The following is a 204237-nucleotide window of genomic DNA, read 5'->3' as shown; positions in this document are numbered from 1 at the left end:
GCAGTTGGGGAGGCATTGAAACTTATTTTCTTTGTAAAGATTTTATTTATTTATTTGACAGAGAGAGAGAGAGCACAAGCAGGGGGAGTGGCAGGCAGAGGGAGAGGGAAAGGGACAAGCAGACTCCCTACTGAGCAAGGAGCCCAATGCAGGGCTTGATCTCAGGACCCTGTGATCGTGATCTGATCTGAGCCGAAGGCCGATGTTTAACCAACTGAGCCACCCAGGCGCCCCAAAACTTATTTTTAAGACAGTGACATGGCTAGCAGCACTCAAATGGCTCAGTTGGTTAAGTGTCTGACTCTTGATTTCAGCTCAGGTCATGATCTCCACATCATGATCTCACTGTCGTGAGACAGAGACCTGCGAGGGCTCTGTGCTGGACATAGAGCTTGTTTAAGATACTCTCTCTCTCAAGGGGAACCCTCTTACACTGTTGGTGGGAATGCAAGCTGGTGTAGCCACCCTGGAAAACAGTATGGATGTTCCTCAAGAAGTTAAAAATAGAGCTACCTTACAATCCAACAATTGCACTAGTAGGTATTTACCCCAAAGATACAAATGTAATAATCCTAAGGGGCACCTGCACCCCAATGTTTATAGCAGCAATGTCCACAATAGCCAAACTATGGAAAGAGCCCAGATGTCCATCAACAGGTGAATGGATAAAGAAGATGTGGTATATATACACAATGGAATATTATTCAGCCATCAAAAGGATGAAATCGTACCATTTACATCGACATGGATGGAACTAGAGGATATTATGTTAAGTGAAATAAGTCAACCAGAGAAAGACAATTATCATATGGTGTCACTCATATGTGGAATTTAAGAAACAAAAGAGGATCATGGGGAAGGGAGAGAAAAATAAAATAACATGAAATCAGAGAGGAAGACAAACCATAAGAGATTTTTAACTAGGAAACAAACTGAGGGTTGCTGGAGGGGAGGCAGGTGGGGGATGATGTAACTGGGTGTGGGCATTAAGGAGGGCACGTGATGTGATGAGCACTGGGTGTAATATGCAACTGATGAATTACTGAACTCTACGTCTGAAGCTCATGATGTACTATATGTTGGCTAGTTGAAGTCAAATAAAAAAAAAAATTTCTTTCTCTCCCTCTGCCCTCTCCCCGCTTGTACATGTGCTCTCTCTCTCTCCCAAAAAAAAAAAAAAAAGACAGTGATATGGATAGATTTATTTATTTTTTTAAAGATTTTTTATTTATACATTTGACAGAGAGAGCCACAGCGAGAGAGGGAACACAAGCAGGGGGAGTGGGGGAGGGCGAAGCAGGCTTCCCGCGGAGCGGGGAGCCCGATGAGGGGCTCGATCCCAGGACCCCGGGATCATGACCTGAGCCGAAGGCAGATGCTTAACGACTGAGCCACCCAGGTGCCCCTATGTGGCTGGATTTATGTTTTAAATAGACCATGCTTAGCAGCAGTATGTAGAATGGGTTGACAATATTCTTAGGAAATATTACACTAGTCCAAGTGAGAAATGATTTAGTCCTGTACTCTGGTAGAGGCAAGAAGGATGGAGAGGATGGGACAGGTTTGAGAAATATATAGGAAGTATAATTGGCAACACTTGACTGCTTCTGGGGGTCAGGAAGAAAGGTGACCCAAAGATGACTCTCAAGCTTCCAGGTGGGGTGACCGCTGCCAATCCAGACAGAAAAACAGGAAGAGGAGCGTGTTTAGGGAGATGGTTTTTTTTTTTAAGATTCATTCTTTCTTTCTTCTTTCTTTCTTTCTTTCTTTCTTTCTTTCTTTCTTTCTTTCTTTCTTTCTTTCTTTCTTTCTTTCTTTCTTTGTCAGAGAGAGAGCACAAGAAGGGGGAGCGGCAGGCAGAGGGAGAAGCAGGCTCCCTGCGAAGCAAGGAGCCCGATGTGGGACTCGATCCCAGGACCCTGGGATCATGACCCAAGCTGAAGGCAGACACTTAACCATCTGAGCCACCCAGGCGCCCCTAGGGAGATTATTGAATCCAGCTTGGCCTTTTGATTTAAGATACGTGTCGTGTGGGACATCCTGGTTGGGCTTTTTGGCAGGGCAGTTGGACGTGCACCATTGAAGCTCAGGGGAGAGATAAGCGCTAAACCTAAATCTCTGGGAGCATGTGGAAACTGAGGTCATTTGCAGTACATTGGGTAAAATAAGGATCCAAGAATAAAACATTAGGGAACACCAATAGTCAAGGGGCGAGTAAAGAGGAACCTATGAATGAGACAGAGAAGCAATGTGAGGAAGGGAATGAGGTGAAGTCATGCCCATAAAACCAAGGAAATGTAGCATTTTAAGGAGGAGGACTCCATGCGGCAGATTCGGAATGCACCAACTCTCTGGAACCAATTAGTGGAGAGCTGATTCAGCAGTTTGACAGACAAAAACCAGGTTGCAGTGGGATGAAAGGGAATGAATGGGTAAAGACATTAACAGTGGGTGTACAATAAGGGGAAGAGAGAAAAGTGGACAATAATTGGGGCGGTGCTGAGTCAAGCCAGAGGTTCCAGTAAACTGATCTGCTGAGAAGAGAGCAGAGGACAATGTGCTCAAGGGCACAGACCAAGGGTGTGCCTAGCACAGGAGGAGTGATATTGGAATAAAGATGACAGTGTGTGTGGATGTAAATAAATGTGTAGGTTCAAGGTGGAAAGTTGAGAGAGATCGTCAAGTGATGCACTCATTTTCCTTGACAAAGTAGGAAGAGGAGATACTGTCTGAGGAGTTGGACCAATGAATCGATCCTGTGAGAAGAGGGGGATGGTTTGAAATAGACAGTCAGGGGAATGGGAAAAGCAGCTGAGAAAGGACAAATAAATGAATTGATGAGGAATTCTAAGCACCCAGATGACGTAGATTATAAATTTTAGTGGTGCCAGTTTATACAGTATGATTTTGTCGGCAGCACTTACTGACTTGAATGCCAGAGTGGCAAAGGTAGATTCAAGCATTGATGAAGAGCTGGGATTTTGGGTCATCAGGTGTTGCAGGATAGGAGCACATGCGTTAGTGAGAAAGTGGTTCTAATGTTCGATTCTGTGTCTAACTCGGGAGAGGAAAGAAGAGGTGATGGACAGAGAAAGGTGGCACGTAAGGATTTGACGTTCTGAGAATGACAAGAGTCGTGACAGCTCTAAAGCTAGTATATAATAGTGGGAACTAAGATAGGGCTGATACTAGTAATACTTACACACCTAGACCTGAGGTTACTGAAGGCTTAATGAGGAGAAAGTACAAAAAGTTCGGCACATCGGCACATTTTAAGCTACTACTATATTGTTATTTGAAGGATAGTAGATTCCGGATAGAGGGTTGGGTGCAGGAGTTTAAATTTTCAAAGGCAGTATAATTCCAGGTATCACCATAGGTGTGTTTAAGTAAAAGCCATTATAGTGAAGATAGATAAAAACTCTCAAATTGATGGCCTTCAGGATTTCAAAGCCTACTCTGATTGAGAATTGCTTTGGTGTATGTGGAGGCAAAGGTGTCTTCATCTGTAGATGAGCATCAGGAAAGGCTTAGTTGTATATGCTAAGACAGCTCACAGAATAGTGAAAAAAGCACCACTCATGTTCATGAAATTATTTGTTTGTGTTTTGATCATGCCTCTGATGGGGTTCATGACATGCCACCCCAAAATATGGCACTTGGCATATTGGATACTTTACACTGAGTCTGAGAACATGGCAGAAGCACGAAAGTCACCCTGACCTCCTCCCCTCTTGCCTGTCTCCCCTGACAAAAGCCATAAAACCATCCTGTTAGAGGTGCCCTCCTTCCATTCAAGGTAAGGAGCACCTTTATCTCTGAAAACAAAGGGACACCAAGAAGAGTTGGAACAAACAGGCTGTGCTAAGTTTTCCCCAGTTTATTACAATTATCCAATACTCAGCCTATCATATTCTTCCACAACTGTCCACTTGTCATCAAACCTACAATAAAAGTGCAGAGTACTGTTACTTTGAGTTTTCATTTCCTTGTGGAGGTTCCTGTGGCACACAAAACTTCATTTGTATGCTTTTCTCCTCTTAATCTGTCTTTACCAGTTTACTTTTGAGACCCAGCCCAGGGACCCTAAGAAGGTCAAGGAAAACTTTTTCCTCCCATATACCTCCAATTTATTAGCCATATCACTTAAATCCCTTGTGTATTTGTCTTGAAACTGGGATAGGAGTTCCTTGCTTCTCTTACTTTATGGAGACATTTTGAAGAGCAAATGAAATAATGTATGTAAAGTAAGAGAGTATGTGTTTTGCTATGGAACACTTTGTAAAGAAGCAGTTTTATTACCCTGAGGCAAAGAAAAAATAAGAAATATCATCCACCATATTCTGGAAAAAAACAAGTCCAGCATAAGGTCAGTTTGGATATGTACATTTCAGGGTTTTTGTTTTGTTTTACTTGCTTTTCCAACTTTTTTTTTTTTTTTTTTAAGGTTTCACATTTTGCCAACACTTGACAAAGTGTTTGCAGAAAAAAGGAAAGGACAGTAAGGACAGTTCAGTATCTTCACCAATTGGCTCTTCAGATTAATAGTAACCTCAGCATCTCTTTGAAACAAACAAACAAAAAAAGAAATTAAGGAATTTCAAAAATACCCTCCAGAAGCTTAACATTTCTGGGGCAACAAACTACAGTTTGTAAATACAAACAACTCTCTGGTGGTTGTGTCTCAAACTGCTATATTTAGACTTCAGAGACAGGGTAGCCTAAAGATTGTAAGTGTGATTATGCTTAAAATATGTTAAGGAAGGTGGACAAAAGGTACACACTTCTACCTGCATGAGTCACAGGGATATAATACACAGCATGGTGACTATAGTTAATAATACTGTATTGCATATTTGAGAGTTGCTGAGTATACCTCTAAAAAGTTAAGAAAGTTTTTAACTTTACAAAGGAATACAAATTAAGTTCATGTATGCTGATTCATTTAATTATTATGCCATTAAAATCACTCACTAAATGTGCTATTATTGGGGGATGGGTACAGTTAATTTTCTTAAAAAATTTTTTTCCCACAGAAAAGGATCATTTCATGCATTTGTTCTCTGAAGAAAACATGCACTTTTCCTCAGTATGTATTATTTTTAAGTTACTCTTTTAGGCTACTGTGAATCATCTAGATAGGGTAAGATTTTTTAAAGTAGAATGTTTTAAAAGTCACAAATTTAAAATTCTTTAATATTTAAAACCATGATTTTGCCTTCTCTCTCTTAATTCTTCATTATGAAAAGGTTTCAGAGGCTGAAATACAGTGTACTTCTTTAAATCATGTGCAATTTTTGTGTGTGTATGTGCTTATGGTGTTTTTCTAGGAAGTAATCCATAGCCTCACTAGATTCTCAAAGGGTATTATGATCTAAGCACATTAAGAACCACCGAATTAGAGAATCAACACTATCGATTCTGTCTTCAGAGAATATACTAAAGGCCTTTTTGATATATATGTTTTCCAAATTTTGCTTTTGCTTTGTGGATAAACCATTATTCTCAACGTTCAGATATTATGTTAAAATAAGGGTATTAGCTGGATGAATTCTAAGTTCCCGCCAATTTAAAATAAAACAAAAAACAAAGTAAAATAATTTCATGACACACAAGATATAACTACCCTAATCTGTGTGTGGTTCTTTTGAGTTGAGGAGGAAATTAATATACCTCCACTAGAAGACCTGAAAGGATGGTTCTAGAGAGATCAGGAAAACACTGGAAACATGGAACCAAATGCTCTTATTGGAGGGGGTACAGGGGAGAGTCTCCTTACTAGGAAAATCTCCATTTTAATGTTCTATGTGAATGTGGGAGGATTGCTCACCATCGCTGTGAAAGGCTAGTACTTTGAGAAATGCACGAAGGATATTACCATGTCCTTGAATCTGCTGCTCAGAGGATTATATACAACCTTAAGGAAACAGCTTCCCTCTGAGCCTGTTTTGTTTTGTTTTTAATTTCTAGAGTAAAAACGTACGTGCATAGATTTGTATTTCTAAGATTGGAACAGAAATATCAAAGATACAAAGGCAAGTGTGGTGTGTGGTATGGTACGTAACATGAGGATGTGGGCTCTGGTGTCAGAGACCTTGATTTACTACTTGACCTATTTGAGTTCAAAAGGGAAAATGTTAGCAAATGAGCTCCCTAGATTTGGTGAAATCCAATTTAGAATTAGAATTACTAAGAGTTGTTCAGCAATGCTTGAAATGTTTTACTCTTGTATAAAATGAATGAAAATTTCTTATAACACTCCCTAATAAAACTTATTTGATCAACATATATATACTACTATTCAATTAAACTTGTTTACAAAGAAAAATTGACTTGTACTGAATGGTCTTTGGAAGTTCTGAGGCGTGAATCCCTAACCCAACAATTCCGCTCCCCCTAGTGACAGCTCCACAAATTACAGTTACCCTGCTTAAGAATTCCCAAGGGTGGGATGCCTGGGAGGCTCAGGTTGGGTGTCTGCCTTTGGCAGGGGTCATGATCCCAGAGTCCTAGGATCAGGCCCTGTGTCGGGCTCCCTGCTCGGCGGAAGGCCTGCTTCTCCCTCTCCTCCTGCTTGTGTTCCCTCTCTCACTGTGTCTCTCTCTGTCAAATAAATAAAAATTTAAAAATCTTAAAAAAAAAATTCCCAAGGGTATTATCATTCATTTTTAGGTTAAACCTTTTTCCTTTTTGAGGGAGGACTTATAAACAAAGGGTTCCCCCCACCCTATAAAGTCCAGCTCCAGTCATCAAAAAGATTACCTCCTGTTAGAATATTCAGTAAATTTCTGTGAAAATTAACAGCCTGATTCATTAGTGCTTAAGACTCTGCTTAAACTTCTCAGGCACATTCTCAGGTACTACCCAGGTAAATAAATTTTTTTTTTTTTTTTTTTGAGGTGCCTGGGTGGCTCAGTCAGTTAAGCATCCAACTCTTGGTTTTGGCTCAGGTCATGATCTCAGGGTCGTGAGATGGATCCCACGTTGGGCTCCGTGTGCTGAGCGTGGAGCCTGCTTGGAATTCCCTCTCTTCCTCTCCCTCTGCCCCTCCCCCACTCTCTCTAAAGGAAAGAAAGATTTTCTAACTGGAAGAAATAAATGTTTTGACAAAACTTTTCTCTCATAATTTATATACCTAAAGAACGTTCAAGGCTGAAAGGCATTCTTGAGACCTTTTTCTCTGGCATTCTTTCTTCCCTGTACTCTACAAGTGTTTTTGGAAGTGTTTTTAGTATACAATTGCTTATGTGCTAGAAAGATTTTTGACCATAAAATCCAAAATGTTAGTATCGCAACCCCAGCTCTTGTCACTTGACTCTGACCAGTGACACTAGGCAACTCTTTTGTTGCCTGATTTATTCATGAGTATAATAATAATTGATCTGTGCCAGCACTCTGTTTCTGGCTGGGACCCACCATATCACATGGAACCACCTGTAAACCAGGTTTGAATTTTTTCTCTGGTTATTAGGTAACCTCCATAATGTCACAGATGTGGGCTGAGGGAAGGTAAACAGTGTGTGCAGTGTTAAGTGCTCTGAGCCTGAGCTCATGAAATTTACTTGTCTAGCCTGAGTCCAATCTTGTAGATACCACTTCCTCTTGACACTAACATGCTGCTGTGCGTGCTTAACCTGCAGTGGGACAGGGCAATAAGCCCAGACAGCAGAACTGAGAGCAGCCTCTCTTGTTCAATTTGCACGAACATATGTATGGAGATGACGTCTAATGGTTTGACCAGAGGATCAGACACTGGACAACTATAAGAATCCTGGCAACTAGAAACTTTAGGAAAGAAGTATATGGATGGATATCTCAGAGTAGTCCCCAAGTGTGAGGATATTTGTGTTTTATGTGAAAGCTCATCAAAAGGCCTCTCTACAGGGAAGGCTCTTGGTATCAGGGGGACAACATAGCCTATACTGTTAAATGCTGGCTAGCTTCTTGCCCCAGCCATCCTAGTGCTTGCTCAATTGTGCTACATTCTGGGAAAGTTCCCTCAGCTTTTTAATCTTTGGTAGTGTCCATTCTGCTCTTCAGCCCATCAACTAAGCGTAAGTAATCCTATTTTTAAATTTCTAGGATTTGTCTTTGTTATAGTAACCTGTTGTGATAGATGCAATTGCCTCATTAGTCTTTTAGAGACTACGACTTACAAAGTTTATTTTATTCCCTTAGGGGTTCATTCTTGTTTGTTAGATTTGGTGTACCTTTGTGGTGTTTTAAGTATCCCTCAAATGTTTAATGTTTGGTTGTCCTTTTTTTTTCTTTTATAAATTCCTGTTTACCTGTTGAATCTAAGATCAAATTATGGTGCCTTTCCTCGCTAGGAGCACCTATGGTGCTAAGTGCCCTAGGGTCCTGCCTTGTCAGAATTCTTTCTAATAAAGCCTGAGCTCTTATTTTTAGCCTGAGATCAGTGCCACAATCAGCTGTTCCCTTTAAGATTTTTTTTTTTTACTCTGATGTCTTTAATGGATATAAAACTATTTTAGATTGTTTCCCTGTCCAACCCTTGCATTTCAACTCTTTCTGCTGAGCCTCAATTCCAAGAAAATAAGGCTCAGCTGTTCCCAATTCATTCTTTTAATAGCTCGCCCATGATCTCCTATTCTCTGTATTTGTCCTAAGATTAAAATATCTCTGGAATTGTTATGTATTTAGTAGTTTTCTCCTGCTCTGATCTGGGACATGGGCTTTCTTGTTCTTGATCCTCTAACAATCTAACCTCATTTATTTTTCTTCTTTTAGAAATTCCTCCACTTTTGTTCATCAATAGCACCCTTTGTGTTTCCCAGAGTCACTTAAGGATTTACTCTTCTATCAAAATACAGTGCGAACTATTTCATGCACACAGTATAGATTCTACTACAATGAACACCCATGTGCCCATCATCCAGCTTGAGAAAGAATTTATCACAAATAGCACTGAAGTGTTCCCTCTATTCCTCCTGATCTCATTTACTTTCTTCCCTTCTCTACTTGAATTGTTTAAAGGGATTTGGGACATGAAGTAGTTGAATATGATCAGTTTGCTATTCCAAGCCACTGAATTAAAAATTTCAAAATCAAGATAGAAAAGTGTTTTGAGAGGACTGCTCTGTCTTAATTGATCATTGATGTAAATCCTAATTATTTATTGTCTTAAGGGGTATACAATGCATGGCCAACACTGGAACATGTTATTTCCATGCATGCAATTTACAATTTAAAATTATGAACTCTAATGTAGCTAAGTTCTCACCCCACTTTTAATGAATTTTAAATTAGAATTTTATCAGTATCTTTCCAAAATAATTGATATCTTTAATATATCACTTCAATGTTATTATTTAGAACTAATGGTAAATGTTCTCTTTAGTCAACTTACTGTATAATATTAAAATAAAATCCCTAGCAATAAAGCTTCTAAATTAGATAGGTGTTGAAATGGATGGGAGCTTTAATGCTCTAGAGATAGAGGATAAAGGACTATGTTCATTAATTTCAGAAATGAATTTTTTGTGTCTCAAAGATGACCATTATGAGACGTACACTGCATACAGAAATTGGTTTACTATAGTTAAGTATGTGAACACACACACACATCATTCTCAGCAAAATGTAACAAAAGACTTCAAGGCCGGGGCATGTTTTGTGAGTGCAGCTTTGAGGAATGCTTGCTCCTCACAGGAAAAACACCTGGTTGGCGATGATTAAGTATTCTGCCTGTCCAACATGAGATCCTGCCAAGTCAAGGAGAGACCTTTAAATAGGGACTTACCTTTTTACCTCCAACCACATCATCTTGAAATTCTAAGTTACACTGAATGGCTGCAAAACCTTATTTTATGCTATCAGCACCTTCTTGCTACACTGCCCACAGATTAAGTGCTAGTAACTGGGTAACACACAAACACTTAATTTGCAACTTTCAGCCTAAGTCTAGGAAGGACTGACCAAGTCCTAACCCAACAAAATCCAAGTGAAATTGTAGTTGACATCTCTTTCACTCTGATCAGCATCTGTCTCTTCACCTTAATTTTACTTTGGGAAACTACCTGCTTTTACTCTATGCTATCTTAGTAGTACTGTCAAAGTCCTTGAAGGCATGGAGTGAAGGCATGGGGTAAATGCATCATCCTAACTAGGATAAAGAAACCGGTAGGGATTTGATTCATGAACATAATGACATTAAGATAGAAAATAGAGAAGCTATTTTGATGGCAGGGCTCTAAAAGGACTGTTTCTCAATTTCTGTAACCTAGATTCCTAAGGTTATCCTGGTTTTTTATCCTTCCTAAGGCTGTTGGTCCAGTCTTTTCTTCTAATTTTAAAAAACTCTGTCCTACTGATAAATTTTGCTTTGCTTAGGATAGCACAAATGAGTTCCTACTGTTTGCAAGCACAGAAGCCTACCTGCTCCATTCATTAACGTCATTACCAGCTGTTTCCTTAAATGGGAAATCTGTAGCTTTTAACACCTTACTGTGTCTACTGTGAGTCATATGAGGGTTTTTTTTTTTTGCACCCCATATAAGCATTTTTAAAACAAACCACTAACATTTGTTTCAAGAGTTTTTGACCAACCCTGAGTTAACTTCAAATTTCTTTTCATCCTAAAAAATAGTACAGTATTTTTATGAATGAAATAATACATTTCTGCGAACACAGTACTGATCAAAAAGCACTTTAATAAACTGGCTTTGGTTTCCACCCTTTCCAACTTATTCTAAATAAAAAATAAATGTAAAACACAAATAAGATTAGTCTTCCCAACTTTAGTATGTATAAATAAAAATGACAATTTTTAGATAAAAGTTATAAAAGAGAAATCATATCAGCCAGAGAACACTTTAGCTAATCCCTCCCTACTCAAAGTCACACAAAACAGCCTTCCAAGGAAAACTGACCAGTGAGACAGGTACGTTCATGTTCTCAGCTATAAGGACTTAAATTTAAAATGCACTCACTCTTTCATCTTCTAATGAAAGCTAACCTACTCTCAGGAACAACGTGAGCACTGTTATGGTAGTCTAACTCCTAAATGAAAATATGAGCTGAGATACAGTTTACTGTAATAATGTAGCTAAGAAACCTTTGAAAATTAGCCAAGGATCAAAGTATTTACATAAGTTTAAGAGCTTATCTTAGGATGAAAGGTAACACAGGTCCTTAACCTACTTTTAAAAGATAATTGAAATTAAACCTTTCAATCACAACCAGTCAAAACTTTAATTCAGAATGTTTCTTAAATATCAAATTTCTCTTCACAGACGCTATGTCCATTTTCTTCATAATCTTCTCTTGTTACTACCATATCTTCAAAATCGTCATTCTCTGATATCAATTTTCCACCTTCCCAGGCGTAAGTAATAGGGCTAAAAATAAAGTTAAAATAAGTGAACCCAGATGATTTTACAGAACTGAAATGACAGAAAACATTCATTAGTAACTAAAATGTGGCAGTCTCTACCCAACTTGATTTAACAGAAAATCACTGAAAGTGTGAAAATAAGCATAAGCTTCACAGGAATAAGGTAAACTAAGAAAGAAAAGAACCTTGGTCACCAGTACAACTAAGTGTTCTTTTTTTCCCCTGTGCCCTGAATTTATAGACCCTCTACTTCTAATAAAAAACAAGAATACAATAGGTCAAAAATGCATAAAAGGAAAAACACTGTCATAACTGGACCTAAATTTTGTATGTGGCAAAGATATGTCATCTATTTTGCACAAGAACCCATGAAACAACTACAACTATTCTCTCATTTTACAGATTTGGAAAATGAAGTTCAGAGAGGTTAAGTGCGGGACTACGTTTTAACCCAGAACTTTTTTTAGTCTGTGCTTTTGCTGCCACACTGTTACCTCTAATAAATGAAACATTTACATGGTAGGACATGGTAAGTAAAACTAGAACACATAAAACATTTAGTTTGGTTTTATCTTCAACCAAGGTTATACTTGTGTTATGACTCAATTCTATTTCTACTGTTCCTCTCCTCCAAATCAGTTTAAAATCTGAAAAATAATGAAAAGTTAATAAATGTTTTTATTCATTGTATTTCCTAACCTTTAAATATATATTTACCTACATATATATAACATACATACATATATAAAACAGATGTACAATAAAGATTTGATGAATAAAAGAATAAAAATTATTTCTGTGGATCCCTTGGGCTGTAATGTATGCATGACTTGCATTTCAAATGCAGGATAAAAAGTGTGTAGGGGGAAAAAAGGCAAAAAAAAAAAAAATATTCGTGGGGAATAATGAAACATGGTGGAAAAATAATAATAAAATAAATACACAGGATAAAAATCCAGTATGCTTCATTTTCTACAAAGTATACGAACATTAATGCTGACAAATATTATTCCAATATCCAACAATTGTTTATTCTTTAATCTGATAGCTATAAATTAAGTGAGCAGATGAGGGCCTTCTATTTACAGCTAATGATTTAGAAAAATTCTACTTTACTTTAAAACAAAACTCTAAAATTAAGAGTCAGGTATATGGGGAGCACCTGGGTGGCTCAGTCGGTTAAGTGACTCTTGATTTTGGCTCAGGTCATGATCTCAGGGTCAAGGGATTGAGCCCTGTGTCAGGCTTTGTGCTGGGCATGGAGCCTGCTTAAGATTCTCTCTCTCCCTCTGCCCCTCCCCACAACCTCTCCTCGCTCACTCACTCTCTCTCAAAAAAAAAAAAAAAAAGTCAGGTATATGGAGTCTTATTTGCAACTCTGCCTGGCAACTTAAGACTGGGACAGCGGTTAGGGGGTGTTATTTAGACATATTTTTGGTAAGAGACATGTATTTGTTCCCAACTCAAGATAAAGAGAACTAGATTTTAGCCTGGTCACTGCTATTAACTTATTTTAAGGCCTATAACTTATTATAAGGCCTCTGCCAAGTCATGAGCCCTTGTTTCTTTATTTACAAGTTAAAAACGTTGAACAGGATGTGGCCCCACTAAGCTCCTTCCTCAGGAACTACACTCAGCATCTTAGCTTGAAGCTGCCATAGCCCACTGAAACGTCAGGTTCATTATTTTATTTTTTGAGAAAGGGAAAATGAGGATTCCAAAGGTGAAATAAACCTGCTAGAACCAGGCTTTAAACTCAAGTCTACCTATTGACCATTTTATCTACAAAATGACTTGCATGTTTTATTTCTGTATCAGCCAACACTTACTTTTCAGGCAGCACAACTGAAACATCGTAATCTGTTGGAGTGAGACATCGAACTTCTGAGTAAACCCGATCTCTAAATCCGGGGAAAAGGGAATTTCCTCCTGTCAAAACAATGTTCTTAAAAAAATGTGGCTGCATTTCTTGAAGAGGGAAAAAAAAAAAGAAGAAAAGGCATCAGAAGACCTGTTTACTTATCTTTCCAGAAAGATAGATATGAAGGCTTAGGCAAGAGCAAACAGTTACAGTTACCGGTTGGGAAACCATATAACTTTTTAATAACCATAAAAATTACTTATAATTTATAAGATTTTATAATGAAGTTAAAGTTTACAAAAATTGACCCATTAAACAGAGTGAAATATGACCTCACAGATCTTTAAAAGAAAGGCTAAGGTGAAGAGGTTGAACTACTGACTCCTTATATACACATGTAAGCTGATACATAAATGAGTAACATTCTAGCAGAAGTTTGGTAATTATACTTGTTCTTCCCTAAAATGGAGGAGGTCTTTCTGTAGGCTGAGACTGTGAGCTAAGGTAAGGTTAAAAAGGAGGGCCTTCAAGGCATTTTAACTTGGAAGCCCAAACTTCCATGTGATCTCACTGAGACAGACCTATTTATTGTGCAACATTACATTTGACAGTGAAAAATACTCATGATCCATAATAATAAAGGATCTTATGTTCTATACTCAAAGTTACAAGACAGCAAACCTTATTAGGTGCCATATGGTTAGCTGGTATTAAAAGCCACCACAGGGAAATCTATGAGGAATTAACAAGTAATGACCACCACACCTAAGGCTTCTGTTCACAAAAGCAGCACACAGTTCACTTATACTGACACTGAGTCTCATGGTATTAAAGCAGTGCAGTATAAAATGCTGTACAGCACTACCTGCAACTTTACATAAAACACGAAATTAATGAGACATTAATAGAAAAACAGTTGTGAAATAACTACATTAAGGTGATGGCATTATGTGATTTTTTTTTTTAATAGGACATTAAAAAATTGCAGGAGCTAGATTTTCTCCAATGCCTGCACTGTTCCTTATGAACTAGGAAGACACTTTCAAGATATAAAAGTTCTCTCTAGAACTCTAGAAAATGATTTAGGTGAATCCTGCTTCAGGAGAACCCACACATCACTGAGAAGCACCATGGTTCAGCTTCATTAAAATTAACTTCCTGTATATTAGTCCAAATAAAACTGAAAGGACAAACCAGTCCCATCAATAGCTAAAAACCATCACTTTGTTAAATCATAAATTTCTATTCCGTGTAATTTGAGTTAAATTAAAACTTTTCTAAAACAGATACAGGACTTTAACAGTCATGAAGAGATTAATTTCTTCAAGTTTAAGCAAACCATAACTTTCCCTGTGCCAAATTTCTAATCTAGGACCAATAAAGAATTATTCAAGTGCACTATGGGACCTGAAATCTCTGCAAATAAAACAGGCTCGCCACGTGCCTGAAATTACTTAGAAAACTCAGGTGATTTCTCTATAGTTCACAGAGCTTATGAGGTTTTTTTTAGAAATATCATTCCCATTCAATACTTTATGTACCTTCAGGTAAGTTCTGAATTGAATAGACAATAGCTTCTGGAATACCCATTTCTTGAATGCCTATATCAGAAGGATTAAAGAGTATTTCTGGAACAGCAAATCTCTCATTGGCCAGACGAAGAATTTGTTCCCCAGATTTATATTTTCCACTTAACACCATCTCTTCCCTTGGCTTAAAGAAAAATAAGATAAAGTTTAAGCTACATTATCTAGTCCATACAACTAATAACATTTAGTAACATGTTATTACTAACATATTAACCATGTTCTTGGAAGTTTCAGGATTCTCAAAAGTTAGAAAAATGTGGCCTTCTCTGTTGCCTAAACCACACGAATAAATAATTGCTCATTCTAATGCAGATGTTCCCCAAACGATGATCTGGCCTTATTCCTTACATTTTAAAACAGAAAGAAAGGAGAACAGAGGAGAGGGAACTTCTTAACCTGCCTATAATAACAGACCAACTTCAGTTCCTAGAGAACAAAGAACATACTCTAAAAAACATGTAGTATGTCTTACATTTCTATCACTACTACCTACTTTCACTCTATGTATGTATGTATGTATGTATTTTTAAGTAAGCTCTACGCCCAACATGAGGCTTGAACTCATGACCCCAAGTTCAAAAGTTGCATACTCTACAGACTGAGCTAGCCAGGCACCCCCACTTTCCTGTTCTAGATGTTTACTGGATCTTGTGGCTGTATTCTATCATTTCCCCTTTCCCAGGCAACCCCTTCAGGTCTCCTCCCTCCTTGGGAGCTTTGTACTATCACTTTGCTATTAATAAACCTTGCTTTCCTGCCCCCCCAAAAGATTTCCCTTTTCCCTTGTACAAAAAACCTAAATATTTAAATTCATTTATTTATTTATTTATTTATTTTTAAGATTTTATTTATTTATTTGAGAGAGAGAATGAGAGAGAGCACGAGAGGGAAGAGGGTCAGAGGGAGAAGCAGGCTCCCTGCTGAGCAGGGAGCCCGATGCGGGACTCGATCCCAGGACTCCAGGATCATGACCTGAGCCGAAGGCAGTAGCTTAACCAACTGAGCCACCCAGGCGCCGTTTAAATTCATTTATTCAATCTTCAGAAATCAATCTGAAATCCATGGACTTCATCAATGCAATTTTCTTGTTATTTATTTTCTGCTGAGCTGTGTTCCTGAAGGGACCAGAAACAATAATCTTCTACAACACTCTACATCATTAAAATAATGGTCCTTCCAATTTTACTAAGAATCATCAGCTCTTCTGGATTCAATTATAGACATTCACTTGCAATTATATATGCAATTTTCCTCCTGAAACAGCACATAACCCAATCTTTTATACAAGTAAAAAATACTTAAAATATATAAAAATATTAATAATTACTAACAAGTAATGTATTTAAAGAATATTACAGACCCCTTAATATAATCAGTCATCTATTCTCTGTCCAGATTTCTGCTTCCTCAGAGGCTTTTGCTGACTTCCAAATAAACGGTCCCTCCATTATTTTCCACTATCACTCTATATTATCCTTCATAGTTTATATTGTTCGCCATCACATGTCTACTACCTAGCACATGAGTACTCAATAAATTCTTGAATAACAGCATGTAAGTCAACAATGTGCCATTCATTGTATTAGGCATTTTATATACATTATCCCATTGAACTCTCACATAACCCCGTGAGGTAGGCATATTTTCCTTTTATTAATGATGTAATTGGGTTTGGCAAGGTTACATGACTTGCTTGAGATCATTCATCTAATAATCAAAAGCACATACAATATATTCCTTCCACTACATTTCCTCTCTTAACTTGGCTATAATTCTGAATTCTATTATTTGGAATTTGGAAATTCCAAGTTCGAAACATTATTCTTAAATAAGAATATCCAAAAATTACACAATTCTCATAATACTTTAGGAAGAGAAAGGAAAACTTTTAACCCAATAAACTGTTACAGTAGCAAAGAGGAAAGTATCCTCTCAGAGTATTCTTCCTTCTTGAGCAGAAAGGAAAATATCTCCTATAAAATTTATAAATTCCCTTAAAAGTGATACTGGCTTGAGTTTGAAGGATATAACTCACTTTGTCAACACTCAAAGTAAGTTGAAATAGATGCACACTTGGGAGAAATTCAGTTGACAAACATTAGTGATTATGTAGTCCATTACCCAGATTTTACAGAAGAGGATCATGTGATTGTCCCAGGCTCAAATATCTAAACTAGGGGAAAGAGCCAGAACTAGATATCCTTGTTGAATATTGGCTCTAAATCCATTAATCATCAATATATAATGTGGAACTACAAGTAGTTTCTGTTTTAAGAGTACAACTCCAAAAAAGATTTTTTAGACACAGACAAAAGAAGGAATATATAAGGGCTACTGGGAGTTGCTGTTAGTCAATGTAGGCCATGATTACTACACAGCCTCATAAATTTGGTCCAATACTATAAAAGAAATGATCAGTTTAAATTACAATGGCTCTGCAGAAACTGTTCCTATAATCATTAATCATGAGCCAGATTTTCTCAATTTAAGTCCATCAAGTACATTACATTTCACTAGGCATCCCCTTTCTGATAAGAGATAAAATTGCAATTTGTATCAGTTGTAATCAGTAACAATATTACAGAGCTTATTATTGCTTTTGTTACTATCATAAGTACTAGAAAATGAAGATTGTACATTTTCCCAATTATTTAAAAATATTCTTGAATAAACTATCAAAATCCAAGTTTTAACAATATCCTAAGGCTAAGGGCACTCAAATAATAATTTTTTTCATTTTATGTAGTTTTTCTAATTTTATAAACATATATCAACTTTCATCAGAGTTGTTGCATATCAGGCAAAAATAAAGTTAATGAAGTACTAAATTCAAAATAACTTTTTTTACTCTTCTGAAAATTACACATTTTAGGATTAATCCTAACATATACTAAATAAAATTGTTTCTAAATCTTAAAATTATTAAGATATATACGTGATTTTTTTTGTTTGTATTTTTTGGGTTTTTTTTCAATATACACATGATTTAACATGTATAGGTAGCTCTTGAACATGCGTTTGAACTACATGGGTCCACTTATACACAAATTTTTTTACAATACGGTACTGTAAAAGTATTTTCTTTTTCTTATGACTTTTTTAATAACATTTTTTCTCTAGCTTACTTTATTGCAAGAATATAGTATATAATGCATATAACATACAAAATATGTGTTAATCAACTTTATGTTATCAGTAAGGCTTCTGGTCACCAGTAGGCTATTAGTAGTTAAGTTTTTTGTGGGGGTGGGGGGTGTCAAGGTATATGCAGATTTTCAACTGCATGGGGGGAGGGATGTCGGTTGGCACCCCTCACTGCCACATTGTTCAAGGTCAAGGACACGGTGAAAAAATTATAAATTTTAACATTAATTGACAAAGTAAAGATTAAACTATTATTTTTGAAATAAAAATGCAATGTAACAATGATCAGTCAAGTTTGGAGAAACTGGCAATCACTGAGACTTTACTCAGGGCCCATCCCTGTGAAATACAGATTACCACCACTATCGCTACAAAATGCTGCAAATTATCCATAGGTGTTTTATATAACTGGAGTGTTTTGATGAGCAATAATATATGAAGATGGTATTATCTATTATTTGCAGTTTTCATTGTCCTGTAAAGAAAAAAAATATACTTTCGATATCTTACAGAGGACTTGGGCTTCCAGCTCATGAACAGGCAACCTGACCTCATAATCTGTCCCAACACCCACTTTTGAAACCCAACCTAGGTCCTTCCACAAGTATTTGTCTCTAAGAATATTACAGAGTGATTTCAATTTTATGAGGCCTCCTCAGAATTCTGATTTGTATTTCACCTCAATAATATGTCCAAAAAAATTTTTTTTAATTTTAGGCATATAAGGAAGAATAATTAAAAGAAGTATAAAATTAAAGAGGTATAAAACCCATGTATTCATCAACTAGTTTGATACAGCTTTATCAATTAATACTCCCCCTTTGAATTTGGTGTTATCACTCACAATACAGTTTTATACCTTTACTTCATACTTTATTTCTAAGCAACATAAATTATTCCATACAGCCTGAAAATATACATATCTTCCTAAAACTTGCTTAAAGACATCATTATGTCTTAGATATTTTAGACAGAAACATGTTTTTGAGATATATACATGATTATCATGTAGCTCCACTTCATTTTCACTACCATTTATTTTATAATATGAATATATAAAAATTTATTTATTTTCCTCCATTAGTGGATATTTGGGCTCTTCTCAATTTTTCACTCTTTTAAAATATACTGCAATGAATGATATCATAAACATTTCCTTGTGGAAACATGCTTACATTTCTGACCAAAGATTTTTAACTTCCCAACAGTCCTCCATCAAGTCAGCTAAAGGGCAAACTTCACATTTACCCAAACAGAACTGAGAGTTTACCTGAGCTGATCAAAGATAAGGAGAAATTATTTTGACATCCAAGAAAAACTGCTTCTCAACACTTTGAAAGTGCACCAGATTTTGCCCTTTTCAACTATAATTCGATCATATCAGACCAAACAAGTAAAATTCAGCCATATCAGCTATGTCAATAACTTTCACAACTGGCAAATAACCAACTTCTAACTGGATTTAAACTAATTCTTAAGAAAACAGAAAAGGATTAATCATAATATAAATAATGATACTATCTCCAGATTTTTCCCATGTGCTATCATTCAGCTGATGGTTTTTTCTCTAAATAACTTTAATGAGATATTGATTAATTATTTATACACTTGTGTCTGGAGAAATGGTCAGCAGAAAAGCGGTTATCAACAACTGTTAGACTCTACTAAATCCAGCTAGATGTTTTTCAGATCTGACTGGGGTGGTCACTTCAAGCAATGTCATTGAGGATTTTTAAAATTACCTTACAAAAGCCCTTTTTAATTGTACTAAAGTCAGGCAAAACATAGTCTATCATTACTGTATTTTCTTCTCCTTTCAACCTGGAAAATAAAATAGAGACTTGTGAAATAATTATGTATAGCATTACCTAAGAATCAACTTTCTAATTCTTAGATTACTATTATACATACTTTGCAATATCCATATCTCTATAAAAATCCTGAGACACATAGCACACATCTTCTTTCACTTGATTAATCACATGTGTTTCATCCATAACATGTAGCTGCCTAAACAGAAATAAAAACTGTAAAATTTGAAATGGAAAAATATAAGTATAATTTACAATTACTTAAAATATTTTTTCTGGAATTAAATCTTTGGGTAACTGATTTTTTTAAAATATTAAATTTTTGAATGTGTAAAATATTTTCAACTTTATAGAATGATCACACCTCCACTATATTTAATCTCCGCATTATCCCTCTGAGGGCAAATATTAATCCAGTTCGCAGAAAGAAACTGAAAACAAAGGCTTTAAATAAGGTAACATTTATTAGAGAGCAAACTTTTTCCTCCTCCAACCATTCTGAATAGAATCTTGCTAAAATGACTTAACTCTCTGCACTTTCTTTTCTGATCATAGTAGTGAGTTAACACGCAGTACCTGACACATACTAGATGTTTAATAAATATCTGATGAGTGAACCCAAGAAACACAGCGTTAATAAGGAAAATAAAGATGCTTTTAAAAACTGTAGACAACACAAACAAATGGAAAGATATTCCATGCTCATGGCTTAGAACAATTAATGTTATTAAAATGTCCATACTACCCAAAGCAATCTACAGATTCAATGTAATCCCTATCAAAATGCAATAGTATTTTTCAGAGAAGTTGGACAAATAATCCTAAAATTCATATGGAACAACAAACAACTCTGAATAGCCAAAGCAATCTTGAAAAAGAACAAAGCTGAACAATGTCCACAATAGCCAAACTATGGAAAGAGCCAAGATGTCCATCGACAGATGAATGGATAAAGAAGATGTAGTACATATATACAATGGAATATTATGCAGCCATCAAAAGAAATGAAATCTTGCCATTTGCAATGATGTGGATGGAACTGGAGGGTGTTATGCTGAGCGAAATAAGTCAATTAGAGAAAGACATGTATCATATGATCTCACTGATATGAGGAATTCTTAATCTCAGGAAACAAACTGAGGGTTGCTGGAGTGGTGGGGGGGTGGGAGGGATGGGGTGGCTGGGTGATAGACATTGGGGAGGGTATATGCTATGGTGAGTGCTGTGAACTGTGCAAGACTGTTGAATCACAGATCTGTACCTCTGAAACAAGTAATACATTATATATTAAAAAAATAAAGAAGATAGTAGGAAGGGAAAAATGAAGGGGGGGAAATCGGAGGGGGAGACAAACCATGAGAGACTATGGACTCTGAGAAACAAAGTGAGAGTTCTGGGAGGGGTTGGGGGGATGGGTTAGCCTGGTGATGGGTATTAAAGAGGAAACATACTGAATGGAGCACTGGGTGTTATACGCAAACAATGAATCATGGAACACTACATCAAAAACTAATGATGTAATGTATGGTGATTAACATAACATAATAAAATAAAATTTAAAAAAAATAACAAAGCTAGAGGTATCATAATCCCAGATTTCAAGATATACTACAAAGCTGTAGTAATCAAAACAGTATGGTACTGGCAGAAAAATAGACATGTAGATCAATGGAACAGCATAGAGCCCAGAAATAAACCCATGCTTATATTAATCTACAGTAAAGGAGGCAAGAATATATAACAGGGAAAAGCTAGTCTCTTCAATATACAGTGCTGGGAAAACTCACTCCATATACAAAAACGAACTCAAAATGGATTAAAGACCTAAATGTGAGATCTGAAACCATAAAACTCCTTAAAGAAAACATAGACAGTAATCTTTTGGACATCGGCTTTAGCAACATTTTTCTAAATATGTCTCCTCACACAAAGGAAATGAAAGCGAAAATAAACTATCGGGAGTAAACTGAAATAAGTCTTTCACACAGTGAAGGAAACCAAACAAAATGAAAAGACAACCTACTGAATGGGAGAAGATATTTACAAATGATTTATCTGAAATGATTTATCTGATAGGGGGTTAATCTCCAAAATACATAAATTTTAGAACCCAGTACCAAAAGAACAAATAATCTGATTAAAATGGGCAGAGGACCTGAATAGACATTTTACCAAAGACAACATACAGATGGCCAGCACAAACCTGAAAAGATGCTCAACATCACTATCATCAGAGAAATGCAAATCAAAACAATGAGATATCACCTCACACCTGTCAGAATGGCTGGTAGCAAAAAAAGAAGAAATTATAAGTGTTGGTAACAACACAGAAAAAGAGAAACTCATGTGTTGTTGGTGGCAATACAAACTGGTGTAACCACCGTGGAAAACAGTATGGAGGTTCCTCAAAAAATTAAAAATAGAACTACCATATGATCCAGTAATTCCACTACTGGGTATTTACCCAAAGAAAACAAAAACAATAATTTGAAAAAATATATGCACCCCTGTTTATTGCAGCATTATTTAAAATACCCAAAATATGGAAGCAACTCAAGTGTCCAATGATGGTAAATGAATAAAGAAAACGTGGTATGTACACACACACACACACACACACACACACACACACACAGGAATATTAAGCAGCCATAAAAAAGAATGAGATCTTGCCATTCGTGACAACATGGATGAACCTAGAAGGCTTTATACAAAATGAAGTAAGTCAGAGAAAGACAAATACCATAGGATTTCACTTATATATGGAATCTAAAGAACAAAACAAAGCAAAAACAGACCCATACATACAGAGAACTGGCGATTGCCAGAGGAGAGAGGGTAGGGGGATGGGCAAAATATGTGAAGGGGAGTGGGAGGTATGGGCTTCCAGTTACAGAATGAGTAAGTCACAGGGATGAAAGGTAGAGCATAGAGAATATAGTCAATGTACTGTAATAGCATTTTTTGGTGACAGATGGTAGTTACATTTATAGTAGGCACAGCATAAAGTATAGAGTTGTCAAATTACTATGTTGTACACCTGAAACTAATCTAACATTGTATCAGCTATACTTCAATAAAAAACATACAAAAAAAGATATAACAAAAATGTGAAGTTATTCCCTTTGAATATTTATTTCTACACATATATACTACATATACTTATTGTTTTAGACTCAATATCATCTCACATTTTCTTATGCTACCGTTCTTTAAAGATATGGTTATTTACTGCCCCATAATATTTATTAGAGGATCTATTAAAATGTATTTATTAATGTTCCTAGTGTTGGAAGTTTAGATCAGGGAGGAAAGATACTTGTGTGTTTATAAACGTGGACTTTGGTTTTGTTGTTGTTGTTGTTTTTAGGTGGGCTCTATGCCCAACATGGGGCTTGAACTCATGAGCTTGAGATCAAGAGTCACATGTTCTACCGACTGAGCCAGCCAGGTGCCCCAGAGACTTTGGCTGAATCACAACTTAGCAACCAAGTTACTTTACCTCTTTGGGACTCAATCTCTTCAACTCTAAAAGGGTAATAATAATATCACCGACTTACCACATCTGTAAGAAGTAAGCGATTCTAATTACACATGTAAAGTGTTTAGCATAGTCCTTATACTCAGTAATTAAAAAACATTATTATTACTTCCTTTTGCTTTTTGTTATCTTCATATACACCATATTCTACTGCAAGATTCACTGTTGCACCAAAGAGAAGAAAAGTTGATGATTTAACTATGACAATTCTAAGGTACCAACAATTGGAAGATCCATCCCAACTAGAGATGTGAGAAAACTCAAAATTGATGCAATACAGGTATTTTTATCTGTATCTCAGATTATCTCATTTATTCATACTCTAGGACACAGAATCTGAAATACTGTTAGTATCTTAGTGTATTGTCAAACTGTTTACCAGAAAAGTTATTTCAAGTTATGCTCTAATCAGCAGCCAGCATCACAATCTGCAACATTATCTTTTTTTGCAACATCATCTTTTGAAAAAAATTCTATTAATTTGGACTGTAAAAGTTGTGGTATTTTAATTTGCATTTTTCTACTAGGAAGTGCCATGAAAAAAGGGAAGTTCTTATTTGTTAACTCATATATCCCAACCTCCTAAATAAATGCTCAATATTTTAACTGAATTTGTAATTAGTACAGATGTTTGACATTTTTTATGTCTGAGAATTATCCATTTATATCCTCTGACTCTATGTAATTCTAATGATTATCTATCTGTGCCACTGGCCATTTGTTTTCTGAGAATCATCTAGTAGCCACTGTATACCAAGGTAGTGCTTTTCTTGAGGATTAGTAAGAGCCCTTAATGTATTAAAGATTAACAACCTGGTGTCATATTTGTTTCAAGTTTATTTCTCAGGTTTATATTACTTTTGTTTACAAATGCTTGAAATCAGTGGTTTTCCAGACTAGAAGAGGACAAAGAGGGATTAGAGTGCTGGTAATATTCTGCCTGAGCTGTGTTCTGGTTACTTGGGTATATTCAGTTTTTAAAAATTCACTGAGTTGTACATTCAAGGTTTGTAAATTTTTCTGTATGTTTTACCTCAATAAAAAGGTTTTTTTTCTTTTTTTAAATTTTATTATGTCATGTTAGTCATGATACGGTACATCATTAGTTTGTTTTTTTTTTTAAGATTTTTATTATTTGACAGAGAGAGACACAGTGAAAGAGGGAACACAAGCAGAGGGAGTGGCAGAGGGAGAAGCAGGCTTCCCGCAGAGCAGGGAGCCCAATGCGGGGCTCGATCCCAGGACCCTGGGACCATGACCTGAGTGGTTCAGTCATTGGACATCATTAGTTTTTGATGCAGTGTTCCATGATTCATTGTTTGCGTATAACACCCAGTGCTCCATCACCGGGCTAAAAGTGTATGTGGGGCGCACCGGGGTGCCTCAGTCGGTTGAGCGTGTGACTCTTGGTTTCTGCGTGGGTCATGATCTCAGGGTCATGAGATCGAGCCTTGCATTGGGCTCTGTGCTCAGCATCGAGTCTGCTCGATTCTCTGCCTCTCCTCCTCCTTCTGTCCCTCCCCACCACTCCCACTCTCTCTCTCTCTCTCTCAAATAATAAATAAAATTTTTTTTTAAGTTTTTTTTTTCTTTTTTATTTGAGAGAAAGAGAGAGAGAATGAGCAGGGGGAGAGGCAGAGGGAGAGGGAGAAGCTGGCTCCCTCTATCCTAGGGTCCCAGGATCACGACCTGAGCCAAAGGCAGATGCTTAAACTGAGCCACCCAGGCACCCCTAAATAAATAAAATCTTAAAAAAAAAAAAGATGTAGGAAAATTATATCCTTTATTATTGCTTCTACTATTTTTATTCTTAACAACTCAGTTAAATATTTCCTTGTTGTGGTTTTATTTTTATATTTAAGTCTTAAACCCATTTGGACTCTAGTGTATGAGGCAAAGGAAAATTTTTCTCCAAATAACCAACTTTCCCTGTACCCTTTCCTGAATAATCAATATTTATATATATATTTTTTACAATGTTTGATTCAGAATTAACTATTCAATCTGTCTGATCTATCATTTAATTTTCATCTAAGTATCACTTTATTACAATTTTAAAATGCTTTATCATCCACTAGAGAAAGTCTCCTTTCACTATTATCCTTTTCCATAACTATTTTTTTTAACTTTTTATTTTTATTCTTTTAGAGAGAGAGAGTGTGAGTGTGTGAGCGGTGGGGGCGGGGGGAGAGGGCAAAGGGAGAGGGAGACAGAGAATCTTAAGCAGTCTCCTTGCTCAGCGCAGAGCCCGCCACAGGGCTCTACACAGGGTTTGATCTCAAGACCCTGAGATCATGACCTAAGCCAAAATCAAGAGTCAGACACACTTAACCGATCTTGCCACCCAGGCGCCCCTCCCAAAACTATTTCTAAATATTCTTGCCAGGTTGTTCTTTTCAAGTTCAACTTCAACAGCCTACCCTTTTTAATATATATGAATTTTTTCAGTCAGCATGGAGGAATGAATGATTTAGTGCACAGGCTCTAGACTCAGACTGCCTGGGTTTTGGTTAACATCCTCATCTGTCTCAACTTTCTCTGCCTTTCAAATTTGCTGCTTCTAATCTGATGGGGATACAGGAACTAAATATCTAAACCTTTTAAAACCGAGCCCAAATCTGTTTGGTTCTACAATGAATAACATTCATATAACCTTAACACTGTATATGCTATTTATGAGCCTTCCATTTTTAGAATTAATGTATAAGCAAGGCAAGACTTAACTACAGTAAAAACTCATATGCAAATGTTATCTCAATAATTAAGAAAAAATGGTATAGCATTATGTTTAATGAAAAAAGTCACTGTCTAAAGCTTACATATGATAGGATTCTGTTTCTAAAAATAACAAAACTATAGAAGTGGAAAACAAATTAGAGATTGCCAGGGGAGAGGGACGTGGTGGGGAAGCAAATATAAAGGGGTAGCACAAAGGAGTTCCTTTGGAGTGACGGAATAGTTCTACATCTTAACTGTGGTGGTGTTTACATGAATCTATACATGGGATAAAGCTGCAAAGAAATACACACAAATGCATGTAAAAAATGGTGAAAACTGGAAACAACTGTACTAGTGTCTATTTTATCATTTTGATAGTGTATTAGTTATATAACATGTTACTCAGGTTACACAAGGCTCTATGTACTATTCCACAACTTCCTGAGTCTGTAATTATTTCAAAATAAAAAGTTTTTTAAAATGTGCTAAAGCTGGGTAGGAAGGATACGGGGAGTGGGTCTCTCTTGGGGGTAATGAAAATGTTCTAATACACTAGACCCCGTTGAAAATGTACACTTTAAATGCGTGAACTGTGTGGATATGTATTATATCTCAATAAAGCTGTTTAAAAAATTATGGTACATCTGACAGAAGAAAGAAGGAAAACGTGGAAGGAAAGGCAGAAGGAAATGCAGATTCACTTATTTTCTCATATGACACAGAGGCGAGCTAAGAGATACTGAGGGGGTCATACCAGCCAAAGTTAATGTAGTGAAAAATTGAGATTTAAGAATTCTACTTATAAAACAAAAAAATCTCACAAGTTTTTAAACAAAATTAAAATAATAGCATAAACAAAATTTAGGAAAGGGAGAAGAGTTGGGATGTGACTAAGTACACTAATTCCTCATCTTTTAATGATGGATAGTCAACTAATATTGGTTAATTCACAAACTGAAGTATCAATATTATTAAGGCTCATAGAGACTAAAAATATAAAAGATAAATACAGTGTAAAGACCATACTTTGTGTGGAATGGAGTTGACATGAGAGACAGAAAGGGGAGGTAGAGATTTATTTTCCTTTGAAACCCTTATTTCCTTAAATGCATTTTTAATTTGTTTTATAATGTATAATATTTATAACTTCTATAATTTTAAAATATTAAACATATTAAACTCCTTGGAATTCGGAAATATCTAAATTTTGGTGGACACTAGCAATTTTATACACTAGAAAGCTTTCGTTTTTCGTTTTTTTCTTTTTTTAATGGGCTCTACACCTACTGTGGCTTGGACTCACAACCCACAAATCAAGAGCTGCACACTCCACTGACTGAGCCAGCCAGGCGCCCAACTAGAAAGCTTTTCAATTTGAACTTTATTTGCATTTATATATGTGATATAGTTTTTAAAGCAATAATATAGAATTGTTGCCTGAAGTTACAACTAATGGTTAAAGAATAATTGTAATTACTTTTAAAAAGTTCATCACCAGCAGTCAACCCAAACCCTGCCCCGCCCACCCCAAATCAAAGCTATGTATTACCTGTAAGAGATGATCTCCTTTAGATGATTGGTTAGGAGTTTTCCTCCCACATTTATCCTAAAAAGGGAGAATTCAAATTTGGTTGTTTATCATACCTTTCATTCAGTTTTAACCTAAGAAAAACATGAAAATTGAATACAACTCACCGAATAATTGCTTCTTTTTTCTTTTTACTTCTACAGTAAGGAACTATATGTGTAAAGGAATATCCACTATCTACAATGATACAGCATAATTCGGAAGGATTATCTCGAAAATACCTATGTGCACTGAGAGCACCAGCTATTTAGAAAAAGATAAAAAAAAACCTGCATTAAATAAAAGTGTACTTAATTTAAAGCAATAAAGAAAGGCAACAAATTAAGGCAAGCACAAAGACAAAAACTTTCCTTTATTTCTATATGCTAATTTAAAATAATATTCATAATTGTCACAAACTCTCTGAAGCATTTAAACTAAAACATCACATTTTTGTGGTAAATGTGATTTTAAAAATTTTGTGATCAATTTTTAAAGGTAAATATTCATGACTTAATTATTTTAACACTATAACTTAATTATGAGCATTTATTACATGCTGGGCACTATTCTAAAAACTCCATGAGTATTTGTGTTTTAATCTTCACAACAATTCCATTTTATGGATGAAGAAACTGAAGCACAGAGAAGTTAAATAATATACCCAATGTCATACAATTAGAAAACAACGGAGCCAAGATTCAAACCTGGGCAGGGTGATTCTGGAGCAACGCTTCTCAACCTCAAAACTACTGACATTTTGGGCCAGGTAATTCCTTGTTGCTGGAGGTTTTCCTGTTCATTTAAAGATGTTTTGCAGCATCTGTGTCTTCTACCCACTAGATGCCAATGGCACCCTCCCAGTTGTGACAACAAAAAATGTCTCCAGACATTGCCCATGTCCCCGAGGAGCAAAATCACCCTTGAAGAACACTGTTCTAGAGACTGTGCTCTTAACCATTATAGTATAATATCACTCATATGGACTTAAATTACTCAAGCTAAATATTTGAATACTTTCATTGTACAGTCATGTAATGTAATTCTAGTCTTTCATAAACTTACTTCTGGATGATATTTTCAGATTGTTTTTCCACATAGTGGCAGGCTGAGCTATTAACATTATTTCAATCAGTAATACTAATAATGATAGCAAACACATCAGTGGCAGAAAAGGTAACTACCTCAGAAACAATAATCTTTTAGAAATTAAAAATATGTGGCTAAGGGGGCACCTAGCTGGTTCAGTAGGTACAGCATGCTCTTGATCTCAGGGTTGTAAGTTTGAGCCCCACATAGAGATCACTTAAAAAAAAACATGTGGCTAGTAACTGCATTAGGGAGAAAATACTGTACTAGTATTAAGATAAAGAAAAGTCTGAGTAGATAATCTCTAAAAGTCCATCTAATTTTTAAATTCCATGTTTTATTTTCTTCAAATATAAAAGAATGTCACCCAATATTCTTGAATTTTAAGTGTTTCTCTTTACCCTATTCGTATCCATATTTCCATTAATAAACCGCAATCAAAACTTTAACTCACCATTTACTCTTAAGACTGCTTGGAACTGATACTCTTCAAACAGGATTTCATTCATTGATTCTTGAATTGAAGTGAAGTTAAAGTATGGTTCTGTAATAATAATATTGGTATCTAAAAAATCAACCTATGAGAGAAAAAAATCCCCCAAGTTTTATAATTTTGTAGTTATAAAACACTTGTTTTACATATATAAACTAACATTAAATCCTCACAATAATCCTAGAAGACAAGTCTTGTTACTAACCCCATTTAATTGGCAAACTGAGGTACAAAAGAGTTGACAGGTTACCAAGGTTCATAGCTAGGATTTGAACCGAGAAGTTTGATTACAGAATTCATCACTTTATTATTTAATTTTAACTCTCTTAATGGTAGCATTAATAAAACGGTACTATCAAATTGTTTGAAGATCAGTATGCAAACGTAATGAATAATATAACTTCAAGCATTAGATGTTTTGTTTTCAAAGTTAAAAGGCCAGAAGCTTTAGCATATTTAATGTTTACATAATTCTCTCCCACACCCTTAAGAAGCATTAAAAACTGAATATTCATTCACTATACCTAAAGTTACACTACAGACATTAAAAGCACAAAATTCAGAGGCTGCTGGGAAGATGGCGGAGCAGGACATCCCTGTGCTGACCTCTTTCCGCGTGGCCGCCTAGAGAGCACCCACGTGGCATAAATAACCCAAAAAGCAGCCCGAAAACTGGCAGAACAGACTCTCCGCAGCCCGGCATAGACAAGAGGCCACAGCGAAGCAGATCCAACCCCTCTGATCGCTCTTGGCAAGATCCCGTCAAAGCGGTGCCACAAGCCTGGCAGTGTGTGAGCGGCCCAGACAAGGTCAGCACCACTCCAGAGTGAGTCCTGCCCCAGGGATTGGGGAAGATAACCACACACCCATCTGACTGTAACCCCAGCAGTGGGCTGAGGGCAGGCAGCTGGTCTGACTGCAAGCCCCACCCACCAACAAAAGCTTCTCCGGGGACGACACAGGGACAGTGCCTGCAGTTTGGTGCTACTGCATCTCTGGCAAACATCTGGTCTGACTCGACTCAAGCCCAAGGCAGCCCCAGAGCAGCCCACTAACACCACGGGCACCAGACTCTGCCCACAACAGGCAGGGAGCCATCGCAGACAACAGGACTGAAGGCAAACACATCCCAGCCACAACGGTAGGACACCCCCTGGAGCAACACACATAGGAGACACCCCCTGAAGCACCAGGTTCTGGGGAACAGACATTGCACTGCAGGACCTCTTCTTCATAGAGCCACTACTTTCAAGTGCAGGAGACGTAGCTGACTTTCCTAACACAGAAAAACAGACAACTCAAGAGACAGAATGAGGAGACAGAGGAATGTGTCCCAAATCAAAGAACAGGGCAAAATCAGAGCAGGAGACCTAAGCGAAACGGAGATAAGTAATATGTCTGATAGCGAATTTAAAGTAATGCTCATAAAGATTCTCGCTGGAATTGAGGAAGGACTTCAGGACTTCCTTGAGACCCTCCACCAAGAGCTAGGAGATGTAAAAAAGAACCAGTTAGAGCTATTGGATTTACTAAATGGAAATAAAAATAGACCATCTGGAATAAATAGCAAGCAAGAGGAAGTAGAATAAAGGACCAGCCACCTGGAGGACAGAGTCATGGAAAGCAATCAAGCCAAGCAGATGAGAGGGGGGAAAAATACACAGAAAGAAAATAGACCCAGGGAACTGAGCAACGCTGTCAGGCCTAACAGTCGCATGATAGGGATCCCAGAAGGAGAAGAGCGAGGAAAGGGGGCAGAAGATTTGTCTGAAGAAATAATAGCTGAAAACTTCCTGAATCTGGGGAAGGAAAGAGAAATCCAGATCCAGGAGGCACAGAGAGCCCCCAACAAAACCAACCCAAAGAGGTCTGCACCAAGACACAAAGTAAATAAGACGGCCAAAAGTAGTGAGAAAGAGAGAATTTTAAAAGCAGCAAGAGAAAGGAAAGCAGGTACATACAAAGAAACCCCATACGGCTATCAGTGGGTTTTTCAGCAGAAACTCTGCAGGTCAGAAGAAAGTGGCAAGATAGATTCCAACTGCTAAAAGGAAAAAATCTACAGCCAAGAATACTCTATCCAGCAAGGCTTTCATTTAGAATAGAGGGAGTGATCAAGTTTCCCAGAAAAACAAAAATTAAAAGCAAAACCAGCCATGTCCCTGTCACACACGATGCCATCGGCCTGTGGGTCCCAAATTCATGGTCCAGCCGCCCTCCTGCCCGAGTCAGCGTGCACGGCCTGCCACCTGCTAAATGCCAAGTCAACACGCCTTCACCTCAGATTGCCAAGGGCTCAAATTGACACCGTTCCCCTCAAATTTCAGCCCCTGTACCCAAGTTTGTGCACAAAAGTGGGAATAATTATAACAGCAGAATGAAGCAACCCAAACATCTATTTCTGTGGAATACAGAATGGATAAAAGGAGTGTGCTAGGCTGAGAACATCTCCAAAAAGCACATGAACAATACATACAGCATGATTCTGGTTAGTTAAAAAAAAAAAACAAAAACCTGGGAGGAATAAAACAAGATGAAACTAGAGAGGGAGACAAACCATAAGAGACTTCTTAAGCATAGGAAAGAAACGGGCTTGCTGGAGGGGAGGTGGGGGGGGATGGGGTGACTGGGTGGTGGGCATGAAGGAGGGCACGTGATGGAATGAGCACGGGTGGTTGTATGCAACCGATGAATCACTGAACTCTAAAACTAATAATACACTATATTGTTAATTAATTGAACTTAAAATTAAAAAAAAGAAAACCCCCCCCCAAAAAAAGCACAAAATTCTCACATAATATTCACAATTCAGCTATGTGGACAAAAATATTTTATTGTGAAAATAAAAATGAGATAGTGAATTGGTCTAATAATAGTAGACGTGAATAATCTTGTTTCACACAAACTCTCTTAACCTCAAATTCCACTTCTATTCATTTATACTTATTTAGTATTTAAAAAATCAAAACTAAGGACAGTATATTAGTGACGTAAATGTATACTGGAAACATATTCAAAAGTTAAAGCTAGACACCTCAATTACCTTCAACTCCAGTCCCAGACTTACTCTCTAGAATCTGCCCTTGGCCTTTCCTCTCTCCTGATACTGCCTTATATCTCACCTGAAATAATGCCACTGCCTTCTCAACGCCCTTTCTGCCTCCCTTCTCTTCTCATTGTCTTTTGTACTGCTAGCATAGTTATCAGCAAGTATTTTTCTAAATCAGAAATCTGATCATCCTCCCCAAACGTATCTCTCACCACAGAAGTCTTCCCTTCCATGACTTGACATTGCCTATGAAACAGTGTCCATACACCTGCAATCTCATCTTACAGTGTGTGCTGGTAAATGTTCAACAACCAGATCTCCAGGGCCGGGGGTGGGGAGGGCAGGGGAAAAGCTCTGATTTGCAGGGCTTACCACTTCCTGTGTTATAAATACTGTCACAGTGGCTGATTTCCAGCTATCCTGAAGTCACCAAACTCTGAACACAGAGTTGGGAAGAGATGCATGTAATTGGTTCTCCTGAGCCAGTGTGAGCCAACTTTCAGCACAAGACTATTCAGTAGAAATTCTGAGTCTATTCACTTTCATACCATGCACTCTTCCCTACCAGATTTTAGCACAAGTAATCTCAAGCATGTACTACTCTTCATATATATATATATTTTGGCAGTATATATAATTTTTAAAAGTTAAAAATATGATGGATATAAATACACAGTGAACATGTGCAACAGATTTATTTAAGTCATATTAAGGCGTAAACTAGCTTTATACCCTATCCTGTTGGTTCTTGCATTAACATGAGTTACTAATTCTTATTGCTGTAATTTTTCATTTGAATAAGACATGGAAATAGAAATTTGAATACATACTCCAATTTGTTACCTGATACATTTCTTTTCCAAAAAGGTAATCCCAAACTTGTCTTTGAACATCCCAATTCACCAAGTAGCCCTAAAAAAATTCTTGTATAAATTATCACAAATATTTGAATAGTTTTTAAAAATCATATTAATAGAGTCTAAACCACTAATTTCTTTTTATGGTTACGTTCACTACACAAACATTTTTTAAGAAGATGCCACTCCATACTTACTTTTTTTTTTAATGTGTTCATCTCATTTAGCTTTAACATAAACAAGTAAAATTCAGTACCCACAATCAGTAACTAAGTTATGGTCATTTATTGCTAAGAAGACAATTTAATTTCAATTTTTGGTTTTAATAAGATCTTATTTAAAATTTAAATAACTTTTTCTCAGAGATCTAAAAATATTTCCATACATACAAAATCTTAATTATACATTTAAAAACTGTCTTTACATTTAGGTCTACATTGCTAGAAATGACATATAACTGAATTACCTTCTGAAAAGGAAGGATGTAAAAGAGTCCAGAAGGGTCCTTTATTTCATCTATCTGGTTAGCAGTAAAAGTTTTAAGACGTGCTGTTTTTGACCTGAACTGACAGTTAGGAATTACCCTATAAACAAAGAAATAATATAATTATTCCCTAAATACTCACTTCCAAAAAATACAATTACTTAACCACCCCCCTCCGTGACAAAAAATATCCACAACCAGTGTTTCCCATTTTGTCTTCAAATAATTAAAAAATGTTTGTTTGTTTGTTTTTAAGTTCTAATATGCACTAGACTCTACACTGGACCCTTTATCTTTCTCAAGTAATCCTTAAGAAATCCTTCCAGGTGGGTATTGATCCTGCCATCACACAGATGACAGTCAGGGCTTAGGTAAAGTTCCTGGTCTTTCTGGCTTTAATGTGGAAAATTTTTTTTTAAAGATTTATTATTTATTTAAGAGAGAGAGCGCAAGCACACAGAGGGAGAGGGAGAAGCGGACTCTGCGCCCAGCAGGGAGCCCTGTGGGGCTTGATCCCAGGACCCCAGGATCATGACCTGAGCTGAAGGCAGATGCTTAACTGACTGAGCCACTCAGGCGACCCTCTAATGTGGAAATCTTAATACCACTCTGGGAAAAGATTTACAGATTCAAAATTCTTGCCATTAAAACTAAGTCTCTAGGATGCCAAAGAGTTTCAATTAGCAAGATACTACAGGGTACAGAAGTAAGTAGTTTTAAATATGGTTGCTGCCCACCATAGGCTTACAATCTGGTTAGAAAGACAAACTAGAGTCATCATCAACGATACATGTGTACACGTGTGTGGAGGGAAGGGGGAGGAGAGGGAGGAGGGAGGGAAGAGGGCAGGAGGGAGGGAGGGGGAGAGAGAGATGAGAGAGAGAGAGAGGGAAAGGATACTGGGATAATGTAAAAATGTTTTGTATCTGCTTCTTTCATTTACTTTGCTGTCATTTTCTCTATATGTTTAAATATTCTTTGAGGACATGATTTTTTTCTTTAAAGATTTATTTTAGAGAGAGAGAGTGAGAGAGTGCAGGGGCGAGGAGGGGTTGGGGCAGAGGGAAGAGAGACTCTCAAGCCAACTCCCCTCTGGGTGCAGAGCCCAACGGGGCTCAATCCCAGACTCTGACATCATAACCTGAACCGAAATCAAGAGTCTGATGCTCAACGCACTGAGCCATCCGGCGACAGGAGGACGTGATTTTTAAAAACTGCACTGTAATCAATCTTATGGTTATAATTTTAGTCAAATTTCTATTCTTGATTATTCAGGTTGCATTCCATTTTTGTTTTTTACCATACACAATGCCTATAATATAGAGCATCCTGTATTTACTCTTATCAAACACTTCTAACTTATTCCTTAGGTGACTGATAACAGAATTACTGTGTCAAAGGATAACAACGATACACCTTGCCAAAACATTTTCCAGAAGACTAACAATTTACATTCCTACGCGGTTTGATTGTCCTCTTTAAAAAAGAAAAAAAGGAAAGGAGGAATCCTCTGTAAACATTACAGAAGAAAAGCATCTTTTCTTCTCTCTATATACATATATAACATATATATTTAATGAATGCCATTGTAGTAGTTCTGTTAAATCAACTCTATCAACCGGGTCGGCCAATGATTACTACGAAGGGCTTAGACACGAAGCCTTCAACGTCTCCAATCAGTAAGAACTGTTTTTAAACTTTTTTGGGGTCACAGAACCCATTGAGGACCTGATGAAAGACACAACTGCGCCTTCAAGAATACGTAAATACACATAAATGTCCACGATTCCTGTGGGTTCATCAACTCTGTACGCACCCCTCCAACAGGAACCGCTTCTCTAGAAGCCTATTTTCCTGAGCTATTTCCTGTTACGAAAGGAAACGTATGTCCCACTTCCGGGGCCGCGTAGCTTAAATTAACACCAAAGTAACAGTTCAAAGCATCCCAGTCCGCCGGCTCCAACCAGAGCATCCCTCTGGCGCAGGTTAGGGCCAAGTAGAGACATCTGCAGTTTACTGTGATCCTGAGATGAAGGATAGTCTGTGAAACCACTAGGCGTCTGTCTTGTCCTAAGGACCGAGAGAACACTTACGACACATTTTCATGGCTGTAACCGATTTTGGCATTGTAGGCTCCGTTATCCAGCACTAGGGTCGTCATTTTAACGTGAACCAAACGGCCGGCCGCCGCCTTCTCCTCCTGACACTTCCGCTCCTGCTTTTTCCGGTACTCTATGGTTTGCCGGGCGGAGCGTAAGGGTGCTTCCGGTCTCCCTTAGCAACTGAGGACGCCGGAAGCCAGAGACGGCCCTCTCTGTCTGTGGGTTAGGGGTTGTGCAGTTCTCAGTCTAACCGGTTTACGTCGGGGAGAGATCCAACAAGAGTGGAAACAGCTCAGTGCTTTTTCGCCCATTGCATTGCGTATTTGTCCTCTACTTCGCATACTGAGTCGCTCCTACAAGTTTCTTCTAATCTCCGTGGTGAACCTACAGCTTTGTGCCTGTGTGTGTGTGTGTTTTCGAGTAGTACTGTTCAGTGACATTTCCCAAGGAATAAAGTGCAAAACCATAAACAGCATGGAATTGGACATGAAGTCTCTTCAGCCTCATTCCCGCCAATGCCCATTCGACTGTAGGGTCCAGCCACCCTTAAATTACAAACATGCTGTTCCGTCAACTGCCTTGCTTTTCTACTCATTCATATTCTTCCTCTGCCTACTTGTTCTTCATAACACTGCTCCATCATTCCTATCTAAAAAGGTTTCTTGCTATCTCCCACCACTTTGTTCTCACTCTTAAAATTAGGTGCTGCTATGTGTTTTTGTAATGCACCGGGGTAACTCCTATATATAATAATGGATAAGAAAATGAATTTTGTATTAGAATCCAGACTCCACCACAAATTGGCTGTGTAAACTTGAGAGATGAAGATGATAATGGTTAACACTTACAAAGTGCTTAATACCTGCGAGTAAACTTTCTAAGACGTTTATACATATATTAAATAACTTAATCTTTAAATTTATGGACTAGTATTGAAATCAAAGAGATAGTAACTAATAGTGCAGTCTCTGCATTCAAACTCCTGGGCCAAATGCTGGCTCTTCCTAGATGCTGTGGCCAGGCTAGTTAATCTCTCTATGCCTTAGTTTCCTCATCTGTAAAATAGAGTAATATTAATAATACTCCCTTGCAGAATTGTTTTGTGAAGAGCAAATGACAAAAGTCAAGTCCCTGGTAGTAGTAATCATCATCATCATTGTCATCTTTTTGTCATATAATCATTCTCTTTTTTAAAAGATTTTATTTAGGGTGCCTGGGTGGCTCAGTTGGTTAAGCGACTGCCTTCGGCTCAGGTCATGATCCTGGAGTCCCGGGATCGAGTCCCGCATAGGGCTCCCTGCTCAGCGGGGAGTCTGCTTCTCCCTCTGACCCTCCCCCCTCTCATGTGCACTCTCTCTCTCTCTCTTTCAAATAAATAAATAAATAAATCTTAAAAAAAAAAGATTTTATTTAAGTAATCCTTACACCCAAGGTGAGGCTGGAACTCACAACCCCTAGATCGAGAGTTGCATGTTCTACCGACTGAGCTAGCCAGGTGCCCACATATAATCAGTCTCTTAACATGCACAGATGGCAAACTCCTTGAAGTCAAGCACTCTATTCTATTGGTGTCTATATCCTTTTGTATTAAAAAGTCATTGAATATACAAAGTTAATTATGTCCAATTTTAGTCATTGTATTTTCTCTAATTTATTTTTAAATTGATAAGATCTCTTACTATGAATACGTAAGGAGTGTTTTATAAAACTTACATAATAGAGCTGCCATCATTTCTGTCCAGCTCTCGTCTTTTAAAATATGCTCTTTCCTTCTGATTATCAGCCCTTTCTCCTTTAAGCTTCTCTTTTTGCTTTCCTCAACATTTACATGCTCCTTGATCAAGATCATTTTTGTTCTTGGTTTCAGCTGCCATTAAGTAATGACAAATACTAAAGCAGAATTTCTACCCCAAACTGTAACCTGAATGTTTCTACGCAGGAATCCTAAGATAACTTTAATAGCAACAAATCCAAAACTGAATTTTTTCTCCAAAACAGTTTGTTCCAACTAATTACTTATCTATATTAATGGTGTGTTCCAAACCCCAAGCTAAATACCTCAATCACCTTCAACCCCAATCCCTGACATACTCTCTGGAATCTGCCCTTGGCCTTTCCTCTCTCCTGATACTGCCTTATCTCTCACATGAAATAATGCCACTGCCTTCTCAATGCCCTTTCTGCCTCCATTCTCTTCTCATTCTGATCTGTCTTCTGTACTGCTAGCATAATTATCAGCAAGTATTTTTCTAAATACTTATATCTTACAGTGTATGCTGGTAAATGTTCAACAACCAGATCTTGGCGAGGGGGGGCAAGCCCTGATTGGTAGAGCTTATCACTTTCTGTGTTATAAACACTGTCACAATGGCTGATTTCCAGCTATCCTGAAGTCACCAAATTCTGAACACAGAGTTGGGAAGAGATACATGTAATTGGTTCTTATGAGCCAGTATGAGCCAACTTTCAGCACAAGACTATTCAGTAAAAATTCTGAGTCTATTAAAAAAAAAATTCTGAGTCTGTTTGCCTTCACACCATGCACTCTTCCCTACCAGATTTTAGCACAAGTAATCTCAAGCATGTGTTACTTTTATTAAAATACAATTCAATTGAGTAAATTTGAAGATTTAATTGGCTTTCCTAAAAAAATATTTTGGCTTTCCTACTGTGGAAAGAGCCAAGATGTCCATCCACAGATGAATGGATAAAGAAGATGTGGTATATATACACAATGGAATATTATGCAGCCATCAAAAGGAATGAGATCTTGCCATTTGCAACGACGTGGATGGAACTGGAGGGTGTTATGCTGAGTGAAATAAGTCAATCAGAGAAAGACATGTATCATATGACCTCACTGATATGAGGAATTCTTAATCTCAGGAAACAAACTGAGTGTTGCTGGAGTGGTGGGGGGTGGGAGGGATGGGGTGGCTGGGTGATAGACATTGGGGAGGGTATGTGCTATGGTGAGCGCTGTGAATTGTGCAAGACTGTTGAATCACAGATCTGTACTTCTGAAACAAAAATGCAACATATATTAAGAAAAAAGAAAAAGAAGAAGATAGCAGGAGAGGAAGAATGAAGGGGAGTAAGTCAGAGGGGGAGATGAACCAGGAGAGATGATGGACTCTGAAAAACAAACTGAGGGTTCTAGAGGGGAGGAGGGTAGGGGGATGGGTTAGCCTGGTGATGGGTATTAAAGAGGGCACATTCTGCATGGAGCACTGGGTGTTATGAACAAACAATGAATCATGGAACACTACACCAAAACAAATGATGTAATATATGGTGATTAACATAACAATAAAACATTAAAAAAAAAGAAAAAAGAAAAAAGAAAAAGAAGATAGCAGGAGGGGAAGAATGAAGGGGAGTAAGTCAGAGGGGGAGACAAACCATGAGAGACGATGGACTCTGAAAAACAAACTGAGGGTTCTAGAGGGGAGGAGGGTGGGGGGATGGGTTAGCCTGGTGATGGGTATTAAAGAGGGCACGTTCTGCATGGAGCACTGGGTGTTATGCACAAACAATGAATCATGGAACCCTACATCAAAAACTAATGATGTAATGTATGGTGATTAACATAACAATAAAAAATTAAAAAAATATTTTGGCTTTCCTGAAAGATTCATGAACAAGGCAATATCTAATCTAGGAACTAGAAGGGAACTCCTAGGAGATGAGTTGTACAAAAATGGAAGGTTGCTTTTCTTTTTTTAAGATTATTTATTTATTTATTTAACAGAGAGAGAGAGAGAGAGAGAGAGAGAGAGCGAGAGAGAGAGAGAGCACACAAGCAGGGGGAGTGGCAGGCAGAGGGAGAAGCAGGCTCCCCGCTCAGCAGGGAGCCCAATGTGGGACTCAATCCCAGGACCCTGGGATCATGACCTGAGCCAAAGGCAGCCACTTAACCAACTGAGCCACCCAGGCATCCCCAAAATGGAAGGTTTTTATGGGAAGAACCGTGGCGCAAGAAGTTATTAGCAAAGGAAAAGAGAAGATTGTTCAGGAAAGATCAAGTTCCCTGAAGGGGAAGGGCATGGGGTCTTATTTGGTGAATTACCTCATGTTACTTTGGGGGGAATGGAGAGGGCCCTTATGACAGATTATCTCATTGGTGCTGATCAGAAAACTCCTGACCAACCAGTTAAGACTATATTTCTGAGGGAGGTTGAAACTTTAATTAGGTTGGTTATTAAGTATCGGTTTTGTGACATGGCCTAGCATAAATGACTTCATCTGGGGCTAATGGTTTTCTTTTTAACGCTTTTCATATACATGTATATTTTGGCAATGTATAATTGTTATGTGAAACTGGGTTTGCCTCTTGGTGGGTGTTCAGCCAAACGACACAATCAAGCCAAAAAATAGGAAAAGCAAATATTTTACTTAGAACAAGTGAAGGAGAACCCCAGAGCTCTTTCCCAAAGCAGTGTCTTCGAATAACAAAATTGGTGATTTGTAAGCCAAGGGTACATACATATCCATGATGGGGCTTGTGCAATGGGGAATATTGCATTGAATTGGAGCAAAAGTTATTTTAAGGTTACAAAAGTTTTTTAAGATTTCCAGGTCAAAGTGGGAAGGGCAGTAAGGGTCAGCATCATCAATTCTCTGGCTCTAGTTGGTCTGGTGTCCAGGTGCTCAAAGGAGCTTAGATTTTGTAAAGATAACTCAAGTGTATGAGTCAGGTCTTCACTTTTTCATTTTATTTTTTAGAAATTTTTTAAAGATTTTATTTATTTATTTATTTGAGAGAAAGTGAGAGAGCATGTGAAGGAAGGAGCAGAGGGAGAGGGAGAGAATCTCAAGCAGACTCCTGGTTGAGCATGGAGACTGATGCAGGGCTCTATCTCACGGCCCTGAGACCATAATCTGAGCCAAAATCAAGAATCAGACATTTAATCAACTGAACCATCCAGGCTCCCCTGTTTTTGTTTTGCTTAAGATTTTATTTATTTATTTGAGAGAAAGGGAAAGACAGAGTCAGTCTTCACTTTTGAATATGATTAGGCTATCTACTCACCTGAAGTGGCTATTTGTTCTCACACTCTTTCAGAAGATGGCTGGGAGCCTAAAATGACTTTTTCTTTTTCTTTCCATTTTCTTTCTTTCTTTCTCTTTTTCTTTCTTTCTTTTTCTTTCTTTCTTTCTTTCTTTCTTTCTTTCTTTCTTTCTTTCTTTCTTTTTCTTTCTTTCTTTCTTTCTTTCTTTCCTTTCTTTCTTTCTTTCTTTCTCTTTCTTTTTCTTTCTTTTTCTTTCTTTCTTTCTCTATTTCTCTATTTCTTTCTCTATTTCTTTCTCTCTCTCTTTCTTTCTCTTTCTTTTCTTTCTTTCTTTCTTTCTTTCCTTTCTTTCTTTCTTTCGAGTAGGTGGAGGTCAGTGCAGGGCTTGAACACAAGACCCTGAGATCAAGACCTGAGCTGAGATTACAAGTCATATGCTTAACCAACCGAGCTACCTAGGAGCCCCCTAAAATGACTTTTCTTATGCGAAGGAAGTGATGTCTTCTTCCATGGACCCTTAACTCATTCTGCTTATATAATTTTAAAAGAGTTAAAAATATGACTCTGCTATAAGTACATAATAAATGTGTAACAGATTTATTCAAGTCATATTAATGAGTGAACTAGCTCTATATCCTATTTATTGACTTTTGCATTAATATGAATTGATAAATCTTTGGTGCACATTCATTATATATCTGTATGACAGTCATGTTTTTAACTTTTTAAAATTATACTTTGGTAATTAAATAACAATTAGGAAAAATGTAAAGGGGTGCTTGGGTGGATCAGTTGGTTAAGCAACTGACTGGCCTGGGTCATGATCTCAGGGCCTTGGGATTGAGCCCTGTGACAGGCTCCCTGCTCAGTGGGGAGTCTGCTTGTCTCTTTCCCTTTGCCTCTCAGGCTCTCTCTCTCAAATAAGTAAATAAAATCTTAAAAAAAAGAAAATGTAAATTAATTTAAAACACCGATTTTACAGTGGTTTTGACATATGTTCCCTCAAATCAGGGAGAGAAAAATTGAAAATGTATTTTCTCAGTAAAAAGATATTGGTAAAACCAGTAAAAACCACAGGCTCAAGGTAGAGTCAGCATCACAGGAAACCAAGACTTAATTGCAGTTTCAACCTCTCTAGGTGTGGAATTCTAAGCCAATGAGCCTGGAATTTTCTGGCCTGCACCAATGAGGTAATCTATCACATGGTCCCTCCTCATCCCAGGCCCCCCCCCCAAGAAGATAAGGTAATAGGACCCTAGGCCTTTTCCCCTAAGGGAAGGTAACCTTGCCCCTTGCCTGAAATAATCTTTTCTTTCTCTTTCTTTTCTAGCTAATAACTTCCTGTAAATTCCTTCCTACAAATACTTTCCATTTTGTACAATTCTTTTGGGAGCTCCCCTCTACTTGCTATGTGGGATGATCCCCAATTCATGAATTGCTTAATAAAGCCAATTAAATTATCAGATTTGCTCAGTTGAGTTTTTTTTAAACTATACCACAACTATAATTATTAAGCTGTGAGATTCTTTAATACTTACTACTTTGAAAAGGAATCCATGTTTTGTTCTAGCCACATTAGGCCACTTGCCATTTATAAGCCATGAATTTTGACAATTCCACCTGCCTGGAACATTCTCTTGTGGCTAGTGAATTAATAATAATAGCTTCCATGCTATTGTGTCTGACACTCTCTTAAGTACTCTTAAATACTTACTCAACCTTCATTAGCTTGGTTAATCCTCACAACAACCATCGTGGAGGTTGAGAGGTTCCATACTTTTCTTATGATCACATAGCTAAAAACCTGCAGAGCTAGGTTTTATATCCAAATCTTGGACTTCAAGGTCAGTTCTACTAACACATTAAGCTGATTTAGTCTCCTCTTTGAAATAACATCTCCACTGTAAATCTTTGACTTAAGGTAGAACGAATCACCCCTTCCTTTGTGTTCTCATAACAATTTGCATGTTTTCAACAATGCTAATGATAATAATAGCATTTATTAAGAGGACTTTGTTGAAAACTTTATATGCATAATCTCATTTAGACCTCACAAAATTCTGAGTTAGAAACTATTAATATTATCTCCAATAGATGAGGTACTTGAAGCTCACAGATTAAATAACTTGCCCAAGTTTACATAGCTACAAAATGGCTGAGGTAGCATTTCACTGAGTCTAGTGACAAAGCTCAAGGTCTTAGCACTAAGAGTCTACTACTTTCCTTGCTAGGCTGCTAACTCTTGGATGACAGAACAAGGTTTTTTTGTTTGTTTTTGTTTAGGCAACCCTAGATATTTGAATAGTGCCCAGTTTATAGTGCATGAAGAATGTTAAGTGAGTAGCCAAAGCACTATCAACTTTCCTTTCTACAGAAAGAGCCTGGTTGTTGGATTGTATGTGAACTACCTCCTCTCCCCCACCCATAACCACATTTCTTCCTGATACATCCCTCAGAGGTAGTGTAATTTCTTTTCCTCCTTTAGACATCATTGGGTGGTCATTTTCCCTTCTGAAAATGTTGGTTTGGGGCTGGGTGAGGTGGAGGTTCAGAGCTGTAATAGTTCTATTTCAATAATTTCCTTCCTTTTTATAGAAACTTTCAAGTGAAATTTTACATTCTTATTATCTTAGATACAACAACCTAGAGAAGTGGGTAAAGAATACATTATTAACCTATTTTATAGATGATTAAGGCTAAAACTAAGGACATTATTTTCTCCAGGTTAAAACGGCTAGAATACAATACAGCCAGGACTTGAGTTTGGGACTTCTAATTCCCGGGTCCTGGGCTCTTTGAAGACACGTTGTCGGGCGTCTGGGTGGCTCAGTTGGTTAAGCGACTGCCTTCGGCTCAGGTCATGGTCCCGGAGTCCTGGGATCGAGTCCCACATTGGGCTCCCTGCTCAGTGGGGAGTCTGCTTCTCCCTCTGACCTTCTCCCCTCTCGTGCTCTCTCTCTCTCTCTCTCTCTCTCAAATAAATAAATAAAATCTTAAAAAAAAAAAACACACGTTGTCAACTTCTAGTTCCCTTAGAACTGGAATCACCAGAGAAAACATTAGATCATAGCATGGGGGGGCGGGGAGGGGGGGAATAGCTTAGAAAAGAAGAAACTGAGGCAAGAATATGAAGAAAGCTAGGTAGACCAGGTAGAGAGCAAAGCAAGCAGGGCAGTTTGTGCTCCAAATTCTGAAAAATTAAAAGTAGGATGTGGACGGAGCACTCAGTAATGGAGACCGGAACAAGACCAGAGTGGAGAGGGAGGACTATAAAGCACAAGAAGGTTCTGGGATTGGGAATCAAAGCACCCAGTAGCATCAGGGCGGCGAAGGACACGCGGCCAGTCCCGGACAAGGGTGGCGGGGCAGCACACTTCCCGCGCGGGTCGGAGCCTGCGTTGCCCCGCCCCACGCCGAGTCCGCGCCGCCCCGCCCTCCCCCAGGTCCCCTAGGTGATGCTGCAGCCAAGATGGCGCCGGCGGCGGCCACGGCAGCTTGAGAGCGATGCTCGCGGTCCTCGGTACCAGCGGCGGCGGCTGTGGCCTCGGCCGGGGCCTCCGGTCTCTCCCGGGCGTGAGCGCTCAGGCGACTCTCCTCCGGCCGGGTTAGTCCGGACAACAAGGAGGCAGCCACGAAGAGAGGAGGCAGTGAAAAACGCGGAGAGTGCGCGACGCCTCCTGCCGCGGCACCATGGCTGGGCTCATCAAGAAACAGATCCTGAAGCACCTCTCCAGGTCAGCCAGAGCCTCGGGCGTGGGAGGCCAGTCCGCCTCCGCCCTAGCCGTCTCGGGGGGCTGCTCACAGCCTCGGGGGCGGCGGGGACTGGTAGTTGTGCGGGAGGCGACTCTTGAGCTGCCAGGTCTAGCTGGGGCAGGGGGTCGCGGCCCCGATCTCCCGTCGCCTGCGGCGTACGGCTCTGGCGTCAAGAGTCGGCCCCTCGGACGGGTTCTCCCCCAGCCGGCTCGCGGAGCAGCGTGGAGGGCGGCGGAGGGAGGCAGCGCGCTGAGATCGCTCCCCGACGCGGCGTCTGGGGGCGTCCCGGGGACCCGGCTTGGGCGGTCCTGCGCGGAGCCTGGGGATTTATGTGGCAGGGTGAATCCGAGCTCCGTGCTCGCCTCCATTCGGAGCAGAGCGCTAACTGAGGGCGTCTGGAGCGGTTTGGACTCTTTGCGCTGACGCTTGTCTTCTCCGTGAAATGTTAACCTTGTTAGTTTCTGAACTCACCCCCACCTCGCCGTTCCCACTCTGATGCATTAGAGGGTGTGCCTGTTTGCACAGTTAGGATTTGTTTTAGGTAAATAGTCAGAGTTCCCAGCTTTGGCAAGTTCTTTCTGGAGTCGTTTTAGTTCCACATAATTCTGGCAAAACAGTTTTTTGTTTTTTTAAAATTTGAGATCCATAAATTAAGGTAGTCAACATCTGTGGTGATAAACACAATACTTGTCATTCTTTCCATTTCATAACGCGGTTTTAGTCAGAAACATGACTCAGTAAAGCTGGCAGTTTGTTACTTCTGACTTCTCCATTTTTGTCTCAAGACACAGGCTAAATGTGGTATCTTGTTTCCAACTTGTTAACAGCGAATTCAAAGCACTTGGTTATGACCCTTTTCTCTGTTATTTGTAAGTTAATGATATTAGGAAAAAACTTGGGTATACTGGTATGTTTATATGGTAAAGACAATTCTTGATTCTCCAGATCATTGAGTACCACAGGTTGTACATTGCGGAACAAAATCAACATTTCTGTGAATCAGCAAATGTTATCTAAACTTAAAACATTAAGATATAACTTTTTTTAAAAAGTAGCAAATTATAGCAACATTTATGAATATACATTTCTTAATATCACTAATTGGAAAGTTTTAATATTGCACATATAGTCTGATACTGAATTATCTTATTTTGGAAAAAGGTTTTATCTTTTTAATTATTATTTAGGTAATGTCTGACTTAATCAGATGTCCTCTAGCCTTTGTCATACTCCATTCCACAAGAAAATTGAGACCTACAGAAAATGATTTGACTGTTTTTCTTCCAAGGATGATGATACATGGCTAGTTCCATTCCAGATGCTTGGGAAGAAAGTTAATTCAATCAATGAGTGGCTTAGGGTGTTCGTTTAATTCTCTTGCAGAACTCCAGTTGAGAAAGGCTCTTAAAAATTAATAGCAAAGGTGATGGCTTATTTCACATATTCAGAATTGAGTCCTTAGGAGTACTTTTTAATCTGTATGATTTCTAATATCTTTGTGGTAAATAGTAATGAGGATTTTTTTTTTCAGAGATGAGGATTTTTGTTTTTGCACCTTTGGTCATGGGTATGCCCCTTTCTCTTTCTTTCTTTCTTTCTTTTTCTTTCTTTTTCTACCTTTCTACCTTTCCACTTTTCTACCTTTCATCCCTGTGACTTAACCATTACATACTGGAAACCTGTACCTTTCACTTCCCTTCACCCATTTTGCCCACCCCCCACCCTTCACTCTGCCAACCATGTTTGTTCTTTGTATTTATGGATCTGTTTCTGCTTTTTGTTTGTTTCCTTCTTTAGATTCCACATATAAGTGAAATCATATGGTATTTGTCTTTCTCTGTGTGACTTATTTCACTTAGCATAAAACCCTCTAGTCCCTCCGTGGTGTTGCACATGGCAAGATCTCATTCTTTTTTATGGCTGAGTACAAAAGTGAGTTTTTAAAACACTTGAATTCTTGGTTATTTCATATTTCAGAACAACTCAGGTGATTAAAGAGTGTCAAATTCATATTCATCTATTAATCTTACTGCTGTCATCGAAGAAAAATAGTTATTTATAAATGTAAAGGACAAGAGATGAAATAAGGCGGGTGTTGTGATAAATTACAGTTATTCAAGTAGGGGTGAACTTTTGAAATTACCTGGGGTCAAGCTTAATTTTACAAATTATCCAGTATTAAAGATGTCTCTATATTGAAGTAATCATCTGGAGGACAATTTAATAATTTTTAACAGGAAATACTTAGAACACATTATCTTGCAATAATAGACATTTCTTGTGGCCAGTTGATGCTCTCATGGCACCTCAAAGGAGGCCTTACCTGACCACCCTTTCATCCTTTTCTGCCTGTATCTATCTATCTATCTATCTATCTATCTATCTATCTATCTATGCTTTTTCTTTGTCTTCACTTGAATGTAAACTACATAATGGCAGGGATTTTGTTTTGAATCTAGCATAATGTAGGCACTCAACTATTTTTTTAATGAATGGCACCAAAGCATTGACTTTCCCTCACGTTTTCTTAACTGAGGTAAGACTATATGCCACGAGTATTATCACAGATATTGGGTATGACCAGTTGTTGTAACTGGATCATTGAATAAATGAACCTTTGTTGTCTTGGAAAGGAAGGACTAGGAAAATGACCCTTTCTATATGGGGTCTTCCAGTAAGGAATAAGACTTTATAGGAACCAACAGGAGAAAGAATGCTTACTCTGAGCCTTGAGATTGAAGTATGGTGAAATTCTAACATTAAAACCAGTGTTAGGCAGATATAGGGGTTTGAGAAACTGGCATAGTGGAAAAGTATAAAAGAGAAATTCTTAAGAGATTAATAAATGCTTTAAGTAAATGTTGAACTGTTTGAGAAGTGTAAATCTGTATACTTGTTCCCTGCCTAATTGTTGTTTAGTTTGTATCCTAAGCATCTGTTGCATTATTAATAAAAATAGTTTGTGTACTTGGAACTGATCTGAAACTGAACAGGAGGGAGGGAGAGAGAAGGAGCAGAGCTGGGGGGATTGGGCAAGGGGGCAGGGCAAGAGGGTGATGGGAGTGTGTGTATGTGTATGTGTGTTTGTGTAGTGGGGGTGGGGGTTGGACTACTTATATTTTAAGAGAAGTGAAACAGGAAAAGCCTTTGAAGAGAAATTACTCTGATCTTTCATACTATAACCAGCACAGAATACGTTTTAGAGGCTTCTCTAGGAGAGTATTTTTTCAAAAAGGAATGGAGAGTTCTAAAGAAAAGTTATAACAAATGTAAGAAAAGAAATAAGAACAGGAGCTACCTTTCAAGACCTCATGTTACTGTGCATTTGTACTTGTGTGCTAGAGCAAAGAAGAGGAGGAAAATAGAAGCTGGAAGATAGAATATATTTAAGCCAGGACGTGAAAAGGAGTAAAAGATTCCCATACAAATGCTCCCTCTTCCCTTCCTCCCATGCTTTTTTCCCTTTGGCTAGTACATACTATGCTGGACACAAGGTTAACTGGAAGTGGGAGTTGACAGGACAGATATTCACCACACCTGGGTGGAATCTTTGTATAGTTTAAAGTCCTGGTTTTCAGTCAGAGGTGATTTTGCCCCTTACGGGACATTTGGCAATGTCTGTATACATTTCTGATTGTCACAACTTGGGGGGGAGGGGAATAGAGGCTAGGAATGCTGCTAAACATGCTGTGTACACAGCACAGTCTGCCACAACAAATAGTTATATTGCCCAAATGTCAGTAGTTTTGAGATTGAGAAACTGGTTTGAAGTATACAAGCATGTCAGATGATTGAACTAGGTACTGTGCAATTTAAGGTTATTTTGTCTGCAAACAACAAAAATCTCTGTTTAACTTAGGTAATAGAGGAAATGTAACAGAAAGCTGTTGGGGTGGGTCACCAAGTCCGGGGAAGGGCAGACCTAACCAGCTCCTAAAACCTCATTGGACAAGATAATTCTTTGTTGTGAAGCTCTGCTCTGTGTTTGTGGGATGTTTAGCAGCATCTCTGGTCTCTACCCACTAGATGCCAGTAGCACTCCAGGCATTGACAAATGTCCCCTTAGAGTAAAATCTCTCTTGGTTGAGCACGACTGCTTCTACCTCTCACAACTCCCAATCTGTGGTCTTTCCTGTCAAGTTTGAGATTCCTGGGAGAGAGAACCTGTTTGGCTCAGTTCTGCTTACCAACATGGATCAGTTAAAAATGGCAAAGGGTCATAAAGCAAAGATATGGTCATAGGTAGAACTGTTTTGAGTGTGGCTTGCTGTTCCATTTGGTATCTTTAATAGGCACTGAACTAAATTAGATTTCAGAGTGCCTCATTTTCTATGTTAAAGAAATTGAACTTCATCCTGGGAGGTGACTGCTAATAAAGAATTCCAGACAAAAGAGGGACATGATCATTAAAGATGCTTGGTTATCAGTTTGGTTTTGGAATCCAGGGTTCAGGAGCAGTTGACTGTGGTGGAAATAGAGAGTCTATGGAGGGTCTCTGATTAACTTAAATAGAAAAGTCCTGTATTGTAGGGATATTATCCTACAGAATTTATGGAAGGTCAGGGAACCGTACTTGGAAAGGGATTGGATCCAGACCAGTTCTAATGATCTAGGTAGGAGAAACCACTTGACAGTCTCAACAAGATATGTTCCCTAAACTAAGGGAAGGAACAAATAGAAAGAGAGGGTGCCTTGGGAAGATTGTTGAATATTTGGAATATATGTTAGGGAGATTAGGAAAGGTTGAACTCTTGCCCGGTCTTGTGACTGAATGGCAAAGTGATAGAGACTTTAGGGTGCCTCACGGTGTATTCATGGAATAGCTTATACTGTGAAAGGAAGAAAAGGGGGGAACAGCAGCTGATAGTCTGGAAAGAACCATCAAAGGATTGGAAATTTTATCTGGGTGGGAGAGCAGTTGAGAAAAACAAATGAGAGAACTGGAAGGATTGGAGGTTTTGTCTAAAAGTATTAAAGTTTAAAATTTCAGAGGAGGATTAGGCCTAATTTAGAGCAAGGTATCCATTAAGGCCATTGAACTGAATTGCTGAAGAGACGTTAAGGTGCATATAATCTTCTGGAGTGGAGTGAGGAGTGAAGTAAGTAGAGGAAGATGAGATCAAAGAGAAAACCAGGCTAGACCTTGTGGGGCCTTGTAATGACTAGGTCTATAATCATTCCTGAATTAAACATTCTTGAAAGGAAACAGAACATGATTTAGACCGTCGGAAATTATTTTTTCAAATGATAATTTTGTGTAATTATTGATAGGCTAATTACATCTTTCACTTTTATGGTAAAGCTCAATAAATAATTTTGAGAGTTTATGTTTATCAGGTTCTTGAACACTGGGCATTGGAGATACAAAGATGGGTAAGACATGGTCTCAGCTCTTGGGAAACTTCAGTGATTCCTCTTGTGGCATAGGAAGCATGAGTAGGATCACTAAATGTAACCTGTTTTTAGAAATATATTGCCATATGAAGTTTGTGAGATTTGATTTACTTGGATTGGGCAACTGGGAAAAAATTGAGTTAATTATTACCTTTTAGGAATAGAAATAAATTTACTTTTGTAATTTTGGGAATTTTAAAAAGTAATTTTTAGTTACTTAAATTGACAGTATTCTTTTTAAAATAACCCCCAGTACTGTTGGTTTTGACACTAGATATATAACAGTTATTTAGCAAATATTTACTGAGTGCTACTTTGTACCATGCGCTAGTCCATAGTGCTGTGGCTAGAATCCCTGCCTTCAGTGGCATTTACATTTTTAATCAAAGGAGGCTGATAGTAAAAGAGTGAAGTACATTATATCAGTTTGTGGAAAGTGCTATTAAAAATATAACACAGGGAAAGGGGATAGAAAGTGCAGGGAGGTAAGGGTAGAGTTTGCAGTTTTAAATCTGGTGATCAGGAAGGCCTGATTGAAAAGGTGATATTTGAGAAGAGATATGAAAGAGGTAGTGGAAGTAAATGCAAGGATCCAGAAGTGGAAGCTTGCTTATCATTTTTGAAATGTATCAAGGCCACCAACATGAGTGGAGTGAGGAGTGAGGTAAGTAGAGGAAGATGCATCAAAGAGAAGACAGGGCCAGACCTTTTGGGGCCTTGTAATGACTTCAGCTTTTTACCTTGAGTGAGATTGGAAGCAAGGCTTTGAGCCAAGGATTACTCTGCAGCTATGTGGGAAATAAGTAATAGGAGGACAAGGGCAGAAGCAGGAGGCCAATTAAAAGTGTTAACTATCCAGGTGAGAAAGGTTTTGACTTGGACCTGTGTTGATGCAGTGGACTTGTTGAGATAGAGACAGGTTCTAGATGTATCTCAAAGGTAGAACCACAGGATTTGCTGACAGGTAACATGTGGATTGAGAGAGAAAGAACAGTCATGACATAAGGAACTGAGAAGATGGAGTTGCTGTTAACTACGTAGAAGAGTGCAGGAGAGGCAGGCTTAAGGTGGAGAGATAAGGAGTTTGGTTTTGATGTATTAATTTGGATGCCTGTTAGATATCTGAAAGGAGATTCCTTTTATTTGTGAACTAATTTAGACTACACATTTTAGTCTGCTGTTCTGTGAAATGGAAGTATGTGCAAAGCAACCTTCAAAGGCCAAAGGAACTGTGACTGAAGAAAAACACCAAGTTCAGCTTGATGAGAAATGGTTTTTAAGGGGACTAATGGACAGAAGCATATCTTGGGGGGCTGCAAGTGGGTAGATCTCCACAACACCACCTTTTGGGAAACCTGCTTTTATAGCTCTAGGGGCTGGGGAGTACATGCTAGGAGACCACCAGGGAGGAGCATGTTTGAGAATAGGTAAGTATCATAGTCATATCTCCAGAGCAGTTCCAAAATGTTATGCTCCAAGGGTGTACTTAAGGGTGCTGTTAAACAAAAGGAAAGAATGGGAATGGGGGCTGTATTCAAGAAGACTTCAGGTCACGGAGCAGCCATCATGGTGTTAGTCTGGTTCACATGTCTGCAGCACCAGTATCAAGTGTTTTGCGTGTGGTTATCCTTTGGTTTATGCAGTACATAATTACAGTGAAGTGAATTGTGAGATGAATTTTAAGGGGTGGACTTTATAGTGTTGTATTTTTTGCTATTAAGTATACTATGTAGAGGTATCAAGCAGGTGACCATTTTTTTCACACTAATTTCCAACTAAAACCAGATATTGATTCCTCAGAAGCTAGTTTCAGGAGATAGATTTGCAGACTTTAGTTGAAAGGGGACTTAGATGCTTGGTCCATTGGATGTTGTAATATTACCATTCTAGAATCAGAAGAGATTTGTTCCGGTCTCTGAGAAGGAAATTATTAAAACGTTAGGATTTGTGATTTGCCCAGGGTTTGACAGGTAGTATTAAGTGGTTAAGTTACTGATCCAGTACTCTTTTAATATGATTATTCTATGCTGCCTCCTCAGGCTTTTGCTCTATTTTCAGCATTTATTATAAAATTTCAGTCTTACTACTCTTTTGTGGTATTTCACCATCCTGTTGCAGTATCCCTTAGGAGATTCTTTTATTATTTGGAAGTCCTTTGACTCTGTAGTCCTTTGAAGCTTGGGAAACATAGCCTTTTGACTTAGTAGTTCTGTGAAATTGGGAAAGCACAATTTCTCCATTTCTTTATACTTGCATAATTTTTTTTGCAATATTACACTTTGCCTTAATGCTTCAATCTGAACATTTCCTTAGTAAGTTGATCTCTTATCAGTTATATGTGTTCTAAATGCTGCACATTATTTTGCATATATTAGGATGAATAATTTAATATTTCTGTTAAATACTGGTATTTAGTTGTTATTAGTGACTGGAGCTCAGATTGAATGTAAGTTACAGGTGTAACTTTATGACTGTTTCCATGAGTGAAATACAAGCAGTTACCACATCAAGACAAAGTTATTAAAACAAAGTTGAGAGCTGAAACAAATATGATTCAGAGTATAATAGTTATTTATTTTTTCAGATATTAGATTTACTGTTAGTCTGTCTGATAATTCATTTACTTATTTTGAGATTTCTCCCAGCCAAAATGAATGTAATATATAAATTTTGAATCTCTAGATTAGTCTCTTCTTTAAGACTTAATTTTAGCTATATGTTTATGTACCCTTCTACCCAAAAATAAAAGAGAGCTCTCTAGCTTCTTTTTGCCACTGCTAGTATAACATCAAGTGTTGTTTTCCTCTACTGTTGTTTGTAATTTTATTTTAGGAATTAATATTTAGAGAGAAACTTAGAAATACCAGAAAATTCATTTTAAAATTTGCCAAAACCATGTTGTTTACTAAATTCAGTTCCTATTCCAAAGTTTTCTTCTGCTGCGATGGAACTTTATATATAAATGAACTATACATAAAAAGGGGCATCATAAAATCTAAGGTTTATATTATCTTTAAGGAGTATTTTAAGTGTGATTATTCGCATTGATAAATCATGCATTTATTCTTTCCACCAATACTTACAGAAGATCTGTAAGATATATGTGAAGTTAAGAACTATAAATGCCTTCTTAAAACAGTATGGTAGATGATTAAGTAGATTCCAGGATAAAATGTAAGTCTTAAGAGATAGGCACAAAGTACTGTATGCAAATTTAATGGAAGTAGAGACATTGAGACAGAGGTGGTCTAAGTCCAGAGAAACTGTAAAGAAATAATGAAATAAAAATACATAAATGATAGTTTATGTGATATAAAATGGATAGTTAACTAAATCTGTTTGCTTGACAGTGTCATGCATACCAAGGGAATATTTAAAGCAGTTAGAGAAGTTAAGGATAGTTTATTTTTTAAAAAAGATTTCTATATTTACCTTAGAGAGAGCGAGAGTATGTACACATGAGTGCGGGGAGGGCAGAGGGAAAGGGAGAGAATCCTCAAGCAGATTCCCCAAGGTCGGCAGGGGAATTGGGCTCCATCCCAGGCCCTGAGATCATGACCTGAGCTAAACAAGGAGTCAGATGCTTAACTGACTGAGCCACCCAGCGCCTTTAGTTCCTAGAAACTTGGCTGCAGTTTTTTTCTACTGTTTTCTGATACTAAACTTTCTATCCCTTTTTTGTTTTTCACCCATCTTTTGTTGTCTTATTACTGTAGCCAGATTGTTTACATTCCTTCTTGCCAGGTCATCCTCTCGGGCCTCATTTTACTTGTACATCTTAACAGGCAGCTTTAACTAGGTCGGCTAGTCTTCATTGGTCTTCATTTTTTAATTCCTTTAGGTCTTAAAATATTTTATTACAACAAAAATTTCCATGTTTTAGTTCTGTAGATTGTCATCTCTATTTTTTAGTTTCTTTCTTTCTTTTTTTTAAGTAGGCTCCATGCCTAACATAAGGCTTGAACTCATGAATGTAAGTAAGACTTGAACTCCACCGACTGAGCCAGCCAGGTGCCCTCTAGATTGTCATCTCGTTAAGGGCAGAATCACCCTGACAGACTGCATTCTGAAGGCAGTGATTGTGTTTATCTTGTTTGCTGTTGTACCTTTAGCATCTGGCACAGTATTGTTATACATAGTTGTTCAGAAACATTTTCAGCTGACTAGAGAATAGATTAGCTTTGGCCTTCATAGAATTTATAGGATGTAAATTGGTTGTCCTGAATACATTTTTGGCAGATGACTCATATCCAAGAAATTTAGATTAAAAACTTTTTTTTTTTATAAATACTCTAGTTCTCTGACTTGCTTTTGTGTGTATAGATGTAATTTATTGCTGGATCTCTCTTTGGTTTGTGGGTTAATTTTCATAGCTAACTTTACTTTTTGGTATTCTCCATAAAATGAATTGAAGATTACAGTTTTAAATGGGCTTTTTAGCAGTTAAACTAATTTGATAATTTGTATTTGTAAATTGCTTATCTTTTAGAGTGCTTGTCCTATTTGGTTTGATTTAATGTTGAATTACACAGTTCAGTCTTCATATAGCTTTTGTACAACAGAGTTATTTCATTTTTGTTAATATTTTTAATATAAAATTAAAAAAATACCAGTAGTAATAATACCAGTGGTAGAGAGAATGAGGGAAATCACAAATGGTTAATTTATCTTAGAATTTAAGCAGTGTTGCCTTTAGTTATTCCAGTGTGAAATACAACTGTATTTTTTTAAGTGCATCACAGCTAAATATTTTTATCATATCATTCCTTTCCTCTTCCTTCCCTTAAATTTGCTCCCTCCTATGTCCCCTGTGTACCCATTCCCTGCAGCGATCCCTGCTGGCTGTGGTGGAGATTGGTGTGCTGTGAATTTCATAATCAAGGAGTCTAAGAAACCCTGGGAACTGACTACTTGCTTTCACCAGGAATAGGGACCTTTTGTCTGAATTTCCTGCCCTCAGGTAATACTTCTGTTCCCCATCATTTTTGGTTTCTTCTTCTTTCTTTTTATAAATGCAAGCACTTATTTTGCCCCACATAAAGATACTTTGAGAATATTTTCTGATTCTTACTGTACTAGTCAGATACTGATTTCTTTTTTCTTTTCTTTTTTTTTTTTTACAGTAGCTCTAGGCTCATGCAATTCCTCTCTTAGAGTGACTTTTCTAATATATAAGGTTTGGCAATGCATTTGAAGTTATAACCAACTCTTTCTGTTGTTAAAAGAGTTTTATAACTTACAGTCAGCTATTTGGAAATAGTAATTAGTATTTGATCTACTCTTTAATGGGTAAGATTTCATAGTCTAATGTAATTAATGAGGTATGAAGCCTCTTGATAAAGAGAATGTTTTCATCACTTCTCATTGAAGGACTTAAGAGTATTTTGTGTATTTAATGTTAATTATGATCTTTATCAAAGAGATTGAAGTAATTCTTATGAACAGCAGTGAAAATAGAGTTCTTGAGGAATGTAAGGACTTGCCACCCCATTTATTACTTCCCCTCTCCTCTTACCCCTTTTAAAAATTCATTATCAGGGAAAGTAATTATGTTATAAAACCAGATTCATGGAAATGGCACTCAATTTCAAGTTGGACTTAATGAAAAATCTAGAAACTTGTATCATTGAACACTTCTAGTGCTTAGGAAATTTATCCACATAACTACTTTGAACTATTCTAAAAGTTTAGTGAGAAATTGGTAATTAAACATTAACCATGATTGGGGCACCTGGCTAGCTCATTGATGGAGCATGTGACTTTTTTTTTTTTAAGATTTTATTTATTTGTTTGAGAGACAGAATGAGCAGTGGGGAGGAGTAGAGAGAGAGAGAAGCAGACTCCCTGCTGAGCAGGGAGCCCGATGTGGGGCTCGATTCCAGGACCCTGAGATCATGACCTGAGCCGAAGGCAGAAGCTTAACAGACTGAGCCACCCAGGTGCCCCTGGAGCATGTGACTCTTGATCTGGGGTTGTGAGTTCAAGCCCCATGTTAGGTGTAGAGATTACTTTTTTTTTTTTTAAGATTTTATTTGAGAGAGAGAATGAGATAGAGAGATCATGGGGGGGTAGGGTCAGAGGGAGAAGCAGACTCCCTGCTGAGCAGGGAGCCCGATGCGGGACTCAATCCCGGGACTCCAGGATCATGACCTGAGCCGAAGGCAATCGCTTAACCAACTGAGCCACCCAGGCGCCCAGGTGTAGAGATTACTTAAAAAAAAAAAAAAAAAAGATTAACCATGAGCAGAGTTGTGCAACTCATTACAGAGGAGTGATGTGACATTTGATAAATTTATTGGCCACGTGTTAGCAATTGTATAGATATGATCAATTAAATATTGTTTTCCAGTATTCTTGTCTGCCTTGATTCTTTGCTATCATTTGGGTGTCTGGATCTAAACCAAAATTGCCAAGGGAAAGATGCCAAGCTTTAACCTTAGGTAGACCATTAGGGAAACCTTTGAGATTATCTTTAGGATATTGATATTTAAGGATGTTGTTTATAAAGGCATTCAAAGATGGTTCTGGTCTTGTATATACCTCTAATAAGTCCTCTAGAACCTTTGCTTCTGAAGTACAATCATAGCTATAATCCCCTGCTTTTTTTAGGTTACACTTCCTTAACATCTCTTTATTTGACCTGGTTTGTGCTTAGCTTATTGAGGATGAGGTGTTACAATTTTTTTTTTAAAGATTTTATTTATTTATTCATGAGAGACAGAGAGAGAGAGAGAGAGAGAGAGGTAGAGGGAGAAGCAGGCTCCCAAGGAGCAGGGAGCCCGATGTGGGACTTGATCCCAGGACTCTGGGATCATGACCTGAGCCGAAGGCAGATGCTTAACCATCTGAGCCACCCAGGTGCCCCTGAGGTGTTACAATTTTATTCTTAGTTTCAACCATAGCTATCCATTTGTTTATTCAAGTCACCTACCAAACTTAATTCCTTTTCTCTCTTTATCTTCTCATTTTAATAAATTATGATGCCTTTTTATTTAAGTAACTCTTAAATAGATCTTCCTTTTCCTGAACCTAGCACATAGCTGACTTCTTGGCACCAAGTAGACATCAGTAAGACTTGAATATCCAGATTTAACTCATCATTTCTTGTGTTACTCTTGCAAATAAGCATTCTCATTTCCTTCTGGTCTCATACTTTTTTATTCCACCCTTGGCACTATTCCTAGAGAGATCTGTTCAAAATGCTAATCTTACCATTTAATTTCTTGGTAAAAATTTTCTTTTTTAATTGAAGTATAATTGACACACAGTAGCCCATTGATTCCAGGTTTACATCATAGTGATTTTTTTAAGATCTTTTATTTATTCATTTGAGAAAGAGAGTAAATGAGAGCATGAGTAGAAGGGAGGGTCAAAGAGAGAGGGAGAAGCAGTCTCCCCTGCTGAGCAGCTCAGACCTGAGCCAAAGGCAGATGCCCACTGAAGCACCCAGGAGCCCCTATAGTGATGTATTTTTTAAAAGATTTATTTATTTATTTTAGAAAAAGAGAGAGTGAGAGGGAGAGAGAAAGCCAAGCTCTGCTGAGTGCAGAGCTGGGACGCAGGGCTTAATCTCATGACCCTCGGATCAAGACCGGAGCTGAAATCAAGAGTTGAATGCTTAACTGACTGAGCCACCCAGGCCCCCCATCATAGTGATATTTTTATACATTATGAAATGAACCCCACAATAAGTCTAGTTACCATCTGTCACCACACAAAATTGTTACAATATTGTTGGCTGTAGTACCTATGCAGTACATTATATCCTCATGACTTACTTATGTTATAACTGGAAATTTGTGCCTCTTAATCCCCTTCATCTATTTTGTAGAGCCCCAATCCCTCCCCAGTCTGGTAGTCACTTGTTGCTTCTAATATCTGTGAGTCTCCTTTTGTTGTGCCTCTTCATTTGCTTCGTTTTTTAGATTACACATATAAGTGAAATCATATGGTATTTGTCATTGTCTGACTTACTTCATTTAGCATAAAACTCTCTAGGTCCATCCATGCTGCAAATGGCAAGAGTTCATTCTTTTTTATGGCTGAGTAATATTCCAATGTGTGTGTATACCACAGCTTCTATATCCATTCATCTATTGATGGATAATTTGATTGCTTCCATATCTTGGCTATTGTAAATAGTGCTACAGTGAACCTAGGTGTTGTGCATATATCTCTTTGAATTGGTGGGGTTTTTTTTTGTTTTGTTTTTTGCTTTTTGGATATATACCTAGAGGTGTAATTGATAGATAGTGTGGTAGTTCTAATTTTAATTTTTTGAGGTGTTTTCATATTGTTTTCCATAGTGGCTACACCACTTTACATTCCCACCAACAGTGTACAAAGGTTCCCTTTTTTCCACACCCTCACCAACACCTGTTATTTTTTGTCCTTTTGATAATAGCCAATCTGACTGGTGTGAGGTGGTATCTCCTTGTGGTTTTGATTTGTATTTCCCTGATGATTAGTGATGTTGAGCATCTTTTCATGTGTCCATTGGCCATCTGTATGTCTTCCTTGGGGACACTGTTTATTCAGATCCTCTCCTCATCTTATCAGATGTATGATTTGTAAATATCTTCTTTCATTCAGTTAGGTCACTTTTTCATTTTGTTGTTGGTTTCTTCTGTGCAAAAGCTTGTAGTTTGATGTAGTGCCATTTATTTATTTTACCTTTGTTGCCCTTGCCTAAGAAGAGTGGTTCAAAAAAAAATATGGCTAAGACTGGTATCAGAGAGCTTACTATCTGTTTTTTTTTGTTGTTTTTGTTTTTTTCTGGGAGTTTCATGGTTTCTGGCTTCACATTCAAGTCCTTAATTAATTTTGAATTTATTTTTGTATGTGGTATAAGATAGTGACCCGGTTTCATTTTTTTTACATGTGGCTGTCCAGTTTTCCCAACACCATTTATTGAAGAGACCTTTTTCCCCATTGTATATTCTTGCGTTCTTTGTCATAGATTAATTGAACATATAAATATGGGTTTATTTCTGGGCTCTCTTTTCTATTTCCTTGATATATGTGTCTAAGTTTTTATGCCAGTACCATAATGTTTTGATTACTAACAGTTTTGTAGTATTTGAAATCAGGAAGCATGATAACCTCCAGCTTTGTTTTTTCTCATGATTGCTTTTGCCGTTCAGGGTCTTTTTGTGGATCCAGGCAGGTTTTGGGATTCTTTGTTTTAGTTCTATCAAAAATGTCATTGGTATTTTGATGGGGATTGCATTGAATTTGTAGGTTGCTTTGGGTAGTGTGGACATTTTAACAATATTTTTTTCATTCCATGAGCACAGCGTATCTTTCCATTTATTCTTTCCATTTGTGGAATCTTTCCATTCCACAACAGTGCTGTCCTCTGTTTCTCAGTGTCTTACAGAGTATATAGGTCTTTCACTCCCTGGTCAAATTTATTCCTAGATATTTTATTCTTTTCAGTGCAGTTGTAAATGGGATTGTTTTCTTAACTTCTGATAACTCATTATTAGTGCAACCTATTTTTGTATGTTAATCTTGTATCCTGCAACTTTATTGAATTCATTTATTCATTCTTATTAGTAGTTTTTTGGTGCAGTCTTTAGAATTTTCTGTATATTGTATTATATCATCTACAAATTGACAATTTTATTTCTTCCTTTCCAATTTGGATTCCTTTTATTTCTTCTTCTTGCCTAATTGCTCTGGCTAGGACTTCCAATACTATGTTCAATTAAAGTGGTGAGAGTGAGCATCCTTGTCTTGCCCCTGATCTTGGAGGAAAATCCTTAAGCTTTTCACTGTTGAGTAGGATGTTAGCCATGGATTTGTCTTAGGGCCCTTATTATGTTGAGGGGTACATTTCTTCAATACACACTTTGTTGAGAATTTTTATCATAAATAGATGTTTTTATCATAAATAGTTGTTGAAATGTGTTAAATGCTTTTTCTGTGTCTACTGAGATGATCATATGGTTTTTATCCTTTGCTTTGTTAATGTGTATCACATAAAGATTGGTAAAAAATTTTTATTGGCTCATGTTCAAGCTTTTTAAAAAAATTTATTTATAACAGTAGAATTTTTTGTCCAAAGAAATATTAAAATAGAACTTAACTGAATAAGATAGGCAAAAAGTAGGGCTCCTTGTTAATGGAACAAAGACTGGCTATGCTCATAAATTTCCTTTTAGTAATTTAGTTGAATCAGTAATTAGGGCGATCAGCTATTACATCTTTTCCCTTTTTATTTCTTCTCCCAGCTATGTTGAATCATGAGTCTTCTTAGGAGCACTGTGGGAACAATGCAGATGTGTAGGATGAAATCTACATTCTTTGGCATGGGATGCAAGAGTCCTTCATGATCTGGCTTCAGGCCACCTTCAAAAGCATTCCATTTCATTACAAACTACCCAATGCCTTGTACTTCGTCCATGCCTACTGTATGTGATCCTGTAACCTTGAACATGCTGTTGCCATGCCTAAAATGTCCTCTCACGTGGAAGAAACTTAACTCTTAAAAAACATAGCTCAGGTTTGGCCTTCTCCATGAAGCCTTCCCTAAACAGTATTTTTAACAAATGATCACTACTTCTCATATACCTCCATCTTATCCTATTTTCATTTTTATTGTAATATCTGTCACACAATGCTTGGCACATAGTAAACTATAACGTACTGCCATGATTTGTTTATGTGCTTGTCTCATAGTAAACTGAGGTTTTTGAAAGCAGTGATTATGTCTTATTTGTCTAAGTTACCCAAGAGCCTAATCATTGCTCAGTTTTTGCCATGAAGGATGCATGTATAGTTGTGTCAGGTGTTCCAATATTTCAACAAAATTAGGAAACCCAGATTTTAATACAAGGTCTACTCATTTTAAATGTTAGCCACCCATTCAGGTTTTTTAAAACACTGTGCAGACAGACAAAACGTATTTGTGGGTAAAACAAAGCTCACAGGCTGCCAACTTATAACCTCTTCCATTCTTTAGAACTTTTCAATTCTTTAAATGTGAAAAAACTGGTTAGGCAAGATTGGTTGATATCCTTTACATGTGTATTATAAAAATAACCAAGCCAAACAAACTCTGTAAATTGAGAATACTAAAAAAAACATTATTATGAGCATAACTTGATTCTTCTTCCATTAACACTAAAGTTTTCTTTGAAGAAAATAACATTTATGTCTTTAAGTATTTAATAAGCTTCAAATTGACATTGAAAGCGCCTTGAAGGTAGGAATTGACATATACTCCTATAATGCCCAGGAAATGTTTATTAATTATTGTTGAATTGAAAATCGATCAGTATGATAATGATATGGTAATTGATATTGAAATCCCTTTTAAGTTAAAATTATACAAATTTGATTATAGTCTTGGCTCTGCCTTGATATGACCTTAGCAGTTGACTTAAACCCTTTTGGTCTTCACTTTTTTTTTTTTAAGATTTTATTTATTTATTTGACAGGGAGAGACAGCGAGAGAAGGAACACAAGTAGGGGGAGTGGGAGAGGGAGAAGCAAGCTCTCCACTGAGCAGGGAGCCCAATGTGGGGCTCGATCCCAGGACCCTGGGATCATGACCTGAGCCGAAGGCAGATGCTTAACAACTGAGCGACCCAGGAGCCCCATGGGCTTCACATTTTATATAATAAGATGAAGACTTTGGATTAGTGCAACTTTTCAGGTGCTAAAATTATTTCATATTTTTTGATAGTATGAAGGCTGTTTGTTGATCTACTCGGTTTTTAATTTTTTATTTTTTTTAAAGATTTTTTTAATCTGTTTTGAGAGAGAGAGAGAGAGGGAACACGAGTGGGAGGGTCAGAAGGAGAGGGAGAGAGAATCCCAAGCAGACTCTGTGCTGAGTGATCTACTCAGTCTTTTAACTTGGTTTAAAATTGCTTCTTATATCTTCAGATGACAAATTACGAATGGTTTTCAAAAAGCTGTGGTTCAAATATCTTAAAAATTCTGATTTCCTTGTATTTTATTAAGTTAACTAGTCCATTTTCTTTTTTATTAGGAAGTATACATAGGTGTGTGTGTGTGTGAGAGAGAGAGAGAAAAGGTGTGTTCATAATAAATTACATTCTTCATTGAGCATTCTCAATTTATAGTTTGTTTAGCTTATTTTTTTAATATGCAAGTAAAGAAAATCAATCTTGTATAAGCATTTTTTATATATGACTTAAACAGCTTTATTGAAATATCATTGATTTATATGCAGTAAACTGTATATATTTAAGGTATACAGTTTGATGAAATTTTGACATATGCCCTTAATTTTCCTCATGTCCTTTTGTAGTCCTCTTCTTCCTCCCCTCCTGCCTCATTCTTTATTATTATATAATCTACTTATTTCACTTAGTGTGTATTTTCCAGAATTTTATATAAATGAATCATATACCTTCTTTTGGCCTCTTTCCATCAGCATAATTATTTTGCAATTAATCTGTTCTGTTATATGCTTTCTCTCTTACTGCTGAATATAGTCCTTTGTGAATATGCCATAATGTGTTTATCCCTTCACCTGATGATGGTCATTTAGGTTGTTTCTGGTTTTGGACTATTACAAATAAAGCTGCTGTAAACATTCATGTATAAGTCTTTATGAGGACATATGCTTTTCATTTCTCCTAGGTGTACGCCTGGGAGTAGGATGGTTGAGTTATACGTGGGTACATAAATAAGTTTTTAAGAAACTGGTAAACAGCGTTCTGAAGTGTACATTTTATGTTCTCACCAGCAAGTGTGTGAGAGTTCCAGTTGCTCCATATCTTCAAGAATGCTCAGTATGGTCAGTCTTTGAATTTTTTCATTTTAGTGGTAAGTAGTGGTATGGTTTTAATTTGCAGTTCCCTGTTGACTGGCTATATCGTACATCTTTTCGCGTGCTTATCTGCCATCTGTATGTCTTCTTTGGTTTGAGTGTCTGTTTAAATCTTTTGCTTATTTTATTAATCTGTTGTCTTATTTTTGAGTTGTAAGAGTTCTTTTTTTTTTTAAAGATTTTATTTATTTATTTGACAGAGAGAGACACAACGAGAGAGGGAACATAAGCAGGGGGAGTGGGAGAGGGAGAAGCAGGCTTCCTGTGGAGCAGGGAGCCCGATGCGGGGCTCGATCCCAGGACCCTGGGACCATGACCTGAGCCGAAGGCAGACGCTTAACGACTGAGCCACCCAGGCGCCACTAAATAAATAAAATCTTAAAAAAAAAAAAAAAGAAAGACTGCATATTTTTCTCATTTAGTGCTCTGAAATCTTTGACAGGCTCAAGATCACCAAGATTTTCTCCTCTATTTTCTTACAGTGATTTTATGGATTCGGTTTTTAGATTTTGGTCTGTGATCTATTTAAATATTTGTTTATAGTGTGAGGCAAGTATCAAGGTTCTTTTTTTTTTCTTCTTCTTCTTTTGGCCGTGGCTATACAGTTGTTCCAACACCCAACACAATTTATTGAAAATAGTATCTTTTTTTTTAAGCTACACGCAGGCTTGAGCTCACAACCCTGAGATCAAGACCTGAGCTGAGATCAAGACTGAGCCACTCAGGCACCCCTATTTATTTATCATTGATTTGGTTTTGTGCCTTTGTTGAAAATCCCCTTACTATAAATTTGGTTCTATTTCAGGACTCTCTGTTCCATTGTTCATGGGTCTATCTTTACACCAATCTCAAACCATCTTGAATACTGTAGTTTTTTTTTGTTTGTTTTTTAAAGTAAGCACTATGCTTAATGTGGGGCTTGAACTCATGACCCTGAGATCAAGTTTCATGCTCTACCAACTGAGCCTGCCATGTGCCCCACTGTAACTTTTTTTTTTAAATACATTTTTTAAAGATTTTATTTAGTTATTTGAGAGAGAGAGAGAAGGAACGGGGAGGGGGAGGAGCAGAGGGGAAGGGAGGAGCAGACTCTCTGCTGAGAAGGGAGCCCGATGCCTGGTTTGATCCCAGGCCCCTGGGATCATGACCTGAGGTGAAGGCAGGTGCTTAACTGACTGAGCCACCCAGGCGCCCCCCCCACAGTAGCTTTTTAAGAAGTCTTGAAATTGGTAGTACAAGGCCTCCAACTCTGTTCATCTTTTTCAAAATTAATTTGATATTCCACGTCTTGTATATTTATATAAATTCCAGAATCAACCTGTTTCTGCCAAAAAGCCTGGTGGGTATTTGCTTGGGCTCTATAAATCTATTTGAGGAGAAATGACATCTTAAAAAATATTGAGTCTTCTGATCTACATATATGTTCCTCAATTTATTTATGTCTTTTAAAATTTCAGCAACATTTTATGGTTTTCAGTATATAGGTCCTGTATACCTTTTGTCAGATTTATCCATAAAAATTTCATACTTATGCTAGTGTAAATGGTACTTTAAAATTTTCAGTTTCCTATTGTTGCTAGGATATGGAAACAATTGATATTTTTATTGCAATAACTTTTTAAAAAAATGAAATTTACTTACAACAAAATGGATAAACCTTCCATATACAGCTCAAATGATTTTTATAAATAAGATATTTTTGGGGGGAATACTTTTAGGTTGATAGAAAGGCAGTAAGGATAGTATAAAGAGTGTTCATATACCTCACATCCCATCTTCCCTATTGTGTGTGTGTGTGTGTGTGTGTGTGTGTGTGTGTGTGTGTGTGTGTGATTTCCTTTATTGTAGATCTTTTTATTTTTGTAGAGGGATTACCATGTAATGCAGTAAAACACTCTTCATACATCTCATTTTACTAGGATATACTGGTCAACTTCTCTGCTGAAAGTCTCAAAATTATTTTTCTGTGGAAAAAGAAGATAGCCTTTGGATTTCTTGTTTGTATTCACTCTGTAACAATCAATGCCAGGTTGGCAGGTTTGTAAATACTTACTCTGGGTAGCAGTTTTCGAGGCAGCCATGTATTCCTCTGCATAATACTCTCTGCTAAGTTACTAATAACAAAAATGTGGATATAAGAAATTCTGAAAAATTTTATGAATCAAGAAATAATATTGGTTGAGAGACCTGTAGCAAAGATTTTTATTAGGCTTCTCATAGTCTTAATAAGAATTTACTCCTGTGTTATGCTTTGGGTTTATGCTCTCAAGCAGTTTTCATGAATCACTAGAGCTTTTCATGTACCTTTGAAATAAGGTATGCATGACAGGTTTTCTATGGTTGAGAAAAATAGATTTTAAGAATTAGCTATTCATGGACTATTTTAAAACATTGAAAAAGGACAGGATTCAATAGTATTGGAGTCCATCTCTTTTATTAATTTGTTAAATAGTATGGTACATTTGTCACAATTAATGACCCTATATTTATAAATTATTGTTAACTATAGCCTATACTTTGCTCGTGTTTCCTAAGGTTTTTACCTAATGTCCTTTTTTAGTTCCAGGATCTCATTGTGAATATCACATATTTAGTCATCATTTTTTTTTAGACTCCTGACTATGACAGTTTCTCAGGCTTTCCTTCTCTTTGATGATCTTGAGAGTTCAGTAGTACTGGTTAGGTTAGATATTTTGTTCAGTGTCTCTCAATCAGTATTTGTATAATGTTTTTCTCATGATTAGAATGGGTTATGGGCTTTTGGCAAGAAGACCACAGAGGTAAAATGCCATTTTTATTATGTCATATCAGAAGTACATGCTGTCAACATGTCTTATTGTTGATGTTGGCCTTTGTCAGATTCTCCACTCTAAAGTTACTCTTTTGCCCACTGTCATACTGTATACTTTGGAAAGAAAAGCAGCCACACACAAAAAAGAAATGAAGGGTTATGTTCTACTTCCCTGAGGTTGGAATAGAGAAAAGTTATTTGGAACTTTTCTGTATGAGAGATTTATCTCTTCTCTCCCAGTTATTTATTCAATCATGTCTTTATATCTGTGTATACTCAGGTATATTTATTTTATATTTTGAGTTATAATCTAATAATTTGTTTTGTAGCCCAGATTGTTCCAGTTTTAGCCATTGGGAGTGCTTTCATTTGGTTCCTGTGTCTCTTCAATTGATTTTATTTTTTATGTTGGTCTTATAGCCTGTAACCTTGCTACACTCATTTATTAGTTCTGATAGCTTTTTAAAGGATTCTATATGGTTTTCTATACAGATGATCATGTCGTTTGGGAAAAAAGGCAGTTTTACTTCTTTTCTGAACAGAATGTCTTTTATTTTTTTCTTGCCTTATTGTGTTGGCTAGAACCTCCAATACAATGCTGAGTAGAAGTGGTAAGGGCAGATATCCTTGTCTTGTCTCTGTCTTAGGGATAAAACATTTTAGTCTTCCATCTTTAAGTATGATTTTAGCTATAGGATTTTCATAGATGTCCTTTGTAGTTTGGAGGAAGTTATCTTCTGTTCCTAGTTTGTTGAGAGTTATTTTTCCATGTATGGTGACTTTTTTATGTCTCTATAGAGATCATCATGCAATTTTACTTTTTAATATGGTTTAGTACACTGGTTGATTTTTGAATGTTAAACCGATCTTCATACTTGGTCATGATGAACTTCTTATGTATTTTTTGTTAAGCTGTGAGTTATAGCTTACCTTGTGAAATCTGTGTGGCACCTTGTAATTGTATTTTATTTTTTGAAGATTTATTTGAGAGAGAGTGCATGTGTGTGCATTGTTGGGGGAGGGGTAGAGGGAGAGAGAGCATGACGCGGGGCTCCATCTCACAACCCTGAGATCATGACCAGAGTTGAAATCAAGAGTCAGTTATTTAACTGACTGAGCCACCCAGGCTCCCTGGGATCACTATTTTAAAAGAATGAAATAGAATAGAAAATATCAGACTGTATTAAACTATTGTTCTGTGAAATTTTCATCTTAATTGTGTGTGTGTGTCTGTATGTACTAGGCTGTAACATCAAGCGTGTTTCTTGACCTAACTTATATCATCATTTTTAAAAATAGCTAGTTCACTTTTTGACCCTGAAGATAATAAGGCATAGAGTAGGGCAAGAAAGCAAGTAGCCCCAAGAGGAGAGTGCCAGATTAAAAGAGGAACAACGGGGGTGAAAAAAATGGGGTTAGATAATGGAGAAAATGAGGAAATACGGGTTTCTTTAGAAAAGCCTCATCCATTTATTTTTTTTTAAGATTTATTTATTTACTTGAGAGAGAGAACGAGCGGGAGGGCAGATGGGGATGGAGAGATAATCTCAAGCAGACTCCATGCTGAGTGTGGAACCCGACGTGGGGCTCAATCCCAGGACCCTGAGGTCATGACCTGAGCCGAAATCAGAAGTTGCTCACTTAACAAATTGAGCCACCCAGGCACCCCTGTTTCTTAGTTTTGAGTGAAGTGATGTTTACGTCTCCATGATGAAACCCATGGACTATGAAAGGATGTGATTATTTGTAGATTAGTAACTTAATGTTCCTAGCCAGAGGACTTGGTAGTCTTTCAGATTTTGGGACGTTTCTCCAGAAACATCCTCTCTTGTATGACTTTAATGTGGTCTTAAGGTACTTTGTTCTCTTCTAGAAATACTGTTTTGAATAAAATCAAGCAAAAGTTACTAAATTTGCTTAAACAAAGATAATTCTTATATATATTCTTATAATAGCTCTTCATATACAGTGAGAATTTAATCCTTATAGGGATGCATGGTCTTGAGATACTAACTAGTGATGTCAATTACTAGTTCATTTCATAGGTTTGAATTGGGCCCAATTTAGGAGAATGGAGCAGTGATGGGAGAAGAATCCTTATGGTATCTTTAAGTGCTAACGTATTGGATCTGTGTTTCTCTGGCACTCATATTCCTTTATTATTTGTCATCTTGATACTAAGTGTTGTAGTTTCAGATTTCTGAAGGAAAGAATCTGATTAAACAGCCTAGATGCCGTTTCAACTTCTAATCAATCACCTGTACCCAAGGAAGTATGTCTTAGGTGTGCACTTTTCTCCTATATTTATAGCCTTTCTCTGGGAAGATGGAATCACTGGTAGCTGGGCAGCCACCCTAAGAGGGGTTTGTTTATTAATAACAAGTTAATTATATTAAATAATAATGGTATTGAAAACCAACTTATAATACTGAAGTAATTTTATTTTCTGGATGGTTAAAATTAATCCTTTTTCTTTAAGTCAGTGGTTCTTAATTAGCCTTTTTTTTAAATTTTTTATTGTTATGTTAATCACCATACATTACATCATTAGTTTTTGATGTAGTGTTCCATGATTCATTGTTTGTGCATAACATCCAGTGCTCCACGCAGAGCATGCCCTCTTTAATACCCATCACCAGGCTAACCCATCCCCCCACCCTTCTCCCCTCTAGAATCCTCAGTTTGTTTTTCAGAGTCCATTGTCTCTCATGGTTCATCTCCCCCTCTGACTTACTCCCCTTCATTCTTCCCCTCCTGCTATCTTCTTCTTTTTCTTTTTTCTTAATATATGTTGCATTATTTGTTTCAGAAGTACAGATCTGTGATTCAACAGTCTTGCACAATTCACAGCGCTCACCATAGCACATACCCTACCCACTGTCTATCACCCAGCCACCCCATCCCTCCCACCCCCCCTTTTTTTGTTTCTAAAAGCCCCATTTGAAAATATGATAAAATATGTAAAATATCTTGGACCCCTTGAAGTCCATCCAGGAACTTCAGATTGCAAGTGCCTACTGTAAGTTTCATAATCAAACAGTTTAAACATGCGTTGTTAAATTCCTTGTAAAATGTAGTTGTTCAGGCTATAGCATGAAATATCACAGAATAGAAATGATTATTTCTAGTTACAGCTGTTATTTAAGAAAATAATTATGAAGTAGCAGAGCCAGTTATTAAGTTTAGAAGAATAGTAGGCATTGATGTGAATCTTTAATAACATGTACAATAACAGGAACCATAAACAATTTCAGGACAAGGTGAATAACTCTAAGAAATGCATATTTACTGATGAGGTTTGAAAAGAATGTCCCGGGGTTTTAATATTTGAATGCAAAGAGGTAAGTGTAGAAGAAGGTAGGTAACTAGGTCAGAAAAGGGTTTATAACTGTGTTAAGGTTCTTTTGAGCTCTAACATTTTATGATTCTACCTCCAAATAAGTGTATTTAACCTAGAGATGGCATATTTGAGAAATCTGTTTCGGGTTGCTTTAGTAAATAAAACAACTGTATTATCTTTGTTTTTATGATATAGCTATAGAATGGATCTGATGAAAGTTCAAGTAAATCATGACTAAAATTTATAGTAACATTAGATATAAAATTTATGCTTTTTGATTTATGATCTGCATACTTAGTGTTTTATCAAGACCCCCAATTTTTTTTGGAAAAATTTTACCACTGGTTATATCAGGTCTCTGTGTTCATATTCCTATTTAACCTGTGTCTTTGTTTTAGTAATAAATAGCTAACACTGAGTTTTCCTGTGTATTAGGGACAGTTCCTAGCATTTTACATATTCTAACCCAGTTAATCATCAAAACAGCCCCGTGAAAGCAGGTATTATTTTGTTATTGCCATTTCACAGTTAATGAAACTGAGGTATAGAGAAGTTGAGTAGTAAGTGGCATTTTTATTATTGCAGAGCTGGAATTCTTAACTTTTTCTACATTTATGGCCTGTTACCTTTAGCAAATTATAAATCTTTGATTATGGACTTTCTTTGTTTTGCCATAAGTGTCTACTCAGCACAGTGCTTTGCATGTAATTTAGACTCTAGTAATTATGTATTGAGTATAAAATGCATAACCTAAGTCAAGTGCATTCTTTCCATTTGCCTGGAAATTTTATTCCTCTAGTTAGCTATTTCTGTTGTTAATACCGAAAAAACTAGTAAATGTATTTTCATGTATTATGTGTAATTAAAGAAGATTTTGGATAAAATGGAAGCCTGTTTTCATGTTTTAAGTATGTTTTCAAGTTGTTACATTGTTAAAAAGATGGTAAAAGTTAACCAATAAAATATATACATTCACACTAAAATTTATTTCATAGAATACTAATGTTAGAGTGAAGGATACGTTTATTTTAAAATAAACCTCTTTGTATGCCATAATGTACATAGTAATGAAAGAGTGTGTTTCTGAATTTTAAAAATAAAAAAATCAGTAAAATTTGTGCCTTTTTTTTTTACCTTTTTTTACCTTTTTTTACATATCGTATGACTTTCTTCTGTGCTGTTGTGACTTTCATATATTCAGGTCAATCAGCTTTCTCCTTTATCCTCGTTTTGAGTCTTTGTTAACAGCTACTTTGGTTTTGTATCTGTGTTATGCTTCATTTCTCCCACCCCTCCCTTTTATCTTAAGTAAAAAAAAAATTATTCAGAAGTTTAATTCATTGACTTAAATTCCTGCCCTATTTTTAAAAGTTTGGTTTTAAAATGTTTATATAACTCTTCAGAGCTTTAAATAGTTCTTTAATGAGTGAAAGTGGTTTATTTCAGATAACAATTTATTCTCTTTAGGATCAGGCCCTTCTCAATTATAATATTCAGTAGAGTAATAGAATTATCTGGGGATTTCATATGGCAATTTAGTTCGAAGAGCTGTAGCAACACTTGGAAAAAGTATAGGTAGAAAAATACCTCTTCCAAGCCTTAATGCTCTTTTGTGAGTTTCCCTCCCTTTGTTTGCCTCGTATACACTTAAAGTCTACTTTTCCTTTATCAGTTAAGTTATGAAAAGTGTGGCTGAAGAATCATTCTCCAGTTTCTGTTTTTGCAGGAAACATAATTATATTAATAAATGATTGGGGCATTTGTGCAGAATGAAAATACATGAAAATTAAAGCCTAACATGAATAATAGACGATAAATAATTTGATATATGCACTGTTCACCCAATGTAGGGAACAAGCTGTTTAATAGCTATGAATGTAAGTTACCATTATATCTTCTGCTTTCTATTTAAAATAGTTCAGTAGATGAGCAGTATTAATAATGTTTTCCAGATTAGCTCTATAACTTGACCATTTTGAAGTCCTATTTGGGTAAGCATGAACTTGCTTTAGTTTAAACTATAATCAATGTGTCCATAATTTAAATTAAAAAAAGGGAAGGAGAAAGAGAACTCTTATTTGGATATCTGTTTTATACCAGGTGCTTTATATATTATCTTTAATCCTCACTAAAATTGTTTGAGGTTGGTATTATTTCCCCCATGTTATAGATGAGCAAACAGGCACAGAGGTACCACAGTAAGTGGTTAACAGGAATTCAGACTTACTTGTCTGACTTTAAGGCCCATGCTCTTTGCAGATGTTCTCCCTTTAATATGAACTAAATTGAAGGTAGAATTTCTTGTTAATGACCTGAATTTTAATCTTTCCATCTTTCACTTTTACTCTTGCCAGGCCTGTCTTTTTGGGTTTTTGATGAACTTTTGTCTTCATAAAAGTGATATATGCTCCTTATTAGAACACTTAAACATATAGGAAAGTATAAAGACAAAGAAGTCTAAAATCTTACCAATCATAGGTACTCTTGATATTTGACATTTTATAATGTATTTTTTACATAATTGAAATCACAGTATGTAACTTTAAACCTCAAATTTTCACCATAATATAAGCATTTTCTTTATACGGTTGGCAAGACATATTATGTATTGATTATGTATGTTAGCATGATATAATTAGAGATTTCCCTTTGGACATTTAAGTGCTTTCACTTTTTTCCCTTTGTAAATGTCACTGAGATGAACATTCTTGTACATACCTGGTCAAGATGTTGGTTGATTTCTTCACTAACCCCTCCCATATGCACACACACACCCCCTTACATCCCTTCTTGCCCAGCACTAAGGATATATAGTCAAATGTTGGTTACTCAGATTAGTCTTTGCCCATCTGTCCCTCTGTCTGTCCTTCCTCTCTTCCTCTTCCCTTTAAATATGCTTATAGTATTTTTGAAGTATAATTAGGCTCATCTGTTTCAGGTTGATTTCAGCTTTAGGTGCTTCCCCTCTTCTCGTTCTTTCTCATTTTATTTTTACATATCTAGAGTATTAACATGCTTTCCAATGTCAGAGCTATTCAAGGCCACCCCCTCCTCGTATATACTGCATCTGCTGTCTTCTAATCATGGATTTTGCTCTAGCAGTTGTCTGTCCTTACTGTACCATCAGTGGTTTTCTTTTTTCTTCATTGTCACCAACATATAAGCTTGCTGAGTTCTCTTACCTTAATAAAGAAAACAAAACTCGAAAGCAACCTGGTTTCTCTCCTGCCTTACTGGTTCTTCTTTTGTAATCTCCTTTATTGGTTTCTTTCACATTTCTTGGCTTCTTAGTGGTCTCTGACCACAGTCCTTGAGCCATTTAATTTTCTGTCTCCATTTTGCAACTATAAATACCGTCTCTAACATTGGTGATCACCAAATTGGTATCTGCAGCTACTGAATGAGATTTGAATATTTACGTAATTGGCATCTCTTATTGGATATCTAATGGGCATCTCTTAGTTAAACTATTCAAAGCCTAAATTCTGATCCTTAATCCCAAACTTATTTCTCCTTCTGTTTCTTAACGCTGATAAGTGGTAACTCTATCCTTCCATATATATACTCAGACTAAAAACCTTCGAAGTCATTCTTGACGTCATTCTGTACAATCAAATCCTGTTGGCTTTACTTTCAAAATCTCTCTCGACTCCTCCCTTTCTATCACTTTTTACTCTCACATCTTGATCCAGGGCAGCTCTTCTCTTACCTGGATTATTGCAGTAACTTCCTGTCTGGGCTGCCTGCTGCTGTCCACGTCCTCCCTTTCATATATTCTCAATGGAGTGAACCTTTGAAAATTAAAGTTTCCAGGGGCACCTAGGTGGCTGAGTTCGTTGAGCGTCTGATTCTTGATTTCAGCTCAGGTCATGATATCAGGGTCTTGAGATCAAACACTGTGTTGGGCTCCACACTCAGCGTGGAGTCTGCAAAGAGAGTCTCTCTCCCTGTGCTCGTGTACACCTCACTTTCTTTCTCCCCCTCGAATAAAAAATGAATAAATCTTAAAAAAAAAAAAAGTTTCCTATTCTAGTCAAAACCATCTCCAGTCACTCTCATTTTTACTCAGAGTAAAAGCCAGAGTCCTCAGAGTGGTTTTAAAGGTTCCATGTGATCTGGCCCCTCTTATTTCTCTAACTTAACTCATTTCCTTTTACTCTTGCCTTTCTGCTCACTTTCTCCAGCCACATTCTTGCTATTCCTCAGACATGCCAAGCATTTTCCCACCTCAAGTTTTTACCCTTGCTTTTCCTTGGCCTAGAGCATTCTTCCTCTAGATATTTGTATAGCTACCTCCTTCACTTCCTTCAGATCTTTGCCTGAATGTCATCTTTTCACTGAGGGTTTTCCTTTCCATCCTTTTAAAAATTAAAAGGGTCTCTGCTTATTCCTGCTATCTTATTATTTTGCCTTTTTTCCCCTCCATAGTCAGAATCTGACTTACTATTTTTTTTAACTTAGTTAACTTATTTTTTAACTTATTTTTTCGTTCTCCACAGAACTCTGTCCCTTTAAGTCCCATGAAGGCAGATTTTTTTATGTTTTGTTCATTGTCATATCTCCAGTGTTTGTTAATTTATAGGTGTCAGTTAGGATTTACTAAATGAATGATTGAATGAAATGGTCAAGGCCTTGTAGAATCAGTCCCTTTGTCCTTTCTGATTTATCTTCTACTCTCTTGGTCCTCTTGTAGTTCTATTTTATACCATGCTCCCTCCATCCTGAGAACGTTTCTTTGTGTTTTATTCCCTCTGCTTGGAATACTCTTTCTTCTGTCTACCTTCTTTTCCTTGCCTAGTTAAGTTCTCCTACTCATTCTCAGATATCATCTCAAAAGTCCCTGTTTTCAGTGAAGCTCTAGATTAAAACCCTGTACTGTATTCTCTCTTAGTCATGGTTTTTGGTGTTCTGTCTACCAACTGAACTGAGAACTGCACAAAGGCAGGGACTCCTTGAGTGTACTGCTTGTCAGTATATGTGTCTGAATAGTGAATTCTCAGTAAGTACTTAGTGAATGCTCCCTTCTAGCTCTAATAATCTGCCTTGAGGTAGTGGTAGGCCATTCCTATATGATTAGGGGTGAAAACCTGTCAGGAAACATCATAGTATTAAACCAAACATGAGTGGTGGTCAGTATAATACAACCCAGCATCACTGGTCAAATATGGGTTAAATGTGAATTCTGTATTTCTCAGTTGACATTCTGTGAGACGATATGAATCACGATAAAATATGGCTCAAGAAATTCTGGTGCAGAGTCAGTGGGAAGCATGAAATGAAGCCTGTGTATATTTATTGATGTTCTTGTTGATGTGTAGGGCATATGAATAACCAGTATATTTTGTTACTTTAATAATTAGTTTCAAAAAAGGTAAAAGACTGGCTGATATTTCTTGTTAGCTGGTAGTTAATTTTGTCAGTAGTTTCATTTTTGAAAAAAGTACTTCCTGGGCAAAGTTAGCAGTTTTTCATTTTTTTTAGGGTTGTTTTATTTATTTATAGTTTTCGTTTGAACAGTTTTTATTTCAAGTCATATATAACATTATTTTATTCGTGCATCTTCTCAGTTGCTTCTTATATTTGCCCTTTCCTTTCCTACATGGCAAGTTTTGGCTTTATGTTCAGGGATCTTTTTGTAGTCTTCGTCCACTTTTGGTCCAGTGATAACCACCTCGCTAGGGTGAATGGCCACATGGACAGTTGTGCTAGTCACCTTCTCTCACTATACTCGTTTAGTGTAGATGGTGTATTTCTTTCTGTAAACCCGGACTACTTTGCCAATCTACTGACCTTTTAGTGTCCTTGCACAACCTGTACTTCATTCTCCTTTTGGATTAGCATGGATCGAATATTGTACTTCTGTCTCAGCTCTTTGGAAAGAGGGGAAAAAGACATAATCTTCCTGTGAATATGGGAAGGTGCACTGAAATGTCTTTTATGGTTCTTGCTCTGGTTAGAAGTCACAAAGGGATTGAACTTCATTTTGGCCGCTGTTCCTTCAGTAATGGCTGCAAAAGAGACAAACTAGGGTTGTTGTAAGGATCAAATAAAGTGATGTATATGGAAGTACTTTAATGTATATGTATAATTTATTGTTATTACTGTTATCATCTTTATTAGTTGTGATATTGGGCAAGTAAGTTAGTTTCTCATTATGTTTACTTATCAAATCAGTGGGAATAAAAATAGTATTGACCTTAAAGGTTTATCGTAGGAATTAGATGAAGTAGTAATGCTTGCATGCAAAGAACCTGGTACACAGTAAACCCTTGGAAAATGTCCAGTATTGTTTTAACTATTATTGTTATTTCCAGTCTTTTTTCTTAAGTTTAAGATTTTTCATTTTTAATTCATCATAGAGAATCTGTGTTCTTCATGAGAGACAATGGACTCTGAAAAACTGAGGGTTCTAGAGGGGAAGGGGGTGGGGGGATGGGTTAGCCTGGTGATGGGTATTAAAGAGGGCATGTTCTGCGTGGAGCACTGGGTGTTATGCACAAACAATGAATCATGGAACACTACATCAAAAACTAATGATGTATGGTGATTAACATAACAATATAAAAAATTTAAAGAGAATCTGTTCTTTAATTAGAATTTAGGATCTAGTCTACCATGTGACTTTGGGCACTTTTACTAAGCACTTTACTACTTCATTTATCTTAACTCCTACAGAAAGGATAAATGGTATTTGTACAGCCAATTTAGGATTATAAGTAATTGGTATTTTTAAGTCTCATGTAGAAAACACCAAAATTGGCTGCCAAGTAGAGTTGCATAATCCCTTTCCTCAGAGACCTTTTAGAAAAAGATTTGTGTACTCTAATTTATTCCTGAATGATCTAGGTCAGTTTCTGAGTCTGGGAATCTCTGGGTAATTCTAAAAAGGAGTACTAATATCCTTTGATATTGTTCTTGGGATGATGAATGGTAGCAGCTGCTATTGCTACTTGAAAGGGTCCCCTTATTCCCTTAACCTTCCTTGTAGGTTGGTTAGTAAAATAGGAATATTCCTTCTGTTTGTGATGTGGTCTGTAGCAAAGTGAACAACACGTGGTTATGGAATGGCCTTGAGCTATCCCCACTGCCTTGCATAGTACCTGGAGAAAAGTGGATGTTACTTAAATATTCATAAATTTGAAAGGCAGTAAGAACCAGAGTTTTATGTATGTGGAAATATGATATTCAAATATATGCTAAAAACACTGTAGGCTTTGTATAAGAGAGCTATGGATAAGAGAGATCAAAACAATAACAAAACCTCATTGAAAAACATGGATTAAAGTAGAGCCTGTCACTGAAGTTTTGTGTTTCTTTGTGGTGCTATTATTTTTAATGCTTTGTACATTTGCAAGAATGGGGTACAGTAACTGACACTAAAATGAATGTCAATATATATTCTCTTTCAGATTTACTAAAAATTTATCTCCTGACAAGATAAATCTAAGTACCCTCAAAGGAGAAGGTGAACTGAAGAATTTGGAGTTGGATGAAGAGGTGCTCCAGAATATGTTGGATTTGCCAACATGGCTTGCTATCAACAAAGTTTTTTGTAATAAAGCATCTATTAGGGTGAGACTTTGATATCTGTGGAAAGCATTTTCTGTTTTCATTTTTTATTTTATTCCTATCTCTTAAAATAAGTATTTTGTTTTAGTTTAGATAGTTCTATAAAAAAACATTTTCATTAATATAATTTAAAAAGACAAATACCTATGCCTAAGTAATTGCATGAATGTGTGCCAGATAAATTTAATTGAAGTCATATGCTAATATATTATTAATTTATAGTTTAATTTTTGTTTAAAGTTTAATTTTAACATTTAAATAAAGTATTGGTAGTTATTCATAAAATAATTGGTTAAATTTGGCATATATTCAAACATATTTTTTCATAAGATTTATTAATAGGGACAATTTAAATTTGTAGTAAGTAAACATGATTTCAAATAAAGACATGAAACCATCAGTCCTTACCTTATTCTGTACATTGTACTTTTATTTGAAATTTTATTTATTTTCCTCATTTGTTTCTTCCTCAAGGATTTTTAAGTTTTCTTTTATTATTATTATTCCTCCTTATTAAAATTTATTCCTGCATACCTTTGACTCTAATTGTATGTCATATCACTTCTTGCTCTTAAAGACCAGTCTTTTTGAGAGTCTGCTCAGTAGAAATACTGCATGAGTAATCTGTTTCATAAACTCAAAATTGAACTCCAAAGAAAAGATTGTAGAAAAGTTCCTATATTGTTCAATGGTGACCTTTAACCCAAATATCTATAAAGATGTGACTTTTTAGTGTGTGTTTGAACATTATTATTTGATACTGCCTACATTTACCTGAGTGGCCTCACCTTTGTGTTTTTCTTGAATATCTACAAAAAGATTGGTCAGAATTTTATTTTATTAAAAAATTTTTTTTCTAAAGATTTTATTTTTAAGTAATCTCCATACCCAACATGGGGCTTAAACTCATGACCCTGAGAGCAAGAGTCACATGTTCTTCCAAGACTGAGCCAGCCAGGCATCCCATGGTCAAAATTTTAGAATTTAAAAAACTGTTCAATGAATAAAAGACTGGTTATACTCTGCTGGGAAATCTTCGTTTAAATTACAAAGTTAAAGAGGTGCCTGGCTGGCTCCATCAGAAGAGCATGCGACTCTTAATCTTAGGGTCGTGACTTCAAGCCCCATGTTGGGCATGGAGCCTACTTAAAATTAAATCGGTCAGTGATGAAGTTAAAATGTGTTTTAAGGTCTGGGAAAAAAGAAACTTATGAGGACCTAAAATTCTTATTTTAAAAGATGACTAAGAAAATATGATTAGTAGTCTTTTCTTATATAAAATAGGTACATCTAATTTCAAGAGTCTAAATGAGTTGCTCAGTTACTTTGCAATTTGAGGAAAAGTCATCTGATAGAATTTGGTATGTCTATCACTATATTTAGAGAGCATCTGTGTTGATTGCTATTTTAAATTATTTTTTAATGATTGATTTTAAAGAAAAAAATTTTGGTTTTTTTTTTGGTAGATTCCATGGACAAAATTGAAAACACATCCCATCTGTTTGGTGAGTTCTGACTTGCCTCAGAAATAAACATTTATATATGCATATGATCTAATTATTCTAATATTAATCTTTTGTTTCAGAGAAACACAGTCTTCTGGCTTTTCTACAGATTGGCTTTCATTTTATTTGGATGGTACTTAGTTTTTTCAGCCCTTCAATGAGAAGTTTGAATTTTAAAATGGGAAGGTCCTTTAAAATTTTTCAGATGTATTATGTTCTAAGTTGTTATATTTTTATTGTGTCATTTAGCTCTTTATTGACATACTATGACAGTTTTAGTAACATTTAATTCAAACTTTCTGTATTTCTGATTTTATTGATCTACTAAATTGAATAATATGCATCTGAATATACTTTCCTTTTTTTTTTAAAGATTTTATTATTTATTTATTTGAGAGAGAGCACACACACCTACACAAGAGTGGGGTGGGGAGGGGCAGAGGAAGAGGGATAAGCCAACTCCCCGCTGAGCAGGGAGCCCAGAGGGGCTTGATCTCAGGACCTTGGGATCATGACCTGAGAGGCGAAGGCAGATGCTTAACCAGTTGAGCCTCCTACTTTGCTTTTTTATGGAAAATTGAAGAAAGATTGGTCATTTGGTCATTTATTGATTCATTCATTCCACAGATATTTATTGAGCACCTTCCCTGTGCCCTGAGGGAACTTAATATTTTTATAGAGGAGACCAACAACAAACAAGTAAATAAGACAATTTCAGATAATAAATGCTATAGTAAAATAGAGAATGAAGAATGACTGAGTTGTGTTAGTGATGACTACTAAGGACATTTGATCTTCAAGCAAAACTGTTACCTTGAAAGACATTCTTTCATTATGGCAATGTTTATTTTTTCACATTTCTTGCATATTTCATATTTTTCAGTGTTGCATGTCTTAAATCTCAAGTCTTAGACTGGGATAAGCTTTTACAGCTACTTAAATCCCATTCATTAATATATAATCTCATTTAGCAATCAATAATATCACACATTCTGGAATTAGAGGATTGCGCTTCTGTAAAATCTGACGATTTCAGCAGCATATGGCTACTTGTAGTATTTTTGTCTCATACTCCTATATGCCCACAGCTTTTTTATCAGATGCCTTGAGAAAGGACTGAGCACATTTTCTGTTTTGGTATTTGTCTTTTTAGACTTTTAGAGAGACATTTATTTTTTTATTTTTTTAAAGATTTTATTTATTTATTTGACAGAGAGAGACACAGCGAGAGAGGGAACACAAACAGGGGGAGCAGGAGAGGGAGAAGCAGGCTTCCCGCGGAGCAGGGAGCCCGACATGGGGCTCGATCCCAGGACCCCAGGATCATGACCTGAGCTGAAGGCAGACTGAAGGCAGATGCTTAATGACTGAGCCACCCAGGCGCCCCATAGAGAGACATTTAAAGTGACTTTGCTTACTTACTGTTTACGTTGTTCCTAAAGAAATGAAAGAGAAAAGTGTTACATGATATTTTCATAAAATACATAAAATACCTAATTTTTAATTTTTAATGTATTTTTATTAGTCCCTGGATAAAGTAATAATGGAAATGAGTACATGTGAAGAACCACGAAATCCTAATGGCCCATCACCAATTGCAACTGCTTCAGGACAAAGGTAAGCTATTTCCATTAACTGCATGACTTGCAAAGGGAGTTATTTTCTGTAGTCAGCTCTGTTATCTGTAGTAATGGAACATGAAATAAAATTTCCTAATCTCAGACAGTTTCTATTTCAGTCACCTTTTCCCATTAGACATTTTGCAGTTTTGGTATTACGTTGCCAGAGTTGTAGAATTGATTTTTAGCCTCCTTTATTCATCTTGCTTTCCTTGATATTAAATAGTAATGATCAACCAAAAACATCCTATAAATCAGATAATATCTAAGTCTCTGAATAGTTTCTTTGCCACTCATTTATTCTATGCATCAGTGTAACTTTTATGACTCTTAAGGGTTAAGTTGATACCTTAAAAAATTATAGGCCTTTTGGGTTACTCCAAAATTCATGAAATATAGAAAGTTCACACTTTATATAAATTGGATTTTCATAGACAAAAATCAGATGCTAATAAAGTAGAAGCTTGGGGGCCATTTTGCAAAGCCTTAAAAAGTTAGATCTTAAAAAAATAGATCTTTTTTTTTTAAAAAGATTTTATTTATTTATTTGAGAGAGTGAGCAGGAGGGCTCAAGCAGGGGGAGGGGCAGAGGGACAAGCAGACTCCCTGCTGAGTGGGAAGCCTGATGTAGTGCTGGATCCCAGGACTCTAAGATCATGACCTGAAGCGAAGTCAAACACAACTGAGCCACCCAGGCGCCCCTTAAAAAATGGATCTTTAAAAAATTGCCTGTTTATTATTGTGTACATTAAATTTGGCTTTCATACTATATATCATTTTCTTAAGGCAGGATTTCTGCACTAATTTTTGTGTACCTATTCATGTAAAATGTTCACATAGATTTTAATGTGATTAGTGCCTCCTCAAGTTGTAGAACACAGCAGCCCTGAATGTTTTATAGTATTCGGGTGCTGTGTCAAACCAATGATAAAACTCTTCTTTGGAATGAACGTACATGGGGTGCCTGGCTGGCTCAGTTGGTAGAGCATGTGGCTGTTGATCTTGGAGTTGTAAGTTTGAGCCCCATGTTGGATATAGAGATTACTTAAAAATAAAATCTTTAAAAAAATAAAAAAGAAAATAGAATGAACGTACTCATCGGATACACAGACACACACACTAGTGCATTTCCACCTTCCTCTTTCACCAAGGTTGAACTACCTTTACATTAGTGCTTTCTGTGAGAATACCTACAGCCTGATCAGTAACATAGGAATCTGATGGTGATCCATCAGTCCACTGCTAAGAGTTGACTGAAGGCTAGGTTTATCAGGTGTACAGTTTATATTTGGCCTACAGGTAATAGTGACTGGGAAAAGAGCTTCCACATTAACTTCTTTGTAGTTTATACATCATCCAGCAATTTGAGATTTTAAAGTTTAAAGTATGATTTCATGTGTGATAGAGTAGATTGGAGCAGTTGGTCATGTTGGGTAGAGTCCAAAAAATTAGAGAAAAAGTAGAGGTGTTTATAAGATTATTGAAAGTGGAAAAGAAGATCAGGAAAATTGCTGTTGTTGATAATGTTCTTCCTAACTCATGTTTTTATAGTATCAATAAGCTTTATAATTTTGGCTTTGTAATCATATGATGATAATCCTTATATTTTTATGTATGGTAGTATGGTTAATCTATTTCCACATTTTCCAGACTTGCCTGATTATAGCAATCACTTAGGGTGCTTACTAAATCTATATTCTTTTGGGTTCCTTTTTCTGAAATTATGATTCTTAAGTTCTAGAATGGTTATCAAGAATGTGATTATGTATTTTTAACAATTCTTTATACTTATACAACTTGGAGAAACACTGATCTATATGATTTTGTCTCTATGAGATTAAAATGGAGGGAAATTAATATTTAACAGGCTGGCCTTACCTTCTGTGCCGGACCTGTGAGTTGATTATGTTCCCATAGATTAATGATCTAGTAAATTTGTAAGTTCAGAAATTGTATCACTTCGTATAGAGGAGATCTACATCTTTGTGAAGATTAATCAAACTTAGAAGAGACTTGTTTGAATACTGGAATTTTACCTTTTTAATTTATAATGGATGACATAGCCAGAAACTTGAAGACTTTAGTCATTGATTCAGGCTTCACCCATCTGGTGGTAAATCCTCCAATTCAATTGTAACACTTTTTTTTTTAATGCACAAGTTAGAACAGATGGAGTTGGATATTCCAAAGGGCATTGCCTGATAATTATTATAGAATAATATATTCTTTCCAACTCCAGGAATATTTCTAGCCAAGTGACCAAGTATTTGTCCTTGGGATTAAAGCAGCTTCTCCCTAGGATGCTGATGAGTTCTTCCTCTTTAGTTTTCAGTAATATTGTAAATAATAGTTACATTTCATAAAGTATCATGAATCAAGAGATAGGCTGTTTGGTTCATATGCATTATTGCATGCAACCCACATGTAACCTGCAAAGTATTACCTGATTTAAAAGATAGGTCATCTGAGGATTAGGAAGCTTAGGTAATTTATTCAGTAAGATAGTAAATCAAGACGCTTAGCAGCAGGTATAGGAGAGGGATGTACATGATCAATAAAAATGATGGGTTCACCTTTATACATGTTGGCTTTGAAATGTATGGGAGTCAGCCTCGTGGAAATAGCTGGTGGACATTTGAATTTTAACACTTTCAAGTTCTAGGGAGAAATGTGGATAGAGATTTAGGAATAATGGTCATAGTGATAATAATTGAAGTAATGTGTTACTTGGCCAAACTTTTATTACCCTTCCTGCCAAAATATATTGGTAGTCTATATTCCAGTCATACTGTACTACTCATTATTCTCAAAATGTGACCTCTGCTTTCCTACTTTTCTGTGCCTTTGCTTGTACTTTTCCCTAATATAAGATTTCCCTTCTTCCTATCACTCCCTGTAGGAAATATATTTTTCTTTCCTAGATAGATTTCCTTAGTTATGAACAATTTCTTCCTCTACCAAGTGTAATGATGATTCCTTTTTTAAAGCACTTAATTACAGACTGCCTAATGTTTCAGTTCCTAGGTATATGTGTTTTTCCTCTCCAAGTAACTTGCGAGCCCTAGAATACCACAACTATATTCCAGTTTTCCTTACGTCCCAGCATTGTGCGCGTGGTAGATGCTCAATAAATATTTGCTGAATTGGATTGGAGAATGTGAACTTTTTCTGACTTTATTCCTAAATTTGAGATTATATTGTAGTTATAGTTTGTAGCCAGGAATTTAGCTTTCTTATTTACTTTATGGATTCCAGTTGTTTGAACATCTGGCAACGTGAGAGTAGGCAGTTTTGGATTGATTATAATAAGCTAATTTGAAGAGTAACCTTTCAGGGGGGCCTGGGTCGCTCAGTTGGTTAAGTGTCCAACTCTTGATCTCTGCTCAGGCCATGATCTCAAGGTCATGAGATGGAGCCCCACATCGGTCTCCTTGCTGGGCGTGACACTTGCTTAAGATTCTCTCTCCTTCTGCCCCTCCCCCTGCTCATGCACACGTGCCCTCTCTTTTTCTCTCTCTCTCAAAAAAAAATAAAGAGTAACCTTCACTCACACCTATCAAAATGGCTTCAATCAAAACCACAAGGAACAAGTGTTAGTGAGGATGTGGGGATAAAGGAATACTCGTGCACTGTTGGTGGGAATGCAAACTGGTGTAGCCACTGTGGAAAACAGTATGGAGGTTCCTCAAAAAATTAGAAATAGAACTACCCCTACAATCCAGTAATTGTACTGCTGAGTACAACAACTCTGATACTACTGAATTGCACCAAAGAATGCAACAACACCAATTAGAAAGGATACATGCACCCCATGCTTATTACGGCATTATTTATAATGGCCAAGATATGGGAGCAGCCCAAGTATCCATTGATTGATGAATGCATAAAGAAAAAGTGGTATATATCTACAATGCAGTATTACTCAGCCATTAAAAAAGAATGAAATCTTGCCATTTGGAACAACATGATGGATCTAGAGCGTATAATGCTAAGCAAAATAGGCAATCAGAGAAAGACAAATACCATATGATTTTGAAATTTAAGAAACAAAACGAACGAGCAAAGAGAAAAAAGGAGAAACAAACCAAGAAACAGACTCTTAAGTATAGAGAACAAACTAATGGGTACCAGACGGGAGGAGTGGGTGAAATAGATGTTGGAGATTAAAGTGTACACTTCCGATGAGCACTAAATAGTGTATAGAATTGTTAGGTCACTATTGCATACCTGAAAGTAATATATTACTGTATATTAACTATACTGGAGATAAAATTAAAAACTTACAAAATAAAGAGTAACCTTAAACTTTAAAAATCTTTTATCATTTTGAGAAGAACATTTTTTATAATTTACATGTAATCAGCCTAGATTATTGTTTTAACCAGAAAATTTTTTACATAAAAATGAATAATATAATGGTCAGTTTGTGCATTTATGTGAGAATATTAGCATAACCTTTTAATGATTTGTTTTGGCTTTAGTGCATTATATTTTGTTTTGCTTTGTTTTTCCAGTGAATATGGCTTTGCTGAAAAAGTAGTTGAGGGAATTACTGTTTCTGTAAATTCCATTATTATCCGCATTGGAGCAAAAGCTTTCAATGCATCCTTTGAACTTTCTCAGCTAAGGATCTATAGCGTAAATGCAAACTGGGAACATGGAGATTTAAGATTTACTCGTATTCAAGATCCACAGAGAGGAGAGGTAAACATTTTTTTTCATTCTTTGTTTAAAAAAATGTTTTAGTCATTGATAAATAAAAGAGGACATTTTAAAATAATTACTTCTTACAGTTATCTAGATTTATATACTACATTTACTCTTACCTTTTAACTATACTTTTCTCTGTATTTCTCTTAGTTATTTAATTAAAAACGTGCATATTTTAGTGTTTTTACTGTAATCTTTCAATTTATAGTTAATGAACCCCTTTTTTAATGAACCCCATTTTAACTTCTCAGCTACTCAGAATTGAATTTTAAATATACAAAACTAAAATGTTATTTACATTTTTTTGTTCACATGATTCAAATGTTCTTTGTACTTTATATCAAAATTAAAGTATAAACAGCTTTATAAATAATATAATTGAGGATATGTTACTGAATTTGTTGTAACTATACAATTTAAAAAATAAATCATAGTGAATATATCTAGAATGTCATAAGAAAATTGGTAAAGACATAAAATTTTATTTAGCTTATTTGTTTAGCTTTTTGTTGTTTTTACAAATCTACATGTCTCTCAGTTCTGTTTTGCTTGAGTAACTGAAGCTATTCTTTTTGTTCTCCTTAGGTTTTGACGTTTAAAGAAATAAATTGGCAGATGATTCGAATAGAGGCAGATGCTACTCAAAGTTCACATCTTGGAATTATGTGTGCTCCTGTTCGATTAATAACCAACCAATCAAAAATCAGAGTCACACTTAAAAGAAGAGTAAGTCAGCAGGGTGACGTTTTTGGTTCATGTGATAACTAGTGGAATTGAGAGGAAATTTTAAATAATTTTCAGGTGAAACATTGGAATATTAAAACAAAGCAAAATAAAAGGAAATACAGTGACTCAAGCAGTATTTGAAGAAATCTAGTGTAATAATATTTTTCAATTTTCTGGATTTAACACTTAGATTTTTACTTTTGATTAATTTAATAGATTCTCCATTGCCAAATATTTTTGAACCTTAACTGTCTTATAATTTCATTTCTTCTATTGAATCTTACTTAGGAGTATGTAAACAGCAAAACCTCTATTATCAGTAGCCAAAACTAGCTTTTAAAAGGTTATTAAGATATGACTGCTAATTTGGATAAATAAGATAGTTACTTAAAGATATCAGAAGTTGAGAGTTCACTGTAGATTGTAATGAAATTTAATGGAGTAATGACTTTTTAAAACATGGCTCAATTAAAGTCTCAACAATATGTTTTATATCACTAGAGACAAACAAATATTCTAAATTAAATTGAAAATTTTTTTTCAGTGTAATGTTTAATACAATATTGTGAAATGTGGTTAAAATAGCATTTCAGTTTTTAATTTTAATGCTTCTGTACTAGAATTAGCACAATTAATATAGGTAATTTTATGATTTATTAGCTATAAGTGCAAAATTAAATTATATAAGTACATGTACCTGTATACTGTGCATCTCTTAAGGTACAAGAATTTGTCAGTCTTTTTTACCACTCTATCTCCAATACAAGGAGCTATTCCTTCTATAGTATAGGAGCACAATAAATATTTGGTGAATGAAGGAAGGATCCGTGTTTAATTTCATGCAAACATTTTAAATATTTTTAAAACATTAGTGCATTGTAAGTGTTATGTCTTGGCTTAATTTTATGAATCATTTTTTCTGACAGTTAAAGGACTGCAATGTTATTGCAACAAAGTTAGTTCTAATATTGGATGACTTATTATGGGTTTTAACGGATTCCCAGTTGAAGGCTATGGTACAATATGCAAAATCTCTTAGCGAAGCAATAGAAAAATCAACAGAACAAAGGAAGAGTATGGCTCCAGAACCTACACAGGTATGCTTTTAAGAGGAAAAATACTTATACGTAAATGGTTTAAAAATCAGAATGGTTAGTTATTTTCTTTACGTGAAATAGATTGTAAGACTTTGAGTCCAAGAATCTTTTATCTAGATATCTTACTGCATAATTTTCTACACATGGAATCTATATGAAAACATATATTAAATGTATTTCTGACTATATGATGCTTATTTTGTTTGGAATTCTGTACTAGGCACTAGAGTTAACGATGACATAAAAGTATTTGATGTTATAAATACCTCTTTTCGTGCTCGCTTTGGTAGCACATATACTAAAATTGGAACGATACCGAGAAGATTAGCATGGCCCCTGTGCAAGGATGACACGCAAGGTCATGAAGCGTTCCATATTTTTGAGAGACTATGGACTCTGAGAAACAAACTGAGGGTTCTAGAGGGGAGGGAGGTGGGGGGATGGGTTAGCCTGGTGATGGGTGTTAAAGAGGGCACATACTGCATGGAGTACTGGGTGTTATACGCAAACAGTGAATCATGGAACACTACATCTAATGATGTACTGTATGGTGACTAACATAATAAAATAAATAAATAAATAAATACCTCTTTTCAGGAAGTAAAATACAACTTAAACTTACTAAAGTAAGGGCAAAAGGAAAAAAAACTTTGGTATAGTCAAGGGAGAAATATGAGAATTAATATTACAGAAGATGTAAAACCCTGGGGAATTGCTGAAGTTCAACACAAAACTGTTAGCATTGTATCTGTTCTTAATAAAAACAAGGGATATTGTAAAATCCTATTTCCTTGAAGCTGTTTGGAAACAGTAATATATCTTAGTTATATGGCTTGTTGGTGATCTGGCTTGGTGCATGGAAGTAGCATACATTTTAAGCTTTCCTATGACTATTGAATTGGCATTAGGTACTATCTAGCTGCTATGTGATAAGGAACAGGGCTAGACACTGTAGATGTAAAAATGAATTATTATCTGACCCTGTCCTCAAGGATCTCAGAGTATAATGGGAAGTCAAGTATAAAACAAGTCATTGTAGTTCATCTTAAATGTGCAAATAAAAAGGGGAGTGAAGGAACCATAGAAGCATAGAGAAGTTGTAGTCAACTGCTTGCATAGTTTGGAAAGGTTTCACAGGATAATGAAAGCAAGTCTTAAAAATGAGAAGTTCACAGGTGAGGGAAAGGATGTGTCAGATGAGGGAATGGAATCTGCACAAGTATATTGTTTTCTTTTTTTTTTTGCACAAGTACATTGTTAAAGAGCATGGTATTTCTGATAAAAATGAGTTTGGCGTTACTAGAGAAGTCTTTTTGAGAATAACATACACATGCCTCTCAGATACACACTTTTCCAGGTTTTAAGGAAATTGGGTTACACATACTCCATTTTGATGTGTTCTTTCTTAAACTTGGTCTGCCAGAGAATGTGCTTATGTTAAAATGTCAGATTCATTCTCCCTTTCCCAAACTGCTCTTACCCTACTTGACAAATGAAAGGCCTTCTTCTTAATTCTTATTATTCTTACTATGATGGATTTGTCCAAGAAGAGGGGGAAAAAAACTAAAAAAGCTTGGGGTGACAAGATGGAGGTAATTTGAAATACTGTTATTCGTGTTGGAAGTCAATGACTAAATGACAAAGTAACAAGTCATGTGGTTTCTACTTCCACTTCTTTGCTTTTGACACATTTAAAAAATTTTTTTTAAAGATTTTATTTATTTATTTGAGAGAGAGTGAGAGGGAGAGCATGCGTGGGGGAGTCAGAGGGAGAAGCAGACTCCCCGCTGAGCGGGGAGCCTGATGCAGGGTTCGATGCAGGGCTTGATCCCGGGACTCCAGGATCATGACCTGAGCCGAAGGCAGATGCTTAACTGATTGAGCCACCCAGGCGCCCCTGTTTTCAACACATTTGAAGGAGGGTCTGTCTATACATATCAGCTATTATATTATTAAAAATAATTTTTTAAAATCGTTTCATGAATCCTGGCATGTAACTTGAAGGAATTCAAAGAATTGTGTCATCTTGCTAAAATAAAACCATTTTCATTCCAATTTACCTATTTATATGAATAGTTTTCTAGAGCTTTTAGCCGTAAAAATGAAATAAGGAATTGATGGTAAACCTTATATCATTCTACCAATAAATAATATTTATCCAGTGAGATATCTTTATATTTCTCTGGGGGAACCTGATTTTAAAAGTTTGATGAACAGAACACTGAACTATAACACAGAATAGTCTTTCTGGGTGGGTAGCCCAAGTTTAGGTAGACGTATGTGGTGACTGGATGTAAGGGGCATTTGTTATATGTTGAAGAATTTGGACTTTTTCCTGTAGCCATGTGGAAGCCACTGGAAGTTTTTAGTAGGAAAGGAAATCTAATAATGCTTGGTGGTATTATACTGGATGGGCTGAAGAAGAAAAAGATTGCCAGTCTAAAAAAGGGGTAGATTTGAACCTCTGGAAATGGTTTGAAAGAAGAAATCAATAAGCCAAACTGGGGAGAAATACCGGAGTCTTTCTTCAGTTGAAAATAAAGAAGAGAAAATTGAGGATTTTCAAATGATAATTGGTAGCCATTAAGTAAAGGGAATGCAGAAGAAGGGAGATAAGGCTAAGAAAAGGTAATAAATGAGTACCATTTTGAAGTTGAAAGAACATAATGAAATAGAAGTAATATTTTAAGTATTACCATCATAGGCATGAACAGTAGTCTGTCAAGGTTTGCAGTGAGGATTTATGTAGCTTAGGATGTCAGTAACAGATGGTAATTGAAATTAAAGGCTAGTTGACAGAGTTTTGGTGTTACTGTAGGTCTAATTTATACACTATGTGGTTATATTTATATAGAATATAGATTAGAAAACCAGATAAAGATACAAATTAGGAAACTAGAAACAAGGATAAAGTTCTATAATCCTATCACCATAATAAAACCAGTGTCAGCATTTTGAGTTATTTCCTTACAGGCTTTTTGCCTAGGCACCTGCATTTTTCCTAGTTTTAGTATGTAGTAAGTGGATATATACAATTTTCTTCCATGTTGTTAGTCTTTGTAATTATTATTTTTTGTTGCTCCCTAATATTTCTTAGTAGACTTACTTAACCATTCACAGTACCACAGAGTTTCTTTCTTGAGTGGTAGTTGTCACATTACTACTTTAGGTGTCATATAGAATGTCCTAATGATTTGAGGACCAAGAGAGTGGATGAAAGTGAAGTAGTTGACAGTATTCCTTTGCTCAGCTGTACAAATTGAGAGACGTCTTCTGTCATAAATATTTGATTAGCTTCATCTTTTCCTTCTCTAAAAGGGAATACTACACTGTAAACCAAGAAATGTTAAGATTATTCAGAAGGCAAAAGAGTTCATAATGGCCCACTTCCCTCCCACCCCCTGCAAACAGCATATAAAAACTGAATCTACCACAACATTAAGATAAAAGGGTTTGTAGAGAGATTAATGTTTATGTTTTTGTTTCTATCAGTATTTTTGTTGATGAAGAAGATAGAAACCCTGGTTAAAGAAATACAGGAGAATTTTATCCTTCAAAATAGTACAATCATAGATATAAATAGTAGTCTGTTAAAGCTTTGAAAGTAGAAGAACATAAGTGATTTGTCTTGGGGTGCCTGGGTAGATCAGTTGGTTAAGTGTCTGACTCTTGTTCTCAGCTCAGGTCTTGATCTCAGGGTCCTGAGTTTAAGCCCTGTGTTGGGCTCCATGTGGGGCCTGGAACCTACTAAAAAAAAAGTAAAAATAAAAATAAGTGATTTGTCTTATGGAAGTTACTTCGACAATAAAAAAACAAAATTGTCTCAAGCCCCTAGAATTTAAGGCTTCACAATTATATTTCATCTTTCCTTTTCTTTAATTACTGTGGGTCTTGATCATTTTCTTTGAGAAATTCTCATTTACTGAGTACACTTTGAAATTTGTTTACAGATAATTCTTAATAGATAATGTGTAAATATGTATATATACAAAATACATATACTTTAATTTTCCGTATATCACTAACTATACTTTTATTAATGAATTGTTCTTAATTAGAATCTTTTTAATATTTTTTGATGAAAAATTTGGTCTTCATTTTGTTAATTATCAAAATTTCATGTACAGTTCTTTAGCTTATGTAACAGATGATCTTACAGTATGCTTACATATATAGAATCATTTTAGGCTGTTAAGTTCACATCAGTCTTTATACTTTAGCAGTATTCTATGCTTCTTCACTTTGGGGAGAAAAGAATTTGAATGCAGAGTCTGTTATAAATCTCTTCTGATTTCTGGCTTCTTCAGATATCTATGTTCAAAGGATGTGCCTCATCTCTTACGAGAGGCACCAGAGCACTTAACAGTACTAAATAGTATCACAAGCACTTTACAAAGAAGTGATTTATTTTTACAGGCTGTGTAATAGTGTATACAGCTGATGTATACAGGGCTCACATTTGTTTCTCTTTTCTTTTTTTAAAAAAAGATTAATTTTTTATTTATTTATTTGAGAGTAGGGTGTGTGTGGGAGGCCGTGCGGAGTGGGGGAGGGGTAGAGGGAGAGAATCTTCAAGCAGACTGCCCGCTGAGTCCATGCCTGATGCGGGGCTCCATCTCACAACAGGTGAGATCAAGACATGAGCTGAAACCAAGAAATGGAAATGTTTAACCAAAATAACAAAATGAGGGATCCAGGTTAAGTAATAAGCAAAAGAATAGAGAAAAGTGTCTTCTAAGCTTTTTTACGTTTCTCACTCTTTATATTCCCTCATAGAATAAACTGAATTATGTTATTTAAGGGGAAAACTCCTCCACTGACTGACCCACCCAGGCACCCTTGTTTCTCTTCTAATAGGTAGAACTAATACTATTTGAATAAGCTGCCTTTAATAGTTAATAAATATATTTTCTAGAATAAGGAATATAAATATATAAATATTCAAGTATTTATTAGAATACATTGGTCTCATATTCAAATTGTGTATAATTCTCCACTTTTTAGATTTAACTTTATTCTGATACAATTCAGAATATACTTGGGGGGGAATTGAGTTATTGATAGAAAACAAAATATATTAGCTTATTTTTCACTTCATTACTAAAAATATTTAAGTTTTCTTGTTTGTGGAATTTCAAATATTTAACATGAAGTGATAAGGCAGTTTTGAATCTTTTAGAGCTCTGCAGTAGCCCTGTCTACCCAACAAGTGAAGACACCACAGACCTCAAACGCTCCTGATCTAAATGATGCAATTGTGAAACTGTTCAATGACTTTGATGTTAAAGAAACCTCTCATCACTTGGTGATTTCTCATCTAGATCTACACATATGTGATGATATTCATGCTAAAGAAAAAGGTAATAAAAGCTGCTTATTTCAAACTATTTTGGTTTTTCTAGGATTTCTTACAAAACTGGATTGTTTATCATATGTAATACATAGTATGTCCGGTATGATAACTGGCCATAATTTTATCATTCATATGAGGTATGTAAATGAAAGTTGTAATTTTAAGCAATATATATTGGTATGAAATTTTATTTTGCTTTAGTACTTAGTATTTCAGCACAATTTTTTGTTACCTAGTATTTCACCAGATAACTACCAGTAAAATTAGGTTTTAAAAAAATCAAGGCCTGAATGTTAGACTTGCCTTTGAATTAACTTTTTCATAATTTTGAAACTGTATATAAATTAAATTTGAGTCCATACTCAATTCATAATTATTTGAACACATATTTTCCCATGGTGGTCTGTCTGCGTTTTTCTGACCCCATATACATGTAAACACAGCTCTGTGGCTGTTTACCATTTCTTGTGTCTCTTCACCAGTAATCCTCCCAAAATTTGTTTAGGAAGCTAAATTCTAGTTAGTAAGTTTTTTTTCTTTACTTTTAGCTTTTGTTTCTCTTATTTGTCCTTATTTAGTAGACACAGGTAATGGAGTAAATGGGAAGCTGCTCTTGGTCGCTTTGAAAATCTGTGGTTCCATAACGTAGGTACTAGACATTTCTGTTTCTCCATTGTAGAGTGTTCCTGGCCCATAAGTGTTGGGAGCGCTCATCAAGTGGGCCTTCTTCTAGGACAGTAGTTCTCAGACTGTGGTGAGCTTGAGGATCAAGCTGAGGATCTCTTTAAAACCGGGATATTTATATCTAACCATTCTACCTCAGACCTGATTCACAGTTTGTATCTGTGAAAATTGTTGCTCTGTATTTTTAAAGCTCAAAGAGTAAATATTGAGACCGATCCTGGATAGCAGAAGTTACCCTGCCTTCATCAGATAAGGCAGCCAGATGTCACTGACTAGATAAAAGGGTGGAACAAAAAGGTAAGGAAAGTTTGGAGTTTAGAGAAGGATTTGTTCTCTTTTCTTTTGTCCATCTTTGTGTCATTTGGTTTAAAGTTGGTATCTTCTGCTTTAGTTAGGTGAAATGAAAATGGAAAAGTTAAAATAATCCTAAATAACAAAATGAGGGGTCAAGGTTAAGTAATAGCAAAAGAATAGGAAAAAAAGGTCTTCTAAGCTTTTTTTTACATTCTCATTCTTTATATTCCTTCATAGAACAAGCTCTGAATTTTGTTATTTAAGGGGAAAACTCCACCAAAACATTTCCCTCATCATACAGATCTGTTCTAAAATCCAGAAAGGTCTGAAATGAATTACGTTCATTTGTATTTAGTTGTATCTTAATTTGTATTTTCCTTACTTCCAGTTGATTTATTCGTGCTATTTTAAAATTTGATTTTTATGTTGGAATCACACTGAGTTGTGATCTACTTCTAATCTTCATATAGCTGTGTTAATTTGGGCAACTTAACCCAATAGGCTAAATTTCCCCTTCAGTAAGAGATAGGATGATATAATATAACAGTTAATATTTCCTGGGTTCAAAACCAGCTCTATATTTCTTGGCTAGTATGACCTTGGTCTATTTAATTGCCATCTTTGTGTCTCAGTTTACTTATCTAGAAAATGGGGATGATAATAATAGTAGTAGTAGTAGTAGTGGTATCTATCTCAGGGTTGTAAGGAAGAGCAAATGAGCAAGTATACTTAAAGTATTTAAAACAATGCTTGGCATATGTTTAGGGCTGTAAATATAAAAATTCTGCTCTTTTTGTATCCTCACCATTTAGCTTGGTACCTTGCAAATGATAGGAGCTCAGTAAACACTGATTAGATTGAATTACCTTTCCTGAAATCCTTAATGTATTAATCTGTGATAACAGAGAGACAGTTAATCAGTGTTTCTGATACTTGCTTAATGTTTCTTTCTCTTTTTCCAGAGTCAAATAGACGTGTTACTGGTGGGGCAATGCAACTGTCTTTTACACAGCTAACTATAGATTATTATCCTTATCACAAAGCAGGTATGTATAAAAATTTCTTTAACAGACGTAAATCTTGCTTTAAAGTTATATAGACAGTTTATCTCATTTCCTTTTGTATTATTTGTTTTAATTTAATTCATTTCATTTTGTATTTATTTTGTTTTAATTTAATGTATGTTTATTTTTATTTTTTATTATTTTAATTCCAGTTAGGTAACATACAGTGTTATATTTGTTTCACGTGTACAGTATAGTGATTAAACAATTGCATACATCACTCAGTACTTACCACCACTGCTGCACTCTTCAATTCCCATCACCTATTTCACCCAACCACCATCCACCCCGCTCCCATCAGTTTGTTCTGTATAATTAAGAGTATGTTTCTTAATTTGTCCCTCTTTTTCTCCCCTTTTGCTCCTTTGTTTTGTTTCTTAAATACCACATGAGTAAAATCATATGGTATTTGTCTTTCTCTGATTGACTTATTTTGCTTAGCATTATACTCTCTCACTCCATCCATGTCCTTGCAAATGACTTTTTGTGGCTGATAATATTCCATTGTAGATATATACCACATCTTCTTTATCCATTCATCTATCCGTGGACACTTGGACTGCTCCCTTATCTTGGCTATTGTAAATAATGCTGTAATAAATTTAGGGGTGCGTATATCCCCCTTTGAATTAGTGTTTTTGTATTCTTTGGGTAAATATCCAGTACTGCAATTGCTGGATCATAGCGTAGTTCTATTTTTAACTTTTTGAGGAACCTCCATACTGTTTATCAGAGTGGCTGCACCAATTTGCATTCCCACCAATATTGCAAAGGATTCCCCTTTCTCCATATCCTTGCCAACACCTGTTGTTTTTTGTGTTAATGATTTTAACGATTCTGACAGGTGTGAAGTGCTATCTCATTGTAGTTTTGATTTACATTTCCCAAATGATGAGTGATATTGAGCATCTTTTCATGTGTCTGTTGACCATCTGGATGTCTTTGGAAAAATGTCTGTTCATGTCTTCTGCCCATTTTTAATTGGATTATTTGGTGTTTGGGTGTTGAATTGTATCAGTTCTTTATATATTTTAGATACTAATCCTTTATTGGGTATGTCATTTGCAAATATCTTCTCCCATCCTATAAGGTTGCCTTTTAGTTTTGTTGATTGTTTTCTTTGCTGTGCAGAATTTTTTATTTTGATGTAATCCCAATAGTTTATTTTGCTTTTGTTTCCCTTGCGTCAGGAGACATATCTAGAAAAAAATAGCTCTGGCTGATGTCAAAGAGGTTACTGCCTGTTCTCTTCTAGAATTTTTGTGATTTCAGGTTTCACATTTAGGTCTTTAATCCAGTTTGAATTATTTTTGTGTTTGGTATAAGAAAGTGGTCCAGTTTGTTTCCTTTGCATGTTGCTGTCCAGTTCTCTCAACACCATTTGTTTGAAGAGACTGTTCTTTTCCCATGGATAGTCATTCCTCCTTTGTCAAAAATTAATTGACCATATACTTAATGGGTTTATTTCTGGGGGTTTTCTGTTCTCTTCTCTTGATCTGTGTATCTGTTTTTGTACCAGTACTATACTGTCTTGATGATTACAGCTTTGTAATATAACTTGAAGTCCAGAGTTGTGCTGCCTCCAGCTTTGCTTTTCTTTTTCAAGATTACTTTGGCTATTCGAGGTCTTTTGTGGTTCCATACACATTTTAGGATTATTTGTTCTAGTTCTGGAAAAGAATACCTTTGGTATTTTGATAGGGATTGCATTAAATGTGTAGGCTTTGGATAGTACAGACATTTTAACAATATTCTTCTAATCCATGAGCATGAAATGTCTTTCTATTTCTTTGTGTCTTTTTCAATTTCTTTAATCAGTGTTTTATAGTTTTCAGAGTATAGTTCCTTTGCCTCTTTGGTTAGGTTTATTCCTAGGTATCTTATGGTTTTGGAGGCAATTGTAAATGGGATTGATTCTTTGATTTCTCTTTCTGCTGCTTCATTATTGGTGCATAGAACTATGCATTGATATTTTATCCTGTGACTTTACTGAATTCATTTATCAGTTGTAGCAGTGTTTTGCTGGAGTCTTTCAGGTTTTCTATAGATAACATTATGTCATCTGCTGATAGTGAAGGTTTCACATCCTCCTTGCTGATTTGGATGCTCTTTATTTCTTTTTGTTGTCTGATTGTTGTGGCTAGGACTTGCAGTACTATGTTGAATAAAAGTAGTGAGAGTGAACATCCTTGTTTTGTTCCTGACCTTAGGGAAAAAGGTCTCAGTTTTCCCCATTAAAGATGATGTTCACTGTGGGTTTTTCATATATGACCTTTGTTATGTTGAGGTATGTTCCCTCCAAACCTACTTTGATGAGGGCTATTATGATGAATGGATGTTGTACTTTGTCAGAGGCTTTTTTTGCACCTGTTGAAATGATCATATTCTTTCTCTTTTTGATGTGATATATCACATTGATTGATTTGCAAATATTGAACCACTGTTGCAACCCAGGAATGAATCCCCACTTATTCATGGTGAGTGATTTTTCTAATGTGTTGTTGAATTCCATTTGCTAGTATTTTGTTGAGGATTTTTGCATCTATGTTCATCAGGGATATTGGGTTGTCATTCTCTTTTTCAGTGGTATCTTTACCTAGTTTTGGTATCAAGGTAATGCTGGCCTCATAGAATGAATTTGGAAGTTTTCTTTCCTTTTCTATTTTTTTGGAATAGTTTGGAGAACAATAGGTATTAGCCCTTCTTTAAATGTTTGGTAGAATTTGCCTGTGAAACCATCTGGTCCTGGGCTTTTGTTTGTTGGGAGTTTTTTGATTACTGATTGAGTTTCTTTGCTGCTTATCAGTCTGTTCAAATTTTCTTTTCCTGTTTCAGTTTTAGTGGTTTATATGTTTCTAGGATTTATCCATTTCTTCTAGGTTGTCTAATTTGTTGGCATATAGTGTTTCATAATAACCTCTTATAATTGTATTTCTGTGGTCTTGGTTGTTATTTCTCCTCGCTCATTTTTTATTTTATTGGAGTCCTATTTCATTTTTTCTTTTTTTTTTTAAGATTTTACTTATTTGAGAGAGAGAGAATGAGAGAGAGAGAACACAAGAGGGGGGAGGGTCAGAGGGAGAAGCAGACTCCCCTGCTGAGCATCTTTTTTTCTTTAAGTCTGGTTAGAGGTTTATCAATTTTATTTTTTTCAAAGAAACAGCTCTTGGTTTCGTTGATTTGTTCTATTGTTTTTTTAGTTTCTATATAATTTATTTCTGCTCTAATCTTTATTATGTCCTACTGGTTTGGGATTTTGTTTGTTTTCTTTTTCTAGCTCCTTTAGGTGTAAGGTTAGGTGGTGTATTTGAGATTTTTCTTGCTTCTTGAGGTAGGCCTCTTTGGCTATGAATTTCCCTCTTAGAACTGCTTTTGCTGCATCCCAAAGGTTTTGGACCATTATATCTTCATTTGTTTCCATTTACTTTTTTATTTCTTCTTTTATTTTCTGGTTGACACATTCATTGTTTTGTAGCATGTTATTTAACCTACATGTATTTGTGATCTTTCCAGATTTTTTCTTGTGGTTAACTTCTAGTTTCATAGTGTTGTGGTCAGAAAAGGTGCATGGTGTGACTTCAACATTCTTGAATTTGTTGAGATTTATTTTGGAGAATATTCCGTGTGCACTTGAAAAGAATATGTATTCTGCTATTTTATGATGGAGTATTCTGAATGTATCTGTCAAATCCATCTGTTCCAGTTTGTCATTCAAAGCCCTTGTTTTCTTAATTGATTTTCTGTTTAGATGATCTGTCCATTGATGTTTAAGTGGGATGTTACAGTCCCCTACTATTATTACTATCAATTAGTTCCTTTATGTTTGTTATTAACCGTTTCATGTATTTGGGTCCTCCTGTGTTGGGTGCATAAATATTTACAGTTGTTACATCTTCTTGTTGGATTGTCTCTTTATGATTGTATAGTATCCTTCTTTGTCTCTTGTTACAGTCTTTGTTTTAAAGTCTGTTTTTGCCTGATACAAGTATTGCTACTCCAGCTTTTTTTGACATCCATTTGCATGATAAATGTTTCTCCATCCCCTCACTTTCAATCTGCCAGTGTCTTTGGGTATAAAATAAGACTTCTGAAGGCAGCATACAGATGGGCCTTGTTCTTTTTATCTATTCTGCTATCTGTCTTTTGATGGGAGCATTTAGTTCATATAAATTCAAAGTAATTATTGACAGATATGTATTCATTGTCATTTTATTATTTGTTTTGTTGTCATTTCTAAAGATTTTCTCTGATTTTTGTCTCTTTCATGGTTTGCTGATTTTCTTTAGTGATATATTTGGATTTCTTTCTCTTTATTCTTTGCATATTTATTAGTGGTTTTTGTTACGGTTACCATTAGGTTTGTATATAACCTTTTCTGCATATAGCAGTCTGTATTAACTTTGATCCCATTGTTTACTTTTCTCCTCCCCACATTTTAGATATATGTTTTTATATTTTACATTCTTGTGTTTTGTGAGTTCCTTGATTGATTTTTTACAGAAATATTCATTTTTACTGCTTTTGTGTTTCCTATTTTAATACTGTCATTTTTGGTCTTTCCTTTCCACTCACTGTTCCCTTTAATATTTCTTGCTGGACTGGTATAATGGTCATGAACTCCTTTCTTTTTTGTTTGTCTGGGAAACACTATCTCTCCTTCTATTCTGAATGATAGCCTTGCTGGATAGAGTCTTCTTTGGCGCAGATATTTCCCATTCAGCACTTTGAATATTTCATGCCGCTATCTTCTGGCTTGGAAAATATCTGCTGAAAAATACTCTCATAGCCTTATGGGTTTCCCCTTGTAAGTTACTGTCTTCTTTTGTCTTCCTGCTTTTAATATTTTTTCTTTATCACTATATTTTGCCAATTAAAATATGTCTTGGTGTGCATCTGCTTTTGTTGATTTTGATGTTCGTTCTTGTGTGCCTCCTGGATCTAGATCCTAAACAGGTATCTAGGGAAATTTTTAGCTTTTCTTTCTTTCTTCTTTTGTTTCTCTGTTACTTTGTTTCTTTCTTTGTTTGTTTCTTTATTTCAGGCAGCAAAGCAGAGTTTATTGAGCGATAGTAAAATTTATTAAATGATAGAGTAAAGCTCCCGAATAGGGAGGGGGACCCGAGAGGGTTCCCTTCTTTCATTTCTTCAAAGGAATTTTCTGCCCCCTTTTCTCTCTCTTCTTTTTCTGGGACTCCTATAATATTATGTTTGATGGAATCACTGAGTTCCTTAAGTCTATTCTCATTTCGCATAATTCTTTTCTCTCTCTTTTGTTCAGCTTGATTACTTTCCATTAATCTGTCTTCTAGGTTACTCATTTGTTCCTCTGTTTCTTCCATCCTGCTGCTCATTCCACCAGGTGTGTTTCTCATTTCATTCATTGAGCCTTTTATCTTTGCCATGTCATTCCTTATCTCTGTGTTAAGGGTCTCGCTCACGTCTTCCACTCTCTTCTCAAGTCCAGTGAATATCCTTATAATCATTACTTTAAATTCTCTATCAGTCATGTAACTTATATTTGTTTCACTTAGCTCTCAGGCTGTACCCTTGTCCTGTTCTTTCACTTGAGATAAATTTCTCTGTCTTCTCATTTTGTCTAAGGCTCTGTGCCTATTTCTCTGTGTTAGGAAAATCAGCTATATCGCCTGTTCTTGAGGGTAATGGCCTTATGAAAAAGAGGTCCTGGAGTGCCCTGCTTTCTGGTGTTCCCTGTTCACCAGATCCTGGTGCTTCTGGGATTGCTCTGTTGTTTCCTGGTCACTTTATCTCTCAAGCCAGTTGTCTGCAGAGGCTCTCTTTGCCTGTTGTTGGCAGTGTTTTGTCCCTGCCCTGAATATGGACCATTTTAGCTAGGTATGCTCTGGTCTGCTTGTGAAATGAGACCTATTGCCACAACTGCCAGAACAGAGGCTCTTCAAAACTCTCATTTAGGGAGATGCAGTGTGAGCAGGGATTTGGGCATGTCTTTTGGGGGATTGGGGTCCGCTGTACTGGGACTGAGGCAAGTATGAATGGGAGGGGCAGTACACTGGAGTGCATGGAGCAAGGTTTAATGTAAGCAAGTTGGGTAGTGAATGTCCACACTAAGCTGATTCCTGCAGGTTACACTGTGCTTAAGCTGAGGGGCGAGGGAAGGAAATGGTCCTGGCCTGTTCCTTTGTTCCCAGAGGGGTCTCTCCATGAATGCTTTCTCTCTGGGATGTGATCCAAGATGAGTGAATAACTTCCCTGGTGTATGCTTCAGGTGCTCTTCAGATTGCTCTTTCCATGCTACATGTTTGTGGGTTGATTGTCTGCCTTCTTTACAAGAGCTGCTTCAGTGTCCTCCAAACTTTCCCACAGCCAGGCATGCTGACCTTCAGAACGCCAGGCTTTTAAACCTTGCTGGTTGCTCGCAGTCATGAAATTCAGCTCCTTTTGCTTTCCAAGTCAACTGCTTATGGGGATTCATTTTCCCCATGTTTTCTCCTGTGTGTTAGTTTGTCTCTCACCCTTCTCTGTGACTCTGGTTCCCTCCCCAACACAGTAACCACGATCTGTTTCTCTCCCAAATCCTGTAACTGCACTTCCTACCTCCTTCATTGTGGCCTCTTCTCTACCTTTAGTGCGGCATTCTGCCAGTCTTGAGGTCAATTTCTGGGGTATTTAGAATGATTTGATAGTAATCTAATTGTATTCGTGGGTCAAGGTGAGACTCGACTTCTAATCTACTGCCATCTTTCCTCTCTATTTAATATTTTTTTAATAATTTTTTATTGTTATGTTACTCACCATTCATTACATCAGTAGTTTTTGATGTAGTGTTCCATGATTCAATGTTTGTGCATAACACCCGGTGCTCCAAGCAGAATGTGCCCTCTTTAATACCCATCACCAGGCTAACCCATTCCCCACCCCCCTCCCCTCTAGAACCCTCAGTTTGTTTTTCAGAGTCCATTGTCTCTCATGGTTCGTCTCCCCCTCCGACTTACTCCCCTTCATTCTTCCCCTCCTGCTATCTTCTTCTTCTTTTTCTTAACATGTATTGCATTATTTGTTTCAGAAGTACAGATCTGTGATTCATCAGTCTTGTGCAATTCACAGCGCTCACCATAGCACATACCCTCCCCAATGTCTATCACCCAGCCACCCAATCCGTCCCACCCCCCACCACTCCAGCAACCCTCAGTTTGTTTCCTGAGATTAAGAATTCCTCATATCAGTGAGGTCATATGATACATGTCTTTCTCTGATTGACTTATTTCACTCAGCATAACACCCTTCAGTTCCATCCATGTCGTTGCAAATGGCAAGATCTCATTCCTTTTGATGGCTGCATAATATTCCATTGTGTATATATACCACCTCTTCTTTATCCATTCATCTGTCGATGGACATCTTGGCTCTTCCCACAGTTTGGCTATTGTGGACATTGCCGCTATAAACATTGGGGTGCACGTACCCCTTCAGATCCCTACATTTGATTCTTTGGGGTAAATATCCAGTAGTGCAATTGCTTGGTCATATGGTAGCTCTATTTTCAGCTGTGTGAGGAACCTCCATACTGTTTTCCAGAGTGGCTGCACCAGCTTGCATTCCCACCAACAGTGTAGGAGGGTTCCCCTTTCTCCACATCCCCACCAACATCTGTCGTTTCCTGACTTGTTAATTTTAGCCATTCTGACTGGCGTGAGGTGGTATCTCATTGAGGTTTTGATTTGGATTTCTCTGATGCCGAGTGATGTTGAGCACTTTTTCATGTGCCTGTTGGCCATTTGGATGTCTTCTTTGGAAAAATGTCTGTTCATGTCTTCTGCCCATTTCTTGATTGGATTATTTGTTCTTTGGGTGTTGAGTTTGATAAGTTCTTTATAGATTTTGGATACTAGCCCTTTATCTGATATGTCATTTGCAAATATTTTCTCCCATTCTGTCGGTTGTCTTTTGGTTTTGTAGACTGTTTCTTTTGCTGTGCAAAAGCTTTTTATCTGGATGAAATCCCAATAGTTCATTTTTGCCCTGGCTTCCCTTGCCTTTGGCGATGTTTCTAGGAAGAAGTTGCTGTGGCTGAGGTCGAAGAGGTTGCCGCCTGTGTTCTCCTTTAGGATCTTGATGGACTCCTGTCTCATGTTTAGGTCTTTCAACCCTTTGGAGTCTATTTTTGTGTGTGGTGTAAGGAAATGGTCCAGTTGCATTCTTCTGCATGTGGCTGTCCAATTTTCCCAACACCATTTGTTGAAGAGACTGTCTTTTTTCCATTGGACATTCTTTCCGGCTTTGTCGAAGATGAGTTGACCATAGAGTTGAGGGTCCATTTCTGGGCTCTCGATTCTGTTCCATTGATCTATGTGTCTGTTTTTGTGCCAGTACCATACTGTCTTGATGATGACAGCTTTGTAATAGAGCTGGAAGTCCAGAATTGTGATGCCGCCAGCTTTGCTTTTCTTTCTCAATATTCCTCTGGCTATTCAGGGTCTCTTCTGGTTCCATACAAATTTTAGGATTATTTGTTCCATTTCTTTGAAAAAGGTGGATGGTATTTTGATGGGGATTGCATTGAATGTGTAGATTGCTCTAGGTAGCACTGACATCTTCACAATGTTTGTTCTTCCAGTCCATGAGCATGGAACGTTTTTCCATTTCTTTGTGTCTTCAATTTCTTTCCTGAGTATTTTATAGTTTTCTGAGTACAGATCCTTTGCCTCTTTGGTTAAATTTATTCCGAGGTATCTTACGGTGTTGGGTGCAATTGTAAATGGGATCGACTCCTTGATTTGTCTCTCTTCTGTCTTGTTGGTGTATAGGAATGCCGCTGATTTCTGTGCATTGATTTTATATCCTGCTACTTTACTGAATTCCTGTATGAGTTCTAGCAGTTTTGGGGTGGAGTCCTTTGGGTTTTCCACATACAGTATCATATCATCTGCAAAGAGTGAGAGTTTGACTTCCTCTTTGCCGATTTGGATGCCTTTGATTTCTTTTTGTTGTCTGATTGCTGTGGCTAGGACTTCTAATACTATGTTGAATAGCAGTGGTGATAGTGGACATCCCTGCCGCGTTCCTGACCTTAGGGGAAAAGCTCTCAGCTTTTCCCTATTGAGAATGATATTCGCTGTAGGTTTTTCATAGATGGCTTTTATGATATTAAGGTATGTACCCTCTATCCTTATACTCTGAAGAGTTTTGATCAAGAAAGGATGCTGTACTTTGTCAAATGCTTTTTCTGCATCTATTGAGAGGATCATATGATTCTTGTTCTTTCTTTTGTTAATGTATTGTATCACATTGATTGATTTGCGGATGTTGAACCAGCCTTGCAGCCCAGGGATAAATCCCACTTTGTCATAGTGAATAATCCTTTTAATGTACTGTTGGATCCTATTGGCTAGTATTTTGGTGAGAATTTTTGCATCCATGTTCATCAAGGATATTGGTCTGTAGTTCTCCTTTTTGATGGGGTCTTTGTCTGGTTTTGGGATCAAGGTAATGGTGGCCTCATAAAATGAGTTTGGAAGTTTTCCTTCCATTTCTATTTTTTGGAACAGTTTCAGGAGAATAGGTATTAATTCTTCTTTAAATGTCTGATAGAATTCCCTGGGAAGCCATCTGGCCCCGGGCTTTTGTTTGTTGGGAGATTTTTGATGACTGCTTCAATTTCATTAGTGGTTATAGGTCTGTCCAGGTTTTCTATTTCTTCCTGGTTCAATTTTGGTAGTTGATACATCTCTAGGAATGCACCCATTTCTTCCAGGTTATGTAATTTGCTGGCATAGAGTTGCTCATAATATGTTCTTAGAATTGTTTGTATTTCTTTGGTGTTGGTTGTGATCTCTCCTCTTTCATTCATGATTTTGTTGATTTGGGTCATTTCTCTTTCCTTTTTGATAAGTCTGGTCAGAGGTTTATCAATCTTGTTAATTCTTTCAAAGAACCAGCTCCTAGTTTCGTTGATCTGTTCTACTGTTCTTTTGGGTTTCTATTTCCTTGATTTCTGCTCTCATCTTTATTATTTCTCTTCTCCTGCTGGGTTTAGGCTTTATTTGCTGTTCTTTCTCCAGCTCCTTTAGGTGTAGGGTTAGGTTGTGTATTTGAGACCTTTCTTGTTTCTTGAGAAAGGCTTGTATTGCTATATACTTTCCTCTCAGGACTGCCTTTGCTGTATCCCAAAGATTTTGAACAGTTGTGTTTTCATTTTCATTGGTTTCCATGAATTTTTTTAATTCTTCTTTGATTTCTGGTTGACCCATTCATTCTTTAGTAGGATGCTCTTTAGCATTTGAGTTCTTTCCGACTTTCCTCTTGTGATTGAGTTGTAGTTTCAAAGCACTGTGGTCTGAAAACGTGCAGGGAATAATCCCAGTCTTTTGGTACCGGTTGAGACCTGACTTGTGACCTAGGATGTGATCAATTCTGGAGAATGTTCCATGGGCACTAGAGAAGAATGTGTATTCCGTTGCTTTGGTATGGAATGTTCTGAATATGTCTGTAAAGTCCATTTGGTCCAGTGTTTCATTTAAAGTCTTTATTTCCTTGTTTATCTTTTGTTTAGATGATCTGTCCATTTCAGTCGGGGGGTGTTAAAGTCCCCCACTATTATTGTATTGTTGTCAATGTGTTTCTTTGCTTTTTTTATTAATTGCCTTATATAATTGGCTGCTCCCACGTTAGGGGCATAGATTTTTACAATTGTTAGATCTTCTTGTTGGCTAGACCCTTTAAGTAGGATATAGTGTCCTTCTTCATCTCTTATTACAGTCTTTGTTTTAAAATCTAATTTGTCTGATATAAGGATTGCCACCCCAGCTTTCTTTTGGTGTCCATTAGCATGGTAAATGGTTTTCCACCCCCTCACTTTCAATCTGGGAGTGTCTTTGGGTCTAAAATGAGTCTCTTGCAGACAACATATTGATGGGTCTTGTTTTTTAATCCCATCTGATAGCCTGTGTCTTTTGATTGGAGCATTTAGCCCATTTACAGTCAGGGTAACTATTGAAAGGTATGAATTTCTTGCCATTTTATTGCCTGTAAGGTGAGTGTTACTGTATATTGTCTGTGTTCCTTTCTGATCTATGCTGCTTTTAGGCTCTCTTTTTGCTTAGAGGACCTCTTTCAATATTTCTTGTAGGGCTGGTTTCGTGTTTGCGAATTCCTTTAGTTTTTGTTTGTCCTGGAAGTTCTTTATCTCTCCTTCTATTTTCAATGATAGCCTAGCTGGATATAGTATTCTTGGCTGCATATTTTTCTCATTTAGTGCTCTGAAGATATCATGCCAGTCCTTTCTGGCCTGCGAGGTCTCTGTGGATAGGTCGGTTGCCAATCTAATGTTTCTACCATTGTAGGTTACATATCTCTTCACCCGAGCTGCTTTCAGGATTTTCTCTTTGTCTCTGAGACTCGTAAGTTTTACTATTAGATGTCGGGGTGTTGACCTAATTTTATTGATTTTGAGAGGGGTTCTCTGTGCCTCCTAGATTTTGATGCCTGTTTCCTTCCCCACATTAGGGAAGTTCTCTGCTATTATTTGCTCCAATATACCTTCTGCCCCTCTCTCTCTTCTTCTGGGATCCCAATTATTCTAATGTTGTTTCGTCTTATCGTATTGCTTATCTCTCAAATTCTGCCCTCGTGATCCTGTAGTTGTTTATCTCTCTTTTTCTCAGCCTCTTTATTTTCCATCATTTGGTCTTCTATATCGCTGATTCTTTCTTCTGCCTCATTTATCCTAGCAGTTAGTGCCCCCATTTTTAATTGCACCTCATTAATAGCCTTTTTGATTTCGATTTGGTTAGATTTTAGTTCTTTTATTTCTCCAGAAAGGGTTTCTCTAATAACTTCCACGCTTTTTTCAAGCCCAGCTAGTATCTTTCAAGTCATGATTCTGAACTCTAGGTCCGACATCGTACTAATGTCAGTATTGAGTAGGTCCCTGGCAGACGGTACTACCTCTTGTTCTTTTTGCTGAGGTGATTTTTTTTGTCTTGTCATTTTGTCCAGAGGAGAACAGATGAATGAGAGAACAGAATGCTAAGAGGTTAACAACATCTCCAGCAAATATACTCTATACAAATCAGGAAAGACCTGAAAGAAGGAGACAAGAAAGGGAAAGAAAGAATAGAAAAAACAAGGAAAAAGAAAAAGATAAAAACAAACAAAAACAGAAGAAAACAAAACAAAAAAAAACAGAATATGATCAAATATGATCGGGCTAGTGCATAGATCAGTGCCACACACTAGCATTTGGGCATATTTTGGTCTGTTAGAAGAAATTGCCTGCTAAAATTTTAAAGGAAGAAGACTTATATGTGTACAAAATAAGGGTTGATACAATGAAGGGATTGCAGATGATTGTAAAGATGAAAATTATAAAGGATTTTATAAAAGGAATTGATAAGAAGTTGTTTTTAAAAAGAAAGAAGATTTAAAAAGAAAAAGAAAAAAAGAAAAAAAAAGGGAGAGAATGTGATCAAGCAGGAGAATAGAAAAAAGCCATACCCTAGTGATTTAGGGTATATTTTGATCTGTTAGAAGAAATTGTATCTCAAAATTTTAAAGAGAACAACTTATATATATATGCCAAAAATAAGGGTAACTACTATGAAGGGATAAAAATATGACTCTAAAAATGAAAAATAAAAAATGTTTTTTTTAAAAAAGGGATCGATAAGATGTTGTTTGAAAAAGGGAAAAAGAAAAATTCAAAAAAAAAGTTAATAAAATTAACTTTGAAAAACTAATGAATTACGGTAAAAAAGCCATGAATTCTATGTGCAGTATTCCCCTAGCTCTGGAGTTCTCCCGTTCTCCTTGATAGGTAAACTTGGTCTTGGCTTGCTGGCTGTTTGTACTGATCTTCTGGGGGAGGGGCCTGTTGCCGTGGTTTCCAAATGTCTTTCCCAGAGGCGGAATTGCCCCGCCCTTGTCGGTCCGGGCTAAGCAATTTGCTCCGGTTTGCTCTCAGGAGCTTTTGTTTCCTGCAATCTCTCGGTACAGCTTTGGAGGACCAAGGTCAAAATGGTGGCCTCCCAATCTCCACCCGGAGGAGCTGAGAACTCGGGGCCCTGCTCCTCAGTGCGCCCCCAGAGAGAAGCAGTCACTCCCGTCTCCCCAGTCTCCAGCCGTGCTCTGTGCTCACCCAGCCTGTGACCGAGCGTTTTTATCTCTGGCACCCGACCCTGTGTGGATTCTCCAAACCCAGCAGATCCCTGCGGTGCGCTCCCACGCCACTCCTCCCAGGGGAGGAAGGGTGTCTCCCCCGCTCTGCCGCTTGTTGGGTCCCTGCTGGAGAAGCAGTGGCCCGACTTCCAGAAAGTGGTCGCTTTTTTGTTCAGAGTGTTGTTACTCTTCTTATCTTCGATTTCCTGTTGAGTTCGTAGGTGTTCAGAATGGTTTGATCCCTAGTCAGCTGAATTCCTGAGACCAGACGAAATCCAGGTCTCCTACTCTTCCGCCATCTTTTTAATTTAATTTTTTAAGGAAAAAAGAGACCAAGACATTTGCTATTTTTTCCCCAGTAGTATCTTACCAAGAAGATATAAATGCCATAGAAAATATTTATGTATTTTATAGAGTTTTATGTAGATTATTAGAAAGTATAATTGTTAGTATTTGTCAGTATTCTAAATAATTGATTTAAAACTTAAAATCAAAATGTGGAGGACATATTTTGTGCCATTTTATTTTGTTCATTGTAGCAAAAGGAAGTTATTAATATCGGTAGAATTTTAAAAGTTAGTATATTATTAGTATATTAAAAAATCAAGAAAGAATATAAAGTAAAAGGATAACAATGATTTTAAGATTCCTGAAACTTTTTTTTAACTTTTCTATATTTTCTAAGTTTCATTAATAGGCTTTTTACACTTGATTTTAGCCAAAAGCCTGAGAAGTAATACATAATATACTTTTGAATAGTTGAATATTGATAGGCCTTTTCTCCCAAGTAATAAAAACACAAGGTATATATATTTATGGCCAAATTAAGTAATTTGACCTTATGCCAATCTCTGCATTTTGATGTGTGACTTTTTTTTTAATTCACAAAAATAAGAAAAAACAAGTATAATGAATTTTTCAGGACTTTAAGAAGGTGATAAAACTTTTCTGTTCATAAATTTCCATCTCCTACTCTTTGTTATTTCTGTATCTGTACCTGACAGAATTTAAAGGTTTTACTATTTGTTTTGATTTTTGTTGGAAGGCTTTGCTGTATATTCTATTCTCCTAATTTGTGAGTTACTTACATATGCATAAAATACTTTTTAACTACAGAAATAATTCATATTTTGGGAGGTAAAATTCTTAGTCATAAAGATTTTATTTTCTTAACCCTTTTATGTACCTATTGCTTTTCTCAGTTTTTGCTACAGAGAAACTAATAATCCTGATTGCTTATTATAGAAGTATAGATATTTCTGTATCTTTATGACTGATGTCTATCTTGAGATATTTTATTGGTTTCTTTAGTGTTCTAATAATCTTATCATTTTAAGGATAGGTTTTATTAGTCACTTTATAACAAATCTTTGAGGAAAAGATTTTTTTCTGTGGTAGTATTTTCTGGGGTTCTTTGTAATGGAGGTATACTAGGTTGTTGAGCATTCAGTGAAGACTGACCAAGAGTACTGTTTGTCATTGAAACTTTGGAGTGATGTTCTACCAATGGTGGGTCTTGATAGAAACCTTTTAGATAATTTGCTTTTGACATTCTTTCCCTGTATTCTAAATGTTTTGCTCACATTTTCCAGGCAGATTAAAAGCTCTTGTAGGTGAAGGCTGCTCCCTTGAGAAAGAGTCCCTTGGAAAATGAATAAATCTCATTAATTAGAAACAGTGCTGTAATAAGATAAATGAAAATTGTGCATTTTTCAGTGAAATACCTGTCATTCATTTTACAGGGGATAGTTGTAATCATTGGATGTATTTTAGCGATGCAACTAAAACAAAAAATGGATGGGCCAACGAGTTGTTACATGAATTTGAGTGCAACGTTGAAATGCTTAAGCAGGCTGTAAAGGATCATAATGTAGGTTCACCTCCTAAATCCCCAACACATGCCTCTCCCCAGCACACACAAACAGGTATTTTACCTATAACAACATTATGGCATTCCCCTGGTATTAAGTGTCTGTGCCTGTGTGTTTGTGTGTGTGTGTGATCATAATATGATATTTTCTGTGGATAAGTATTATGTTTAATTAATATCTAAAAGTTCTGAACCTTATTCAGACCATAGGATTATGGACCAAAGCACTTTTTAAATTAATATGACCAATAAGTATAATATCCAGATAGAATATTTGAGACTGTTAAATAGCTAAAAGTCTTTTTTTTTAACAAGAATTTCTGATAAAAGTTATTGTACAAGAATATCTTAAATGTGATGTAAGTATGACTCATGTTTAAGGAATAATCACACACAAAAAATAGGAATCATTGTGATAACTTACATCAGTTTATATATATTTTCACAGTTTATTATCTTGTTTGACAAATTAAGAGTTCATGTATATTTCTAGTAGCTGTTTTAATAATAAGAAGGTAACTGTTATAAAAATAATTTTGCAATAAATTGAAAGGTTTTTTTCATTTCCCACAGAGAAAGACTCAGCTCTGAAAGGGACTTCCAGAACACCTTCAGTATTATCTCAACAATCTAAAGCTAAGTTAATGTCTAGTTCTGTTGTGGTTAGACTTGCAGATTTCAATATATACCAGGTATGCTTTATTTTTTAATTAGATCTTCTGATAAACACCTTCTGCAAGCATCTCTTAAAAACTCATGTCACCATTTTATTTAAAAATATCTTGACCAGGGCAACCTGGCTGGGTTAGTTGATAAGTGTCCGACTCTTGATTTCAGCTCAGGCCTTGATCTCATGGTTATGAGTTCAAGCCTTGCATTGGAAGAAAATAGAATGTTTATCCCAATTTGAATAACTTCTTATCTGTTGAAGGCAACAGGAAGTAAGTTATTATCTATTAAAGTAAGTTGATACTTTGAGTTGAAAAGGATTTGTTTCCATATATGCAGAGAAGAGCTTCTTAATTAGATAATGCAAGGAACTGACTTAAATTTATAGACTGTACTACTATTCAAAAGGTTTTTAAGCAATTTAGCCAAGATGAAACATAAACTATTGAAAAACTATTCTACTTCATATGAGAAATATACATCTTTGTTAAATGAATGAAAAAAATTAACCTTGAGATACATCGCAGGGTCTATACTAAATAAGCACAAATAAGTGAAATTGATAAAACTTGGTTGAACTTTGGGGAAATTAATATATACATTTTTTATGTAAATTTGCTCTTTTGTGGGGGAGAGTGAAAAAGTGTAATAAGAACCTTAAAACTAAGTCTTTTTAGAAAAAAGAGATGAAACTATTTGATAGAAGCATTTCTAGTTGTATTATTTTTAAGTTAATTTTATTATAGTAAAATATGCATAACATAAAATTTACCATTTTAACCATTTTTTAAATTGGGGTATAATTGAGAGGAGGGAGGCAAGATAGTGGAAGAGTAGGGGACATCATTTCATCTGATGCCTTGAATTTAGCTAGATAACTATCAAATCATTCTGAACACCTATAAATTCAACCTGTGATGTAAGAAAAGAATTGCTGGAATTCTACAAATAGAAAAGCCACCACTGAGGGGTTATATATCAGAAGATAAATGGCAGGGGTTTAGGGGGGAGTGGGAAGGAGGCTCCATCAGCCAGGTGCCAGAAAGTAATATAGCAGTGGAGCACAAAATCAGAACTTTGAGGTCTGCTCCAGTGAGAGATGTCCCTGCCTGAAAGGTGCTCAGGTGGCGAAGTGGGGCAGAATCCTAGATGGAACAGTATGGTCTCAGGATCCCCGGAGTCACAGAAAGACTGGGAGTGCCTGAGCTGGCAGAGTTCCCAAGCATTGGAGCAGGAAACCGGCTACAGTCAGCGAACCCGAGTGGGCTCTCAGCTTGGTTTGCTATAAACCTCGAACAGCTGCTCAGTAGGGCGAACACTCTCCATGCCAGGGCCCTGCAAAGGGCAGAAACATGGCAACTCTCTGCTTCCCCCCAGAGGGGTGGCACAGGTGCACGCCCGATCTGTCGACCACTTTCTGTGTAGGGGCCCTGCAAGCGACAAGCCCATTGCAACCCTCCTTTCCGGGAGGATCAGTGCAGGTGCACACCGCAGGAGTCTGCAGAGATTGGCGCACACAAAAGTGAAGACTACTTTTCCCTGAGGGTTTACTAAAGAGAGGAGGCAATGATCATTGAGCTCCGGGCCTGGAGATCTGGGAACTGCCATTTTTATTTTCATCCTCTAAAGCATCATGGAAAGCCTTCAGGGAGCAAAAGCCACATACAGCAACCCAAAGCAGCTTAACACTGAGCCTGGCCCCCTGGGAATGGGTGGTGCAACTCCACCCTGGCAAAGACACCTGAAAATCAGCGCAGCAGGCCTCTCTACCAGAAGACCAGCTGGAACATCAGGCGAATACCAAGTTTACAGGAGCACACAGAACTGCAAAACTCCAGCGCTAGGGGAAAATAGTATATAGAATTTGAGGTTTCTTCTCATGATTCTTTTATCTTTTGTATCTCATCTTGTAAAATTTTCCTTTTCAACTAGTTTCCTATCAACTCTTTGTTTTTAAGTCTTTTTAACTTTCATTTTTACATTTACATTTTATAGATACATTCTTTTTGTCTTCCTATCACTGTATTCAATTTTATTTTTGTAAAAATATATATATATATGTTTTGCTTTCTTTACAATTTGGGATTTAGTGTCTTCTAACCAACAAAATATACCCAGAACCAAGTGGATCACCCTGTTTTGTCCACCTGGGAAATTATATTCCCATTTTTTTCCCTCTTTTTTTTTTTTAAGATTTTATTTATTTGACAGAGAGTGAGATAGCGAGAGCAGGAACACAAGCAGGAGGAGAGGGAGAAGCAGGCTTCCTACAGAGCAGGGAGCCCACTGTAGGGCTTGATCCCAGGAACCTGGGATCGTGACCTGAGCAGAAGGCAGACGCTTAACGACTGAGCCACCCAGGCGCCCCTTTTTCACTTTTTCTTTTCAGTTTTGGTTTCTGACCTCTTGGATTTGTCTGGTGTGTATTTCACTTGGGCCATGGTTGATATTTTTTATTTTGTTATCTCATTCATCCATTCTTCTCTGGGCAAAATGACTAGGAGGAGGAATTCACAGGAAAGAAAAGAATGAGAGGTAATACTCTCTGCCACGGATCTAACTGATACGGAGATAAGTAAAATGTCAGACCTGGAATTCAGGATAATGATTATAAAGTTACTAGCTGGGCTTGAAAAAGTATAAAAGACACTAGAGAATCTTTAGTGCAGAAATAAAATCCAATATTATGAACAACTATATGCCACCAAATTAGACAATCTGGAAGAAATGGATGCATTCCTAGAGACATATAAACTACCAAACCTGCAACAGGAAGAAATAGAAAACCTAAACAGACCCATAGCCAGCAAGAAAATCTCCTGACAAACAACAGTCCAGGGCCAGATGGCTTCCCCGGGGAATTCTGCCAAACATTTAAAGAAGAAATAATACCTATTCTTCTGAAGCTGTTTCAAAAAATAGAAATGGAAGGAAAACTTCCCAACTCTTTCTGTGAGGCCAGCATCACCTTGATCCCAAAACCAAAGACCCCACTGAAAAGGAGAATTACAGACCAGTATCCCTGATGAACATGGATGCCAAAATTCTCACCAACATACTAGCCAATACGATCCAACAATACATTAAAAGGATTCTTCACCATGACCAAGTGGGATTTATTCCTGGGCTGCAAGGGTGCTTCAGCATCCGCAAATCAATCAGTGTGATACATCACATTAATAAAAGGACAAAAACCATATGATCCTCTCAATGGATGAGAAAAAGCATTTGACAAAGTACAACATTGTTTCTTGATTAAAAACTCTTCACAGTGTAAGGATAGAAGGAGCATACCTCAATATCATAAAAGCCATCTATGAAAAGCCCACAGTGAATATCATTCTCAATGGGAAAAAGCTGAGAGGCTTTTTCCCCTAAGTCAGGAACATGGCAGGGATGTCCGCTATCACCACTGTTGTTCAACGTAGTACTAGAAGTCCTAGCCTCACCAATCAGACAACAAAACAAAATAAAAGGCATTCATATTGGCAAAGAAGAAGTCAAACTCTCACTCTTCACAGATGACATGATACTCTGTGTGGAAAACCCAAAAGACTCCACCCCAAAATTGCTAGAACTCATAGAGGAATTCAGCAAAGTGGCAGGATATAAAATCAATGCACAAAATCAGTTGAATTTCTATACACTAACAATGAGAAGAAAGAGAAATTAAGGAGTCTATTCCATTTACAGTTGCACCCCAAACCATAAGATACCTAGGAATAAATCTAACCAAAGAGGTAAAGGATCCATAATCTAAAAACTACAGAACACTTACAAAAGAAATTGAGGAAGACACAAAGTAATGGAAAAGCATTCCATGCTCATGGATTGGAAGAAGAAATATTGTTAAAAGGTTTATGCTACCCAGAGCCATCTACACATTCAATGCAATCCCTATTAAAATACCACAGACATTTTTCACAGAGCTGGAACAAATAATCCTAAAATTTGTATGGAGCCAGAAAAGACCCCAAATCGCCAAGGGAATGTGGAAAAAGAAAACCAAAGTTGGTGGCATCACGATGCTGGACTTCAAACTGTATTACAAAACTGTGATCATCAAGTATGGTACTGGCACAAAAACAGACACATAGACTAATGGAACAGAATAGAGAACCCAGAAATGAACCCTCAATTCTATGGTCAACTGATTTTTGACAAAGCAGGAAAGAAGATCCAATGGAAAAGAACAATCTCTTCAATAAATGATGCTGGGAAAATTGGACAGCCACATATAGAAGAATGAAATTGGACCATTCTGTTACACCATACACAAAGACAAACTCAAAATGGTTGAAAGACCTCAATATGAGACAGGAGTCCATCAAAACCCTAGAGAACACAGGCATCAATCTCTTTGACCTTGGCTGCAGCAACTTCTTGGTAGACGCGTCTCCAAAAGCAAGGGAAACAAAAGCAAAAATGAACTATTGGGACTTCATCAAGATAACAAGCTTTTACACAGCAAAGGAAAGTTGACAAAACCAAAAGAAAACTGACAGGATGGGGGAAGATATTTGTAAATGACATATCAGATAAAGGGCTAGTATTCAAGATCTATAAAGAACTTATCAAACTCACCACCCAGAGAACAAATAATCCAGTCAAGAAATGGGTAGAAGACATAAACAGACATTGCTCCAAAGAAGACATCAAATGGCCAACAGACACATGAGAAAATGCTCCACATCACTGGGCATCAGGGAAATACAAATCAAAATCACAATTAGATACCACATGACACCGGTCAGAATGGCTAAAATTAACAAGACGGGGAACAACGAATGTTGGTGAGGATGTGGAGGAAGGGGAACCCTCTTAATACTGTGGGTAAGAATGCAAGCTGCTGTAGCCACCCAGGAAAACTATAGAGGTTCCTCAAGAAGTTAAAAAGAGAGCTAACCCCTATGACCCAGCAATTGCACTACTAGGTATTTACCCCAAAGATACAAATGTAGTGATCCGAAGGGACACATGCACCCCAATGTTCATAGCAGCAATATCCACAATTGCCAAACTGTCGAAAGAGCCCAGATGTCCATCGACAGATGAATGGATAAAGAAGAGGTGGTGTGTGTGTATATATATATATATATATAGCCATCAGAAAGGATGAATATTTACCATTTACATTGATGTAGATCGAACTGGAGGGTATTATGCTGAGGGAAATAAGTCAGTCAGAAAAAGAATTATCATATGGTTTCACTCACATGTGGAATATAAGAAATAGAGTAGAGGATCATAGGGGAAAGGAGGGAAAACTGAATGGGAAGTAATCAGAGAGGGAGACAAACCATGAGAAACTTCTAACTCTAGGAAACAAACTGATGGTTGCTGGAGGGATGGGATATTAAGTGATGGGTATTAAGGAGGGCACGTGATGTGATGAGCACTGGGTATTATATGCAACTGATGAATTATTGAACTCTACATATGAAACTAATGATACACTATATATTGGCTAATCAAATTTAAATTTAAAAAATGAGGTGTAATTGACATAGCATTATATTAGTTTCAAGTGTACAACGTAATGTTTTGATAGCATTTCACTATTTTTAAGTGTCGCATTCATTGGTATTGTTTATTTACAGAGTTGTACAGCCATTACCATATCATCACCATTATCTATCTCCATAATTTTATTATCCCAGCTTGAAACTCTGTATATTGCTGTATTATTTTTCATAATGATAAATTGTGATAAAGTATTACTGTAAATACACACCAGGGAAGCAGTCTGCTCTTGTGGTCCTGGATCTGTGTTCTGACTGTGCCATTTACTTATTTCTGTTATAGAAATATTCTGATATTTTATGGCTGAAAATAATAAGCTTGCAAGGACTATTGTAAAGAGTTGTTATGATAAGCCTTTGAAGAGGTTTTAGTTTTCTGAATAGTTGATTGGTATTATTAAAAATAATTTAATGTGAGGTTAAATATATAATAATGTTTTCATTGGAAATTAATAAATTATTTGAAGTAGTTTTAGGAGTTTGAAGTGATGTTCATGTGGCATAAATTGTTTGGAAAGGGCTTTATTTAGTGTTACTTCAATATGCTTAATTATTTTTTTCAGGTCTCTACAGCAGAACAATGTCGTTCTTCCCCCAAGAGTATGATTTCTTGCAATAAGAAATCCCTGTATCTTCCACAAGAAATGTCAGCTGTCTATATAGAATTCACAGAATATTACTATCCAGATGGAAAGGATTTTCCAAGTAAGAGAGTTTCTTGCTTTTTTATTACTTGTCCATTACTTCGGAAGTTGTTCTGTTTCTTCCTAAGTTTTTGAGTTTTATAAACAAAATTCATTGTTCACTTGTCATTGTACTTAGTATATAACTATAGTATAGTATTTTTTTTTAAGATTTTATTTATTTGAGAGAGAGAGTGAAAGAGAGAGAACACAAGCAGGAGGAGTAGCAGAGGGAGAAACAAACTCCCTGCTGAGCAGGGAGCCTAACAAGGGACTTGATCCAAGAACCGCAGGATCCTGATCTGGGCTGAAGGCAGAGGCTTAACAGACTGAGCCACCCAGGTGCCTGTATAGTATAGCATTTTTTACATATTCTGATTATTCATATTTTTTTCTCTTGCTAGCTTGTAGCATCCTTTTTTTTTTAAATCTTTTTAAGAAATATTTATTTGAGAGAGAGATCGCATGAGGAGGGGGAAGGAGCAGAGGGAGAGGAGAGGCATACTCCCCACTGAGCAAGGAGCCTGAGCTGAGGCAGGGCTCCCAGGACCCAGAGATCATGACCTGAGTTGAAGGCAGACGCTTAACCGACTGAGCCACCCAGGCATCCCAGGTTGTACCATCCTTAATGTTGGGAATTATGTAGTAGTCATGCTTCATTTTATCCCTGAGGTTTGAGTCATTTCTTTACTTAGTAGCTGTTTGTTGAATGAAAGAATTTATGAAAGTTAGGTTATTTATAGAATAAGGTCATTTTTTTTCCTTTAGTAAAAGCCTATTTGTATTTCAGTTATATCAAACTATATTTCATTGAAAAATTAATGAGTTATTCTTTTAGCTATAGTGAAATTTTTTTGCTGTTTTTTAATGCAAAATGTATACTTTGGACAACCTTTGGCCCTTGTCTTTAGTTAGAAACATTGAGTTACATGAATTTTTGTTTGTAAGGTATTTTGGGGTCTTAAAGTAATTATACATTTGTGTTCTTTGAATGGTAAATTTCTATACTATTGTCTCAGTTCATCCAGGAGTTCTGCAAACTAAAATTTGCCTTTGTTTATGTGGTACCTTTTTGTTTAACTGTCTAACCATTTAATTCTTGTTTGTGCCAAAGTTTTGGGATCTAATTCTCACCATCTTCATGGTTTTCAGCAGTCTTTTGTTATTTCTCATTTGTTTCTCTTTTCTACCTTCCTGACTAAAACAGTGAGGAAATTAAGTTAAGACATTTGCTCAGCACCTTAGTAAAATGGCACAGCTGAAACTCAAGGATGGGTCATCTATGTCAAAATTTATTGTGTGTCTTCTCTCCAGCCCCCAGCTATATTACACGCCTTCCTAGGATATTCACAACAATTTGTCTATAATTGGAGAATCCCATTGTTTCCAGCATTCCGCACCTCTCACAAATCATTATTTTCTTTAACTAATGCATCACTGAACTAGTAATTCTTCAGAGTTAAGACTAGTTTCCAAGATTTCTGATTTCTAATCTAGGTTTATTCATTTCTATCAGTTTTGTTAACATGTGCCAAAGGAATATAATCTCATTTTACAATATATATATATTTTTTCTGATAAAAATGTAAAATTCCTTCTCAGCAATTTAAACCCTAGCTCCGTAGATACCTAGGAGTGGAATTGCTAGGTTACTTTTAACTGTGTTTAATTTAACTGTTATCAAAAATTTCAAACATACATAAAAATAAAGAGGAGAGTGCATTGAATCCCCATGTACAAAGATCCATTTTCAATCCTTACATTTCATCTCTTTGTTAAGCAACCCAACTTTAAAATATATCACTTTTTAAGTATTGTAAATGTAATATATATTATGGGTTGTTTTTTTTAAATGCCAAAAATAATTGCTCACAAGCCTACAATTTAGAGATGACTTCTGCTAAAACATAAGTATATGAATTTGCTAGGGCTGTCATAACAAAGTACCATAGGCTGGGTGATTCAAACAAAAGAAATGTATTTCCTCATAATCCTTGAGACTGTAAGTTCTAGATCAAGTGTCAGCAGGGTGGTTTCTTCAAAGACCTCTCCTTGTCTTGTAGATTTCTATCTTTTCACAGGGTCTTTCCTCTGTGTGTGTTTCCTAATAATGCCGATCATACCTGAACTAGGGCCCACCCATATGAACTCATATTTACCATAATTGCCTCTTTAAAAGTTCTGTCTCCAAATACAGTCATATTCTGAGATACCCTGAGTTAGAACTTTATTAGCATATCAATTTTGAGGGGACACGGTTCAGACCATAACCATAAGCATAGTGTTACTAGTCCTGTTTTTAATATATGTGTTTCTATTATATGTTTCATTTACATCCCGTCCTTTCCCCTTGATGATATGAGCATATTCCAGGTTTCTACAGGTTTATTTTAAATATCTTTAATAACTGTATAATAATCTATTTCATTAGTAATCCCCTGTTAGATACTGTGTAGACTTTTCTACTGCTTAGTACACCAGGTTTCTTTCTCTGTCCCAGATCTGCAGAGCCCGGGTTCTTCTTTCCTTCTGTACTGTAGCCTAGGGGACTACATTTGCTCTCTAGTCCTCTCTGTAGCTGCCATCATCACAAAGTCTGTAATTGAAAGGCCTTTCTTCCTTCCTTCTAGAGTGTGATGTGATCTCCTCAGCATCTCACTGCCTTTCTATTTTCAAATATAAGCACCTCCACATCCCAACTGGCTGTCTCTGTTGGACTTGAATTGCAGTTTTTCTACCTCTGTGTCTGTCTTGAATAAAAACCTACAAACTTTTTATTACTTTTTATTACTTTACACCATACACAAAATGTAGTTGGTGTTCAGTGAATCTTTGCTGAAAGACAATGAATGGAGGAATGAATGAATGCCAAAAATGTCTTATTCAGGACATTATTATAATGCTGTCTCTTTATTGATATCCTATTCTTTGGGTTTATTTTCCTAAATTATTATTGTCGAAAAGTTCTAGATATGCATGCTATTTGCTTTACTAGAAGTAAATAGGTCTGAATGTTTAGAATAAAAGATTTTTTATAAATAAAAGATGCTCTGAAAATAATAATGGCTTTTATGGTATAAACAAAAGGATTTCAGGAAGTGATGTATACTATAATTGTGAATATTTGTTTAATATAAATTAGCTCTAAAACATTTATTCAACCCCTGAGCATTCTAATATTTTGGGGGAGCTATGAAAAAATATATATTCCTTTTATTATTTACTAGATACTTGAGTTTACTTTGCACCAAGCACTATTCTAGGGTTAGGATTAAGTGGAGAATAAAAGTGCATGGCCTCTCAAGGAGATCTGCCTTGTTTACCACTTTCATAATATATTAGTCACTGTTCTCTTATTTTAGAGGATTCGGATTGCATGCATGTAGTAAAAGTCCTTACAGAAATATCTGATTAAGGACCACAACTTTGATGTGATACTTCATCAAGAAGGTAAGGTTTTTTGAAGTTTGCTTCTTGGTGACTATAACATTAGGAAAAGAGAGCTAAATAGTACTTCCTATTCATACTGATAGTTTTAGATTAAGTAATATAGTTCCAGTTAGTGAAGCATAGAAAAATCTTGTCTATCTAAAAGTGTTTGCTATCATCCACATGTCACTTTAATTTTGTAAATAAAATTTCAAAACCTTATTATCTTAATTTAAGAAGAATAAAAGTTGTTAAAAATGTTTTCTCTCAGGGAAGATTTAGACTATCTGTTCATTAAAAATTTTTTTCTAATTTTTTTTTCTCCACAGTTCCATCTGCCAACCTTTATAGCCAACTGAATGCACTACAGTTTACTGTGGATGAAAGAAGTATTCTATGGTTAAATCAATTTCTGTTGGACTTAAAACAGAGTCTTAATCAATTTATGGCTGTTTACAAGTTGAATGACAATTCAAAATCTGATGAGCATGTTGATATTCGAGTTGATGGCTTAATGCTAAAGGTACCATATTAAACAAGTGGCTGTAACAACAAAACCATTTTTCTTTCCTTTTTTTATTAAAGATTTATTTATTTACTTGAGAGAGAGAGGTGGGGGCAGGGGCAGAGGGAGAGTCTCAAGCTGACTCTGCACTGGGTACAGAGCCCAGTGTGGGGCTCAATCTCACGACCCTGAGGTTAGGACCTGAGCTGAAACCAAGAGTTGGATGCTTAACCAACTGTGCCACCCAGGCACCCCACAAAACTGTTTTTAGAGAAGTTAATAGCATTAGAATTTCTAGGATTTAAGATAGGTATTCAAATATAAATCAACTTTATTGTAATCTTAATTTTGATTTTGAAATTTCACTTTTAGTATTGATTTTTAATTTAAAAAGCTTTAAGAGACTGTTTTCCCCCCTTCTTTCTAAATTAAATCAGTATTACTAAAAGTATTACTAAAAGCTTACTATACTCTAAGTATATAAGTGCTAAGTTTGGAAAAACTTTTATTTTATCACTGCTCATCCATTTGGAGGTAAGCAGAAATAAAATTTAAATCAGTCATTTTTTTTCCTATTTCTTACCAGACCAGATAAAATTTTTCTTTCAAAAGTGGTAATTAATACAAAACTAGTAAGATAGATCTGTGTTTAATTTTTCACAGTTACTCTGTTCCTGTTACTGATATCCAAAGATAATAGGAAGTTGATTTGTATTACAGCCAAGTAGTTGATAATCTGAATCCCATGGATATTTTAGCTCTAAAGGAGGGAAGGTTCTTTTTGTTTTTTGGGGTTTTTTTTTGAATAAAACAGCTACTATAGTGTAGTAAATAGAATAAAACTTGGACATGGATGAAAAATCTCAGTTTCTAGGTGTGTTGCTGGTAGTCTAAATTTCTATATCTTTAATTTCTTCTCTGTAAAATGAGGTTGTGAATAAAACTCATACATCACAAAAATGTTTTAAAGATTTTCTCAAAGATCTTACTATATTCAGTATAAAAAGACACATAACAATTATTTTATTTTACAATTTTATTTACTATTATACTCTAAGACAGTTACGTGATGATCTTTATACTTTCTCAATATGTACAGTTTTAAAACCAGTCCCTTTGAACTCTTTGATGTGAATATTTTGAGGACCAAGGTTATTTCTGAAAAATTATTTTAGTAAATAGTTTGACCTGTCCTCTTAAGTTTATTTTCTTAATAGTTTTAACCCAGAAAAGTCATTCTAATGACATCTATCCAGTCATTCCATTTACCCATCCGGTCATCCTCCAAATCTCCTGGATTTAAAATATCCTAAGAAAAAGTTCCTTTTTCCAAACTTAGCACTTAAATACTTAGGGTATAGTAAGCTTTTAGTAATACTGATTTAATTTAGTTACATTTTGTTGTTTGTTTTGTGATATGTTGTATGCAAATATGCATATATGTTATGTTCACTATTCATTATTTATGGTTTTTTTTAAAGTTGTTTTTTTCTTAGTGGTTAATCAGTTAAGTCCCTTTTCCTTGGTTTAATAAAAGTACTTGGGGGAGAGAGTTAGTATTTTATGTCTGGGTAGGAAAGTAGTGTTCTGGGGGGAAACACCAAAAAGAAGTCCTGAGCTAAATTATGTTTCTGATTAGTTTATCTTCAGATGTATATGGATTTGTAAGTTAGATTAATGTTTTTTCTCTTGTAGTTTGTTATTCCTTCTGAAGTGAAATCTGAATGTCATCAAGATCAGCCACATGCAGTTTCTATTCAGAGTTCTGAAATGATTGCCACAAATACAAGGCATTGTCCAAACTGTCGACATTCTGATCTAGAAGCTTTGTTTCAAGACTTTAAAGATTGTGATTTTTTCAGTAAAGCATATACCAGCTTCCCCAAATCTGGTGACAATTTTAATCTTTTGCATCCAATCTTCCAGAGACATGCTCATGAACAAGATACTAAAATGCATGAAGTTTATAAAGGAAATATTACTCCCAAGTTGAATAAACACACTCTTAAAACTTCTGCTGCCACAGATGTTTGGGCTTTGTACTTTTCTCAATTTTGGATAGATTATGAAGGGACAAAGAGTGGGAAAGGGCGACCAATAAATTTTGTAGACTCTTTCCCTCTTTCCATCTGGATTTGCCAACCAACAAGGTATGCAGTGTCACAAAAAGAGCTGCAGTCATGTAATCAAGTATCTCTAAATACATCACGAAGTGAATCTAGTGATCTGACTGGCCGTCTCAAGCGGAAGAAGCTCTTGAAAGAGTATTACAGTACAGAATCTGAGCCCTTGACAAATGGTAGTCAGAAACCTTCAGATACATTTTTAAGATTTTCCTCTTCACCATCAGATGCAGATGTTCATGTCCTAGTTCACATTCATAAACATGTCAGTATGCAGATCAATCACTACCAGTATCTGCTCTTGCTTTTCCTCCATGAATCACTTATTCTGCTTTTGGAGAACTTAAGGAAAGATGTAGAAGCTGTGACTGGCACTCCTGCTAGTCAGGCATCCATTTGTATTGGAATTTTACTTAAAAGTGCAGAAGTGGCTCTTTTGCTACATCCAGTGGATCAAGGAAATACTCTTAAGTCTCCTGTTGCTGAAAGTGTGAGCCCAATGGTTCCTGATTATTTGCCTACAGAAAATGGAGAATTTTTGTCTTCCAAAAGGAAACAAGTTAGCAGTGGTATAAATCAAATTAGAAGCGTAACTGTTAATCACATGTCAGACAACAGATCTATGAGTGTTGACCTGAGCCAGGTGCCTTCGAAGGATCCTTTGCTTTTTAAATCAGCTAGTGATACAAATCTGCAAAAAGGTATTTCTTTTCCGGATTGTTTATCAGATAAAAATTTAGGGAAAATAAGTGAAGATGAAAGTAGTGGGATTGTCTGCAAAAGTGGATCAGGAGAAATTGGATCAGAAACAAGTGACAAAAAGGATTCATCTTATATGGATTCAATTAGTGTCTTAAACCACAGAGAAGATTCAAATTTGCTATCCTTTGATACTGATGGTAATCAAAACATACTTTCAAATAGTCTAAGTAGTGGAGGACATGAAACCATAGAGCCAGTCTTTAAAGCTGAAGATTTGCTTCCAGAAACAGCTTCACTCTCTGAGAACCTAGAATTCAATCAAGAAGAAGCACCGACAGTTAGAACACTTACATCTCAGTCATCTTTAAGGTAACAACATACTGTTGGAATTTGGGGAGTTTTTGGTTTTCTGTGCGTATGTTTGTGGTGGGGACATATTTTGTTTTTGGACAGTAAACCTCATGACAAAATAAGGCATTGCTAGAGTTAACACATAGAAAAATAGGTTTTATGTGATGTTTTTCTAATAATTTTGTTAACAGTGGAAAGCCTAAGGAACGTCTCCTGCCCAGTCTTGCTCCACTCTGTGTTTCTTCTAAGAACATGAAGAGAAGCTCCTCACAGACCTCATTGGATACCATTTCACTTGACAGTATGATACTGGAAGAACAGTTGTTAGAAAGTGATGGAAGTGATACTCATATATTTTTGGAAAAAGGTAAATTCATATTAAATATTCAAATCTTAGAAGGGATGTTTAAGTATTTTTAGTTTTATTCAATAATTATTAGCCCCCAAAAGACTTATTTTATTTACGCACATACATAACTATATAATGCGAAGAGCATTGTACCTAACTTTCTAATGGTTCTTCTGTTGCTTCTTTTTTAGGGCCACATACAGCAATTATTTGTATATAGTCATTTAGAGCATAAAGCAGATCACATGAATGCTATTAGCTTCTTGTCATAGAGACTCCTTTATGTGAAATTTTGGTTAGGTTGGCTTAATTTGCTTGATGAATTCTCAATTATGTTGGTCCTATGACTGGAATTTTTCCTGACTGGATCTACTCATCTCCATAGCCAGGATTCTGTCAGGTACATGATTATGAATGCTGGAACTACATGATTCCCCCATTTTACTCAGAGGCAACTAACGCCCTCCAGGAGACTACTAGGAATGTATTAGAAAGTGTTAAATGCATTCCCATCACTAAGACATTGGGGACTTTGTGAACAGGAATGAAAGCATGGGCCATAGCTAGAGATGAGTTGCCAGACACTGAAGTAAGAGAGACCAGACGTGAATACAAATTACTTTGTGAATGAAGGATAATAAGCCTATTACTGATGATGTTGAAACCAGCTTAGGGTAAGGAAGTGCTCATAGCTTCAGAAACTGAAGCTTAGAGAAATTAGTATACAGTCAGGAAGTGGGAGGGGTAGTTTTGGAACTCAGCTAGATGGACCCAAGAGCCTAAGCTTTTAACCAACCAGTATTTTATACTAGATCCCCAGACCTGGGAAATGATTACCACATGTGTAGAAGAGGTACTGATAATGGGTCACAGAACTCTATTCTAGATTCACAGATATCTCTGTTGCCTAGTTCCCCAGCTCCCTTTATTGCTTAAAATCCTACCTTAGCAGATTTCTGCTTTATGATCAAAATATACATCAAAAACAGTGTTCCTGTAGAAAATATCCCTAATCGCTCTCAAAAAGCATTAGTGATTTCCTTATTATTTATAAAAACTAAATAATAAAAGTGACTTCCACTCAATATAGAAAACTTGGAAAATTTATACAGACAGCTATGATTTGGAAAATAAAATAACCCGAAGGTCTCACAATTAGAGATACCATAATTTATTCTATGACTTTGTGTATGTATTCATATATGTATGTATTTGGTGTCATATATAGGTTTTTTAACCTACTTTTTATCACTTGTAATCGTTTTCTAATACTATTTAAACTCCTTTGAAAATATTTTTAAAATCTATATTAAATTGACATGAAAATGTACCATGACTTTTTTTAAAGATTTTATTTATTTATTTATTGAGAGAGAGTGCGCATGAGCAGGGGGGAGGGGCAAAAGAAGAGGGGGAGAGAGAGAATCCCAAGCAGGCTCCACCCCTGGCGTGCAGACCAGCGTGGGGCTCCAGGCAGGCTCGATCCCACCACCCTGAGATCATGACCCCAGCCAAAATCGAGTTGGGCATCTAACCAACTGAGCCACCCAGGTGCCCCTGTACCATGACCTTTTAATCATTTCCCTGATAGTGAATGCTTAGATTGTTTATAGTTTTCTGTGGTTATAAAAATGCTATAATTCATATCAATGTTCATAAATTTTTGTCTGCATTTCTAATTACTGACTTTGAATAGATTCCAGCAGTAGACTGTTTTTTGGATCTTGAAAATATAAGGGGATTGATTCTGTGTGTAACATTTATTTATTTATTTATTTATGTATGTATGTAATGAATGAATGAGAGTGAAAGAGCGGGGAAGGTGAGGGCAGGAGAGAGAATCCCGAGCAGATTCTGCCCTGAGTGCAGAGCCTGATGCGGGGCTTGATTCTGACACCCTGACTGAGATTACGACCTGAGCTGAAACTAAGAGTCAGTCGCTTAACTGACTGAGCCACCCAGGCGCCCCTGTAACAGTTAAACAATATGTGACTATAAATTTCTAGTTCTCCTGAACCATAATGATTTTCTTTATGTCAGAAGAATTGATTTCCTTAGGACTCTTGTTTTTTTGTGTTCTTTTGTTTTAATTTTATAAGAAGTATATGAATACTTTCTCATTATAAGGAAATCAGATATTATGGAAATATGTGGAGTAAAAATTGAAAGTGTCATTTTAATACCACCCTACTCTGTCCTTGATACTTTCCCCACTCTAGAAATAACTGCCATCAACTTTTTGTATATATATTTCCAAACATTTTTCTATGTGTTTATATATACATGTGTATGTTTATGTATGTACACACAACACGTATATGTACAGATATACGGTACCTATGCATGTGTATACATATTTTTGAATATACATACTAATGAAAAAACATGTAGTTGGACTGCCATCCCACCACAGGCTCCTGACTGTCTTCCCATTTCTCTTCTTGTTAATTTCCAATTCATCCTTTGTTCCACAGGCAATATTCTCTTAACGACTAAACCACCCAGGCGCCCCAGGCATAAAACTCTTTTTTTTTTTATTATGTTATGTTAAACACCATACATTACATCATTAGTTTTTGATGTAGTGTTCCATGATCCATTGTGTGCGTATAACACCCAGTGCTCCATTCAATACGTGCCCTCTTTAGTACCCATCACCAGGCTAACCCATCCCCCACCTCCCTCCCCTCTAGAACCCTCAGTTTGTTTCTCAGAGTCCATAGTCTCTCATGGTTCGTCTCCCCTTCCGATTTTACCCCCTTCATTCTTCCCTTCCTACTATCTTCTTTTTTTTTTAACATATAATGTATTATTTGTTTCAGAGGTACAGGTCTGTGATTCAACATTCTTACACAATTCACAGCGCTCACCATAGCACGTACCCTCCCCAATGTCTATCACCCAGCCACCCCATCCCTCCCATCCCCCCAGCACTCCAGCAACCTTCAGTTTGTTTCCTGAGATTAAGAATTCCTTATATCAGCGAGATCATATGATACTTGTCTTTCTCTGATTGACTTATTTCTCTCAGCATAATACCCTCCAGTTCCAGCCAGGTGGTTGCAAATGGCAAGATTTCATTCCTTTTGATGGCTGCATAATATTCGATTCTGTGTGTGTATATATATATATGTATATATACACACACATATATATACACACACCACATCTTCTTGATCCATTCATCTGTCAATGGACATCTTAGCTCTTTCCATAGTTTGGCTATTGTGAACATTGCTGCTATAAACATCGGGGTACACGTACCTCTTCGGATTCCTACATTTGTATCCTTGGGGTAAATACCCAGTAGTGCAATTGCTTGGTCATATGGTAGCTCTAGTTTCAACTGTTTGAGGAACCTCCATACTGTTTTCCAGAGTGGCTGCACCAGCTTGCATTCCCACCAACAGTGTAGGAGGGTTCCCCTTTGTCCGCATCCCCGCCAACATCTGTTGTTTCCTGACTTGTTAATTTTAGCCATTCTGACTGGTGTGAGGTGGTATCTCGTTGAGGTTTTCATTTGGATTTCCCTGATGCCGAGCGATGCTGAGCACTTTTTCATGTGTCTGTTGGCCATTTGGATGTCTTCGTTGGAAAAATGTCTCTTCATGTCTTCTGCCCACTTCTTGATTGGATTATTTGTTCTTTGGGTGTTGAGTTTCATAAGTTCTTTATAGATTTTGGATACTAGCCCTTTATCTGATATGTCATCTGCAAATATTTTCTCCCATTCTGTTGGTTGTCTTTGGGTTTTGTTGACTGTTTAGTTTGTTGTGCAAAAGCTTTTTATCTTAATGAAGGCCCAATAGTTCATTTTTGCCCTGGCTTCCCTTGCCTTTGTGATGTTTCTAGGAAGAAGTTGCTGCGGCTGAGGTCAAAGAGGTTGCTGCCTGTGTTCTTGTTTAGGATTTTCATGGACTCCTGTCTCACATTTAGGTCCTTCAACCATTTTGAGTCTATTTTGTGTGTAGTGTAAGAGAATGGTCCACTTTGATTCTCCTGCATGTGGCTGTCCAATTTTTCCAACACCATTTGTTGAAGAGACTGTCTTTTTTGAAGAGAGAATGTCTTTTTTGGACAGAGAATGTCCAAAAGACTGTCTTTTGGACATTCTTTCCTGCTTTGTCAAAGATTAGTTGACCATAGAGTTAAGGGTCCATTTCTGGGCTCTCGATTCTGTTCCACTGATCTATGTGTCTGTTTTTATGCCAGTACCATCCTGTCTTGATGATGACAGCTTTGTAATAGAGCTTGAAGTCCGGAATTGTGATGCCACCAGCTTTGCTTTTCTTCTTCAACATTCCTCTGGCTATTCGGGGTCTCTTCTGGTTCCATACAAATTTTAGGATTATTTGTTCCATTTCTTTGAAAAAGGTGGATGGTATTTTGATGGGGATTGCATTGAATGTGTAGATTGCTCTAGGTAGCATTGACATTTTCACAATATTTGTTCTTCCAATCCATTAGCATGGAACGTTTTTCCATTTCTTTGTGTCTTCCTCAATTTATTTCATGAGTATTTTAGAGTAGTCTGAGTAGAGATTCTTTGCCTCTTTGGTTAGATTTATTCCGAGGTATCTTACGGTTTTGGGTGCAATTGTAAATGGGATCGACTCCTGAATTTCTCTTTCTTCTGTCTTGTTGTTGGTGTATAGGAATGCCACTGATTTCTGTGCCTTGATTTTATATCCTGCCACTTTACTGAATTCCTGTATGAGATCTAGCAGTTTTGGGATGGAGTCTGTTTTTGTTTTGTGTTTTGTTTTTAAAGATTTTATTTATTTATTTGACAGAGAGAAACACAGTGAGAGAGGGAACACAAGCAGGGGGAGTGGGAGAGGGAGAAGCAGGCTTCCCGCTGAGCAGGGAGCCCGATGTGGGGCTCGATCCCAGGACCCTGGGATCATGACCTGAGCCGAAGGCAGACGCTTAATGACTGAGCCATCCAGGTGCCCCTGGCGTGGTCTTTTGGGTTTTCCACATAAAGTATGATATCATCTGCAAAGAGTGAGAGTTTGACTTCTTCTTTGCCGATTTGGATGCCTTTTATTTCTTTTTGTTGTCTGATTGCTGTGGCTAGGACTTCTAATACTCTGTTGAATAGCAGTGGTGATAGTGGACATCCCTGCCGCGTTCCTGACCTCAGGGGGAAAGCTCTCAGTTTTTCCCCATTGGGAATGATATTCGCTGTGGAGTATTGCATAGATAGCTTTTATGATATTGAGGTATGTACCCTCTATCCCTATACTCTGAAGAGTTTTGATCAAGAAAGGATGCTGTACTTTGTCAAATGCTTTTTCTGCATCTATTGAGAGGATCATATGATTCTTGTTCTTTCTTTTATTAATGTATCGTATCACATTGATTTACAGATGTTGAACCAACTTGCAGTCCAGGGATAAATCCCACTTGGTCGCGGTGAATAATCTTTTTAATGTACTGTTGGATCCTATTGGCTAGTATTTTGGTGAGAATTTTTACATCCATGTTCATCAAGGATATTGGTCTGTAGTTCTCCTTTTTGATGGGGTCTTTGTCTGGTTTTGGGATCAAGGTAATGGTGGCCTCATAAAATGAGTTTGGAAGTTTTCCTTCCATTTCTATTTTTTGGAACAGTTTTGGGAGAATGGGTATTAATTCTTTAAATGTTTGGTAGAATTGCCCTGGGAAGCCATCTGGCCCTGGGGAGATTTTTGATTCCTGCTTCAATTTCCTTAGTGGTTATAGGTCTGTTCAGGTTTTCTATTTCTTCCTGGTTCAGTTTTGGTAGTTTGATACATCTCTAGGAATGCATCCATTTCTTCCAGATTATCTAATTTTGCTGGCATATAGTTGCTCATAATATGTTCTTATAATTGTTTGTATTTCTTTGGTGTTGGTTGTGATCTCTCCTCTTTCATTCGTGATTTTGTTGATTTGGGTCATTTCTCTTTTCTTTTTGATAAGTCTGGCCAGGGGTTTATCAATCTTGTTAATTCTTTCAAAGAACCAGCTCCTAGTTTCGTTGATCTGTTCTATTGTTCTTCTGGTTTCTATTTCATTGATTTCTGCTCTGATCTTTATTATTTCTCTTCTCCTGCTGGGTTTAGGCTTTATTTGCTATTTTTTCTCTAGCTCCTTTAGGTGTAGGGTTAGGTTGTGTATTTGAGACCTCTTGTTTCTTTAGAAAGGCTTGTATTGCTATATACTTTCCTCTTAGGACTGCCTTTCCTGTATCCCAAAGATTTTGAACAGTTGTGTTTTCATTTTCCTTGGTTTCCATGAATTTTTTTAATTCTTCTTTAATTTCCTGGTTGACCCATTCATTCTTTAGTAGGATGCTCTTTAGCCTCCATGTATTTGCGTTCTTTCTGACTTTCCTCTTGTGATTGAGTTGTAGTTTCAAAGCATTGTGGTCTGAAAATATGCAGGGAATAATCCTAATCTTTTGGTACCATTTGAGACCTGATTTGTGACCTAGGATGTGATCAATTCTGGAGAATGTTCCATGGGCACTAGAGAAGAATGTGTATTCCGTTGCTTTGGAATGTTCTGAATATGTCTGTGAAGTCCTTTTGATCCACTGTGTCATTTAAAGTCTTTATTTCCTTGTTGATCTTTTGCTTAGATGATCTGTCCATTTCCCTGAGGGGGGTGTTAAAGTCTCCCACTATTATTGTATTGTTGTCAATGTGTTTCTTTGCTTTTGTTATTGTCTTATATAATTGGCTGCTCCCATGTTGGGGCATAGATATTTACAATTGTTAGATCTTCCTGTTGGATAGACCCTTTAAGTAGGATATAATGTCCTTCCTCATCTCTTATTGTAGTCTTTGTTTTAAAATCTAATTTGTCTGTTATAAGGATTGCCACCTCAGCTTTCTTTTGGTGTCCATTAGCATGGTAAATGGTTTCCACCCCCTCACTTTCAATGTGGGGGTGTCTTTGAGTCTAAAATGAGTCTTTTGCAGACAGCATATCGATGGGTCTTGTTTTTTTATCCAATCTGATAGCCTGTGTCTTTTGATTGGGGCATTGAGCCCATTTACATTCAGTGTAACTATTGAAAGATATGAATTTAGTGCCATTGTATTGCCTGTGTGGTGACTGTTACTGTATATTGTCTGTGTTTCTTTCTGGTCTATGCTGCTTTTAGGCGCTCTCTTTGCTTAGAGGACCCCTTTCAATATTTCTTGGAGGGCTGGTTTCGTGTTTGCAAATTCCCTTAGTTTTTGTTTGTCCTGGAAGCTTTTTATCTCTCCTTCTATTTTCAATGACAGCCTAGCTGGATATAGTATTCTTGCCTGCATATTTTTCTCGTTTAGTGCTCTGAAGTTATCATGCCGCTCCTTTCTGGCCTGCCAGGTCTCTCTGGATAGGTCTGTTGCCAATCTAATGTTTCTACCATTATAGGTTACGTATCTCTTCTCCTGAGCTGCTTTCAGGATTTTCTCTTTGTCTCTGAGACTCGTAAGTTTTACTATTAGATGTCGGGGTGTTGACCTAATTTTATTGATTTTGAGAGGGGTTCTCTGTGCCTCCTGGATTTTGAGGCCTGTTTCCTTCCCCACATTAGGGAAGTTCTCTGTTACACTTTGCTCCAATATACCTTCTGCCCCTCTCTCTCTTTCTTCTTCTTCTGGGATCCCAATTATTCTAATGTTGTTTCGTCTTATGGTATCGCTTATCTTTCGAATTCTGCCCTAGTGATCCAGTAGTTGTTTATCTCTCTTTTTCTCAGCTTCTGTATTTTCCATCATTTGGTCTTCTGTATTGCTGATTCTTTCTTCTACCTCATTTATTCTAGCAGTTAGTGCCCCCATTTTTGATTGCACCTCATTAATAGCCTTTTTGCTTTCGACTTGGTTAGATTTTAGTTCTTTTATTTCTCCAGAAAGGGTTTCTCTAATAACTTCCATGCTTTTTCAAGCCCAGCTAGTATCTTTAAAATAATGATTCCAAACTCTTAAGTCCAACAATGTACTAATGTCTGTACTGAGTAGGTCCCTGGCAGACGGTACTACCTCTTGTTCTTTTTGCTGAGGTGATTTTTTCTGTCTTGTCATTTTGTCCAGAGGAGAATAGATGAATGAGAGAACAAAATGCTAACAGGGTAACAACGTCCCCAGAAAATATACTCTAAACAAATCAGGAAAGACCTGAACCCAGGGGAAAAGAAAGGGAAAGAAAGAGAAAAAAAAAAGAAAAAGCAAAAGATAAAAACAAACAACAACAGAACAAAACAAAAAAAAGAGAATATGATCAAATATGATCAGGCTGGTGCATAGATCAGTGCCACACACTAGATTTTGGGTGTATTTTCGTCTGTTAGAAGAAAGTGCCTCCCAAAATTTTAAAGACGGAAAGACTTCTATATGTACAAAATAAGGGTTGATACAATGAGGGGATGGAATATGACTGTAAAGATGAAAATTATAAAAAAATTTTATGAACGGAATGGGTAAGAAGTTGTTTGAAAAAAGAAAGAAGAGGATTTAAAAAAAAAAAAGAAAAAAAAAGGGGAGAGAATGTGATCAGGCAGGAGACTAGAACAAAGCCACACTAGAGATTTACAGATATTTTGATCTGTTAGAAGAAACTGTATCTCAAAATTTTAAAGAGAGAACAACCTATATATATATATATGCCAAAAATAAGGGCACTATGAAGGGATAGAATATCACTCTAAAAATGAAAAATAAAAATGTTTTTTAAAAAAAAGGGATTGATAGGATGTTGGTTGAAAAAGGGAAAAAGAAAAATTAAAAAAAAAAAGTTAAAAAAATTAACTTTGAAAGACTAAAGAATCATGGTAAAAAAGCCATGAATTCTATGTGCAGTATTCCCCTAGCGCTGGAGTTTTGCTTTTCTCTTTGATCTGTAAACTTAGTCTTGGTTGTCTGTTCTTGCTGATCTTCTGGGGGAGGGGCCTGTTGCCATGGTTCCCAAATGTCTTTGCTGAGGCGGAATTGCCCCGCCCTTATCGGTCCAGGCTAAGTAATCTAATCGGGTTTGCTCTCTGGAGCTTTTGTTCCCTGCAACCTTTTGCTACAGCTTTGGAGGACGAGAGTGAAAATGGCGGCCTCCGAATCTCTGCCCCGGAGGAGCCGAGAACTTGGGGCCCAGCTCCACAGTGCACCCCCAGAGAAAAGCAGTCACTCACTCCTGTCTTCCCGGCCTCCTGCCGCACTCCGTGCTCACCTGGCCTGTGACCGAGCATTTCTTTCTCTGGCACCCAACTCATTGTGGAGTCTCCAAACCCAGTAGATCCCTGCGGTGCGCTCCCACACTGCTCCTCCCGGGGAAGGAAGGGGAGTCTCCCCGGATCTGCTGCTTGTTGGGTCCCTGCTGGAAGAGCAGTGGCCCAACTGTGCTGCAGATCACGGTTTATGGCAACCCCGAGCTGAGAGCTCGCTCCTCGGCTCCATCTCTGCAGCTGGCTTTCCCACTCTGATACTCAGGAGCTCTGCTGCACTCAGGCACCCCCAGTCTTTCTGTGACCCCGAGGGTCCTGAGCCTACACTGTCCCAGTGAGGGTTCCACCCTCTGCTTAGCCACTGCAGCGACGTCCCTCAGCGGAGCTGACTTCTAAAAGTTTCGATTTTTTGCTCCGCTGCTCTATCACTTGCCAGAAGCGGCTGACAAAGGCCCCCTCCCTCACCGTCTATCCTCCCCAATATCGCCTCGGATTCAGTTCTCCGCATGTCCTACCTTCCAGAAAGTGGTCGCTTTTCTGTTTAGAGAGTTGTTGCTATTCTTTTTTACGATCTCCTGTTGAGTTCGTAGGTGTTCAGAATGGTTTGATCCCTATCCAGCTGAATTCCTGAGACCAGATGAAATCCAAGTCTCCTACTCCTCTGCCATCTTGCTCCGCCCCCTCTCTGCTATAATTTGCTCCAGTATACCTTCTGCCCCTCTCTTTTTTCTTCTAGGATCCCAATTATTCTAATATTGTTTCGTGTTATGGTATCACTTATCTCTTGAATTCTGCCCTCGTGATCCAGTAGTTGTTTATCTCTCTTTTTCTCAGCTTCTTTATTTTTCATCATTTGGTCTTCTATATCGCTGATTCTCTCTTCTGCCTCATTTATCCTAGCAGTTAGTGCCCCCATTTTTGATTGTACCTCATTAATAGCCTTTTTGATTTCGACTTGGTTAGATTTTAGTTCTTTTATTTCTCCAGAAAGGCTTTCTCTAATATCTTCCATCCTTTTTTCAAGCCCAGCTAGTATCTTTAAAATCGTCATTCTGAACTCTAGTTCTGACACCTTACTAATGTCCGTATTGATTAGGTCCCTGGCAGTCAGTACTGCCTCTTGTTCTTTTTTTTAAGGTGAGTTGTTCCATCTTGTCATTTTGTCCAGAGGAGAATAGATGAATGAGAGAACAAAATACTAACAGGGTAGGGGTGCCTGGGTGGTTCAGTCGGTTAAGCAGCTGCCTTTGGCTCGGGTCATGATCTCAGGGTCCTGGGATTGAGTCCCACATCGGGCTCCTTGCTTGGCGGAGAGACTAATTCTCTCTCTCCCTCAGCCTGCCTGCTGCTACCTGGCGTGTGCTCTCTCTCTATCTCCCTCTCTTTGTCAAATAAATAAAATCTTAAAAAAAAAAAAAAGTAACAGAGTAAATGACCCCAGAAAAATATACACTAAACATATCAGAAGAGACCTGAAACCAGGGGAAAAGAAAGGGAAAGAAAGAAAATAGAATAAAAAAGAAAAAGATAAAGAAAAAGGAATATGATCAGATATGATCAGGCTGGTGCATAGATCAGTGCCACGCACTAGATTTGGGGCATATTTTGGTCTGTTAGAAGAAAGTGCCTCCCAAAATTTTAAAGAAAGAAAAACATATATGTACAAAAATAAGGGTAAATACGATGAAGGGATGGAATATGACTGTAAAGATGAAAATTATAAAAGATTTTATAAAAGGAATTGATAAGAAGTTGGTTTAAGAAAGAAAGAAGAGGAATAAAAAAAAAGAGAGAATGTGATCAGGCAGGAGACTAGAACAATGCCATACACCAGAGATTCGGGGTATATTTTGGTGTGTTAGAAGAAACTGTCCCAAAATTTTAAAGAGAGAACAACTTATATATGTTACAAAAATAAGGTTAACTACTATGAAGGGATAGAATGACTCTAAAATTGAATAATAAAAAAGATTTTTTAAAAAGGGATTGATAAGATGTTGGTTGAAAAAGGGAAAAAGAAAAATTCAAAAAAATAGAAAAAAAATTAAAAAAATTAACTTTGAAAGACTAAAGAATCAGGGGGAAAAAAGCCATGAATTCTATGTGCCTTATCCCCTAGTGCTGGAGTTCTCCCGTTCTCATTGATCGGTAAACTTGGTCTTGGCTGACTGTTCTTGCTGATCTTCTGGGGGAGGGGCCTGTTGCCGTGGTTCTCAAATGTCTTTGCCGGAGGCGGAATTGCCCTGCCCTTATTGGTCCGGGCTAAATAATCTGCTTGGGTTTGCTCTTGGGAGCTTTTGTTCCCTGCCAGTTTCCCGTACAGCTTTGGAGTATGACAGCCAGGCACGATACTCTTAAGAATGTAATTATCATGGCACCTGGCTGACTCAGTCCATAGACCACGTAGACCACGTGACTGTGGATCTCAGGGTCGTGAGTTCAAGCCACACATGGGGTGCAGAGCTTACTTTAGACAAACAAAAATGTCAGTAGTATCAACTTGATCCCCATTTTAATCCTGGTAACTTCCTCCTGCTATAAGGTTATTAAGTTTAAAAACCTTAACATTACTGACAGTGCTCTGTGTGATATGGCCACAACTTAACTGTTTCTGCTGTTTACCCATGTGTTGGCTACACTTTCAGGTGTACTATAGAACATTTTACTCCTTCTCTAAATTCACTCTTCACAGTTTCTTCCCTGAGACAAATGTTTTTCTACCTCAGTCCTTTGTACCTGTGCCTAGAATGCTTTTTCACTTTGGTTTATATATTGTTTCATCAAGGAAGCCTTCTTAACCTCTGAGAGGCCCCTGTGAAATGGGAATTGTATTTATATATGTCTTCCCTGGCCCTAAACATTGTTTTCTTTCATTCAGTAAATGATTTATTGAGCACCAACTGTGTTTCCAGGCACTGGGTTAGAAGCTGAATATATAATAGTAAATGCAGTTGACCCTTGAACAACATGGGTTTGAACTGCACAGGTCCACTTATATGTGGATTTTTTTTTCCTGATAAATTCAGTACAATACTGTAATTGTATTTTTCTTGTGATTTTTTTCTTGTGATTTTTATATGATGTTTTCTTTTCTCTAGCTTTTTTTATTGTAAGAATACAACATATAATACATATCATATGCAAAATATGTTAATTGACTTCAGTCAATAGTAGACTATTAGTAATTAAGTTTTGGGGGAGTCAGAAGTTAATGTGGATTTTTGAGTGCATGGGAGGGGAGGTCAGCACCCCTAGCCTTCACACTGTTTCACGGGTTAACTGTGTAATAATTTAAAAACTGAGGCTGTGTCATGACTTGGGCTTTTGTAATCTATTTTTTCTAGTGATTCATTTTTACGGTATTTTTTTGAAGTATTGGTCTGTGATAGGCACAGAATTTTTTTAAGATTGACCACAGAGTTTGAGAAATAATGAAATACAGCACACTGAGAAATTAAGACAGGTAGGTTAAGAATGGAGGATGATCACATTGGCAGTAGTGGCATTAACTTCATGTAGATACGGTAATTAAAAGTTACCACAGGATGGGGCGCCTGGGTGGCTCAGTCGTTCAGCGTCTGCCTTCGGCTCAGGTCATGATCCCGGGGCCCTGGGATCGAGCCCTGCATCGGGCTCCCTGCGGAGCTTCTCCCTCTCCCACTCCCCCTGCTTGCGTTCCCTCTCTCACTGTCTGTCAAGTAAATAAATAAAATCTTAAAAAAAAAAAAAGTTACCGCAGGCTACTGACAGGGGAAATGAAGTGGTTAAACTGGAACTATTCGAAGTAGGGTAGCATAGGGGGAGGCAGAAGCTGGCTGACCAGGAACCTGCTGTTCAGCACCAGACCAGCAATGAGGAAGCTGTGGTCAGCATTTTAGATTTTTTTTCATACTAAGTTTAGGGCTTTAGTATCTCTTAACATTTTATTGTGGACGTTATTTCTTAATATTTGCTAACTAATTGCAATTTAATTTTTCTTTGCTTAGTGTCTTTTAAACAAGCCTTTGCTTGAGAAAGAGTGAAGGGATGCCTCGTATTGGTTAGATAAATGTAACATTGTTGGATCATGTGTAAAGCTGATTTTAATTTGTTAGTTTATTTCTTTATTACTTCAGGTATTAAAAAGAACGTGACTACAAATTACCAGAGCCTTGCAGAGAGTGCAAATGCCAGTGCAAAGCTACAGAATTTTGGTGAAACCTCTCCAGATGCCATCAGTACAAATTCAGAGGGTGCTCAAGAAAATCAAGACCTGGTAATCATTTCAGAGAGATTTTGTGAAGAGAAATGCCAACCACAAGGCTGTTTTACCTTTATTTCATATTTAATATGGGCACCTTTTATGACATTAACATATATAAGTGAATTGCCATAGTGAACGATTTACTTTGCTCTTTCTACTCTTGAAATTGCTTCCTTCCTTCCTATTGAATTGTTTTTCTCTGAATTTCACTCTCTAAATCTGTTTTTCTCCCCCTGAGGAGGAGAGCTTCTATCTTTTTCCATCTTTTATTTTTTGACCTTTATCATAGTTCCACTTAAATATATTTTGAAAACAAGTTTGATGGTTGATGGTAGTCAGTCCTCATGAGGAACTTTCTACAAAAGAAGTATGTTACTGGTTTAAGCCCTTCCCACCCAGTGAAATATTCTTACAGATGACTTAGAAAATATGTTCAGCCTTCAGTGAAAATAATTTCACACAGAAATATCATATAATTAATCTTTGTGACCTAAAAAAATTCTCTCTTGACTGAATAGGAAGAAAGGAAGCTGAAGTTTGTCACTGTAATGTATAATCATGTTTTGTTGGTCAAAAGTATATTTTTGGTTATAGGTCACAATTGTGTTTTTAGAGGCTATAGTAGTTTCCTGTGTCATTTCTTAAATTTTGTTTTGAATTACTTGGTATGCTAATATTATTTATGCAATCATTATTAGATGTCAGTTGTGGTGTTTAAAATTACTGGTGTTAATGGGGAAGTTGACATCCGAGGGGAAGATATGGAAATCTGTCTTCAAGTGGACCAAGTGACACCAGATCAGTTAGGCAATATCAGTCTTCGGCATTACCTTTGTAATCGTCCAGTAGGTAAGACTTTAATATGATTTAAACTTGTTTTGTTTTTTATACATATAATTCCCTAGCGGTTTTGTCTTTGGTATAAATAAATTCAAGGAAAATTACATTTGTTTATAATAATGTAAGAGATTTCTTTTAGATTACCTTTACCTTATTTTCATATAGTATTTTGTTGTTAGAAATATAATGTGTTGAAGATGTATTCTCTAATTTCTTTTTGTTTTATTTGTTAAGTGCCATCTCTTTTGGTCTTCTCATTCTTTGATATAATAGGTTTAAGAAAACTGAGCTCTTTTCTATATGAAAAGAATGATAAAGTAATCCTGGAATGTCAAACAGTTCAGTGCTGGAATAAATGTCAGTTTTTATATTCCATTATCTTGCTTATAAACAAACATTTCCTGAGTCCAGCATGAGACTTGGTGTTTGGAAAAATCTTGTATCATGTTCTTATGGTCCTTCGTTCTAAGATCCACACATTCACTTGGACGTAGAGGAATATGAACAATACATGCAGTGTATGAAGAGAAAACCACATAAAACCATCCCTTTTTCAAAGTTTATATGGAGTTATCACTCATGGTTTTCAGTCATTTGAAGAAATTGACGTTTTAGAATAGTTCTACTAAGCATTTAAAATGACAATGTTCAATTTTTTAAGTCTTTACAAAGTCACTGAGCTGTAATATTTTTCTTTGCTATATATACAGAATGCTAAATCTGATACATAACATGTTGAAATACATAGTCCTGCATGATATCAAATAAGTATGCTATCACCTCACATCCTGGGAATTTCAGGTAAATGTGCCATTTGTCTTTAAACCAGAATCATAGAAAAAAATTGTCTCCTGGCTTTTTTCTATGTATAGACCTTGCAGTTTACAATATATCTGTTAAAAAATTTCAAGAAGTTTCTATTAGAAGTATAAATCCCAATGGCATGCAAAATAGAGGAAGCTATATATATAATTGGAAAGGTTTCATAGTGCAGAAAAGAAATCTCAAAACCTAGACCCTGTTCTATTCCCAATCCAAACCACTCTCCAAATTGTGCACTCTTAAGATTATTTCCAGTTGCTTAGTTGTTTTTACTTTTAATGGGTCACTTAGTACCATGTCCTGTTACTTTGTTTCATGCTGTTCCTTACTGAAGAAATCATTTTGAAATGCTTAGTATGGATGGGTTGTATAGTCAGTGCTAATGCCTTATTTTTCTCAGCTGTGTCAGTTGGTTGTTTAAAGATAAACAAAGAATAAGGAGGAAAAGAAAGGAGCAAGGGGAAATGGGATAAAAGGAAAGGGAGAAAAAAATAGTCTAGCTTGAACATTTCAAAGAATAAGCCGAGCGAACAAAGACGGATCTGTGGTTTATATCCGCTGTCGCTCTGACGTGGCCAGTTAAAATTGCAAAGTTGTTTTTGCTTTTATTTGTTTTTGTTTTTCTATAATGTATGGATTTTGGAGTCCTTTAATAGGAAGACCTTTACATAATAGTTTCATGGCCTAAAAGGTAGAAGAAAGAAACGAGTTTTGCCTAATGAAGATTTTGTTTGATCTCTGCTCCAAATAAATACTCTTTTTGTTTGAAATTATTTCTGGCTCTCAGCTCCTTAGAGTGAGTAGGTATCTCTCTCTCTCTCTCTTTCTCTCTCTCTGTATAGATATGTAGATAAATAGGTACAAGGCAAAACAAAGTCACATTTACCAAGTTGTTTCTTATTGCTCTTTTTTTTTTTTTAAGATTTATTTATTTGACAGAGAGAGACACAGCGAGAGAGGGAACACAAGCAGGGGGAGTGGGAGAGGGAGAAGCAGGCTTCCCACCAAGCAGGGAGCCCAATGCGGGGCTCGATCCCAGGACCCTGGGATCATGACCTGAGCCGAAGGCAGATGCTTAACGACTGAGCCACCCAGGCGCCCCTCTAATTGCTCTTATTATCAAATAGACACATTAACTCTTTGTCTTGATATAGGAAAGAACACTAACCATTATCAATTTGTGGCTGTTTTACCTTTTATTTAAAAAAAATCTGAGTTCTTAATTGTTCAAAAAATTCTTTAGAATTTATTTGAACTCTTCTTCTTTCCATATTATTTATTTATTTTAAATGTTAATCTGTAGTACTAACATTGATTAAACATCATTCTGTACCTGAAATAAAGTTATAAAAACAACTCTCCGTTATGAGTTGTGTATGGAGATCTCTCCTTGGTGCATAAATACAAGTATGTTATTTTCTACATCCCCTGCCCTTCACAAATATGTTTACATTTGACTTCTGTAAGACTGAAGTATTCACATCCATGCTGAGAGAAAATAAACATCTCCCCATCATGAATTTAATTAGGGTCTTCTTAAGACAACTGAGACTGATTAATTCCATACTTCAATAACTGAAACAGTTTCACTTTTCCAGAACATTTAGTTTGTTTTTAACTCACTGGGTTCTATGAATAGTGAAACTAATCCTATTTTTCTCTTTGCTGCTAGGAAGTTCATTTTTGGTTCACCTGTGGCACAGAAAAGTAAATAATGTGTTCAGAGTTACTAATCTTACTACCTATCCATTTCTCTTCTATCCTTTTCCATTGCTTACTTATTTTTTATATAAGTATGCTATGACCGTGTTGCCTCCTATTCTTTTTGGAGCTAGGTATTGTAAAGTAAAATAGTTACCATGAGGGTCAGTTCACTTAAGTGGTTGCATTGGGAACTTCTGTTTTTTAAAATCGATATTGTATGGGTGCTTTATTGAAATTTTAAAATTTGTTTTTGAAATCAGTATTTATCTCTGTAAGCCACCTCAAATTCTTTTTTGGAACAAGGCCAAGGCGTGTGTGTGTGTGGGGGGTGTGTGTGTATGTATATATCCTTTGCTTATAATATCAGTTTTAAAACTGTCCTCTAATAGAGGCATTTTAATGAGGTCTTGTCTATTTACTTTTCTGATTATTTAAGGACCTAATTTTAATGAGGAAGGCACAAAACTTCAGGCTTTTGTTACTTCTTGAGAAATGGCTTAAGACTCACTTTAAATGCCATGATTTTTTCTTTATCACAGTTGTCCATTATATTGTATGTATATATTATATGTATAGATAGGTATACACTCGGATTGTAAGTATCTTAGGTATGCATCATATCAGATTTATATCATGGTGTATGTTTGCATGGTACCAAAGAAATAGAAAATATAGACAAGTCAACATTATTGCAATGGAAAGTCATCTATAAAAATTGAAGTTAAGGTTGTTTATGATATATTATAAATGTACTGTAAGTATCCCTTAAAAATAAATATTAAAACTTCAAGATTTTATTTCTTCAACATTGTACAAAGTAACAATAATGTCTTAATGACAAATAATTGAGAGTGACACTTTTGAGTAGTGCTACAAGTTATAATTTTTATGTGTTCTTTTTCTGTAGGTTCAGATCATCAATCTATAATTCATTCCAAATCCACTCCTGAGATTACTCTGAGATTTGAGAGTGGGCCTGGTGCTGTAATACACTCTTTGCTTGCAGAAAAAAATGGATTTCTGCAATGCCATATAGAAAACTTTAGCACTGAGTTTTTTACATCTTCTCTTACTAATATTCAACATTTTTTGGAAGATGAAACTGTTGCAACAGTGATGCCAATGAAGATACAAGTTTCTAACACAAAAATTAACTTAAAAGTATGTTAATAAGTATTTTTATATTTTCATGTTGTAAATGTTCACTTTGCTTACCTGGACCTTGATTCATGTCTAAGAATATGTCATCTCTAATATATACTCTATTACCATTTATTGAAATGAATTTGTGGTCTTTGTGGGGGAATGATGAAGAGCTCCTTCTTAGAAATTAGAAAACAAAAATAGAATGGACATGTTTTCATTGTATCAACTGAAGCATATAAAGATAAATTTCTAACTCATTTAAAAATATTGACTGAAGTAACGTTTGTTAAGGAAATGATTAATTTTATCATTTACTTTAATAACGATATGCTGTTGTTGTTTCTCCTTTCTGTAGGATGACAGTCCTCGTAGTAGTACAATATCCCTTGAACCAGCTCCTATAACTGTTCATATTGACCATCTTGTGGTGGAGAGAAATGATGATGGCTCTTTTCATATCAGAGGTATATATGAAAAACATTGTAATTGAATACCTGCTGAAATTTAAAATTAAATTATTTATATGTTGTTTACTCATACTTCCTGTTTATAAATATATACATTTGTGGTAGTAAATGCTTGAGGGACACTTATAGTACTTTGCAATAAAATATCATCTGTGTATGGATCTCTTACTTCAGAAATAACTCATCCACAGTTGATTTAATACCTGTTCTACAAATGTGTTTTGAATGAAAGTGACAGAGGCTTTTCTGGTCTTACATGGCTCTTGAGCTCACTTGGGTTTCTTGATCTCTTTCTTAACTTTATTTCCCCCTATTCATTTATATATAGTCAACAAACTTGGTATACTTCCTGTAATGGAATTCTTCATGCACTTTTCCATCTCTGTGTTCTTATTTGCCTTGTTATTTCTCATTAGAATTGTATGTTTCCTTTCAAGATTATCTCAAGCTTCTTCTTTTCAATCAACTGTTCTTATAACCTGATGTGACTTCTTATGATTCTTGGGTACTTATTCTCCATATATTAGTTACTTACAGTATATTGCTGTGTATTTAGTTCTGCTTTAGTATCTTGATTTAAGAATTAGTATCTCCATTCTAACAAGATTTTTAAGGTCTCTAAGGGCTATATCTTACAAGGTGGGGTGGAGTAGAGGAAAGAGCTTGAGTTGTTAGACTTAGTCTAGTCTCACTTTGTTAGTAGCTACTTGAGAGTGAAATATCAGGGACTGATCTATGCATCTGTTTCATCTATCAGAACCTCATGAAATGACATGTTAAAAGAAGAATAAAGGCATAACAGTACTGCAAAAGAAAAATAAGTACCATCAGTGGGTCAGAAATCCTTAAAAGAGCACAGAGAGCAATCCAGAAAGGCAAAACCAGAAAAGTCTGTAGCCATAAACCCATCTAAGAGAGAACTATTGCTAAGGTATGAGCAGTTTGTGGGGAAGTCCTAATCAATGAGTCTACCCTTCTGGAGTTCGGGATCAATAGGGCAAACAAAGAAGTCAGACCAACAAAGATAAAAATGTCAGCTTCTTTTCTGATAAAAGCTCACATGGAGCAAATAGCTTACTCTAAGAAGATAGGTTTGCTGTATGTCTCTTTCCTCCAAATACTTTAGGTCCCCAAACTGCAGGTCTGACTTGTAGAGAAAGCAGAATAGGATGCATCCTTTTTGCAGACAAGGCTTATACCAAAGTGAGGAGAGACTGAATCACACACACACACAGTTACTTTTTCTAAGCTCATCAATCAGGTAAGTCATACCTTCTCCCCTGTGAGTAAGTGAGAAGGGGGGCCAAGAGAGTACAGGAGAATTTTCTCCTCAAAAACAGGAGAAATCTTCCCAACAGGATGCTGAAATTAGAATAGATCCCTGAGGCAATAGGGTGAACAATGTAGGCACTTCTTTTGGGGACCCTTTCCTATGCTTCTACCAAATAGCAGACTTTAGGGAGGTTTGCATATAGACTACAACATGGAGGGTAGATTTTACAGCTGCCAGGTCCCAGGAAGGGAATGATTGTGTTATACCTAGTTGACAAACTTGGTATCTCTCACCCCAGCAGCACAACCTCTCCCTCCCCAACCCCATCACTGGCTGTCAACTATGGCACATTGAAACAGCATCCATAGTCAAGAAAATGGGTTAAGCATACATCTAAGAATTGTCAAACATTTGATTGATTGTAATCAGGCAGTAGTCATGATTGTAAGTAAGAAATATACTCTCTAGCTAATTGAGTAGAAAAGGAGTTTTATAAAGATTATTGGAATGGAATAGAATTAAGAGACCAGAAATAAACTCTTACATTTATGATTAACTGATTTTTGACATTGGTACCAAGACAATTCAATGTGGGAAATAATAGCCTTTCCCACAAATGGTGCTGAAACTGCATGGTATCCACATGAATGAAGCTAGACCTCTTCCGTCTATCATCCACAAAAATGTACTCTTTGTGGATCAGAAATCTTAAAAGAGGTAAAACTATATAAAATTCTTAAAAAAACCCCATAAGAATAAATCTTAATGACCCTGGGTTAGGAAGCCTTCTCAGATACCACACCAAAAGCATAAATGACAAAAGAAAAATGTAGATGAGTTCCGCATCCGGCTCCTGGCTTGGCGGGGAACCTGCTTCTCCCTCTGACCCTCTCCCCTCTCATGCTGTTTCTCTCTCTCGCTCTCTAATAAATAAATAATTAAATCTTTAAAAAAAAGAAATAAAGAAAAGTGTAGATGAATATACTGTCAGGAGCATGAAAAGACAGTCCACAGGATGGAAGAAATATTATAAGTCATATATCTGGTAAGGGCCTGGTATCCGGACTGTATAAAGAACTCTTCTAATGCAAAACTGGAAAAGATAAGGAGATGGCTTTGGGCACTCCGCATGCTGGGTGGGTCTCCTCCTCTTCCTGTGCTGGGTAGCTATGGCAGCTGTGAAGACTCTGAACCCCATGGCTGAGGTGGCCTGAGCCCAGGTGGCCCTGGTGGTCAACATCAGCGTGGCCCAGGGGCTGCAGGACGTGCTGAAGACCAACTTGGGGCCTAACGACACCAAGAAGATGCTTATTGCTGGTGCTGGAGACATTAAGCTTACTAAGGATGGCAGTGTGCTGCTTCATGAAATGCAAATTCAACACCCAACAGCCTCCTCAGTAGCCAAAGTAGTAACATCCCAGGATGACATAATTGGTGATGGTACCATTTCCATGTCCTAATCATTGGAGAGCATTTCTGAAAGTCTTCATCCCAGAATAACAGCAGAAGAATATGAAGCTACAAAGGAAAAGGTACTTCAGTTTTTGGAAAAGTCAAAGTAAGCAAAGAAATGGACAGGGAAACACTTAAGAGATGTGGCCAGAACATCTCTACATACTAAAGTGCATGCCGAACTTGTCTTAACAGGCTGTGGTGGACTCTATTTTGGTCTTTAAAAAACAAGATGAACCTATTGGGACCTCTTCATGTTTGAGACCATGGAGGTGAAACATAAATCTGAAACTAATACAAGCTTAATCAAAGGTCTTGTTTTGGACCATGGGGGCGTGGCATCCTGATATGAAAAAAAGGTAGAAAATGCATACATCCTCATATGCAAAGTGTCATTAGAATATGAAAAAATGAAAGTGAATTCTGGCTTTTTTTTTTTTTTTTACAAGCGTGCAGAAGAGAGAAACTTGTAAAAGCTGAAAGAAAATTCATTGAAGATAGAGTTAAAAAAAATAACAGAACTGAAAAGGGAAGTCTGCGTGATTCAGATAAAGGATTTGTTGTTATTAATCAAAAGGGAATTGACCCCTTTTCCTTAGAAGCTATTGCAAAAGAAAGCATAGTAGCTCTGTGTAGAGCTAAAAGGAGAAATACGGAAAGGCTGAGTCTTGCTTGCAGTGAAGTAGCTCTAAATTCTTTTAATGACCTAAATCCTGTTTGTTTGGGACATGCAGGACTTGTCTATGAGTATACATTGGAGAAGAGACATGTAACAATCCTTGCCCTGTCACATTGTTGGTCAAAGGGCCAAATAAGCACACATTCAAACCAAAGATGCAATAAGAGATGGTTTGAGGGCTGTTAAAAATGCTACTGATGCTGGCTCTGTTGTTCCAGGTACTGGTGCAGTGAAGTAGCAATGGCAGAAGCTTGATTAAATATAAACTCAGTATAAAGGGCAAGGCCCAACTTGGGAGTTCAAGCATTTGCTGATGCACTGCTCATTATTCCCAAGGTTCTTGCTCAGAATTCTGGTTTTGACCTTCAGGAAACACTAGTTAAAGTTCAGGCAGAACATTCAGAATCAAGTCAGCGTGTGGGTGTGGACTTGAACACAGGTGAGCCAGTGGTAGCAGCTGAAGTAGGCATATGGATAACTATTATGTAAAGAGACAGCTTCTTCACTCCTGCACTGTGACTGCCATAAACAGTATCCTGACTGATGAGATCATGTGAGCTGGAATGTTTTCTCTAAAATGTTGAATTGAAGCTTCCCTTGTGTCATCTGAATCATGAAGACCCTACAGAGTGATCCTAAGAATATACCTGTGGAATTTTGTCCAAGTTTCAAGTGATTTTCTTTCTGTCTTCCTTCCTTCCTTTTATTTAATTATTGGAGAGAGAGCACAAGTAAGGTGAGGGGCAGAGGGAGAAGCAGACTCCCCACTGAGCAGGGAGCCCAACGCGAGGCTTGATCCTGGGACTCCGGGATCATCACCTGAGCCAAAGGCAGACGCTTAACCGACTGAGCCACCCAGGCACCTCTCAAGTGATTTTCAAAAGCATTTTCTTTTTCCATACAAAAAAAAGAGAGAATGCTGACACTCAAATTCTGAAATTTTGAAATTATAATTAGTATGTTTTATATTGCGCTGCAGCGTACACACATTAAGCAGGCCCTTTTTACCTAATAAACAGGATGTTTTGCTTTAGCTTCAGTGATAAAGTACCATGTTAGATAAGTATATGTTACCTACACTGTTATTAAATGTTCCTTGAAAAACAAACGAACAAATGAACAGAAACTGAAAAAGATAAGTAACCTAATTTTAAAATAGGCAAAGATTTGAACAGATATTTCTCTGAATATATAAAAACGGCCGGCCAAAAGCACATGAAAAGATGCTTGACATCATTAGCCATTATAGAAATGTAAATCAAAACCACAATGAGATAACACTTCAAACCCACTAAGATGACTAATCAAAAAGACAGATGATAACAAGTGGTGGGAGGATGTGCAGAAATTGGAACACTCCTACATTGCTGGGCTTGTAAAATGGTGTGGGTGCTTGGGAAATAATTTGGCAGTAACTCAGAAAGTTTTAAACCGTTACTTATGACCCAGCAATTCCACTCAAGAAGTAAAAACAAGTCCATTCAAAAACTTGTACACGAATGTTGATGTTGACAAGGACAGTATTCATAATAGCCTAGAAGTGGAAATAACCCAAATATTATGCTATGAATGGACAAGGAAAATGTGATATATCCATACAATGGATTATTCAGCAATAAAAAAAATGAAGTACTAATACATTTTACAATATGGAAGCTTTGAAAACGTTTTGCTAAATGAAGGAAGCCAGTCAGGAAAGATCACATATTACATGATTCCATTTACATGAAATGCCCAGAAGCGGCGAATCTGTAAAGACAGAAAGTACTGGTTGCCTAGGGCTGGTGGGTGGGATGAAAGGAATGGGAGAGACTGCTAATGGGTACAGTGGATTTTGAGGGTGATGCAAATGTTCTGAGTGCCTGGGTGGCTCAGTTGGTTAAGCATCTACCTTCGGCTCAGGTCAGGATCCCAGAGCCTGGGATCAATCCGCCTTGTCGGGATCCCTGCTCAGCGGGGAGTCTACTTCTCCTTCTGCCCCTCCCCCTGCTTGTTCACTCTCTTTTCTCTCTCTCAAATAAATAAATAAATAAATCTTAAAAAAAAAAGTTCTAAAAGTGATCATGGTGATGGTGGTACCACTGGTGAGCATACTAAAAACCTACGGGTCATGCACTCTAAATGGATAAATGAGACATGTGAATTATTTTTTTATGTGAGTTATTTTTTAACAAAGCTCTTAAATATATTTTAGAATCACGAGAGATCTGGGGAACCAAGCTCACCGTTTACCTTCCAGATCCATGCCCCCAAACCACAGTAGAGTGTTATCTGGTGTGATGGGAAACACTGCTGCCTGACACTGGACACTTGATTTTACATTTTGCACTGTTGTCACTGTTGTTGCATAAATCCAGCTTTACTGCATCTGCTGCAGCCATCAGTGTTTGAGCTTTTTTACTTAGGAACTTGACCTTGCTTCCACTGTCACTGCTGCTGTCCCCAGAAAGAGAAAGTTCTCTTCCTTTCCTTCTTTAGTATCTGAGGGAAATCTAGGGTGAGTACAATTTGATTGGCAATAGCTGGGTCACATGCATGGAAAGGAATCTGGAAATTTTGGTAGATTTTCCAACATTTATTGAAGGAAGGAGATTTTACTCTCAAACTCAAAAAGTATGAAATTCTTCAAATACGGAAAGGGATTCTGATGTTGGATGGGTGAAATAAATGACAAAATGCCTACTTCAAAAATCAGTAAGAGACAAAAAACAAATGAGTAATACAGTTGATGCTAAAGAAAAGTGGAGACTTTTACAGATACATGATAGGATTTTGAGTTCATAAAATAAGAACAAGCCTTATATGGGAAATAACCAGTTAAAAACCTTTGAGAATTAAGTCTTGTCTTTAAATAAAAAATAATAGCTTAGGGGCGCCTGGGTGGCTCAGTTGGTTAAGTGACTGCCTTCGGCTCAGGTCATGATCCTGGAGTCCTGGGATCGAGTCCCACATCTGGCTCCCTGCACAGCGAGGAGCCTGCTTCTCCCTCTAACCCTCCCCCCCTCATGTACACTCCCTCTCTCTCTCTCTCATTCTCACTCTCTCAAATAAATAAATCTTTAAAAAAAAAAACCAATAGCTTACCTAAAACCCACCAGCTGTATCTTTAAGAGATAACCAGAGTTGGACCTTTTCCCACCATCTGTAACACTAGCGCTTTCAAATCTGCTTAAATTATTATAATTAATTCCTACGTTGTGTGTCTTCTGCCTTTGTTTCCCTACACTATTGTCGACCCAGCAACCAGAGTGCCATTTTTAAAATGTAATTTATATCAAATAACTTCTCAGCTAACGACCCTCCACTGGCTTCCCTTCTCAAGCCAATTAAAATTACCGAGGTCCTTCCAGGGGCTTAAAAAGTCCGGCATGATCTTGTTCTTTGCTTTTTTCTGTCCTTACTTCCTGCTATTCTCCCTCTTTGCACCATTCACTCCTGTCACTCTTGGCCTCCTGTCAGAGACCTACTCCTATCTCAGGGTGTTTTTACTTCCTCCTACTTTTGCCTGGAATTCTCTTCTCTCATATCCCCATGCCTCACTTCATTACTTTTTGCGAGTCTCTGGTCAAATCTCCCCTTATAGAGATTTGCATGCATCCATCCTTCTCCCATCCTCAACAGCTCCTTTTCTCCCTAACTCTGCTTTATTGTTCTCAGTAAATGCTTAGAATCTTTTGATCTACTATATTTCTTATTTATTGAGTAGAATGTAAGTTACATGAAAGCAGGAATTCATTTGGTACATTGCTATCCCTATCTGCTAAAATACTCTCTTACCTAGTAGATCCTCAGAAAAATATACTTGTTCAGTGACTGGGTGAATAAAGACAGCTTAAAAACAATGGACATAGCTAAAGGTTGAATAGGTTGTCTAGAACAACAATGTCCAGTATAACTTCATGCTCATGGAAATGTTCTGTAATCTGTAATGAAGTGGCTGTTGAGCACTTGAAATGTGGCCAGGACCACTAAGGAACTAGATTTGAATTTTATTTAATTAATTTGAATCTTAATAGCCACATGTTGATAAATGGCTGCTGTTTGGATAGCACAGATATAGAAGACTGAACAAAGTATATTCTAAAAAGGGGGGGGAAGTAAAAACAAGTTTAAAAAGTATAGTAAAAACATTGAGATAACCATTAAGAAAGACAAACAATAGGGAAAGAGTAAAAAGAAAAATAGGCAAAGGAGCTCCAAGGTCTGTAGTTCTAGCAAAACACAGTTCAGTTTGCAGGGGATATCTTAGGCCATGGGAACAGGGAAAGAAGTGTAGGGGAAAGGAGTCTATAAAGATGCTGAGGTGCATGGGTTGGATGGGAGGGCATTTAGTAGGAGAAACACGTATCTTTTTTTTTTTAAGATTTATTTATTTGTCAGAGAGAGAGAGTACAAGCACAGAGGGAACAGCAGGCAGAGGGAGAAGCAGGCTCCCCGCTGAGCAAGGAGCCCGATGAGGGGCTTGATCCCAGGACCCTGGGACCAGGACCTGAGCCGAAGGCAGACACTTAACCAACTAAGCCATTCAGGCATCCTGAAACATATCTTTTTTGGACCTGTGGTGTTCAAGAGGCCACACACACATGCACACACACAAAGGATAGAGCCCGAAATTCTAACATGTATCTAAAGAGTTCCAGAAAGAGAGAAAAGGATAAAAAGAAATAGAAAACATCATCAAAGAATTAATGAAATGTCCCAAATTTGAAGGAAGAAACAAGCCTTCAAATTGATAGAGCCAACTAAGTGTAGAGCAGAGTGAGTGAAAAACAACTCTTACTTAGACATATTGGTGACATAATACTGAGGATAAAGAGAAAAGTCTTAAAATCTTCTAGAGAGAAAAAGAAAAAGGATGAAAATCAGATTTATTTGCATCAGACTCTACATTGGCAACATTGGATGCTAAAAGACAGTTAAGTAATATCTTCAAAGTTCTATGGGAAAATAATTTGAACCTTTTATTTTAAAGGCAAAAGTAAGGACAATTTTTTTTAAGGAACAACAGTAAGTAAAGAAAGTGGTAAAACTTGGAGTTAAGTCTAAATATTTGTTCACGTATAAGGAAAATTGGTTTTATTGTGTAACTAAAATTCTAAATGACCTCTATGAGAGGTTGCAGTGGGGGAAAAGGAAGGGAATGGGGAAATAAAATTGTGCTATCTTTTTTGTCTTTTTTTTTTTTAAGTTTTTGTCCTTTTGAGGGGAAATTACACTAGACTTTGATAGAACCATGTGTATTTAAATAATATGTGCTGATATTGTATATATAACCTTAGATGACCAAAGATAATAATCTTGAAACTGTTAGGACTGGGGAAAAACCTGGATGAAAATATCCAGTTAATCTAACAAAAGGCACAGGGTGCCTGGGCGGCTCAGTCAGTTGAGCGTCTGCCTTCAGCTCAGGTCATAATTCCAGGGTCCTGGGATAGAGTGCCATGTTGGGCTCCCTGCTCAGAGGGGGTCTGCCTTCCCTCTCCCTCTGCCCCTCCCCCTGCTTGTGCTCTCTCGCTTACTCTCTCAAATAAATAAATCTTAAAAAAATATCTAACAAAAGGCAGAAAGTTAAAAATGGAATAAAAAGGAAGTATGGTAAGTAGAAAACATTAAATTAGAATACAGCAATGAAGTCATTGTAGTTAAATATGAATGGTTTAAATTCCCTTGTTTTTTTTTAAGATTTTATTTATTTATTTATTTTAAGATTTTATTTATTTATTCATGAGAGACAGAGAGACAGAGAGAGAGGCAGAGGGAGAAGCAGGCTCCCCAAGGAGCAGGGAGCCCGATGCGGGACTCAATCCCAGGACCCTGGGATCATGACCTGAGCCGAAGGCAGATGCTTAACCATCTGAGCCACCCAGGAGCCCTTAAATTCCCTTGTTAAAAGACAGAGGCACTAAGATAGTGTTAGGGGAAAAAATTACAGGTACGTGCAGCAAGAAGATAGTCCTTCTAAATAAAATGACAAAAACACTGGAAATAGGTGATGGGAGAAAATATGTACCAAGGCTAAGAAAAAGGAAATGAGTATTAGATAACATTAAATTTAAAACTAAAAGTAAAAAATGGGACAGAGAGGTGTTTTTTAGAGTTTACTTTTTAGAGAATTTTTAGGTTTATAGCAAAACTGAGCAGAAGGTATAGAGATTTCTGATATACCTGCTGCCCCCACAGATACATAGCCTCCCACCTGAGTTACTTGTATTACAATTGATGAACCTACATTGACACATCATTATCACTCAAAGTCCGTAGTTTACATTAGCATTATTCTTGGTGTTACACAATCTCTGTAAGTTTGGACAGACATATAATGATATATATCCACCATTATAGTAACATACAGAGTAGTTTCACTGCCCGAAAAATCCTCTGTACTCTGTTTATCCTCCCTCCCCACCCCAACCCCAATGTTATTACTGTCTCTAGTAGTTTTTACCTTTTCCAGAATGTCATATAGTTGGAATCATATGGTATGTAGCCTTCCTAGATTGGCATTTTCCATTTACTAATATACATTAAAGATTCCTCCATTTTGTTTTTTCAAGGCTTCATAGCTGATTCCTTTTTAGAGCTGAGTAATATTCCATTGTATGTACCACAGTTTATTTATTCATTCACCTGTGGAGGAACATTGTGGTTTCTTCCAGTTTGGGGTAGTTGTAAATAAAACTACTGTACACATCCATGTGCAGGTTTTTGTGTGGACATAAGTTTTCAAATCCTTTGTGTAAATACCAAGGAATGTGATTGCTGGGTCTTATGGTAAGAGTATGTTTAGTTTTATAAGAAAGTGGCTGTACCATTTCATATTCTCACCAGCAGTGAATGAGAGTTCTTGTTGCTCCACATCCTCTCTAGCATTTGTTGTCTCTTCTGGATTTTAGCCATTCTAAATCATTGTTTAGTGGTAAGTTGTTTTAATTTGCATTTCCCTGATGACATATGATGTGGAGCATCTTTTCATATGCTTATTTGCCATCTGTATGTCTTCTTTGGTGAAGTGCCTGTTAAAGTGTTGGCCCCAAAGAAAGATTTCATATTGATAAAAGACCTCCCAAAACACATGCCAGTCATAAACTTTGATCCATTTAACAGCACAATTGAAAAATATAAAGCAAACCTATTTGGAATCGTTTCTTATTAAGATACTATAATCATATTGAGAAAATTTAACATGTTTCAGAGTACATTTAAAAATATTTTAAAAATAAGTACATAAAAGTCAATTATGGAGAATTTGAATAGCATGTTCAATGGCTTTAATTTTATGTATATATGTATATATACATGTATATGTGCATATATCTATATGAGTATGTATTTGGGTTCAAAAAACAGGAAATTTTAAATACCTATGAAATTGAATCTCAAGGAAATATCAACAAATTCTAAACCATACAGTTCATGCAGACCATTTCTCTCCTTGCGGTGAAATAAGGTTTGTCATTAACACAAAAGAGTAGCAGAAAATAAAATATTTATGCTTGATAAATTTTAAGACATCCTTGAAGTAGTTCTTGGGGAATTACTGGCAATGGAGTGAGATTAGATTATTTCTAAGTCTTCCCCACTCTAAAATTCTGTCACTCAAGATTGATTCTTGGTATTTCTCACATCCCTAAATGCAGAACTTAACTCACCAAATAATTACTGTTTGCTAACGAAAGCAAAAACAATATTGTTGTAAATAAGAGGTTTGTAATGTCTGAAAAAAATTCACTTGCATACACATATTGGAGAAATAGAATTAAATAGCAATTTGATGAGTAAAAACAATAATTTAAAGATCTAGGTGCTTTATATGACTCTTGATCTCGGGGTTGTGAGTTCAAGCCCCATGTTGGGTGTAGAGTTCACTTAAAAAAATTTTTTTTTTCAATTAAACAAAAAAAATCAAGGTGCTTTGAAATTTCTCTGCTTTGAGTGTTTTCCCCTTCATTTCTTATCTGTATTTTACAGTTAGTCCAGTACATATTTTGCCAATTGTGAACTGTATTTTAATGCAGTAGTTAAAAGCAAAAGCAAATCACTGGTCAGGCAAAGATATATTTGCAGGAAGATCATTTCAGTATGGGAATTCTGTTTGCACTTGTCTTTAAAGTTGTGTGATTTTCCGAAAAAATTCACATCTAAATTATTAGTCTACTCTACTGAAGGCAAGATAATATCTTTACTTTTTCATTATGTCATTTCTCACATATTATATTTATGCACCTCATTTCTTACATTTTTGAAAACTAGAAGCCGATCCTTATTAAATGTATTACATTTTAAGAATTTTTTTTCTTATGTCTTTAAAATGACATTTATTTGGGTCTTTTCAGCAAAGCAGTTTAGGTAGTGATGACATGTTAGAAGAAAAGGCATATCCTAGATTTTTAAAAATCTAAACTCAAAGTATCAGAACTCAGGCATCAAAATATCAAAACTCAGAGTATTATATGAATTTAAGCACCAGCTGTCATACATGTAAATTATTGTAGATACACCTTTCAGCAGCTTATTGGGATGACGGAAAAGTATGTTGTGTTATTCAGGATATTAGCGTTGTACAAAATCCAAGATAATTTGTTTTAAAGTTGTTTTCCATTGCCACTGGAAAGAGCATATTTTGAGCCTAAACAGGTATGCTTTGTTTTATATAGTGTCTCATATTTTATTTTAATGTGTTCCTAAAAGCAGTGTCATGAAGCAGATTGTTAATATTTGATGACTGATGTTATTTTTCTTATGATGTGGAAATTAATTGCATTAGAGTCTTCAGTGTATGAAGTATATAATGTAACACATAGCCTAGTGTATCACCCATATAGCTAGTATGATAATGTATTATAAATATGACTTAAACTAATACATCAGACATGATAAACCACTATTAACAATTTTATGTGCTGCTTAGAATTTACAAGGGCATTGGGGGGATGATTTGAATGGCCTGACTTTCTGAAACAGCTCTTTTAAGAAATGGGAAGCTATGCTGGTTTTTTTCCTCCCTTGAAGCAGTTTTATTTAGCAAGGAGGAGAATTGAAAATAATGTTATTGGTAACTATTTCAAAATCAGTTGTAGGTGTTTGTTGCTGTGATGATGTAATGGTGGCTTACCTAGTATTTTTCTTCATTTCTTTTAGTTTATTCTAAGGTATACTAGCAGCTGCTCTAATGTGATTAAATAAGGTTCATCATAAACGCATAAGTACTTTCATGCCTTTTTTGCTGCTTATCATAATACTTGACACTTTCTTGGGACATTCTTAAATACAATTGCCAGTTTTTAAATAACCACTTTAAATTAGGGAAACTTCAAATAATTTTTCAGAAAATTACAATAGTAAACTACAGTTTATTTCTTGCTCCAGTGAAATTGGCTGATTAGGTAGATATTAATAAGACTACTAATAAGAGAAAAAGGAAATGTTTGTTGGTTAGTGTATATATGTATATGGTGTGTGTTATATATATACCATGCCATGTATTTTTAATTACTTTTAATAGTAGTATACTGGCTCACAACATTTTTCCAACCCAGTACAGGTGGGGCCTGGCATAGTCCTATCTGGGGCAATGGCTTTTATGGCATTGATTCTCAACCAAAAGGATTGTGAGGAAGGGACTATTAGATTATATGAGAATGCTGTGGGGGAGGGGCGGTGTATGTTTAAAGGTCTGTGATAAGCAACTCTGCCATTCACACTCCTAGAATCATTGCTGTAATGGTTCCTAACTGGGAAGGTGGAAAGATTTTTTTGATTATGAAACCTAGTGAATGGTGTAAAACCTAAATCTGAAGAGTCTGTATGACCAGAGAAGAAAAATGAATAGAAATCTTTTATTGGAATGAACAAATAACTAGTAAAGTCTATATTTAAAGTCAAATATTTATCAATACCTAGTGTGGTATTATTAACAATTAATATTTGAATAATGCTTGCCAATTTATAAAGTTCTTTTACACTAATAACTAATTTAATTCTTACCAAACCCTTTGAGATAATTAAGGCAAGTTTTCTTATCACCTCCCATTTTGCAAATGAAAAAATTTAAGCTTAGGTCAAGTGACTTCTTCAAGTTGAAAGAGCGTGTGCTAGGGAAAAAGTAGGTTACTGTAAGATGCTGCATATTTCATCTGTGGCATAGATTTGTTCATCAAAATTGGTCCTAAAAATTTGAAAGAAGCTCTTTTAAAGCAAATGAAAAGAAATATGCCTTTCTACTGTAATAGACTCCAGTCACCCCCTTCATTCACAGGTTCTCTCTTCCCATCTCTCTCCAGTCCTTCTCATCTTTACATTCTTCCTCCTTCTCTTCTTCCCATTTCCTTCCTTTTTTCCCATTTCCTTCCTTTTTTCCCATTTCCTTCCTTTTTTCCCATTTCCTTCCTTTCTTCCCATTTCCTTCCTTTTTTCTCTTCCTTTTCTCTTCCTACCTCCCCCTCTCTACTTACCATCCCTCTTTATCTCCCCTTACCCCATACATCCCTCTTCCTCTCTTCCCATCCTTCCTCCCCTACCTCCTCCACTCTCTCTCTCCCCGCTCCTTCTCTACCTCATTCCTTCTTCCCTTTCCCCATATGTCTTCTTCCCTTCTGTCCCTCTCCTTCCCATTTCTTTCATTCCATCACCCTGTGACTGAAATAAATGGGTTTCAGAATGATTTTGTGATTTTTCATTATTTTTAGTATCCCATGAGTAGTGGGATGTAAGCTAAATAGAATTAAGTCCTGGGTCGTCTGTTATCCTAACTATAGTCAATGTAACTCAGCTCTTATTTTTAGTTTATATTAACGTTCTGGGTCAGATTTCATTTAAAAGGAGTTTTGTTCCTTTAAAAGTTTGAGAATGAAAGTATGTTATAAAATTACTAAATTATTTGTTTTTTATGGTTGAAAGACTGGACAACTTGGCTGTCCCATGGCTTAGTGTTTTAGGTTTCTCTTACAGTCAATACCAAGCTGAATGGTATGCTAGTCGGAGCCAATACAACAGTTTTTGTAGTTTTTTTTCTACTTATACTATTAAAACCATAATTGATGCAAGACAATATTATAAAAAATAGTTTCTGATTTGAGATCATTGTAAAATGAAGCCAAGAACAGACCAAAACACAATTTGATGGCACTTAACCATGTAGATAGAACTATTCCTATCTATCTATCTATCTATCTATCTCTATATATAGAATAGGGGTAAAATTGAGAGAATCATCAGGGAGGGTAATTTGGCAATGTGAACAAAAGCTTTAAAAAATGTTTCTGTTCTTTGACTTTATCCACTTCTTGGAGTCTTTTTAAGGGGAAAATTATTTCTCTCTAGTCCACTCAATATAATTTGATTTGGCAAACTGCCGTTCTCTCATTTCATGTTATTTTGGTGGACCTGACAATCATGTGACCCTATCACAAAAGTGAGAATAGGACACAGCTTGACAAGTCAAAAGGCTTCAGCCTTTGGGACTTGGTGAGGGGTACATGAGTTGACTGACCCAAGTGTTGAGTCTTTTTTGGGTGAATTGATAAGGACACTGAGAGAGAAAGGGTCACAGGCTGTAGAACTTATTTATTTGAGGTCACCATTAGCCACCTGTGCCATCATATAACTGGTCCAACACAAAGGAAAAGAAAAGTGGACTTGAGAAATAGAGAGTCAGGTTCCTAAAATGACAGTCCTGAAGACATCTTATGAATCCCAGTATCCAGCCATGACTGAAGCACCATCACTTGGACTCCCTGTTAGAGTCAAATATTTTTCCTTTTTTATTTAAAACATTATTTTATTTTATTATTATTTTTTTTTACTGAAGCATAGTTGACACATAATGTTACATTAGTTTTAGGTACATTTTCTTTTTTAAAAGCACTTTTTGAGTTGGGCTTCTGTTCCCTTGCAACCTAAAGTGCTCTGACTACATGTAATCCAAAAAGTAAGAAAATATGTCCATGTGTGAAGATATTCCATGCCTTGTTTTTTATAATTATTTTTTAATGAAAGCATTTTTGAGATACAATTCACATACCATACCATTCACCCAATTAAAATATATAACTCAGTGGTATTTAGTATGCTCACAAATGTGCAATCATCACCACAGTTTTAGAACATTTTCTTCACTCTAAAAAACTCCCATCCCTACCAGCAGTCTCTCCCCAATCCTCTCCAGCCCTAGGGAACCATTAATTTACTTTTTATCTCTGTAGATTTGTCTGTCCTGGACATTTCATATAAGTGAAATCATACAGTATTATTGTCTTTTGTGACTTCTTTCACTTGATATTATCAAAGTTCATTAGTGTTGTTGCATATATTATTACTTCATTCCTTTATATGGCCAAATAATGTATTTATTATATGGGGCATACTACATTTTGTTTGTCCATCCATTACTTGATGTATGTTTGGGTTGTTTGTACTTTTTGGCAATTATGAATTATACTCCTGTAAATGTTTGTGTAAGCTTTTGTTTCTCTTGGGTATATATCTAAGAATAGAATTATTGGGACATATGGTAACTATTTTTAATCATTTGAGGAACTGCCAGCCTGTTTTCAAAAGTGGCTGCACCATCCTACATATTTTCCACTAGCAGTGTTTGAGGGTTCCAACTTCAGTTGTTTGCCAACACTCATTATTATATGACTTTTTGATTTTAGGCATCTTGTGGGTATGAAATGGTTTATCGTTATAGTTTTGGGTTTATTTATTTATTTCATCATGATAAGTATATTCAATACCCATCACCTATTTCACCTATCCCCCAACCCACCTCTCCGCTGGTAACCGTCAGTTTGTTCCTCTAGTTAAGAGTCTGTTTCTTGGTTTGTCTGTCTCTCTTTTTTTCTTCGCTCATTTGTTTTGTTTCTTAAATTCCACATATGTGTGAGATCGTATGGTATTTGTCTTTCTCTGACTGGCTTATTTTGCTTCACATTATACTGTCTGGCTCTATCCATGTTGTTGCAAATGGCAAGATTTCATTCTTTTTTATGGCTGATAATATTCCATTCTGTATATAGACCACATCTTCTTTATCCATTCATCTATCCATGGACACTTGGGCTGCTTTCATAGTTTGGCTGTTGTAAATAATGTTTCAATAAACATAGAAGTGCATGTATCCTTTTGCATGAGTGTTTTTGTATTTTGGGGGGTAAATACCCAGTACTGTGATTACTGGGTCAAAGAGTAGTTCTCTTTTTAACTTTCTGAGAAACTTCCATACTGTTTTCCACATTGGCTGTACCAGTTTGCATTCCTATCAGCAGTGTACAACTGTTTCTTTTTCTCCACATCCTCCTCAACATTTAACTGTTTCTTATGTGTTTGATTTTAGCCATTCTGACAGGTATGAGGTGATACCTCATTGTAGTTTTGATTTGCATTTCCCTGATAATGATGAGTGATGTTGAGCATCTTTTCATGTGTATGTTGGCCATCTGGATGTCTTTTTTTGGAGAAATGTCTGTTCATGTCTTCTGCCATTTTTTCATTGGATTATTTGGAAGGCAGCTATGCTCACCACTATACCACCAACGCTGGCTCATTGGATTATTTGGATTTGGGGTGTTGAGTTATATCAGTTCTTTATATATTTTGGATACTAACCCTTTATTGGATATGTCATTTGTAAATATCTTCTCCCAGGGGTGCCTGTTTGGCACAGTTGGTTAAGTATCCGACTTTTGGTTTCAACTCAGGTCGTGATCTCAGGGTGGTGAGATCAAGCCCCACGTCTGGCTCCAAGCTCAGCGCAGAGTTTGCTTGAGATTCTCCCTCTCCCTCTGCCCCTCCCATTCATGCTCTCTCCCTCTCTCTCAAATAAATAAATAAATAAATAAATAAAAATATCTTCTCCCTTTCCATAGGATGCCTTTTAGTTTTGTTGATTGTTTCCTTTGCTGTGCAGAAACATTTTATTTTGATGTAGTCCCAGTAGTTTATTTTTGCTTTTGTTTCCCTTGCCTCAGAAGACCTATCTAGAAAAATGTTGCTATGGCTGATTTCAGAGAGACTACTGAAAACTTGTAGTTTTCTGAGCATAAGTTTCATCATTTTTTTGTTAAAATTTGTTTCTAAATATTTTATTCTTTTTGATGACATTTTAAATAAATTGTTTTCTTAATTTCAGTTTTGTTAATTATAAATGTTGAGAATAACAATTGATTTTTGTATATTGACCTTGTATCCTTCAACCTTGCTGAAATCATTTGTTCTAAGAGTTTTTTAGTGGATTCTTTAGGGTTTTTTTTTTTTTTTTCTATATACAAGATCATGTCAAATGTGAATAGAGGTAGTTTCATTTTATCCTTTCTAATTTGGATTCCTTTTACTTTGTTTTGTATGCCTAATTGCATTGGCTAGAACCTCTAGGACAATGTTGAGTAAAAATGGTGAGAACAAATATCTTTGTCTTACTCCTGATTTTAATGGGAAAATGTCCAGTTTCTTACCATTAACTATGGTATTAACTGTGAGTTTTTTGTAGACACCCTTTATCAAATTGAGGAAGTTTCCTTTTGTTCCTAGTCTGCAGAGTGATTTTATCATGGGAAAGTGTTGCTTTTATCAAATGTTTTTTCTGCATCTATTGAGATGATCATGGGCTTTTGTTTTATTGTACTGATGTGATTTATTATATTAATTGACTTTTGGATATTAAATCACTCTTGCATTCCTGGGATAAATTGCACTTGGCCATGGTGTATAGTTATTTATATATATTGCTGGGTTCAGTTTGCTAATATTTTGTTGAGGATTTTATGTTCATATTTATAAGCATATTGATTTTAGTTTTCTTGTGGTTTCTTTGTCTGGCTTCATATAATGAATTCAGAAATGCTCCTCCTCAAATTTTTGAAAAGTTTGTAAAGATTTGTAATTAATTGTTATTTAAATGTTTGATATAATTCACCATTGAAGCCATCTGAGCGTGGACTTTTTCTTTGTGGTTAGTGGGGTTTTTTTTTAATTTTTATTTATTTTTAATTTTTTAATTTTTAATTTTTTTGTGGTTAGTTTTTTTGATTCTTGATTCAACCTCTTTACCTGCTATATGTGTATTTGCATTGCCCATTTCTTCTTGAGTCCATTTTGGTAGTTTGTGTTTTGGATAATTATTCTGTTTCATTTAAGTTATCTAATTTATTGGCATACAATTTTTCATAGTATTCCTTTTAATCATTTTTATTTCTGTAAGATTAATAGTAATGTCACCTTTTTAATTTCTGATTCCAGTAACTTCCTTTTTGTCAATTTAAACTTTTGTTGATTTTATCTTTTCAATGAACAAGGCTTTGGTTTTATTGACTTTATTGTTTTGTATTTAATAATGTCTTCATACTAATAGATATATATTTTTTAAAATTAGTTTTTCACAATAGAACTTAATATTTATCATGTATTTTACAATGTTATCTGTGCATTTTATTTCTTTGGTCAGATTCTCAGATGCTTAACACTGGAAATGATTTGAAAAAAAAAGTCAAAAGTGATTCAGTGCTGCTTACCAGTGAGAAGTATGATCGGAAGAAACAACATAGTGTCTCTCAAGCCACTCAGACGAGTCCAGAGGTTCCTTGGCCTTCTCAGTCAGTTAACTTTCCTGAGTGCTCCTTTGATTTTACTAGGGAACAGGTAATGGGAAAACTAATTTCTCATTCAGTTCTGGCAATTAAAAGAAATATTATATACTAAAAATTAAAACATTTTTTATTTACTTATTAAATAATGTTTCTTGAGTGCTTGTTTATGAGTGTTTGCCCAGGCACTGTGTTAGATGCTATGGAAATAGTGTTGAGCAAGAATGAAACATTCCCAATCTTCACAGAGGTTGTAGTCTAATGGAAAGATAGAGGAGTAAATGTGGGAGAGTACTAGTTCCTGGAATCTAGAAAAGATTCCTGGAGGATATATTCATTTTGTTGTCTTATTGTTAAGTTTGCAAAAGTATTATAAAAATATTTTTAAACAACTTTAATGCATTCTAACTTTCTGCAGTGCTGTCAGTATATTTAAAAAATTTTTCCTCTCAGGCTCTTTTCCATAATTTTTCAAAACAGTGATTATTCTAGTATATATGCTATATATTTTTTTACTTAACATGGTTTAACAGATATTTTTCCATATTGCTACATACGCTTCATATTTATTGTTAATGGCAGAGTGACATGATGTGAATGTACTGTCGTTTCTAATCTTTCTTCTTAATATTTGTTAACATGTTAACATTTGAGTTGTTCTTTTTGTTATTATAATATCCAGTAGAATTTTAATTCTCTATGGTAGAACCAAAGTCATTCATCTGAATTTTTTGGATGTCAACTTTGAGCTAGAATATAAAATTAAACAATATATCATCTCTTTCAAGAAACTAAAAAGTTGGGGGTATGTAATTGAGGTCATAACATACTGTGTCAAGTGCTGTGCTAGAGATTGGAGAAATACAGGGAAATACCCAACTTGGTCTATAAGGCAAGAATTCGTAAGCTGGGACTAAAAGAAGTCTGAGAACTCTTTGAAATTAAATGTATATATATTAATATATCTGTATAAATGTATTTTGGGGGGGAGAAAGTTCTTAGTTTTATCATTAAATCTTCATAGGTAGGGGTTAGAGAATAGTTCCAAGAGGATAATGTACTTGAGCTGAGTCTTAATGTGGGGAGGGAGACCTATTGGCCATCTAGATGAAAATATTTAATAAGATATTCAGAATATGGGTCTGTAGCTCAAGACGGAAGTTTGTGCCGGATCGAGTTCTGTGATAGGGCCATAGGAGTAGATGAGATCATCTAAGAGAGTGACTCAAGTGATGAGATGACCAATTATGGAATCTAACAGCATAGTAAAATCTAGTGGTTCTTAAACAGCAGAGGAAAAGAAGAAAAGTCTGTAGGTGGAACGATAAACATGAAGGAGCTGAGGCATAAGAGGCAAAAGAGAGAGAGGCTTAGGAAGGAGGACCGAGGTCGGCAATGTGTAAAACCACAGAGAGGTCTAGAGAAACGGAAATTAAACAAAATCACTTATTAGATTTGGAAATTAGGAGTGAATTCTTGTTTTAAATTGCTGGGTCAAAACTTATGAACATTTTAAAGTGCTTCTCAAAGCAATTTCAGCTTAAGTGCATTCTTACCAGCATTGGGTATTTTTACTATCCCAAGTGTCGCACCTTTAGGTACTATATGAACAGTATGTATTTTCTGAAAATGATTAAATTCTGTTATTTTCCAAATTTATCATTTCAGCTCATGGAAGAGAATGAATCTCTTAAACAGGAATTGGCCAAAGCTAAAATGGCTCTTGCAGAGGCTCACTTGGAAAAAGATGCTCTTCTTCATCATATAAAGAAGATGACAGTTGAATAGCAGGAGTGGCAGTCAAAAATTCAAATCATAGCTCTGGAGTAGGGAGGTTATATTTATAATGTTATGTTACCAGTTAGTGGAAGACTTTCCTTTTCATGAAAAGACAATAAAATAAAATAGAATGTGATGAAGTGGTGACTGTTTAGAAAGCCAGTTTAGAAAGTATTAGGTACGGCATTACAATCTTCTGGTTGTTTTGTGTTTTGGGGTTTAACCATACTCTTAAACTGGTGTGATAGAGGGAAGTCAACACATACTGTAAAATAATCACATGCCTAATGGAAAGAAGATGTCATTTCCTAATTTTGGTATCCCATTATAGGTACTTTTTAAAAAGAAAAATGGAAATCTGTTATGTTCTCACAGATTGCTGATTTTATTTATCACTATTTGTTAATAATTACTATTATTTACAAAGATGCAAATGCTTTTAGGGCTAATGTAATTTAAAATGAGGCTTACATTTTAAATGTTATTAGATTTATGTACTCAAATCTATAATTATTTAATTACTGTGGAAAAGTCCAATCAAGTTAATAAATTATATTGACTGGGTTCAAAATTTCAAAAATCATCACCCCACTGATCTTATAAGGTAACTTGAGAATATGAAAAAGAAATTAAAATGATGAATAAATTGTGTAAATTAAAGGTATAATTTTCAGCTAAAAGGATCGTGCAAATGTAAAAATAAAAAGCACAAACTGTAGAAAAGCAAAATGTTACAGTATATGGCCAACTGATTTAAAACGCATTACTTGTACATTCCTTTAAACAGTTATTGTTAAGAGTAAAAGAATAATTTAACTATCCTAAATTTGGCAACATTTGTAAGTATAAGAATTTTAATTAATACTATTTATATTATTTCTTTACCTTTATCTTTTCTCTGAGGGGAATGTTTTCAGAGAATTTTCTTTTCATAAACGTAAAATAATTTCATACCATTCTTGTAGTATCATTAGGTAGATGTTTGCACATATTGTATTTATAAAGCTAGTTTTGATTAAAGGTGTATGTGACATAAATACTATCTTCTATAATAAGAATAATTAGTAAATTTTGAATTCTATTTTCTAGGGATAGTTAAGGTTGAAACCAACATGAGAGAGAAAATCATGCATTATGAAATAAGTTTATGAGTGTTTAAGAAACAGACATTTTTAAAGATTTAAAATATATTTCTGATAGAGTTAAACTAAGTGGGGTCTATTTTAAAATTAACATTCTTAAAACATAAATATATCTAAGCTATAACATGAAACAGTTCAGACTATTCTTTCTTTAAGATACTTGAAAATTTTAAACAACATTATGTCACTTTATGGTGCTTTGCTTGTTTGGCATGACTTATATAGCCATCCCTATATCTGAATACTTGGATGAAAAAACATGTTTCATTTACATTAAGTGTTGGAGTGATTTAGATTTCACTGAAAACAATACTGGCTTTTTTTTTTCCTTCTGTAACATCCATTTTCAATGACATTATTTAAAAATACAGACCCTGTTTTAGGAGCTAAGGATATAGCAAAGAGCAAATTAAATTGTTAATTTTTTTACCTCAGAATATTTTCAAAATCACATTAAACCGTGTTAATCTAAAAGTATATTGTAGTCTTAGATTAAAAGCAAAGGTCTAGTTAAAGATTTAAAACATACAGCTTATATCCATAATGTAGAGTACTTTTGATTTGTAGGTATGTATTCAACAAAACAGCCTCTTATAGAAAAGCAGGATTGATGGGACATTAATGTCTTCAGAGCTTACAGTTTCTCAGGATTGACCTATTTGCTCCATAGAAGTTTTAAATTTATGGTGTAATCATTTAGTGTTACAGAAGCTGAATGTTTTTCTTATTCCTTTTCAGTTTACTTGGCCTTCTCAAGGAAAGTCTATAAACAATAGAAATGATAATTAACATGGGTCTGGGCATTCTTGTATGCTTTGTTGGATTTTTTTAAATTTATAGTGAGTACTATTTTTATAGAGATTTAAAATTCATAAAGCACTTTGAAAAACATTATCTCATGTAATTCTCACAACAAATCTGGGAGGTAGGTGTTACTCACATTTTAGAAGTAAAAAAAAAAAAAAAAAACCCAAAGGCTTAAAAAGAACAAGGGATTTGACTGAAATCACAATTAATAACTTGACCTTTTGATTTAGATCCCAGTTATATGCTTTTATTTTACCTTCGTCATTAATTCACAGATTTTACCAGAGGTAGGGAGAGGAATCCCTTATTTTCTTTTTCTCTGTTTTTCTTTTAAAGATAAATATATTTTTAATTGTGTGTGTGTTATGAGTGTATATTTTTCAAACTACTTAAAAGATAGTGGGAGAATTTTTGTTTATATTAATCCCAACCTTTTTCACAGTGAGAAATATAGGAATAACCCTATGATAAACTTACTGGTTATTTAATGACCATAAATTAGGAAAAAAGTTGCCATATTTTTATTTTTTTTTTCCTAAATCTCTAGCAGAGATGTTAGTGATCAGGGAAGGAAATGGTAATCATGTTTTGCCTTTTAATTTTATGTACGTCAAAAACATTTTCTTGGTATCTTGTATTTTTTTCTTTTCTCATTTTGTCCTGGAATTTCAAAAGACCACCATGTGACATTAGTTGTGATGAAGTGTTATTTTAATTTAAGCCATGTAGGAATGGCTATATGTTATTGCACAAAAATATATGTGGAAAAATTAACCAGAAACTCTTTTCTGGATTTTTTTTGTAGTTATTTGATATTTGTCACTACAGGAGTTCCACTTCAACAAGTGTTTTTTTAACCTCCACTCTAATCAAGGCATTTCCTATTTCAGTGAATGGTACCACTATCACCCTGGTTCCCAAACTAGTAACCTAGAACTACTCTTAGACACTTTGCTAACTCTCCCCACCCCCTGGCAGTTCTTTACCAGGTTCTGTCACCTCTCAAATGTGTCTGCATCTCTCTACTCACCACCTCCCTAGCTATAATCGCACCTTTGCCTCCTTTACTGCAGTTGCCTCCTACCTGGTCTTCCTACAGCTAATCTGGCCCTCCTCTGATCCACCCTACTGCAGGCAGAATTCTCTTTGGAAGTGCAGTTTTAATCAAGGCAACCCCCAACCCCTATTCTCACCCCTAGCTTAAGACATTTTAATGGCTTTTTCTTGCTCTTAAGATGAAAACAAAAATATTTATGTGACCTATATGTTAGAGCCACTATTTACTTTTTAGTATAATTCTGGGCATTAAAAGAGTTAATGTCTCAAAACATTAAAACAATGGCTGGCACATAATTTTAGAAACACTCAATAGGGGCGCCTGGGTGGCTCAGTCAGTTAAGTGTCTGCCTTTGCTCAGTCATGATCCCAGGGTCTTGGGATTGAGCCCTTCATTAGGCTCCCTGCTGAGCGGGGAGCCTGCTTCTTTCTCTCTCTCTCTCTCTCTCTCTCTCTACCATTCCTCCCACTTGTGCTCTCTGGTTGTCTCTCTCTGTGTCAAATAAATAAAATCTTAAAAAAAAAATAACTCAGTAGAGGTTAGTTGTTATTACTACTGCTTGGCCTCATTGTACACCATGTTTCAGTTACTTACTGGTACTTCATTGCACTTGAAGTATATGGAATAAGTGAGAATTAAACTGCTTCTTCTACCATAGGAACCTTTGTTCATGTTCCTTTGGCTTGAAATGCCTTCCCCTGTTCATTGCTGAGTTGAATTCTTATTTGTATTTCAGATCTTAGCTTATTTATCACTTCCTCAGGGAAGCATTCCTTAAATTTCAGTCACACAGTAAGACTCACTGTTGTATATTATCACATGAACACATACCTCTATTTAGCATTGAACATCTTTGTAATTTTATAAGTATTTGATTAATGTAGACTCTAGACTGTAAACTCCGTGAGGACAGGAATTGTGTTTTTGTTGTCTGTTTTCAACTTTGTATTCCTTATGCCTCATACAGTCAGTGGTTGGTACATAGTAGGTGCTCAATAAATCCGTTGAAAGAATAAAATGAGTGGATAAGGTATCAAGGATATTTTTTAGGTATTAAGTTTTTCCTCTCAGTTGGATTGAAAGGATATGGAACATAGGAAGAAAGTAAGTGGTGGTAGTTATTTAAAGGGTCAGACTCTGAGTCCATAGTGAAAGAAAAAGGTGGGGAATGGAGAAATTTGCTGTACTGTTTTCTTCAGAATTTTTAATATCTGAACTTATAGTTGATTTATCTCAAACCATCATGAAATAGAAAATTAGCACATCACTTCATAAAATTGCTACAGTGCCAAAATGTCATCTGGCTTTGATTGTAACATATGGTGTTGTGGCTGTCAAGATCTGACAGTCCTATCAGCTAAACAAAATGGAAATAAGGCCAAGAGAGTAGTGGCTGAAATAGTTTTCAATTTTGACAAATTGAGTAATACCCAAGATCAGTTATGCCTAATTCCTTAAAGTACAAACAATCTCACTTCAACTTGTGCCTAGAGATGCTAAGAAAAGTAAATTTTTTAAAAAACATTTTATTTATTTATTTGCCAGAGAGAGAGAGGGCCTGAGTGAGCAAAGCAGGGAGAGCGGCAAGTAGAGGGAGAAGCAGGTTCCCCACTGAGCAAGGAGCCCAATGGGAGACTCGATCCCAGGACCCTGGGATCATGACCTGAGCCAAAAGCAGACACTTAACCAACTGAGCCACCCAAGGTGTCCCAGGAAAGTAAATTTTGAGCTGTACTTAAGTTTACTTTTAGAAAATGTAAAATACTGGAAGTTGGAATTACACAGGATATAGAAACACTAAAGCAGTAATGTTTTTAAAACACTCATTTCTTCATTAAATTACAGTAATTGATAATTTTTTCTGCCTTTTTTGAGAAATACAAAAATTAAGGTAACAGGAAGCAAAAATGTAAGTGTGATAGTTTTTATCAACCATTAGATATTATCTAATGAATCATTGTATAGTGGGGGGAAATTCATGTTACTGTTACAGTATTGAAATTTAGAATATGTGTTGCTAACACTATTGTATAGTTGTGTCAGGTTTGAGAATTTGAAACTTAGAAAAAAATATGAAATCAACTTAATATCTTTTTTTCTATTTGTATAATGAAACGTGTGATAATTTTTTGGTCTTAGAAGAAAACATCACTAAATCATGAAGAAGAATTAACTGGGTTTTAAAAGATTAGAAACCATTTAGACAAAAAGGCAATACTATAATACTTATAAATTAGACTTTATTTTCAATTTGCTTGTGCCATCAAAAGTCAACTGAACTGAATGGTAAGTAAAATTTCTCATTCTTAATTCTTTACTGTGTATATGAAAAAATATTTGCTCGTTTAGTGAAGAAATACTTGAGCATTATGGAGATTAGGAGAGTACAATGAGGTGATTTAGTCTTTATCTTGCAGCCATTCAGCAGAATTGTTTTGGCTGATAAGACAGAAAACTCGAATACTGAATCACAAATGTCATCAAGAATAAATGAGAATGAAAAATAGGTATATGAAAACTTAAAGTAGAGACGAGAAGTATCTCTGCAGGATATGAGTGAAAATATAGGGGTATGATCAAAGCCCATCATTCACAACATTTAAAATCACTCCAATTAAAGTAGATATATAGTATAATCAGAGCAGGAAATTTTGGAAAGTAACCATAGTAAACAAATAACAGTGTAAGGAAACTGGAGAGTAGTCCGATAATAAAGCACTTGAAAAAGATTTATGGTAAAGAATTCACTTGAATTATAACCTAAAGCAAAAAATTGATATGGAAATTCTTAAATTTAATGTGCAAAAATTGGCACATGCAGAAATTCAATTCTTCGATAAACGTTATGCCCACAACTATTAAGATTCTAATTTCGGGGTGCCTGGGTGGCTCAGTTGGTTAAGCAACTGCCTTCGGCTCGGGTCATGATCCTGGAGTCCCGGGATCAAGTCCCACATCAGGCTTCCTGCTCAGCGGGGAGTCTGCTTCTCCCTCTAACCCTCTTCCCTCTCGTGCTTTCTATCTCTCATTCTCTCTCTCTCTCTCAAATAAATAAAATCTTAAAAAAAAAGATTCTAATTTCAACATGAAAAGTGAGGTGAGGACATTCAGTACTATTGGAGACACTTTATTGGTATAGCAGTAATGCAGCATCTTAGCATTCTGTCCAAATTCAATATATTTACTTAGTAATACTTAACTAGCGTTAGCACGGGTATGATAATCATTTGCTGCTTTCTTCACTCTGGTTATTTTTACTTCATCCCTTGCAGTTGAACAAGAGATTTTCCATATAAAACAGAGTTTCGAAGGCAAAAGTGTCTAAAGAGGAATATGGAATAAGCAAGTTAAGCAACTTTTTTATATCCCATTTCTATAAATTCCCCAAATTTAAGGCATTCCCATATTATAGTATCAATATAAAAACATGCCAAGGCCAAGTATATCTTTATTAAAAGTAGTAGGGTTTTGCTGCATTAGTGCAGATATTTGAGAATTACTGTAAACATATATGTAAGCCTTTTCCATAATTTTAGTGGCACGCAGTTAATACTTTGCAATTTTTACATGTATCCTTAATAAGTCCCCTCCCCCACTTTTGGCCTTCAGAATTCAATTTCTTGTAAAAGTATGTTTTGCTGAGTAGGCTTTAGCTTTGATTTTGTATCGGTCCACTTCTTGTGTAGCTTCATTAATGCCCAGAGGCCATTATAGTGTGACCAATTTTAGAAATTGAAGCACAAATAATATAGAACTATACACTGGTGATTTTACATTCATTTTTCCTTCCTGCATATACAATCAATATTGCAATATTAAGTCAAAGAATAAAATTGTGCAAGAGTTGGAAGGAAACTTAGAAGTCCTCTAATTTGGCCTCCCACCCAAAATCAGTTCAGAGTTTCCAATGGGGAGTCACCAAATTACAGCTGAAATTCCTAACGAGAAAACCTACCCCATAAACCTTTCTGTTTTAAGTAGTTCTAATTGGCCATTTTTTTTCCTGTTTGTGGAATTAGAATATCTCCCTTTTACCACATCAAGGTCCTACAGTTTTCATTCACATTACAAAAGCTGTTATATCTCTTGCCAAGTCTCTTTTCTAGGCTTAGCATCCCTAATCCCTTATTCTTTGAAAGACAGTTTCCAAAGACCACCATTATTTGTCATTTGGATGTACCCCAATTTGCCAAAGTCCCTCTTAAAATAAGTTTGGATGCTTCTGTCTACACTTAAAAGAAAACCCACCTAAAAGTAGTGATACCCTTCAAGTTTTAAATAGAAGTAGTTTATTTAATATTACAAAACAATACATCTGGAGATAGGGTGGCTCTGGATGCTCATTGATGTTATGAAGGATTATATTCTTTCATTTCTGTCATCCTCACTGCAGGGGATTTTAGCCTCATACCTACCTTCTCATGGTTGCAAGGTGTCAGCAGCCATCCAAGAAACTACACAGCCACATCCCGGGGTCGGGGGGGAGCGGAGAGGAAAGGGTGTTCTTCCTCTTTTCCTTTTAAATAAAACGTCCCAGAAATTTCTCAGCAGATGCGCCCTTTTATATCGAAATACATCGCATTCCTGCCTAAATCACCGTTAGTTAAACTTGCACAGCGCTGGTGTGCAGATGCTTCCCTGAGTATGTAGGCACACAGAGCTGTGAGAACATGGTTTAAAGGGGCGCTCTGCCCACCAGACAGGAGGGGAAGCAGATAGATTTGAGTAGGAATCAACAGTGCTAGTCACCAAAGGCAAATACTTAACACCATGAGGTCTGACTGATGAATACAATGGGATTTATTTATTTATTATTTTAAGATTTTATTTATTTACCTGAGAGAGAAAGAGAGCATGAGAGGGGAGGGTCCGGGGGAGAAGCAGACTCCCTGCTGAGCAGGGAGCCCGATGGTGGGACTCGATCCCAGGACTCCAGGATCATGACCTGAGCCGAAGGCAGTCACTTAACCAATTGAGCCACCCAGGCGCCCTACAATGGGATTTATTAACATAAAACATGCTTAAAAACTAGTACATGACAGGCAGAGGGTCTGGTGTTAGGATACCAGCTACCTATTCCTGCCCACATGGATTCAGTCTGGCAGGGGAGATTCACAAATTTCAGTTTCAATATGATGTGTTAAGTGACATGATAAGTGCATGTAACCCAGCCTTGGGGAATCAGAATGCTCCCCAGAGATGTCCTCTAAGCCAAAGTCTGAAAGAAGTATCAGTTGGCCAGGGAGAAGTTTTTTAGCAGTGAACAGGTTGGAGATGAGAATATATATTCAAGCTTGGTTGCTTTCAGGAGAACCACACTACTAGTCCAGATGGTTCTTTTTAGGGTAGTACAAAAGTATATTTACTTGGTTTTTAAAATGCTTCCTCCTTCCATATGTAATTTGTGCTGATTTGTAACCATCAGGACTTCTCCATTCATGTGCATTACTACTGATTCAAGTCTCCTTATCCTATATATTTGTAATTTATTTCTTAAACCTGAACATAAGTCTTTCCATTTGCTTCATTCATGTAAGACCAATTAGGCCAGGAGTGAGCAAAATTTTTTTCTGTAAAGAGCTAGATAGTATTTTTTTACTTGAAATTCAATTAGCCAACATATAGTAGTAGTACATCATTAATTTCAGATATAGAGTTCAATAATTCATCAGTTGCGTATAACAACCAGTGTCACGCACCCTCTTTAATACCCATCACCCAATTACCCCATTCCCCCCACCTCCCCTCCAGCAACCCTCAATGTATTTCCTATAGTAAAGAGTCTCTCATGGTTTGTCTCCTTCTCTGATTACTTCCCATTCAGTTTTCCCTCCCTTCCCTTATGATCCTCTGCACTGTTTCTTATATTCCACATATGAGTGAAATCATACAGTATTTGTCTTTCTCTGATTGACTTATTTAGCTCAGCATAATACCCTCCAGTTCCATCCCCATGGATGTAAATGGTAAGTATTCATCCTTTCTGGTGGCTGAGTAATATCCCATTGTATGTAGATCTAGATCTAGATATAGATACCACCTCTTTATCCATTCATCTGTCGGTGGACATCTGAGCTCTTTCCACATTCTGGCTATTGTGGATATTGCTGCTATAAACATTAGGGTGCAGGTGCCCCTTCAGATCACTGCATTTGTATCTTAGGGGTAAATACCTAGTAGTGCAATTGCTAGCTCATAGAGTCTCTCTATTTTCAACTTTTTAAAAAACCTCCTTACTGTTTTCCAGAGTGGCTGCACCAGCTTGCATTCCCACCAGCAGTGTAAGAGGGTCCCCTTTCTCCTAATCCTCACCATTTGTTTCCTGTCTTTTTAATTTTAGCCATTCTGACTGGTGTCAGGTGGTATCTCATTGTGGTTTTGATTTGTATTTCCCTGATGCTGAGTGATGTGGAGCATTTTTTCATGTGTCTGTTGGCCATTTGGATGTCTTCTTTGGCGAAATATCTATTCATGTCTTCTGCCCACTTCTTGACTGGATTACTTGTTCTCTGGGTGTTAAATTTGATAAATGCTTTATAGATCTTTATCTGATATATCATTTGCAAATATCTTCTCCCTTTCCATAGGTTGCCTTTTAGTTTTGTTGACTTTTTCCTTTGCTGTGCAAAAGTTTTTTATCTTGAAGTCCCAATAGTTCATTTTTGCTTTTGCTTCCCTTGCCTTTGGAGATGTGTCTAGCAAGAAGTTGTTGTGGCCAAGGTTGAAGAGGTTGCTGCCTATGTTCTCTATGATTTTGATGGATTCCTGTCTCACATTTAGGTTTTCATCCATTTTGAGTTTATCTTTGTCTGTGGTGTAAGAAAATGGTCCAGTTTCATTCTTCTGCATGTGGCTGTCCTGTTTTCCCAGCAGCATTTATTGAAGAGACTGTCCTTTTTCCATTGGATCTTCTTTCCTGCTTTATCGAAGAGCAGTTGACCATAGAGTTGAGGATCCATTTCTGGGTTCTCCAGTCTGTTCCATTGATCGTATGTGTCTGTTTTTGTGCCACGGATGATTACAGCTTTGTAATATAGCTTGAGGTCTGGCACTGTGATGCCCCCAGCTTTGGATTTCCTTTTCAACATTCCTTTGGCTATTTGGGGTCTTTTCTGGCTCCATACAAATTTTAGGATTGTTTGTTCCAGCTCTATGAAAAAAGTTGGTATTTTGATAGGGATTACTTTGAATGTGTAGATTGCTCTGGGTAGCATAGACCTTTTAACAATATTCTTCCAATCCATGAGCATGGAATGTTTTTCCATTAGTTGTGTCTTCCTCAATTTCTTTCATTAGTGTTCTGTAGTTTTTAGATTATGGATCCTTTACCTCTTTGGTTAGGTTTATTCCTAGGTATCTTATGGTTTGGGGTGCAATTGTAAATGGGATCAATTCCTTAATTTCTCTTCTGTCTCATTGTTAGTGTATAGAAATGCAACTGATTTCTGTGCATTGATTTTATATCCTTCCATGTTGCTGAATTCCTGTAAGAGTACTAGCAATTTTGGGGTGGAGTCTTTTGGGTTTTCCACATAGAGTATCCTCATCTGTGAAGAATGAGAGTTCTTTGCCAATTTGAATGCCTTTTATTTCTTTTTGTTGTCTGATTGCTTACACTAGGACTTCTAGTACTATGTTGAACAACAATGGTGAGAGTAGACATCCCTGCTGTGTTCCTGACCTTAGGGGCAAAGTTGTCAGTTTTTACCCCATTGAGAATGATATTTGCTGTGGGCTTTTTGTAGATGGCTTTTAAGATATTGAGGTATGTTTCTTCTATCCCTACACTTTGCAGAGTTTTAATCAAGAAAGGATGCTGTATTTTGTGAAATGCTTTTTCTGCATCTAGAGGATCATATGGTTCTTGTTTTTTTATTAATGTGATGTATCACATTGATTGATTTGCAGATGTTGAAGCACCCTTGCAGCCCAGGGATAAATCCCACTTGGTCTTGTGAATAATCCTTTTAATGTACTGTTGGATCCTATTGGCTAGTATCTTGGTGAGAATTTTGGTATCCATGTTCATCAGGGATATTGGTCTGTAATTCTTTTTGGTAGGGTCTTTGTCTGGTTTTGGGATCAAGGTGGTGCCGGCCTTAAAGAAAGAGCTGGGAAGTTTTCCTTGCGTTTCTATTTTTTGAAAGAGCTTCAGAAGAATAAGTATTACTTCTTCATTGGATGTTTGGTAGAATTCCCCTGGGAAGCCATCTGGCCCTGGACTCTTGTTTGTTGGGAGATTTTTGATTACTGATTCAATTTCCTTGCTGGTTATGGGTCTGTTCAGGTTTTCTATTTCTTACTGTTGCAGGTTTGGTAGTTTATATGTCTCTAGGAATGCATCCATTTCTTCCAGATTACCTAATTTATTGGCAGATAGTTGCTTATAATATGTTCTTCAAATTGTTTTTATTTCCTTGGTGTTGGTCATGCTCTCTCCTCTTTCATTCATGATTTTATTAATTTGGGTCCTTTCTCTTTTCTTTTTGATAAGACTGGCCAGAGGTTTATCGATCTTATTAATTCTTTCAAAGAACCAGCTTCTGGTTTCATTGATCTGTTCTACTGTTCATTTGGTTTCTCTTTCATTGACTTCTGTTCTAATCTTTATTATTTCTCTTCTCCTGCTTGGTTTAGACTTTATAAGCTGTTCTTTCTCCAGCTCCTTTAGGTGTAAAGTTAGCTTATGTATTTGAGACTTTTCTAGTTTCTTGAGAAAGGCTTGTATTGCTATCAGTTTCCCAAGAGCTACATAGTATTTTGTGGACTGTGTAGTCTCTGTTGCAGCTACTCAACTCTGCCCCTATACAGTGAAAGCAGCCACAGACAATATGTAAAGGAGTGGGCATGGCTATGTTCCAGTAAACTTTATAGAAGGAGGTACTTCGCCATCGTCTGTCAACCCTGATCTAAACCTAGACTACCTGTGTTATTCCAGTCCCAGGATAACTTACAGCACAGGAAAGTGAGATTCTATATATCTTCCTAGTCAGTCTTCCATAGAGATGCTGACCTGAGAAAGAATGTGGATCTGTAATTAAATTGTATTAACCATACAACTTGATCAGAGTCCGTGGACAAAGCTACATTCCCAGATACTTAAGCTCACAAGTTCATTCAACATTTATATGTTACACCCCCTTCCTTAGTTATCTCTCTTACTTCCACCCACATTCCCAAGCAGTGCCTTCTTGGATGGCCATACAGTTTTATCCTTTAATTATCATTATATTAGAGTGGTTTGGTGCTTTTGGCAAACTGTTTTGTCCCTTTCCAACCCTTCCTTGGTGATAACTCTAATACTATTAAGTTTTCTTCCAGAGTATGCATGTTTTCTCTATGGTCAAAAACATGTGAATTTTACCTAATTTATTAGGTACCTTATTTATTAGGGCACTGATGGCATTTGTTGTCTGACCTCCTATGTTTCACCCTCTGTATTAGTTTTCTGTTGCTGCCATAACAAACTACCACAGAGTTATTATTTCACAGTGCAGCAGGTGAGAAGTCTGGGTGTGGTGGGGCTCAGCTGGGTCCACTTCTTAGGGTCACACGAGGCTGAAATGAAGGAGTTAGCAGAACTGCATTCCTTTCTGGAGACTTTGGGGTGAATCTGCTTCCAAGCACATTCAGTTTGTTGACCAAAATCAGTTCCTTGCACTTTTAGGGCTGCAGTCTCATTTCCTTGCTATTGCCTTTCTCATCTAAGAATTGTTCTCAACTTCTAGAGGTCACCACGTTCTTTAGCTTGAGACACCCTTTCTCCATGTTCAAAGTCAGTAAGAGCAGGTTGGGCCCTTCTCACACTTTACATCTCTCTGACCTCTCCATTCTGTCTCATCTCTCCTGTCTCTACCTGGAGAAAGATCACCACTTATAAGGGCTCCTGTGAATAGTTTGGGCTCACTTGGATAATACAGGATAATCTCTCTGTTTAAAGGTCTGTAACCTTAATTATATCTGCAGAGTCCCTTTTGCCATGGAAAACAAGTTCTGGGGAGGGAAGTGAATCTTTGCAGGTCATTATTTCACTTATCACAACCACCTTGTACTTTTGGCTCCCTCCCCCTCCCTTCCTCCTTTCTTCTTTCCTTCCTTCCTTCCTTCCTTCCTTCCTTCCTTCCTTCCTTCCTTCCTTCCTTCCTTCTTCCTTCCTTCCTCTTTCCTTCCTTCCTTCCTTCCAAGTAAACTCTACTCCTAACATGAGGCTCAGACTCATGACCCAGAGATCAAGACTCATAGAGCTCTACCTACTGAGCCAGCCAGGCACCCCTCCACTGAGTTCTAAAATATCTGAGCATATTTTTAAAATGTTACTTCTCATTATTTTATTTTCCAATTATACAATTCACATTTACATTTATGTAATCACGAAATACTTTTTGTCCTTAATAGATCATGAGCATTTCCCCCATATCACTCAGTTCTTTATAATTTTAATTATATAATACTTCATTGAGTAGATATACTAAAATTTAACAATTGCTCTATGATTAATCACTTAGGTTTTCCCCAATATTTCACTATTGTAAATAACTCTATAATGAACATTTTTGTGCCCAAAGATTATCTACATGTTGAATTAATTTCTTAGGATAGGTTCTCAAAGGTAGAACTGCATTAAAAACCATGAATTTATGATAGAAACTACTTACCAAAAGGCTTAAAGTTTGTATCTTCAGAAGCACTTTTAACTGTCATAAATGTCATCATTAAAAACAAAGCAAACAAAATTGAAAGGACATTACAAAGTAACTTAGAATCATGAAGAAATTAAAATCTCAGTAAAGGTAAATACATAGGCAATTATAAAAGCTAGTATTATTGTAACAATGGTGTGTAACTGTACTTTTTGTTTTCTACAAGATTTAAGAGACTAATACATTTTAAAAAATAATTATTAGTCTAAAAGCTAGTATTACTGTAATTTTGGTTTGTAACTCCATTTTTTAAAAAGATTTTATTTACTTATTTGACAGACAGCGAGAGCAGGAACACAAGCAGAGGGAGTGGAAGAGGGAAAAGCAGGCTTCCTCCTGAGCAGGGAGCCCAATGTGGGACTCGATCCCAGTACCCTGGGATCATGACCAGAGCTAAAGGCAGATGCTTAACGACTGAGCCACCCAGGCGCCCCTCCCTATTTTGTTTTCTATATAATTTAAGAGACTAATGCATTCAAAAATTATTAGTTTATATTTTTGGAGACACAATGTATGAAGATGTAATTTTGTGTGACATCAGCAACTGAAAAGAGTAGGGACAGAACTGTTGAAAGAGCAGAAGCAGTGAGAAGTGGTTGGAACCTGAATATAATTTGAAGGTGCAGCCATTGGGGATTTACCATTGGATTGGATGTGGTTAGTGAAGTATGAGTCTAGGGTTGGTCTGTGGTTTCTGACCTGAGCAGTTTACTGAAATGCCTAGTGGAGTGTTCAACCTCTCTGGACTTGAATCATTCATTTGTGATCACACACCCATATTCAGCAAAACAAAATCCCTGCAGATAACGCTCTTTCTTAGACAAAGTTGGGAATCATCTACCGTTCCTTGAGCACATGGGGATGGGGGGTATTGTGGGGGAGGTATGAAGAATCCCTCCTTCCCTAAGTAGCTTGGGAGAATAGCAAGGAGGAAAGGAGTATAGATAAAAAGCAGAAGAGGTGTAAAGTCTAAGCTCTTTGCCACTCTAGTGTTCAGAGGTTAGGTGAGGAAGAATCAGGAGACCCAGAAGCAGTGACAGTAGGAAAATCACGAGAGTATGGTGCCCTGAAAGCCAACTGAAGAAATCGTTGAAGTGCGGAATGATTATCTGTGTTAAATGCTGCTCAAAGCTCAAATAGATGAGGAATGAAAATTGACCATTAGATTTAACAATATGGACATGGTTGGGTGGCTTTCAAAACAGCATTCCACTAGAGTGGTGGAGGCAAGACTTACTCGCAATGGGACACAAGCGAGGATAAAAGTGAGAAATTGGAGAGAATGAACATACATAACTCTTTGAAGGAGTTTTACATTAAAACATAGGCTGATCATATAATTTACAATCCAAGCTGGAAAACATTTGAAAAGAGCACCATTAATAAAGGCAAGTAACAATTAAGTATAAACTGGAACTGTCATGACAAACGATTAAACGTCCTTTCATGAAGGAAAGGAGAGAGAGAGGGCTATAACAAAGGGAAGGGGGATAGAAAAGTTTGGTTTGGGTTTTTTTGTTTTTGTTTTTTAGGAAAGGAGAAATAGTAGCTAATAGGAATGATCTGATAGTGAAGGAAAGTTTTATGATGGAGGCAAAAAAAGACATTTTTGGAGCAATGTCTTAAGTAGGCAAGAGGGGATGGTATATGGTATGCAAGCTCAAGGGCTGGTTTTAGCCAGTAGACAGAGTGCAAAGAACATGGGGACAAATGCAGGTAGGTGAGGTGATGTCATCGGAGCTTGAAATTTTCTTATGTATGTTCGTATTTTCTAATTGAAATAGGTGGTGAAGTCATTAGCTAAGAGTGAGGATTAGGGAGGTGTGGTTGGAGGCTCTAGGAGAGAGAAGATATGAAAGAGTTCTATAGGACAGAGGAAGAATGAATGGAGTAGAGTAATACAATATGATTGCCAAACAGCATTCGGGTCCAATTGCAGTAAATAATCATGTATCTTAAAGTGAGACCAATGGTTGTGTATTTTACTCAGGCCAGGTTTTACCATACAGGTATAGTCATAGAGCTAAAAATTAGATTTAATCAGGGTTTATTTTTTAATCAAGTACAATAAAATAAGAGAAAGGCAAGAGAATTCAGAGTGTATGCAAGGGAATTGTTTTTATCATTTGACCATTTAATAATTTTTATCATGTGACCATATATTATTTAACCTGGTGTGTTAGTTTCATAGGGCTGCTATAACAGAGTACCACAAAATAAGTAGTGTAAAGATTTATTTAATTGACAGAGAGCACATGCAGGGGAAGCAACAGAGGGAGAGGGAGAAGCAGGCTGTCTGCTGAGCAGAGAGCCCTATGCAGGGTTCGATACCAGGACCCTGGGATCATGACCTGAGCCAAAGGCAGACTCTTAACCGACTGAGCCACCGAGGCACCCCACATGTCCAACTCTTGATCTCAGTTCAGGTCTTGATCGCAGGGCTGTGAGTTTAAGCTTCTCATTGGGCTCCCTTAAAAAAATAAAAAAGAGCAACTGGAATGATCTTAATGCAGATATGTCACTCCTCTATTTAAAATACATCATCGATTTTCAATATACTTAAAATAAAAGTGCAAATCTTTAACGTGGCTCCAAGGCTTGGCACAATTTGACTCCTGCCTAACCTATCTTGTGCTTATCTCCACTCTAGCCTTAGGAAATGCTCACATTATTGTTCCTTCTGTCTGCAATGTTCTTTTTCCAATTCTTCACTTGTCTAAACACTTGTTTTCAATATCATTTAACTGGTTTTCAGTATAATTTGCAGAGATACTTATTAAAAACAAATAATAAGACTTAAAATTTGTTTTACTGGATTAATTAATTACCACCAGCTCTTTCATAACATGATTTCAAACATGAGAACACGCTCAGCCCTTTCTGAGTTGTTTTTTTATTCTTCTCTCAGTCTTCTATAATATTTTCAAAAAATTTTTCAGCAAGGGCATGTGGGTGGTATATTTTTTCCTAAGGATTTTTATGTCCAAGAATGTGCCCTCATTAAAAAAAAATGATAGTTGAGTGGGTTTTTAATTTCAAGGTACAATATTTTTTTTTCCTCTCATGGAGGAGGCACTGTTGGTTGTCTACCCAACAGCCATTTCCCCTTCTTTCTTATTAAGAGAACTCTGGTTTTGTGCACCTGGGTGGCTCAGTTGGTTAAGCAACTGCCTTCGGCTCAGGTCATGATCCTGGAGTCCCGGGATCGAGTCCCACATCGGGCTCCCTGCTCGGCAGGGAGTCTGCTTCTCCCTCTGACCCTCCCCCCTCTCATGTGCTCTCTCTCTCTCTCTCTCTCTCTCTCATTCTGTCTCAAATAAATAAATAAAATCTTAAAAAAAAGAGAGAACTCTGGTTTTGTTGGGTAATCCACCTTTCACCCCCAGCCATGCACTTTACTAAGCCAATTGCATTCCCCTTAAAAATGATTGGTTTAGGAATGGGCATGTGACACGACTCCAGCCAGTGAGATCTTTCTTCTTCTGCTTGATATGTCTACTTGTAATGCCTGGTATTGTAGGACCATCTTATGAACAAAAAGATGAGTAACTCAAGACAAGACTGATACCCTAAGTTTGAAAAGCAGAATGATGGAAGGAACCTAGGTCCTTGAGCCAATAAATTAACTAATCTCAGAGCCAACTTAGAAATTCTTATGTGAAATAATAAATCTGTTTTATTGTTTATACTGATCACATTGGGTTTTTTAATTTCTCCTGGTACACAACTTTTAACTTTATATGTTGTTTCATTGCCCTTTCAGGGAAGTATGAGGTCAGCATGATACTTGTTTCTTTGCACACAACTTGTTTTTCTTGATTGATAGAATTATTCTAAAAAATACTTAAATTTTAAAAAAAGTCTCTACAGCATGTATAATCATTGGTTTCTATTTTTCTTGGCACTTGGCTTTTTAACTTGGCAGATTCAAATCTAATACTAAAAGTTTTCTTCAATTATTTCAACTATTCTTGCTTTTTTTCCTGATACTTCTCTTCTTGCATAGATTCTTTTTTTTAAAGATTTATTTATTTATTTTTGAGAGAGACAGAGCACAAGAGGGGGAAGAGGGGCAGAGGGAGGAGCAGACTCCCCACTGAGCAGGGAGCCTGATGCAGGGCTGGATCCCAGGACCCCAGAATCATGACCTGAACTGAAGGCCGAAGCTTAACCGACTGAACCAGGCAGGTGCCCTGATCTTGCTTTAAATGTATAACCAACGAACAACACTAGATCATCAGGGCTGCCTAGTAATCCCTCCATATTCACAGTTCTGCTCTTCAGCTATTTCATGCTTCCTCTCCTCTTTCCACAGAACTCCAAAACTCCTCTTTCCGCTGAAGCCCATGTCTTTGCTTATTATTTCACTGTGAAGATCAAAGTAATCAAAAGAGAATTCCTACATTTTCCTATTTTGTGTCACGTACCCACTCAGATCCCCCTTCAGAAAGGATGCATTGCCCAGTTGCTAGGTATGTGCTTGGCTGATAGCTTCCAGCTGTTAATGATTTCAGTGTCCACTTCAGCTTTCAAGTTGAGGCCATGGGCTTTTTCAGTGGCCTGCCGTCAGTGACAGAGCAAGGTAGTAGGCAAGGATCTATCCATTTCCATCCAAGGTGGGACTCCTCTAATGAGTGATCTTAACTCTAGAGCTGGTCAGAGATTGTCAGAACAGCATCACAGAAGTCTACATCATATCTGATGGCTCCCCCTGACCCTTGTCTTTTCCTTTTATAGGAGTTGCTCCCCAATAATCCCTTTAGGCTCCTCATTCTGTCTCATTATCTGCTTCCTGGAAAACCTAAATCCCTGAAAGTCCCTAACTCTAACCTCTAACGATGTCTGTGCCTGTATACACTACCTTGCATGAGCGAATCATAGAGCCTGCCTACTTTGGCCAAATTCTCAATTGGCGCATTGAATGCCATTGCTTCTAAACCATTCAAGACTTCTTTCTTTTGAAAATGTTTTCCTTTTTCTCCTACATCATCAATTTTTCTTTATTATTATCATTGTACAAATGTAAAATTCTTAACCTAAAAAACAAACAGAAGACTTCCCCTGGCCATACATTCCTTTAGCTTCTGCTAATTTTTTCTGCTCCTCTCTATGGAAAGACTATTCAAAGAATTATCTGTCTCTTTTTCATCCTTTCCCATTTATCTTGAACAAACTCCAATTAGGCTTTGTCCCTTCCATTCCATTGAAACTATTCTTGTCCTATCTCCACTTTGCTTCAGGTCTCAGTACTTGTCTCTCAGAAGCATTTGACACAGTCTATCATTTCTTCCTTTATTTTATTTATTTATTTTTAAGAGAGGGAGAATGGGGAGGGAGAGTGAGAGAGAGAGAGAATTCCCAACAGGCTCCAGGCTCCACACCCAGCTCGGAGCTCGACCTCACAACCCTGAGATTATGACCAAAGCCGAAACCAAGAGTCAGATGCCCAACCAACTGAGCCACCCAAGCATGCCAAGATTTTCTGTTCTTTAAAAGAGTGTAGAATTGTACATATTTTTAAAATAATTTTTTTTGGTTCCAGTTTTTTTTTACTTCATTTCTTTCCTTTCTCTCTATTATGTAAAGTACCAGAGAAAGCTTTAGTGTTTCTTTATTTTTAAAAAACAATATTTAGTATTCATTTACAATAATTCAGGATCTGTGTTAACCATTTTCAGGTGTGCAATTTAAATAATTTAGTTTAGTGTAAAACCCATTTTATTTTCTAGTGATCACTTGAAAAGTTGTGGTAAACTATATGCTTCATCTGTTCTATAATTGTTCCAGCTTTCAGTATCATGCTTATCAGCATTTAGTTCTTGGAAACTATTTTTTTATGTTTTGAAAATGGAAACATCTGTTCATCTTCAATCTTCTGGCAATGCTTGTGTTCTTCTACATTTCTCAAAATTACTGACAATGATTCTATCCTTACATTACCTAGTATTGTTTTATACCAATAGAAGTAATTCATCTGTGGTTAAAGATTTGAACCAGTTTAAAGGAACAATCTATATTCTTACTATGCTTCAGTTGTCTCATAGTCATGTTTATTCAACCCTCTTAAATTTGAAAATTTGAAAGTTCTTCTTTTTCTTTTTTTAAGTAGGCTTTATGCCCAGTGTGGAGCCCAATAAAGGGCTTGACTTCATGACCGTGAGATTGAGACCTGAGCCAAAATAAGAGGCCTAACCAACTGACTGAGCCACCCAGGCACCCCTGAAAATTATTATTCTTTTTTTTAAGATTTTTATTTATTTATTTGAGAGAGAGAGAAAGCACAAACAGGGGGAGGGGCAGAGGGAGAAGCAGACTCCCCGCTGAACAGGGAGTCCAAGTTGGGGCTCCATCTCAGGACCCTGGGATCATGACCTGAGCTGAAGGCAAACACTTAACTGACTGAGCCACACAGGCGCCCCTGAAAATTATTATTCTTAATGAATATGATAAGCAACACAGTAGTTAATAATAGTTTACTACCTCAAGCAATAGGCTTTTCCTTCAAATATTTTCTAGACCCAGTAAAAAAAGTCTAAGATATTCTAATTACCACTTTTGTTTTAAACTGTGTAGTAAAGAATATGTTTTGTTTTAAAGATTGAATTTATTTATTTGAGAGAGAAAGAGGGAAAGAGCACACGAGCAGGGTGGGGGGAGAGGGGCAGAGGGAGAGGGAGAATCAGACCGCCCACTGAGCAGGGATCCCGATGCTAGCCTCCATCCCACCACCCTGAGACCTGAGCCGAAGGTGGACGCTTAACCACCTGAGCCACCCAGGTGCCCCATGAATATGTTTTTTTTAAAAGAAAGATTAATCATACTTGTTTGGTTATTATGGTATTTAAATTTTGATAAGTTGTATGCTTCAGTGGAAGATATTGAACATAATTATTTTTCCCTAAATATTATCCTGTTCTGCAGGATTAAAAATGAAAGGATTTATAAGGATAGACGTATAGATCAATGGAACAGAGCTGAGAATCCGGAAATGAACCTACACTTATGTGCTCAATTGATTTTCAGTAAAGGTGTCAAATAAATTCAACAGAAAAATAATAGTTTTTTCAAGAAATGTTTTTGGAATAACTGAGTATCCATATGGAAAAGAAATGAGCTTTGATCTTTCTTTATACCATACACCTAAATTAATTCAAAGTGGATCATTGACCTAAAGGGCAAAAACACATACATCCTACAGAATAAAGCATAGGAGAAAAATCTTTGTGACCTTGGGATAAGACACAAAAAACACGAACCATAGATGAAAAAACTGATAAGTAGGCTTCAAAAAAATTGAAATCTTTTACTTGTCTACAGATATGATTAAGAACTTTTACAATTCAATAATAAGATAAACTCAATTTTAAGAAATAGGAAAAATATCTGTACAGGTGTATAACAAAAAGCTGCTTGACTTCATTGGGAAATGGGGAAATGCAATGAGATACTACTACACACCCATTAGAATACCTTAAATTAAAAAGACTGAGGGGTGCCTGGGTGGCTCAGTAGGTTGTGTCCAACCACTGATCTCAGTTCAGGTCTTGAGCTCAGGTCTTGAGCTCAGGGTTGTGAGTTCAAGCCCCACGTTGGGCTGCATGCTAGACATGGAGCCTACTTAAAAAGAAAAAGAAAAAGAAAAAAAACAAAACTGAAATGCTGAGGCACCCAGCTGTTTCAGCTGGTGGAGCATGTGACTCTTGATCTCAAGGTTGTAAGTTTGAGCCCCATATTGGGTTTACTTAAAAATAAAATCTTAGTCTCCCTCTCAGAACCTTCCTGCCTCTGCGTTCGGACCTTGCTGCTCCAGCCTCTGGGGCACGTCCCATCCTTCCAGCCTGCGGTTAGCAGTATAGAAAAAAAAAAATCCCTATCATTTTCTTGCCCCGTACACACCTTGAGAGGAGCAAAAGAATTAAAAATAAATTTTAACAATGAGGGAAATCGTGCATATCCAGGCCGGTCAGTGTGGCAACCAGATCCGTGCCAAGTTCTGGGAGGTAATCAGTGATGAACACGGCATCGATCCCACCGGAACCTACCACAGTGACAGCGACCTGCAGCTGGATCGCATCTCCGTGTACTACAGTGAAGTTACAGGTGGCAAATATGTTCCTCGTGTTATCTTGGTGGATCTAGAACCCGGGACCATGGACTCTGTTCGCTCAGGTCCTTTTGGGCAGATATTCAGACCAGACAACTTTGTTTTCGGTCAGTCCGGGGCAGGCAACAACTGGGCCAAGGGCCACTATACAGAGGGGGCTGAGCTGGTTGACTCAGTCCTGGATGTGGTGAGGAAGGAGGCTGAGAGCTGTGACTGCCTGCAGGGCTTCCAGCTGACCCACTCGCTGGGTGGGGGCACAGGCTCTGGAATGGGCACCTTGCCCATCAGCAAGATCCGAGAAGAGTATCCTGACCGCATCATGAACACCTTCAGTGTGGTACCCTCACCCAAAGTGTCTGACACGGTGGTCGAGCCCTACAACGCCACCCTCTCCGTCCATCAGCTGGTAGAGAACACGGATGAGACCTACTGCATTGACAATGAGGCCCTGTACGACATCTGCTTCCGTAACTCTCAAGCTGACCACGCCAACCTACGGGGACCTGAACCACCTGTCTCAGCCACCATGAGCGGTGTCACCACCCGCCTCCGCTTCCCTGGTCAGCTCAGTGCTGACCTCCGCAAGCTAGCCGTCAACATGGTGCCCTTCCCACGTCTCCACTTCTTCATGCCCGGCTTCGCACCTCTGACCAGCCGTGGAAGCCAGCAGCATCGGGCCCTCACTGTGCCCGAACTCATCCAGCAGGTCTTTGATGCCAAGAACATGATGGCCGCCTGTGACCCCCACCATGGCCGTTACCTCACCGTGGCTGCTGTCTTCCGTGGGCGGATGTCCATGAAGGAGGTAGATGAGCAGATGCTCAACGTGCAAAACAAGAATAGCAGCTACTTCGTGGAATGGATCCCCAACAACGTCAAGACAGCAGTCTGCGATATCCCACCTCGTGGCCTCAAGGTGGCAGTCACCTTCATCGGCAACAGCACGGCCACAGGAGCTCTTCAAGCGCATCTCGGAGCAGTTCACGGCCATGTTCCGGCGCAAGGCCTTCCTGCACTGGTACACAGGCGAGGGCATGGACGAGATGGAGTTCCCTGAAGCCGAGAGCAACATGAACGACCTTGTCTCCGCGTACCAGCAGTACCAGGACGCCAACGCAGAAGAAGAGGATTTCGGTGAGGAGGCCGAAGAGGAGGCCTAAGGCAGAGCACCATCACCTCAGGCTTCTCCGTTCCCTCAGCCTTCTTCCTCAGCTGCCCCTGTCCTCTCCCTCAGAATTGCATTTTCCGCCTCTGTCTCATTTTATTTTGTTTTGTTTTCCTTTTTTGGAGGGGGGATCCTAGAACAGTGCCTGGCACATAATAGGCGCTCAATAAATATTTGTTGTTTGTTGAATGTCTCCTCTCTTCCACTCTGGGAAACCTAGATTTCTGCCATTCTGGGTAGCCCTGTATTTCCTTTTGGTGTCCACTTCTCCCATCTGTCCAGTTGATATTTCCCTTTGTTTTTTAAGATAATTCTCCAAGAAGCTGGGTCTCATCAGATCCCATTTAGAACCGTGTGCTGAAAACCCAGTAGATGGCCACCATCCTAAGCCCATGTGGTAGCCCAGGGGAAAGGAAACCAAGTTACCTCATAGCAGTAGAGGTACCTATAAGGAAGGGGTAGGGTTTTCTATTCTAGAGCAGTTTTGGAGAGGGATATTCAGGCCTTTGAGTCCTAATTTCCAGGAATTTCCCTGCTCCTCTCAGATTCGGGAGAGGTGTTGACAGTATTATCTCTATTTTTCATCTTCTTCCAAGCTCTGTTCTGAGCTTTTTTTTTGCAGGGGTCTGCCCCACTCTGTTAAACAGGATCCTCCCTCTCCTACATAACCTCCTTCGTACGTTGGATTCCTTCCTTTGCCCCTGGTTGGAGAAGGGGGCCAAGAGGGGGAAGCGGGACCAGCCTCCAGAAAGGCCCGCCCCCTCCCCACCTTTTCTTAGCAAACACGCAGCTCTGCTGTGTAGGTATGGAAAGGTGTGTATTGCCACCTAAATCTTCTGAATCATTCTTCCAGAGAGGGGACAAGGAGACCCCCCCATCTTGGGCAACATCTCATTTCTTCCTCTTGCCATTCCCTCCCCCCGCCCTTGGCCTCATCCTGTCCTGCACTTCAAATTGCTATTTTGTGTTGAACTTGCTTTTTTTCATACTGAAAAGATAACATTGCCCCAAGAGCCAAAAATAAATGACAACTGAACCCCCAAAAAATAAATAAATAAAAAATAAAATAAAATCTTTAAAAAAATGAAATGCCAAGTGTTGGAAAAGATGTATACATCTGGAACTCTCCTACATTGTTGGTGGAAATGCAGAGTGGTGCAGCCACTGGAAAAGTCTGTCAGTACCTTAAAAATTGAAATATACACCTACTGCATGAAATTCCATTCTCAGGTATTTACCTAAGAGATATGAAAACATATGTCCACACAAAGATTTGTACACAAATGTTCATAGCAGCATTATTCATAATAACCAAACAATAGAAACAACTCAACTATCCATCAACTGGTTAATGTATAAAAAAATAAGGCATATGTTTTTGATAGAATACAACTCAGCTAATAAAAGAGTATAATTATTGGTATATAGAACAATGTGGAAGAATCTCAAAAACATAAGGGCAAGTAAAAGAAACCAGACACAAAAGACACATGAAATATGAATACAAAATTCTGGAAAATGCAGAAATATAATAGCAGAAAGCAGGTGTTTGCCTTGTGGCTGGAGATGAGGGCCAGTTTGACTGCAAAGGGACACAGGAGAATTTGGGGGGTGATTAAACTGTTCTAAAATTTGATTCCAGTGGTGGTTGCACATCTTGATATATTTACCAAAACTCATACAGCCTTACACTTATAATGGGTGAATTTTATGTTCTATAAATATGCTTCGATAATGATTTGAAGGGTGTATACATTAAATCTCAAGGTGGTTTCTTTTATAAAAAAAAGGATTGTTATTTAGCAAATAAATTGTTGCTGATATGCATCAGTTTAAAACGCAAAAGGGGCGCCTGGGTGGCTCAGTTGGTTGAGCCTCTGACTCTTGATCTCAGCTCAGGTCTTGATCTCAGGTCATGGGTTTGAGCCCTACTTAAAAAAAAAAAAAGCCTAATAATTCGTTTTCTATAAAACATAATTGTCTTTGTTCAGTACAAAATCTACAATCATTTTGTAAATTTGAGAGCTATCATGATTTGAGTAATAGACTAGGAATTGTGGGATTATTAATTTAAAGTAATAGTAAACAATAAAAAAGTAAAGTTTCCAGTAAAACTCGTTTACTTGAAGTTTATTTGAAGTTTGATTGTCTCTTAATCTCATACATCTGTAACAAACTTAGGAATGTGTAAGTATGTTTGTACAGCTAATTTTGAGATCACATCTATATATTAAAATTATAGACATTTTTGAGGTAAGTGTTGGTCAAGTTACTGTGAAAAACATAGTACATTATTTGCCAAAATGAATAGAATATACAGGGAATAAAAATTTATAAATGAATAAATCTATATTTAGCTGTTTATTTTCCATCAAATTTGCCACCACTGTTGTCATCTATCATTAGAAGAATAATATATTTTTTATTTACTTCTGATTCTGAACCAAAACTTCTAATCATATGACTATAGGAGCAATCCAAAAGGATGGCATTTCTGTTAACAAAGAAATGAACACATTACCAACCATTGATAATACATTTCACAAATGGTTTTCTGGAAAAAGTTTATCATAGTAACAGTCATTTAAGAAGAAATATAACAATCATTTAAGATTCAAAATAACAATTTCCAAGGCTATATATTAAAAAAAAAAACCTTTTTCCTTTTTAGATAAATATAACAGATTAATTTGCAGTTTTAAATATTATCTTCAAAATGCCATTTATTTATGAGTATTGCCTTGAAAGAAGTCATTGGCCTCTTAGATCAAAATATAAAGCAAGCTTAAAGAATTAGGGAAGATGAAATACACTCTGTAGTCCTATGCAATGGCACCTCTGCAAGATGTTTATCCATACGACGATACCTCTGCTAGAAGTTCGTTGGACAATTTATTTACGGGTACACAGACAAGAATTATTTTGCATTGCTATCAGTTATCTGCAATTTATAGAGTTGTGACATAGCTCAAAGGCAATGAAAGACTCAGAACCTCCCTATAATCGGAATCATATAACCTAGAAGAGTATGCTGTAAATGCTGCATAGTTCTCCATGAAAGCACATTTTTCCCCCTACAGTTCTAGGAAGGGGCTATTTACTCAGATGAGCAAACTATTTGTTCAGCTAAATTTATTGTAACAAAGTCGCTGAGGGAAACACTGACATTATTTATTGGTTCATAGAATTATCTTCCTGGGAAAGAATTTCCTGGAGTAAAAATGTAAGTCATGTTGATACAGATGACCTCAGTTCTCGATACTAATAGTTAAGCTATATGGGGGCAGGTGGTCTCAATTTTCTTATCATTTGCCGTCCTGCAATTCTTCTATCTACCTAACCCAGGAGGATTTTTCTATACCAAGGAGGAGTTGAAGTGAGGAAAGCTGTCATCCTCGATTTCCCACCTCTCCATATTTGAAATGCTTCATCTGTCTCCTAAGGGCCTAGTATTTTGGAAGGCAAAAACTAGAAACAAACATTTAGGTTATTTACCAGGTGCTTCCTCTGAACAATGGGATACATGAATTTTTTGTTTTGTTTTTGTTTTTGGTGGGGAATGAAGTTACTGACAGTGAGGACAAAGGGAAAGGGAATGGGAGAGGAGGGTTGGTTTTTTTTTAAAGATTTTATTTATTCGTTTGAGAGCGAGGATGAGATAGAGAGAGCATGAGAGGGGGAAGGGTCAGAGGGAGAAGCAGACTCCCCGCTGAGCAGGGAGCCTGATGCGGGACTCGATCCCGGGACGCCAGGATCATGACCTGAGCCGAAGGCAGTCGCTTAACCAACTGAGCCACCCAGGCGCCCGAGGGGAGGATTTTTTTTAAAAAAAATTTTATCTTGCTACATTCTTACAGATGTGATGTATAGAGAAGAAAGTTATCCAATAGATGAGTTTTATATGTTTTACGTGAAGATGTTTTTAATGTGCTAGTCTATTTTATAGTGTTTTAAGAAAAGTAGTTCACCAAGTCCCTACCTACCCCAGCAATCTGAATGTCTCAGTATTTTCTATCCTAATCCTTTCTTCATTCCCAAGATTCACTGGGATTTTCTTTCCGCTGCCTCCATAATTATGGATACTAGGAAATAACTCCAACACCCTCCTCACCCTTTTTTCTAATCTCTAGATGTTTACAGTGTCTTTCTTATCATGCTGGGCTGTAATGATCTACCTTGCATGTAGGTTCCTTCATCTAAAACAACATATTCCAAACAGGAAACAAACAAGTGAGGTGCTTTTTTCAGATTGCAGGTTCTGTAAATGATTTAATTCTTTATCCTCTTTCATTCAAAATCTTAGATCAAATTTACTTGAATCAACTGATATCTTTATTTTTCTATTGGTAAATGTGATGCTTCATAGCTACTGAAAGTCATCAAGAAACAGGGCTGTTTTTTGAGAAAAGTAATCCAATGACTGGGGCGTTGGGGAGGTCCTTATCTTTTCTCTTTACTGCCTACAGTAGTTCCCTGCAAAAGTACTAAAAGGTTCACCTATTTTATGTATTAATGTAGTATCTATTGATGTATTAATGGATTTATTAATACTACCAGAGGATTTTTCTGAATTTAGAGTTTTACTGTATGCATGCAATACATACATACACATTTACACACATTTTGGATTTCTGAATCAAGCAATCAAACTTAAAAGTTGGACTCTTATTTAAAAATAAAACCTTGAATAAATTTAATTCCAATTACTAAATGTTTAAAATACTCATTATTCCCAAAAAGAAAATTTTTATGATTTTTTTTTTAAAGATTTTATTTATTTATTTGAGAGAGAGAGAGAACGAGAGATAGAAAGCACGAGAGGGAAGAGGGTCCGAGGGAGAAGCAGACTCCCCGCTGAGCAGGAAGCCCGATGTGGGACTCGATCCCGGGACTCCAGGATCATGACCTGAGCCGAAGGCAGTCGCTTAACCAACTGAGCCACCCAGGCGCCCGATCTTTTTTTTTTTAAAGATTTTATTTATTTATCTGAGAGAGAGAGTGAGATAGAGAGAGAGAGCCTGAGAGGGGGGAGGGTCCGAGGGAGAAGCAGACTCCCCGCTGAGCAGGGAGCCCGGCACTGGACTCGATCCCGGGACTCCAAGGATCATGACCTGAGCCGAAGGCAGTTGCTTAACCAACTGAGCCACCCAGACTTCCCAATTTTTATGATCTTGATGGACAACATGATCACATGGATACTGAGGAGAAGTAACTTCTCCTTGATCATTGCTGAATCTCAAAGGCGGCAAAGGCATTAACTCAAGCATTTGAATTACTTTGTTACAAGATTGTAGTTGTGTATCCCCATAGAAAATACAGGTTTCTTCTTTAATGTTTACCTTCAACACCAAATGTTTCTGTATAACATTGCATTAGATAACATTAGATATAATGGGTACTTCAAAAATTACTTGTGTAGATTTAACTAATGTTTATTGAACATCTACTTAGAAACAAATGTCTTCAGCTCTTGGGTCTCATTCAATCTGATCCTCAAAACATCAATCAACCCTATTATGAACTGAATGGTGTCCTCCCCAAATTCATATATTGAAGAGCTAACCACTAGATACCTGAAAATGTGGATGCATTTGGAGAGAGGGTCCTTAAAGAAGTAACTGAGTTAGGGACGCCTGGGTGGCTCAGTTGGTTAAGCGACTGCCTTCGGCTCAGGTCATGATCCTGGAGTCCCGGGATCGAGTCCCGCATCGGGCTCCCTGCTCGGCAGGGAGTCTGCTTCTCCCTCTGACCCTCTCCCCTCTCATGCTCTCTATCTCATTCTCTCTCTCAAATAAATAAATAAAATCTTTAAAAAAAAAAAGAAGTAACTGAGTTAAAATGAAGTTATTAGAATGGGCTCTAACCCAAAATGACTGGTGTCTTTGTAAGAAGAGGAGATTAGGACGCATGCACATAGAGGGAAGACCATGTGAAGACACCATCCAAATTATGCAAGGAAAGAGGCCTCAAAAGAAACTAACTAACTCTGCTGACACCTGGATCTCACACTTCTAGCTCCAGAACAGTGAGGAAATAAATTTCTGTTGTTTAAGCTGCCTAATTTGTGATACTTTGTTATGGGAACTCCAGCAAACTAATGCACCTGTAGAGGTATAAACATTTCTCCGTAGACACTAATGGCTCTAGAAGTTTCTAAGCTAAGAAGAGGTCACACCAGGATTGAAACCCAGGTCTTCTAAATCACAATTCTAGTGCTTTCTCTAATACAAAACCATAATTTGTGGTTTAATGGAAAGAGGGCTTTGGAAAGCATTTAGGTACCAATGTAGAAGAAGACACATACATTAGACAGATAATGTTAGCTGCTGTGTCCAGGAAAACCTCACAATTACTCTCCTTCTGTTCTTGGCTGCAAATCCAGCCCAGCTTGATCCCCCAATTGGCAGGCTTGGACCTCAGCTGGGTAACAAGAAGAAGCTGGCCCATGAATATGGAAGGTGGGAGGACTTTGGATTGCGGCAAATAAATAGAGAATTAGTTGCACATGTTTCTTTGTTGGTGTAAGAATTAAAAAGCATACGCATGCTGCACAATTATAGTTAGAATTAACAATTCATTTTTTCATATTCAGCTTAGCCTTGTTTTCAAGTTGTTTCATGCAACTAATACCCATTTCTATTCATTGATCCATAAAGTACACATAGACATTTAAAAAAGTACAAGCCATGGTTTACCTATTTTGGTTTTCTTCATATGAAGAAAGAGGAAAGCTTCTTTGAAGTGGGCAAATATCGATTTAAAAAAGAGTTAGAGGGGTGCCTGGCTGGCTCAGTCAATAGAGCATGCAACTCTTGATCTCCGGGTCATGAGTTTGAGCCCCATGTTAGGTGTGGAGCCTACTTAAAATAAACAACAACAAAAAAAGGAATTAGAGACCATATACAAGCGAACAAGCAACATTATTTTATTTTTAGAAAAAGTATTTGAATAATATGTAATTTTGAAATTAAGAACATTCAATAACAACAATAAGCTTAAATTTCATAAGCAATGCAAATATGATTAGGAGATGTGAGTGAATAAATATAAATAGTGAATAAAAATAAATAGGTAGAAGTGGAGGTAAAGAAAGAGATGGCAGGAGGTAACATGGAGATTTAGTTCTGAAACTACAATTCCCAACTGCATTTTAAAAGGCAAACCGTAGCGATTCTCACACAGCTCTGCATGCGACGTTCTTTCTCCACCTCCTCTTTTCCTTTGCCACTTACCTCTCAGGTCCCAGTTTGTATATCTCCTTTGAGGACTAATTAGACTTAATTAGGTGTCCCTGTTATTCACACCTATAGCCTTTGAGGCATCTTCTTTATAACAGTTGTCACATTTGTTAGTACCTGTTCCATGTCTCTTTTCTAGAATAGAATGTAAGCTCTGCTATGGCTGTGACCATATTTGCCTTGTTCACTGCTGAATCACCAGCAGCTAGCAAACTTCCCGGCACATAGAAGGCACTCAGTAGGTGGTAAGTGAATGAAAAGATAAGAAATTCATACTTTCTTTGTATCTTCAAGGCCAAAGTAAGTTTGTTTCTCAAAGTACTTTTTGAAGGCAAAACTGAGCTCCACAATATTCCCCATGCCAGCTTTCATGTGATAATAAATGAAATGATTACAAAAAGAAATAGAGAACGGTGTACTTTTCCTTAATTTCTGGCATTATCACTTTCTGTTTTTTTTTTTAAGATTTATGTATTTATTTGAGAGAGAGAGAGAGTGGATGCGAGCTGGAGGAGGGGCAGAGGGAGAGGGAGAGAGAGAATCTCAAGCATACTCTCCACTGAGCAGGGGCCCAATATGGGGCTTGATATCAAGACCCTGAGATCATGACCTGAGCTAAAACCAAGAGTCGGACACACTTAACTGACTGAGCCACCCCCCCGCCCCCCACCCCCCCACACCCCAGGATCCCTGGCCTTATCACTTTCTGTTGAAGCTCCATGAAGGAGACTATGTTTTTACTCACTACTCTGTTACCTAGAGGAGTTCCTGGCATATAGCAAGTTCAATTATACAGATGCACACATATCTCTTATAACAAAAACATACTGGAGAAAATACTGCTAAACATCAATAAAAATCCAGGCAGAAATATTAAAGAGTAATGACCAGGATGCAAAAAAGATCACAAATATGTCAAACTTTAACTTGACTTCGTTTTCTGGGAGCTAAAGTGGAAAGTGAGACAATTTCTTAGTTATTATTACCAGAAAAAAGAATTCTTTAGAGGTAGCAAAACTTTCCTAGTACAGTTTGATTTCTTTGCAAATGTGGGGCTCAATATAGAATTCACTGAAGTAGGAGACAAAGTTTCCAAGAACATTCCTACATCACATGATAGTCAGATGTCATAGCGCTGCTGATAAAAGCCACCACGGACATGACATTACAATGCAATTCAGTGAAAACTACTCTTTGGGTCAAGGGGCAGAATTGGTCAAATGTGCAGCCTACTGGCTGCCCAAGGTTAGAATACCTAAAGCAAGGTTCCTAAAGATCCCTCCTGGCAGATGCTACATGAGGGGGAAAAAAAGGCTGCATTTTTAAGATGCCATTTTAGATGCATATACCTTAAGAACTTGTGAGGGTTAAATGAGAAAATCCATGAAAAATATCTGGCACATATAAAACTTTCAATAAGTTTTAGCCATTATTTCCCATTGAATGATCACATACATAAAGGGTGTTTTTCTGACCCAAACCCTCAATATCATTGTACATTAGTGGACTACCAGTTTCCACTTTACCACTGGCAACAGGATCATTAATGCCTCATACCTAAGCAGATCAGACAATCAATTCTGAATAAACCAATGTAGGTAATCCACTCTTAAGCCTCTAGTCCCCCGAACACATCCAATACTAATTTCTGTATCAATTAGTGTTTCATTAGAGAAGTAGAACTATTATTAGTGATATGGAATAACAGGATTTTTAAAATAGAAATTTACCTTATATGATTTGGGTAGCTGGTAGATAAGTTTAAGTAAGGCTGTAGCCCAAAGTTGTTGTAAGTCAATAGGGCCAGCAGTTGGGGAAAAGCGTAAGTGGGAAGTGACAGAGAGGGCAAGGACACACTGGAACCCACAAGGACATATGGAACCCATGAAGACGAACAGGAACTTGCATCTGTCCCTCACTTTCTCTAATGTTGGTGATGTCGGTGGCCTATAGAAGGATCTGGCACCCTTCACCATGAAACTACACATGCACCTGGCCCAGCACTCATGGAATTTGAAAATAAAAGATATTAAAAGAGTCAGCGCTGTGAACTGTGTAAGACTGTTGAATCACAGACCTGTACCTCTGAAAAAAAAAAAAGGAAGATAGTAGGAAGGGAAAAATGAAGGGGGGGGGAACCAGAGGGGAAGATGAACCATGAGCGACTACGGACTCTGAGAAACAAACTGACGGTTCTAGAGGGGAAGGGCGTAGGCAGATGGGTTAGCCTGGTGATGGGTATTAAAGAGGGCACGTATTGAATGGAGCACTGGGTGTTATACGCAAACAATGAATCATGGATTGCTACATCAAAAACTAATGATGTAATGTATGGTGATTAACATAACATAATAAAATTTTAAAAATGTAAATCACACACAAAAAAAGAGAGATACTGAAGGAAGAGGCTTAGCAGCTGCCTTATACCAACAAATTAAGACAGCAGATCAATGACAAAGAGTGTGAGATGGCATGGCTGCCCTACACCACCCTTCAGAGTACACTATTTTACCTCTGTCTTCCAAGTATCATGCAAATGTCTTTTGTGGCCACTCCTAAAATGGTACCATGAAGAGAAGAGAACTTTAGGAAACTTAGCTCCAGCTTTGTAATGTGACAGTACAAAAATACCACACCTATAATTGTACTTTAATTTATGAAGATATTTAAAATACTTTGGATATAGCTCTCGGCCTTAGCCCCATCTTCTTGGAAACCTCCGCTCCATGAGAGCCAAGTGGAGGAAGAAGCAAATGCGCAGGCTGAAGCCTAAAAGAAGAAAGATGAGGCAGAGGTCCAAGTAATCCGTTAGCTTGTGCACCCATGGAAGCCACAGAAGCAGAAATAAGGAAAGACAGAGGCCAGGGATGCTGGTGCAAATTGTTGGACGGCATGCCTACTTTCTAGAGCTTGATTGAAGGGATCTAGAACATCCATCGCCATCTGATCACAATGATCACCTTTGAGAGACCCACCCTGCTTATACCAAACTGTCTCTTTTGGTCCTTTGTCCTGGAACTGTAACTTTCAGGACTAATTCTGATTTCATTTGTGGCTGAATGTAACATGTGTACAATAAATCATCTTTTCTGTTGTCTTAGCTGAAGAAAAATATAAAAATTTATTTTCTAATATTTAGATCTCTGTGATCAGCTTTTTTTTTGCATTATTTCTATAAATATTTTGTTTGGGATAGTTTAAGGTAATTTTATGAAGCTCTTGGTTTAAGAATGAATTGGGGTTTTCTCCTACAAAAAGTAGTATAGGGGCGCCTGGGTGGCTCAGTCGGTTGGGCATCTGCCTTTGGCTCCGGTCGTGATCCCGGAGTCCTGGGATCGAGCCCTGCATCGGGCTCCCTCCTCTGCCAGAAGCCTGCTTCTCCCTCTCCCACTCCCCCTGCTTGTGTCCCCTCTCTTGCTGTGTCTCTCTCTGTCAAATAAATAAATAAAATTAAAAAAAAGCAGCAGTATAAAACTTGTCTGTGTTGAAACACACTTGCCATATGCAGGCCCATTCACCTAAATGAGCCAATTCCTTTGAATATTTTTGCAATGTTTTTCAATTATTTGTTCTGCATCCAATTTTACTCTAAACCAAATGGAAAGCATTGTTTTCTGTAAAAGGTTTATAAATCAATGGAAAGATTTGAGGTGATGATAGCAATATCAACTCAATTATGTTATATACAGAGTTCTTTTTATTTAAAATAATCCCAAAACATGGTCTCCACACAAACCTCCTCCCTCGATGTTAGAATTAGTCAGAATTGATTGACAAGAAGTTTCATATTTAATTTCTTAAATCCAATAAATTATTAGTAAATTATCAATAGTATTTTTTATTTAAATTCAATTAACCAACATATAGTAAGTGTTCAATAATTCATCAGTTGCTTATAATACCCAGTGCTCATCACATCACATGCCCTCCTTAATGCTCATCATCCACTTACCCCATCCCTCCACCCACCTTATCTTCAGCAACCCTCAGTTTGTTTCCTAGAGTCAGGAGTCTCTCATGGTTTATCTCCTTCTCTGATTTCTTCCCATTCAGTTTTCCCTCCCTTCCTTTATGGTCCTCTGTGCTGTTTCTTATATTCCACATATGAGTGAAACCATATGATGATTGTCTTTCTCCAGTTCCATCCATATCGATGTCAATGGTAGGTATTCATCCTTTCTGATGGCTGAGTAATATTCCATTATATATATGAACCACATCTTTATCCATTCATCTGTTGATGGACATCTTAGGTCCTTCCACAGTTTGGCTATTGTGGACATTGCTGCTATGAACATTGGGGTGCAGGTGCCCCTTCAGATAGCTACATTTGTATCTTTGGGGTAAATACCTAGTAGTGCAATTGCTGGGTCATAGGGTAGCTCTATTTTTAAGTTTTCGAGGAACCTCCATACTGTTTTCCAGAGTGGCTGCATTCCCACAAACAGTGTAGGAGGGTTTCCCTTCAATAAATGGTGCTGGGAAAATTGCACAGCCACATGCAGAAGAATGAAATTGGACCATTTCCTTACACCATACACAAAGATATACTCAAAATGGATGAAAGACCTAAATGTGAGATAGGAATCCATCAAAATCTTAGAGGAGAACACAGGTAGCAACCTCTTTGACCTCGGCCACAGCAACTTCTTGCTAGACACGTCTCCAAAGGCAAAGGAAACAAAAGCATAAACAAACATTGGGACTTCATCAAGATAAAAAGCTTCTGCACAACAAAGGAAGCAGTCAACAAAACTAAAAGGCAACCTCTGGAATGGGAGAAGATATTTGCAAATGACATATAAGATAAAGGGCTAGTATCCAAGATCTATAAAGAACTTATGAAACTCAACACCCAAAGAACAAATAATCCAGTCAAGAAATGGGCAGAAGACATGAACAGACATTTCTCCAAAGAAGACATCCAGATGGCCAACAGACACATGAAAGAATGCTCCAGATCACTCGGCATCAGGGAAATCCAAATCAAAACCTCAATGAGATACCACCTCACACCAGTCAGAATGGCTGAAATTAACAAGACAGGAAACAACAAATGTTGACAAGGATGTGGACAAAGGGGAATCCCATTACTAATGGTATTTCTTAATGAGAATCAATATATTATTTAATTTCTTAACACAATTCCCTGACATTAATTTCTTAATTCTCTGACTATATTTCCATTTTTTTCCATATCTCTGATCCTCTCTTTAGTGTAAGCAGTAGAATGACAACTCAAAATGACAATGATATGATGTATTCAATAAGAGTTCCACTGGTAAAGCCAGATCATACATCTCCCAACCGCCACCCATTCCCTCCTTCCTCTTAACATCTCCCAACCCTCCCACACAGCTGAATAAGTGTTGAGAAAAACAGCATAGTAAACATTTAGTTATAAACTATTAGAAATTAATGAACATTAAGTCCACTGTTTCTAACCTGCCCTCTTGTCATTTTTCTTCTGGTTTTAATTATAAGGTAGACTGGCCTTAAGTCAAACTTTGAAGAACTAGGAAAAAAAATTGTACTGACTTAAAAAAAAATCATCTGATGAAATCATGATTCATTTTATTATGTAAAGGAATGTAAAATACATACAGATAACGTTATTTAATGTAAACACTCCAACAGTATATCCCCCATGTGTTTCATTCTACCAGCAACCGATGGCTAATAAAAATGAGATTCTGGAATAGTTTTCCACTTGCATCATTTGGAGAAAAAAATGTCTATAAGGACTTTCTGATGTTTTTATAAACACAGCACTGATTATACATAACTGATATGACTCTAACGTAATGGTTGGCAACCCCTGACTAGCTTCTTCTAATTTCCTAACAAAATGCTTATATAGAATCTGTATGATTAATTTCCATTTGCTTTCCATTCCACATTCACACAATACTTTCAGTAAATCTTCTTCTAAAGTTTCAAGCAGGTGCCTGTAAGTTCCTTGTTGTAAATGCAATGAAATAACGAAAATATTACTCACCCAAATTAAGGGAGGATGTTTCCCCTTGGAAAAGAGTTGGAATGTATTGGGCTACAACTGGATTATAATTCTCAATGGGAGGGAGGGCTCTGTTGGCAAGGGGAGTCAACTTCTGGATTCAGGAGCCTTTAAACTTTAAACAGTAGCAGAGTGTAGCAAAGACAGCTCTGATTGAAGAGATGAATAAAAGGGTTAGCAGGTGGCTGGTGAAATTCTGTGAGAAACAATGTGTCATTCTTCAAATTTTTCAAAGAAAATAATTGGATTTTTCATGGAACCTAGTAATGGGTAGAGTTTTCCACTAAAGTAGAGCAGGAAGTAGAATCCAAATGTCCATAAAATTTAGGGGTGGACAGAAGACCAGGAGCCTAAGGAGTGAGGATAGGAAATCAGGAATTCTCTGAAGTTGTAGGCAGGACTTTGGTTGTGAAATTAGAGATGATGGAGGCAAGAGTTGGAACTAGTTTAACCTAATTTTCAAAGGGAAGTTATGCCAGTTATTTCGCTATTGTCTCTTAACTTTAAACCCATTCTCATGACTCTTGTGATGTTCTGCAAACCGCATTACTGCTTTGCCCCCAGGTCTCCATTAGGATCTCTGGATAGAGGGCACCTGAGGGAGAGTGCACTTCTTCCAGCTACACTTCTTCAAACTGGTATGGCATTTTGTTACAGAAGCAGCAGCTGAATCCAGTTTGCAGTTTCTCTAATGTGCAGAATTTATTGTTTTCCTTCAGACACATCAGCACCAACCAGCTGGTTCCCCCTTCTAAGAGGTCTGGGTCCTTGTCTGAGGTCAGAGATAACAGCATCAGCTCTGTCCTCATAGGCTGAGTTACAACTGAGGGGAGAGTGGCCCTTCCTGTAAGCTATTTGCAGTGATCATGGCAAATAAGGGCACATCCATGGAATGCAAAAAAAAAAAAAAAAAAGCTTATTAATAATACCATGATAGAGATTCTGAGAATGGGTCTTTCTTGAGATATGAGAGAGTCAGAGAGGACTTGCTGATGGGGAGGGTTCCTGTCTGTCTGGGCTGGGCATATTTGGCCGCCTTAGAAGGGACAATTTGATTCCAGCCTCTCGTCTCCCTTCCCCTCTCTAAATAATCCAGCCAAGCAAAGAAGCAGTATCCCTCAAAGGGGCTTTAGAATAAATTACTCCTACATCTGTAGGCTTATGGCTCGTGGGCCAAATCCTACCCGCAGCCTGTACGGCCAGTAAACCAAGAATAGTTTTTACTTTTTTAAATAGTTGAAAAAAATCAAAAGAAGAGTATTTTGTGACACATGAAAATTATACAAAATTCAAAATTCAGCATCCATAAATAAAGTTTTACTGGATCACAGCCACACTCCTTCGTTTAGATGTTACCTATGGCTACTTTCATGCTACAACAGAAGAGTTGAGTAGTGTGACAGAGACTGTGTGGTCCACAAAGCTGAAAATATTATGTGGCCCTTTACAGGAAAACTTTGCAAGCCTTGCTGTAGGAGAAAGACTAAAGTAGAGGATGAGGTGTAAGGAGGAGACAGATTGGGATTAGCCTTTGGGGAAGATGAGTTAAGATGCCAAAAGTGGATACTGTGTTCTTGTGTCTTCTTAGCTGTCCCTCTGAGAGATTGTGTAATAGGTTTATCAGAATGCTAGCTATTTTCTTCAGAAGAAAATAAAAAGAGATGGTGAAAATTTATTGGAATTTCAGGGGACTCCTCTCTGTGAGATAACTAGTTTGAAGGGGAGACAAGACTACATTTTTCAGTGGGCTGTGTGCTGGGTCACCCTTGGGGCACACAGGTGTTCAAAAGTAGTAATAGACATGGCTCTGAGAGAGGAGGGAGTTAATGATAGAATAAACAGGATGGTGACGGAATGTTGTATGGTGTGATGATCTTGGGGAACCCTTATTCTTCCTTATCAAATTTCCCTAACAGGGAAGAAATTTCTGCTCATCTTTCCAAGAAGGAGTTGTATGACACTGAAGACTTTTGATTTCTTTCCCTTTGATTTTCCCTGAAAGTAATCCCTTTACCAGCGGCTGGGGTTACCGTGCTTTCAAAACAAGATACAGGTTCAATTGTGCCTTTCTTTCTCTCTTGCCATGGCTGTCTCATGGCTCACTAAAAGGCAGTGGGCTTTCCTCTGCTTCCTACCCCAAGATGGTGAGCATACTTGGATCAGGACCTATCTCAGAATGCTTTCCAAAGGCAGTCTCTCCAGTCCTTTGACTCTAATGTGAGACAAGCTTTAGCTTGGCTGGGTATATGAAGTCGTATTTGTAAGCTAACTTTCTCCACAGACAAGTCTCAGGGTGCGATTTACAGAGAGCTAATTCCTAGTCTTATTTTCAGTCTAGTTTTAGTAGTAATCCCCACATTTTGTGGGATATTAGATACTAATTGACCCAGTAGAAGATGGGTGATTCACATTCCATGGCCTTCAACACTCATGACCATAAATTTAGAATGACTGCGAACATCATGATATGTTTGATGTTTGGATTTCCTCAGGAAGATGATAAGGGGCAGACTTTGTGCTAGGTAGGTATGAAGACAAACTTAAATGGAATGTAGAGAGCAAGAACTCGGTTTCTGTTCAGATGTCTAGTATCTTCATATTCTGTAAGCTGGAACTGTTGACTTCTGTCTCATAGCCCATCATAATAGCCCCAGATACGCAGAGCTCGAAATGGAGAAAGTAGATATTTTCCAAACCCACTCCCTTGAATCACAGGGTTACCTTATCTTAGCTCAGTTTACTTTATGTTTTAAGGACATCATCTTCCTCACTGCAAACAGACCTTGGTGCATAGTTCTAAGATTGATCTGGATTCATGTTCATTCATTTATTTTATATTTCCAAAGTCTTTGTGTGTGTATGTGTGTATACAAACACTATATTTGCTTTGTCTCCCTTTAAGCCCTAGTTCCTTCTTTTATTCATCGACCTCAAGAGGAGTGACTTGGAATATGTACATTGAAGCAGTAATTCTCAACTTGCCAAAAGGTATAGAATTAGATCTGCGTATATTAGAATTTAGAATAAGGGAGGTTCTGCAGGAATTATACTATCTACCTCACAGGATACATATCATGTACCTACAGGAAACATAATGTATATTATGTTATCATGTACTAGGAATGATACTAGATTCTTTGTCTCATTTAATCTTGACTGGTGTGTGTGTATATCATATATATAAAATAAGACAGACTCTAGTATCATTCCTGGACCATAATATGCATTTACTACTCTTGTCAATACTGTTCACTGAGAATAGTAAAGATAGATTTTTTTTTATTTTTATAGATTTTATTTATTTATTTGACAGAGAGAGAGAGAAAGTGCACCAGAGAGCACAAGCTGGGGGAATAGCAGAGGGAGTGGGAGAAGCAGGCTTGATCCCAGGACCCTGGGATTATCACCTGAGCCAAAGGCAGACCACTGACTGGGCCACCCAGGCAGCCCAGTAAAGACAGATTTTTATGGAAAAGGTTTCAGTTAAAAAAATAGAGAATAGTATCTTTTTATTTTTGTAATTAAAAACAGAATAGAAATTGATCTCAAATCTATCTCCTTACTTGATTTCTAGCTTCAATTATGCATATAATTTAATGGACTAAGTCCATATTTCACCATACGCATAAATGTTAGGACTGTAAAGGCCAGTGGAGACCATCAGATACAACTTTTGAATTTTATATACATGCAAATTGAGATGTGGCCTGTTTAAATGGTTCCCAAGATTTTCTGGCTTTTTCCACTTATACACAGATGCAAAAATATCTTGATGAAATCTGGATGTTTAAAGAATATGCATTTTTTTTTTTGCTTCTTCAGATTTTTGGAAGAATGTTTTCACTTTTAATCTGCATATTAGTTTCTATGCATTCAAACCTCTGTCCTCTTTGACAAGAGGCTATGATGTAAGTAAAAACAAGGCATTCAGAGTTGAAAAACTGACTCTGAATATATTAAACCACTAGAGTGCCTGTAACTGTGGAACTGATTCTTAGAGTTAATCATTACTAATGGTTTTCCTAATGGGGGTTGATTTCTGATAATAACTCTCTAGCCTCTCCATCACTACATCAGCCATGATTAAATGTTGCTTGTGAAAACTTGAGGGTGATTTCTTAGCTCTGACCAACTGACTACTTATTGTATGTTCTGAGAAAGGGGTGTTTTGCTTGGGTGGTAACATTAGGAAAGTGGAAGAAAGTTCCCTAGGCATTTTCAAAATGAATTGAATAGTTCTTTACTTTGTTTCTTTAACTGGTCTGCTAGTCTCATTATGTGAAGGATCATATTATCAGCACATATAATTTCATCTTAATCATTAGAATAGATTCTAAAACAAAAACAAACAAAAAGCCAAACTAGCTCAAAATCAATTTCCTTCAGTAAACCTCCTATAAATAACCATAATTTACCTACTACTTTGAACCATTCAAATGAAATCTCAAAACATGGAATTCCATAAAAATTAAAAAAAATATATTAGTTATTGATCTCTGAATGTGTTATAAGTTTTCCCCAGTTATTTATTTAAAATCTCTGCCTATAGCAGGCAGCTCTGGATTTGAGTCTTGATTCAGTTACTTTCTAGCTGCATATTGGGCTAATCTGTTTGCTTAGCTATAAGGACAAAAGTGGTACCTGTCTCATGGAATTGTTATGAAGGTTGATATAACATATGGAAAGCATGTGGCATAGTGCCTGGTACATAACGACCGCTCAGCAATATCTGTGATAATTATTGTCAGCCCATTTTACTTTTTCATGGGGGCTGTAAAATGTTATTGGGAAGAGCATGGGTCCTGCAGAGGGTCAGTTCTGCGGTCCAGATGGGTACAGCCACTTACTGTGTGCGGCATCTCGAGTAATTTAATTAACCTTTGAGCCATTATTTCCTCATTTCCAAAATGGATATACTCTAGTAATACCCAGTTCACTGGGTTGTCGTGAGGAAAGTGCCTATTATGACCCTTTTCTCACAATCGATATTCAACAAGTTAACATTTACCGTGTATTCCGAGGGCAAGGGAAAGCACAAGGTATCACAGTAAGTTTCCAAAGAAAATAAACTCGTGTTCTCTACCATGGGCAAGGAGAGAAGAAAATGGAACAAATTCAAGCCGACCATGCACAATGAATTGCTGATGATACATATGCAAATTAAAAGTGGGTCTCTAATCCATGTCCATTTATATTTTTCCCAATGTGCGTGCGGAGGAATTTTCAATTAGAGCCTTTTCCCTGATATTTTTAGACGTCAGTAGCTCTCCAAAGCCCAGCTGAAATGTGGGGCTGATTAAAGACTAGAAAAACTGGAGCAGTCACAAACTGTACAGTGGCCAGTGCCACAGAAACTAGGATAAAACCAACCTTTCTAACCAAGAAAGGTTACTCTCCTTCGTCTCGCGGAGGTAAGCGGAAGGGCGAAACGGCGGTCAGGTTGCCCGGGCAGAAGCGACCGCAGAAGCGCCCCTTCCCAGCATCACCAGCTTCCCCATCCCCGTCATGGAGGATTTTCCTCAAGCTTGGTGACTGACCCGAGGCGTGGCGCCCGCACCGGCCCCGCTGACGAGGGGTCACGGCAGCCGGGAGAACTCCAGTCCTCACACGGTTAAACCTCTCCCAAGGAGACTGGCGGAGGGAGGGTCCCCGCCCACGAAAACGAAGATAATATCTCTCCGGCGCCCCGCCCCCAATCCGGGCCGGCCCCCTCCCCCGCTCCCCCTCCCCCTCGCCCGACTCCGGACGGACCCACTGGCCGCACCTGCCGGCGCGCACACGCCCCCCGCACGCCGGCCGCCACGCGCGCCAGGCCTCAGAGCCGCCGCCCGCCCTGCCTCAGCCCCTGCGCCGCAGCCGCAGCCACCATCGCCGCCGCCCTCGGCACGCGCCCGCCGCGTCTGGTCCGCACCGCCCTGCCTCGGCGTGGACCAGGGCCGCCCGAGCCGCAGCGCTACTCTCCGTCGCGAGCCGCGGACGCCGCAGCCTAACCGCCGAGCCCGCCGGGCGCGGGAGCTGAAGAGAGCCGGACCCGGGCACGAGGGTGCGCGGGGCCGCCGCCGGCGCGGCGGTTGGCCGTTGCGCTCCGGCTCCGGCGAGAACTGCCTCCGCCTCCGGCGAGAACTGCCTCCGCCTC

The 204237-nt window shown here is 37.0% G+C and overlaps 2 protein-coding genes, 1 non-coding gene and 3 pseudogenes across 5 annotated transcripts; 4 read left to right on the top strand and 2 right to left on the bottom strand.

The window, feature by feature from the left end:
- Positions 1–10653: 10653 nt before the first annotated feature.
- Positions 10654–35766, bottom strand: ACTR6 (actin related protein 6). Of its 2 annotated transcripts, none has more exons than XM_028121684.2 (11): positions 35653–35766; positions 33542–33659; positions 33049–33130; positions 29131–29220; positions 27716–27851; positions 27570–27626; positions 19862–19960; positions 19693–19771; positions 14759–14930; positions 13186–13324; positions 10654–11360 (listed from the first exon to the last, which is right to left on the bottom strand). In XM_028121684.2, exons 1-11 carry the CDS (start codon positions 35718–35720, stop codon positions 11231–11233), a joined length of 1170 nt encoding a protein of 389 aa, XP_027977485.1. In that variant the 5' UTR covers positions 35721–35766; the 3' UTR covers positions 10654–11230. The 2 variants fall into 2 exon arrangements, with proteins under 2 accessions (XP_027977485.1, XP_027977484.1); XM_028121683.2 differs by having other exon boundaries at positions 29131–29254; positions 33062–33130.
- An 8376-nt stretch (positions 35767–44142) lies between these two features.
- On the top strand, positions 44143–165896 carry BLTP3B (bridge-like lipid transfer protein family member 3B). 2 transcript variants are annotated; one of them, XM_028121627.2, is made up of 21 exons: positions 44143–44407; positions 76169–76331; positions 77795–77833; positions 79359–79450; positions 83967–84156; positions 84748–84888; positions 85815–85985; positions 91165–91345; positions 93279–93362; positions 108254–108436; positions 108955–109073; positions 115136–115277; positions 119014–119207; positions 120885–122383; positions 122557–122732; positions 136005–136144; positions 136831–136981; positions 140406–140659; positions 141000–141108; positions 159955–160148; positions 161762–165896. In XM_028121627.2, exons 1-21 carry the CDS (start codon positions 44364–44366, stop codon positions 161879–161881), a joined length of 4386 nt encoding a protein of 1461 aa, XP_027977428.1. In that variant the 5' UTR covers positions 44143–44363; the 3' UTR covers positions 161882–165896. The 2 variants fall into 2 exon arrangements, with proteins under 2 accessions (XP_027977428.1, XP_027977430.1); XM_028121629.1 differs by lacking the exons at positions 140406–140659; positions 141000–141108; positions 159955–160148; positions 161762–165896 and adding an exon at positions 137683–137764.
- On the bottom strand, positions 44535–74741 carry LOC114222957 (ribosomal protein uL24-like pseudogene; annotated as a pseudogene).
- Positions 86260–86366, top strand: LOC114223014 (U6 spliceosomal RNA). Its single transcript, XR_003612041.1, has one exon. It is a non-coding gene; the product is annotated as a U6 spliceosomal RNA (small nuclear RNA).
- LOC114222956 (T-complex protein 1 subunit zeta pseudogene) lies at positions 143554–145099 on the top strand (annotated as a pseudogene).
- Positions 165897–183454: 17558 nt separating the features above from the next.
- On the top strand, positions 183455–185637 carry LOC114222987 (tubulin beta chain pseudogene; annotated as a pseudogene).
- The last annotated feature ends 18600 nt before the right edge of the window (positions 185638–204237 follow it).

Source organism: Eumetopias jubatus, unplaced genomic scaffold, assembly GCF_037043125.1.
Source record: "Eumetopias jubatus isolate StellerSeaLion01/CBP00866 unplaced genomic scaffold, mEumJub1_p1.0 scaffold_8, whole genome shotgun sequence".
NCBI lineage: Eukaryota > Metazoa > Chordata > Mammalia > Carnivora > Otariidae > Eumetopias > Eumetopias jubatus.
The sequence above is the reverse complement of the archived record's forward strand: the minus strand, read 5'-3'. Positions and strand labels throughout refer to the sequence as shown.

Excerpts from the sequence above, each read along its gene's own strand:
- ACTR6 (XM_028121683.2), bottom strand. The coding sequence starts at position 35,720 with ATGACGACCCTAGTGCTGGATAACGGAGCCTACAATGCCAAAATCGGT. Across the intron at positions 29,255-33,061 it reads TTGGAAAAGAAATGTATCAG|GTTGATTTTTTAGATACCAA; the intron begins GTAACAAATTGG and ends TTTCTCTCATAG. Across the intron at positions 14,931-19,692 it reads TTAAAAAGGGCTTTTGTAAG|CCAAGGGAAGAGATGGTGTT; the intron begins GTAATTTTAAAA and ends TTTTTCTTTAAG.
- BLTP3B (XM_028121627.2), top strand. The coding sequence starts at position 44,364 with ATGGCTGGGCTCATCAAGAAACAGATCCTGAAGCACCTCTCCAG. Across the intron at positions 77,834-79,358 it reads AAACACATCCCATCTGTTTG|TCCCTGGATAAAGTAATAAT; the intron begins GTGAGTTCTGAC and ends TATTTTTATTAG. Across the intron at positions 115,278-119,013 it reads AGATGGAAAGGATTTTCCAA|TTCCATCTGCCAACCTTTAT; the intron begins GTAAGAGAGTTT and ends TTTTCTCCACAG.